The sequence below is a fragment of the Atractosteus spatula genome, chromosome 21 (assembly GCF_055471065.1).
Source record: "Atractosteus spatula isolate fAtrSpa1 chromosome 21, fAtrSpa1.hap1, whole genome shotgun sequence".
NCBI classification, from domain to species: Eukaryota; Metazoa; Chordata; class Actinopteri; order Semionotiformes; family Lepisosteidae; genus Atractosteus; species Atractosteus spatula.
In genome coordinates, this window is record NC_142726.1 from 2,427,266 (window position 1) to 2,715,623 (window position 288,358).

Consider the following 288,358-nt stretch of genomic DNA (forward strand, 5'->3'; position numbering starts at 1 on the left):
ATAAAGTTTATGTCACTGTATTCAAACTGTATCTATACATTTCAAGTGTTTATAAAAGCAGTCCACATTCACTTTTTGAAGGTTTAATAAAAACACCAAAAAATAGACCCAGGGAGCACAGGCAAACTGGGAAAATTTGTGAAAAGTAATTTAAAAACATCTGGAAGGAAAAGAAAGCTGAAAATTAGGAAAAAACAGATCCAAGCAGTTCATTCAGTCCAAGATGCTGTAAATGCCTCCAGCCTTAAATGAAGAAAGACATACTAACAGCTTTTCTTGTAGTAAAATGGAATTGAAAATTTCCTGCCATCTGATTTCTGTCTAAAAGATGGCTGGGCAGAGCTGTAGGAGCATATCTTTCCAGTGTAGGGAGACATCTTAATCTTCCATATCTAGTCTTCACCAAACAGCATGGTAATAGACAGGAAAAAGAGTCTATTTTATATTTTTTTATAACACACATACAAAAATTAATTGCAGATCATGTTTCACAGCCATGATAAACACTTTAAAAAACAAGCGCTACTCCAAATGTACTAAAAGAGATGGATGTAGACATTTCGTCTCAGTGCAGTGAAAAGAAAAATTTACGTCCCTTTGGTTTTAAGAACAAGAATATGTTTTCCATTTCCTCCATCTAGACTACCTCCCCTTCCCCTCCCTGGTCCAGCCCAGCCTCGTCTCCCTTCCTGCTCTTGATCTCTTCTCTGAGGGAAACTCTAGTACCTGGCAGGGCCCAGGACAAATGAAACATCTGGAGGAATGGTGGAAGACTGGCAGAATAGCACAAAAGGGTGAATTTGAAAAACAAAAGTAGTTTGGTAAACACAGCTCACTAACAGCACACCACGAGGAACATCTGACAGGAAATATCAACGCAGACCATCACATTTTATTTTTTCTGTTGATGACTTCACTCCACTCTCCCTCGTTCTTTAACTACATGTCTGAATCACTGCAGCAGCCTGTTCCTTAATTACCCCTCCTGTGAACGGAGGGAGGCCTGAGGTTCCTTACTCTGGAAACTGATTTTAATGCTTGCATCCAAGAACTCCCCTGTGCAGCATCAGACTTTTACAGCTCATCAGCTTTGCTTTTGTCTTATCAGTGAAGTGGAAAAAAAAGCTTTTGTCTTTATGCTTTCACTGAAGTCTGAAGACTCTTACGCCTTATGTCAAAGGGGTTGTACTCCATAGGAGTTGATATGCACACCTTTGAACTACACACAGCAATTTCAAAAGGACTGATACAATCATGGCAGTTTTCTTTGGCACAAATCTTGGATTTTTGGGGTTAGTGGTATATCCACAAGCAGTGCTAACAGTTTTATTTAAACAATTGCGGTGCCATTTTGTATCATGCAATTGATATCACTCATGCAGCAACTCTAAAATAAAAAGGCAACCTTTTAAAAACAATATAGGCCAGTTTAACTAAATTATTTTCCCTTTTCTGAAACAAAATCTGCATCTTAAACGTCTGAAGCAATCATTCAAGAGACGAGCAGTTTAGCAAGTCTGAAAAGGTTTAGAAATACTGATTTACTACGATTTGAAAAAATATTGGTGATCACTGGACAGAACCACAGGTGAAAAACCGCAGCACTTCATTGTCTTTGCAACACAGTTCTTCAATCACTGGAGTGATGCTTGTCATCCTGTGTTTCAATGAACAGTAGTTCTGTCATGACAGCTCAAAGTGCTATATCATTTCATCTTCTGTGTGCTAGAAGAATGGATCCATCTGTCCCTTTTCTAACTGCTTCATCCAACACAGAGTCATGGGGGGAGCTGAAGCCTATCCTGGCAAACAATGGGCACAATGCAGGGTGCACCCTCGACAGGACGCCAGTCCACAGCAGAGCAGACACTCAGACTCAGAAACAGGCACACACACACACATCAGGGTTAATTTCTTCAGGAGCCAATTAACCTACTGTACAGTACTGTATGTCTCTGGACCGTGGGAGGAAACTGGAGCACCCGGAAGAAACCCATGCTGTCAATCTGCCTTTTGGGTTACAAACCGATGGGAATGAATGACGAAGTGAATAAGTAAGCATGAAAATACATTTTGTCTGCGATATTCTTTAAGAAAGTATGGTTACTTTGAGCATTAACATTAAAGTTTGTTTTCGTGTGTGATTTGCAATAAAGACAAGACGTTCCCAATATACTAGTATCACTTGCCTTTCAAAGTTAGATTCAACAGACTATTCCTTAAAGCAAAGAGCTATTTATTCTTTACTACTGTTGCGCTTGGGGAAATGGCCACTAATTTAGGTTCATGTTAGATTTGATGGGTGTGGGGGGGTTAAGATAAATAATTTTGGCTCATTTTCAAGGTAATTATCTTAATACCTTGACTACCTCTGACACATGACATCCGAATAATTACCTCTGCTAACATAATAATTGATAGTATCATTTAAGATCAAGAAATTGGACATCCGGTTACATAAGAGAACACCTCCCTATTGTTTTCTGCACACATTTTCCACATTCAGCATCATTGATTATCACACCAAGAGAGGCGTGTCTGTCTGGAAGGAGGGGTCCAGCGATGGGAAATCTGTAGAATCTGCAGTAATCTCTCAAGTCACTGCACGCCTGAGCTTAGACATGCCTGACTCTTTCTAACACACCAGCCAATGAGAGGGCTTGGTCTCATCCCTAGACTAATTCAATTAAATTAGATCATTTCTGATAACTGAGAAAAGAAAGGGCTGGGAAATAATTATTAAAAGGGAAGGACGATTAGCACGCTTGTTAATAAGCTAAAACAAAAAAAAAACGTGACGTACACATAGGGTACTTTCAATTCGAGATATTCCTGAGTGGCTTGTGTGGTTCTCATCCAACACCAGCACTGTCCAGGCCCAGGCATGCCTGAATAGCGATGTTCTTATGAGACAAGGCAATAGTGTCACGTTTCTGAAGGCTCCTTTGGATGCAATTACATGAGCCACCCTGAGACACAGTAATCACCACCTAATTGCCCTGAGTTCATCTGTGAAGGCTCCCCCTCCTCTTAAACAAACACCTGCACATCCCTTCCCACGCCCTGAGCCCGAATCCCACAGAATCACCACACACTCCAACTACAGCCACCACCTTCCTGCAGGCTACTTTCCTCTCCCCGGACGAGACATTGGCACCAGTGCTTCTCACCAAGAGAGAGAGAAAAAATCCTATTTGAAGAAGTAAGGCACTGAAGAAAAAGCCTCGTGGATGTGTTCCTGAGTTTCTGCCAAAAGCACATCGGACAAAAGTGGCAAAGGAATGCAGCCAGAGTCAATCACAGTGTATAAAAATCAGTTTAACAAAGAGCACACTAGTCCTTTTATTCCTCTTTAGAAACAAAATATAGTCTTCTTATTTACTTTGTGGGTTATCAGATGCAAGCCACAGTGACAAAGAGGGCTGTCGGTTTATGTGGCTTTTTTTTTCCAATGGTATTACACAATAAATCTGCCAAAAATAATACTGTGGATTGCACAGCCAAGGGTAAAATTTGAAAACAAGCTCAAGTGGTAAAAATGCATTGGTATCACGTACAATAAGTAAAGAATGGAACAATGAAACAAGGGAATGATGAGACTTCACAGGACAGCAGATAAAAGCTCCTAAAGATGTTATTTTTAAATCTAATATCACTATGGATTTTTTTAAATGAAAGATATATGGCCTTTTGGGGAAAATGAGGCAATGTATTTGCTATATAAACGAAATAAGACCTCCATATCATACTGAACTGTTTGTTTAGAACCACTATAAAAGATTTATTCTGGTCTGGAATTTTTGAAAATAATCACTGCAGCTCTGCAAAATACAGTGGACGGGCTTTAAATCTCCCTTTCATAGCTTTTGTGACCACCAGGTTAAGCCGTTTGCCGGTGGAACTTCCACTTGCACAAGGTTTACTGGGAAAGGCACGAAAACACATGGCTAATTATTCAATTCCATCTTGGACTGTAGCGTAAATCAAACGGGATTCCAAGGCCCTGAGGCACTCTGCAGTTGCATATTTTCTATTTGTAATATTAATTAGATTTAAAGGTGAAAAGATTGCAATAATTTTTCAGAATAAAATCAGTGCAGATGCCCAATTTCCTTTCAACCCCAAAGCGGAGCATGAAAAACTGTTTTCATTCAGCAGTTTCTTCACAAAGCTTCCATTAGTCCATCGTATAGTTTGTGATATACCAAGCTGTAATACCTTTATCCTATTGTTGCATTTTTGACAATTTCTTTAATTGTTTGCCTCCAATCTCCCTGCTCTCTCCTTCTTTCATGGAGCTCAAGACCAGATTTGCCCCACAGTTTAAAAGAGGATCCAGACTGACTTGAGAAACTAATGCAGTCCAATTATAGGATTTCTGTCACTGCAGCCTAGGCAGAAATGATCTAATACTCAGCTCGCTGCCTGTAGGGATTTCTCTCTTTCTTCCGCTGTGCAGTTCTAACAAAGTGAGAACTTTGAGCTGGGCAGCGATTTGGCCAAGATTGCAATTCCAAACAGCAGACACCACAAACGCGGACACGAATGCTTCTCAACAGAGCAGGCAAGCGGCCATGGCTATAAAACACTGATCCTCGTGATGCAACACTGTGACTTTTAGTAATGACACATCCTTTCTCAGTACAGTGAGTCAGTGGACATTTTAGCTTCTGATTGAATTTTCTATAAATCTGACTCACTGTTGGCCATTGAAACAGATGTTTACAATGATCACTGTATAATGACAGCTTGTATAACTAATTCATCTACACTTTTTGCTAATTCTTATCTTTCAATTATTAATACTTACACAAAGACTGACAGTGATTGCAAGGAATACACAATCCTTTCCTCTTGAATCATACCACTTAGAAAGATATTTTCTACAATACAGCAAATAGCAGCCGAATTGCAGAAACTCAATATAATCAAGAACTGTGTTGGCATTGTGCTCATATGTCACTGCTGATTTGTTAAAAAATTCTCTTTTGTTTCCTCTGTGATTCACTGCAGATGTGCCTTCATAGAAGGCACCTCACTAACAGCTCTTTCTTCAGAGCTCAGAAGAGACCTCACACTGAAGGCTTAGAAATATTCACATTATTAATTCATGATGCACTAAATTCGACTGGAATCTGAATTATTTTAAAAACAATACCAGATCATTTTACCACGCTGATGTTCTACGTAGGGCTAAAATGGACTTCATCTTTTATGTTTTTTAATTAGATTTTAAATCCAGAAATGTACAGTACTTGACTCTAGATCAACGCAAGTGTAATGTAAAGAACATACGAAAGCTGCTCTAGACACAATGATTAAATCTGAATTTTTTTTCACAAGAAAAAACTGAAAGATGACGTGGCCGTGATGAAGAGGCAGTTAAAGTAACAACAAACTTAAGAAATAAAGGGAAACGCATGAAAAATTATTCTAAACATTTCCTGTACAAAGCTGTTAAATTAAAAACACGTAGAAAATCCTGCAAATCTGTAACATCTAGTTCCTCAAAGAACAAGTGATAATTATATTCATGTAGGATAAAGAATTTCCTCAACTACCACTTCATGCGATTACAATGTGTCATTAGAAACACAACAAATTACTTGAATTTCAAACCAAATGTCTACTTTGCCATTTTCAGTTACTGCACTTTCTATTTTAACAAACATAAAATCCTAAAAATAAAATCAATGCTTAACAAAAATCTATATGTGCTTTCCTTTCAGTTTCTCTACAGGATATACAATATACTATAGACTCGGGAGTGTAATACACTATAAACGACATGTTTATGTAGTTTATATATTTATTTGCAGTCCCACTACATAGACAAATGTTAGAGTCCAAATCTAACAACATATATTAATATATTGAGAAAACAATCTTTCTTCTTCAGTGGAAACGACCTGTCTTTTTGATTTGGTAGCTCCAGATTTCACTGTGTCGGCATACTCAGCTGAGCTCTGATGATCTCGTTAACAATATGGCATATGGAGACACCCCCCCCCCCCCCCCAGAAACAGTTGATATTCCGACAGAAATATTATAGAAAGGCAAGGTAGAGAACAGTACAATGAGGACTAAAGGACAAAAAGAAAGGCTACAGTACTGGTGCTTTATAGAAAGAATTAAAAGTCTCTGTCCTAAAGTGATCAAATGGGACTAATCAGTTATTACTGCTTTTTTCTTCAGAACAAAATTAGCATTTACTGTATCTTACTAGAAAGACAACTGGGTGTATCAGTTCACTCTAAGTTTATCTCTAAAAAAAGTTCCGCTATTGTATTATCATTGCTTTCCTGGTACTTTATGTAAAGATACTCTCAGGACCTGAAAGCAAAGATGGGTGTATCTTATTGTTGCTCCTGTGTTACCATTCCACTGTAGGCGTCCTGCTTCTTGCGTGCATCTTGTCTTTCAGTGTCAACAGTGCTATTCCCTTTTCTATTTATCCGGCCTTGGTTGGTTCACGTGAAGATGTTCCGTTTCTCTCCTCCACCTCCCTCCTCTGATCGCTGCACCACCTCTTCTGCCTTTGTGAGCAGCCTACTTCCTGTTTTCAGGACAGCTGTAGGCCGATGATAGCATCTCCAAGCTGCTGGACTTCCTCTTCTTATCTGCCATCGCTCAGAGCTCCGAGACACAGCCAAGGTTTTACGGTTAGTGGCCACACCAGCCCCTGCAGAAACAGCTGGGGAGCAGAGCATCGCGGGCTGCATCACGTTACTCCAGGACACGAGGGGATAAAGATAAATAAAAGTCACATTCAGCTCATGGAAATTCCTCAACAACTTTCGGACCAAATTCCTGTTTCTAAAAAAAAGAAAAACCTCTAAAAAACCTCTTTTTTTTCCTGCAAAGTGTAAAGAACTGACACCCTTTATTATGGTATGGTGGTTGACCAAATTTTCCTTCAGAAAGGACTTTTGTTTTTGCAAATGCAGATGTTCCCTTCCGCAGGCAACGATGAACAATGACATGGAATTGAGTTTCTTAGCGTACAAAGTCTTATTTGAAAGGAGATAGAAGCTAATTTTTGTGACCATTAGATCCTATACAAACAGTTCCTACAAATGTCGAACGCAGGCTCAAAGGAATAGGGACATTTTTGGCAATATTTACAATCCATTTTAATTTTCCATGCTGATTCTTCCATTGTGATTCTGATTGTTATTTTATGCGTTAACTCATCTGCTGAGGTGCTGCATGTCCTTCTTTACTTGCTCGGACTGACTCTTTTTGTGGTCCCTCAGAAGCACAGGTCTGCCAAATGCCTCTTCTGGGGGGTTCAGGCAGGGGCGTACTGGTCAGATCCCAGAAGAAAACCAGCTCATTGCTGAAAGTAGAATTGGTGCACCAGTAGGTGGCACCTTCCCTCCTGGGCCAGACTTTCCGAACCCGTTCCCCAGTAGACTGATCTCTCCTTTGCATGGAATGTTGAACAAGAAGATCTCATGGCACTGTTTGCAAAAGTTGGGCTGTGTCTGTGGCCAGAGTCTGTGTCTGCATGTACTGATCTGACAGAATCCGGCCTTCATTGTTTTCCCCCACAATTCACCCAGACCAGCATTGACGTGCTGCACAGTGGGGCTGGGGAGTCACAATGGCCACTACGTGTCTCCCATGTGTCTCCAAGTAGGGTGCAGATCCCTTCCTATGTGTACAATTCTTTGCAATCCTTTGGGATGAAATGTATAAATTATATGAATGCAAGTCATTATGATTATTATTGATGTAACATTGATAATGTAAAACTATTATAATTATTTAGAATATTTATATAATTTTTAATTATTACTCTTGCCTAAACCGATCCATAAAATTAATTTCTGCTAATGGTCATCTTAGCAGAACTCTCAGCCTTTTCTACATAAACATCGCCAATAAGGACCTTGTTTTAAAAACTCCTCTTTGCTTTTTCCCCTGCTTTTCAGTTGTATCTGTGCTCTAGGTTAATGATTGAAAAAAATAACACTTCAACAGAGAAGATATTTTCCCAGTCCTGAATCTAGTTTACTGCAAGATAAACATGTTACGATAAAGACTGCAAAGGTTTACCATTCTCTGTGTATTTGCATACATAGAGCAAGTTTCAGTTAAGCATTTTTGCAGTACAAAGAGAAAAAGACTGCACACCCAAATGTTATTGAGGTGTTGTGCAGTAGAAATTGGTAAAAGCAAAATCTACTGGGTGCACACTGTATCAACTCCAACATCGTTTATTAGCAATTGTCAGTGTTTTGACTTACACAAGCCTCCATCAGGGCATGTTTTGAGTACGTACCCAGTTTGTTTTGTTACTCTTAAGAGCTTTTGTAGAATCAAAAAACTGATGCAACTACTCTGTACCACGTTTTAAAGCAATCTCATTGGAAAAACTGAAAGTAGTAATTACATATTGGATAGTTTTTTGCATTTATAAAAATGCAGACAGACCAGAAATGTCTCGTTGATTACTGTGTACAATACATATATCCTCAATCCAAGAAATCGCCAGTGACTCATCACACTGGCCAGGCAGGTTAGTGAGTTGAAGCTGACAGTGATCGAATATCATATCAACAGTGTCTGCATTTAGCATAACATTCTAACAAATGTGACTTGTTTTGTGTTGAATCCCATTATATTGCTATCATATTATCTACTGTGCATCTCATTCTGTATGTTATGTTGATATTTCTCATTTAAATTAGTTATTATGACAGTATGATTTTATATCATAGGAATAATTTTAAATAACACAAATAGTATTAGGTTAGGAATACCCACATTTAAATATCTTATACTGCATCTTTAACGGCCAATTCATATACCCTGCTCTCCAGTTGGTAGGGTATGGACAGTTACCAAAGAGATGACACCATTTAATTGCCATTCAGTTTAATTGATCCACTCCTTGTCAGTCCGTTTCTGAACTGTAGCCATTTTAAAAGCAAACAGCTCTGCGACCTGCAGGATAATGATTACAGAATATTCACATATGTCTTTTGTTTGTTACAAATGCATGACTTCAAATGTGTTTATCAAAATTCAGACTGCAAAGAGCACATTTAGTATTTAATTGTACATTCAGTCCAAATGTAAGATAATCCCTTAGCAAAGAACACTCATGCTGAAACTCTACAGATCTTAAAAAGTTGATCAGTAACCTGACTGTAAAAGAATTCTCACACAAACAAGTTTTATGCACTCAGTTTAAAGTCTGTTTTGATAAATACTACTTAGATGGAGTTAATGTTTGGACTTTGCCCCACTTAACTCGGGTGGCAGTTGAACTGCTACTGAATAGCATTGTTATATAAATGATGTATAAAGTATACTTGGAATAAACAAGAGGTTTTGTACTGAATAGAGCCTTTATTGTGTTATGTAATGAACAGAGCTAAGGAGAAGTCTCATTCTGTTGATTGAGGGTTCTAAACCAAGGGTAGCGATGGGGGGGTCAGAGGCTGAATTTGCAGTTACTGGTTCCCTGCCTAACACTCCTTTTACCCCTACAAAAGTGAAAGGTCAGAAACATCAACTTGAGACAATGCCAAAGACAGGCACGTTAATACAGCTGTCTGAACCCATCTAACGAAATGTATTGTCAAAAAAAAAAAGAGCACCTTTTCAATTTTCATTGTTGATCCCCCCCAAAACCTAGGACTTCCAGTTGGAAATTGGATTGGTACACTTCTCTAGTCCAGTTACCAACTCAGATATATTGAAGGCGGCCTACCCACATGCTCTGGATCATTCTGGCATCTGATAGAGAAATGGCCCAACTCTCCACAAACTCACTGTGAGCTCACTGATGTCAGGTGTGCCACGGGGGCTGATTTTGTATTGGAAGCCTAGGAAGTAAAGGTCGACTTTGATCCTGTGCAATTCTAAGGGCTTTCGCTCAGTTGTGTACCACCCACTGGATGAATCCTAGTCCCAGTTAACTGAGGACTACGCAAGGTATTGAAGACTCAGACATGCAAGCTCTCAGATCTATGCAGACTATTAATACTCAGGAGCCTAATAACTAGTGTTGTCAGTCTCCATTGTATCATTACTCAATGTCATTCATCCATTTTTTAAACATTTCATCCAATTCAGGGTTTCAGGGGAGCTGGAAGGCACAGACACCAGGAGGGGTATACCCTGGACAGTACACTAGTCCATCACAGACACGCACACACTCACACCAGGGCCAGTTTTCAGAGAAGCCAATTAATCTTCCAGGATGTCTTTGGACTGTGGGGGGAAACAGGAGCACCCCAGGTCCAGAATAGAACCCAGGGCCCCAGCGAAACGAGGCAGTGATGCCAACCAATGCGCCACAATCCCACCCAATACACATTTTACCCAACTAAACTTTTTTTTTTACCTGGAAGAAAAAGGCCACTGAAGGGTTAATTAACTTAAATAGTGCCTGTGACAGGAAACTACCATGATCAGCAAAGGCTGGGGTTGTTTTAGGACCCTGATGTCAAACTTTTAGGCAGTAATGATGTTTGCACTGCAGGTAGTCTGGCAGTAAACCATTAAAGAGTCAGGTCAGGAGTCTGAAAGTTAGAAGACATTTATCAGCAAACATTGCAGAACTCATCTTTTTAAGAACTGTTGCAGTCAGCTGGTCAAAATAACCTGAAACTTGAGAAACCTGAGAAATTAAATATGTGGACTTGTGTGTGCACAGGCACACAGATGCACATACTGTAAACCCAGTGTATTAAACTTTACTCTGCTAACTGGAACCCCATGACAGGTGCAGCCTCCAGCTGTGATTCTTATCATGGATGGTAATGAACAAACTACCTGAGGTTCCAGCAAGCTTGCAGATTCAGAAAGCAAAGTCTGAAATACTCTGTGATGTAAAGGGCCGATGAGCTCCAACTTTATTTGGAAATGATTCCCAAATGCTGTAGCAGAAGGGCCTTTTAGACAGAGGCTATCCAAGGATTCATGTTAGGTCATAGCGAACATGTGAGGCCCCACTGGCCCCATGGCTTTTCACAGCCCGAGCTCCTTGTCATGTCATAAAGTAGATAAATCTCCTGTCATCTGCATGTACCACTTGATTTAAAGCATTTCCTATGTAAGTGCCCCAAATGAAGACAGAAGATCTCCAGAATAAACACATTCTTTACTAAAGTAGCCCCAAAAATGCATCCCAGACACATCCCAATTATACTGTATTTTCATGACATTTACTTTTTCTGTTGAAAAGAAAAACAAAAAAGGAAAAAAAAAATCCCTGGCTAGACACTGGTTGGGGCCCAGCCAGGTTTGAGTTCATTCAGCCCTGCTCCTCGGGGAACAGGAGACGGGACTTGGCTGAGGCATGCTCTGTTACTATTCGGATAATGTCAGGCTGTTTGCTGTTTTGTACTCAGTTGTTGTTCGGAATGTTTTTTTACATCCTGCTTACAACCGGTAAAGTGAATAATGAATTGATAATGTGTACGAGGACAGCCTATGGTTTGTTTCCATGCTCACCCTACCGAAGATGTGGAAGAGAATTGTGCCGGTAATATGTGGACGATTGTACTGGCCAGCTCGATTATCGGTTGGACTGGGCTTGGACACTGCTGTAGTACCCTTGAACAAGGTACTTCACATACACTTCTTCAGTACAACACACTGCTGAATAGATGGGAACAAATGTGTGCCACTTTGGACAAAGGCGTCTGTAAAACACAAGTCCATCGCTATGGGTTTATGTAATTGAGTGTTTCATCCTGTCTTCCTTGCATTTAAGGTTCCAAATAAAGAACTAGCTTGACAGAGAAACAGAGGGACGTGAATGTTTTAAGTTCCACTCTGCTATAAACAGCCTGTTATTTAATTAATTCTAAGAGAGAAAGGGTTAAATCTTTTTACTGATCATAACACAGTTGGCCTATTTGTGTGTAAAACAGGCTATATCCTGTAGTACTGTACTGGAAACCTGGATATGTTTAAATCTTTTAGCAGAAAGTTTCGTCGAAGATCCGCAGATTGTTGTGAATTTCAGTTGATGTCTAGAATAAAAAAAACGGGTTCTGCACCTTTAAGGGTAAGTAATAAGGAGTGCCAATGACATGTGCAGCTGAAAAAAGCCGTGGGTTTGAAAGTGCAGAAGAATGCCCCTTTGTTTACTACTCCGGTACAAGTGGCTACTTGCCAAGTCAATACTACACTGCATAGATACCAGGGCTTGGAATTCCTAATAGGACATAAACACACTCCTCATAATGAATCATTGTTTCACAGTGGCAAGGTGAGCTCTCTCAATGGAGGACGTCATGACACAAACAGCAGACGCCTCTGCAGAGGCCTTGCAAAGCCTTACTGAGGTGAGGGAAAGCCATGCTCTAGGGAGGTGTCTGGCAACGTAAAGAACGAAGGAATTTAGAAAAAAAAATCAAATCGAAGACCACAAGAATTACCGTCAAGATTTTTTAGTGTTGCATATCAGTACTGGATATGTTTCACCGTAGTTCAGCTCGTTAAAGAATTATCTTCTGTAAGTTAAAAGTATTGAAAGAGGGCCTTGTAATTTTTGTGAAGTTTGTGAGCCATTGTCCAAATGCAATATACAGTATATGCACTGCTCTCGCTGTAATATTAGAGAACAGTATGTTCAATAAGAATAACCATCCTGTCCAAAAATGAGAATGACCCAGCGCATGATATGTACTGTCCCATTATTCCTGTGGACAGTAAAGCAGCAGCAGACCGGGTATTTTCTCTAGTGTGCTGAGCAATAGGAAAAAGCACTGTAAATGTGATCTGGATTAGCTGTAAATTCAGACACCCTCAAGGGTGCACACGTACATACGCACACAAAAATAACGATTCTGTGCAGTCTATCGCACTGCTCCCCTGCTCTCATGCAGAGGAGTGTCGGCTGGTGTTGGCTGAGAGGTAAGAAATTTCCATGGACAACTGGTGGAACTGATGGTGGAAAGTGTGGCAGGGATCGCCACCACTGGAGTTTGTACTGCAAGGGCTTATCAATTAAGCTTTGCTGTATAAAAGCTTTACTGTATGAGAGCTAAATGATTGATTCACCCACCTTTACCATTTTGTGCCAGTAATGTGCGGTGCTCTGCCCTGTTTCACCTTTTCTTAAGCTTCCTTAACAGCTCCCAAAAAGCATATTTTCAAGCAGTCTTCCCAACCTCCCCAGTGTCTCATGACTTCATTATCTGCGTTGTGGGGGTGTTCGGGTTTGTGTTGGCTAGATTAGTCACGAATATTGGAAACAGCTTGGTAAACAAAGCTCATTATCTGCAAACAATACTAAAACCACATTACTGCAAACCATAGTGCATACACTTACTGCTTGCTAACTCCATTCTTTGCTGTGTGTACTGTCCAGTCAGCCATGTGATAAGTCTTTGCCCTTCAGCTTGCAGGGCCTGGTCTTTAGAGACTTTTTATCTAGGGTGCCCTCATATTTACTCAAGTTCGCTGAAAGTTCACAGGTTGGAGTTAAAACTCAACTTCATGCCACTTTTCTTTCCCTTGTAATCAGATTACTCCATATTCCATTTCTGTGCCATGCACCAGCACACACAATTTAGCATTACATGCATGCAGAAAAAAAAAACCTGCATTACGAATTACTTTAAAGGATATTAACTTTCTGCGGTGCCTACAGCCTAAGAGTATGTGAGGAACTGGCCTGCACGGCACAGAATGCTATTTAAATCCCCACCTCCCTAATTTTAAAATTCCCCAGAAAAAATAAACCACAGGATTGTAAATGATTCCCCAAGGAAAGCATTGTTCTGCATAACACTTAAATCTTATAGGAAAGCTGAAGGTTTTTCTTGGCTAACTTTTAAAGGAATCGCTAATGAAACAGATTAAGGAAGGACTCTAGGGCTGTATACTGGAGGCAGAATGGAAGATCAGCAGGAATTCTGTGCCATGTCACAAGGCCCCGACTGCTCCGCAGCTAATAGTGCTGAACTGTGAGTTTGTAATCTTAGACCATAATACTATTACTGGATGTGAAGCGGTGTGAGGTTTGTGTGAGGGGGCAGGGGACATTGCAGTCTGATAACATTCGGAATATCAAAACCTTTAAGGTTTATGTGTATATATAAAAGTGCTCACATGCAAGTTGACAACACTTCTTATCTCTGCCCAGTTATTCTGTGGCTCATTCACAGTGAACTCAAATTGGAAAACAAGGAAAACAATTTTTTTAAATTTAGAAACACGTTGTTTGACAAACGAGTTGTCATTATGCAAATAATCTGAACCTGAAGGTGTAACATACAATATATATGAGCGCCCTGCAGGGTTATGGGAGGTTTTGAAGGGCATGCAGCTGCAGATGTGATTCATGGGAATACATGTCAGTTAGCTTTAATCAGAATTCCTGCCAGAGTGAGATGGAAACAGCATCACGGATGCAAACGGGTAATGAGAAGACAGTTCTCCAAAGTGTGGTGATATAGCAGGAGCTGATTAATATGTTTCCCATGACTCACAGCAACTTAAAGAGCCACCATCACCTTGGAGGGTACCCCCTATTTTACACAAAGGGTCGTGGTAGTATGGATCAAACTATCCAGCCGTACTGTTAGATCTAAAGGCAACGCTTCTTTCAAGAAATAGTTGGATGGGATCCAGGGAGCGATGGGTTGCTAACTACCAAACGCAAGTTTATAAATTCTCAAATGTTTTATGTTCTTGTAAGAAACATATTGTACATACAGTATCTATGTTACACTGGTCAGATCTTTCTATGTTATGTTAATGAGCTCTAATAAGGGTCTTAACTTGACTATATGGTAAATGCAAAAGTAAGGATTACAAGTCATAAAATCTCCAGTGGTTGTGATAGTGCAAGAGCTAATATATACTGAGCTTTAAAGGAAACATATCACTCTGTTTATGCATGTTTTTAGAACAATAAAGCATACAGATTTTGGATATTGATTAAACATTTATGGCATCCTTTTGATTAACTCATCATTCATTACTGATTGTGATACACTCGAGTGACTTTGTTCCACAACCACTACATCATCTCATTAGAGCTGATTGAGCACAGGTGATGAAGTGATTTAATCAGCTGCATGTCAAGCCTGGTAAAAAGAGAGAAAGAAAACCACAGAAAGTTTCTGGAACCAATATCCCCTGCTTATAAAGATAACAAATCCTTTGTGCCGTTATGTTGGAGTAATATCTTGGGAGGACTCATCAGCAGTGAAACCACTATCACCTTCTTTATTGATAAGTCTAGGTTTTATGTAGACCACCCTGGCACGGACCTACAGAAAGATAGCAGACAAATTATTGGGGAGTTTCAAGTGTGATGGTCTGGGCAGTACTTTCTAATCATTACAGAACTCCAACCATAGAGACTGATGACAACTTGACTGCACAGCACTACATTGATCAAGCCCTGGGAGCCATCTTTCTGTCCTTACTGAGGGCTCATCCTGATGTGACAATCATTCCAGCAGAACAACACACCCTCCCGATGCTTGTGTAATGCTGTTTTTCTTGCAAGATGAGCAAGTGAGAGTTAGGCTATGGATGCCCTGTTCAGCAGATCTGAGCCCCAGTGAACACAAGTGGGATGAATTGGGATGCTCTAGGGCTCAAAGACCACTGAACAAGCATATGGGTGTACTGGATCTATAAGACGAACTGGACAAAATTCCAAACAGCACCAACCAGTTACAAAGTATGATGTACAGTAGATATACAGCTTGTATTGTTTCCAGCGGTAGGCACAAACATGACTGGCTTGTGATTTTTCACAGTAGATCAACACAGTGACAATTTTTAACCAGCAAAATGGATTTTTCTACAGTATGTCATGACTGTTCATTAAAATGTCAATGCACCAGAACCAGTCATTTGTCATTGTCAAAGATTATAATTTCCCTGGTTATAACTTTGTGTGTTAGTTGCAGTTATAGGTGATAAGTTACTCTTGAGACTCAGTATATACTGTTTATATATATATATCATTTGCCGTCTTTCGGATGAGACGTTAAACCTAGGTCCTCTCAGTGGGCATTATGGAATCCTTGGCATTTCTCGAGAAGAGTAGGGAGTTATCCCGGTGTCCGGGCCAAATTTCCCCCCTCAGCCTTTACCGTGGCCTCCAAATTGTCCCCATGTGTGACTGGCTTGCACTGGCCCTGCGATGGACTGGTGTCCTGTCCAGGGTGTACCCTGCCTTGCGCTCGTTGCTGGCCGGGTAGGCTCCGGCTTCCCGCGACACCGTGTGGTATAAAGCGGTTTGGTAAATGACATGACATATTCATTTGTAAAAGTACAGGACTTTTTCTATCTATTCATACATATCTTCATCTAAAATGTACATGAACAGAGCCATTGTCTTTTTTCGTATTTTACTTAGTCAAAATTTATGCACCAGAGATTAACGTTTTGTTATGGATACCTACAGTTGAAATATAAAATAAAATCCATGTCTCCCAGACCGCTAATAAAGGCATTTTACAGTTGTTGTCTCATTTTTTATACACAGTGTGCTTAACTATTATAACTGCAGGCACACACTGCAAAGCTTTGTGTTGTTACTTCTTATGCCCAGACAGATCAACAAGTGTTTAAAGACATTATCTCTTTAGCTGTAATAAAATCTTCCTACAGTGCCCATGTATCTTATTTCCACTTCTAAAGCCATTTGCAAAACAGGGCAGAAATTAACAGTACAAAACCAAATGAAGTAGTTTGCAAGTGTTGGATAGAAGAACCGTTATTCACCCATAGGATATAAGTCCATATCCCTCTGTCACCGCAAAGGGGATTAAGCAATCATTTGCACAAAATGCAGAATGGAGTAACTTCTTCAGAGCTGCATTAAAAAGACAGCTATTGTGTCTTTTTTCTAGAGTTAGGCTTAATGGAGACAATCTGACACTCAGGCCTTTGAGAGAGAAATTCTTGACCTCCAAAACTGCCAAAGCTCAGGAGCTGCGTCTTTGGCCGGTGGCCGTGAGCTCGAGCTGATGCTCAGTGCTGGCCCTGGTGGATCAGATCAGATGGGGAAGTTGGGCAGCTGTGAGGGGAGGAAGGCTGGGCGGAAAGCCACTGTCCAGGGTGGAGCTCTGACTGAGTTCCTCAGTAGACTATCAGGTGATCACGGCCATAGGAGCCACATGGCCTTCTAGGTTTTTGATATTTTATAAAAACATTTAACTGCAAAGATTCAAGGTGCAACAGATACGGAAATGCTGGTCAAGTTCAATTCTGAATTACAATTTTATCTCATGCTTTAAAAAACAGGGCTTTTTTTATTGCCAAGAAGAGCTGGATTAAAATATTTGCATGAAACTGTCTCCACCTCTCCATTAAAATATTTTTTTTTGGGGCCAGGCTCCCTTTCTGTTGTGGGTCAACCAGCAAAAGTCTGTCAGCCAGCGGTCCCGGAGCAGTACATCATGGGTAGGGTTGGCATTTAGCCAGGGCCATTTTGGACTCTTGGTATAAAAATGATACCAACAACTTGCCAGGTGCCCACAGGTGTGTAGTGATGCCTGTGAGGGATGCACTGCTCCAGCCAGTCAGCACTAACTCTCCTGTCAGGCACTATGGTCCTTGCAGCACATCGTGTGGTCTGTGGCTCTAAGAGATGAAGGTGCCAGAGGTGAATGCAAGTCCTCTTTCACCCCATGCTGGAGAAGCACAGGCCAGTGCAAGAACAACTGGTGGTTCAATTCAGTTCTGGGCAAGTCAACATCTCTAAAACGTCATCACATTTTATACCTTGTAGGGTTAATAAATCAGCCCAGTGCACAGAACACAGCAGCCACACAAAGCTGAAAATTTTTAAAAAATTCATGAACAGGATTTTTTAGGGGAGTGCTCAAATTTTAAAGCTGCAGAAAAGAGCTTTGCAACACATAGTAAGAATTACTGTCATGCCTGAAATGCAGGCTGCATGATGTCATTCAGTTGTTAAAAGGTACTTTCAACAAGAATACAAAATTTAAAGAAAAAATCACATTTCTCAATATTTTATCTACTGATGTCCTAATAATGATTTTCTTTTATGTGGACTAATGTGCACTGTGTCAGGCCATCAAAGTGCTTTATATTTCAGATATGCCGATGATCAGCTCTTTCACTTGACAAGCAGGCTTGCGATATACTTCTTACAAGTCATTGCTGGTGTAGCACCAACAGGCCAGGGCTCTTAGCTCTCATGGCAGTGAGTAACAGAAGTTGGAAGCTGGGTCAAATCATCTTTTTTTTAGCACAGCTCTGGAGATGTCCAGAGGCTGATGCTGCGATGCCAAATTCTGTCTGTGATAATTTGTTTTTGAAAAAAAAGAGTAAGTGCAGTATGAGAGGATTCTTTGTAAGGGCCTGTGTGCTGTGGGGTAAATCACTGCCCTGCAATATATGATTAGGACCAATTTGAGGCTCATTTTGAGCACACTGTGTTCTACCACCAAACCAAAGCTATTGTTACAGCAAACCTAACATTGTGTCACAGTGATTGTATTTACAAAACTATACCATCCATACAGCAACTAAGGCATATAAATATACAGTGCATGTCACATCTCTGTCCCTCCTTGCATCTGTTTCTTTGGTGGAATATACATAATGACTTTTGCAAAAGGTATAATGGGCTCTAGTTAATTTTTTATTCAGATAGAAACAATTTATCAAAAACTGTAATACTTTTAGTAATGCGTATCTTCTATGGTTCTTAGCTCCCGTTTACTACAAAGCTTTTTATTCTGTGAAAAGTGTAGACGTTTGCACACAATTCTAGATTTTGATAACTAGTACAATATTTTTGAAACTCCTTCCAGATCCTACACAATTATTGTATTGATACTGTGGAGGGATGGAATGCTAATTACAGGTTTCAGGAATATAAATGATTGGAAAGCCACACTTTCCTATTTTGAACTGGCACCAGACCTCTGCACATGCAGGATCTAATATTATTTTACTCTCATGTTAAATAATGGCTTGGGCAGCAGCATTTTTACAAAGTACCATTCATTCTCGTGAAGAGGTGACACTGTCTATCTCATGAACCAATTATCTGTTGCCTGTAGGTAACACAGAATGAGGACTGCATTTGTGAGAAACTGAAGAAGGCTGTGCTGTTAACATTTAGCAGAATGGCAGACTATAATTACATATTCAACACAGCAGAAAAACCCATGTGTCTTTCTTTCATGGTGAGGAAAGACACTTGCTCATTGATGTGTTTTTCTGTTTTTTAATTGGTATCTTGAAGAGTCATGTGAATTCCAAGATTTTCTACTCACTGAGTTCTGAATACGAAAAAAACAAATGAAAATTTGCTGGTACAAGTTTCAAAAGACACAGTTTCAAACGTATGTCATTTTGATGAGATTTGTCGTTTTGATCCTTCTTTGTTTTTTTTCTTCTTATCCAGCGGTGTGGCAGGAAACTCTCACAATTCTTATGTGGTGTCGGAGAGCTCCTTCATTCACACCTTTAAATGTGGTGTCTCTAAATAAGCCGTTATATCCTTTAATCCTAGATTTGTATATAACCCCAGTAACGTCTGGAATTCATAGGCTGATGAATCAGTGACCCTACAGGTTGAATACTGAATGACTTTGGTGAAACCGAGAAGGTTTTGCTCAGGTTTTACATGACTGAAATGCTTTATGCTGTTAATGTTCACCTTCACCATTGCAGATATTCCTAAATAAATGCCGATCCTGCACTAAAAAAAAAAACAACCTAAAACCATTGTAAACAATGTGAAAGAATGATTTCATTATTCGGTGTTGATTCCACATCACCGTTGGCTGGTTGATGCCACTATAAGCTTTTTTTACAGCAAATTGCAGAATGATCAGCAATCAGCATAACTGCTCAAATAAAGTACAGATTGGAGAATACATATTAATGCACCACTCTTTCTACAACAAAACCTTATGTTTAACAATTGTCTTTGACAAAAGAATAAGGCATCGCTAAAAAAAATTCTGCGAGCACGCATGAGCTTAAGTCAAAAGTGAATGCCTTGAAGCAAAATAATCAAAAAATAACCTTGACTAGCAAACATGGCAAGAAGATAAAAGCCGAGAAGGAGACTGATACTGGGCACAGGCTGATCTGATAGTGAGGAGGAGGCGTGAGGTGGACGAGGAGGGTCGGGGGACTGGCTGGCGGCTGTGCCAGCGCGCGGGCTTGATTCAGACAGAAAACTAAGCCTGCTGCATGCGCAGACACGGGGGTCTCGGAGGCCCCGAAACGCGCACGTCAGCGCGGTACTCCATCGCCGGCGTGCCGCTCTTCCTGCGGTGACTGAAGTGTGACTGGTCCTGGGGACAGCGCGGAGGCGCAGCGCGCCGGCGGGCGGAGAGGAGCGCCCCTCTCCCACAGATAACCGACGGCCACTTGCTCCTGTCGCACAGGATGGGACTGGTGTCAAGCTATTCATGACAACACAGCAAGGGATCGAAACAACCCACTGAAACAGCAAAGGTTCACTTAGAGTCACCACAGTTAAAGCACGTTGATAAAATTAGGGTGTGAACAATGCGCATTATTTAACTAGGAAGATTTGAAAAACTCAAGCCAATAAGCTCATTTATTAATATGCCTAAGTTTATAGTGTTCTTCAGGGCTGGAAATGCCCTTGAAAATAAGAGATCATCATCGCAAAAATAAGCTTCTCTTGTTATACGACCCGTCTGTATGTGCATTCTATCACAGACGGACCTGCGATACCACAGGAGTGAGCAGTTCATCAACGGACTGTGATCAATAATATTTTGACCTCCAGAAAGTGATGACAAGGGAATTGGACCTGCATGTGTTAACCGAGTGTGGGACTGAAACAAGGACATTTTCTTGTTTCGATTGGAGAAATGTGTGTGTGTGTGTTAGTTTTTTCCAAAAAGACCAGCTTGTCTAAACATGAAACCACCCAGAATGCAAAAAAAAAAGCAGCTGTGGCATTACAATTTGGAGTACCTTGGCAAAATCAAAATTTCTGTTCTATAACACATATACATATGATCCCTGCTGCTCGCTTTGACCTTTCATATTGCTCAGTGCGCACCAAAAACAACTTGCTTCCTCGCTATTTCATGGCCAGCAGTCTGGGATTGACCAAAGTCATGTGAAACAGATGCTCTGTCATCCTTCCACTAAGGGCCTGTGTGTGTCATCGCTGAAGTTGTGCATCATAAGACCCAAACCACACGCTGAGCCGGGCTGTTTGCTCTTCAGATGTTTGGAGTTTCCTCTCTCAGACTCAGAGCACTTGCTAAAAAGAGCTCCTCTGCATGGACAGCACAGTCCAGGTATGGTATGTGCTCGAAGAGCCGTTTTTAAAGAAAACCATTAAAACTCTTTACATTTCATTCATCTGGGTAATCTAGTTTTATTTTGCTTTGGTTTTACCAACCTAAAGGTTTGTTAGCATTTTAATTTATCCATGTGGTGTACCGTTTTAATTGCTTTATCATTTTCTATATGAAGTAACCCCTTTGTACAGGAGTGTTCAAAATACCATTTGCCACTCCATCTTTTACACAATACAGAAGATCCTTCAAGATGTTTTCAACAGCATTGTCAGCCATTTACTACAAAAACTGCAACACATTTAAAATAAGCTATAGAATTAAAATCAATTAAAACATAATGCTACTCCTTAACGGGTACAACGATTCCACAGAGGGAAAGTCCTGTACGGTTGAGACACACGCATACAGATAACAATCATGTTCACCCACCTCTCAACTCAAAAAGAAATTAATCTGCATTACCGATCTGCAAACAGCGATTCACCGTCTTTGCAACATTGCCCTCATCTGCTCCACTGTCAGGATGACCATTTCCCTCAGCCAAACAAAAGTGTCTTTAAAAGGCATGAAACAGAAATACAAGTGAAATGTCAAACAGCGCACAAGAAAAGAAAAGCTGGAAATGAGAGGAGAGCTTATATTGCTCACTTAGCGGTTGAGTATTGAAATTAAACTCAAATTTGATCTCACTGGCTGGGTACCAGTTCCAGACACACAAACCCTTTTATGTAATAAAGTGTTTCCTACACTCAGGCTAAATTATTTCCCTTTCAGTTCCCAATTGTGATCACAAGTCCCCGTTTCAATACTATGCATGGAACAGTCTCCTGAGTTGACCCTGTCAATATCCTGGAGGATTTTATTTACAGTACAGTATTACAGTAACTTGTCCATATATGGAGAGACCAGGAACCAGTCTTGTTTTTCTTCTTTTAACAAATGTCCTTTTTGTGGTATGATGACCAAAACTGAGCACCATATTCTAAATCAGCTCTGGATAATTCAATGTACAGTGAAGCACATTGTCTCAGGTTTTTATTCTATCAAGCACTGAGCTTGCCTTTTTTGTTGCTTATCCGCATTGTCTCATAGAGAAAGTAAGGGAATCTGTATAAACACCCAGATCCCATTCATGTGGAACTTCCTGCACCTCAGGATCACCCACACAACATGTCTAGTGTGTGTGTGATTACTGACAGTGCATCTCGTTGAACCTTGCATGCGTCAGCCCGATCCATGATTATTCACAGACAGCAAGGCTTTTTTGCAATTCCCTGGCACAAGAGAACTTTGCTCTGTGTTTGCCATGCCTTTTATTTTTGTATTATCTGAAAAGTTAATTTATTTGCTAACTACATCACAGTCTCCTCCCTCAGAATTATCCTGGTTGTTTGCGAGCATCAGACCAACAGGATAATCTTCACTAGCAGGTGCCTTTACAAACTGCAGAACTTTACAAACTCATTAAACAATTGATTTAAACATTTCAAACAAGTCCATTTCCTGTGTCATGTTGTGGAAAACTGAAAACTCTCAATAACATAACACCTCCATTGATTCATACTGTCAGGATTTCACCAAACAATAAACTACTTGCACTTATTTCTGCTTTAATTGGTCTATAGTATTCAGCTGTTGTTAAGAGTTTAGAATTCCTATTTACCAATTTCACCAAAATAGATTGTAAAGTGCCTGTAACCAATAGCTTGGGATGGATCTCTATCTTGCAAGTTATTTTCAACATAAAGTCCCATCCTGCCACCGTTTAAAACCAGACAATCTTCCTAAAACATTTCTCACTCACTATGTTGACAGTCATCTCCATCATCCCTCCAAATCCATTGATCCACTTTTTCTAACTGCTTCTTCTACTTCAGGCTTGTGGGGGAGCTGGACCCTATCCCATCAAGCAAGAGGTGCAAGGCGGGATACACCCTGGACAGGACACCAGTCCTTCACAGGGCACACGCAGACACACACACCCTGGACAGAACACCAGTCCTTCACAGGGCACACGCAGACACACACACCCTGGACAGAACACCAGTCCTTTACAGGGCACACGTAGACACGCACACCCTGGACAGGACACCAGTCCTTCACAGGGCACACGTAGACACACACACCCTGGACAGGACACCAGTCCTTCACAGGGCACATGCAGACAAACAGACACACAAGCACACACTGACAAGGGCCAATTTTCCCGGAAGCCAATTAGCCTACCAGCATGTCTCTGGGCTGTGGAGGGTAACTGGAGCACCTAGAGGAAAAATACACAAACTCAGGGTGAACATACAAATGTGACTCAGACAGCACCCCAGATCTGGACCTGGACTTGGGGCCTCAGCGCTGCAAGGCAGCAATGCTAACCACTGTGCCACCAAGCTGCCGCCTTTCAAATCCTCGTTTCAGTTATTGCTAAAATATCATAATTACTTGTAAATGCAATAGCCTCGTGGTTTTGCAATTTATTCCCTATGCTTATAGCATTAAGTTATAAGCTTTTAAAACAGCATATGTGTTTGTTTCACGCTTGTTCGGTGTGTTGCCCTGGGTTTTCTTCATCCCGCAAAAACTAGCTCGTTGTAAGCCAACTCCACAATTCCTTTGTCTCAATATGCCTCGATTACTGCACACATCCCTCCATTTCCTAACCATTTCAGCCAACTCAGGGCAATGGGGGAGCCAGAGCCTATCCTGGCAGGGTATATTCCAGACGGGACGCCGGCGCACGGCAGGACACAGCCTTTCACACCAGGACCAACTTTCCCAGACGCCAAATTACTTGCCAGTGTGTGTTTGGACTGTGGGCGGACACCAGAGCACCTGGAGGAGACTCCCGGGCACATGGGGAGAACATACTTTTCAGCGCTGAGGCCCTGGCTTCAGCTCCGGCTCTGGGGTACCGTCTGTGTGGAGTTTGTGTGTTCTCCCTGTTTTCATGTGGGTTTCCTCTGGGAGCTCAGATTTCCTCCCACAGCTGGAACACAGGCTGATAGGTGAATAGGCTTGAGGGAAATCTGGCCCTGGTGCAAGTGCGTCTGCCCTGTGATTAATTCCTGTCCTGTCCAGGGTGTGTCCTGAATTGCACCAGTTGCTTGTCGGAATGGACTCCGGCTCCACCATGACCCTGAATGGGAAGAGGTGAACAGAAAAGGGATGGAAGGACAACTCAAATGAGAAAATCCCTCGTCAGTGATTAAATCAGTGATTAAATGAAGAAAGTTGTATGCTTATCCCTTAATACAAACCATGTAATTTACAGATCCACTAATCTATATAATACACAGATCTGATCTTTCAGACTATGCCCTATGGTGGCTTTAATAACCTTTTTATGAGAGTCTGGTCGCTTGTGCTTTATCAGACAAGAATCCACCCACCTCCCCCACCATCTCCATCAACTCTGATTACAGCCAGATGTTTTCAGAACAGAACCGCTTGTTCTGCATCACCACTGTGTGTTCAAGATATGGCAGCTGGCTGCTCTTGGCCTGCCTGCTTGCCTGCTCGCCTGCTTTCTCGGAGATCAAACAAACTCATGGGCATTGACTTTCTGTACAGTACATTATTTATTATCGGGACTTGTTCTATCATATGCAGGGGCCTCTGCAGGAGACAGGGAAACAAAAAAAAAACACAAACAGGCAGCACAGACAATTTAATTCAGACGTCTGCTTGTCCTAACTTAACGTTAAGCCCAAACTAGTCTTCATCCTACCATCTGAGCTCCAACATGCAAATGTACAATTATGTCAGATAAAAACCCCAGGGGGATCATAAAACTGTTATTACAAGAACAATTGCCCCTTTTCTCCAGGAATACTCTGAAACTAATATGACAGAGTTCTCAAGTTTTCATTGTATGGAAAACTAGTAAAGCAAAAGCAAGAAAGCTTCAGGTGATGTGTCAATGCTTCAGTTTATTATTTCTTTTTAAATTGATCAATGATAAAGCTGTAAGCAGAGGTCACATTTCCCATTTCCTAAGCAGGTTTGAATTTGATGTGCCGGCTTTTTGTGGGGTTTAAGGGGAAACAATATGTAAGATGTTTATCAACACTACCACATATCTATCGTTTCAAAGTACTCAGGCTGGACCCGGGATGATGCACTGAGAACTGGCTAAGGACTGGTAAGGTCCCACATTCCACTGCTTTGTTAAAAGAACATCAATGGCCCGAGGGAATGTCTTTGGGCTGCAAGCCGTGTGTTATTACTCTAAGCTCCTGTCACGTACTGGGTAATTGACTGATGTGCAGGGTGTGAGAATTTTCCACCCTTATTCTTATGAATCATGAATGTTAATAAGCCCAGATTTTCAGTAATTAGCAGTTATACCTCCTTCAGTGCATGCATCACCAGGTGGGGATTTGGGGGCTTGTCAAATAGGTACTCTTTGGTCCCCATTAGTCAAATCAGCCTAATAACCAAGATTACATGTTGGCGTTTGTTTTTATTTCATGAAATTTACAGTATGTTGTTTGAGGTAAGGAAGCTCAATGACGTTTGGGGCGTAAGCAAAGCAAACCACGTGTTTCAATACCTGTCACACAGTAATGACCGATATTCTGAGCACATGGGAGAAACAGATTTAATGTTACGTGACTATTCATAGACAAAACCCACATTTAACAATACAGAATCACTTAACACAACATTCAGAATTCACTGGGAATATGAATTCCCTTCTTGCTCCCTAAAAGTAATAAAGATCATTTCACAAAACATTTGCTTTACATGTCACTTAACCAAGCTACAGTTCTTATTCCTGAAAACTGTAAATAAACACAGTGTTTTGGTGAAATACATCAAGCCAACAAACAACTCTTTAATTTGTTGCACATTCAGCAATTTCAGAAAACTTTCAGATATCAATGTCGTTATTGTGGACCAGATAAAATTCTATACCTTAGGTCACTAACTCAGGATATCTAACAAGACAACTTGCAACACAACCACGGTGTCCTGCTTCACCCCATTTTCTGGGATGCTCCCAGCCCTGAAACCTTGTCACCCCCAAACATAAACCAATTTCTGCCCCCGACAAAGTGTCTCTACTCTGTCGAAGCAGCCAGTGAAATGAAACAAAAACAAATGAACAGGTGAAACAGGAACGTGTTGCTTTAAATTACACTTAGAATGCTGCCAACATCAGTCATATTTCTGTAAGACAGGCTCATAAACCAGTCTGATGATGAGAAAGAGAGAACTGCCCTAGGGGTGTAAGTGTATACATTGTCTGGCTATCTGCCATTCCCTTAGACTGTGATAATGAACATAATAAAAAAATTAACCAGACAGCAGAGTAGACAGAATAGACTATTATCCGTGCTGAATGGAGAGCCTTCCTCCTACTCTGTTAACCATAAGTACTAGCTTAGAGGTGCCATGCCCTTATTGCAGCCCTGCAGGATCATTTAGGATTGAGCACAGCCAATGGCCTGGGTTCGAAGGGTGGGGACTCAATCAGAGAAAATAATAGTCATTAATAATAACCATTGTTTTCCCAAAGATCTATTGTTGTGAAATATGCTGAGAGCAATTAATAAAATTAGTCTGCCCACTAACATCTCTATCTATATATTCCTAAGACAGTAAAAATCCACAAAAATGGTACAAATATAATTTGGATGTCTGGACACACAAATAAATTACAGCGATTGTTTTTCGAAATGAAGGGCGCGGCTCTGGGGCTTTGGACAGACAGGACGAAGGGCTGCTGTGCTGGTGAAGGAAAAGGAATTAAGTGGTGTTGTTTCCCACAAGATAGACACGGGACTTGTAAGCACTGGAATGCCCCAAAGACTTCACACTTATCCAATCAAGCCAGGAACACATTCTTCACAAAATAAAAACTTCATCGATTCACTGCGGCTTCACTGATTCACTGATTCACTGCGGAGCGGCGCCTTCTTCGGGTGCGCTCCACGGCCAAAACGTTGTGTTTTCTTTCTTCTCTTTTCAACATGGAATAAACCTATTACCTGTTTCTCTAGAGATCAGGTCAGGTATGATCTGAGCAATCTCAGATCTTACTTGATCACCAGCTGTGCTGGTAACGGACGAATACCTAACAGATCCCCTTAATTGATCCCACCTTACAGCACCACATGTTCTGAATCAGCTGTGAATTCTTTTCAGCAAATATCCACCCTCCACCAGCTCACAGCATGAACCACTGCCTGGGCATAGTACATGTTGTTACTTTAAGCACTGCATTAAGACACTGCTGTGCTCTCTGTAGATTTTGGCTACTGTGAGGAAAAACGTTCCACAACATTCTCAAATCATACAAGCCAATCCAATCAAACAAATTAAATAAAAGCTTCAGTTAAGTCATTTAAAGTAAATGTGCAATAAATGTACAAACGCCTTCACCGATGAGGTGAAATGTGAAACTTTGTGCAAGATGCTCCATTCAGGCCAGGGCCTCGGCAGAACAGCACATCCACACAGCGTCAAGGATTTGGTTTGTTTTATTTTGTTTTCTGCACCGAATATTTATGTTTTCCAGTGAGGATACTGGGAAAGAACCCAAAACAGTGAGAATTGTAAAATTGCAGTTCGACCGCAAAATGAGAACCATCAAGGGATTTGTGGCCTAAAAAAATCTCAGCTCGCCATCCCAAGCCAGGACCGAAATATTTCACATATCATTTTTAAATTGTCCTACTGAAATAAAGTAAACAGGACAGGATAAAAAAAATGTGTCCTTCCCACTTCTACATTTTATTTAATCAGACAAAGGAAAACCAACATGGCAGGGATATGTACACTGGCAGAGTTTCAGCTGCTGGGGCACGTGACCATCTTTGCTCCAGGGCTAAGAACAGTGTAACACAGATGAAGGAGCTTAAAGGAGACGGCTGATGAGGGACCGAGGAGTGTTTGTGCACCTCAACAAAAGTGTTCCTAAGCTGCTGGCACTCACAGTGGTGGCACCTGATACGTCAAACTAGAATGATGAATTTGCAAAAGGCTTAAAATGTGCTTTTCGGCTTGTTTCTTTTTCACCTCACGTTAACCCCTTGTCCCACACACCCAGAGCTGCTCACTAAGGTTCATTGTTCGCTTTTCCAACAGGACTGTAAAGGTGTCGACTTGCCTGATTAAAACACATTCTCAACCCTGGATCAAGCAATAGTGTAGTGTAGGTTCCCACCACATGAGAAATTGTGGTTGAGCTTGTATTTTGTTAATTTCTGAATTGCTGATTTTTTTATATTCCCATTTTCTCTCCATTTTGATTTGCCAAGCGTAAACGAGCAAAAACCAAACCAAACCGGCAGCATTAGTAAAGGTGGATACAGTCATTTTGCCGAGGTAAGCGTAAGACCTTTCAGAGGATGATTGAGGGCTAGCTGTGTTGGAGACAAAGGGGATATTTCTGTGCTTTGAGATTCTTACTAGCGCGTTAGAGATGATAACAACATACACACGTGTTCCAAAAGCTGCACTTTCAAACTGCAAGCCCCCTTCGCCAAGGTGAGAGCTTAGACTTCACAGGGGGGGTCTGACTGGACACTTTGAAAAACGTCCAAGCCATTACACACTCAGAAAGTAAAACACGGTCATGATCAAAGGACACTAGACATTGTCAACTCACCCAACACTGGAAGACCTTGGTCAGATTCACAGCACCAAGTAGAATCCCAGGAACTGTTGTCCCTGGCTGACACTATGGCCTGATCTGAACCACTAATCACTGGACTACAGGGTCCAGTCTGGGGCCATTTCTGGTTGAGCTACTAAGAAGCCCTGCATTTTGCATCTCTTTGGTTTTTAAAATGCAGTTATAAACATAAATTGTGACAATGACTTTTCCTTGAAATTTTCCCTGCATAGCTTGTTGACAATAAAGACTCTCCTTAAAAATGCCCCTGGCTATCCTACAGTAAAACCTAAGGGAGTCCAGGGTCCCAGCGTCTGTCTGTGTGGAGTTTGCTCCCACCACCCCAGGTCATGCTGTTGAGGTCTGATTGGCAATTGTAGACTGACATGTATGCATCCATTGATTAGGAAAAAGAGGTTAGATTAAATGTACTGAAAATGTGCAATAAAATAACAAGTTTGTAGAAAAAATGAAATATTGTCAAATCGATAATCAAAGAAAGCTCATTTATAAAGTGTAGCATAACTGAGATGCATTAAAAGTGGGAATTCTTCAAGAACCGAAGAATGGGCAGCTGTGACAATGTATGATCTACAAAGGAACAAGCAGAGGTTAATTCCATGCTGAAAAAGAAAAAAAATCACCATGTTTTGGCTCTTGATCATTCTTTAGGTGTGAAAGTGTAAGTCTGAAGAACACTCAACAGCCGAAACATTGTGTTTCTTTGTCTACTTTTTAGTGTGGAATCAACATCTTTATATGCAGCTGGGATTTTCTGACTTCCATCAGGAATGTCTATACATACTTTGCAAAGACCACCGTGAGAGTGTTGCGGGATGTTTTTTTATTTTGGTTTCTTTGTTAGTAAAATGCTTCCAGGGGAAAAGAAGTGTCGGAAATGCTGCGGTCCATGTCAGCAAGGATAAGCGGAATTTTAAAAGTCTTGTAATAATAATGCTAATAATAAAAAAAAACAAAATCTAAACACAAAATAATGCATATCATGGCTTGTTTATCTATTGCAAATTCTTTGCATTACAGATGGCAACAGTGGTGAGTTGAGATGAATCCCTAAGCTTTCGGGTCAATAGAGGCTCATATTCCTGTAGAGGGAAGAGGCTTGGCTCAGAACTGGTCTGGAGTGGGCTCAGTTACCCCCTTTCTTGAGTACTTGGTGAAATATGTAAAATGTCAACAATCGAAAAACTCCTAAACAAGCAAACCCATAAGGGTGATTTACAAATATTTCAACAAGCTTAATGATAACTCTAAAGAGAGCATTCACCCCCTCTCGCACTCTCACTACATTTGTATTTCACGTCTCAGTTTCTCAGTTTTTTTTTTCCCTTTTCAAAGACATTGCCAAGAACTGAAACAATCATGCTGTCTTCCAAACCTCCCTGGCTTAAAACAATACCATCAATCACTGTGGGGCTAATGGACACACTAACAAATTTATTAATCACGCAAATACACAGTGCTGACACTCTGGGAGATTCTTAACTCTTTCTGTGAGGGAGTTCAGCCAAGAAAACACTGTTTATAGATAACACGAACTGATACTTTTCAACAAGCTGCTTCTCCATACCTAAGCTGTTCCCTTACAAAAAGCTTTTCATATGCATGGATTTTTTCCTATCAACGTGCACTGCTGTGTTACAGGTTTTGATTACTTTTTCCTCCACACAAGCTCTGAAATAGTTCAACTGAAGCTGACTCAATCAGATGCAACCTCTGCTCAGCTGGTCAGTATTTGGGCAGGTGGTACCACAGCCCATAGTCAGAGAAAAAAATCCCACCTAAAACACCATATACATTTGGCTCATGATATCGAATGAGTTGCCTAAAAGAAACAACATTGTGATCTTTGAGCACAATGAAGGATTGCAATGCTTCAGCTCTGATTTTTTAAATATTATTTAAAACTTCACACCATTTAGCAGTCTTATGTCCTGTATGTGCAGTGAGCTACAGAAAATATCATGGGTGAATGGAGCTACAGTAGGTTGAAGAATCAGAATTCTTCTGCTGATGGATCATATGAGGATACAGGGCATAGTAAGACAATTGTCTTGAAGAAATAATAAATGGGTAGAAACTATAATTCTTTTACCAGCTCTGTCTTTGTGTGAAAAGGTAACCTCATAGATTATTGCACTAATATATGACATATAAATGGGTAATAAGATACAAAACATCCATGAGAGCTTGCAGAATTGTGTAGTAAAATGTGACACTCACTCAATGTTATAATGAGTCCAAAAATGAAGCTACTGACATTTGTGTTTCTCTAGTTCGAAATGTGCCGCACGTTTTATAGTTATCTGAGTAAAAACAAAAAAAAACCCATAAAGGAACAAAATCCATGTTAACATTCCATTCACTTTTGGGTTCTGAGACATTACATTAGGTTGCATTTTCTTCCAGGTAATAAATCATTTCTAACATGAAAGAAACAGTCTGGCAAACCTGTGTCCAAACATGCAAACATTTCGTGAAGAGCTGCCATCAAGGAGGAGGATCATGGGAGAAGGCCTAACGTCTCTCCAGAGTGTCTTTGCCGTGATTATGGAAAATAAATAAATGGAGATGTGAACAGTGTGTCATGTACCACAGCGTTCTAGGGCCAGTTTGGTCTGTTGGTCTCACATCAGTTAACAGGCTGGGGGTTCTCTTACACCACTCATCTGGATTTGCTATCTCGCTGGGTTAAAGTGTTGCAAATGTTATCGGTCTTGACAACACACACACACACACACACACACACACACACACACACACACACACGGAACTTTCTTTTCTGTGCACGTTTAGATCTTGACTTTGATAACTCTAAAGCCATCCTGGGGCCTAAAGTATCTGCACAGAAAAAAGCCTTGTTTTCATTAGCAGAACCCCTCCCTGGACAAACACGACAGGCTCTCTCAGCCAGATCCCCACCTGTTCCTAAAATATACCTTTTACCCTTAAAAATTCACTGCCACAAACCGCTTTCTGACATTCCCGTAACTGGCAGACGTTCTTCATCACAAAAAAATAATTTTCTGTTTTCAATTAATGGGAAAAAAATTACATGAAACCATCTGATGACATTTTTAAAATAAACTTGTACCACTCGTACTGATTTCATTTGTAAAGACAGCCTTTTAACACAGTAATTATAAATTACTATAAATTAAATGTAATAATCTGTAAAATGGAATGTAATAATCAGTTTTTCTAGTAGCTTCTTTTTGTGTATTCTTCTCTATCATTGTCTTTTTGGTGATATGTGTTGGTTTTTAGTGATTTGAATGTTTTTACTGTGTAAAATGCATTTACTGCAAATAAAGCATAGAGTATTTAAAAACACAGACGACATGCCATTTAAAGTAGTTTTGCAGAAACAGTGCAAGTACGTGATTAATGAGAAATCAAATATTGTTTGTAAATACAGTATGATATACTTTTCATTAGATCATGAGTGCCAGAAAGTGGTGTAAACCAGATTATCGGTCGCCGAACACTCAATTGTCTACTGTAACGCAAAAAAAAGAATGTTGAAAGAAAGTTAACGAGTCCTGCGAGCTTAAAAAAATTATTTGCAAACCATTTTTTTCCACCCACCCATCATCGGAAAGCTGCTTATTCCCGGTAAGGGCCGAGGCAATCCAGGGTCTGTCCCAGATTCGGAATACCAATATAAACGGCAGGGCTCAATGTAATTGAAAGGAACGGCTTTCGTGGATTCTCAACTCCAAGAGTTCATTAGACTAGTCGCGCCACATCTGACATTGCCCAGCTTCTCCTCTTAAGAGGCATAACCAGGGGAGGACAGAACAACATCCCCGTTTCAGCGCTGCTTCACAGCTGGAGCCCACAAGGATCGCTGGGTGCTGTCCAGATGCAGCATTCTGCCAGCTGCCTCTTTCCTCTGGTCCTTTAGAATATATTGCTGTAGAGGCATAAACGCAGAGGTACACCACTGAGGTTTGGGCACTGAGCTTTTTCCATTTGGAGATGTTTATCCCTGCTGGTCAGGCATAAACCTGAGTTTCTTAATAAATCAGCACCATCATTTAAACCTACTGAACTGAAAGGTTTTATCTTGATATACAGTATATGAAGAAGTTCTTTGTTATGTTAATGAAGTGCTATTTTGACAACTCTGCTAATAGAAAGGGCACTCATATTAATATAATATAATATTTTTGTAAGTATAAAAGAAAAGGAGGCCCTTCTTTGTACAAAGGGCTGTAGGAGTCTGTTACTACCCTGGCTTCTTTCAAGACATGGCTGGGTTAGATTTCATCCTCCTCTCATTTGTAACTGTTTTGATGTATTTACAGTGAGAGAAACTGCTGTATGGCTAATGGAGCCCAATTCATACATTGACCTTTTTGTCTCATTGGCTATCCAGTGCGTAAGGAAGGTTACAAATGGGAGGAAGCCATCTGGCCTATCTTGTTCATGTGTTTAGTAGCAGCATAATGATCCAAGGATCGCATCCAAACAGTTACATGAAGGATCCCAGGGTATCAGCTTCAACAAGAGCAAAGAGTATTTTTCCAGACCCCCACAACCCTTTGAGTAAAGAACTGCATGCCGGTTTCAGCGCTAAGCACACTACCTCTTACTGTCTTCTTGTGTCCTCGTGACACATTTTCACCGCTAACCTCTTAAATTGTTCGACTCCCCTCCCTCAAAATCAAACTGGATTCATGTCCTGTCTTTCTTCTTGGGAAGTGAACTTCAGTGACGACTGCTTCTTGGCCTCCGTCTGCTGAAAGAGCTGTCCCATAAGGGCCAATAAAACCCACTCGCTTTAAGAAAGGCGACAAACAGGAGGAGGTCATTGTTTTACGTTCATATGGCTGTGGAATAATTTATTTCTGTTTATGTTTTCACTGCACTGATTTACGAATCATTTCCTTTTACTCTATTTTCAGATTCAAATTTGTTATTAAAGCAATAAAATACCAGTAATGAAGGAATATGGGATAGCGCGGAATGTAGCCTTTCAAACGAAGACTGAAAGATCTTGCATCTCCAGGAGAAATGGGAAATAACTCGGATCTTAAAGATATTCCTTACCTAACCGTGTTTGGGCCCCTTTAAACATTTTGTTTATTTTCATTGGAAGGAAGCCCTTACAAAATGTTTCAGAACACATGGTCTACGGCTTTAACTTATCTTGCTAATGCTGACTTGTGAAGGACTTGTGAATAACCTGTGTGACTTAAAGCATATGTGTGCACTGTATGTGTACAGTATATATACATACATTTTACAGTCTGAGTCTTGCAATGGACAGCAATACATTTAAGTAAAGGACCAATTGATATGAACTGAAAAGGATATGATACTTACACATGCAGTTATTATTTCCAGTTTTCTGCACTGAAATAAATACACATTTACTGTCTCTTTGCCCGTGACAGATTAAAAATAACAAGTGTTGGGCTTTCTTTTTGTTAAGTGCATGCACTACTGTTTCTTGCAAACATAAAATTCTTTTTTTCTATTGCATTTACCTTTTGCCTTTACTGACATGGGTAGTAAACAGAATGAATTCTTAAATCCATGCTCTGACCTATAATCAGTGGAAAAGTCATATTTAATGAATCAGAGTTATTGCAAACACTTGAAAGCAAACCCTTTATTTTCAATTGGGGTTGCTTGGGTAGTGGGTCACCCCGATGCAAGACGTCTGCGAATCGAATGACAGACAGCCCGTGACCTGCTCTGCACCACACCACCTGCTGTTAAAATCACGGAGCACAAAAAAAAACTACAAAGGAAAGAAAAGCTGAGGCCAAAAAACACATTTCAACAACCAAGGAGAAGCACCACCCAGGCCTTAGATTTGGGACTGTGAAACCTTCATGAGAACAGTCACCCCTGAAGGAGCTTAAGCTACTCTTTCCTGTATCTGTGCTTTCTCATTAAATCCGATTATACGTGAAGAGTTTCTGACACGGCTGGAGACCTGCAAGGCTCCAGTGTTTGGGCTGTGGTCACAGGCCTCAATTACTTCAGAGGTGTAAAGTAAAGGCGTGGTGCTCCACATCAAAACTAATGGTGGAAGCTCCCAGTCAAGGAGAGTCTGGAATTACCGTGAAGGAGGGAAAGAAAATGCTAAAACTGCCAGGAGTCATAAACCTCAATGGGTTTGTTTTCTGCTTACCCACTCTTAATATAGCCAAGCAGTCCTTACCCGATGTGTATAGGAAACATGAACCCAGAACTAAAGCTTTTGGATTTGTGAACATGAATAACTAATAAGAAATATTGCTAAAGTCATACTGGCAATTATGTTTTCAGTCCAGATGGCAACTTCTAACAAGTCACTTTAACCTACAATTTTTTGCAACTCACTCAAAGATTATGTCGAATTTTTGCAGCATATTTTTTAGTTATTTAGCTTTTGACTTTGATTTTCCAAACATTTAAATGCATATTATCACGTGTAACTAATATTATTATCTGTACAAGAATCAGCATGAATCTACTGTTCTGTCCTGATCTCAGGATGTATTAATTCAGATACACAAGCAAAAAAAAAAAATTGGTAATGTTACTGCATTCTAAAGGAATTAGTCTAAGAAAGTAAACATTTAATTATGTTATCTACATAAAGAAAGATTATGAACCTCATAAATTAAAAAACCTATTGTTTTTTCATAAATCTTATAAAACAAAGGAGAAAAATGTCTTAGAGGCTTTTAATTGTCTTTTAGATCAGGAAAACAAGGAAAAATTGAGCAATTTGTTTTCTTTTAACTTCTCATTTGGAGTATAACTATTTAGATTGATATTTAATTACAAACATGCCATAAAGTACTCCACACACACGTGCACTCAAAGTTTTATGTGTCTTAATTAGGGACCAGGTGAATCACCATTAATTGTGCAATTTTAATTTCTACAACTCGGGTAAAACGCAGACACTGGAGGACAACAGCTGTCAATCACTCTAGGCATGAACATTACAGCAACACGATGCTCATTCCACACTGGATGAAGCCTTGCATTTTTCCAAGGGGCTAATCACAAACAAGGGAAGAGAGACTACCACAATGCACGTGAAGCAATAGGTGTGGCTTAGCCAGGGTTTCTTGTTAATTATCCTGTCTAGTGGAATGAAGGGAGGGAGAGAAGGCTTTCACAGGTAGAGTACGTCCTGATCTGAGTCTATCCCAGCTTAGCTTTCCCACTCAATTCCCACACAATAACAAACCTAGCTCACACAAAACCAACAAACTCATCTGGAAGTAAACATATCTATTACAAAATAGTAGGCATTATCAGGCTAGGAGCGTGTGAGGGTGATGTGTTTATCGTTCGGTTCTCCATAAACTTTTCCAGACATGAGAAGCACTGGGAATAAATCTCTGGTCTTCCTTGGGACACAAAAAAGTTCGACCAGCATGCAAATATTTCTGTGATTTCATAACCTAGGTGCACCCCTGTCCAGTCTGACCACACTTCCTGCTGAACTGACCTACCGCATCATGGACAACTCATAGGGGACGCATGCCTCTGCAGCCCCACTGAAACGCTACAATACCTCAAACTGGCAGGCTTTCTCACAGATAGTCCAACTGAAGAGTGCCGATTGGAAAAATACGCCCCTGCTTGCTGCTCTGTGGTTGACATTCTGCTGTAGAGCATTCTGCTGTAGAACACATTCATCAAGGCAGAAGTTGCAGGTATTTGCATTCTTATTTTCAACCAAAATAAAACAAAAAATTGCCTGACAACTGATGTGTCTTTTCCACACATTGACTCCCACTCTATTTGCTTTGACAGCAATAACAGCATGCTTGACAGCAGGCCAATCAAAATCTTGGAACTTGTTTTTTTATTTTCCAAAGCTAGGCTAGCCTTCTTGGAAGGCAAATGACGACTGTATTCAAAACACACCTGGAGGGCATCCCTCTTGAGTTCCTCCATTCCATGACTGTGATGTGGCAGCGACATTTGCAAATGTTTGTTGGAAAAAAAGATCTAAGAACAGTTGAAGTTATGTTGAAAGATAATCTGGTGTCATTTTTCTTGAAAATGTAATCTCTTTTTAATTCCCTCAACCTCACTTTCTATATCCAGCCTCATCTTGAGGGTACAGATACACACAAACAGCAGGTCTGTGTTACCTACGATGATATGAATTCTAGAGGGCTGGGAGAACAATTTGTGATGTAAACGGACTTCCAAATTAGGACCTTTTTATTTAGCCTTCTAGTATCGCTATCAAGACAATTCTTACAATTTAATGGAGTTTCAAAACATCCATCCACTCATTTTCCAATGCAGGTTCGCAGGGGAGCCAAAGCTTTTCCTGACAAGCAACATGCGCAAGGCAGGATACATAACATCACTTTATTGGCCCTATACAATTTCTTGCATTAGGAATTCATCTTTTCACATACCCCAGCTTGCTCTACACACACAGATAGGGAGAGAAGCTGGGGGTCAGAGCGCAGGGTCAGCCATTGTACAGCACCCCTGGAGCAGCTGGGGTTAAGGGCCTTGCTCAGGGGCCCAGTGGAGTAGGATTCCTCTGCCGGCAGCGGGATATGAACCGGCAACCTTCCAGCCACAGGTGCAGATCCTGAGCCACAGAGCCACTGCTCCGTCCTGGATCCATACGCCCTGGATGAGACGCCAGTCCACTGCAGGGCAGACAGGCACAAACACACACACTCACACACTCTTGCCTGGGCTAATTTCCACCAGGACCAGTACGTTTTCGGACTGTGGGAGGAAACTGTAGCACCTAGAGGAAACCCACGCAAACACAAGGAAAACCTAAAAACTCTGCGGAGAAAGCAGCCAGGTCTGGAATTGGACCCAGGGCCCCAGTGCTACAAGGCAGCAATGCTAAGCACCACACCACTGTACAGCCCAGGTCACAGCATGTCCAACTGTTAATTCATCAACCAAATGAAGGCATGGAGCTGAGCAGATCATCAACTCGATCTGACCTGCAAGCTGAAAATAGCCGCAGTCTTGTAGTGTCATGCGGCTACACTGGGAGAAACACTGTATTGCCATGATAACAGAGCCCGTGTTCTAACCTCTTCCTCATTTGGCTGTTGAGACAAACCACACTTACAACAATCCCCTTCTCAGGCGATGAGCCCCTGTGGCTCTGTTCTGGAAAATAGCAAAAGAAAAAGAAAAGATCACGACAAAAAGCCATATATTTTCCAGGACTATAGAAAGATAGATGGCCAGCAGTCAAATTCAGCTAATTGCCTAGCCTCCCTTGTCTGGGAAAGTAAGTAAAAGTAATTAAGAGTCAAATTTGGTCCAAAAAACAGTGAATTAAGGACTGGCTGGAAGTGTCTTTGAAACACAGCTCCACATCACAGAAAACATACAAAGAGGGGTGGTAGACCTCATGGTTAATGTAACCCATTGGTGGTCCCCAAAGTGCAAAGCTCAGGCTCATTTTCTAGGGCACAGCGAGAATATCCCATTACCGCTGAGTCTGCTTTATTTCTTCCACATTCTGTGCGATACCCATCTAGATCCTTCACCTGCCACAGGAATTACAAAATCCTCGGAAGGCCCTGACAAAGTCAGGCAAGCAGAGTGCTTCAGAACCTTGAAACATAAACCAGAGGAAAGTGGAGACCATGTAGAAGTTCTCTGAGAGCAGGAGGCACTTCTTTACCCAAAGAGTTGTGGGAGTGTGGAACGAGCTACCCCGCCACGTAGTAACTGATAGCAGGGCTGGATGTAACCGCTGGATGAAATACTCTGAATGATTACCAATGTCCCCTCACTGGTCACTATTCTTATGTTCGTAATTACATAAATTTGTAAAAGAGACACTGCACCTACAGTTTATCTGACTTACATGCTATGGGTATTAGCCCATACACGATCCCATCAGCATCCATGCTTCTCTGGTCCCAACTTTCATTTACAAAGAAGGATTTGTTTCTCATAAAAGAAACAAACAAAAACAAATCTTTCAAGTTACTCTCAGAGCGAAGTGAAATGAGGAAAATCTGTTAAGGGACAGAAAACTGTTTCATGTAACGGTTCCATGTAACAGAAAGGAAGAAGAACCCAGGTGAGTTCATCATTGTAACCTTCACACATGCAGTTCAGGCAGTCTAATTTAGGAGGGCAGAACGTTTTCATCTGAAAGTCCTGTGCAGACACACTCATGTTTGCTGGAGAGGATATCTTTCCATCTACTGTGACAGAGCAGCAATGTGGCACAGCATTAAAGCTCTCTTAATGGCAGCGTTATGCATCTCAACAAGGCAATAGTGTTTGTGAAGTCCTCCTTTAACAACCCGAGATGTTATCATTTTCTTCACGCTGCATAACTGCGTAAGGAATAACACCCAATGCTTTGCCACTAAAAACAAAATAAAACAAAACAAAAAACTGCTACAATTCCCAAGGCTCCCTATTAAAACCATTTTTCTCCTGCAGTCCAGACCTTTTTTCATTATTATTGGAATCACTGGATATTTTCGTAAGCCCTTTGGTATAAAAGACCTAACATAACCTGTAATTGGGCACAAAAAACTTCTTGCCAGTTTTTGTGTTTTTTTTCCTTCTGAGGGGCATTAAGTCTGTTGTCTGTAACCACAATGTCAAAGTAAAATATGAAGCTGGCATAAATTAGAAAACGGATTTAAATACGATTCTTGGTTGAGTGAGATATATGGACCTTTTTTTTCTTTTTTACCTCCTCAGTCCAGACGTTTGCAGCCTTTTAGCTGGATATCTGTTTTAATTAATAAGCCTTAATCTCAGGAGGAGCTTCTAATGGACAACAGTTTCCAACAGGAGTGTTCATTGTGTGTTAAGGCAAAACAGACATTTCAGCTGAACCATGAAGAAGGATGTTTTCTGTGTTTTATGGTCCTCCCTTAACCAGGTACAGGATAATAGAATATGTGGTGCTTATTTTAAGATAATATTCTGACTTTGAAGACATTGTTCATTTTGAATTACCAAAGGCTGCCTATACGCACATACCCATTTAACTAACAATAGACTGAGACTAGCAGGAGAGCTGAGCTTGCAAACATTACTCTTTAAATCACCTGAGGGCAATCATAGTACTTGAGGGGTCCAGACTGGCAGATGCAATAGGGAATTTTCAAGCTTCAGGTGCTTGAACTCAATTATCCACTCAAAGAAATATTCATTTAAATTCTCTAAGGTGATCTGATCACCTTTACCTTATATGCTAGCAGTTTTGCACATTTATATTGTCATGCATGCTTACATAATCACCCTGTACATTATTCTTGTTGCCCAAAATTAATATTTTACTTCCAATAAGTAAATAATGGGTTTTGAATGCTCCTGCAATGTGCTGGACCACTCCACATATTATACTACAAAATTGTTTCACCTATTATGAGCATGTAAATTATAATTGCACTTTGCCTTGATATAAGCAAAATCCAAAAAACAATAATAGTATTACTAGTAGAAGTGCAATGAAATAAAGAATAAAGATTAATTTATATAGTGAAAAAATAAAAGAATGCTCCAGGTGGAGTTTAACTTATACATCTGGATATAAGATTCTAATTCTTTGTCTTTTCTAATAAAAATAGCAGTCTGTATTTAATGCATGTAGTTTCTGTTCAAACGTTGGACTGGTGTTACATGAGGCAGAGCAATCTGGTGTGTGCTGGTGTCTTGTACACTTTGTTGAACCTACATGTTGTGATAACCCTGAGTATCTCCTATACTCAATTCCTGCATGATCGTAAGATTCAGATAAGACATGGAAAAGAGCACAAAAGAGGGCCCATGCTATCCTTGAATGCATTGCAGGTCAAGCAGTTGTTTTTGGACTAGAAAAACTGAGACATACAGGCTACAATTCAGCACAAAGAAGAAAACAATAACTCCAAACTAGGAATGAAACCCTGACTGCAGAGCCAGCCCTCTGTGTGCAGATGAAGGTTCACGCAGCAGTATGCCACGCTCATGCAGGTGACTTGCTGGTTAAACAATAGCTTATAAGTAATGTTTTCTCTCACACACAATTCTAATCAGATTAAATCAATTAGAATGTATGCATAAACAATTGCAATGCATAAAAGCTAAACATATTGTTCAGGCATATACTTCTGATAGTAGCTCATGGAGAAAGTTTTACTGTAAATTAAAGATGCAGCAATCTTCTCCATTTCTGTACTTTTCTGCAAAGCTATGTGCACTCAGCAGATGTACAGAGCACCTTGTCAACTATATTACAATATAGACAGGCTTCAAGTCAGTGAGCCAATTACATGCCCAGATGATGATATAAACATGACACACGACAAAGTGTTTGCTCATAGATATAATCTGAATCTGAAAAGTTTAGAACCAAGTACTGGAGCTTCTGAATCCGCTTTAAGAAGAAGGGAAACTATTTTTGGTAAGTAGACACAGAAATTGCACACTTACAGTATTAGATCCTTGTAGTGATAAACATACTGTAGGCACAACAAATAATGGAGTTCCTCTAAAGCATTGATACTTCACAGGATACTTCACCAAGATCTTCTGTGCCTATGTTTATCATCACTGTGCACAAACTGCAGAATGCAAGGTTTTACTGGAATAAACATTAACAGGGCAGGCTTATAGTAAATAAGGAGTACATGTACAAAGGCTGAACGCATAGAGACATAATGAAAGGGAAATGTAGAAATATTCCCCATACAGAATTCATCTAAAATCCTCATGATAAGCAGACACCCCATTAAGTTTTTAAGTGAGGAAAAAGTACCAGGAAGTACAGACATGTAAGACTAATGTAAACTACAAATACAGAACTGAAATGTAAGGACATCTGGGATCACTGCAGTTGTTTTTAGACTCTGATCTTGCTAAAGTGTCTTGAAACATGAAGACACATAGCCAGAGTGCAAGCTAGCAAGGCCATTCATACAGCATGAATGCATGCATATCCCAGAAAACTGCAGAATTGAATAAAACACAGATCATGAAACCAACAGTTCATGACAACCAATGAACAGTAACAGTAATTCAGTCCAAAGTGATTCTATAGTGTCCCATTTCTTTCAATTAGTATTTTTATAAACAAGAACGTTTTGGAAGTGTTTCTGCCACCTCAAAAGGGAATAAAATCACGCTTCCACCTGTCTCTTAAAACATAGTTTAAAAAAATACTCCAGTATTAATATTTGGATGCCTACATCCTGCTATTTGACAGCCAAATGCAACCATATGCTTAAAACATTATTTGAATAACAATCAAATGCTGCTACAGAGGGCACTATTTATGCAGTTTAAAACTGTCACAGCAATTTTATGAAATCGCCAAGGTAGAAATAAACAGGTGAAGCAAATGGCTGGAAATCAGGCATAACCTTTCATCTTCTTGCCTGGCGTTGTCTAAATATGGCACAAAAACAGCTGAAACGGCACTCGAGACACTGCACTGATGGGAAGGTCTGGTTAAATTTTATCAAAAGGCAAACATTAAAAAGTGTCTTCAAACAGTCCAAACACGGGCATAGGCACACACACAAAAATTGCCCAGTTCCTGAAGAGATTGCCCTGTAGGACTTTGTTCGTTTTAGCTTGACCTCACGCGGGAGAGGCTGCACGTACAGAAGGCATGATTTTGGGGATGCTGTGCAAAGATCTAAACCACTGGAAGGCACAAAAGACAGTCTATTACCACCACAGTGTGAAGTAAGAGCTTGATCGCTTCTGGGTGTCAACAGGGGTGCATTATTTTCCTAAATCAAAGTTCTCGTCATCCAATTGAACTAGTTTGAAATAATGCAGCCAGCCTTTTTCTGCAAAACCAATCACATTGCAATTATTGCATCATATTTTTCACAACAGGCTGAAATTAATATAATGATTTGAATACCCAAGTGCCTCAAAGCCCTCAGGCGATATGAGTATGTACACTCTGGTGTTGAAAGATGAGGAGGACTCGCTGATCCTTCAGAAAAGCTCCCGTATCCCACTCAAGACATCAGAGAAGCAGACACTTGTTCGTTTAGGTTAAAAGCTGCTCTGGCACAGCTGAACAATGGTGATAACTCATTGGACAGACCGCAGGGCCCAAATAGCAGGAACACTGTTCTAATATTTTTGATAAGGTCCTACTAAATAAATGAACAAAATGGCCAAAATGACCCAGAATGACTTCTCAACAATATTTTAGATGTTGTGTATCTGTGTTCTTAAATACTGCCAAAAAGGAGATTTTCTCTTTTGCAATGGACATTAAATGATTTATGAAGCGTTACTCAATGCATGTGTGAAACCAAATCTTTCACGTTCTTCCCTCCTGCGAGTGATGGGGAGAGAAAAACCTGTCATTAACTGCCTGTTGCCATCCGTACAGTAGCTGGAACCCCACTGGGAAAGCTAGGTGACTGGGTTCAGCTGTCAATGAAATGAAAGTGTCTCCTAGCAGCAGAGAGTGAAGTGGTAATATTCTCTGTGGAAAAGTGATGATCTCAGGGCCAGATTCTGCTGGGCATGATGTTTTCATACTGTACTTGAACCTCTTGGAATCTGAGCTCACTGACTGGTTTATTGAATGAGATTATGTAAAAAAACAACCAAATTTAACAATCAGGTACATTTCTATGATATGGATAGAGCACAGTAGTGAGGTGATCAGCTCTGTGTCCTTCTACATGCAGAAGCAGGAAGCCAGAACTACAGTAGGAATTTATATGTTCTCTCCAGTTTCACTAAGAACTTCAGAAAAGTTCAAAAACAAGTCGAGGCGATTCGACCCATTTAGCCTTTCAGTAGTCAGTATGAATTGGTCCAAGGATCTCTCATTGCCATAAAGATGTGCCTGATGTTCTTTGAAATGCTTTAAAAGCACTTCCGTTGTAGTTTCTACTGTCTCCACTGCTTCGTGCTTCACCGTTCTCCCTGAAGAAGTCTGCAGGGTTAAGCCTGTCTCCACCTTTTGAAGATTTCGTATGCCTGTATCGGATTCCCTTGGAATCGTCTCTGATCCAGACTACAAAGGCTCCGTCCCTTCAGCCTGTCAGTGTACTGTAGCTCAGTCACTTCAGCCCCAGAAGGTCGCCCTTCTCCAGACTGCTTCCAGTGCAGCAATATCTTTTCTATAACGTAGCAGCCAAAATGTTAAATACACAATATTTGAACACTAGGCCTTACTAGAGTGATAAACAATTTTGTCATAACACCACTTCACGAACATGCCACACTGTCACTCTGTGCTCTAGCATTTTGTTTGCCTTTATCATTGCTACCCTAAATTGCCTAAAACATGTAAAGAATCAGTTAACACAAACACTTAAGTCTTTTCAAAACCAGCTTCTTTTAGCTCCGAGATGACCATTTTCTTCTTGTCTGCATTAAATGTCATCAGTATATAATGTATAGTACTGTATATGCCCAGTCTTAAAATCTTTTTTTTATATTTCTATTTGCTTCTTCTACGGTGTTTGCCAGTCCTCCTAATTTGGTATTGTATGCATATGTGACTACTGCAGACACAATATCATTGACACAAACTAAGAAGCAGTTGTCTTAGCACAATCGGATAATCAGTTAAATCAGGTAATCAGATAGTTACATCACCATCACCCAGATTTTAGTATTCCTCCCATATCTGTATCTATTTATTATTTAAAACCCAGTTCTCAATCCAAAATGCCTGCGATTTGAGAACTAATCTTTAAAGTTTCTCATAATCAAATGCCATTTGAAGATCTATGTATACCATATCATATGCTCTATGTGTATCCATCACTGTGGCGCTTGCTCAAAGATTTCCAACAAGCTGATCAGGCAAGACCTGCCTTTTCTAAATTCATGTTGACTGTTCCCTAGAATGTTGTCCATACCAGGTATTGTCCAGTTCAGAGTTTATAATTGTTTCCATTACCTTACACGTATGAAAAGTCAGATTTATTTATCTATAATTAACTTAAGTTTTCTCAACCTTTTCATGGATGGTTTACTACATGAGCGATTCTTCAGTCCCTGTGTACTACCCCTGTCTTAAGCGAAAACATGGGTTTTCTCCAGGTAGTGTGGTTTCCTCTTACCTCCCAAAAACATCCTACTGTATGTTACATTTCTGTGTGCTTTGATATGACCCTGTGCGCTGTGATGCCTTATGCTTCCTAGGACAGGGTACAGGTTACAGTGACTATCGGCAGCATTAGGCAGCTTCATAATAATGGACAGGTAAACGGAGGTAAAAAGCAAGCTGTTGCCTTGCAAGTCTGGGTGGAGAAGATTCTTCCAGGGATTTAGCTTCAACCAGAAAAGATCAGGCAAAAGCAACCTTTTTAAAAGAATTAAAATACCAGTTAACAAAAGTGTAATAAAACTATACCCTAGTTTACTGCACAGTCTGAAAGGCTGCAACTTCATATGCAACACCAGGTGTTTGAATCTTTAACATTTGAAAAATAATGCCAACCAACTTGAAATGGCCAGCTGGGAATCAAAAGCCCATTGAGCTGCATGACATGAACTACAATGAGCTGTTCCATACTCATGTTGGGTGCCTCAATTAGAAGCAACTGCAGTCTCTAGAGGTTCTCAGCAGGGCATTAATGTTGTCAAAACACTTCAATAAAACATTAATTAACAAATTAGATCAGACCTTTATGGTTGCTGTTTAAATTCAGATTTGCTTTTTCACCCAATTTGCTACTGGACTCCTTGACCCAGAAATGCAGACCCACGTGCATGTTCTAGCCAGTCTGTCGTTTATACTGGTGTTCTGAAAGCAGGGGCTCCCCTCAAGCCCAGGCACTGAGCTCACTTCTCACTGCTCTCCCTGACCTCCTTTCAGGTAGTTTCTATTAGCAAGTGTCCTTGTGAGCCAAGTGTCCTTCAATCAGCTGTCCTCTGTTCCAATCAATGCTTTAAATTAATTATTATTTAAAAAGCTCTGCTGCTAAAGGTCACTTTGTTGTTGGAATTAAAACTTGCAAATGAATTCAAGTGCCAAATTTGGTTAACCTTGCCTATAATACAGAAAACATTGTCTGCTGTCACTAAGTGTTCTCCTTCAGTTCGGACAGATGTTTTTACAGATGTTTCCAATTTTATATACTGTATAAGGCAATGGAACTTGTATTCCAATCAATCCAGCTGTACATTTTCAACTACTTTAACGAGCATTTTTCTATAATCGAAAGCTACTTTTCAAAAGCCGTGTAGGAGAAGAAGCATGCTCATTTACCCATTCATCTTCAGTAACTGCATAGTCCAGTACAGGCTCACGATGAGTCCAGCAGATAATGGGCAATGCTGGGTACACACAGGGGGCAATTTACAGACTTCAGATAACCCAGACAGCACGGCTTCTGTCTGTGGAAGGAATCTGGAGACCTGGTGAAAACCCAACATGGGGTCACGTGTGGAAACCAGGCAGGTTCCATGGAGAAGATACTCCGGGGTGGAATCGAACCCGGGACTCACGAGCTGTGAGACAGCAGTAATAATGACTGTGCCACTCCGTAATGCCCACGTCTAAGTGCATAATCTTCCACATGCAATTATTTCACCCCAGTACTGGCACAACGCCAGACAACGCACAGCCACTAGATTAATACAAAGTACATTAACAAAATGCTCATTTTAAATGTGGAACTACGGTCTGAAATGTAAATAACGTACTAACTTTGTATTAGGTTTAAACAACGGACATTGCTGAAAGGATACAGAATCCACAGCACTATATAATGGTTTATTAGGTTACGATCTATACTAGGAACCACTATTTCTGTATCCCCATCAGTCGGAGAATATTCATCTTTGATATAGCAACGTATGCTTGTCGTTTAAAATGTGTGCATGTCCATTTGAAGTAAACAGAAAGAAGTCACCATGATGTTGTTTAGAATGAACAGAGATCGACACGTTGCTATATGCATTGCCAGGTTTGAATGGAAAAGTTGTTTGAATGTTTCACATTCTTTCATGATTGAAAGTATTTTGATGTTTCGTGCAGAAAAAGTATAAATCTTGAGATGTTTCCCCTTGTTAAATTGCAAAGAAAACAGCGTTAAACAGTCATCAGAAAGTTCCTTTTCTGAATATAAAGGTTTCGTTGCAGATATTTTAAGAGAAAATGTAAAGCAATAATTTACAATTAACGACTACTGCAAATATCTGATCTTTCCAAAAACATGTCTTGTCATACCACACTGACAATTTACAGGTGCACAAATATTTAAAATTATACACGTTTGACAGAATGATATGAGTCTGTTTAACGGTTATGCGCACAACGTGTTGCACAAAATAAGAAACATTGGAAAATGAATGTCACCCTATCAATAACCCGCATTTAAATTGCTCCTATTGGAATAGCGATGATCGCCAACCTCTACTCACTAGTGCTTATAAAGCGCCATCTACCGACAATTTGTGGAGCACTACCACAACTGTGACAGAGATTTTACAGGAATATGTAATAAGAAGAGATAATGAATTAATAAAAACTATTCCCAATAAATTACATAATTCTAAGTATGTTATTCGATTTAATTTTATACATCATATAGCGTAATGGCGAAGCATTTTAAAGAATATTTAGATTTAAAATAATTTACGTGGTAAATTTGATAGCTGCGCTTGTCAGAAAACTGAAGTGAAATTAATCCAATGTTTTTTTTTTACCTTCTGCTGAGTTCAAAGACTATAAAATACTATTGACTTACTTCACGGGTGTAGAAAAGTAGCAGTCTAACAGCAAAAACAACAAAAAAATAAATTTTGTCTTAGAATAAAAGAGACGTAACAACAAGATATAACACAAGGCTTTCATTTATTATATTTTTCGAATAATTTTTTGGCATATATCATGTATATTTTTATTTTACAATTTAAACGTACTTAAAATATTTGTATTACACGGCAAAATGTCATTTGTAAAAAGTGCTTGCTTTACTTTTATTTCCAAAACTTTCGACCAGTGATATCGTGAAGAAAAAGAAAGGTAGAGAAGGCACTTAATCCGGGCTTCTGCTCGAGAGAACGAAACGCAGTGCGCAGAAACCGACATCACCGAGCAGACTTCTAGAGAACAGTATTTCACTGCAAAATCAGTGAGAAAGCACACCAAAATGATCTTTATATGGAATCATGTAGATGGCAACAGACACTGTGTAAGGCACTTTCACATTCTGAATTGTACAGTATAAATGCAAGGCTAAAATCCAAAAGCATACATTGAGAGACGTTTAATAGAACTACACCCGAGCCTATTGCCATTTCGAAAACACTATGTGCTTCATTTACTCGTATTCTGGCGACATACAGTATAGTGCATTGACAACCTGCTTATATGAAGCAGAAACAGAAACAAGATTATAGCACTTGCGTTCCAGTCCTTTACTTTGGCGTCTCATAATTCAGTCGTTATCTTTCCCCTTCCACCGCGCACGAAAATAAAAAGTAAATTCTTAGACCTTGACTGAAACGTTTAAGACAAATGTACCCAAAATTTAAATATGCTGTTTTCGGACAGGTCTGAAAAAACAAAAGATTTTCAACTTTTTGCGCACGTCAAGAAATTCCTTAAAGCTTAAGTACTTAATATTGGCGTTGACAAGCACAAAAACAGCATATTTAGAAATATCGTGCGCATATTATTTTTAAATAGTTTTCTTAAGGCACAGCGCATATGGTATTTTGACAAAAATAGGCATTATGAGGAGATCTGAAGTTTTAAAACATGAACAAAGATTAAAAATTACAATTGTAGCCTACCTTAGCTGCACTGATATGTTTTTGCTTAGCTAACAAACACACTGGCGGGCGCTTTCTTACATTAAGGCACGAAAACACTTAAAACCTCCACTGATAACACTTAAAAGTGTGGGAAAAAAATGAGCTTATCGTTTTGTACAAAAGGCACATACATGTATACCTCAGCTGCCTGGCTCCTTAAAAAAATAAAGGTTCGAGAATCTGTCACATCTGTTGCTATAAGACCCAGCAGAAATCATACCAGTTAAGAGTCCTGCAAAGTTCGAGTTCCTTTTTACGCACAGTTGCCCATAGCCTTGACCAAAGAGCCATCGGGGAGTTGCCTGAAGATGCCCCTTAATGTCTCTAACTCTCTGGTGAGGTGCTCCACCCTCTTTCGCAGTCTTTCGTTGTCGGTTGACAACTCGATCACCTTCTGCTGGGTCTCTACATTGCGCATCTTCGCCTTGTCCCTGCTTTTCCTGACCGCTATGTTATTGCGCTCTCTCCGAAGGCGGTACTCCGTGCTGTTCTTGTCGACGTGCTTCTTGGCTTTGCTCCGGTCTCCGCCGCCCATCATCTTCATGGAGGCCCCCGGCAGGCTGTTCTGCTGGTGGTGCGGGCTGGGTACCGGGGTCGGGGGGGGCGTCGGGTGGCCGGGCTGCAGGTGCATGGTGGTCTGGGCGCAGTGCGCGATCTGGTACTGCAGATGCGAGAGATGCTGGGGGTGGGAGTGGGGGTGGTGCTGGGGGTGATGGTAGGTCGGCGGCATGGTAGACTGGCTAGTGTCTTCGTCCTCCCTGGGCTCTTGCTTGATCGCCACAGGTCGGATTCTCGTGGCGGAAGGATGGTCGTAGATGGGGTCCAGCTTTGCCGTGTCCATGTAGCTCGACATGCAGCCGTAGACCTGCGGGTGGGCCAGGGGGCCGCCGTGGCCGCCGCTGGCGTAGCCGAACTCGCCGCTAGCCAGCTTGGCTTTGTCTTGCTTCGCACTGTTGTGGAATAAATCAGCCAGAAACTCGTCGTTAAAGGCCGCGGGGTCGATGTAGGCACTGATGTCTATGGAGTTCTCGTTCTCGCAGATCTCGCTGATGTCTCCGGCCGCTGGAGGCTCTTTGTAGCAGAAGGCACTTTGCTGGTTCGGGGGAATGCTGCTCATCAGGGGCCGAGGGTCGACCTCGTAGAAATTGGGCTGCTCCATGGAGTATCTAAAACCAGCCAGGCATGGTGAAGAGCTCCGAGAATCCAGCTTGCTCGCAGTGCCGCAGAAAGCCGCGATGGCGCGGGGAATTCAAGCAAGGTCAGCTTGCGGCCAGGTACCTCTGTAGGTGAGTGGCTGGGTGAGAAGCAGTTCACGTCTGGTCTGCCGCTACAGATCGGGCGAGCTTCGACAGTGCAAACTGAAACAGGAATGCTTTCCAAAAGGCAGTTCCTTAGTATTACCAAGCCTCGTCTCACTTGGTTTGCAAGCCCCAGTAGCTCACAACTGATTTACTCTCTCGACTCAGTTATATATATACCGTGCGGCAGAGGAGGGCGCCTGCTCTTCCGGGTCCTAGTGCGCCTGGCACAGGATTCCCTACCGACTGAACTTTACCCGAGGGTACTGTAAAAAGCGGGGGCAGTTCCCCAAGAACCGTCTAAAATAAGTGCATGTGAAATAAATTAACTTAAAAATTCAAAGGGATTTTATTTTTAGGAACATACCTTGGCTGATGGAATTCTAAAATACATTGCAATGAATACTGATACCCCCCCATATTGAATATTAATTCGATATCATGTTAATTCAGGACTAAACATTCTGTCGAAGAATTGCATGATGTATTGCATGGATGTATTTAGATATAATCGATATCCCATAAAATATTAGTTTGACGCTGCGAAATCGTTATGATATCTGTGAGCCTTATGTATGTATTATAGCTATGAATGTAAGTTAGCTTCGGAAAATCATATCGATAAGTGTATGATATACACACATATATAAGAGCAAATTCGCCTAACAGTTTGAGTACATACGAGTACGAGTCTCTTATATTCTGTATGCGGTACAATACCGTCGGTTTCACTTTATACTACATAATGTACGAATTCAACGGCGAATTAATAAAATTGAATAGCAATATGGGTTCAGTGGTCTCTTCGGAAGATTTGGCAACAATTAGATTAGCAATATAAAAGTCCGCCTATATAAGTGAAAGAGTAGTTGGAAAATGCTATATTAATATCGGTAAACATGAGTGTTCTATATACATGCTCCTTATTAATAGCAGGAGTCGAGGTAGAACGGGAATAAACAGTAATTGCTGTTGGGTATGCGATTTTTGCAATAGGTTTGTTGTTTTTATATACGCTACTGTATAAATTGTATGTACCCAACTAAGGTTAAATTACAATGCAAAACTGTGCATTGCAGGGTATACTATACTACCAGCAACTCCTTTTCTTCAGGGATCCAAGCACCGAGTGAGGGCTAAAACTACAGTAAAAGTCATAATGAATACCGTGCACCTTAAAGAAGGGGTTGGTGCTTGGGTGAACATTTTAATTGATGCGGCAGAGTGACACTGCAGCTATTTTACAAACGCTCTCCAAGAAGAAAGTATTAATGAATCGCCCTTCTCTGCTTTGTTTGCAATAGCGGCTCCGAATCACAAATCTGATTAAAAAAAAAACTCTTACAGCCCCGCAGTTACGAGGTAACAGCGGGCTGGGAAAAGGGGACACTAGGACAATTTCGTTTACTTCTTTTTTTCTTTCTACTGTTTGATGTTCCTGTTGCTGCGGTACACCCCCCCCCCCCCCCGCCAGCCAGCCAGCCAGCCAGCCAGCCAGCGCAAACCTGTCGTGCCTGGGTATCTTCCCATACCACGATCAGTCCGGACAGACCTCCTCGACACGCCGACGTGACTTGTCGAAACGCACAGAGTGTTCCAGCGGCGCTCCTCCCCTTGAATGTGAACTACAGCTGATTAGATACCGCTACAATGATTTCAATATCTGCGGCGTGTCATTGGTGGGGGGGGGGGACTTTAAAATATGCACTATTGCATTAGACCGTTTTCCAGACACAATACTTCAAGTCAAGAGTCGATCTTTATTGATTGTCTACTAGTAGTTACTCTACAGTATAACGAGATTTTTCCCCTCTAAGTATGACTTCACTGCGCAGTACCACACGAAGTGCTACCTCGGAGCGCCGGTTTGTAACTGTTGACTGTGTTGTACCACACGGCAGATGGAATTCCCTGTACCCGTTATGTCTGGCGAAGGGATTTTGTTTCTAAATCAAGAGCCCCGGTGGGGAGTTTTTTCTTCCACACTTTGTTTTGCGGATTTGCATATTTGTCTCTTAGGGGAAAAAAAAAAACAATCTGTAGATGACCTATAGGTTTCTAGGCAACTGTAAGAGTTGGGAACCTAGAGACAAACGTCTAGCTGAGTTTCCCATGGGCTGCTACAAGAGAGGTCCCAGGAGCCCGTGGTTAGCCCAGTATGCGGCTGCTAGGGTGCAGGGATATATCCCCGGGACACCAACCTGTACTTAACCGGAGAAGCAACAAGCCGTGTTGGGAATTTTAAACTTTTTCCCCGCCCCGACAGTCAACCAGTCTTTTCACATCCTGTTATCTGAGTGTAGGTACATATCCCCTGGTCACAACGCTGTCACCGAACTCCACTTCTACACCAAGCTTGGACGAATGACTGAAACGCTTTCACCGAATCATTCTGGGTCACAGTAACAAGTCAGTTCTTGTGCTGAAACTGTACCAGCATTGCTCGATTTATTCCGCGCAAACTGCATTGTGTGAACAAACTGATTTATTGTGATAAGCTGATCGTTTTCTTGAAAATGTAACGTCTCCGTACAAAAGCTTATTGTCCCGGTGTGTGCGTAGCGAAGTGTGGTAGTGTATCTCTGACATTACACTCAAGTAATAAAATTATGATGCATTCTTCTTACTATTATTATTAATGCACACTTACATTAACCAGCATCAAGAAAACAAGGTTAAAGGTTTCTTCTAGTTGTTAGAATCGCGAAGTAGTGAAATTGCTTAATAAATGCAATTGATTCACGTTAGGGTGGCTGTACTATATTTTGCCAACATTGCAACACTTTGGCATTTGGCACTTAAATATATTTTGTCTGCCTGCAAATCGCTTTTTCGAGACAATTGTTGGAATTGTCTGTTAAGATGTCAAAGGACACATTTTCGACTTTAAATGCTTAAAAATACAATCCTCATATTTTCACATTTTAAGGACATAATGAAGGCAGGTGAAAAAAGTCCGATGTTTCCCAGATATTTTCTATCTGTATATCGTACACCGTGGTGTAATGTAGAAACTTTCATACTATTACATGTTAGTAATAATATATTATTTTCTCTTCATTATTAATGAAAACATTATGGAGGTAATTTCCGTTATTAAATTAAAACAATACAATTGAACAGATATTGATAGTTCTGTGTTTTCAAGCGCTGCGGTAATGTTTTAGTACGGAAAAGGCAACAATGAATAATATAAAAAACGCCATATTTCTAGAAAACTAGAGGCTTTTATGATAATATGTCACTTTGATTATTCGAACGAGATGATTATACGTGATGCTATCATAGCAATCTCACTGTGCTGTGTGAAATCGACTACAACGGCTGCGATTCAGCCGGTGACCTGGAGCTCGCTGCTCCGAGACTTGGCACAAGTCAGACTCCAAGCTAGCGACGGCCTGAATCGTGACTCTGCCTTTCCTGAGCGGGGAGCTCCCTCTGTTGTTTCGCGGAGAACTTGTTACTGCTGGAGGAAGTCTGTAGCCTCAAGCACTGAGAGCGAATACACTCGGGTTACCCCCGCTTTACGCTTTTTCTGAAGTCCTGATTAACCAACCATTGAATTTCAACGGTGAACGCAAACGGTGCCCTGCGTGCGCTCATCAGAAAGCAACCGAGACTATATAAAAACAAAGGTGTCTCCGATCTGGCTTGCTGTTGTATCACAGAGCATTCCTTTTATCGGGCTGGATTCTGAATTGCTCAACTGAAACAGACGATATCCGTGAAGTATTCAAAAGCAACCGTAAGAGCAATGAAACACAGACTCGCTCAAAGTCAACAGAGGGCAAGATGTCAAAAAGATTGTTGATTATCGACCCGACTCTAAGAAGGTTAGTGAGATTCGGACTTTTTTTAAGTTTTCACTTTCTAGTACCCTTTGCACAGCTGTTTCGAAAACATGTTTCGAAAAACGTGTTCTGAACATCCAAGTGTCAACAACAGAAAATCCTGTAAAAAGTATGAGCTGGCAGGTTCCAGTACGCCACTGCTGCACCGCACCGCATCGCATCGCTCTGTGCGAGGGCTCTGCGCAGTGTCCCTGTGGACTCAGTGTTTCAGGTGTAGGTCCCCAAACACAGCAGAGATTTAAGCATGGCGGTGTTCATAACAACGATAAAAAAAAACATCTCATTAGTAACATTTTTACTGTGGGCACAGTTCTGCGTCGATGTTCAGGAAAAAAGCAGGTGCTGAAAACGATGGGCGATTGTCAGAAGAAAATGCAAGAAAATAAGAGCACGTACCAGTAAATATACATCTCGGTATTACTTTCAGTTATCAGTTATTACTGCTTATTACGTTTTATTTTCAGGACCAGTGCTCTGTCTGGCCTATCTTCAGCCTAATAATGTTAATACTCACCTTATGGTGTAAAAAATACCATAAGGTTCATCTCCTGTTTCCTGGTTCATCTAATGATCCATCTCAAATTATTGAATTACATATTTTCACCTGAAGAATATATGATAGACAGAAGAGACCTCTAAATGGCATTTGTTCTCCCTTTCAGAAAATACAATGGGGTGGTACTCACTGGCATCCAGAGGGCAGTTTTTCCAGATATTACCATCAGTTTCTTTATATTTGGTTTAGATCATGTAACCCTTTTGTGTTTAGGTTTAGATCCAGATATCTAGCAAGTCCTTTTTCAGAAAGTTACAGAACTCCGAGTTGGAAAGAGTTTGGGGTAGCAGGGGGGTTACAAATTCACAAATATTACATTTCCACATGCTGACATTGATCAAGTAATTTGTGAAATGCTAAATATGTTGGCGTGTATCATTTGTGCTTTTACAACTTAACCTCTTCCTCCTCTCTTTGAAGAACAGCTTGTTATGCGACACGTCATGCCTGCAAGTCATCATTTATGACACCCGAAGAAGGCTCCACAGCCAAAACAGTGTTTTCTTTCTTCTCTTTTCAGCATGGAATAAACCTTTACTTGTTCCTTTGCAATCATCATTTCTAAAGTAAAGCACCAATACCTGCCTAATTGTGTTTCACTGCGGCTCTGCTATTTCATACATATTTGTCAACTACAGCATTAAACTAATGTACACTAAGGGGTGTTTCTATTACTCTTGTTAATCATTTTGGACTAAACAATCTTGTTTCTTTCGTTATTGAACACTTTCCTTGTGAAAACTGTAAGGTATGGAAAAAGTCAATGGGAAGTAAATTATTAATAGTAACTAAGTTTCTGTTAAACTGTAAATGTATTTTCACTATCTCCCCAAGGGCGAAGCAATTGATTAATAAAATAGCTAATGAAATCTTCATAGGTTTGTTTCTTTAAAAAAAATAAATAAAGGGAGAAACGCTGTGGACTTACCTTAATTGGAAATTTCTTTTGACAGAACGACCTTTTCCCCATTTCTGATCTGTCCACATCCCACCCTAGAGGGTTCTGCCCTTTTCACAGTCCTGAACTTCACCACGGCAACGTCCTCTTTCCAGAATTGTTTTGGGGGGAAAAAAATAAATAGTAGACGTCTGGAGCCGTTTTAAAATGTGCAATTAGGAATTTGGATCTTTCAGATTTCAAGCATGACTGAGGCACAACTTTAAGCACAAGAGTATTCGACATGACTGCGCGCAGAGAATCCCAGCACCTTCAGCTTCTGTAGGGGTGGCCTGGGCTATCCCATGAGGATGTTCAGACCTCAAAGGGGAGCAGTATAGTGGTCTTATGCCATAGGAGTGAGTGCCTGGCAGGAACTGGCATGCCGAACCCCCTCTGATTATAGTTTATCAATAGGATTCCAGTCAGGACTCTTAATGCAGTAGGTATTGTACTGACTGAATGATGCACCATGTTTACATTTTGCAATTTGGGCCACAAAGTTCCGCTTTTTTCTCGCCTGCCCACAAAACCTTTTGCAGCATGTTTGCAGAATCACTTAAACGCTGCTGCGTGCTCCCATGTGGGAACGGACATGGATTTTCCACTCTTCCATACAGGCCCCCTTTAAGGAGCGGCTGGGGTATTGTTGACTCGCACACATTTTCTTCCATCTCGGACAACAACAAGGAAGTCTGAAACCCTCTCCAAGTCACAGTTGCCTCCCTTCCAGTTTCCTCCTTGCCTGGCTTCTCACTTAGTAGGGACGGCACCCTCTAGACAGCGTCTGGCTAGTATGATACACATCCATCTAATCTCTTCAGCCAATTCAGGGTCACAGAGAAGCCGGAGCCTACTGTGGCAAGCAAAGTGCGCAAGGCAGGGTGCACCCTGTATGGGAAGCCAATTAACCTGGCAGTATGTTTTGGGGACTGTGGGAGGGAAACCAGTGCAGCTGAAAGAAACCAATGCCAACACAGCAAGAACATGCAAACTCCATATAGACAGCACCCCAGGTCCAGAATTGACCCCAGGGCCCCAGCACTGCAAGGTAGCAATGCTATTAGCTGCACCACCATGCCACCTGTATGATACACATCCCACTTCTTAATGTGTGACTTCACAGGGCTCAGGGATATACAGTGTTTTTGAATTCCTTATACCTTTCTCCTGATTTGTGCTTTTCTACAACGTTTATCTCTGCAATATTTTGAGAACTCCTTGGTCTTGGTCATGCAAGGCTGAATCCTTGTATGAAATTCACTACCTGACTGGGACAGATGCATTTATGGTGAAGAATTATCATTGGACACAGAGCCCACTGAACTTCTTGTGTGGCAATGTGAAAGTAATTCTGAGCACTTGGTTAGAGCATATGTTTTGAATATTTCATGCAATCACGAGTTTTCCCTTTTCCACTGAATTTTGTGTTTGAAGGTGTGGAATAGATTGTGTACATAAATACCGATATTCCAAAGTGTCATGACCGCTTGTTTTAAAGCGACAAAATGTAAAATCTGTGTGAAAAAAATGTTACAACATCTGTACTCTTACTGTTTAAAAGACATGCTGTTGCCGTACCTGCTATTTTGCTCGTTTAATCTGTACTAGTCCCCTGTCCTGTAAAAGAAAGCTACACTATGTTTATAAACGTTACGCTTTCAGTTTTAGTTTTATTATTTTAAGAGACCTTCTCCGGAACCCGCGTCATCGTTCCATAATGTTCTCAAACCCAGGCGTCAAAGAGGTTATAAAAAACCAACAACACTCGTGTCTACATTTTAAACGATGAGGCGAGCTTTCAGCACCTTTCTCAAAACCAGTGAGCTCTCAGACAAACAATAACCGAGTCTTATTTTCTTAACAGCCGGATTCCCAGAACTGAGACTTCCTTCAAATATCCCCCCCCTTGCAACTGAACATGCGTCTGAATCTAAACAGTGAAGGTACAGTATGGGCATTGTTCGAGCGCACACTCTGCTCCTTATTTGACCTGTGACTGGGAGCTTTCGCTGTTGACACCCGGCGCGTCTATGCGGAAGTTGCGCGCATATCCCGCAGAAGCGCCCTCCCCCTCCCCCCCGGCGCCGCGGCGGCCTCCCCGGATTGGCCGGCCGGGCTGCCGCTCACAGGGCGCCTTGCGTCACCCCGGGCTGACGCGCACCGGCCATTGGCTCAGCTGACGGATCTCCCTACACGGGGAGCTCGATTTCGCAATACTTACACCAGCTCCCGTACCACACCAAAACAGAAACAGGACCCCCCCCTTACCCACACACACACACTTTTTTTTTTGTAACGAGGGGGAAAAAAGAAGAGAAAATTAAGACTTCGAGCCTCGATTAAAGATCCGGTTTGACCGGCGAGCGCACCAGGTAAGGTTTACTTTCCCCCCACCAAGACTGTTTTTTTTTTTCTCGTTGTTTTCCTCTTGCGATCTAAGCAGCGAGCCCAGGCTTGTGCGCTGTCGACTCGCGGGTTCAGGGAGGACTGCGCGGTCCAGGATCGGAGTTTTAACCAGGAACGGGCGTCTTACGATGAACTCGGTGGGTATGTCGGTCTGCGAGGATGTCATGGCGGCGGGGTCGCGGCGGTTTTAGACTCGTTTCGGGCTGTCAGGAGCGTTTGTAGCGAAGTTACCCGACGTGTTATTGAACAGTGGGCGGATCCATTCGGTTGGTACCCCCCCCCCCCACCCCACACACACACACACACCGCGAGAGTCATTTATTGTGATTAGTGTCTTTTTAAAAAGAAAAGAGCCGTTTAAACGTACAATTCGTACGCGGATCGGCGGAGGGAGACGAGAGTGAGGGAGGGGGGCGCGCGCGCGCGCGAGCTGCCCCGTGCCGGTGCTCTCTCGTGCGGCGGCGGCGCGCGGAGTTTCCCTTTCCCTTCCCGAGGCTGGGAGGGAGCGCGAGGGGAAGAGGCCGATGATGCAACCAGGAGCAACACGGCGGGTTTTGCGCGCTGATGTAATCCGGGCGACACACATGCACGCCGCACACGTGTTCGCGTCGCTCGCTGGGGTTTGATCTTGAATCATCTATGCCCTGCTGCCTGGCCCCTTTTAAATTTCTTCAAATTAGCAAACGACAACATCTAAAACGCCAGCAGCATGCGTGGATGAGCGCTGGGGGTTTAAGGGCAGGCGGGGGAGCTGGGAGTCCAGTTTCACGCTGAAGTGTTTTGCCCCTGGAGCCTCCTTCAGGTGTGTGGTGGGTGTGTGGTGGGGGGGGGGAGAGAGGCCACCTATTTCGTCCACGCAATGGAGGAAGACTTCACAGCCGAAACGTTTAATTTGTGTTCTTTTCAGCGTGGGATTTAACCTCGTCGCAACTTTACAACAGCGCTAATGCGTGGGGCGTCTTAAAACGACGTGCACACAACGCTAAATCATCGTTGACGTATTCGCAGGCTGACATTAGTACCCCAGCGTTTGACTTGTATTTGGAGATATGTCTCCTTGATTAAACAAAATGCGAGAATCGTCTGCGCACAGTTCACGTTGTTTTCTAGGAAGAAACTGTGACCGGCTTACCTGAACGTGCTTGTCGTGGGCAACACGATTTCTACAGATCCAATACGTATGTCGTCCAGGGTTATAGAGAGATAACCCCAACTCCAAAGTTGACATTTGATTAATCTGAACTCGCCACCAGCTCCCCAGACTTTCGAGCGACGCCGAGTCTCTGCGCCGCACGGTCATGTGACTTATGGGGTTTGATCACATGGGATGCAGGTGGATTTGGGAACCCGGAAGTAGACGCGAAAGATGGACGTTTTCCTCGAATATTTGCTTTTTTACATAGTTAATTGGTTGCTGATGGAGTGACCAAATAAGGTTAATGAAAACTCAGCACAGACGTCTTAATTTGAGTTCGGATTCAGTTGCGTTATCCATCCATCCATTATCTAATCGCTTCTCCCAATACAGTGTCATCTGGGAGCCGGAGCCTGTCCAGGCAAACAGGGTGGGGTACCAGTCCATGGCAGGGCACACGCAACTCTGTGGCCCATTTCTCAGAGGCCAGTTAACCTACCAGTGTGTGTGTTTGGACTGTGAGAGAACACCTGAGCACCAGGAGGAAACCCTCATGAACCCGGGGAGAGAGCATGCAGACTCCACACAGACAGCTCATCAGGCCCAGAACTGAATGCAGGGCAGCAATACTAACCACTGCTCCACTGTGCCTCCCAGTTACATTTAATTATATAAAGCTTTTTTAAGTTGCTACCTTGTTCCATGGAAATAAAGTACCACTTCTATGCCTGATGCAATTGATGGGATAATACTGGATGTGCTAACACGCTTTTTAAAAGCAGCATTTCAAAACAGAAATCTCTTGCTGCCACAGTACTGGCAACTTTGCTTTCTCATTTCTCGTGCTTTGACTCAATTGCAGAGACTTATGCAGTGGCTGCACAGCATGAAACAACATCAAAATGAACAAAAACTGTAAAAATGATCTGAAAACCTGTACATTGCCATAATCAAAATTAGCCATGAATATTTCCAGATGGGATTTGAAAACCGCATCCCCTGGTTGCTATCGGAAGGACCTACGCGTGGTCATTTTGACAGCACAGTGTTGCTATTGCATCCAGAAACAGACACCGGTCTCAAGAGGGAAGGATATGGGCAAGAGTCTGAGGTTATAAGGGGTCGATCAGGAGGGATGGAGCAGTCCAGGCCACCCAGCAGAGGGTTTGAACTCCAGTACTGGAGGGCTGGAGTCATGCAGGTTTTGTAGTCCAGTTTAAATGAAGCAGAGCCTGATGAGAAATTGTGAAACAGTTGCAGTTAAGCCAATAATTAGTTTAAGAACCGGACTACAGTGAAAAGCTGTAGGGCTGCTGCCCTCCAGGACTGCGTTTGGGAAGCTGTTCCAGGTGGCAGCGTTTCCCAGCCCTGCTCCTGGAGAACCTGTCTCTGCTGGTTTTCGCTCTCCAGTGCTGGCTGAGGGCTTCGTGGAGCCGCCCGCACAGCTCCACTTTTCTTCAGCTGGTTTCTTTGCTCCGTCCCGAGTGTCAAAAATACCCAACTTATAGAGGGAACCGTGTCCCGCAGCTGGAGACAACAGACTTTTACTCAGCTGTCCTGCCCTTCTTTCTGAATAAACAGCTCTTCCGGGCTGATTAAGGCGCAGGCTGGGATGACTGCATCAGACACACCCACAAGGTTTAGATGGCTAGCCCTGCTGATCTCTAAATCTGTACAGTCCCAGTCCTTCTGGGTTCATGGGTACCTTCAGTCAGTGGCTCACAAGCACATCAGTGTAGACCAGGTGTAATCATTAAAGATTTCAGTACACCTGGAACAATTTAACTATGATCACTGAAACCTGAGTTCCCTTAATGGAACAGATTACTTGTTTAATTCATCACTAACCAACAAGCCTTCCTGATAATTAATAACTTATAATGGCTTTGGAAGATTAATTGGATTTGAGTTTTCCAGGGTGCTGTCTGTATGGAGTTTGTATGGGTTTCCTCTGTGCTGCAGTTTCCACCTCCAGCCCAAAGACTTGCTGGTAGATTGAATGGCTCTTGGGAAAACTGGCCCGGGTGTGAGTCTGTGTCTGTGTGTGCCCTGCAATGGACTGGTGTCCTGTCCATGGTGTATCCTGCCTTCCATCCATTGCTTCCTGGGATAGGCTCCAGCGCCCCCACGACCCCGAATTGGAAGAAGCAGTTAGAAAATGGGAGGGATGGATTTTTATCCATTCAAGACCTAGGCTGGATTCCCTCCATTTTAGAGCCCAGGAGTCCTCAGTCCTCTTGCTGATCTAGTGTGATCTAGAGTAGGGGCTTTAAAACTGAGTTCCTGGAGGACCTGGTGTCTTCTGGTTTTTATTCCAAGCTGAATAGCTAATTAAACAGTTAACATAATTCGTTATTTAGACATCCATAGGAAGTTTCTTAAGTTATTTTGTCAAATTACATAATTTAGAAATCAATTGAAGCAGAAATTGTCAGTCCTTAGGGACCAGAAGTTCCTTGACAGGACGTTACTTGTTTGAATTGATCTGCAGCACAGATTGTTCCTGACCTGTAAGAAACTGGTGATGTGGGCCGACCTGTAAGAATCGCTGCTCAGAGGCTCTGCAGGACCAGGCACCTAGACGTTGCTCTGTCAGTTAAGCCAGTGAGCAAAGCTCACATCACATCAGTCCTGCCCAAACAAAAGCACAGATCGCAGCGCTGGTCTGCTTTCTGCTGTATATCTTATGGAGATAGTAACAGGAGTCACTGTGACATTGCAGATGGGAGGGTTAATGTTTAATCCAGTCTTGTAAACAAAACCAGTACTTCACTGCAGTTGTGATAATGCGTTTCATGTCCAGAGAAGTTTTTTTTCTTAGGTTGGACCATAGAAGAATAAATCTTCTTTCAGTTAACTGATCAAGTTTTTATTTATAATCTGAGTTTCTAGGCCACCAATTCAGGATTCCTCCTGGGGCTTTGTGAGCATACTGTAGCATGTGACTGTCCCGACTCGGAGCTTGTCTTGTAAAACTCGCCCTTTCTGTCCCCGGATCAGGTTTCTGGAGGCGCCTGTATGTTCAGCCCGGGCCGCGACGGACGTGCCAGCGCCTTTCTCTCCGAAGACAGATCCGCGAGGTAACGGCGCAGTGGGGGGCGGAACGGGGCAGGGGCCGGCGGTCCAAATGAGCAAGCCTTCGCAGCAGAAGCCCCCCGCGGACCAGAACGGAGTGAGCGTCATCCAGGCCCAGACCAGCGGCCTGCAGCAGGTGCCCCAGCTGGTGCCGGTCAGCCCCGCGGGGGGGGGCAAGGCCATGCCGCCCAGCAAGTCCAAGAAGTCTGTCCCGGACAAGGACAGCGACGAGTACCGCATGCGGCGCGAGCGCAACAACCTGGCGGTGAAGAAGAGCCGCATGCGCAGCAAGCAGAAGGCCCAGGACACCCAGCAGCGCGTGAACGAGCTCAAGGAGGAGAACGAGCGGCTGGAGGCCAAGATCAAGCTGCTGAGCAAGGAGCTGAGCGTGCTCAAGGACCTCTTCCTGGAGCACGCCCACAACCTGGCGGACAACGTGCAGCCCCCGAGCACGGAGGCGCCCGGCCCCGCGCAGAACGGCAGCGGGCATCAGCACCACGCGGGGTAGCCGGGCGCCGGGCCGGGGAGGAGGAGCCGTGTGTTGCTCGGCGTGCTTGTTCCGTGACAGCCTGCTAAGACATTGCGTTAGAAGGGAGTTGTTTTTTTTCCCCCCATCAGCTCCAGGGTGATCCCGGCGGAATGGCAAAGAGCTTCAGGCCTAGGAATGTTACCTTTTAAACCTCTCTGTGTTTTAATTTTCAAAAACCCGGGTTCCGCTTTCTGATGATGATAATAATTCCTCATGTTTCGGTTGCTCTTTCCCTCCCGAAGTGCCTTACAAAGGAGGGGAGGAGCGAGAAATTCCTACACTAGTTGAATTGGGGGGAAGTTTATGGAGGCCGGCCTGGAATTTGGGGTTAACACCCCTGCTCTTAAGAACAGTGTCCCCAGGATCTTTAATGACCACCTAGCCAGGACCTCAGGTTGTCTTCTTCCAAAGAACAGCGCCTCCTACAGGACAGTGACCCCAAGTCACCATACTGGGGCTCTGGCGAGGAAACACAGGTCGAGAGGGAAGAGCTCTGGTCCATCACCTCCAACATCACTAACAACTTTGTCCCAGATAATCCTTAATTGAAGATAAGCAGTTAGCTGCAATCCTCAGTTAACGATCAGTTTAGGAATTAATTTACTGGAAGGTTCAAAGTCTTGTAATGATATATAGTGGAAGAGCCACTGTTACCTAATCTTGATTTAATGCAGCAATCAATTTTTCTGTAGAAGTCTCCTATCCCAGTACTGACCAGCCTAGTGTAGCCTCTGAGATCTGGACAACTAGACTAGACGTTGGTGCTGCTGCAGTCAATAACTTCACTCTATAACCTGCTTTTCTACCATTGTTTTTTTTCTTGTTCTGAGCTGGTGCAACATGGTGCATAAATTTAATGAATACTTGTTTTCTTTATCAAATGGCAAATTTGCAAGATAAAATTCAAATGTAGATCACAGAGGTTGAAAATGTCACATTTTAGTTGTGTTTTGGATGTCTGCTTTAACTCAGTGATTCAAGGGGTTAAGAGCTGTTTTTTGGCTATGAAACGTAACTGTTCGTAGTACTTCATACTACTACGTCTGTAACTTTTCTGTGTATGCAGATGGTATTTGTGCACTTTTCCATAATGGACTTTTAAATCAGATGCTTGCTCAACTTTTCTGTTTTTGGACTGCCCTGTTTTTCAAATCGGGCACAGTGAACGGTGTGGTGGAGAGCACTCCACATGCTGTGGGCTGCGTGTGCAGTAGGGCCGGAGAACTTATCCAGTTAAAATATTGAGGATTTCGTTGAGAAGTTATGGGGATTTTCAAAATACCAAAACATTGTCTAAAATCATAGATTCCAACTGACTGACACACTCCCAGATGTGACCAACCTGCTGGAACTGATCTAATCCTACAGCTGGCTTTTGTCTGACGTTGTTACGAGTGTTTTAAGAGTCATTTTGCTTGCTGAATTTGACATCTGAAAAGGAATGATTTCTGGTTTAATAAGTGAAAGCAAAACGACGTCTTTGCCTGGGCGGATATTTACCAGGGGTTCAGTGGATCATGTTAGCACTTGCTGGCCCTGTCTGTAAAAGGTGCACTCACACAGAGTGAAAACAGTCTCCACAGTATGTATCAGTGATCCTCTCCCATATCTGTTGACTTGGTGGTGACGCTGAAAAACAATTCTAAACCCACTTCGATATATACCCATGACCTCCAATACTAACCTGACGTTCTTGTGTAAAGGTCGGATTTATGTAGGTTAGGAAAAAGTCATAAATGGGAGCTTATCTGTCTTCAGGTAGTTGTGCAATCTTGAAGCACTAAAGACTAAAACAAACTTGGTACAGACATGTCGTCATCAAGGTTTGGTTTGTGTGCACAGTCTCAGTCACACAATTTCCTTTCAGCATTCTGTGTGGAGATAAAAGATAGTTCTAGGCTGAAGAGATTTTATGACCTGTACTGTACTGGTCACAGATCAATTTTGTATCTTGGATTTTATTCTGTTTGAACAATGGACTTGCCTGGAAAAAAGAGGCCGATTATGCTTTTTTGCACCTACTGTCAAGAAGAAGTACAAAATGGGAAAGTAATTATATACTAGCAAGATGGAGCGATGTCCAGTGAAACGCGAGCTGTACTGCTTATCGGAGAACTGTGTAATTCAAACAAGTACACCTGGAATGCAGACGTCAGTTCAGTTTGCAAACCTGCATGAAATTAAATTGAGATTGGGAAGTGTTTTATATAAAATTGTCCCCAGAATCCAATTTCTGTATGTTTCCATTACAGATTTTTGATTGACCTATTTTGCTACTAATGTTGCTGGGCAGCATTTATGTATAAGTTGTGACTCTTTTTTACTGAATAACTGGGGTTAGGTGCACTGTAAATTAATAAAGTTTGGTTGCAGATGACCTTGGTGTTCCTTTTTTATGATTGTGACATAAGATTTTTATATTGCGTTTAGCCAGTTGTGAGTTTTGGGGAGTTATTTGTCCTTGATTGTTTTCCCAGTTATTTTGGAATGAGGGATCATCTACTTGGCTCATCACCACGATCCTCGATCCTACAATCCTCATTCCACCGTAGTCTGGCTGAAGATTTCCTCATACTTTCCCCTGGAACTTGGTAAAAGGCTGAACCTTCCACCATTTCTTCTGCACGTTGTCTGTTTTTGTTTTACAGCAGTAAAGCTGGCTGCAGCAGGGGTCACTGTTTCACGGTGAGGACACCCCCAAAAGATCTCAAACATACAGTACCCCAAGCCTGGCAGCGCACACTGCAGCTCGGGGGAACCCCAGACACATCTGGAGACGGGCAAAGAGCGGAAGTGGGCTGTCCAGCTCGGACTTCGGGACTCTCCCTGTGCTCCGAGGAGGAACCTTTAACAACGAGCAAGTAGGGAGCTCCCAAGGTGAAGCTCACTTTGCGATCCACATTCTTGAGAGACTGTTCCCTTGATAGGGGACAAAAAGTGCTAACCACTAAATAGCAACAACGGAAAGTGTTGCCATTTTAACAACCGGCATGAATGCTTCAATCTTAATGAATGTCTCTCACAGGACCAGTCATTTGTGATGGATAAGTTGTTATATAAAGTCTTCATGAAAATGTACGAAAAATGCTTTGGATAGTGTGGGCCACGAGCTTGAGTCCAGTTAATTTCAAACGCAAAAAACAGTTCCGTAAATGTACCATTTTATCTCGGCACGCACAGAAATAACAAAGAATTTCCACAACATCAACACAAAGGGAAAAGACATTCAGGTCGTAATGGAGAACAGGCCCATATCAGGGGGTTGTGCTTGTGCTTTTTGGTGTTAAAAGTTTGGTTCCTTTAATCTTTAGTCTAGTCTAAATACATTAGACCAAATGTATTTTTAATTTTATTTCTCTTAGTCCTTATACTCTTTAGCAGCATGAAAAAGATAAGGGCCAGTCTAGCAGGGAGGCAACACTGTTTCAATTTGTGTTAGAACATGCCCTGCAGAAGTGCTTCTAAATAGCATCTGGTTTCAGAATCAAAATAGGATTTTAATTAACATACAATGAGTGCCGATCAGGGGAAATATTTCAACACAAAATTTTCTGCAGTTAATTTTTAAACAAGGTCTTAAGAAATCCCGTGTGAGAACAGACATGCGCACTGTAGTGCCATATTGGAGGCTGTTTCTTTATATGTACTTTTGATAGACTTTCATTCCGTCACTCGGTGAGCCTGTGCCAAGATCTATTTTTATTTCTGCTTGCTTTCAAGGCTGTGTAAATTGAAGCAGCTTATTTAAGCAGAGCAAATAAAGTTGCAGGGAACAGGGTGAGGCAATTTATAAATAAAAGACAATAAAATCAGCCTCCAGAAAGAGCAAATAGATAAAGACAATAAAATCAGCCTCCAGAAAGAGCAAATATCTATTTGCCGAGTCCTCTGTTGTACCTCCCCCCAGAGATACAAACCTCTCCTCCTTGTTTTTAGTTGCCCATTGGTACACTGGCCTACTTTATATCGGTGCCCCCTCCCTGACTAAATCACTTTGAAAGGATCGCTAGAACAAAGTGCCCTTTGGCAGTTTTTTGGAAAAAAATATTTTGGTTTATCTTGAGTTCGGCCTCAGATGTAGATGGTGGTGTTTGAAAGCCCCGGTTCGTTTACTACAAGAGGCAACAGTCAGCAGCCATATCACCATATCAGTTCACAGCTGGCAGCCCACTGAAGCTCAGCAGGTGTGAGCCTGGTCAGTACCTGGATGGGAGACTCCTGGGAAAAACTAAGGCTACTGCTGGAAGAGGTGTTAGTGGGGCCAGCAGGGGGCGCTCACCCTGCGGTCCATGTGGGTCCTAAAGCTCCAGTATAGTGACGGGGACGCTATACTGTAAACAGGCACCGTCCATCGGGTGAGACGTAAAACCGAGGTCCTGACACTCTGTGGTCATTAAAAATCCCAGGGCATTTCTTGAAAAGAGTAGGGGTGTAACCCCGGCGTCCTGGCCAAATTTCCCATTGGCCTTTATCAATCACAGCCTCCTAATAATCCCCATCTATGAACTGGCTTCATCAACTCTGTTCTCCTCCCCACTGAGAGCTGGTGTGTGGGGAGTGGACTGGTGGACTATGGCTGTCACATCATCCAGGTGGGGCTGCACACTGGTGGTGGTGGAGGGAAGTCCCCATTACCTGTAAAGCGCTTTGAGTGGAGTGTCCAGAAAAGCGCTATGTAAATATAAGCAATTATTATTTATGTGACCACTCTCTGTATCTGAAATTCTTCCACAGCTCTGAGGTTATGCGATGTTGGCAGCCAACCCCACGAACATTTGTGGGTTAAACAGGAGAACTGATATTCCACTTAGTCATTCTGTTTTGGTATGTGGAGGATAATGTTTGGAGATTTCACACTCATTAGCAGGAGTTCTTGGTAAAATGTTTGCTTTTTTTGTGATATGTTTAGCCATCTTGTCACAGGATACAAAAACCTTGAGCCTGGATTGGGCATTTTTTTGTTGAATACAACCTGTTTGTACAAGTCCTCTGCACAAATCTTCCACAGCAGCATTTTTACAGATAAAACAAGCTTAAATGAAAGTTTGTTTTTGCTTTTCAATAAAAGTAAAAATGTATAAAAATCAAGAAAAATGCCACATGGTAAAGCCCAGACTCACAGGGGTCCTCACCCTGATTCCTGCAGGAAAGACGTTCTGTCCCCTGCCTGACAATCTGTCCATCTGTGGTGAGAGAGACTCGTCCTGCTCCTAGGGCTGTTCAGACAGCAGCCGGAGCGAAGACAGTCTGTCTGCTTCAGTGACAATTCTTTTCAAGTGGTTTTATCGAAGACAACTCCCAATCAATGAAGGATTGGTAGGCAACAAGTGGGCCGACATCCCTTAAAATCGCTCTGGATGCTTCAGTTAAGTGAGAAGGGAAGCGAGGCAGTGAGTCACGAGGCACAGGGGGCTGAGGAGTCGGGCGAGGTCCTGGCCAGCCTGCATGCCAGCGCGAAGGCGTGGCTCACTCGGCGATGTGGACTTTGGCCTGCCAGAGGAGTGCCCAGCCCGCCCCGACCGATAAGTGCCTGCAGGAGTGGTGATGTGAGCACTGCAGACTGCAGGGAACACGGCCAGGGTTTCCCAGCGACCCTGAATATCGGGCAACCAAACTGTCCACGTGCTTACGCTGGCAGGTGTTGAAGTCAGATCTCTCCTCTCCCAGTTAACACAGGTTTAAAAACGTGAATCGGGTGCAGTGCTCTTACACCCTTGTCAACTCATCAATCTATCAGTGCATGGATGGTTTGAGAGTAAAGCCTATGCAGAATCTGATTACTGATGAAGTGTTCTGGATGTCATTTTGATCAACTGGTCAATCGTAAGCAAGTGAGAGTGAGTGCAAAATGCGTGTGAACTCCCCTCATTAGTGAGCGAGCTGAGCTGGTGATAAGAAAACCAGTATAAGAGGAACCAATAGGCCCTGCGTACGCCTTCCTGCCATCGGGGTGCTGGACGCCGGACCAGATGGAACTGTTGCTCATCGTCTGGGACAGTCACAGCCAGCAAACTCTACCCTGCTAAGGCATTGCAGCCAAGCAGGGTACAACAATGATACGCTGTTGTGGGAGATCACAAGTCACAACAACAAAAGGTTCCTTTTCACGCTCAGTACGTCATTCATTTATATTCAAAATAGATTTTTTTTCCTTTGGTTTACAGTAGGTTACCCCTTAGGTGGTTGAATGAGCTTTGAGTAAACCTAGAATGGGTGTACTTGAGAAAGTCTAAAAATATGAATATATGTATCTGCATAAATATAACCAGTACTTATTAAACCTAAAATGGCCATAACCTTATTTAAGATACAGAATGCTTGTACATAAGACAACAGTTGCTGTAAAAGGATTAGGGAGATGCAGAGTAAACAAAACATTTAAAAAGATGAATCATTAAAGCAAAATGCTTCCATTTTGAAGTCTGGTGCACAATTACGGAAGGTATCGATGCTGCTCAGCAATATCCATGTACTTTGTCACAAAGGAGCACTATTTATCTCCTAAATGCAAAGGAATCTGTGCTTTCCTGTAAAACTGCACTCAGCAGAATGCCAAGATGCATGTTGTCTGCTTCTGAACCACAGCACTGTGTAAAACTCCAGAACTGGCCAAACCCACTCTGCGTTTCTTCAGACAGTGTTAAGTGAGAGGCAGAAACAGACACGGAAACATGCAGTTATATATGAAGTTTATTAGTCAAACTGAAAAACCTTTTTTGCAATTTGTAAAAATCATGCTGTCGATGAATACAAAGCAGAGTAAACTAGTTTGATAAATGCTCTCCATAAAGCACCTTATTAGGCCTAGAAAAATTATAATGTATCATATATATAAGATGCTACGAGATCAAGTAAGCGTGGCTGGTATTCTGTCATAGAAAGTAACATTGCTGGATTGTTCTTACGTCACCTCCTTCTGACTACTGAAAGTATAATCTGAATTCACGATTATATCAGCTGACAAAGAAATCCACCTGAAAAACTGTTGCATAAGTGGTTTCTAATAACAGCTGTTTGCTCTTCACAGTTCCTGACACAGTCCAGCCACAGCGATGATCTTTACTCATCTTGAAAAATCACTACTACGATCTGCAGTGCAAGTGATAAATGCAATTACACAATGAAGAGCGTATACTAACTGTTCCCCCGCAGGCAGGCGCAGATCACACTTCTCTTGTTTTCACCTTTTTTCATACTGTCTTTAAAAACTGCATGTGCCCTGAGAGGAGCCAGCATGCACTGGGTCTTCATTTTCACTTCTCCGCAAGATCAAAGGCAGGTTTCTGAAACTCGGCAATTCTTTTCTCATTATGATTAATCTCTTTTAAAGCTGTGAATGACAACGCAGATTTGATCTCAGTCTCGGATCTTTCCCTTGAAGCATCTTAGCCTTTATTTCAAGACCTGGCGTCTTGTTTTACAGAAGGATAAATGCTGAATTAGTGCCGTGATGCGAAATGCTAATTAATGCAGTCGGGGTGCGGGGAGGCGGGACGGAGGCGCTCAGAGTTTCTGGCTGGCCAGGCAGTCGAAGGACTTGGCGGAGCCCTCCGCCATGAAGGCCTCGACTTCCTCCACGGTGCGCGGGACACAGGTGAGCAGCTCCATCCCGTCGGCAGTCACAGCGATGTCATCCTCGATACGGACCTGGGCGACAGGAGACGGAGCTCAGCGTGGGGACGACTCCTGTCTGAGGTGCGGTGGCTAGGAAGGCCAGATCACTCACTGTGCCCCAGGACACAGATTACAATTCCCCTTGAAACAGAACTCTTCTCACGTATAATTTAAGCACAACACCTCTGTAAGAATGAATACTGCTGCTTGATTACCCGGAAGAGAAATAAGAAAAAAATAAATTCATGAAGTATAGTTTTATTTGAAAAGATACAGGTTTATTATGTTGTTCCTATTAGTTCGTATTAATTTGATCTAACAACATAAAACTATATATAATATTTAATATAACTAGCATATAAAACCAAATCTCAAATTACTCATTAACAAATCTGTAACGTTGATCAGTTCATACCAATCGAAGTTAATTTTACGGCTCTTGTTTATTGGGCTTCAATATTACCGCAGAAAAGATGAAATGCTTGAAATGCTTCATGTGTATGTTTTTTTCCCAGTTTAAGGGACAGTGTTAAAACCCTGTCCTGTTTCAATTGGCCCCGTTGAATCAGCCTATGGTCTCTCACACGATCTCACGAGGCTCCACAGAGCACTTCCTGCTCCTCTAGGCTCTGCCTGCATGATGACAGTACAGTAGGTGTGACCTGAGGCCTTGTGGCCACTTTCCTAAGGAAGAATGACAATAGTATGTGTCTTTTACGTACTGTACCATCTTCTTTACTATATTTCCATCCATCCGTCTGCCCTCCTGCTTGTCCTGCTATCCTGTCCTCCTGCCTTCCTATGCATCTGCTGTCCCTATGCAACAGGCAGCCTCCACAAGTGCCTCCCTTTCACATACAAGACTGAGCAGAAGGAGAAACCGCCTGCTCGCGGCGGCCACGCAGGGCAGGATGAGCGCGCCCTCCAGCCGGCGATCGCTGAGCACGCCAGCCTTGCAGACGCGGCGATTCGCCCTGCCCTGCCACGCCACGCCACGCCACGCCAGCCCGGCGGCCGAGCGCACCGGTGCCAGGCTAAGCTGCCAGCAGCAGACGGAACGTGCTTTCTGCTCAAACAGCGGTTCAAGAAAAGATAAACAGTACAATACAAAAGCAAACATGAGGCCTTCAGCCCCTCCATGCTCTTTCACACGTTGGCTCAAAGGCAGCACTTCAGATAACACGGTGTTCTCACACAAAAGTAGGTCACCGCACATGATGGTAACTGTGGAATAGTACTGACCTAAAATAAGAACATAACCACAGTGTACAGAAAAAAATCATACTCCTCTGGACACTTCCCTATGCTTTAGATGAAATTCAAGACTGGACATACACCTGGCAGATGATGTTTAATTTGGCCACGTGCAGTGTTTTGCACGCAGGTAGGAAAACATTTTCCCATTTTATAAAACTGGCAGATATTACTATGAAATTCTCTAGTTCTGATCGCAGGATAATGGCCTGAATAAAACTAAACAAAGAAGCACTGTACATAAACATTCTAAAAGTCTCTCTTCGCTTCTTCTAAAAACATCTTGCATGTATATTATTTATAAGGTGTGATGATTTATGAAAACACAAGCCAGCAAGACCTTAAAAGAAATACTTCACTGGAAAAAATTAAAAGAAAAACTGAAAAAATAAATGAAGGAAACAAAATACTACACTTTCAACAGTAAAACGTGTCCGTACCCCCTGACAGGTTACAAGCCCAGCGGAAAAACCATACAATGAGATTATGAACATGGTATAAAACTACAGTGCAAGAATAAATCACCCATAATGTTACTATAAATATACTTTTCAAATATTGATCTTTTGACACATTTGTCTAAAAATAGACCCCGTTATATTGCTTTGTTCTCTTTGACCTGAGGAATGCTTTGTCATTGAAACTGACTGATTTCTTTATTTGCATTAAGAAAAGGTGTTTGTTCCTGACTTTTCAAGACTCACACTCTGATAAATCCCTGCTTATCCTGTCTTTTATAAGGCTGATAACTTTGCTTAAGCTTAAGTAATAATGGGCTGGTAGATAACATAAGCCTGATAGAGCATGCAGTACAAATTTTATTCCAAATTCCTGGTTTTGCTGCTGATAAATTAATGTTCCTACATATAAGATGTTATTTGCATTTGTGTAATTCTATGCATTTAACAAATTATTTCAATAGTTAAATATGCAAAAATCAAGATGTATGCAGGCTAAGTAGATTCATCACACTATTGCTGCGAAATCAAAGCCTCACTGTTTAAATTTCATAATGAAGGAATGTGAGAGGTGTGGTTTGAATGCTGAACCTACTGCAGGAATTTCAGCTATGAAGAATCTTTATACAAAGACCTCAACACTGTAAAGGAATTACCTATTTTCAACTGCACTCCCCCTTAGTTTCTATTTGTGTCTTTTGGGATGTGTTGATACTTGAATCAAGTTCACTCACAGTCTTCTATCCTCAAGACCGAACTGATCCATTATTTTATCCCGTTAGTGACACTCCACTGAACCAGAGAATGCATGGTGCCTGGCAGAAGCAGTTATCCCTACTAATGCTGTCCCATTTGGGATGTGCAGACATCTTTTAAAGTAAATATTTTTTTTTATCAGAACTTGAATGCTCAAACCGAACACTTTTAAAAGATGAAAGAAGTTAAATAGTAAGGAAAAATCAAAATCTTGAATTTATTGATTGTGTACGTACAATATTCACCCCTTTTGCCATGTTGAAAATAAATTAATTCAGGTGTATGAAATGACAAATCACACAACTATTTGAACACCGTCTGTGTGTTATAGTAGTGGTTCAGAAGATGTCTGGAAAAAATATGAATAAAAAATTAAATTTCCAAATTTATTAAGTCAAAAATATGAAACATCATTGGAAGGGGTTGAATACCTGGGCTCTGTATCTCGTTGCTCTTCTCTGAACTGATTCCAGATTAGCAATATATTTTTTTGCTAATCCATCCATTTTCTAACAGCTTCATCCAATACAGGGGCATGGGCGACACCGTGCCTATCCTGGCAAACAACGGGCGCAGGGCAGGACAGCCCCTGGATGGGACGCCCATCCATCATCAGGTACACACAGAGACAAACACACAGACTCACGCCAAGGCCAGTTTTCCCAGAAGCCACTTAAGAAACCAGTGTGTCCTTGGACTGTGGGAGGAAACCAGAGCATCCCAAGGAAACACATGAGAACGAGGCAGAACATGCACACTCCACACAGACAGCACCCCAGGTCCGAAATTGAACCCAGGACCCCAGTGCTGAGAGGCATTAAAGCTAGCCACTGCACCACTGTCCTAATCTCTTATATCATCTTGGCCAAAACTTGTTTTTAACTACTGTGTTTGTCTAAAATCATTTGTTTCCCCACACTGTCTAGAATACAAAATTGATTTGGCAATATAAACACCTAGGTCTTTTTCGTAGGCAGTTCTTCAAGCTATTTCCCATTTTAAATTGCTACCCTCGTCTACCAATCTGCTCTTATCTACATTAAATGTCACTCGTCAGGTGTTTGCCCAATCCTGAATTCTGTTTTTTAATTTCCTTTGCAGCTTTTACAGTGTTTGCTAATCCTCCTATTTCGGCATCATCTGAAAACTTCACTAGCTCACTAACACAATACCAGAATAGAGAAAGTTGATATAAATTATGAAGAATAACGGGCCTTGTATGTTACCTGTGGTACTCCACTAATTTCCTTACCCCAGTTTGAACCCATTATTACCTGTCTTTTCACATTGTAACTGAAAGCAGCTCTTAATGCTCTTAATACAACCGGAATGTTTTGCATTATGTTTAACATCAGATGCAACCCTGTCACTGAAATCAAGTATTCCTTTTTCACTGTACTTTTCATACATTAAGCGTTTAACCCTTCCTACTTCATTTACTGACTGAGAAGAAACAGTAAGTACAAATTAACACATAAACATGGTGTTTCGTCGCATTATTTTCTAAAAGCCTTGTCCAGGTATTTTCAATAGAAATGAGGAAAGTGATTATAAACTCGCACACAGGATTGTGAGGTATATTTAGTACAAAAAGAGGCAGTGTTCTTGAAGCCAACAAATAGATAGGATTCTTGGGTCCATTACGTGCTTTGAATGGAACTTAACTGGAATTAACTGGATGCCCCCTCTCATTTATAAACATTCTCAGTTTTTATGTTTAAACTGTTTTTTTATTAGAATAATGAAGCTGAAGTTGGCTTCATGGGGGTAGACTTCTGGTAACAGGAGGAGGAACCAAAAGACAGTTTGTACTTGGCTTCTGAAGCATTTCTGAAGTGTTTATCAGAGAGGCCTGAGATCCTGATAAACAGGAAAAATTTTCAACCACTTCAGACATACATCACAGCTTATCACCTGTCTACCTAACCACACTGAATAAGGAGTCTTGGATTTTAGACGCATAGCCCTGAGGAGGTGAGCACAGAATAGTTCCAGGAAATCCTAACATTAACGGGAAACGTAATCGGTCACTGCACTTCCACAGCAAGAGGGTTCAGGCAAGCTGTCGCTCAGTGCGAAACCAGGGTTTTGGCATTTTAATAGTCCACTCCCTCAAAGCAAAGACTGCCCTTGTTGAGGTAGCTACTCTGAGCCGTTGAGCTTTCTTACGTGCATTTTGAAGAAAAAAGGGTTTGGGGGCAGAAGAAATCAGTGGCTTGAGCTGATTGAGACGAGCAAGGGACTACTCCGATCCAGCACAGGAGCGAAAGGCGGCGCTCCGCGGAGCTGGACGTCCCGTGTGCACAGTGCAGTGCCGGCGGACTCACCCCTCCGAAGCCCCGGAACCGGCTCAGCGCGTCGCGGTTGATGAAGCAGCTCTGGGCCGGGGAGGCCAGCGCCTGGTCCAGCAGGTGGTCGATGAAGTAGATCCCGGGCTCCACCGTCAGCACCATGCGCTCCTGCAGCACGCGGCCCGTGCGCAGGCTCCGCAGGCCCGGCTCGTCGATCCGCTCCACGCCCTGACAGGCCCAGACCCAGAGCACTGTTAGCAGACCCAGACCACGGCACCCCATATCTAGTATCACAACTGTAATACTTAAGCCACAAGCATGTTATCCAAGTCTGTGTGTTGCTGCCTAGCACTGCTTTTGAACAAAGCATCAAAGATGCAGGCCACTTGTGTCCTATATTACTGCTACAAAAAAAGCACAATACTAGTGACCTAAATCATCTTCAAAATGTAAATTTAACTGCTGAAAGGAAAAACTTAAACAGAGAAAAGCACAACAAGCATTTTCTGAATGAGGCTCTGTGTAGCCATGATGCCAAGATGAGCAAGTTTAAAGTGAAGCTCCTCAAAGTCTCTGGCACGCAAGCTGTAGCAGAGGAACATCTGGAAAACATGTCTTATGATTTATTTTTATCGTGATTCTTTTTAAACTAAAAGCCCCTAATGGTTTTCATAATTTAGCATAAAGTTAGGGACATTAGTTTCAATAAACTTTCATTCATGCAGCGTCACTTATCAAACAGTTGTGTACTGCTGTCAGCAGTGACAGAGTGTCTTTACCTCAGGAGCCAAGAACATTTAGTTTCATTGAACAGTTCAGATAGGGCAAGACACAGAGGTATATTTTGGAAGCCATTATGACAAAGTGGAACGTTATCCTTTCCAAAACATACGGTCATTCTTTTTGGAAAGAAAAAGGCATGCACCTACCAGTTTTAAGTTAAACAGCAAAGGGGTTATGTAGCATAAAAACTACCTTAGTACTAACTGACTGAGGATTGTTTTTTTCTTAGAACTGTGGTTCACTTTATCAGACACTAAACTGCTCTGATCATTACATCTTGAATACATGTTCTTAAATAAAATATCTGGCACTTTTGTTGTGAACAACGGGAATTTGAATTCTGCCAAAGAGAAGCTAAATTATGACAGACTGTATCTAGGGCAATTTCCCGACTTTCATTCTTAAAAGAAACTCATTAATTTCTGGGGTTTAGGTCACAGAGAGTTATTTGTTGCAATGCTAAGCAGCAAACCAAAGGATGTCCAGCTTTATACAGAACATCACATCCCTCAGCCAGGAAAAACACTCCTACAGACCTGACACAGCACACGTGCCCTAGAAACACCATCCTTTCTTCAGAGTCATTTGGTGCTTCTTGGTTTTCACTGCCAATAATGTTAAATTTGTGCAGACACAGCATTGACTATCACCAGCCAGAGATAAATGGGCAAATTGATGAAGGGAGTAACCCAGCCGAAACCTCACTCAGTGCAGAATAAATCTAATTGAAATCCCCCACTATGGCTGGAAATTCTCACACATTCATCGCATGAGAGCCTGGAAGCAGCAGATGACAAGTCTGGAAAATGCAGCCTGTCCAATAGAAAACACAAAGGGAGTGACATCCCACATCTGTTTAGCTGTTTTTTCCCTCTTTCATGGCAATCGTCCCACAAACTCAAAATAGTTTCTCTTTTTATTGATTTGTTTACAGCCCTGTGAAAACGTCTGTATAACTTCCTTTTTAATGCAGCTCCAAAAGGCATGCCAGGCATATTTAGTTAGACTATACCTTAAAACCTCCCATATGTGTACAGTGCTCTCCAGGTATAAAATGATGCCTGTAGACACGGCTGGACGTTTAAAACGTTTCTGTGCTTCGCCTAAAAAAGGGGAGAGTGCTCCGTTCTTCACACAAATGAATGACTCTCACATCCGAGAACAGTCACCCAAAAATAAATCACAGAACTACATGCAGTGAGCAACGCCAATTCAGAAATATTTTCATTTGCAGTATTCTGGCCAGGGAACAATAGCTAATCAAACTAAAAACAAGGGCTGGAAGCAATTTATTTAGAACACTGTGTACCTGGCAATTGATACATTTTCTTTTAACCCCCAAAGCACAGTGTATATTTAAGAAGCAAAAAAAGAAAAAAAAACGTATTGGAAGGTGTGTCTTCAAACACACTCAAGTTGACAATAATAGAATTGTGGGAACGATGTTCCCACAAGCAAACAGCTTGTTGGCTGGATTCTTTTTATTATGACAACTGCTAGAAGACTGGAAGAGCTGCTTGTCTTCACTTTTAGCATCTTGTACCAGATGCCACTGACCTCCCGTGAAACCCGATGTGGAGTGAGAGAGCGAAGCAGCATTTCTCTCACTGAAAGGAGCACAGGAAAGACAGAGGAAGCCGTGTATCGAAGCACATCCCACCGGAACGTCCCTTCCCAGAGCTGGGATTCAGGGAGAGCTTTACAGCCGGCAGCCTGCAGGAGAGGTTGTCTATAATCTGCGCCCAGCATCAGCAGGAAGGCAAGAGCAATGGCGTCACGCCAGGGACTGACCTCCGGGTACCCCCCGACATCGTGCACGTCGATGCCCAGCAGGTGGCCCAGGCCGTGTGGCATGAACACGGCGCCCAGGTGTGCCTTCACCATGTCGTCCACGCTGCCCCGCAGGATGCCAATCCTCAGCAGCTCCTCCAGGTGGACGCGGTCAGCCAGCCGGTGCATGTCCGGCCACGCCACCCCTGGGGGACAGAAGACCGAAACACGTATTATACCCAGACCATGCTGCTGAGAACGCATGCAGCCATCCCTCCATTTTAACAGCTAACCGACCACTTCATCCAGATCTGAGTTGCGGGGAAGCCAGAGCCTCTCCCAGCAGGCGACGGGAGCAAGACGGGATACACCCTGGTGGAGACATGAGTCCTTCGCAGGACTGGCGCACACACACCGGGGCCAGTTTTCCCAGAAGCCAATGCACCTAGCAGTACATGTTTGACTGAGGGAGGAAAGTGGAGTACCTGGAGGAAACCCACACATACAAACTCCCTCTATCAAATTAACCACAGCATTTATGCACCAATTGTGCATAATCTGTGGTCTGTGAGAGAAGTAAAATGAAATAGAGCCCCGAATTACGGCCCTGAATCAGTCTGTGCTTTAAGAAAATGTCCCTCCAAAGCTCTGCCTTATACTCTGTTTTTCATCTATGGAAGGAGCTGTCTGAGGCGTGGCAGCATTTAGAGACAATGGTCAAACACCCGGCTAGTGTCAACATTTGCAGTTCTCAGGAGCATCAAAAGCAAGAACAGGAACTGAGGTCGTCTGTGGAGCTGTTGGGAGTCTGAGATGAAAAAAAATCCTTGGTTTACCTTAGTTAATTAAGTTTTGGGTAGATCATTAAGAGTCATCAACAGTGCAGGAATACAGGATATGAAGACAGGTAGAGAAGAGAGGAGAAAGAACAGCACAGGAGAGAGAAGAGGGAGACACCGGAGATAAGAGGTGCTTGTTCAGATCAACCTTGAGGACCAGATTCAAGTTGAGCTTTGAACCTTGTAAGAGGTTCAATCTGTTGATTTTTAGGAAACTGGTTTCCTGTGTAGAGAATCCAAGACTCCATTCTCATTGTAGCATTCAGATTTTTATAATAGAGATTTAACTCGTTTATATAGAAGGCAGGTTTATCTCTCGTTTACCTGTGTAGGTATTCTAAAGCATGTTTTAACATTTTCTACATTCTGACCAGCCAGAAAAACCCCAGACAGCAGATGGGGATTTTTCTGGTTGGTCAGGACATAGGCCTCTTGGAAGCCTTGTTTGTAAATAGTGTACGTTGTATGTACTGTAGCTCAAGCAGGGAGCTGCATCAGCATGCGTAGGCTGCAAAGGAAAAAGTAAAGGTTTATTCCCTGCTGAAAGAAAAAGAAAAGAGACTCAATGTTTCGGTTTTGTCACACCTGAAGAAGGCCCAACAGTCAAAATGTTGTGTCTCTTTTCCTTTCAGCGTAGAATAAACCTTTAACTGTTCCTTTGCAGCCTACGCACGGTGACTCAGCTACCTACTTGAACTTAATAAATATTTGTTAACACAGTGTGTATGATTGATTACTCTTTTCCCCAAAGCTGTGCAAGAGAACAAAGAACTCAAGTGCCTGAAATTATAACAACTGCTCAGTCATATTCTTGGCCTAATCTTTACAATTTGGGGGATTCTTTATTTTACTTATTGATTATCCCAGTTTGCTATTTCTGTAATTCTCTATTTTTGTTAAGAACATTAAGAACACAAAGCATCCATGGTCTCAGTCCAATATTATGGGCCCATGGTACAGACTACATGTAGGAATGCTTTAGTGGCAGTAGTTGTTTTAAGGCTGAAGTGAAAAAAGCACTTGTGCAGAGCTCAACTCCAGAAATGCACGGCATTTCATGTATGCTGATATCTGCAGGCAACAATTCCACGGGTCCAGCTTGTGCCGAAGCAGCCTCAATATCGTCTGATAGAATGATCTCTTAAAACACAGGTAATGCTTGCATGCTTACATTTTTAATTTGTACGCATTGTGAGGTCGTGAGACATAATGTAAGGAATAATTACACAATAGTGTTAAGGCATCCCAAATATGGTAACAGGTACAGCTGATTGCTTCACCAATGTGGGTTTACCCCCCCCAAATGGGAATACAGTCTCAAGGGCACCTCTTTTATACCGACCTAGCTGTGCCAAGAGGAAAACTATGCCCTACAGTCAGTCCATTTTAAAAAATGCATCTGTATACGTATCATTCTTGCCTTGAATGGCAGAAACTGAGGACATTGTGCTAACACCTTTTTTTTCTCACAATACAAATTGTGAACCACTGCAGGTGACGAAATCAGGCCTCAGAACCTCTGTTAACAGGTTGTCGCTTGTCCTATTGTAATGTCACCGTCAGTGGATGCCACTCATGGACAAAGTTCTCGGCTGTGCAAGCGTTAGCAAGAGAGAAGAATGCTCAAATGACCCCTTTTGACTTGTTTTTTACCATTTTATCTGCTTTTTTTAATTGTTTTTTTTTCCACGACACCTTAAACAATATTTTAAACATTACAGACTATAAATAAAGCCTGTGTGAAAGGTGGAACAGCAGAAGGTGACACCTAGTGAAATCTTGGGAATGTGCAGCATATTAGTGCACAAATGGAGTTTTTTCCCCCAATTTGTTTAAAAGCTTTAGCTCTCAGTTCACCCTGACAGTTGCAGGGTTCACATACTCGTATTCTGTGTGCAGTCTCCCAGGTAACTCGCTACCTTTCCTGCTGTGAGTGTTGAAATAATGATCGGTGAGTGGACCTTCCACTCTATTAACTTCAATAAACGCTGTCAGGGTTGTGTGGAAGAGCTCACAGGAGAATAGTGCTATATGGTACAAAGCGAGGAGTATCATGCCTGACAGTTTTGACACTCCAGACACACTGCTAGTCCTGGATCAGCTTCCACTGACACCTTCACCTGACCCAGCAACAGAGGAGGCCTGACAGGAGGCTTTGTTGAAACACCCACAGTGCAAAGCAATCGCACAGATTTTGCAGACAGAACAGCACGCATTGCACTTCAGAATACAGAAACCAGCCCATGTTATATAAGGAATCTCCCCTTGAAACTGACCAACTGCATTTTGCAACCAGTTGCAATCAGAAACAGAAAGAGCTTTCGTCCTAATTCCTGCAAAGTTTATGCATTTTCAGCAGAACTTTTAACACGTCTCTTGACTCGTTAAGATAGAGATGACAGAGCTCGCCTCTCTTGCCTCTTACTGTAGCTGTCCCTCCTTTTAGAGATACATCTGGCTGCACTCTCTGTGCTCACTCTCAGCGGTGCAGCTCAGCCTTCAGAGTTTTGTGAATACAGTCAGAAATGATAATGCCATTCCAATTTAATTTTATACGAGCAGCATGCATTTTTGAATTCCCTGCGCTAAAATCGAAAGGGAAAAACCTCCTTTGCTTGTTTCTATCCTTACACACACGCAAGTGTATTGCAGAGAGAGCAGATGACCCTTATGGTTTTGGGAATTTTCCTAATCCAACATTAGCGAGATTTACTGTCTGTTTTCGAGGGGTTTTGGCCCGTGCTGTTGCAGTCCAGATCAATAGTCATAACCTTCAACACTGTACTGGGATAATCAGAGGTAGAGTTACGCAAAACTAAAACATTCAGTTACATGCAGTACAAATCTCAAATCTTAAACCTAGCTGGACCTCTTCAATGTGGAGGCAGTGTCTGTGTTTACAGTACCAATTGATCAAACGATGCTGCTAGACATTGCTCATTTTCCAAATGTCTGCAAACAATCACAAGCAAGTTTGAGATGAGAGGAAGCCTTTCGGTTTTACAGTAAGTAGCTAATTGATCTGAGGATCTCATCCAGCCATTTCCTAAAGAAACAAAGGCATCGGCTTTGACAACACGGCTGGTTGTTCTGAACTTCACAGCTCTGTGTGAAAAAGCACCTCTTGCTCTCAGTTGTAAATGCTCTTCCCTGTAGTCTCCACTTGTGTCCTCTGGTCTGTGTTTCACTGTTGATCCTAAAGGAGTGCCTTGGCTTGGCTTTGTCTACGCCAATGTAGATTTTGAAGTCTTGATCAAGGTAGAGTACCCCCACAGACTTTGTTTAAAATGAAAAGTATTCAGCTCTTTGAGCTTGGCAGAGTATGATATTGCTTTGAGCTGCAAGATGTATCTAGTTGCTCGTCTCTGGACTGATTCCAGTGCAGTAAAATATTTCTTGTAGTATGGTGACCAAAGAAAAGCAATAAAAAAACAAGTTAGATCTTTTAAGTCACTGGGAAGCCACAGCTCGACTAGGGAATGTTTCCTGCTTACATGAATGGCTAAAAAAATGTGATTCTTCCAAAAACATCCTCTTCAAATACATTTAACCAATGTGCAGTACAAAATTACAACCGCTGCTTACCTCATTCCAAAAGAATTTCATTCTTTGAAATTAACTTTTATTACTTGCACGGACACAGGACTGGAAGCTGCATGACTGATTTCAGAGTGAATCCAATTAAAGAACAAAACACAGGGGAGCTAACATTCTTTAACTGCTTAGAAGAGAATTACAAAATACCCCATTTACAAAAAGACATTACTCATCACATTTCATTACATTTGTATGTGCAATCCAGTTTTGGTTTTGCCAAATCCTAAGTAGCACCTTCAGATTATAAGCAGTAGTTAATTAAGAACAACATATCAAGCAGGATAAATAAGTTAAAATATGTTTTGCCTGAGTGGATACATAATTTAAGAAAACCGTGCATGACGCATCAATTTTTTGCATTGGAAAAGCAACAAAGCAGACAACAGGAAAGATGTGCTTTCCTGTGATCGAAGGGAAGTCTAACACACCTCAGTAAAAGGGGTTCACTAATAAGAATCAAGTCTTTTGTATCACCAGGAGCTGTACAGGGCTGCCAAAAGAACTGTTAAATGCAGTGAAATCAGTGAAGCTCCTCCCAGCCTATGAGCTTGAGACCTAAACCTTTAAAAGGGAAATAGCCTCAAAAGGATAAAAAAATGATCAATTTAGTTGGATAATTTCAAAATGTGTTAATAATAGAATTAGTAACCCTAAACTGACGGCTTCAGGCTTTCAGCTGTGACCGCAGTGAACAGTGTCCAGCTGGAAACTGTCTAACGCTGGCCATGATGAAATATTTAAGTAGAGGCTGTGCTGCTCAGGTCAGGGTCTACTACATATTCCAGCAAAGCCCAAAAAACTATTCCAGCTGCCAATAAGCTGTGGATTTCATGTACCAAGAGGCTGACCCATTCATGTTCCAGGGACCAATTTATAAAACGGCTACAGCCCGATGACAGGTCCAGAGCAGGAGACTAGACGGCAGTGTCCTTGGACTTTGGACTCCAGCACTCAAGAGAAGTCTGTGCCCAGGAAAATGTGCTGATGAGGTGTCTGTTCAGCTCGCGCTCTGCTGCCAAACCAGCGACCCAGCATAAGAGGCCCTCGTAGCCAATGAGTGAACAGCAGAGCACCCAATCACAGAGCACACTGGGTAAAGCATAGTAACCGAGGGCTACTCAGCTCTGATTGGCGAGGTCTTGTGGACAGGGGGGTGGGGTGGGGGCTGTGCAGAAAGCGATAGATGGTTCTTTACACAAGCGGTGCACACATGGAGGAATATATATGCTCACAAGAGCATGCAAGCTATCTCAAGTCAACAGCAGCTGCTGTGTCTAAGGGATATGTAGAGAAATTGTGAAACGCTTTAACACTGCCACAGCTCTGATTTCACTAAAGCACACTCGATCCGAATCAAATTTAAAACAATTATTACGCATAAAGCAGATGAAATAGGACAAAACAATGAAAGTATGATTAACTAGAACTTTTATCAATAATGAACACTGGCATTGACCTGGTCACAAGGCACTGGAGTCACAGGCTATTATTCTGCTGTTATCTTAATGCTGTTGACCTGATTATTTTAATAAAAGCGCAGTTCAAACTAATAAAGGTCCCAGAAGGGGAGTAGCATGATAAGATGTACTAGTCTTTAACAGAGTGTCAGAAAATAATTAAACTTGAGCAAATAGCAAGTGCAGGGCTGTCTGGATATGACCAAACATAATCAAACACCGCTATTGAACTCTAAGCTGCTGATTTCCGCTAAATAAAGTTTCATCGATACCATTCGCGCTGATTTCTGGCAACGACCACAATGGTGGAAGAATCACTGACTGATGAACTAGCTAACGTTTCAAGAAATGTTTTTCGAACATAAATGGTTTTGGCAAAAAATGTTAAGACGTCAAAACCTTTATCACTGTGGCTTAAACAATCCACGAGGAACTTCCACAATCCCTCCCATTGCATTATTAGATCTTGTCCTTGATATTTAGAGGGAGCTGGGTTTCACGGGACCAGGACAGTGGACGTTTGTCCAATTTCACTTTTGGAGCCTGATGGCTGGTGATTTGGAGATGAATAGTCGTGGAAGTATTTGCTCTGTTACGTTTTGAAACATTGAAATTAAGAAAAATTGTCTCACAAAAAATAAATCTTTTTACTCTTATGTCCATTTTCAAAGAGCATACCCTCCCGCATACTGTACTTCATGCACAAAAAACATTTCGCCAGCTATGAACTATTCTGCTGCTTTCACAGAGCCTACTGAAAGACAGGTATGTTGCACATGTTGTTCAGTCCTTTGGTTAAAGGCCATGCAGTGACTGTAATGAAATTAAAAAAAATGACAATCTGTTTTGCCATTCAGACAGAGTTTAATCATTGTACAATAACTAATTATATGCCAAATGGCAAAATATGCCAAATTAATATCAGTAGTGCAGGCTTCAGACGTGTCTTGTCGTGCTCTTCAGAATGTACTGACGTACACTGATGTAGATGGACTCTTGCCCAGTCAGGCATCAGGAATAAACATGCAATTAGGTCCTTTGACAACGGGTCTGTTGGTGTTGTGTTAGTGGTTGTGCTGGAAAACCCTAAGATTGAGCAAAATTTTTTTTCATTTCTGAAAACGCATCTAATGACAATATGCAAAGTACAATAGGATTTGGTATGGGTGCCCCTTCCCAGTTAGTCATGATGTTTTTTATGTTCTTATTCTGTATATCAATGAATGACTGTTTCAAATATCCTGTAACACCTTCCACAATTCATTGAAGTTGCTTGGTTGCCATTTGCCAGCATCCATGCACACGCATATCGTGTTCATACAGGGATGGCTGCAGGTCTCAGTATCTCTGGGAGTCTGCAATCAGCCTCCTTGCATTGCAAATAATTATTGGAACAACCACCACATTGACAGCATTCTTGGGGTCCCTGCCCTGTGAGACATATGCCCGTAGGAACAGCATGGGCGCTCAGAGCCTGCCCGTACCTGTCAGCAGGCAGGGTACCCTTGATGTTACAGAAATCCTGAGAGGCAGACCCATGGTTGTATTGATCCGGCCTCCTCCTTCTCTTTGCAATACACTGATTGATTAACTGCTCTCCGCGTTCAAATAAAATACCATCGATTACTGCCAAACACTTCAGACTTGGACTCGCCTGCAAGCGCCTCTCCCCCTTCAACACGTTACACGCTACACAGAAACCATTATGTGGTGATGTGCATCTTGCTGTTTTTATTGTGCTGTTTGCTGCTGTACATGCAGCATGGTCACTCATGCAATCTGTGATTAGACCACCTATCACCTATCACAAAGAAAACAGTCGGAGGAGCTCGTCACCAGTTTGCAAGGTTGGGGTCTCCTTCCTCAGCCACTTCTATTTTCAAGAGTACCAGTATCAGGAACTCTCCCCAGAGTCTCACACACAGCACTGGATGAAACATGGAGTTGTGATGCCACCTGTCATTGTGCGTAGCCTTCAATAGCTAAGAGCTTCAGTTCAGTTCAGTTCCTTCCCAGGAGCCACAGTGTTTGTGACATGCTGGTGTTGCACTTTCTGGTAAACTTTCTTTAAAAAAAATCTTTAAAAAAATGGCACCGATAAAGCATTACGTATGAACCTTTTCCCTTTTTTTTCTTAAGACTGTACAGATTTTACAATTTCTTAATCATGTGTTTCACGGAGTGTCAACCTCAGAGAGTCTTTGAAAAGAGAGAAAACATCATCTATTTGAACCTAGAAGAAACAAAAGGGAAGGTGCTACAGCTCTACACATTTAAGTGGCAATTACAGCTATTACATGCCTCATGCCATAAATGAAGGCTGATTGAAATTTTAGCAATTGGTGATGTCAACTCTTCCCATTTGATTGCACTCATGTGCTCAGAAATGAGCTTGTAGTTTCTCGAACACAGATCAACACAATTATAAATCATTATTTATTCCTGAAAGATAATTTAGTTTTTTGATTATCACACTTTTCTGATAAACTCCCCGAAAAAAGATTTGCATTGGATTTAAGATAAAGTAGTGTACAAACCATCCATCCATTTTCTAACTGCTATATCTAATTCAAGGTCCTGGGGGAAATGAAGACTATCCCAGCAAGAATGTCTTTTACCATAAGAGTCAGTTAAGTATTATCAGAACAGCCTTTTCAATTCACATGGCACCCTCATTTTTGCCTTTTCTGGATAGAACTGGGGTATTTTAGAAAGTGATCCTGTGGGTAGCAGTTCAGTTGCATTCTTTGGAATAAAATGTACAACAAGACTTGTTTGTTTAAACTTTACAGGGGCATATTTTGAAACGTAGAAAAACTGTTGCTCTACATTTGTAAACCCAGGCTAAACCCACGAACTGTCTGGCAGCCCCTTGCAGTAGAACATGGCATGACATTCCTCTTCTGCAGAAAGGCTGCCTTTGTTTTGGCTTTAATTAGCCAGGTCAGTCGGTTTAAGGCGACATACCGTATGAACCCAGTGAACCTAAACATCATGCAGTGAGGGATGGGGAACAGAGGGGACTAAGGTTATGTCATTCTTGAAAACCTGTAGTTTACAGACACGGGTCAAAGGGCTCATATTCCAGCTGGATTCCCCTAAGGATGTCGACGGGTTCACTGGCTATCTCCACTCACACTTACCGGAGGGTACAAAGCAAGCACCACCCGTCCAAACACGGCCTTGCTGAGACAATAACAAACAGCCACATCAACAGCTTTCAGGGCCACTGTCATCCGGTTCTGGGCAGTGGAAACCACGCTCAGCCGTGCAAAAGGTCAACATCCAGCACAGGTGAGCCATGGAGTCTCTCACAGGTATATTCTCCCAGGTAAAGCCTTCGATCCCGGCCTGCCCAGGTCACAGCCACTGGGTCAGGGCTCGGGGCCCGGAGCGGCCAGGTTGCGGGTTCAAGTCTCTCAGATTGTTAATGTCAAATTGGTATGGCTGCTGTACCCCTTACATCACTCTAACTGCTCCAAAAAAACGCCCAGTGGTGCCTGTTAAATAAATCATCGATGATAGCTGTCCGCATGACTTCAGACGGGCTTTGTGGAGATTGTCACTGTCGTCATCAATGCAGGGCAATGTGGCTGTTAAATCAATTAATGGGAGACATGATACACTGTCAACTGTTTGTCACAATTTTAGTAAGTCACCTTAATGTCTCCTGTGCTCTTTCTTTATTAGGATGCAGAGACAATTTAAAATCTACTGATTACACTCCCCAGCGAAACAGAAATTAACACGAAAAGCAAAAAGGCCAAGCTCTCTTATCTGTAATAAAAGACACTATACACCCAGTGCAAATTTACTCCTCCTATTTTTTGGGGGGTGGACAAACAATAACAGATTGAAACGAGAACAAACTTGTCCATAGTTTCGTAAGGATCTTGCGTCGAAACCCACACAGGACACAAAGATCAAAAGGCCCCCAGCTGAGAAGCAGGAACAGACATTAAAACACACAGAGGCCTCAGGATGCAGCCAATCTTCAATGAAGTATTGATGCACTTAACATTGTATCCTGCATATGATTATGGCTCCATGTCATAATTAGGAAAATGGAAAGAAAAATGATTTAAGTCATTTTTGAGTTTTCCATGGAGCTGATGACTAAATGTTGGGAAACATTCCATATAAATGCTTTTCACCTCCAAAGGTTTGACAGGATATGTAGTGTCAGGCCAATGCCAAGAAGGGGAAAACAACAGAAATAAAAGAGCAATTAGTTTGATCAGGATTGCAATACACTGTTTATCTTGAAAGTTATAAGGCGTTCTGAATCCAAATTCTGCAAATAAAGTGGACATATGAGAGCAAACCCTTTTAGAGGCAGAAAGAACTACTTAATCAGCACTTCATTAATTAAAGGTAAAGCAAACTTGCTTGATTTGTAATCAGTTTCTAGAACCTGATTACTGAAGTACACAGTTACCATATCTTAATGTGCATATTCTTCATTCTGTTTTCTATTAACAGGACTACAGTAGCAAGAAGAACGGGAGGTGAAAATACACCTTTATAAAGACCTGTGTGGTATGAAAACATGCAGCTGTTGAAAAGTGTCACAGTTCAAAACAAAGTTCACTTAAAACACCCAATGTTTTTCTACTGAAATATAACCAAAAATATTGCTCTCATAAATAGACAACAATGCAGAATAGGATTTGCTGGATTATCCCTTAATGCTGTGTTTTTGCTCCTCAGTTGTATCTAAATACAGTGAATACTAAGATAAAATAAGATAAGATCACTTTATTGGCCATATGCAATTTCTTGTATTAGGAATTTGTCTTTTCACATACCTCAACTCCATGAGACACAGACAGGGAGAGAAGCTCGGGGTCAGAGCGCAGGGTCAGCTATTTATACAGCGTCCCTGGAGCAGCTGGGGTTAAGGGCCTTGCTCAGGGGCCCAACGGAGTAGGATTCCTCTGCTGGCCGCGGGATATGAACCGGCAACCTTCCAGCCCCAGGCGCAGATCCTGAGCCACAGAGCCACCTCACCACTCCATCAGCAGAAATACTGCTGTTATTTCTTCCATTAGAGTAAGAAGATTTTAAAGTACTGAGCTGTAGCTTCTCCACCAGTCTGACCAGCCATGACCCAGGACACAAGGACAGAAACAACCTTTCCCCTCAATGCACATCTGGAATCTTTACAGCAGTGTCTATTCCCCTTTTACAACTTGGGTATGACAATCTTTTATTCCTCTGCGCTGTGCCAGTTATCATGATTCATTCATGACATGATGGTACACCATGTACAAAGTCTATAGAAACAGCTCATGGAACAGCATTTAAGGTAAGCAAAAGACAACGTAAAACTTATAATTGTATAGCTAGCCTTAAAATACATATCTCAAGATGTGCTGTATGCTTTATCTGTTATAAATTTGTTTTTTGTGTAATATAATTAAATGAGCAGGGTATGACTCTGTGTTCACTCGCACTTTGATGGGATTAGTAAATATGGCAAAAGGCCTTTGCTGAGATGAAAATTGGCAAAAGTGGGATGACAGTAAATGCGTGATACTAGTCTCAGTTTTTTTACAGTACATGATTTTCTAAACTTTTCTGACTGATTTTGTCACACTACTCAGAAGAATAAGAAGACAGTAAAATGTATCCACATTTTCTTCTTTCTCCTTGCTCTACCTAGACAGACAGCACTGACACGGTAATCCCTGAAAATTATGAGTCAAGAATTTCTGCAGACCATTGGGAGGAACTGTGGAAAAAAAAACGCTTTTATTTGCACTTCTCAATAACCTTTGTGCCCCCTTTTTAATGCACAGCAGGCCAATATGATCACCAACTGTTAAAACAAGAAATGGGAAAAAAAAGGCAACTAAACAAAAATAAAGTAAAACTAAACTGCGATTTCTAACAACGCTTCATAAACAGAGACAACACAACACCCTGGGCTCCGGAGCTATGTCTGACTCTGATGCCAATCCGCCCTGAGTGGACTTTGCAGCTTCATCGCCAGGTCAGACACATAAACACTTCAAGAATGAGCACAAATGTTTGCCAGTCTGGCCAAACGAGGCTGTATCCCGGGAGCTCTCCGTCGAATTGGTGCAGAGGTTACAAGATTGAGGCGAGCGCCTCATTCTGGAAAGGCACTGGGCCGCTCCTCTCTCCAGCAGGCTTTCAATTGCTCAATGCCTCCAAAACTGGACTGGACTGATCACCCACGGCCTATTTCAAAGGGGATTTTGTTGCAATGCGTCTATACGGGCCTGCTTGAATAATATCTAGTCTGTTGGGCTCTAATTGTTGCACACAGTAGAGCACGCAGGCAGCTCACTGGACAGTACAGCTGGTTCTCATTGCACACTGTGAGCAGCTGGGCCTGCTCTATGCACAGGTTACACTGTCAATCTGCGGGACACTTAAAAGGCTGAAAGAGGTAATTCAGTGCTACAGCCCCACTTCTCAAATAAAGTTATCTGCAGCAGTTATGATATCTGAATATTTGCCAACAGAAAAAAAAAATCCTGTTATGCAGTTATATATGCCTATATACACTGAATGAAGAAAATGTTGGAAGAAAAAACAAAACATTATCCGAAGGTTCGTGCTCTTTCAACAGACGAACATAAGCCCTCGGATATGTGCAAAAATGGGGAGTTCAGAAACTGTGGTTTTGATTCAGTCCTAATTCCGCAATATTCGCTACAGGTATTCTGAAGTGCACTTTTGTCTGAAAAGGCAGGAGCAGGTTAGTGTCTAAGGCGTCTGCCAGAAGAGGTCTAGAAGTCACTGTGCTTAAAAAAATGCAGATGGCAGGAAAAGCTCTTCAGGCTTTTGCCTCCCTTGGTAATTGATAATGTCTCCCCACATGTAATTGAGGAAGCTACGTTGGGAAATGTCTTTGTGAGTGTCTCTGCTTATTGCACAATTTCTTCTCCTTGTGGTTCCTTTGTTGCACAGCAGATGCAAGAATCTCCAGAGGAACAAAGAAGTCACATCCTTTGTGTCTCTCTGTCCTCTCACACATTTCACATTCTGTCCATCAGTGCATATGTGCTTTTTATTAACTGCACACAAACTGCAGTAAAACAATGCTAACACAATTGTAAGAGATTTTGCAATTAGCTGGACTTGTTTCGGAAGGCTCCCTGAAGCAAACATTACAATGTGAATAATGGTATAAGCTATTCTACATTCTGTGCTACAAAAACAGTCAATTATTCCTCATTAGTTTGAATTGGCACTATTGAGAAAGAGCAAAAAACAAGGAATTACAGATTTATAGCAACAAACCATCCATTAATTTTCACAGGGGAGCCAGAGTCTATCCCAGCATCAACGGGACCAAGGCAGGGTTCACCCTGGACAGAAAGCCAGTCCATCACAAGGCACACACAGACACACCCTGGACAGGACACACGGACACACACACCCTGGACAGGACACACAGACACACACACCCTGGACAGGACACACGGACACACACACACTGGACAGGACACACGGACACACACACCCTGGACAGGACACACTGACACACACACCCTGGCAGGACACACTGACACACACACCCTGGACAGGACACACTGACACACACACCCTGGACAGGACACACTGACACACACACACCCTGGACAGGACACACTGACACACACACCCTGGCGGGACACACTGACACACACACCCTGGCGGGACACACGGACACACACACCCTGGACAGGACACACTGACACACACACCCTGGCGGGACACACAGACACACACACCCTGGCGGGACACACGGACACACACACACCCTGGACAGGACACACAGACACACCCTGGACAGGACACACTGACACACACACCCTGGACAGGACACACGGACACACACACCCTGGCGGGACACACGGACACACACACCCTGGCGGGACACACGGACACACACACCCTGGCGGGACACACGGACACACACACACCCTGGACAGGACACACTGACACACACACACCCTGGACAGGAAGCCAATCCATCACAGGGCGCACAGGCACAGGCACTCACACCAGGGCCAGTTTTTTACCAAAACCCAATTAGCCTACCACCATGTTTCTAGACTGAGAGGGGAAACCGCAGCACCCAAAGAAACCCACATAACATGGAGAGGACATACAAACTCCACTCCAGGTCCAGAACTGAGCCAGCACTGTGAGGCTACGATGGTCACCACTGTGCTATTGCGGATTTATAGCAACTAACCTTCAGACGTGCTGTAAATCAGACTTCTATCAACTCCTTTGAAATTTTTTAACTTTTAACGAACTGTCAGTTGTATGAATACATCCAATAAGTATTAGCAACCTACTGCTCTCCCATTTATTGCATGTTTTGATGTAATTATGGTTCTTGATCTTTCACATTGGAAAAGTATAGATGAAAAGCATGTGCTTTACAAACACGAGTGAGAAAAGAGGTGGTCATACAACAGATGCAAGAACTGAGCTGCACAAAAATACATTTATTTACTTAGGTCCTTCTATAAAACACCCCAAAAGTGCTAAACTAAACTAAACAGCAGCAGCAATCACAAACAAGTCAAAGTAGCTATAAAAATCCCATGATAAAACTATATGAGCCATAAGAGAACCAACAGTCTAAAACAACTGACAAATGAACATCATTATAACTGTCGGAGAAGGAGAGGATATACAAATGATTTTCTTTCAAACATGGAGAACACAAAATCCTGGAGAAAGATCAGATCAGATCACAGAGAAGGTAAATAATTGAGAGAGCACTTTCATAAGCCCAGTGGGAACTTTTATTTTAAGAACTGGAGTAGTGGCCAAGGTTGAGCTAGAACTAAGGTTCTTACATTGGTAGACAGCTGAAGGAGACTTAGAAGAGAAAAACAAAGTTTATCCTTTGCCTGCATGTTTAATTGTCTTGTACCTTTTCCTGTGTTTGCAAAATTGAGCTAAAGGACGTTCACTTGATTCCACCCCCCTCCACATCTTCAGAAAACTTGTGTGGTCGAAGCCTTGGGTAGCTTGTCTGTGTTTGAAGGGAAATACGCAGGCAACACAATTGCCTGCCTGTTCTGGAGTATAAAGCAAAGGTGCACTTTTGCACTTTAACTGCTCTTTATTAAGTATCAATCGTTGCCTAGCTAGTACAAATGGCAAATGAGAAGGCAGCAGGGTGGTTATTTTTGCAGTATCCAGCAGGTGCTAACTAATGGGTTTGAATAAGAAGGATGTATGGTACTTAACGTGGAATAAACAAAAAATAAAAAAATAAACAATTACAATACAGATGAAACCACTTAATTCAAGCCGGAAGAATAATCAAGCCCAGAATCAAACCAAAGTCATCTGGGTTCTGAGCAGATTCTCAGCACAGCACAACTAAATCATTCTGACCCTCTAAACCATGTGTCTCCAGCCCTAGCCCCGGAGGGCTGGCAAGTCTACAGTTGTTTTATTGCAACACAGCTCTTGAAGTCCTAAATCAAGCGGGTTTTGAGTTTGACTGGGCTTCCCTTTAGGTGCTGCTGCTCTACAGAGACCTGGAAAACCTGCAGACACACCAGCCCTCCAGGAGCAGGACTGGGGACCCGGCTCTAATCCTGAGGTCCTGCTCAGGTCCTCATCACCGCCGTTCACAGATCGACAGAATAAATCAAGTGCCCACGGCTGTCCTCCCTTCACCTGGACCGGAGTTCTGACGCAGAGTGACGCAGTCTTTAAAAGGCAGATTGGGAAACGTCCTCTTGCAACCGTTTGTCACACAGCAGCACTTCCTTTACGGGACGCTGTGGACACTTGAGGGTACTTCCTCTCCAGCACGAATTCACTAGACGCCTCTTGCTGAGGACCAGTGCCAATAGCATGATGTGCATCTTAACTGATTTCCTCCAACTTCCTCTATTACAGAAACAGCGGTTCAGAAGAGTCAATACAGAGTCTATCTGAAATCCTTCAGACGTGACTCATGCAAACGTCTTTTATCAAAATGTCACTCAAGACGATGGTAGATCTGTTGATCTGGAAATGGATAATTACTGGTTACCTTGAATTGTATTCTTCCTGAAGTGTACAAGTTCAAAGATAATTCTTATCTACAGATTTTGTTTTACGAGTGGTAATGGACAATGTCACAGGTCTCCAAAAAAGCGGAAGTATTAACCTTTTGTATAAGAAAAAGAAAAGAAACCAAACTGTTCATGAAGGAGAAATCTAACAATACATAATTGCCTGGCCTGCCAAGAAATCTTGGCTTCATTGTACATCAGCCTTTTTGACCACCAAATAATTTGGTCCATTCAGGTGAAACATGAAGAAAGATTTACAGCTGAAGGGTTTGTTTTAGCTTTTTCCTTGTGTTAAAGTTAGGAATTAAGCTCTGCTTCTCAAGCTGATGGTGTTTCAAAGTGGTGCTTTGAGCTGATTTCAGTTGGGGTAAACTCTACAAAAACAAGCATTTTTCTTCACTGCCTTCAGAGATCTGAATTTGTGCACAGTAGCTGGCACTGCTTATACCTAGATGTGTATCTGTTTGGCAAGAATAAAGACATGGTAAGTGACTGTGGACTGCAGTTATTTTTTATTCCATTATTTCTTCATTGTTGAACCAAACCTATTTTAGCAAAACTGGAAGACAAATCTCACATTTCAAAGTATTAAACAGTTGTCTGAATTTTATCATTAATATTTAACTTCAGTTCAGTGGAGGAAAAAAACTCAGCTGTTCATAGGTAGGTTGTCGAGCTAGAGTGACACACCGTGAACAGCCACTCAAATGAGCACAACCACTGCCAGCTACTGTCACATGCAAGCAAGAGTTACAGCTCTTGGCAGCAGTAAGGCTACACAGCTGCCCTGTCTGTTGCCAGAGCTATGGACAGGGTGAAGTCAGGACATGTGCACATTCAGCAGAGACCAGCAAAACCTGAAAGCAATCAGATTATCACAGCCATAAAAACAAAAAGTTAAAAATGCTCTTCTCCAACGATCGTGTGCAAGCCAAAGTGTCAGTCTTAAGCATATCTCTGTTTTGCCACACTAGACAGAATTACTCGGCATTTTCAATGCAAAAGCTAAGATGTGTATCAGAATTTGCCCAGTTGTCATCACAAGGGCAGATTATCATCATCTTGGCACAGAGCCCAACTTAAGTGGAAATCTACAAAGCAAAGATCGAGTGATGAAAGAAAGTTCGAGATTTATGCCTTTTTGCGGTTTTCTATTCCCTCCAAAGCAGGGTAAAGTTACATTTCTGTGGATGTTGTTGAGACAAACAGTTGTTTCTGTTGTTTGCTCATATGTCAATTATTTAACTGCAGGATTCGTGCTAGACCTCATTCTGCCACCCAAATCAATCCCCCTACCTACATCACAAAGGAGCTACACAACCACGCAGTTCGGCTCACAGAGAACAGAAAGAATGACGGGCTCATAACTGTATCACATATTCTAGCTAAAAACCACGAGAGATTATGTTATTTTGATTGAACATGTCACCATTCGATAACAAAATGATTGTCCAATATGTCTCAGCATGTATTTCTCATACAGCGCTTGAAGTTTCGCAGTGACTTTATTACCTACAGTATAAATAATGTTAAAAAACTGAAATGCAACAGAAATAAATTGAGACTTCATGGCTATTGTACCTTGAAGGTGAAAGGACAAATGAAAACTATTAAAAACTGTCAAGCAAAATTTTGGAACTGAAGAATTCTATTCTGACGGGTTCTTTATCACATCAACCTTGAAGAGCCACACTCAGGATTTTCTCACATTTCTCGACTTGTTGTCTGTCAGTCTACCTCTGTTCACGCAGAGGTGACATAAGCCAAATTCAGACTCAAAGTCTGCCTACTCCAAAAGCCATTTTTATGCTTTTGAACGTATAGCCTGTTTGTTGCTGAGCAGTTAATTGATTGAAAAGATCTCAGCCAACTGTTTCAAGTTAGAAGTCGGGGTATCGGCTTCAGCAACACGGCCGGTCATCTTGTTCCATACTCCTGCTACCCTTTGGGTAAAGAATTGCTTTCCATCTTAAACCCACATACAGTAGTTTCCACTAGTGTGGTCTGGTTCAGGCTCCACAGTTCATTCTAAGAAAATCTGTTAGGTGGCCTTTGTGGATTCTTAATAATTGTATCAGGTTGCCTTGCAGTCTTCTCTGTTCAAAAACTAACAGGGCTTCTCCCGCCTGTCAGCGTAGGATGTTCCCTTTATCCCAGGAATGCATCACGTCGCTCCTCTCTGGACTGATTCCAGAGCAGCTCCAAGGTGGGGACCGATATACTAAATCCGGCCTCACCAATACGTGATACAATTACAACATAACATGCTTTGAATTTAAATTCTACATTTTTAACTATAACCTATGTAGCCTAACATTTTATTTTAGAAACTTGATCCATGAACAACCTTCCTGCAAAATAAACATTACGTTGGAATGAACTGTTATTGTTACTGTTCACAGCAACACAATTAAGGGATGACGAATGAAGTGATAATTGGTTTTGGCTGGGAATTTAATATGGATGGATTAATATGGACAGAAGCTGCAGCATGAGCTTAACAAAAAGGTCCTTTCACTTTGAAATCCAACTGTCACTCCGCTGTGGCCCCCAGTTAGACAACAACTGTGAAATGTATTGTGGCCCTTGGCCCCCCCTCTCAGTTGGTGATACAATTTCAGCTTCTAAACAGTACCGAAATATCCACTAGTTTTCTCATCAAGTTTGACCTGGTCACATCAGAGAAATACATCAAGATGTCTCGAGTTCCTGGGTTCAATTCCTGGGGTGCTGTCTGGGTGGAGTTTGTATGTTCTCCCCATGTTCGCGTGGGTTTCCTCCCAGAGTCCAGAGACATGCTGGTGGTTTAACTGGCTTGAGGGAGAAACAGATCCCAGTGTAAGTGTGTGTTTGTGTGTCGGTGTGTGTGCCCTGCGATGGACTGGCGTCTTCCCCAGGGCGTACCCTGCCTTGAGCCAGGGGAGAGCTCCAGCGTCCCCACGCCCCAAACTGGATAAAGAGGTCAGAAAATGAACGGATGAGCTCTGGCCAGAGCAGTGTGGTGGAACACCTGAATGGGTTCTGTACAATAAGAGCCTGGGCAGAGTCCAGGGCAGCACACAGAGGGAATGACTGGTCACGCACAGGCTCACTGCCTGCCCTGGAACACAGTAAGGACATGTTGGGAAGCTCATGCAGCTCGTGGTCCATTATAACCATATACTCAGGTGTGGAATGTACTGCAGATAAAGACCTATCTGCTTCAATACTGGCCAGAAAGAAACTTAACTCTTGAAAAAGTGTTTTTTTTGTTAAATACAATACTGACCTTAGGACAGCCCGCAGAAGAGACAGCAGTCTCTGTTCTTGCAAAGGCAACAGGTTCTCTGAGTTTTGTTTAACTCAGGTCCTTTTATTAGACCTTAACTAATCTAATAATTTGATTACACGGAATGATTTAATAATTCCATCTGTAGTTGAGGTGTTTAACAATGACTGTACATCGAATTAAGCAAGTGTCAGAAATACATAACCTACAGTATAAGACCCAGTTGAACGCTGGTCCATTGCACAACTGTGATACTGGAATCAATAGTGGATCTCTGTGAATGCACTTTTTTTGGAGATGTATTTTATTTGGGTTATAAACATGTAATTTGGCTTGTAAACATGTTCAACAGACTTAAGCCAGTTTAGGGCCCCTTCAGACTGAATGTGGCTTTAACAATGACAATTTTACTGCATCTACCAAAGTACTAAAGTACTCAGAAGTGTTAAAAATGCTCTGCCTAACTAATGCTTTAGTTGGAACAAAAGCAGCATCTGTGATTCCTACTCCCGGTGTACTGTCAAGACATAAAAATACTGACTTCCTCCTGTGGCACAAACAAAATAACCTTTCCTTTAATTTGCAGGCCTTTATAGAAATCACTGAATAAAGTCACCCTGGAGAACTCATAACACAAAGTGCAAAAAATATCACCAAAAAGCAAATGAAGATATCAGACGGAGATTGCCGTAATAGAGTGTGTGGTATAGGGAAAAGGAGAATTTACCAAAGTCAAGGGCAACAAGAACACAGCAAGTTTTATATAATGAAAAAGCTCCTGTTGAAGGGGAAAAAAGGGAACAGGGTGAGCAATGTTAATAAATGTTTATGTTAATAAATGTCAATGTTAATAAATGTGTCTTTTTAGGTAAGGAACTGTGAACATACAGAGAAATAGAGTAAGTGATTAACACAGACACTGCAAATAAATTTCCTGTACCTGCTGCATCAGAAGAGCAACTCTGCTAAAACTATTTGCACGTCAAGGCTCTTTTTTATTTTCCACAGACACTTCTAGCGCTGAGCTTAAGTGACAGTAGTGATTTGCTAATGATGGTTTATTAGATGTCGTGTTTGCATAATAAGGGATGCCAGGAGTGGCAGCTCAGGTCTGACACTTTAGCAGAGCTGTGCCACTCTGCCTTGATGAGAGGTAGAAAAATCATTCATATCTCATAGTCTGGAACAGTCTTTGCTATTTATAACGTGGGTATTTTATCAGAGCTTGATTTTTGTTTAACACTGGTTAATCAAAAGATTTTGAGCAGACAGCTATAACCAGGCCAACCCTACAGAAGACATGGAGCAGACCTGTTTCCTGAGCTTTCATGAAAGTCCCATGTTATGGGCACAGGGATCTGAAGAAGGGGCAAAGTTCTGTTCTTTATTCCATCTATCCTTCCATCCTGAAACCACTTTATGGAAGTCAGGGTCACGGAGGGAGCTGGATCCTATCCGGACAACCAGCAGGTGGAAGGCAGGGTACAATCTGGATGGGACGCCACCCCATTGCAGGGCACACACAGACACAAACACACACACTCACATCAGGACCAATTCCTCCCTGGAGCCAATTAACCTACCGGCATGTCTTTCGACTGTGGGGGGAAACTGGAGTATCAGGAGGAGACTCACACGAACAGAGGGAGAACAAACAAGTTGCACTAGATAGCGCCCCGGGTCCAGAACTGAACCCAGGGCCCCAGTGTTGCGAGGCAGCCATGCTGACCACTGTGCTGCCGGGCAAACCCTTGGCCTATTTTTTAGTGAAAGGAAAACACACAGGAAGACTTTAGAGCATCATGAATACAAGACAGATTTACATTTGTGCTACACAGGTAAGTTTATGGTCTATTAGAGTTTGGTTGCAGAGTCATTTGAGAATATCACCTGGGAATAAAGGCATTTGTTTTCTGTAAAAAGCAACAAAGGCCTTAAACAGAAACAAATAATTACTCAGGACTCTTTCTGAAAAAAATGTTTAGTAATCTGCAAGAGTCTGAGCACAGGCCATCAGCGACGTGCTTCCTAACTCACTCACCACGACAGACTTTAACCACACAAGCTAACCGGTCAGCAAATGTACAGAGAAGATGACACAGTGTTCCTCACCGGGTTTGATGGCAGCCATGACTGCGCGCGATGACTTCAGCACTGCGTCATATATGGCCCGCTGGTCAGTGGTAAACTTGCCGTTAGCCGGGAAGGAGCAGGTGATGTCAGAGGAGTAGCAGTAATACTCCCCGCCCATGTCAAACAGGCTGCAAGGAAAGCAGAAGACGAGCCTTAATCGCAACACTGCTACCTTGTCTCTACAAGCAGATGCTCAGCTGACACAGTGCTAAACATTTATCCTTGTACTGCAGCTTCAGCTCTGCATTTATCCTTCACTCACTTGTTTTGCTTACTTATCACAAGGTTTTAGCAACAAGAAACTAATCCTTCTGTTGCCGTAGTGGGCGGTACATTCCTGTCGTTATTAAGTACCGCATTTTACATGCTTTTCTAAAAGGCAATAAGTTTGACTCCTGAATCTGAGGTGGAAAAAAGTAAATCTTGTGGTGACAAAACCTTGTATATTGTATATACCTGCTGCTCTGCTGGATGTTGAAGAAGCTAGGGGTTTTTCTGTTGTGTGTCAAGCTTTTATCAGAATTATCTGAAGGGTTTTGAATCCAGCATGATTTTGACTCCCTGTACAGTGATTTTTTTTTACATATGAACATTCTTATAGGTCAGAAAATCATTGCTGTTACATAAGGATAAAATTAACTTGCCTTTCTCTGTCAGTTAAGAGGCAGAGTGTACAGACAATAAACTGCGATGTTTCCCTCAAAATGTAAAAAAAAACTGTCATGCTTTCCAAGGACACAAATGTCTCACAACTGCAGTAAAATCTGGATTAGCTCCCTATTTAATAGCAGTTTTTGAGTTATCCGGATGGGACAAACAGAAAGTATGCAATGAAAACTCAGGCATAAAGAATACGTGCTGAATCAAAACACTAGAAATATAAAAACCCTGTATGTTCATGATCTAACAACATCGAAATGCCTTAAGGCCTAAAACAGTTATTGACCCCCATCAATTGCCTTTTAAAAGGCACACGCTGCTGAGCAGATAAAAATCATATTATGCACTCCAGTGGCTTCTCAAGGCATGTGTGTCCCTGGAACATTCAGTGGCTGAGTACTTTTTAAAAATACGCGTCGACCTCAAAGCCAGTTCGCAGAAAAGTCTGACAAGTCTGTGCAACTGGATCAGGCAAAGACAGACAAAATAGCTGCAAATGAAAACATGCAATGCGGAACCCAAGCATGTTGCATGTGCATGTGTAGCGTCACTGTCCTCACTAATTACAGCCAGCCTTAAAATGCATCAACAACCAAGGAGAGGGTGGTGGAAGGTTCAAACACAGTCCAACAAGTTTCGTTTCAACCTCTCAGCCTCTCAGCTCTACAGGCATCATGCATCATTTTAAATATGCCCCTAGATAACCATAACTTTTCTAAATTAGTTACTCTTATCTATCTGACAGTCTTTTCTTGCCTGAATACTGAACACAGTCATTGTGAAATCAGGGGCCCCGATAACTTATGTTGCCTTGAACATAACCTTAACAGAACTGCTGCCTATCTTCGGTCATTTGTGCAGGAGACATTGCTTCTTGGTTGCATCAAAACCAGAGGTCTGCACTTCAGCTGGCTTGCAGGCTTTGAGGGGGTCAGCGAGTGCATCTCCTATGCAAACAGACACTCAACAGAACTGGGGGGCTGACATCACAATGTGAAGCTGCTCAGCCAAGGTAGTGAGGCCAAAGTCCAGCCCCAGCAGGGTATATGCCCAACGAGATGGGGTATGATTCACAAACACAGGGCCTTAAACTCTGCTGCTAAATATAGCCTTTGAATAACTTCAATTACTGCAAAATGGTCTAGCTGATAAAGACGTGTTTATTTAATACACATTTCAAACAGAACTTAGGCTAATGTAGGATAAAGGTCAGAGCAGAGCTGTAGATCCCTCAGAGCCCAGGCAGCTTTCAGGCTTGTTTCTATAGTGAATCACGAGAATGAACCTCAACAGCATTTCTTTCCACAGCCACGGGGAACCGTATGAAAACAATCGTGCATAAGTTTAGATATAGATATCTAGATAAATACACTTAATTTCTTTATAAGACTACCTGATTACATGTTAATGCTCTTAAGGTCTGTTTGTGTGCTTTATGCAATCCAATAGGCTAGAGACGATCAAATACAAAATGTCAGAAAAGGGAATCACCTGTGTTCTTTTAAAGCTCAGTCCTTTAATGACTAACCACAACATTCCAGCCACCCCCTTTTATGAGGTGATGTTATGCTATCGTCTCTCTGCTTCAAGATGACACTGCGCACTTCTGCTGATCAAGACAGAGTCATCCGGGTTGTGCAGGAGAGCAAATTAGACAAAATTCTGAGTGTCAGATGATCTGTAGGAGCAGAAAGGGCTGCAGGGAGTGAAGCTGGCTGCAGGAGCAGTATAATGTGCGGGACCTGACTTGTGTTCATACATGGATACAGTTGTAATATTGCGCGAAGCTACTTGAAACAGTAATCATTATAAATGTAGTCTTTAATATATAATTCATCAATGGAACTTTTTTATTTAATGATGATAGAACTTTTATGATTCAAGTAATATGATTCATTGATTTTGCAGAATGCAGTGATGGAATTTGTCCAGCAAGAAGCTTTGAGTGTTCTTATGCAATGAAACTCTAGCCTCAGCTCCCAGTCCAGTATGTGCTCTGCTTTCCATCAGACTCTGTAAAACATGTTTTTTTGCAATGGCTGATCTGACCATGATGATCAAGAAAAAAACGGTAGTATTTGCCAAGTTCAAACAGCAGCATAATGTGCTTCAAAATTGAAGAGTGAAATCGTGTTCTAAACCTTATTTGTAATAAAAAAACACCTGCCAATCTTATCTCTGAATCAAAATAACTTATGGCATGTAACACCTCTGCATACATGCATCTCTATTAATCTGTTTAGAGTTTTTACAAACGTAAAACAAATTAAAATACTACATAAAGGTTTTAGAAGTTTCTTGAAAATTCTGCTTGGAACAATGCTGGCTGCATTCAGCTTCTTCTATGAAAGTCTCCAAAACAGACATAGAAAAAAGTTTCTAATCATGATGAAGATGGGGAAAAAACAAATGAAAAAATCCACATCTACAGTAGTTAATTTAAGATCATAATATGTTTATATTTCTACTGCAAACTCTTAACTTCAAAAAGGATAGCATCTGTTTATGTTAGATTTCTGATAACTTGTTATCCATTACCATCTGAATTATGCTCTTATAGATATCAAAGTCATGCCATTTTAATGTAATATTAAATTACAAGTTACTATTCTTATAATAAAACATTTTTATAAAGTGATAGTAAAAGCTTAACAAATAAGGCAAAAAATTAGTTTTCCTGGGCAGTTCACTGAGAGACAGACAATGCTTATCAAGTCTTCTGGCACTGGACAAAATGCAGATTAAACCGAGATTCTCTGAAATTGAGGTACTGGGATAGATCAAGAATATCTGAGAAGACAAAGAGTCAATGAGAAGCAAAGTATGAATACAAACTGAAGGGAGTGTGTTTCTTTTTTAAAGTGCTGCCCACATTTCATCTCACTTCAGTGACATAATGATTTACTTACATTAATCAGCCACTATCACAGTCAGCAAACACTGAAGGACCAGTACAGCTGCTGACTAAACTGGGTGAAGAGTCACCAGCCTGCCATGTGGAGTGTCGAAGGGAGAGGCTGTGTGTCCTGGTCCTCAAGGAGTTAATACTGTACCCTGACTCAGTGTCACATGGATCACTCCTTCAGCTCCAACCTCACATGATCTGGAGACCAGACGCACTTTGAACTGAACAGCTGGTATAAGTTCACGATGTCGAACAAAAGTGGGCATTCCTTAGTAATTTGTTACCCTGGGTTGTGTACAATCATCCAATTTGATCAAGTGGTTTATTATGTAGTGGGCATTAATTGGTGGCATATATATCATATCAGATATCATGAATGGCAGAGCAACGACAGATTCTTTTCAGGCGCAGAATTACTCCTTCTTTGATTCCTTGCTGGTCACACGATGCACCTTATTTTTCATTGACTCCAGGACATCTTTACAAGAAAGCTGAGCAACGCAAGACACTTGAGACACAAAATCAGCAAATAACTTCAAGTAGCACTGTGAATGTTAATCCCAACCACAGCGCTACAAACTGTTTTTTTAAAATATTCCCTTTGTGGAGTTCCTAGTGAGGTTTGTGCTGAATTTACGTTTTTATCATCCTTATCACAATCCTCGCTACAGAATGGGTCACAGATCTCTCCTACAGTAATACTGCACCACTAAGTCTTATTTAGCTAGAACTGAAAAAGCCCTCTTATATTTTTCATTTTGATAGTTACTAAGCCTTTTCAGCTACTGTATAAACTACACTCTAAACCCCTTCAAATTTCTGGATGAGAGAATATCACTCAGTTTACACTTAGTGAGTCAGTTTACACGAGTACTGAATACCAAAGGTGATAAAGAATGAAACAAAAGTTGAAGTAAAATACACAGCAGTTGACGGAACTGATTTGTAAATCTATATCAGTTTATTAGCATTTACTAAGTAGTTTGTTTGAAATACAGATGAACCAAGACCTCTCACAAAGTAAAAAGCACAAAAATAGTGCTTGAACCATGTAAACCCTAGTTCGGCAGGGGGATTCATTTTTGTGAAGGGTAAATTATTGACTAGGTGCTGCACACAATTGAATTCTGGAAGAAAAGATAAAACTTAGTTTTAGTAAAACCAACACTTTCATGTGGAGTTAGAAGACATCTTCCCCGATGACTGTATTTCATTCTGAAAGTATAGTAACTCCTGAAAATAACTGTGAATAATCACTTTAGAAGAAACTAAGATTCCTTGTAAATGTGTCTTTATGTCTTTATAGTATCAAAATTAAACCTATACCTAACAGCAATTCAGAAATCTTCAATGCAATTGCCTCTTTTTATCTCTTAGTCATAAAACATGATTGACCACAACCCATACCTACAGGCCCATTTCAGGCAGTCCTAGCTGATCTTTTACTGCAACCTGTCCAACACCCTCCTTAACAGACCTTGATCAAACAGATCTGATACATTTATCTTAGGTTAGGTGATCATTTAAAACCATATTCAAGCCAGTTTCACATTATAAGCTAAAAAAATTTTTAGAAAACAAATAGATTGTTAATAATAAAATACAAGCCTGGGTTTATTGAAAATTAGAGAATTCATATCTCAGTGTCCAGATAGCAAACGTCTGGCCAGTGTCTTTTAAGTCTTTAATTACTTATGTGGCAACATGGAAGATTTTCAGTTTTCTTAAAGACTATTCAACCTGTTTTATCCAAAACATTGGGAAAGACCTTCTTCTGGTTAATTCAGATTAAGTGATTACAATAAGAAGTTCCTTTGGGTCGTGTCAGTGATTCATGGCTCTTAATCCATTGAGCAGTATTGCAGGTGTTTTTGGAGAATGCTTATTAGACAATTTAAGCCAGCAAAAGTTTTTCTTGGTGGGGAAACATCCTGTCAAACTGTCAAGGAATTCTCAGTTTTGTCAAACTCTTCTACAGTGATAGGTTGACAAAATAAAGCATTTGGGGAACAAACAGATTTACAAAATAAAGGATGTAGGAAACAGGCTTTTTTATTTAAACCAAAACTATTAAATGTTCTACTCCAGTCAGTCTCAAAGGGGAATCTGCACCTCTGTATCTGCTTTTCAGTGCAACAATGCCACCATGTGGAGAACTAACATTATGGCCTGCATTGGGAGTCCATTCATAACTCTGAGCATATGCACACACAGTGCTACTAAAAGGCCATGAGCACAGCTGGTCCGTTCCAGGCTACAAAACAATCTGGAATTACTTTTTAATAAAGCTGAAACACTGCAGTCAATTAGAGGGGCCATGTCTACACACTGAGCATATATGTCAAACACATTAATTTTCCAATTAAACTTCACTGCAAAGCCTCAATGATGTTACATGGTTTGTTAAGTCTTCCCAACAGCAACATTTTAAGCCCCTTCCATTAGCAATGGGCAGCATCGATATTATGGACTGTGTGGAGAGCTTGGGCCTGTCACAAACACTCGGGGACTCACAAAATCTCTCAAGAGGGATAGAACAAAGAGCAGAAAGCACAGCCCTGAGAAAATAACCAGGAACATTTCAAACACGAACTATGGAAAGGCACAATCTCTTGCAAGATATTTGCAGCTATTCAATTATCGCACAATTCCCAAGCTGTGGTCAATTTTGTGAAACCTTGAAGTGGGTGGATACTACAGAAACCAAACCCAGTGCATTTCCAAGAAAGAGATTTATAAAACCAGCACTTTATCACGTCATCCACATATGGGTGGGTATGTGTGTCTTTAAGTGAGTAATTCAAGGGCTTGGCCAAGTGTTCTGACATGTTCTTGTCATTCAAGAATGACGTGAAACCAAGGGCTGCAGACACATTGTTATACTTATGACTAATAGGTAACAGAGGTTTAATTTTTACTGTAAAACATCTATGCCTGAGTAATAACAGATGCAGGAGTACTATATAAAATATACCCTATTGTGCAAAAGTCTGACCTGAGCTTCCATTTCTGCAAATTACTGCAATCCAACCAAAAAAAAATTGTGATTCGCTTTCACAGGGGCAACGCATACATCAATAAAAGCATTTCTGAAACTTTGAGTACTTTTCCCAAAAAGGTGTATAAATATTCAGGACATCTGTCAAAGCATGTGTTAAAGTGCGTCTCGGGGAATATTGTGAGTATCGTTAGGTTCACATGTTCAAGTCGCGATCTCTGTCAGCGTGCACTGGCTGCAAAGAAACACTGTTAATGTTAATTCCTTGCTGAAAAACAAAAGAGGAACCTGAAGAAGGCTCTACAGCCAAAACATTGTATTTCTTTTTTCTATTTCTCAATGCAAAATTCATCTTTACTCAAAAGTGAAGAAGGCCCTAACAGCAGAAGTGTTGTATTTCTCTTTTCCATTTTACTGCATGGAATACATTTGTACTTGTCCTTAGTTAGGTTTAGGATTAGTGTTGAAATTCAATTACCAGTGATGTCTTCTGGACGAATAGTAATAAATGATTAGAAATATCACAATAACATCTTATGTAGCCTCTAAGAAGACATTATGGTGGCTGTATGAGACAATATTCTATATACAGTGTTACAAAACAACAATGTTATGCTTCTTTCAAAATAATACTGGAATAACTGAGCCAAACAAGATGTACAGTTATACTGCATCCCAGCAAGGCAGTTTAAATTTCAGTATCTCCCCATCTTATTGACATCATATTTCTTTATTTCAGTCCTACAAAGATGTTATCCTCAAGTTGAAAGTTCTAAAAGCCAGAAAGAGTTCACTTTCAATGACAGAGTCGAAAACAGAAAGCCTCCACACTTTCTCCTTTTCCAAAATCTGTCACAGCAGCTCCACCAGACTGACAGGAGCAGTCCTGCTCTTTCTCATGCAGCTCTTCTGAACACTGACAAACAGAGCTCAAGAGCTCTCCCCTCTGCTCTTGACCTGCAACAGGCATCTGTGTCTGGAAAAACGGCCTTTAAAATGTTTTACAATAATACAACTGACAGCTTGCGCTGTGCAAAATTCATATTTCTTAACATCTACAATAAGCCCGAACAACACAAGCAGTGACCTCATAACCCAAAACATTTTACTCCAAAACTGGGAATGATGACTAATCACCAATCAAACCAAAGGTTAAATTAAAATGTACTAACTTGTTTCAATTCCAAATGTATGCAAAGACATTCTATTTTTTTAATCACTAGGGGGAAGGTTAATGAATCTTGTAAAAGACAAGCATATTTGATATTCAGGAACTGGAATTAGCACTCTGACCTGCTTTTATTTGCTACATGATTATTATGAAAGACTTCAGCTTAATGTCTGATTCATACGTTTTGAAAACCCAGTGCAGACGTTTTGAGATTTTTCATAGCTGGTGGCACGTTACTGCTTTTCTTCAAGCGTCGAGCCCAAACATCTCTGAAGGCAGTTGTTCTATTATAATGCAGAGTCAGGATCGCTGCTGTTTTCATCAGCAGCATAATTCATACCTTCTGCAGAACTTCTTTGTTTATCCATTCATACATTCATTTTCTATCCGTTTCATCCAATTCAGGGTCACAGGGGAGACAAGAGTGTTTTTGTTTTTAAAGTGTTTTTGTTTTAAATACTTTTAAAAGTATTTTCTACAATATATTGTAACGCAATTCCATTTTTTAAGTCATTCCTGCAGTCACAGCACCAGCAAAAAAGTACAAATGATCAACTTGCACAGGACTGACAAAGTGACTCATGCTTTTCAACTCATATGCCCAGGTCATGTAAATGCTTGTGATGATGCCTTGTTATTTATAACGTACCTGTGTTGGCAGACTTGTTTAGCCTGCTATTTAGATATTTTACTTTTTGTAAAACGTTTTACATTGAATTATACGTCTTTACATAACTGATTGCAATCACTGTTATTAAAAGGCTTTGGTTTTTAACTGTAAAGTATATTGCATGTTCCATAATGATCACAAAATAGAAGAAAGCTGCAGTACTACATAAAATGCACTAGAGGGAGCCCTTAAACCAGTTCCTTTCTAAACGCGATTTTATCATAGGTGAGGGATCTAAGCAGTGAGATTTGTTAGATAAGACGATAAGACTCTGCTGAGACTTGCTCACACACTTCTCTTATACAATGAAAAACCTACCTTTACCTGCTTTTAAAAAACTAACTTTTAATATAGCATCCACTGAGTTGAAACTGACAGCCATAGTGGTAACTTAATCAAGTCTATAGTTAAACTGATGCAGATTTATTAATGTAGAAATACAGGCTAGACTTGTATGAACTATAAAACAGAAGAGTTTCACTCTTCAAGGCCATAATGACCATAATTTGACCTCTTGCATCATAACAATCACCCTGTCCTTACACAGAGACTTACCATATGTCTCCATCTTCAATTGTCTTGTCATTGGGAGCACCAGCATGGCCATAATGAAGGATGGAAGAGTTGTGGCCACTGAAAAAAACATTTTCATTCTATCAATAATAACTAAAAGGCAATGGTACTGTAGGTTCATTCATTCTCTACACAGGTTTCATTTTCTTATGCTATACACAATTTCTTAGGTAAACTAATAATCATAAGACTCAATCAGATACAAGAATAAATATTAAGAAGAGAAAGCACCGCACTCCTTTGGGGACAAGTAGTTAACTGATCTCATGATCTCAGCCACCTATTTCTTGAAATAAGGCAGGGGATCAGCTTCAACAACATGGCTGGGTAGCTTGTTCCATGCACCTGCAAATCATTGTGTAAAAAACGTGGCTACTATTCGTGGTTTCAGCTATTAAAAATAAAACAATAAATTTTATTTTCCACTCCCCAGTGTGTTTTTTTTTCCGATTGCTTTTCCCTCTTGTGTGCTCCGGTTGGCTTTTCACTGTTGATTATAAACAAGTCCACTGTGGTGACTTAGCGCCTTACAGGATTTTCTCCATTCAGATTGTTACAGTGCCCTCTAGTGCAGAAACAAGGGCACTCAAAAGAACTGTGGTATGCATGATGTAACACTTTACTTGGCTGGATTTAGTTTTAACTAATACTCATTATTTTTGTTTCAAAAACCTACAAAAGAACAAGGATTATTAGTCTTTACCAGCTAATTCTGGGGGTTAAATAAGCTTAAAAAAGAGTTGATTTTGAATCACCCAACACGACATTTCTAAAACACTACTTTTTTAGCAGATCAGAAAACACATTAAGCACTTTCAAGGTATCATAACTCTTAAAGAGGAACTGCAGTCCCAATTTCTCAGCCCGGTCATTAAATCTCAGTAACAAAATAAATTCACTGACGTTATAGAAAAGATCTACAAATTTCAAATCAAGCACAAAATCGTGAACTTTATGCAAGTACTGTAAGAAGTCAAGTTGTTGCAAACTCACATCTGAGTTTCCACAAACTGTGACGTGAAGCAGCCCTTCCTGCTCACTAGTCGCTGTAATGACCAGTGTAATGTGCTGTACGAGTGAATAAGTACAGGTTGCGCGGCAGACCTTTCACTGCAGAAATGTTCCAACATGATCTGCATGCAGAGTTAACAAGTAGTACTTGTCGACAAAACCATCTCAAAACTGAGAGCAATATTTCTATTGGATTAACAGAGATGTATTCACAGGCCTGCTTGTTTACATCGTGATAAGGCCGCAACATGTCACCGGAAGGTTTGTTGCCTCGTTCTGAATCGTTCTGTGTTTATCTGGAAATGTACTCTATTTTGTGATGTAAATTTGAGGTTTTACACTTTACTGGGTGCATTTGATTTTTATTGTGGTTTGAAATGCGCTCCTCAATGCCAATTCTTTCTAACTACAAAATATGAAAATAGCACTGCAGTCCCCCTTTAAAGTGATCATGCTTTGTTTTCCCCTTTCGCAGTGGTTCTTTTACTGGTGCACTGATTCATTTTTGGCCTTTTTCAGCTAGCGTAGAAATAAGGGCTCTGAAAGCCGGAATAAACCGTGTTTCGATGTCTTTCACGGCACTGCTTTCACTGCCAAAGGAAACAAGTGACGCTGTATTCGGCTGATCCAGCTGCCCGTACCCATGTCTTGCTCGACGAGTCACGGCCTCGGTCTTTAAACCAGTCACGGTCTTTTCTCAAAGTGCTTTTTTGTTTTGAAACTTCACGTCACGGGTAGGAGCCGACAGTCCGGCCAGCCCCTGGAACTTTGAGTGCTGGTCGAACTAGAGCCCTCACATCCGGAGCCCACAGCAGCCCGACTTGCCGCTCGGCGTTGTGCAGAACAGAGACACGAGCCCAGGCCCAGGCTCCCTAACTTCGACTGCCAGACAGAAACTCCCTGAAGCTCAGTCAGCAGGTATCCACCAGTCCATAAGACGTGAGAGCATTAGGTGTGGGGATTTGATTTCAATGACGGCAGAGTGCAGAAGTATGACAGAAGCTTCAATGGAAAGCGTGCAATGCGGGACGTAGAGGCAGCACACAGTATATCACTCAGGGATAACGAAGTCTTACCTTCCACAGATGCAGGTATAGGAGGTGTGGCGCATCCCTCCACGAGAGTAGCAGTAATGCTGGAACAGACTGCAATGAAAATCACACCAGAGGGACGTTTTTACTCAGAAAGCCAGAGTACGGCCAATAAAAGTGCCCAGCAGTTTTACAGCATACCAGAGAAGGCAATTCTCAGGTCAAAATCCAGTTATTTGATGTACACATAATTGATTGTACATTTCATGCTGCCTACGGAGCATCTGTACCGTAGTGCGGATGTGTGCAAAATCCCCCAAGCATCTGTATCCTGAAAGCCATGAGTTAGACCCAGTTTGCACTGTACTCAGAGAGCTGGTTATTCCAATTCAGAGTGTAAAAGCCAATGGCCTGTCTTCTGTAGGCATGAGTGTACAGAAGTCCTTGCAATACTTAAAATTCAAAACAATTTTTTTTCAAGCACACAAGGGTTTAACTGGTCAGAGATTAAAATAACTATTAAAATGGCAGGAGACTGAATGCTTAAAAAATCCAATTTCTCCACAAATAATAAAAGAAATCATAACCAGCACAAAGGAAACAGTACATTCAAGATTTCTAACATAACTCTTATTAGTATCACAGCCAGGGTAATGTCACCACACATTTCAAGAAGTAACGTCAGTCTCAGTTGTCTTACTGAAGCAAACTCAACTTTGCTGCTGAATACAACTAAGGTGTCACTTACAGATGCAAATGTATTTCTGTCAGGCACATTTCTCTCCATTCCTAACCAAAGCAGACGCATAGAGAACTGCAGCTGAAAACTAAGAATTATTTACACTGTGTTCTTTAAAATGATGAGTATGCCACATTACTGGGACTCATTGGGAATGTTATTAATTGGGTGTATTTAATAAATGTGGGTTCTGGGCAGCAGCACTCCACAGGTAAAAGGCTACTCTGATTAAATGGAACCACAAGACCATTTTAATTATTCCCTCGCACTTCCTGGGAGATTCATGTCACCGTATCTTTTAGTGTTCTCCATGAGTGACTCCCTCTGGCTCCCTTTCGGTTCAGAGGCAGGCACAGGGGATTCTGGGGTGACATTTACAGAGGGCAGGTCTGTCGTCAATCAATAATAACCATTTCAGCAAACCAGGCCCTTCACTGCCTCTGAAGGTCCACTGGAGAATTACTCACGGAGTTCACTTTCAAACAGAATTAACCACAGGACAAACCGGGAAAAAAAAACAAGTCAGCTAGCATGCCTGAGGAGGTGAACTGCCCAAAGAAAAATGCACATAATACTGTACTGCAAATTCTATTGCGTTTTGAACCACAGAAAGTTTTTGGTACTACACTTAAGGACAAAGACCTTCAAATTCTTATCCTTGGGTATGTCACAAAATCATTACAGATCTGTGAGTTCTCTAAGCTTAAAATCGGGTCAATAACAAGTTTCACTAATGACTAAACTGAGGCTCCAAAGGCAAGAGACGTCTGCATGATAATGACCACACCAAAATTACTTCAAATACTGTCAGTCTAGATTCATTCACACAGAGACATGGTGCTCTGTCATAAATGCAGACTGTTGGTTTCCAATATCACAATCTAAATTATTTCCAATTACACTCTTACTCCTTCAATCCCCTGCTCCAATTGTTTCAGATTCAATTTGTTCCCTTGTTATAATTAACATTAAGTATTTCCAGTCTTGCAATGCCTAAAATATTAATCAGGCTAGGGTCCACTGGGCAATACGATATAATCATTCCACCTTATATTACAAACCTAGTACAGATACAGCATCTTGACACCACATTGCATCGCTAGTTTCCTACTTCCCCCAGCTGATGTGTGGAAATCAGCTAAATTAGTCCATTTACAACATGAAGGGCTTGCAAAAAGATCTAATTACACTAATTACGTTATTTTTTTAGCACCAAACCAAACTTGTCAGGAATAAGTAGCTTTCTGATCATGGACCATCGTGCCAATGTTAAGTGGAGTGAACACATCCAGAGAATAAGGTAAAACCATGCTTCCCAAAAATCAAAACTGTCATACACATGTACTCCTGTGGGAGTTCTGAACATGTTGTGTAGCCACTTCCAGAAACGTATGGACCTGGTGTTTCAAGCTGCTGCTAAATCAGTAAGTAACTGACAGCAATGATAAGACTTATATGGATTGCTTTTGGTTTTCTGGGTTATTACCAGCTCTGGTTAGCTTCAAAACTGTTACAATTACACAACATAATAATAATAATAATATAACAACCCCAAATGCCATGACTTTATACTTATATTGTTCTGTTTGGAAAAGTTTAACATTAGAATCGCTAAAGTACATTAAGATTAACAGGAAAATTGAGACTTGTTAAGGACAAAATCAAAAAGTTTAACAATAAGTTCTACAACAAACAGATGTCAACATTACAATAAACAATCAAGTTTATTGAACCCTTAATTGAACCAACCGATTGATTTTAACTGTTTTCTGCACAGAAGACTTAATCTCACAAATCACCTCCTTAATGCGTGTTGTTTCCAAGCAATATAGTGAGCAGAGCTCCGTTTCAACGTGTTTTAAAACTGTTACTCCCCTTTATCAAGCTAAACAGCTCTCATTGTTTATTAATTACACTGTCAAACACTCACATAATAACCACTCTCGCTGCTGCTCTTACTAAGCAGTGCTCAGCGCATGGTTAAACTCAATCAGGTCTAGAGAAAAGAGCTGAAGATCAGCATCTAGCACAGGTTTCATGCTAATTTCTAATCTCATTCACTTATTTAAGAACTGAGATTGTTTTAACTATACACACAAAACAATTCAGGTTAAGAGCTTAATGAACTACAGTATAATAATAAAGATTATTTGAAGTGAATTCCAGAAAGCACAGGTGTACTCCAGAACCAGGACTGGGAAATAACTGCTTCAAGGTGTCCCACAAGGTTCAGCCCTGTACCCTACTCTTTTTTCCATCTATATACTGTAAATGAAATTTCTCAGAATTAGGCATCTTTCTTACCGGCCCCTAAGCCAACAGCACCATGTTGTACTCAACCAGACCCACTTGATCTTCTGCAATGGCCAATTGCTGTATAGTTTTCTTTTAAATGTGTTTTTTGTGAACTGTATCGCCAATAAATTTAGATAAAATTAAAGTTGTGGATTTAATTAAAATTATTTTAACTGCTCTCTTAATAATCAGTTTTTAAATTAAACCAAACTGGACGTAGTTTCTAAATATCAAGGCACCAAGCTCAATGGCCTTTAACTTTTAAAAACTGTTTCTAATATGCGCCCTAAAAGCAAGTCTACACTTGGTTTACCTCATTACAACAGATCTTATTTTACATGATCTCAGCAACACACCAGTTGACTTGTCTACACTTCTCCTGAACTATGGTGATCTTTTTTACAGAATGGGTGGGAAACTCATCATTGTGACCATTATTCTTCGACTGATCGTTTCTCTGTGCATACTAGCTTACACATCGTCAACAGGGAAACACCTTCCAATCTCATTTTAATGCACTTCTCTGTAACCACCCTGCTGTACAGTTTAAGATGAAGCACTAAAATCTGAACTTGCCAAAACCAACTCCAACCAACTCCGATTGCAAGTCATTTCAATTTGCCACTGCCAGTGACTGGAACAGTGAGCTGAAACTGTCTGTCTTCATCTCTGAGGGTGTTCTCAGCTGTGTGATTCAATCTTTTCTACTCGATGCCCACACTTGTTAACACAGTCCTGTCCAGCTGTATTTCACTGTGTGCTCTTTCCTTTCTGTCACTGCTTTCTCCAATGTGTGGCTGTAAGTCACTCTCGGCCAGGTCATCGCAGTACACAAGAATTTGCTCTAAACTGACTAATTGACTAAATAATGGATGGCAATGATAATGATTTCAAAGAGCCGATAGCTGCACTCACTACACTAGCCCTGGTATTTTTTAACATCAAAAGCAAAACTATGTTTTTTCATTGACAACTCCTAGTTTTTCATCTTATTAGAGTACCTGATTTCTATTTCCTCTGTATTGAATTCCACTGTGATTTTTCAGTCTATTTAATTCAATTTTAAAAGACCATTTCCTCTTGGCAATTAAAAAAAAAGAAAACACAGCAAACCAATGGAAAAACAACAGATCTTATCAAAAGAGTATAGAGCTGTGCGTGAAGGACAAAAAGCTTTTGAAAAGTTTCAAAATCACCATCTGCCAAGTTAGCTCAACAAAACAATTCCGTCTACCCTGCTACAAGCCGCTGCCTAGAAAGTGTATCTTACATTCTTTTAATCAACATAAAAAAGACAGATCAAATGGCAGCACATCTTTAAAGACTGTATAATGAGCATTAGGTAGGTACTGAAGACAAACAGAAAACACATTTCTCTTCCCGAAGTTTTGTTTTCTCCTTGCCAGCTGCCTCTCACACCCATCATAAAAGACAAGTGAACATTTCTAGAAACCATATTTAATAAGTGTGTGGCATTTATTAAAATAAAGAACTAAAACAGGCAATGACTTCAGAGTCCCTTATTGTATTGCTCAAGCACATTTTAGAGCAGGCAAGTCACTGTATCTTTTTCTGAATCCCTCCTTCCTGCAAGTGTGACCCATACAGTATCCACCGTAGGGACTGGAAAGGTGCAGCACCTCATTACAATATGATTCTACCGTGACCTTTGTATTTGTCAGACCGTTTTCATGCTAAACGTGCTTTAACGGCACAGGCACGTATAAATAATACATTAGTGGGTGACCTACAGCGTTCACCGCACATGAAAAGGTCAAGCTTTTTTGATGGACACCCACTAATTGGGATACTGCTGCTACCTTTGCGTGGACGGATTTTAAGGAAACGAGGTCATCTTTCAAAGAAATGCCATAGGAAGAGATGGTCTAAGGCCATTTCTACCTAACAAAGAGATTCTCAGGCCTTGGAAACAAGGATATATTCACACAAGGATTGTGTTCTGCAGTTGGGGGGGGCTGTTTCCAGTGATCAATGTGCTAACAAATACAACTGTCATCCTCAATTCTGACATCCAATTACTGTATGCCACAGCTTTTGCAAACTTTTTCGTTTAAATATTAAGATCTACTACTCACATAATGATTTCCACAGGAGATTCGTCTTTGTACCAGATGGTTATAAACTACAGGGGTACGTACAACTTTAAAGGTCTAGTACACTTTAGAAGCTAAGGTGTATAAAAAGCTTCAAATTAAAAAACAACAACAAAAGCTTCTCTCCTTTATTAATCATTACAGTTAATAAACTTGTACTGAGTGACATCAACACTTTTGTCTTCAGCTTGAAATTGCAAAAACGAATCCTACATTCAAAAGGAAACCGTAGCAAAAGGAACACAGCAGGCTATGTGTTAGGAATCTCAAGCCACACAAGCACAATTAAGGATTCTGAATTAAAATACAAAGCAATTACCACATAAAGACACTCGCTCCTCTCCTCTAATAAATAGAGGTTTTTGTTTACAAGACATAGTGGTAGAGAAACAATTATCACTCAACCTCATCCATCTCCGACAGCAGTTAATAGGCCTTGCTATCACAAGAGGGAAACAAATGGATAACCATCACGAAAAGTAATGATTTTGACTCAGAGGAGAAGAATTGTATATTTATTAATCCATCCACCAAATCACATAACTTTGTCATGTGGTTAGCGTGCATCAGGCAATTAATTCCATTTGCTGGAACTGGCATGTATGCAATTGATCAAGTTACACTTTAGATTAAGGGAAGCAAACACCCTTTAAATTTAGAAAACCCATTCCAGATTTTTTTTAAATCTGCATGTAAATATGAGAAAAAAAAACGGTGCTTTACACAAAGGGCTGTGGGAGTATGAAAGAAGCTACCCAGCCATATAGTACCACACAGGCAATGGGCATTTTATATTGTCCCTATATGATGATAAACAAGCTTTACTGTAAATTATTTACAAGTTAGTGACAACACCTTATTCTAAATCACAGTCTGAACCAGATGCCTAACACAAACCCAAAGGTCGTGTGCAGTAGACAGCTATAACTTTTCAGAAATGTATTTTCCATTTGTAAATTGCAATTTGCCAAGCCCTAATCTAAAGTCTGACCATCGCATTTTGGTGGGGAGATTAAATGAAATATAGATTGGGCAGGCTGAGGGAGACCTATGCTTTACTGTTGTTCCAGAAAGCAGCTTTACACAAATGATGATTTTTTTATCCCTCCTTTCATCCTTGAGTTTAACTAAGACCATCCGTCCTCCAAATAACCGGCAGGAACCACTCACATCAATAAGAAAAACTGTCAATTCCGGCCCTTCTCACGAGATTCGGAAGCAGCCTACGGATCTTCCTAATGGTGGCCTGAGCAGCTCGTTTGGCATTTTATTAACGGCCTTGAGACCCTGTGAGACAGCCTTGGGCGAGAGCCGGGAGGTCGTGCAGGAGACCCGGACAAGACAAACGGGCTAGAGAAAGGCAGGGAGACCTTCGAAACCTTGTAAATCACTTTGCAAGTTCGCACGCCTCGGCTTACCGCTCAGGCTTACTGCCAGGAGGAAGAGCGTCACTCTGAAGCTGATGAATGTAACCGAGCGTGTCGCCATTTCTCCATCTGCACCACTGTGGTGCACACACAGCGCGGAGGAAGGTGCAAAAGGGCCCGGGGCTCCGTTCGCCGAGTTGCGGACAGCCAGGGTGGACAACAAGACAGCGAGGTTGTCAAGACCAACCCTTCAAAACTGGTGAAGCCTTCACCCACATGCTCACTGGAGCTGTTCCAGCCAGAGAACAAAATGACAACTGCACAACTCTTTTTTTTTTTGTGTACCTCCATGTATGATCACTTGGAAGGAGAGAACACAGCAGCCACAGAAGAGCCACAGAAGCTCCTGGATATACTGCATTGTGTATCTTGCCACGCTACAAAGGCACTATATATAGCACAGGTGACCCGTGTTCACAGTTGCTTATTAAGCAGGACGATCTGCACACTGCAAAATCCCTAATTGGCAAAAGGAAAATGTCACTTGAATGGCAAATTTAGAAGGAGATCAATGCTGCTTTTCTAATAAGAAAAGCACAAAGTAAAGTGCTCAATAATAGGGGAAAAAAAAATGTGAGGATGCATCTTGACTGAAACTGCTCCTTGCCTGTCTTTGCTCGGTTCTTTACTGCCGCTTTCCTTGTTGAATTATAAATGGGCTGAATTCTGCTGGAGTTTGACATTTGGCTTTTTTTTTGCAAGTTTGGTAGTTTGCAGTGTTTGCAATCATATTAACAAGCATCGCCTTGCTTGGATGGTGCTTTATCTGTGAAACATCTGTGCATCTTAACCACATGACATGCAAACCACAGATACAGGAAAAGTTGTACAGCTCCTTCCTATTACCTGCTAGTGAGGATCTGCATGTTTGACTGTCTGCTATTATTATATTATTAGGTGCCCCTAAACAACAAAATGTTGCTGCAATCGGTTTGATTCGCAGTTGCCCTGCATTAGAGCTCTGCAGGAAAGCTTGGATTGTAGCTTTTGTGTTATTTTTTACTTCTAGTAGATGTGCATGAGGTTTGAATGTCTTGCACGTACAGAAAAATTCATATACAGTAAATAACATTTTGTCGGTTGAGGTGAAGATCAGAAAAAAGACTTTGTTGCAATCTTAATGGAGCAGATTTGACAGCTGGTGGATATTCTCCCAAGGTGGACAAACTCCCCTTTGAAGACCAAGAACTTCAATCCAGACACATATGAATTAAAAGTGAAAACAATATATACACCACGTCCACTTTCATACCCAGATTGTATTTACAGATGTCCAAAACCAAAACTAAACAGCTGGGAGGGAAAAGGATTAATCTGGACAGAATGAAGCCCCAGTGAGCCCTGCTTAACTGCAGATTATGCGTTACTGACATCCATAACCCAAGACAGATGTTTATTTAAAAGGGGATTTTCTAACAAGACGGAATATTAAAAGCCATTGAGATTCCATTCTGATTTTAATTCTATTTTAATTTTTTAAATGGCCTGGGCTTGATCCAATCGATGCAGTTGGCAAATTGGTTTGGACAGCATGTGGCAGTTTCAGCTTTGAAGTCATTTGAGGTGGCAGAGTCAGACATTCAGCAGTTCTAACAATATCTGTCATGGAAAATCACACTTTGAAGTGACCTTGGGTATAACATTTCATAACCAAGCACTTTCAAAGACACATTCGGCAAGCGTTAACCATCACGCTAGGTTTTCCACGCTTTAGACCAAATACAAACACAAATTCTGCAAGTGCCATGTTAAGTTTCCCAGGAACTTAACTGAAAAGCTCTGCGGGCAGTTTAAATATTTCTTTCTAAGAAGGAAAGACTGAACACAGAGGAGGTTTTAGCACTGAGTGTAATTGTTTCAGCAGCCATTGTTTTGCAGGTCATGCAGTGTTGTAAAGTGATTTCAATGCACTACTGAGTTGTAGATAGTTACAAGCTGCAATTCTGAATCTGATTATAGTATTGTAAACAGTTGTGCTCAGGCTGAAACACAAGCAGGGGTCCAGGTTGATCTATGAAGGGTTATTCCAAACTGCAAGCCATTCAGTGCCAGATATAAGGGCACAGCAGCTCACTGGCCCACACCCTGAAGACCCTATGCCATCAGCACAGAAACTATATGTGAGATTCCAGCCAATGGAGGCTAAGGATGGACTCACTAGTACCACCACACAGCAACAAACGAACTGTGCAGCCTGTGAGGTCAGCAACACTCCGCAAAGAACTCTGACAGAAGAGCTATATGTGTGATTAATATAACAAAACCCGGAACCTGCAAGGAAAGTTGCATTTACAAGGCGAAGAGGCTGGAGAGCCTCAGACAGCAACAAGATGTCAACAGGCTATCGAAGCCCACTGAATAGTAATATATACAAACAGGTCTGACCCCACTTCACTGGGACACCAAAGAATCCAAAAATCAGTATTTGGAAATAGAATCCGTCAACCCCCACCATATCTGTGCTCCATCAACACTGCACGTCCCAGCCCAGTGCAATGGAAGACAGATGTTCTCGGCAGAACAAATGAAACTGAACACTCATACCACGATGACAGAACATTCTCAGCCCCGAAAGGAAGGAGAGAGAACATGGAGGCTGTTGGGGTACTCCACTGCGAGAAATACAGCAATTGCAAACTGCGGCAGTAAGGCAAAAGCTGCAATTTCTGGAGCCCAGCTGGAAGACCTTTCTAGAACACGTAAAACTCCCAGCCTGAGCCGAAGACTCACGTGGGCAACAAAAGACACTGAGGAAGTCAACAGCCCCCCGCAGAGCAACATCAGATAATGCGCAAGCAGAAACAATCCAGTGGACCTGTGTGGAATTTCCCCTGCATCTCACAAAGCTCCACAGCCACTGAACTGAAGGCGCGGCCACAAGGCATCACTCCAGGCATGGTGTTCCCCAGCAGGATTCAGTTTGAAGAAGGATAAAGAAAAATCAAAAACAGTTCAAGTCAAACCACCATTAATTGCAACGACTATCTGAAACAAAATAATATAATTACAAGCCACTACACAAGCAGCCTAGTTACTGCCTTCGAGCCAGATCTGGGCATGTTGCCGCTGTAAGTGGTGCTGTTGGACCAGTAGGTGGTGCTCTTCCTTCTGCAATATATTCTGCAGATGCCCCACTATGGTGATGGGGTCACTGTGTCGTAGGAGGTGCATTTAGTTTTTTAGTTGCAACATTAAATCCTTGTTAATTGATTGTTGAAGATCCCCGGCTAGTTCTTAAACAAGTAGGGGTGCTAACACTACTGTCCTGGCTAAACTGTACTCTGGCACACTTAAAGGCCTCCCTTGATTCAATTTGAGAAATAGTTCCTCCACCTAACGTGCTGAGTAGTGGGTTGCCAACACTGAATTTGTTTCTGCACATCAGCCCTTCTTCACGTGAAATCCTGTGGGATACATTGGAATGAAAAGCACTATATAAAAGCGAGAAAAGATTATTGTAACTATAGTGATATGATAGCTTTTGAAACTTGGTTAACTGAGAACAAAAGGGATGAATATAATATTACCAGGTATAGTATTTCCGTTAAGAATGGAATCAATCTATGCGAGTCAGGCTAATGCAGAACAATTGGAAGGGATTATTAACAGCAGTGTGTTATACACCACCAAACGATTTGATCAAGTACGGAGTTAAGCAAGAAGGAAGTTGTGTTCTCACTGCGAATCTCAATCACACAGATCGGAAAAATCATCTCAAATCTCCCAGGAGGTAGTGGTAGTTCTCCCAGTGGTAGAAATGGTTACAAAGTACATTCTTATCCTTTTGGTCATAGACAAGAGAAGGTGTCTGTGTTGATTTAATACTTGTAAATGACCAGGAAAGAGTTAACAAGAGAGGAATAACCAAAACCATCAGCCAACTGCGATCACAAAGGGATTCATTTTGAAGATAACTTTGAAACCCCACATGCACAGTCAAAAGTAATGGTTTACATTTTTAAAAAAAAAGCCAAATACAAAGGAATGAGACAGAGCTTAAGGGAAGCAGAATGGAATGAAAAAAAGAAAAGGAAGCAAAAGAGAATGTGTTCTGCTTCAGGCATTAAACAAACACATGCCACAAGTTACTGGTCTAAATGGTTTAACAGCTCAGTTAAGAAAAATATCAGGAGAGCCGGAGAGGCTGCACTCTATGAAGAAGTTAAAAGTGTCAAAGACAAAGAAAAAGAGTACATTATGCTGCAAGGTCAAATCAAAAGAAGTGTTAGGAAGGCTAAAAGGTAGAAAAGAATATTGCTAATGAGGTTGAAACTGTTACAGAACACTTCTTCCAGTATTGCAATGGCAAAAGAACAGTGAGGGAGGAGATAAAGAGCTCAGGAACCGCGCTACCGTTTGAGCACGATGTGGTAAACGGCCCCCTCCTGTTTGTAACCTTGTGCTCTTAAGGCAAGTCTGATTTCAGTTCATTCAGTCAACTCTTCTCCAACTTGGATATGATCATTCCCGAAAGAAAACTATGGAAAAAACTAAGATGACTTTATTTGGGAGTTTTGCTCTCCCTGGCACAAGCGTAAGGCAATCACTGGGGGTGCAGGGAGACCGAGACATTCAAGACACTGACCACTCGAGACCACCTCTCCCCCACGGCTGGCTGGAGTGGACGACTGTGCCCTCGGGCTCCTCAAACGGACCCTGGCCGCGTCCTTTCCTCATCGGGCGGAATCTCATCAGGCACCACGGGACTCCCAGCATGAACAACGGAAGAAGAGGGTTTGAGAGCAGATTTCCAATTTTAGGACAAACTCCTCGATCCACACACCGAAAAGCAAACTGCGCGTCCAGCACAGGGCGACACTGGGCTTTTGGGAAGAAGGAAGTCGGCTATGGCACATAAGAAGATGCCTTCAAGCGCTAGGGCTGGACGACAGGATTGGAGATTGGCCGGGGACTGGATTAACTTTAGGCCCATGACCAGAAAAAGAAGCGCTGCTGTCAAGATTGCCCTGGAATTATTTCAAAATGATTTGCAGCGGCAACAGGGTGTCTTGTCATCTGAGAAAGTCTGGCTCTCATGCAATAAAATGTTTCGCTGCGTCCAGGAAAAGATGTGCAGTGGAGCACGGATCCCACTGGGAAGATCTCTGGCGTCTTCCTCGCAGGCCTGGGAGGTGCCGTGGGAGCAGTGTGGCACCCTGGCTCCCAGCCATCAGGCCACCTGACCACAGCAGGACATCCAAGCAGCCTCCTCCATTCTCTAACCGCCTCTAGGAGCAGAGGAGATCCAGATAAAAACTGCAACAACAAAAAAGCCCACTGCCTCAAAACGAGGAAGCTCGTTTTAATTGGTAACAGGAGGGGTCAGATCCCCTTCATCTGTATTCCATTTCTGCGAGACTCTGCGCTCCGGGGTTTGGTCGTGTTCAAATATGTATTTTAAAACAGGCGAGCGTTTACTGGATGATTTAATGTCCTCGCAGACTGCAATTAAATGGACATTAGGAAGACAATTAAAAGAAAGCAATCAGTTCTGAACTTACTGCATTCCCAGGCTTGTGATAATAATGACTGCACAAGCCGAGATGGCTGAAAGGCACGGTCTGTGAAAGAATTCGAACGGGCTTTAATGCGATGTTAAATGTTACATCAAAAATCAGACTTCAGAAGGCCAGGACACATGGAAGGCCAGCATGGTAAACTCGGTAAAGAGACCCCTTACATGCACACCAATTAAGCCAGGCTGATCAGCGTCTCCGTAAACAGAAGAAAAAAAAAGGCAGAATTTGAGTTTTGCCCCTGAACTGCGCCTCTAAAAAGGGAGCCCAGCAATGGGTCTGACGTCAAACAACTGCGATGTGTCGAAGGCGCATTCTGCAGCTGAGAAGAAAGGCCAAAAAAAGATTTTTTTCACAGCATTTTTCTTCACTTCATTTGCAACTTTTACAAACTGACACATTCAGGAACGAGGCGGAGGGGGGTGGAGGCGGGGGGGCGTAGTTGCCAGGCTCATTTAGACCACGGATTATTCAGCACGAAAGGCTGACTCATTATGTGTTCTTTTCCATTATCAACAGTCTCATGGTAGGTTATATTAGGAAGTCTATAATGAAGAGGCCCATCCTTCTAGACGAACAAATAGCGAAATCCTTCAGGGCAGAGTTGGCTTTGCACTGGGAGGCACGAGCACTGTAGTCAGAAGACTGTGACAGGCAAGAAGAGGTGTTAGGGGGAGTAAAGACTTCAGGCCGAGTTCTGAAGTCAAGCACGACTAACAAACTCATTGCTTGAAGATGGATGATCCACCAGTTAGATAAGGAAGATGCCTCCTACAGACAGAAATCCACCAAATGGAAGGTGGGTGACGTGGACCACAGTCAGACTCAAATAATTTACATTTCAGTAAGATGTTGCAGCCCAGGAAGGCAGACATCATTCAACATAACCCTCAGACTAGAAGCCTGGAAAAATTATCAGCATGAGACCAGGCATGTAAGAGTAGGAAACACACATGTAATCTGATGGACCTTTCACCTTAAGACCAAAACATGTCCCAAAAGAAGCAATGGAAGAAGTAAAGACTAATTCCACACTGAAAAGCAAACAGAACAGATACAATGTTTCGTGGTTAAGCCTTCTTTAGCTATACTGAAGAAGGGTTAATGCCTGAACAAGGATTACCAGTTGAAAAATTGTTTCTACTCTTCAGGGTGAAATTGACCTTTACTTGTTCCACTGATGCAGCTCCCCGCTCAACCCAAAACAAGCAATGCTTATTGAAGGGGTTGAGAATCCAGTCTGGAAACTAACCAGTCCCAAAGGAATCTTCAAAAAAACAGCTCCATTACACCACCCATTACACAGAGTCTCACCAAACCTGATGGAGATACCCACTGCTGAAACTTCTCTTGCAATAACTGTAAAAAAGAGCTCTGGGCATTGCTGTATACACAGCCAAACACAGGGTAAGCTCTTTTACAAATGATAGGAAGTGTCTACCGGCCACAGGGTTTCCAGTACTTCTAATCATTAAAGTCCCATTCTGCTGCAATTCCTAGAAACTATTTTCTTCAAGTACCAAAACAGCTAAAGGCTTTATTTCACCTGTGGGGTTTATTATTGGCAAAGACAACTACCTTACCCATACTGCTTTCCTGTCTAGCTCCAGCCCTTGGAACCTGTAAAACACTGGCACTATTGTCTTGAATGGAGACTGTACGACACACCACAACAAACAAGGGGCAGACCAGGCCTGGCCCGAGTGCCACATCTGTTTTCTTCTTCAAGGACACAGAAAAACAGTAGTTAGGCCACTGCAGATTATTGTGTCAAAATGGTTCTCTCATCCTAAATAGAAATTCTTTACACCTAACAAGCCATGGTTTAAAAAAAGAAAGCCTACTGTTTGGAAAAAGATTCCACTAGGCTTTGCAAAGGATCTGTGCAATAGTGAAGGGAGGTAAGATGTTTTTAAGGTTTGCACTGTGCGAGGGCTCAGCAGTGATTATGAGCGCAGCTCTTCCTATGAAAAAATGATTAAAGCAGCTGTCTGCTGATGTACGGTGTTTGAAAAAATCACTCAAAAACACAGGTGTGCTAAAGGTTTCAACCTTTTCCCATCAGTAAAGGGCAGCACTTTCGCCAAACTGACTCGTAGCTGGTATAAACATGTCATGCTTCGGTTGTTCAAAGTATTTCCAATAATTTAGCAATCCCACAGAGCAAAATGTAAGGGTCAGTTTAGTTATACTTCGTTAATAGCTATGAAGAATGAATCATTATCTTAAAACTCACACAACAGTGTCATTTCAACATCAAAGACTCTCAAAAAATTAACTGTGGCTGAATCGTTCTTCTTCATCGGCTGAAGATTAAAAAGAATGAGTCACAAACCCTTTCATTATCTGTTGCCCTAATCAACACATTTAGCACAATGTATTCAGAAGCAGGCCTGATGAAATTCAGTAAGCAGTTCACACCCAATGTGAGGTGGTACAGTATATATGTAACGTATATATATTGTATACACATCCCAGAGGCTGTACAGTTTTAGAAAATGGATGTGCTAAAAAATTAAAAATGGCAATAGAAAAAAAAGCAAGTACAGATATTGTATGCAACAAATAAAGCAACATTAATTGGTTTCCTCCCACAGTCGAAAACACTGGTAGGCTAATTGGCTTATGGTGAAATTGGCTGTGATGTGTGTGTGCGCTATGATGAACAGGCGTCCCATCCAGGGTGTCCCCGTGCCCCTGAGGTGGAAGAAGAGGTTAGAAAACAGATGGAATTAAAGAAGCCCCTTCACTTAATCCCAGGAGCTGTCAAAGAATCTAGCTTGTTATGATCATTCCATTTCATCCCAAGTGCTTATCCCCCAAACTTAAGCTACTTACAGCCCAACCTAACACGAGCGGTGTGGTCCCCTTTTGAAAAGTTTAAAGGACAGATTAGGCAACAGACTCACAGATCAGCTTAACTATAATGAGGGAGGTATAATGTTTTGAAAGACACAGAAAGCCTACTAAAAAAAATATTTTTCATGATTAATGGAAACCTTGAACTGCAACAACAACAACAGCACTCTGACATTTTTAAAGATTGAAACCTGGCAACAACATTTAATTTATACTGAATTCTTTATGACCAGAATTACTGGTCTAGGTCTACACAATTCAGAAGAAAATATTAGATGTAAAAACTAATGGTAATTAAAAGCTAAATGATAGATGGCTTCTTTTAAGATTCTGGCACTAAATTTTCAGGATATAAGCCAAAAATTGCTATTGCTACTGTTTTTTAATTAATGAAATAATTACTTTTCAGGGTTTTTAGGATGTTGTTTTCTAAAAGTGCAGCACTGTTGTAGCTACTGAATACTGCCTGTCAACAACAGCTTAGAACAATTTCATAGGCTCAGTAAGGACCAAATTATCTTCACACAACAGAAATCAAGCACATTAAAACTTCAACAAATAACCTTTATTACAAGCTACTTGTCACAGAAATGATTTATTCAGTCAATATTAAAAATGTTGAAAATGAAAAAAAGACCACATCCAGACAAACACAAGCCATAAAAGTTATCAGGGATTTTTTTTTAACAAAGAGAACACAAATCAACGCTTGAAGGTCAGAGTGAAATTTTAATTGGAATGCAGCGGCATCCCGATAAACAATACCCAAAGCACAAAGCATTTAGCCTCATCAGTCAGTCAGTGGGACAGCTGTCTTCAGCTGTACACGTCTCCTGAGCATGGCCTTGTGTGGTGCGGCTTTATCTTCCACCGAGGAAAAGAACGATCCCGACGCCTGCTTCTCCAAGGCGGAGAGCTCAGAGCGGCACACACCTCGCGAGGCCTCGCCACGTGACTCGCTTTGCGACGCGTCGGGGGCAAGACAAACCCCAACCCACCGCCGTACGGCACGTGCAGCCTGTCCTGGGTGGCCGGATCGCCCCCCGGGGACCCACCAGGAACCGCAGCTCTGTCACCTCACTGTCATTACACCCTTTCCCATGTAAGGGAGCACACACGACAGAGCACCGGAGCACCTAATTGGAAAGCCCTACCCCTGCCCTAAGCGGTGTGTCTCTCTTCCTCATCAAAGTCCTACAGATTGAGTGCCCAGGCATGCAGGGAATCAAAAGAACGCCACGACTTGTTATCTCCCCGCAGCTTCCCAGGCGCTTGCTGCGAAGCCATATCAGTAGCGTTTGAAGTTGCAGCCACTGGCAATGTCTCAAGCACTTCTGCCATCAAGCAAGCTCCCCTTCATTAAATCCGGGAGCCGTTTCTAATTACCGCCGGTATCTTTACCCTCAGCGCGAGGCGGCGGGTTTAAGGAACACAAATCCGAAACGGCAGGAGAGAAGAGAGAGCAAGAGACGGGAAAAAGTAATGAGAAATGTAAGCAAAAAAAAAAGCAGGGCTTCAAAAGAGGTGTCAAACTTATCTCTCATGCGTGAAACACAAGTTTGCAAAACCACAAAGCGGGTTATTTCTAAAACAAATGTACATATATATATATATTTTTTTTTTCCCCCAAACTGTTCTCCTCTACGCACTGTGCCGCAGACTAATTGCTTTGGAATGTCAAGACAAGGACATATTTCTGCTCAAACCAGCATCCATAATGATAGCACTGGTGCCTGAAAAACAGCTAAGAAAGGTTTGATGATAAAAAATGCAATTCTGTCTTTTCTTTCAGTAATATGATATAACATAATATATATATATAACATAATATAATATAACAAATCACGACCTCTGTTAATATTCATCCTAGTTTTTTAAGCCATGGGCTTAACCCTGATATTGCATCTCCTTAACTCATGAATGTACTGAGTAATGTCATGTTGAATTTTGTTTCACCATGGAGCACCATTTAATCAAATAAAAGTTGAAAAACTACCCGAGCTCAACAGACAATGTCAAGACCAAGGGCCCCCGAAACTCTCAGGATGAGTCAATTACATGTGTGGACCAGTGTGGGGAGGAAACGCAGGAAGAAGTTTGACTCTTATTAACGTGAAGGATCTTGCGCAAATATGAAAAGACCCCCCAAAAAAAAACGAGAAAAAGAGAATAGAAAATAAATGAGATGAGATGTTCCCTCTATTAAGAGATGGAAATTAATAACACGATGGCTTTAAGCTGTCTTTCATCCTTTAACTCAAAGCCCGCTTGCCACCTGCAGGACCAGCTACTCTATTTATATCTTGTAACCATAACAACCGCTGCACATCCTTACTAATCTAAGGAAGTTCCTGTCACAGACTTTCTTTTTGTTCCGAGAACAAGCTTTCCTTGTGCAGCTTTTACAAGGCTTTCAACAAATAGACTGATTTGTCAAACTGGAGGTGGAAGCATTTGAAATAAAGAAACGTGTCAGATTTCTCGATGTTCGATGCCTTTTCTTTTCCTTCGAAAACACAACCCCATCAGTCAAAAAAGTCCGATATTAAACTAGAAGTCCAGGGATGATTGTTTTCTCCATTTGTGTGAGTATTGTATTTTTACATTCGGTTTTGCATTAGGAACAGGGCCTGCAACACGCTGAATAAAAAACAAGATCACTGATGGCAAAAGAGAGCAACATGGCAGTCAAGGCTTACAGCTTTCCTGTTTCAATTCCTGTTTTCGGCTTTTATAACGGAGAGCTTCCACAGAAAGAAAAAGAAAGCCAGAAACAATGACAAGAGCGGCCTCGTTCTTTGAACAGCTCTGTGTCGGAGCACGATGAAGCTGTGAAACATCAGTACCTGATCTGAACTTGCTCTGTGGGCTCCCTGCTCTGTCCTGGTAGCAGACTCGGAGAAGCCGCTCACCCTCAGACCTGCGCAGGCTGCAGGCAGACTGGCAGACTGGCAGACTGGAAAGACCAATGCAGTTAAAGTGGGCTTGCAATTAGACGGAATCCTGCCAGTCCTTACAGGGGCGGGTGGGGGGGACGTTATTTAAGCGTAAGAGGGGTGAAGCCAGAGGCTGACAAGACTACAGCTTTCAGCGCGGGTAAAATCCTTCAGCGAGAGCTACAGTAATTGTTCCCACAGGGACCAATCCACAGGTCACAGCTCCCTTAACCTGACCACAAACAAAGCCGGAGAAAGTTGCCGCGGAGCTCTCTCTATCCGCACTCCAGCCTAATCAGAGGACTGAAAGCACCACTTCAATAATTATTCAACACGCATCTTCACATAGATGAGGAACTGGATGCCAGGCCGAATATCCAGAGGATGAGGAGAGGGAGGGACAGAAAAAAGACTTGCAGTTGTTTTTTCGGTTGAAGCCCCACTAAACAAAAACATTTCTCTGGCTGCTTTTCCTTAAATGCGGTGTAGGCCGACATTTTGTAGCACCATACAGAGTGAATTAGGAGTTAACGTTGTAGTAACTCCTCCTCTGGCCACCAATACAGCTTTCACAAGCACTCTGGAGAAGATCATGGGGTTTGCTGAACGATGTGAGGTAAGTGTTCCAGAAACAGTTCAGATTTAATGACCTATACAGGGAATAGCAAAGCTGTTGTTCAGAAAGCAATCCTTCTATAGGAATGTTGTGCCATCAGTGCCATCAGCCATCAGTGCCATCCAGCCATTTAGTACTTACTAAAACAGCCAGTACAAAGGCAACACTCTTTAACTGATGATCCCAAGCTGACTGCCAAGCCTCAAAACTTAACAAGTTCAAGAGAACTAAGGTGTCAAACCCAAAATTTCACTCTTTTTTACTGAACTGATTAGTTTAGTGGTATTTGTTTGCCAGACACTTGCTTTAGGACCACAATCGATTACAGAGATTCATCCCATTGTATCAATGCAGTATTCTTGCCCTCCATTTTCAACTGCTCAGAAACCTAGAGCTGCTTTACTAGAGCTATTAATCTGCTGCTGAATTATAAGATTCTGGAAAAAAAATGATTGGGTTGGTATCAGGGTTAAACACAGTATACAAGCCTTGTAAATGAAGGTAAGGAAGGATGGGACACTGAGCCAGACAGAATGACAATTTCTTTGAAATCAGAGACCTGGTCCTGGCATCGGGAGCAACTGGAAACAATAGAGCATGGAAGACAATATTCCCTTTGTAAAGCTTTAACTTAGTTTTAATCATTTTGTCGTGTGATGAGAGTATTACTTCCTTCTTTGTAAAAAAAAAAAAGTGCACTTGGCACTGCAGAAAATGAACCATTTAGCAACTTGGAGTCCTACTGGCTTCCTTCGCTAGGCGACACCCGATCCTGCTCCAAAGGCCTTCCATTCACTCCGGCCCCCTGTGTCTCCGCAGCCTGCTCAGTCCTGGCGTGGAGCCACTTTGCCGACGTGACGCTGCCCCAGGAAGGCCAGGGCTTCTTGGATCTTAAGCATGCCTGTGCAGCTCGGAGACAGGAGCCAGGCATGTAGGATTTTGTCACTCCATCAGCTCATTTTTCCCTCTTGGAGGTGCCTCTGGGGTGCTGTTATTCCCTTGATCCCTAGAGTGAGGCACCTGCCTTGGTCCTCTTCTCAGACTGGAAGTGTCTGGGGCTCCATCTCACAGGCACAAAAGTGGCTGCTTGGAAGCTGAAAGCTGGAATATTGCTTTTGGCAGCCATGGGGAGTTCAGTTTCCTCTAGCTTTCATGATCATCCACAGTGATATCAGAGCTCCCTGCGGGTCCAGCTTAAAGCTAAGGGCTGCAGTAAATACTGTATCTCTATTGCTCTAGGAAGAGGGTTGACATCACCAGAATTATGCAGAGCACCTACTGCTGAACCTGTTCAACCTGAATCCATGAGAATGCAAGGGGAAAATGGAGAAAAAGACTTCAAGACGTGGAGGAGGAGGAGAGAAAGTGGCAGAGGGAGGGAAGAAGGACTCATGGTATTTGACAGACTTTAACCCAGGACAGAGTACTCAATTGCTTCTTTACATCTAGGCTTACAACAAAAATGCTTTCCTTGCAAGGGCAGAATGAAGATGGGCAGAAATGCTTATATTCCAAGCTCACAGGTCTTGGCCACAGAACTTGCACTGAGAGGTAGTGCCTTCACTGGTTCAGCCACTCAGAAACCCTATTTTTATATTATATTAAACTTCACGGAAACCACTCACAAAATTCATCCACTTGTTATTGTGTCACACATGGTGTACCAATAAAAATACAGAGAGGGTTATGTTTATGAATTTCAATAGGACAGATGGTATCTTGTCATTTATTTCAATAAAACGACAGTATTTCGCTACAGAGCCTCCAAGGTGTGGGTCTTCCAACACACCCGTACTGTTAACTGAGCATTTGAGCTTTCATGCCCTAGCACAACGGCAACAGACACTAATGAGGGACAAATATTTCCAAATTCAACTGCTGATATAATGTCTCAGCAATGAAGAATCTCTCCTGAAGGCACCCCCCCTCATCTGTTGCTAGGTCACCATTTGTGCTCTAACTGCCTTCAAGAGCTACAAGCTACAATGAGTGTTATTTAAACGGAGATTTTGTACAAACGTTTCACCAGGGCACAATTAAGAACGGTCACTTAGATATTTTATATTGTGCCCATGTCAAGGGTCAAGAATGCTTGAAGCATGTAGGAATGATTATGTTTTCTAGATTTCATCATCATCTGAGCATCTGTGAGCTATGATTTAATGGACTCAGGGAAAAATTATAAAACATATATACTAGAAAAACATTATACCTTCCATTATGCAACTAGTAAAATTTCATCTTAAATATCCTTTTGACTTTAACAGAATATTCAGATTTGTGTAACTGTACTGAATACAATTTAAACATTATATACAGTAATACTTTACAAGCCTAACACAATCACCAGTAATTTAAATTCAATATCAAAGAATTGGCTTACTAAGAGTGGAATGCTCTCACATTACATCACACTAAGCAATAATTTAAACAAATTTACAAAATCCCTTATGGACATGGTCACTGCAAAAAAACTTTGTTGCATTTTAAAAGTTGGAGATTGACTCTCAGCTCCATGCTGTCTCAATAAAGCTGATTACAGATATGCCACTGCACTGCAATGCATCATAATCATTCGATTGCTTTTTCATTTATTGCAAGGTTACTGCAAGAACTAAAGAAAACTTTGACTTCAACTTAAACAACTAAATCACTTTAGTATACAATCATATTTTACAAGCTAGGGAGAAATTCCAGAAAATACTTTTCATTAAGTGTTAAAGATTTTGAACTCACAAAATGTGAGCATATGAAAGAGTTTTTCTCTACAAAAGATCAATGCCTCAAGGGCATATGAAGCCTGAAAAGATCTGACTGCACCTGAAAAATCTTAGGAAATTGCTAGTCAGCTTTTTTGTTCAAAAATCAGTTTCTAATTATGTTTTAACTCAATCCATAAGCCAAAAGGTTGCAGGTTTCCCAGCATTTGCATGTCAATGCTGATCACAAATTACTACCTTTGCAAACAATAGGCATCTTTTCCTTTGTCTTTCTCATTGCTTGGAGGAGGAGGGACACTGACAGTACTTGCAAGCTGATGCATGAAGAAAACACCTTCACTAGGGACTACAATAAGCACCAGTGGGCAACACTTAACCACTTCCTGCAGAACAAGACTCTGGGTCAGCGCTGGTGGCACCCAGGGCAATTCATCTTGTTCACAGGAAGAGGACGTGAGCTGTTACCTTGCACAAGGGAAATGTCAGAATCACAAAGTCTTACCTTCACTGGTATTTTTCAGAAAGAAAAATTTTGTTAGAACATTGCTGCACAACACCTTCATAACTGCTACACAAGAAGTTGTAATCAGACGCATCATGTTTTACAGGGACATAAGAGGTCATAAGATTTGGCTTAGAATCATTTAAAGTGCTTGGTACAGACCTATGTGATGTCATCTGTGCTTGTCCCTATGAAGCTGTATGCATGCGATTATAACATTTTCTGTAGCAGTTACGCATGGATTATGAAGCTGCTTTGCAGTAATATGGAAATAAACTTACTTACTACTTACTTTTAATAATAATAAACTATTTTATATAGTGCCTTTGAAGGTGGCTTCTCGAAGCACTTTACAAAATTTTTCTTAAAGTGTGGTGTCTTAATGCTTCCGGATAAACAGGCAATCTTTCCAAGTGTGCCTGTATGCTTCCTGCAGTCCCTGTGTTTTCCGGAATGTGGACATCACGAGACTTGTCTGCTTGGTTCATCATTCCCAGTGGGCAGAGGAAGGAGCGAAGGGGCCGAGTGATACAATGATCTACATGCGCCGTGGGGACATCCCTGCGATTTGAAGTCAGCGGTCGCGCTGCACTGTCACGAAGTGTTCGTCACACCCAGTGAGCAGAAGTCGTGGTCTAACCCTGCTTCCCCTGCCAGCCACGTCCGGGCCTGCGTGCGATTCCCAGCCTCCCAGATGTCACTGCCTTTTCCACACCGACAATCTGACCGAGACGCCCCAGTCTCTCCTCGGCCCTACCACATCATCCCCTGCACTCATCAGAGAATGTCGAGAGAGGCTGCAAGGACTTCGAGGGGTGAGGGGGGGCATTTCAAGGGTGTTATGGGATTACTGGATTATTAAACTATTAAAATTTAATTATTAAAAGTCTGGTTTGACTTTAACATCCTGTCTGCTGGTGAGGTAATGCAGTCAGATAAAAGGAGTCAGATTCATTGCGTTCCTGCAATCTGAACAGTTCCAAGCTCCAGTCTTGTACCCCAAACATGTGAATGTGCCGGCAGACAGCAGAGAGCGGCCTCATAGAGACTTAGGTATATTCATTCGCTTACAAACAAGAGGAGGGCATTCGGCCCATTGAACCTGACAGCATCTAATTGATCCAAGGATCTCGTCCAGCTATTTTCAGAAAGAGACCAGGGTGGCGGCTTCAACAACAGGACCGGCAGCTTATTGCACACTCCCACAATCCTCTGGGGAAAGGGCCTCCCGGTCTTGGTTTTGAGTGCACTTCCAACAAGCAGGTGCAGCTGGAAGGAGAAAGCTCATGCTCGCTTCAGATATATTGTACAAAAAGCACCACCACACACCCATGCCTACATTTCCCGTCATGCTCCATTCTTCTCAAGAGCTGTCCGCGCACTGCATCACCAAGACCCAGCTTCACTCACACTCCCCTCTCGTGTGATCAGCAGCTGCAATGACTTCAGGTAATCCCGGGTAGGTTCAAAAACATCCAAAGAACATCGTTTTAAACTGCCCCGTCTCAACACTTGACATATTAATGCAAGACGGTGCATCAAATCATCCACAGAACACAGAACAAACGTATGTACTGAATTTCAAGAAGATTCGAGATGGTCATGCCAAAAGCAAGGGAGTGTCACACAGAATGACCCAGCTCCCACTTTGGTTTAATAAAAACAACGTCTCACTATATCTGAAAGTATAAACTGGAGATAAACCTAATTAAAATTTATAGAATTAAAAATAGCCCAGACTTTTGCACAGTACTCTGTTTTGTACAATTAACTAGAAATAAAAAGCAGTACAGGGGCTAGCCTGAGCTCATTAGTGACATGGATGTAGACTTCTAGAAACGTTAGCACACTGTGAAGTGTTGCCTAATTATTCATACAGTAGCTTTATTTCGCAATATCACCTGAAACTCAGTGACTCATGACTAATTCTCAAACAATGTAAAACCTCTCATCCATTGACAGTGAGGAAGACATTAAATAACAGTGAGAAACGCTCTTCTTAAACCATTAAGGACAACATTCATTTCTGGTCAAAAAGGCTTTGACAGAGAGCCAGTGTCCATGAGCAAACAGAGGAAAACAGAAGAGTTAACCACACATTGCATCTTTTCCCAAAGAACAAAATCACATATTGAAGTTACTGCAGCTCAGCTGAACACATATTGTTTTCTGGTCATAAGGCATCCTAAAAAAAACAATCCTCAACATTAGAGGAGTTAAAATAGGAATTTGAAACCAGCTCAAGCCAATTAAATAATCAGCTGTACATTTAACAGAAAAATGCAGCCAAATAAAGAAGGCACTTTAAGCAAGAGCAGCTGACAAATAACCTGGACGGTATCAACCAAGCTAATGTCTTAATCTCTTGTACTGAGCTTGAAGAGCTTTCTTCAGGTGATGCTAACTGGTGTAATTTAAAACACAAGTTCAAGCTTAAAAACAGCACTGCCAGGGGTTGAAACAAACACTTTATCAAAGGTACTGCCACAAAGAAACACCACAGACAGGGGCCTGACATCAGCTGGAAATCTAACTGCTTTCATGTCTAAGTACTTCACAACAGAAACATAATTTTCAAATCAACATGAGCTAGCGAAAGAGAACAATGAACGCTAAATGATTTCTTTTTAACACAGAGACACATCTTGAAAAAAATCATGACTGTTTAGCAACTGCACCTGATTCAAGCACAATGCTGTCCAATCATCCAGCTAATTACAGTAAATATTTTGTGTACTGCTTATAAGCCCTCAGCTTGAATGGCTCGGGTCCTGCTCACAAGAGACAGGTTATAGGCAAAAGGCTCAGTCTCACAACATGTTGCCAATGGCTTCCAGAGACAAGATTCTCACTTTTTTCAAAGATCACATACAGTAGAGTTTCTATTAATGTATAAAATCAGATTCCTGTGCCCCCCTCACCTCTGTCACAAACGCACACTTATAAATAACCAGAGGCATACATACATCAGTGTCACAGCCAGAGCCTGTGGTCACTCCATGGGCCAAACTAGGAGCAGGTGCTGATGCACTGAGCTGTACAAAGCTGTGATTGACCTCAGGGTCTGCCCAGATTGCAGTGACACTCTGACTCACATCGGGTTCAGGACATGTACCAACTCCACAGCCCTGGAGCTGAGGACTTGTTTAGGTACCCCAGCCAAAGGTCCCCACAACCCACAGACTACAACCAGGCACACATCCGGATTTTCTAGAGGGGGCAATGCATACTTACAGTATATAGGATCTCAAGTGCTCATTATGGTCAGTGCATGCATGTACATGCACGGCTGAACTCCAGTATAAAAAAGTATGTTAGCAATTTAAGCGTTTTTTTCCCCCCCAACTCCAACAGTAAATCTTCCATCCATCCATTTTTTAACCGCTTTATCCAATACAGGGCTGCAGAGGAGCCGGAGCCTATCCCAGCAAGCACCGGGTGCAGAGCAGGATATACCCAGGATGGGACACCAGTCCATCACAGGGCACACACAGATTCAAACATGCACACACTCACATCTGGGCCAATTTTCCCAGAAGCCATTTAAACTACTAGTATGTTTTTGGATTATGGGAGAAAACTAGAGGAAACCCCAAAAAACATGGGGAGAACATACAAACCCCACACAGATAGCACCCCAGGTCTGAAACTGAACCCTGAGTCCAGGCATTGCAAGGCGAAAATGCTAACCACCACCATGCCAAACCTACGTAAAAATAATTTTCTCATCAACTTTATAAATATTTTGAAAAAAAAAATCAATTTACCTCTCCATTTCATACTCTTTCTTTCCAGGTCTTACGTTCTTCATTATCTGAAGAAAACAGAAAAGGGAGATTTTCAATGTTACCATTCACATTGCATGCATTTTTTCTCGGGGCTGCGTTATAGCCATGGCACTTGTGACGTGATGCTTCGGGTCAAATAGCTGGTGCGGTACTGTTTTTGCCAGAAGGCAATCGGTTGGCTCCCTGCGCTCCTTCTAAATCAGGCAGGGACAGGGCTTGTAACGCTTACATCTGCAGTTTGAAGTTAAGATGATTTCAAGGTCCAGCTGCAGGAATCATTATGTTTGACCCCCTCAGTGTATAACAATGATGACTCTCAGTTCAAGTACAAGGGTGTTCTCATGTTACGCCAGCTGATTGAATTAAGACGGAAGGTTAAGAGAAGCTTGTAAGAACGGAAAATGTTTTTTTTTTTAAGTCATGAGCCGATGGATCAAAGCTGTCAGGGTGTCATGTTTTACCCTGAGATGCCAAAACAGATTTGTAAAGACATCAGTCGCAGGTACACCTTGTCTCTCTGTAAAGGGAAAGTCAGTGTCCCAGTGCCTTCATCCCTGAAGTCTGGCTGCTTCGCTTGCTTTAACGATTGACGCCTCTTATTGTCTCCTCATAGCAGAAAAAAATAAAACCCACAGAACAAATCCCTTCATTTTTTTAAAAATCTCCAACTGTGATTAAAGCAGCCAGACAAATCACTGCTTGTGCTGCATGTGCTGATGCAGATCTCTTGCTGCCTGCCCTTGTCTCTAATAGTTGACCGCATCAATGACAACGAGGCTTTAAGAAGTCGATTAAAAAAGTGCAGTGCACCTCCACTTCGTTATAGTTTCTTGTTTGCTAGCACACCGTTGCGTGTGTTCTGGTTGCACGCCTGCTGCTTCTGATGAGAACGCTGCACGTCTGTGAGTTCAGATCAAGTTCAGAATTTAAGTCAGGCTGTACAGTTCAGGAATCGCTGGCAAGGATCTGGGCTATTTCCTTAACTGACAATAGCACTGACTGCAGCCATTCTGATTGATGGAAAGAAGCACAACTGTGACCAGCTGTGGTCTCTGGACGTCGGGCTGCTGGGACAATCGGACTGTTAGTCGGCCACTTCCTAGTGAGGTGGGGTGGGGTGGGCTTCGCCACGTGAGAAGTGGATCCCCTGAGGGGACACATACGGGAAGGTGCGCACACGAGTCTTCAATCCTCCCACGCGGGTTCAAGGGTCACAGTGCTGACCCGAACGATCACCGGGGGGGCACCATTCCAAACCGGGGAAAAATCATCGCCATGTGCAAACATCCCACATTTATTTTTTTAAAAAAGCCAATATCTACCAAGACATCTGAAACCGAATGCAAGCACAGGGCGTGGAGAACAAACTGAGCAGCCTTGAGAAAGTACGTCGGAAGGTGCTGATCTTCCTGCCCTCTCCCCGATCTTTCATTCACCTGTTCTGCGTAAAGCAAAATCCGTCTGTGACGATCCTTCACACCCCTGGTTTAATAACTTCCAGTTACTCCCATCTGAAGGCAGATACTGACTCCCCAACTCCAGAACCATCAGATTTAAGTTCGATTTTCATACCTCCAACCATATGCTTACTAAAACTTGATTTTCTATGCCAATATGTATGAACATTGTTGTTGTTGTCATGTTTTTTTTTCCCTTCGTCCGTACACCAACGCCGCTGCTGTAAAACAAATTTTCCCCTCGGGAATAAAAAAAGACTCTGTCTCTCTGGAGGCAGAAAGGTGCTGTATTTAAAGAAGCAAATGAGATGAAGGCAAGGTGTTGGCCTACAGTATGTACACTAGCCAGGCAACAAACCAGTTCTGGCACTGCTGCGCTTCCTAATGTACCTGAAGGATTTTGACTCTGGTACAGGTGAGTACAAACCCATCAAATTCAAAGATGATACTAAAACAGATGAATTTCAAACACTGTAACAGCAGCACACACGCAATGCAAGAAGACCTCAAATTAGGATACCTGAGAACAGCACTCTTGAGCACAAACTGGAAGGCAGTACATGCAGGAAGCGAAGATGAGCAACGTGCAACAGCTCTACAAGAAAGATACCACTGCTCAGGAGGTAGCACATTCAAGACGGAAAACACACCTCTTTAAACACACCTCTTCCTGGGAGTCTGGAACCAGCCTCCCAGCCATAAAGATGAAGCTTTGCGGCTGTGTGATCTTTCGAGAAACTGACAGATGGAATTCTAAGACCATCTAGCTTACAGGTCCAAGCAAACTGCCTAAACAGCCCAAATGACCCACTCTCATATGATTTCCTGCTCTGCACGTCTGAAAAAACACCTGTGAGACGTTTGAAGGAAATAGTGTAGCATCCATCCATCTTCTAACCGCTTTATCAAATACAAGGTCGTAGGGGAGCTGGAGCTTATCCCAGCAAGCAACGGCCGCAAAGCAGGATACATCCTGGGTGGGACGCCAGACCACCGCAGGGCACAAACACAGATACACACACTCACACCAGGCCCAGCTGTCCCAGTGCCAACTAACCTACCAGTGTGTCCTTGAACTGTGGGAGGAAACTGGAGCACCCGGAGGACACCCACACAGACATGGAGAGAACATACCAACTCCACACAGACAGCACCCCAGGAACTGAACCCAGGGCCGCAGTGCTGCGAGGCTGGAATGCCAACCACAGCACTACCGCACCTCCCTATAGTGTAGTCAGCACTACGCTATTTAGTATAAAGTGCATAATAGTGCAGTCAATGTAATAGGATCCCAGATAAGAAGATTTGACTAACAGAGTGTCACTGTCTTTGCACAGGGTTGAATTAAATAAAAATAATTCTCCTCACAACTGCAGCAGAAAATGACATTTGGAATAAAGTGTGCTGTCACCATCTGAGGTGCCATCTGCCCATCTGAGGTTCCGATTGCAAAAGGGCTCACTCTCCTTTAAAGGAAATAATGCATTTATTGGTGTATACACCAGGGGGCGGTAATGAATTAATGATTGCTTCACCATTTCATTTGGCTTTGGCAGCTTGGCCTATAGCTTAGCCTCTGAAAAGGGAAATCTTCAGAATGCAGAACTTTTGTGTACAGAAGTACAATGCTTTACACAGTACTTAGATTAAAGTAATAATCCAGAGCCACGGATTAACTGGAGTAATCTATACTCAATAGGAATAAGAAGCAGAAAACTAACAAAGTCACAAACTGTCTGTCTTGGCTCATTACCCAAAGCATTGTGTCAAAAATGGATTATTTAAAACAGAAATTGAGAGAGCCAAAAATCTGTATGTATTTTATTTCTCACCCATCTGCTCTTTACAACAAAAAAAAACAGAGAAGTCACTAACAAACATCATTCTCCTCCTCCACGGTCGAGTGGCATGAGTAATTAGCTGTGCTAAGAATCCAGCTCGGACCCAGGACTCACAGTGCGCTCACATGAAACACTGGCCTGCCACTTCACAGGGAAGATCCCAAGACAGACCGTGCAAACTCACTTAAGACTCGGGAGCGCCAAGGAAACCGGGATTTACTTCTGGGCTGGGATAGAGAACACAGACACTGCAGTCTGGACAAAGGGGATAAGGGATACGTGACCTGATGATTATAATCAGTGCAGGTACTGGGAGAAGGATTTTAATGATGTCCCAGGAGGTAACAGGGCTGATGTCAGCCAAACCAGTCAAGCAGAACCGGAGTCTGACTCCTGTAGCCACCTTGACAGCAGAGTGTCATGCTGTACAGGTGGAGGTCTCCTTTTTTATCCATGAAAGAATCAAAATCAGACAGAAATAATTACATTAAAGTCCCGTATCACAGACACCTCCTCAGATCTCTGGGCTGTCACCATTAGCCTTGGTGTAATAAACTCAAAGACAACTTCGGCTTGCTTTTGGAGGAGAAGTCACTTCATATTAGGAGATGTTAAAGAAATGTAGATATGTAGAAATAATTAGTGGCGGAAGAATGAACAGCTTAATGTTTTGCATGGAGAAAGACAATGCACTATATCATAAAAGAAATGAGTTGATTCAAAATAAAAGAAATGGAAACTAAGTAAATGGACTGTCCAAGTACATAACTGAATTAGAAAACATCAGTATAAAAAACAAATTAGACTAGGACACAGACAGAAAAGATCAAGTCATAAACAGATCAATAAGTAAATTACAGTTAAAGGAAATAACTTGGGGAACAGAATTTCATCCTTCAACGTCAGGTGAGAGCTCCCTAATATTCTCTTGCTAAAATATTCCAGCTAAGCCTGTGTTTTCATGTATGTGAAAACAATCCTCCCCAACTGTACAAAAACATGTACATTTCTCTAAACTCCTCATTACATTTCCCCCCTCATCAAGCCAGTCCAAGGGTCAAATGACTGCACACCTCTACTTAGTTATCTCAGATTTATTACAGCGCAGAGTCCTTGGGCACAGCGCTTCTGATTTAATTTCTCAGCCGACGACAGAATGAGCCTGCTCGAATTACTGAGCGGAATTCTCTCTCTCAAAACAAACACGGCCCTTTTCTGCTCCAAGCTACGTCTCCGAGAAAGAGAGGGGAAAGATAATTAAGCAAAAAAAATATTTCAGATTACGGCCTCATGCCCTACCATGTTTGCCCAATTTTTGATTTTATCAGTTGGACAAGTGCATTTTAGTTCATGTGTAATTCAATGAGAACAAATAAAAGTTGGTTTTATGACTAATTAATGAGACGCACTGTGAAAGCTAGACTGTATTATTAATTTCTTAATATTTTAGAGTAATCTACCATCAGTGTTTAGGCACACTGCCTCAAACCTGCCCCTTGCTACTCTCTTTACTGGAGAAAGAGTGCCCTGTGTTTGGGTTGTCACTTTCGGATTTTGCTTATATTTTTATTAATGCATTAAATCAACTTTTCAGCATGAGCTCCACTTCTGAAAATTATGCACTTGAGTCTTTTGTCGGCAAGTGCACCAGTGGTGATCAAACCGCCGAGATGCCCGCGTGGTGAACTCATTTGGATTTGATTTCTTCTTTCGCATTCAGAATCCATTTGTTTTACAGCCACTATTGCCCCCGGAGTCCTTCACTACTTAAAATGAATATCCGCTAATAGTAAGGGAAACTAACTTTGATCACATAGGTTAGATATTTGTCTTCATCAGTGCTGTATGAATGCAGCAGCTATGAAGACTTATGCCAGTTAATACACTTTATCCCTTTTATTGCTAAAGATTATATAATAAGAGCACTTTACACAACAAACTGCTTGCCTAAGGCACACAAGGCCAGCTTGCCCTGACTGGCGGAATTGGCATGGGCTTTTTTTAATTAATAAAAACAATTCTATAAATGTATTAGTTGGGACAAATATTGCATAAAAATAAGCAGCAATCCCATTATTTCTCATCCCTAATTCAAATGCAATCCAGGTTGTTTTCTACAACAGCGTGGTAACGTGTGGTAACGTGTGGTAACGTGTGGTAACGTGTGGTAACGTGTGGTAACGTGTGGTAACGTGTGGTAACGTGTGGTAACGTGTGGTAACGTGCTACAGAGAGGCACGGGGTGTTAACAGGCTTTGAGTCTGAGTCCATGATCAACCACAGAAAAAGCCAAAGATAGTTTCAAGGCTGTTCTCTTCCTCCACCACTTTATCTGTCTTTGTACTGCTCACCCATTATTCCTCTGTGTTGATGTTTCTGTAAAGAATGTTAGACGCTGTAAACCTGGCTCTGCCAGTAAAGGCAACTGTTCATTCATCTATTTTCTAACTGCTTTATCCAATTCAGGGTCACGTGGAGCCGGAGCCTGTCAGGCAAGCGAAGGGCACAAGACAGGATACACCCTGGACCTCAGTTCACTGCAGCGCTCACACAGACACACTCACACAAGGGCCTGTTTTCTCAGATGCCAACTAACCTACAGTACCAGTATGCCTTTGGACAGTAGGAGGAAACTGGAGCACCCGGAGGAAATCCATATGAACACAGGGAGAACATACAGACTCCACAGAGACAGCGCCCCAGGTCTGGAACTGAAGCCTGAGCCCCAACTGCAAGGCAGCAACGCTAACCACTGCACCACCGTGCCTCCCTCAAGGCAGCTGCTGTTAGGAGTCGTATATTCCCTGTAGCAAGTGCAAGCCTGACCTCATTATCATTCTTTGCCAACGGTGATGAAATCTCCCCAAACAGGGGCAAAAAAATGAACGGGGGCCCAGCTGGTGTTCGATGGGCTGTAGGGGATGGACATATCCTCTGCTCCCTGCACAACATTATCTCCTTTGACTTCCTCGGCACTAATGAGCTTGTAGTGTGGTTGGCTATAAATGTATGACTCACACAGGGTCCACAGATTTATGGGGAGATATGGCACATGGCATTCTACTCACAGAGCCAGCAGTCTAGCCCTAGTGGGCTATTTGCACGCCTTACACACAACCACTAACGCAGTGGTACTCTTACCTGAACAAAGACAGATACAGCTCCTCCCGTTCTAAGGTAATTCAGCATCCCCAATAGCAATGGTGATACAGACCATTTAATTCAATTATACATTCAGTTAGCTCACTATGAATTCAATTAAATTAACTTGGAGCTTTAAGAGAACTATCATTGAGCTAAGGGAACCAATTTTTCAGAATGACATCGTGCAAAGTTTTATACAATTGACAAACAAGAGAATACTGACTCATCCTTTCAATTCTATCAATTGATTGGAATATAAAATGACAGGATGTTAGCAATTTTGATGTCTCCTTGTGACACTGGGAATACTTTTGTGGACAGCAGTCCTTAACTGTCCTTGGTATGAAGGTTATATTGCCATTTCTATAAAGACACAAAAGAGAACTGCAGGAAATAAAATAAGTAATAAGGGGTTTTATCGGTTTTAAATTGAATCAAACAGGAGGCACTTTTAGTTCACAGGAATTATGTTATTAAAAAAATAATCAAAATTCTTCAACACAAAACACAGCAGTGACAGTAATATGTTTTATATTGGTCTCTAGAGGAGGAAAAGCTAATACATTACAGGCTGTGCAGTGTTTTAATTGTGTTATATCACTGAGCAATGGAACATTAAAATTATAGAAACTTAATAGTGTAGACCATGCTACCTGTACATTTTTCTCCAAACATTCCCAGCAGAAAAGAATTCTCTATTAATTGCAACTCAAGGGAACATGCCTCCAAAGGTCACTGAAAACCTTCAAGAAATTCAGCTAAATTAAAAAAATAACCCCACACAATTAAGACCAAGAGGCAAGAAGCAGTAATACTGTCTTCAGCTCCGGATATGGGTGCTCAAATCCACTTTGTGAAGGTCATCACAGATTAACCCAGAGTGAAAACTAGTCTCCCACACAAAAAAGCAACTTTAACCCTACAGCTCAGGGTCTTATCTTAAATAGCACAAACAGACAGAGTTCCTGAGCTCGGCAATCAAACAACTTACTAAAAATGCTCACAGGCAGAGGACACTCTAAGTACAGCACAGTACTGGGCACAAATTCAAGTCTGCATTAGAAACTAGGTCTGAAAAATGCTAACCCTCAGAGTAAAGGGGTATTGTTCAAGAATCAGCATGCCTATCGTCCACTGGAATCCTCTTTCTTCCCACCTGCTAGAAAACCGATACCTGAATGCTAAGACTTAAAAAGCTCCACTGTCTTTGCTGCAAAGAGTAAAAAAAACCCGAAGGAGGCAATTTGAATGGCCAGTGTTTCTGTGAGGTTGTCGTCTTTTCCTTGGAGAGGGCAGTAGCTGCCGATCTAGCTGTGTTTTCAACGTGTATTGCACAGCCGATCCAATTGATCTTTATTTACTTAACCCTAGTTCAAAATTCATCCTTCTCTCCAGCTCATTCACATCATTTGTTGGCTCATTGAGCAAAGTTTTTTTCCCCTATATCTCTGTAATTTGCTTTTTTGTGTTTTCTGCCCAGCAATCTGAAGCAGCCCACTCTTTCTACTTCAAATCCAATCAGGAACACAACTCTAGCAACCTCCCAAGACAGACGAAGTTGACATGAATGTCTTCCAAGACATATACCTCAGGAGTCAACTGCTTTTCAGTGCACAGGGAGTCAGGAATGTAGGCAGCAGGGCTGCTGTGTCAGACATAGGCTCTAAGAGTGGTACAGCCCAGATTTGAACTGTGAACTGCACTCTGCACTCAATCAGATTACAAATGGCTACCATCAAGACCGGGACTGTGAAAATGGAGCTGATGTCACCTACAGCAGGAGGTGTACCTTGCCAGTCTTTATTATAGCAGAGTCTGCCATTTATTCAATACCCAGGGGCATGTGGGTCACTTCCTCACTGACCCCTACAGACACACAGAGATGGAGTCACTCCCCAAGAGTGGCACAGCCTAAATTTGAACTGGCAAACCCGAGTGAAGTGGCCATTGCAGCATGATGGCATAACCTTCGACTGACTTATAAAACACAGCCAAGCCACATGCAGCAGCACCCTCCCTAGTTGAGATTGGAAGTATGATTTCACTCGCTTTACATGCAGCTCTTCAGAACTGAGGGACAGGATTCTGGCACACTTGCTACCAGATTGGTCTTTATCACTGCCTGAAAAAGCCACATTCTCAAGACTTACAAAAATGTAAGTTTCAATTTGGCATATCTCTGCCTCGCACACCCTTATCTTTCTTCTGAAAAGTATTGTAGCTCCACGCGAGCTCTTCATCAGCCTAATGTCGAAAGCCGACTTTCGAGGCGCTAGCTGATCTGGCTACGCACGGCAGTCACTTACACTGCCAGTAATTATGCGACTAAGTGGAAATGATTCACAGGTTTCCAAAGGCTGAAGACAGAATCGCTTGAATTTCCCAAAACAAGATTTCCTATATTATGCGGGTGTGCAAGGCGAAGATCGACTCTTTATTTTAAAAATGAAAGGAGTCCAAAGTTCTAGTTCCCTAGTTTATCACAGACGGCCTTCCGCAGAGAAACAGCAGTGTGCTTCTTACCTCTTTGTGGGCTTCACTTGAGATCCTGTTAGTGTATCGCAGGACCTCCAGCTCCATATCCGTTTTAATCAGGCGGCTGCAGGAGATACAGAAAACAAGGTGGGTTAGAAATACACACATGCAGGTGCAAATAAATACAAATGTACAATGTGACTGCCCTCAGGCACAAGCAGCTGAACAACCGAGAGACAAAGGAATTGGAGACAAACAAATAAGAATAAGAATAATTAGATCTCCCCAACAGGGTGTGGTAAAAACTATGAGGATGGTCTTAATACACGACTGGAATAGTGGACAGTGGTCAGGCTTCTTGAATCTGATCGAGAGGGTTGTGAGCTCAGTGGGTTCAAGTCCCGGAGGAACACTTCTGTTATGCCTTTGCGCAAAGTACATCATTTAGATTGTTACAGCTATATACATCTGTACGAACTGTAAGTCGTTATGAGTAAAGGCATCAGCACAAAAACATTGTATTTATATCAGTCTTTATCATTATTGTTCATTCTCATATTTTCTTGCTTTAAAACCTTGGTAAAGGAGTTGATATTTTTTCTTATACAACATTGCAAAACAGTGGCGTAGTGGTCTGCACTGCTGTCTCGCAGCTCTGGGGCCCTGGGTTCAATTCTCGGGGTGCTATCTGTGTGGAGTTTGTCTCGTGGAGTCTCCTCGTGTTAGCTGGTACGTTAATTGGTTTCTGTAAAAACTAGCACTGGTGCGAGTGCTTGTTTGTGTTTGTGCGTTTCCTACGACAGCCAGGCATCCCATCTAGGGTGTATCTCGCCTTGCACCCAGCGATTCCCGGGATAGGCTCGTGGCCACTATCACCCCGAACTGGATAAGCAGTTATTGAATCTGATTATTGTATTTAAACCCTTTGATCTGGCAAACTGAAATTAATGTAGGTGCACAAAATTACACAACTGGTTGAATGGCCTCTGTCTGTCTGTGTACAATAATAGTTGTTCACAAGATTACTAAATCAATACACCTGTCTGCAAGGTGAACTTTAATAACACTGCAAGGCACTGAATGCACTTTGCTCGAGAGCACGTGTTGACTGTGAAGAAATCATCACCTGCTGGAGGCACAGTCCAAGGTGTGCAGGCACAGCCTGTCACTGCGAGTCTGTTCACAAGGCCATGCTGGTGATTTCTCTTCTTCAAACCAGCACTCGGCCCCCCCACCCTCTCTCATCTCCCCTGCCCACCCCTCTTCCAGCTCCCACGGACGAGTTCTCCACCTCCCTCTTAGCCATGTTTCACAAGTGCTCGTCTTCATCGACAGGTCGCCACCACACCCCCACAGCCCCGGTCAATGGCTCTGGATCCACTGCGCTAATGGAAGTGCATCTCCACCAGCTGTGGTGAAGCAATATCCTCCGCAGTAACGACACGCCACACACTAGACTCGCATACAGTATGCAGAAGCTCCTACCCACACGACTGGAGGGCCAACAATGGAGGTAATGAGGCTTAACACAGTCACCTCAGAAAACACACATTAAAAATCTTTTTTTCACTGTTTGATCTACCGTGACAGTAGTGCAGTTGAGTTACTGCACTATATAATTCTTTAAAGCAAACTCCGAATTGTCACTTTTTATTGAAGTGTAGCAAAGAAGTTCATGAGCAGCGTGGTTGCAGGAAAATTACATCCCAAACACCAGAGCAGTGAAGAAACACGATTGCTTTAGAGAAAACATTTACGGCATAATAAATGCAACCCATAGTGTGCTTAACATACAGATGATTTAAAGTACTGCACTGATATTTGAATTAAGATGAAACAAATCACTATATCCCCGCATGTATTTCATACATGTAACAGCTCTTTCCTTGGCCTAGGTCAGCCCCTGCAAACGGATCAAAAATGTCAGACTAGAAATTTATTGTAACTATATGACCTGAAAACTCAGAAAGTATTCATTTTCAAAAACAGCTAGGAAAACTTTTCTTTTTAATTTCACAAAAAAAGTTGGGACACAGGAGACATCCGCCTTGAGCTGCCGGCTTTCTTATTTGGGAAATGTCAGGTTCATCAGGACCGATTTCGTTTCCCGGCCGTCTTTGGTAATCTTTGGTAATAAGTAAGACAGAGAAAAAAAATGAAAGCTTGCAGGGAACTGAAGTGTAACCATAATGAACTGGCTTCCCACAGAGTAATAAAGGTCTGGGCCTAATACCCAGAGCAGCCAGGCAAGCACGGAGACCATTACAGCTGAGCACTCCGGCTTATTGCTCTGCCTCGGAAAAAAAAAAGAGTCCCAGCTTATACAAGAGGATCGAAATATTACCTCTCGGAGGTCTCGGCAACTCCTGCTTCATTTACTCCATCTTTCAGCTGGATTTGACAGCGGAAGAAAAAGTCTTAAAGCACTCTTGGGTGAGCAGGGAGATGTTACGGAGCAGGTTTGTCTCAATTGTACACTCGTCCTAGAATTGCGGGCTTCTCTTCTTGAAACTGTGGGTGTGGTGTTCGGTGGTGGTCTCCTCAATTGCAGACAGTTCCACAGACACTCTGCGATGGATTGCAAAGCTAGTTTCCCTACTGGAATCCTCAGCAGGTATCATTCCACTGCACACAAGAACCCACACAGCTGCAGAAGGGGGGAGTGACACAGGCCTGCGTTTCAGGAAGGCAGCATTTCATTAACTCTGACTGCTCTAGCTTCTTGATTTGGACTATATACCTTACAAACTGTCAACCGTTCCAGGTCCCCGGCTAAACCAATGGTGAGGCCAACATTTTCAGAAGACAACACTGCTACAAAGCAGCTAAATCCACTAGATTTCTATTCAGTTTCCATGCCAAAACCAAGATGGTCAGCTACCTCCACTGACTGAAAGCACTGATCAGATCAGAAGCTGCCGACGCAGGTGGTGATCTGTCAGGTCTTTGAACGCAGAACTGGAACACATGTACACATAATTGTCTTCCTCGCTCAAGCTTGCAAGGTTCCCAATCTGATTGTCAACAAGTCCCTAAGGACATCAATCCATTTTACCACCACACAATGCAAGACTGCCTGAATCGATGGCAGTCACTTCTCTAGGATTCCCAGTCCATTAATCCTGTCAAATAAATAACCTTGCCTGTGTTTTATGAAGAGCATTCTGTAATTAATGTTTTGCTATTTGCTCAATCTCTGGGACCAGCAAAGTTCATTTTTAAACAATTTACATGATCTAATATTGCTCCCTACTGTATCTCCAACATTTACTGCAAGCAGAGAATATACAAGAACACTGATATTATAGAGATATCATATGCAAATTCTCTAATGAGTACTTCTTAAAGGATATTTGGTTTTCTGTGTTGTGTCATGTATAACACACTGTATCGGTGTTGGGTTTTTCAAAACAAACACTTTGAAAAGCAAAACTGCCTCCTCTGGAAGTTTCTTATTCAGATGTGTTTTTACAGGATAGGTACTCTATATCCCAGACTTGACTTTTAAAAGCCCCATGTGGCTGTCAGCAGTTTCTCCCAGTGATGTGGCAGTGAGCTCCAATAATTGGCCTTACTCAGTGACACATCTGCCTCTTCAAGAACTCACAGGCCGGGTGTGTTATACAAAATTCTGTAGGTGACAAATTACCTCAGGAAAGCCACTTCCATCACTGATGCCAGTAAAAACATTCACATTCCAACCCTTAAGCTACAAGAACCAGCTTTTTATACTTTAATGTGTATATGCTTATTGATGCATAATTTAAATCGAAATAAACCAACAGTTTGGTTCACTTCTCTGTTCCACATTTACAGTACATCTGGAAAAATGTGCAGCTTTAACACCTTTACAAATACCTGCAGAAAAAAGACAACTTTGGTTCGGGACAAAGAGCTTTGAAAACTACCCTGTTAGATTCAAGACATGGCCTACTAGCTAATTAGGAATTAATGACTAAATAACACACAGTGCAAATGCAGCTAGGGATTAACAGTACACTAATTATTACTAAGAGTGTATAATTTAAATTAACAATCCATGACTAAGGATGTATTTTCAATGTGCACTTGGCAAGAAATTAAACTGGGAAATGAAGCCTATTGTATTGCCATATTCCTCACTAAACAATTAAACGGGAAAGAATGATCCCCGTTTGTGGATTTTCATCTGCAGTTATTCAAGAGCAATAAAAATTCCTATAATTCAGGGATTAACGCACAGAGCAAGTCTCTGCTGAGGATCTTTAAATTCATGCGTTGCTACAAGAGAGTCTCTTGGAGAAAAGCTGCAGTATGTTGCCTCACTGTGGCGTTCTCGCCAGCCAGAAGCCAAGCTTCCTTGCTACAGTCATAACCCGTACTCTACTTGGAAACAATTAAGAAGACACTACCACACTACGGAAGTATAAATCCTGCTCTCTCCAGTCTGAGAGTGCAGCGCCTCCAGCAGAGAACATCTATCAAGTGGAGACGGCATGGCGTGGTGCAATTACATGATCAATATATTTCTATCACCAACAAAAGAGGACAGGGAAACAGGGCAGAAAGTTAGACTGAGAATACCACCAGGCCCAAAATCCTCAGCCCCTCCCCTGCAGAAGATGAACGTCTTCATACTGAACAGTCCTTTCCACGGCCCTAAAAATAAACCAGACTTCCCGAATCAGCACTGCCAAAGACGAAGAAGATTGGAACTGGAATTCGAGACAAAAGATGTGAGATCCAACCTCAGGATGAAGGAAGAAAGCAAGCAAGAAACTCTTATTTTGCAAAATACAGAAGAGAATAATATTTGCAATTACAATACAGCTTTGGCTGTTTCCTGAAAAAAAAAGGCAAATGTATAAATAATAATATCATTGAATTTTAAATGTTTAATCATCAAATTGAATAACTAAAAATAAAATTGAATCTTACGAATGCTGTGAACGGTGAGCAATATCAATGAAGGGCTTCCTTTGCACTGAAGGTATCATACAGTACCAAGTAGGGTAACAGAGACGTTTTATGAACGCAAATGTTATTAACAATAAACTGTCAATGAATAAAAAACGTATGAGAAAATGATCTTAGTTTTATTAAAAGTTACTAATCAATGGTTGGCATCAGTCACAAATAGCTTTTTAGCACTTAATTAATGTTGGTTACCATTGACACTCTTTAAATGGTAATCTGTTACAGGTAATATACTGTACATTCATTTTTTTCCTTTATTTCTGTGCCTATACATTCAGGAAACAGTTTTAAATGTTCTCAATCATAAGCACTTTTAATACAGATTCCTCTAATTGCAAAAAATAAAATTCCTTTTTTGTTGTTTAAACACAATCATTCCTCCTACTCCTAGTGCAGCTAAGCTAAAGGAAGGAGTTCTGCAGTGTACTCAAATGAATCTTTAAGACAAAGCTCGCTCGCAGTTCCCCATACTTCACCATTGTTAGCTGTGCTAAATATACATACTGTATGTTTGTTTTTCTTCAGAAAAGAATAAAAAATGATTTTGTTGGCAAGAAAGAATACTTTTCAAAACCAATTGTTTATGTTTATTTTTCATACAATAGCTGTTGACAGGCCTTACAAAACTACAGTAATTGCAATTTTATGCCCTCGATAATATTTTTTTTTGTTGAGAACAAAATCTCAGAATGATTAAATCTTAGAAATACACAGAAGAGTATATTTTAATCCAGTTCGATTTGAGTAATCTAATTCCTATTTCATCTCATATTTAAAATTACTACTGGACAAAGCCTTATGTATTAGTAAAGGATTTTTAAAAATTCTTTAGTATCATAACTCAGTACTTCACAGCGTATCAACCATTTCATGATGTACAGTATATTGACATCAAGCATTTAATCTCCATCAAAATTACAGCTCAACTAGTTGCAAGGCTTGTAAAGCCAATTTTGTTCCACTATTGCCAAATAATTGTAAGTGAATTTTCAAATGATTTTAAGTGACTTTTTTAACTTTCTTTATTCAGCAATGTTGTCTGTACCAGACATGCAACTATAAACGATCACACCCATCTCACAACTATTTTAAAAGAATCCATCAAAAGTAAACAGCAAATCACAAATGTCTATACCATATATAGAGATCTCATTTTCTTTTACTCTTTACATATTTCTGCTTTTCTTGAGCTTCAATTCTAGCTTATCTACAACTGCAGTTGACTTTATTATATTTTGTCAAATTATGTTTATGATGTGAATGAAGAAAAGAACGGAGTGAGTTGGTTTGAGAACTAAATATTTTTTCAACACTAAGGTACAATAGTATCGTGAATGCACTATATACCACCTGCTCAATAAATGTAGAAGGCCTGGCAAGAGCATTCACTCCCTACAATGCCGTCCCGTATTGCTCAATTTTAAATTAGACTTTTTTTAAAGTCAAGATTTTTTATTAAAGCTTGAATGCTTAAACCTTTCACGGGTGGAAAATAGTTAAATGTCAGCAAAAATTGCAAAAGCGTTCGCCACTCTTACTGCTGAACTGGAAGTGGTACGAGCACACACACTTGTCAGGAAAGACACCCGCAAGCCAAACCCTGTTGTGTGTTTAAATATGTTTTAAGACTTCACTTTATGCATACAGAGAAAACAAAAAACTCAACAATTGATAAAACAGCACAAGGCACTCCCATAAACCTGAAGTTATTACACACTGTACTCTTAACTGGTAGGAGGTGGAAATGTTGAAATAGGTAGACGAGGACCCGCCCACCACCACCCATCTCCTAACCTCATCGTCCGCTGAAGCTTCACGGGACAGCCGGAGCCTATCCCAGCAAGCAACAGGAGCAAGGCAGGGTACACCCTGGATGGAACATCAGTCCATCGCAGGGCACACACAGACACTCTCACACCAGGGTCACCAGGGCCAGTTTTCCCAAAAGCCAAATAACCTACCTGTATGTGTTTGGAGTGTGGAAGAACTCTGGAACACCCAGAGGAAACCCACGCAAACACAGGGAGAACATGCAAACTCCACACAGACAGCACCCCATTTCCAGAACTAAGCCCAGGGCCCCAGCACTGTGAGGCAGCAACGCTAACCACGGTGTCACCATGCCACCTATCCACTATCATGTCAAGGATACGACTAAAACACAATTGAGTGCCACTAGAGACGATGAGGTATATTTTTGAAAAGACACGTACAGCAGGGAATAGAAGGGGTGAATGAGAACTGCTGTATGTTCCATTTATCCGATTGGAACACCAGGAAAAAAAAAACATTCAGAAACCAAGCAGTCCTATAAAAAAGGCAACTTGAGCTCTCAACACAAATTACACGAGCTTTAGGGGGTTCCTTTGTAGATCCTGCAATTGGAGCGAATGAGTTTTCAGAGCTTAAAACAGGATTAACACTCTTGCAGCTCTGATAAAGTGTCATTTTGAGAATGAAGAGAAACAGGAGGGGAAAAGTATAATGTGTATTGAAATGTCAGTCACAAAAGAAAATAAAAACAGGTGTTCTATTGAGAAAGAAGAGATAAAAGTGTTCTTGTTTTGCTTCTTTTAAGAGGGGGTTTAAGCTCACATTGCTTTCACTAAAACCAAAGGACAACTTTTGCAATGTGATGAGACTTGAATTTAAGAAACCAGAGCTAAAGGATGGCTCACTGCAGTTGACGATACTGTCACAGCTTGCATTTTTGAGATATTTTTTTCAAAGTAACTCGGCTATCTGCCAAAGAAGAATTGATATTGCAGGAGATGGGGAACAAATACTCACCACTCCACTATTTCAGGATGCAGAAGAACATTGTTGACTTGGAACCTGAAAGATCAAGGCCAAAATACAGAAAAACATTTGAGCATTTTACCATCAGGACCATTGGTGTGCATCTTAATTTAAAATTCCTGTCTATCAAAGAGAGGTACTGTATGGTGGCTTTGATGGTCTCATAAAACCCAGTTTCATGGCAATGAAAAGCAGTAGTTGCTCTTTTTGGAGTGAACGCAGAGAAAAAAATCACAATCATAAATATAAAACTAAAGCACGGCTATAATTTATCACCATCTTTTATTGAGAGTTAAAAATAAATCTTACAAAAGATCTATAATTACTATAGTGATTTCAGTGAAACAAGGAAATAATATGCCCTACTACACTTTTCATGCACACCTCATAAATACTGATGGATTTCAAAAGCTCATAATGCAAGTCAGCCTTTGCAGATGCACAGTGTATTTGGGGGAGCTGACATTTATCAAAAGAATAAAGTCCTTTATATCAGTATGCATTCCAACACTGAGCAATGACACAGAATGACCTGAGAGGAGAGGAAATTTTATCGAATTTACTTTTCAAAATAGGAAAGAACTAAAAAGAATCTTTTCATATCCAATGTCCAGTCACAGGCAGAAATACCAATTAAAAAACAAACATGTCACGCTAGCAGAACAGTCCACAAAATAGTCACAATATAAGGTTAGAGGTAATGAGAAAAAAACTTTTAATTCAAGTGTAAAATCATTTTTCAGCTTTACAAAAAATACATCTTATTTTCCCAATAGTAGCAGGAGATTGCCTCATGCATTATTTAGCAAGGAAATTCTTTTTGCATTAAGAGATACAATAAAAATATTTCAATATCTTGGCATTAGAGTTATCTCCTTGCAAATGAGATTGCAGTGTCCAAGACCAATGTGAAAATTGAGTTTTTTCCCCAGTTGACAAGAGAGTTTGTATGGCATTATCGAAAGCAAGAAAGTATATATTCTTATGTTAATGAAGTTTTTTTTTTACATTTCGTAGACAGTGATTAAGCTTTGTTAGTTCACTCTGACTACTTCACACTTTTAGCTCCCAATTCTGAGTTTTTAATCATCTCACAAATGGCAGAAGAGGAATGATTAATAGCTACATACTTGTGATACGTTGCCCTGTTAATCTTTGTCAGTCCTCTGTGCATTAAAGGCATTTCCAGGAGCTACAGAACTACAGATTGAGAAACTACGGTTTATTATACCTACAGAGAACCTTGTAACTCGTTTATCACATCTACAAAGCAACATTTACCTCCTTTTTATCACCTTTTAACTACTGCTTTTCAATACAAGGATGTTCAAATGATATATTTAAACTCCTGTGTTGCCCTTTTCTGTGTCCTTTTAGTGACAGCTTTTATTGAACTTAAAAAAAAGAATACAGTATACTAGAAACAAGACATTCTAGTTACATTTAAATAGCCGACGCTCATGTTTAACTTGTACTTTAAATACTGTAGCTCTGGACCAATCATAGAAGGCCTTGTATTTTTGTAAACGTGGACTCCCTTAAGGCTTTTGGAAAACTAGGAATATGATCATACGTTATGAGATGAAACTTCATTTAATCTAATTAAAACAATTAAAAGTACGTTTTGTTGTCTATTAGACTGTCAGCATCTAACGAAAAATGAAAGAATTATGCTAGCAAAATTACAGTACAATCCAACAGACAACATACAGTTCCCACACGTTCGTTGACAAAATCCTTATCAAATTGAATGAATCTGCTTTCATTTGTAGGCATGCACGTTCGGCATCTTCCATATAATCAAAGCCTGATGTGTTTCCTGAACAACTAGCAATTACACTATTAAATTATTGAAACCAATTAAACCTACCGACTGATTCCTTCAAAGGAGGCTTCGCGGCAGGTGCTCCCACTATCTGTATTCAGCCCACGCTGGAAGAAAGACACACTTATTACTTTCCTAGCAAGTCTTCTAATAATGTCAGTCCATTGCAGGGCGGACAAAAGCCAGACATCGATGCTTCTGCCTGTCTGGCCCTAGAGCTAAATGAACTCATCCTAAGTCCTAACAATCTCATAAGGAAAAGATGCTCCTTTTGGACAGAAAGCAACCTCAGTTTTATAAGCCCACTGTTTCACTTGTACTGAGCTGTATTCACACACAGGTAAAGCACTGAAACATAAAATAATTTTGCGTAAAGAAGCACCAACAGTAGATTAGTTTCTACATACAGTCAGAAGCGCAGCAGTTTCTCTGGTCATAGAAGCACACCCAACTCCCCTCAATTCTAATACAGTCTTCTACTGCAAAACTGGTAGAACTGAATGGGTCCCATCTTTTCATGATATTCCATGCTCTTTGGGTTTCATTTTCATTCTGGACCTAAGGTGACACTACAGCCTGGATTACACAAACTGTGCTGTGTAGTTGTGAAGGGCTTTGAAACACAAAACTTATCCAAGTACTGAGTAATCATTCTTTCAGCGGAATGCTAGCAGTGCTGGCGCCAAGCACTTTCTGCCAAGGTCTAAAAAAAATACAAAGCACTAAAACCCGATACCCTACAATGAACACGAATTGCATCTTGAAGAAAAGTAATGACAGCAGGAGATCACGGATGTGCACAGTACATTAGACCTGAGCTAATGTGTATGAAAGACTTCAATTACATATTTCTAAACAGCTCAAAAACAGAGTCAGGGGCAATAAAGCAAACACATTCTTCTTACTTCATGGATCATTTCAACGGATTGAAAACGCCTCTGTTAAGTCTTGCCACTGCCTACAAATATTTGTCTCTTCACAGAACAAACAATGTTGAGAAATAAGATGCCCAATATACTGCACAGTCAGCATCAATATACCAATATATGTATACACATATCAATAATATCGACATACTATATACTCTGAGATTGCCTCACCTATCTCACAATTAATATACTGAGGTAATCTGTCTGTCAGACATGAACCAACCAGGGTTCATCAGGCAGAAATCACTCAGCTAAGCTCTTCTACTGTTCTCAGCCTCTTAAAAGCAATGCTTTGAAATAAACTCACCAGTGTAAGGAGAACTGCTGGGTTCATGCTGGCCAAGACATCAGCAATCTGCAAAAAAAAAAGGAATGAAAACAAATTTTAGAAGCTATTTGCCTACTCTTTTGGGGGTAAAACATGTTAAACATGCATTTTTGCATTTGCAAAGGTCAGGCATGGTGGCACTATCTGTGTGGGGTTTGTATGCTCTCCCTGTGTTTGCACAGGTTTCCTCCAGGTTCTCCAGTCTCCTCTCACAGCCCGAAGGCACACCGGTAGGTTAGTTGGCTTGTGTGTGTGTTTGCGTCTGCCTGCCCTGCGATGGACTGGCATCCCGTCCGGGGCGTATCCCACCTCCCCTGTGACCCTGAATGGGATAAAACAGTTAGTCGAGGGATGGACTGACAGATTTGTAAGGAAGGGCATGGCAGGATGTTTCTGTGAAGCCAGTGACACTGTAATCCAAAGAATCCAGTAATCCAAAGAATCGTGAGCATAAAGGATGATTGCTTCACAGTGGTAGGAGTAAGCATGCAAGTGTGACCAGAAAACAAAAAGATGATACAAGGCAAGGATGAGCCTTTTCTGAACTGAAAAGTCCATCACTCTGCACATGTTCTCCTTTCAGCATTCAGCAGCTCCTCTCTCATGATCAGTCATCTGACACTAAGGTGCTCTTGAAATTTCAAATTCCGAATGGCAAACAATGCTTACAAGAGATTACTGCAGTTAATCACTGCTCTACAAACAGCTTAAATGTCACATTACAATGTGATCACTCTCTGCAACACTTTTATAACAGGAGATGCTGTGTTTACACCTGTGAAACAAATAAACAAGCTGAAACTGAGTTTTGCAAGAAAAACAAATTCTTGCCCTGAGAGTCATGTATGTTTGAGAGCAATGGTTCAACTCAATGGTTTCATAAAGGTTAGAGCAATGGTTTAAGAAAGGTTAAACTCAACTCCAATACAACAGAACTCTATATAACATCCTTTATGCCACAATATTCAAGGCACTTCACATAGATATAAAGTAAAGAGGTTCATAAATATAAATATTAGTTTTAAATTCCTACTGATCCTCACCCTCACAATACAAAGAAGTCTGCTGTGAGTTCCCATGTCAAGAGGTACAGGGAAATAACTCTGAAGGGAAATGAAATTGCAAACCCATGGGAATATGGCAGGAGTTGCGTGTGCTATACGGTACAAGAAAGAAAACTTTGCAGGTGAATTCTGTACAATCGGTAGCTATTACAAGGCTTGGCTTAAAGAAAGAATGGTGACTAAGTCCAGACTGGATGAAATAGAGGCATGGCAAAAACAGAAAAAAAGAAAATATTCGATAATTCACATTTACACACAACTGCCTTTGGCAAAGAAAAATCAGAATCCCCTGCAATGCGAAAGTTAAAAGAAAACTGAAATGGAACCTACCAAGCATCTTTCTTGTTATGCCCACACTTTCCAAAGCAAACCTTTGGTGAAGTTTTAAACCTGAGACAACTTTAGCTCCCTCTGGAAATGGTAACATTTTCACTTTGCTGATTTTAACTGACAGCTTCCTCTTTCACAGGTTAGCTTTAGAGAGATGTCGCACATCTTATTCTTTAGGGCTTCATTTATTGCCTCTAATGCATTATTTATGCAAAAAACAATTAACTGTTTTATGGTGGATCAGGAATTTTAATGTGCTGGCTTACTGCTGTATCCCAATACAGCATACACATAATCAATTTTCAATCAAACAGAGTATACAGTACTTGCAACATCTACCACTGGGAGCAATATCAGCAAATAGATCACATTCTGCATTTTGGGGAAAGAAAAATCAATTGCATCAATGGCACATCATAAAAAAGATACATGGGGTGAAGGGATAACTTTGGGATTTTAACTGATGTTTTCTGTAAGGTGACAATTATTTACAGCACATTCAATCTCAAGCAGACTGCATGACGCTCAGTATGGTGGCCCAGTGTGTCAATGACGCTAGCTGCATTTCTTCAAATTCTCACCAAAACGCAGCACGTGCCTTTATTCGGCACGTTTTCATCTTCGTCTCCGACAAAACACACAAAGACAAAACAGAAAAAGCAGCTGATCTGTCATTACAAACTCCTGCAGGATCCCAGTCTGACAGTATTAGTAGTTAACAGCCCTCATTTTGGTCACATCCAGTTTCTGCCCATGCTGCACCCCAGAGGTATTTACTGGCATTTTATTCAGGTTTTCCTGTTAACGACAAATACTCCGAATCTAAACTCCCTTTTTTGAAATTCCAGACGTGCTTATTTTATTCAATGGTCTCATTGAAGGGACCACATCTTTCACAACACAAAGCCTACTTCCACTTTATAGAGTTGCGGCTTTAACACTGAGTGAGAATGAAAAGACCACTTTGACACAGAACTGCACAAGATGCAGAAGAGAAGGCAACATCAGTGATGATGTGGGCCTCAGTTCTGCACTGCAGGTCCTGCACAGAAGAGATAACTGACCTTCTGTTCTATGTCAGCCACTGCTTAAAGCATGCTTAAGAACAGATGTCCTACTGAGGTTTTATGCTCTACAATGCCTTAAAAGAAAATTAATTAATTTTGAGTAAAGCAACACTTTTGAGAACTAGCAATATTCAATAAACCAGGTTTTTCTTTCCCGAAGTATAAAAAGCGTTCCCTCATTGTGTCCTTTTGTAGCCTCAAATATCAAAACTGAGAAGCATGTGCTCCAGACATGTAGATAGCATTGAAAAAAATAAACATGATTCAAATGAAACCTCAAATGTAATCTTGTACCTCTCTTAACAGTGATGCTTGGAAAAGAGAAAATGTGTTTATTGCAACTCTTGAAAATCTGAACTAATTTGGTGTGACACACAGGGCTATAAATGAGTGATTTTTTTTTAGCAAGCAGCAGTTAGATAAGTGAGAACTTCCTGAAGTGCCATGTACAGTAGCTAATGAACTTCTCTGCTAATTAGTTTTAAAGGAAATATAACAAAGTCTAAATTGGCCCTTTACATCAATCATAGATAAAACATGCATCATTAATATGAGTCTTGCACCACAAATGCACAAACTCACAAATAGTCATTAAAAAGAGACTTAGAGCATTAGCTGACAGAAACACTTGCTTAAGCCTTTGCCTGTGGTCAAGGCAGCATAGCACGCCATTAAAAAAGTCTTACGTGCTGTTAGAGAACTTTGCCAACTACTTGCTAAAAAACCTGCTGAAGCATTTAAAAAAACTGCTGGGCTCCACCCCCTTTCTGTTTCGCACACCCCTAAAGCAAATGCCCAAATCCCAGTTCTGTAAAAACAATTATTTCCCTTGAAATCCCTCTGAAATACAAGAGGGCACTACTATGCTGAGACAGTGTATGTAATGAGAGCAGCTCTGCTCCGTCTCTGCTGGGATTCGCTCAGTCGCTTGCAATCTCAGAGAATATGCAGCACTTCTGTAACACGGTTGGTGCTACTGAGTTATTCTCTCCCCCTCTCACGCTCAAACTTCATTTCTCTGCAGAAGCCTCAGCGACTGATAGACATATGCAGCTGTGCTCTAACCCTCTCAAGATTCGCCCACATGCAAGCTCAGGGTGCACACAGCACCACCCCGTAAGACAGCACTGCCGTGAGCTCTGCATCACCCAAAGACTGAGCCTTCTCCTCTGGGAGCATTCCACAATCTCTAGGTTTCAATCGGGTGACATCACTTTTGAGCCACTGAACCCTATTATACTGTACTCAAGCACTGATCTGCGTCTAGAGAAAAGGGTGCCAGGTGTGATAAGTCCTTATGAAGTCCATTAATCATTAAAAAATGAACAACTGGGTTACACAGCATCCTGTTTTGATTTCTGACAATACATTCACATTAAATTGTGCAATGCTAACTATGCATGCTGTTGCATTTCATTAACCAAATTACACATTTAGCATTAGAAGTTTCCACTGTAACTACATATACAGCATACATGTACAGTAAGTAAATCCACCAGCTTCACAAAGTTTGTGATGTTCCTTCGTATACTCGAATAAAATGTTTATCATTTAAGAAGGCAAATACAATATCTAAAACTTAAAAACAAAACCCAGTAACAGAGAGAAACCAAGCACAGATTCATCCCAAAGCAAAATGCTGAGGACCAGTGGTGCTTTGAGACTGATCAATGGTAGATTAGCGTGTCTTGGTGGCTGCATCACAAATCATTGCAAACGTTCCTCTGGGCAAAAGGGCTCCCAAATTGTGCTTAGAATGTTTAAAAAGGATGCATACAGAAATCAGAGGTGGAGAAAAATCCATGGATAAAGGTAAAAAAGCCGACAAGCCGGAGAAAAAGGGAAAATGCTAGTGTCAGATTAAACTCTGTTCTGAGGCGACTGTATGATTATTACCTGCTGACAACTGTATTCGTTTCAGGAAGATCAAAGATGAACCAAAATGGCCTCCCCTCATCTGTATCTGTATCTTGTGTTTTCAGAAGAATCCTCACTCTGGATGATTACAGGTCTGCTGGCAATACCTGTCTACCCGCGTTGCCAGCTCATTTAATCAGCTTCCGTCCATTTCTAACAGACAGAAAGCACCTGCCAGATCCTGAGCAAGTGTGAATACTCAGTTCTGCGTGAGTATGATGCTCTTTGGCAACTAGAAAACTGCATCTACTCCCGAAGGCTTCCAAGCAAGTCCCAGCCTGTTGTTTGAAGAAAACTGTCCCAACGATTTTTGTAAAGGACCTGTTCGCATTAGATCCAGCATTTTGCCAAGCACACATAGCTTCTTTCAGTTGCGCCAGTTTCCTCCCAAACACATACCAGGAGGTTAACAGGCATCTGGGAATATTAGCCCTGGTGTGAGTGTGAGCGTGTGTCCACTGTCCATAGTATACCTACTAAGATTGTAACTCAATGGCCAAACAGGAGGGTTACTGTTATGGGCAACACACTGATAGTGAAAGAAAAAATGGCAGTCAGCCAAGAATTCCATTTTCACGTACATTTATCCTGTTGGCACTAGAATTAGACCTATAAATCTTGGAAGTTATAGGCATAACAGGAACCAGAGCTATAAAGAAGGAGCCAGTCCATTCCTTTTGGTTTGAGCTTGCTTGCTTTAACAGTATTTTAGTTATATTTATGAAGTGTCAGAGAATTCGAACTAATTTTTCCACTTTGAGTGCTGTCTGTGCAATGCACTGAATGCACCCCACCTTTAAAAGACACCCCAAAGACAGGCTTTCCCCCAGTGGTGTCACATATCACAAGGATGTGCCAAGTTTTGTACTAAAGACTAAAATAAACTATCTTACTCGGGGAGCTGGTTAATGGCTATTGCATAAATGCAGATAAGAAATAAAAAAGGAAATGCCAGAAGGTGCAGGGGTGTTTTTCAGCAGAATAGCTAGCTTGCCACATGCTGGGTTCTGCCTATTTGTCTAGCAAGCAGCTGAAAGACAATCTGAGGCCTCGGTCACAAAATTTATTGCAGAAGGCAAAGGTTGAGCATAAAGCACTGCAGATGAGATCACTGATAGCTGAGCTGAGGCAATCCACCAAAAAAAAACGAAGCTGCCAAAGTTTCCATTAAAGTCAGGGAAAGAATGAGAGGCAGTGAGAGTTGGGGCCTTGGAGGTCATTAAACAGCAGCGAGGATTTGTATCCCTGTTAGATGGGTTGTAGCAGGTCATTAGAAACAAATCCATAAAGAGAAATATCACAGAGCTGGAAGAGAGGGAAAAGAATGTTGATGTCATCTCTGTCACTGCATCGTAGGCACACAGAATAAAGGCTACAAGTTTAATGAAATGAAGATTCACCATGCTGTAGAAATGTAATGATACCCCCGTACACCAGTACTTCACAACATGCATCATGTGGCAATGCAGTATCATGGCATTCTTTGCATTTTCACTTGTTATCAGGTGTACTGCTCAACAAGAGTGTCAAATATACATATTGGAACTATACTGCTATGAAACAACACATCGTGGTCTGATTCAGCCCTCATTCAGCTGCTGTCTGCACACTGTGATGAAGCCTGTGGCTTAGATGGTTATTTCTCAGGCATGTCAGTGTTCCTAATTAATAACTGGTGTTAAATGTCAGCAAGCTTGGCGCTGTACATGCAGGAAGCATTACTCTCGGTCTCTGTGGCAACAGCGCTAGAACATGTAAGAATAAATCTGCACTCCATCAAGATTTAAATATTTAATAGGATGAATTATTAAGCATTATTAAATAATATTATTTAATATTAATATTAAAAAGGTATAGATCTGACAAAGTGCAAAAATGTTGTTGACTTATTTAGTTAGCAATTACAACAGATGTGCATGAATTAAAATGAGTTTTGTTTTGTTTTTTTAACATTAAACATTAACAAATAGATTTTCATGCCCCACTCTAACCTGGTCTTGCCAGGTGTCAGAACGAGATGTGAGGCCGGGCCTGGCCACCTGGAGGGGAGGCAAGGTGCTGGGCCAGTAGGTGGCACTATTCCCTCTGGACCAGAGCTTTCAGCCCAGGGCCCCTGCATGATGAACAGGGCTACTACAGTAGTACTACTATTACTCTGCTCTCCTCCCCACTGATAGCTGATGTGTGGCGAGTGTTCTGGAGCACTATGGCTGCTGTCACATCATCCAGGTGGATGCTGCACACTGGTGGTGGTGGTGGAGGGGATCCCCATTACCTGTAAAGCGCTTTGAGTGGAGTGTCCAGAAAAGCGCTACATAAGTGTAAGCAATTATAATTATTATTATTACAGCATGTTGAGGGAAGTGTCATCCACCACATGAGACACTAAACGTCACTGCTGCTAAGAGTAAAGATGTTAACACTAGTGTACTGGATCATTTGTATCCTGGACTTGTGCAATCTGTTAAACTCCTTAAAGTTCTCCCCTAATTCAATATTTGAAGCAATCTCTCAGTTCTCTACACCTGTTCTGTTGCGTAGTGGAGCCAGTGACACAAAATGGCACAGCCACAGTCTCCCTCCGCTTATAAGTAAAGCGCTTCCAGATCCTTTGTGATGACAAGTGCTACACAAACTGAAGGAATGATTATGACATTCATAGCAACGGCCTTTCAGATGTGCAACCCGAACAGTAGCAAACTACAGCAGAAAGGAGGAGGATAATCTAATTCCCCAGCTATATTTGGCTGTATGGAAACAGTCTTCCTTCCCCATTGTGAAGCATAAAAATATTTTCTTAACATTTTGAGTGCCTATGAAGCTATATTTAAAGCAGGAAAAAGATTTTACAGCTGAACAATTTTTGACAACTGCAATTTTCCAGAGTATTTGACTGCTTCCAGATCCAGCCTTGTTTTGAGTATAATGATATGTATCATGGCTTCGGTACATAGACACACTTCACATATTCCGCCAGATTTCTAGAAGCCTATATTTATATACTGCAGATATGTTATCAAGCACAAAATCTGTAGGTAATCAAGCCCACAAGAAAAAAACATAGCTGATTATGCATTTATTACCACCTTCATAACCATAAATATCTGTAGTATCTCCTTACTTTAATCTGTAATATAATGTTACAGCATTTTTGCACTACAGCAACTGGAACAATTACAAAGCAGAGTATTTCTCAATTTCTGCTAGTTGTTTCTGGCTAGCATAGACAATGAAGTCCAGAGTCCTAGCTAACCTCTGGATATCTCAAGATGAACAAAGACAGCAAAATTGTGCTACCCAGCAGTCCATGATGTACATCAAATAGCAATAAGAAGTGAAAATAACATTTCCTCTGAAAGAGAACTCAAAACAGATCTTGAGTTGTTAAAACTCACTTTGCTAAAATGGTGTCAACCAATAACGTTCACCATCTTTTTGTGAGGACTAATTAAAAAAAAATATATGATCAAAATTCTTTTTGCTTAATAACACTTTAAGAATTTGACAAAGAAACTAAAAGAGTGCAGTAAGCAGTAGCAAAGAGATATTAATAAACGTGCTACAGACTAATCCAAACCCCAAATGTATTAGGATTATTTTGAGCTTTCTCCGTTGATGAAAATGAAAAAAATGAGCGATGCGTATCGCAATCACACCGAAATGTGACTCCACAGTTGTCATATAACAGTACTGTGGAAGAGAGATTTTTGCTTGTTATGGAAAAAAATAAACAACATCTGATGATTAAGTTCCTGTTGGAGAAGGTTATGAGAAGAGGCTCACTGCTCAGATGTAAGGGCATCTAGGTGGAACCTTAAGTAAGCAATGATGGGTTTTAGAGAGCGCACAAACTCTCCCGTTAGAAAGAGCAACAATTTCAATGTTGACAGTATTCTTGTACAGTAGGGATTTTCTTTCCTTTCACATCCATATCTTCTAAAAAATACCAAATGTTCTGCCTCTGACGGTACAACCGGCTGCTTATAGGTGAAAGCCACAGCTTATTACTAAAAACTGGCTTAAAGTGCGGCTCTGGGAAAATGCCAGATTTTTGGTGCCGCGCCTAAAAACTTCAGACTCCAAGGACAGGGGAGAATATACAATGAGAGAAGAGCACAGCATTCACCGATCCACACAGGAAAGTGAGAAAAACACGAAAAGCCGGCTGATGCAAGAGCAGAGCTTAGAAGAAGCAAGTGGAAACCAGGTGCAAGCGCATTTAAAACCGAGAGCAGGCAGAGGATTTACCCAAAGGGTTGGGGGAGTATGGAACAGCTGGATGGCATACCCGGACGCTACCCATCAGTGCGCCTCTGTCATTAGAGGAGACTGCAAGAAAAAGACGAAGCAGTCCAGGTTTGCTCATTTTCCACAAGCTCACTGTGGGCAGCTGGGTGGCTTGTTAATTACTGATCAGGGTAGCTGTGTCTTTCCACAGGCGACTGTGGCAGATTGCTGCATATGAACATCCCCACACTCAGGCTGCTCATTATAAGCTCCGAGTGCTGGGACTCCTCGATGCGCTCTGTGGATTGGACAGAGAATCCACATTCAATGGGCCGTACTGGAGCCGCGCTCACGGTCATCATCCCTGTGTTTATCGCCCCCCCCCCACCCCACCACAATACCAGAGTCCCATAAACAATCGCCGCGAGCCACCGGCGAGATGAATTTCAGCTAATGACAATCATCTCCCCTCACTTCCGACTTTGTTTAATCCCCTGGACTGTCTTACCAAAGCGACACCAGATGCGAAGAGGAACTAGCCCCTGAATATTAAACGAGGCAAGGCGCTGACTTCCAAGCCAGTGCCACCCAAGCATCAGCTGCTCATTAGTATGTGCGAAGGCGCCGTTCCTAACAAGAGTCGGAGACTGTTGACAGAGAGGATTGCCGCCTCCTGTCTGCGTCTTAACTCTCCCAGCTTGGTACTGCTGATTTCAGATTACCCCTCCAGAGTTTGTTTGGTTTTCTTTTCACCTTGTTTTGTATGGGAATTACATTTTCAAATTAATTCTTTAACAGCAAGGGTACTACCCTGACGGATAAGGTTTTGATTTTGCTATGAAGGACAGTGTGCTGCTGTACTTCTTTCCCCGGTGCTTGCAGAGTGCATAGTTTCTGACTGCCCAGACTCTGGATCTGGAAAATTCAAATTCTTTCGAACAGGAACTGCTTTAGCTGGCACCACCTCAAATGCATTCCAATGAAATGAGAAGGTAAAAGCCAGCTGATTTTATCCTCTCTTGTCCATTCTCACTGCTGTCTAATACTTTCAACAGCCCTGCATCTTTTCCAGTATCTGTACTTGGAGGTTCAAAGATTCCAGAACAGATTACCGTCTAAACTCAACATAATACTGTCTACAAGAGAACCAAATGTCTCTCAACACACATTCTCAAAAACAACTGAAGAACAGAGAATTTAAGGGAAATAAAACACGGGCATTTCTTTTTTTTCAGAAGATAAATCAGAACCGGGAACATAAAGCAATTAGCTTGAAGGTTACTGTGCTTATATTGACAGGTTAATGTCCCTTAAAGGTTAAAGGGCTATTCAATGTAAAAATATTAATGACTTTTCATTGGTCATGCATTATATATACATTAAGTCTGTGAAATATTGATGTGAAATGCAGTTTTGGAGCTGACGGGCAGCTTCAGACGTTTTCCTCGAGGACTATACTCAAATGCACTTCCTCCAAGATCTCTGTGTAATTCAGAATAGCCTGTTATGTGTTAAACCCACTCTAGTCAGAAAAATGTCGGTTCACAGCAATGAACCCTGCGGTCACACACAGGAAAGAATCAGAAAGTGTGGGCAGACTCTCCTCCAACCAGCCCACTTTCGAGCCCCTCGCCTCTCAACATGTCCCTACCAGAGACTCAGTGACAACAGGGGCAGAGGCACACCGAGGAGGCTGTGTCACTGAGAGTGTGGAAATGAATAGATAAGAGACCGGGAGGCACTTCTCTACACAAAGCGTGGTAAGAGTGTGGAACAAGCTACCCAGCCATGTTGTTGAAGCCCATACCTTGGTTTCTTTCAAGAAACAGCTGGATGAGATCCTTGGATCAACAACCAAGCAGGTTAGATGGGCTGAAAGGTCTCCTCTCACTTGTCACCTTTCTTAAGCAATTATATCACCCTTGGGTACAGCCCACTAGTGACATGATCCAGGCTCGAACCCATGATCACAGAGCCCATGCAATCAACTGATGGTGGAATCACACAGCAGGGCCTAAGATATTCCTGCCCTGGCCTGTGCTACCTACTGAGACCATGAATACCGCAGAGGTGGCTACAAGTGCTCTCTGATGCCTGCTGGCAGTGATACACATTTGAAGTTCATGAGGCACACACACTTACACAACCCTCCTAAAACCACAGCACTGCATTTTTCTAAAGCCAAGATTAATCTGTGTTTACAATAATTAAAAACCAAATAAAAATACAAGTTAATCTATAAAACATGTTTTCATCAAATGCCAGCAACGGTATTGTACAAAAATATTACAATTTTGATCAAACTTGGACTGAAAACAAAGTTTGAACATGTCAGCAAAGGGTTTTTTCCTCTCTTTGCATCAAGGAGCACAAGAAAATGAGAAAATGCTTGTAACTGGAAAACATAATAAATTAATCTCTTTAAAAGCCGTGCCTTCAAATTCAGATAAGCTTTGACATTTTCATAGCATTAACTTGATAATTTTGTCCTTTGCTGCCTAAGGAAAATACAGATTCTTCCAAAGTAAAAATGAACACTGTTCAGTGGATGTGAGAAATCTCTTTGGCTGCCTTATTTATCATATACTAGACAAAATATATTTGACTGACTGTGACAAACTGTGACTGTAGATAAAGGGGAACCTGACACTTTTTTCATTTCACTTTCATCTTTAAATTCTCTCGTACTATAATGTATCATAATATATTGCCCATTGATTTGGAAATCTGTTTTAAGGGGAATACATCAATAAGCACATAGACTGCTAAATGCATTAGGCACCATTCACAATTATATTACAGCAAAAAGTCAATGGAGATTGATGAATGAGAACAGGGCTGTTCACCTTCCCAATAAACAATCTTGTCATTCATAATTTATGAATCCAGAGTCTGACATGAGCCCAGTCTTTTACATGATGAACTAGGCAGAATCCAAACATTTATTTGCTTTAGTCACACTTGACACTTCAAGGTATATTGATTTTTGTTTTCTAAGTAAAGATAATTGTTTGCAAAAATTCCCTTTCTTCTTTCCTGGAAGACTTTGATAGATGACGAAAGATAAAGAAAACAACCTGGTCTGAAAGGGCCGAACACAAGGAACTAAATTCATAAAAAACTGCACAGAGAAAAAACTTACAAAATGTCCATGAGTGATACCTATAACACACATATAACAGACAACAGAATGTCATAATCAAACCCAGTGCAAAAAAAGATGGAAAGCATCTTTGTTTTCAGAAGCTCACGTTTGACCTTCCTTCACTACAGCCCCTTAGGAGCCACAAGCACCCTCAAGGTGATGCCTGATCATCAAGCCAGCTCAGCTACCCTCCCTCCTTCGAAACGCCACCTGAAGAGACAGGACAGGTTCTCTGCTCAGCTCCACAGCCACAGCAGGATTCGCTTCATCTGAATTCAATGCAGATCTGCGAGTTGTCAAGCACCCTTGTTACGAGATGCTTACCTGGCAAGATCAAAACCTGTCAGGGAGAGAGATTTCAATCTGACGCAGAGAACCTGTCTAGCCAGAGACGGGGCTTAGTAACTACAAGGGCCGAGATGCTCCTGGGATGAAAAAACCCGGGCAGAGCTCACTTGTCTTGCTCGTCTGTCCCACAGTGTGCTGAACACAAAATCACAATTAGGAGTGACCTTCCCCTCCTAGACCCCAAACTACCCAGAATTTTTCCACTGAAAAGCTGCCCGCAGTCTAGGCTGGAGTGTCCTGTAATAGCCAATCCTGTGCTGCAGAGGAACAGACCCAGCATGGAAACAGCCTAGAAGTTTGAAATAGCCTACCTAAAATAAACTTTTTTGCGTACCTTAGACTAAAATGAGTGTCAGGTTACACTGTTACTACCACTTTGTAGTATTGTGCAATGTACTGTAGGTTAACAGCTATGCAAGACGTACTGTAAACTGCTTCAGTGCATACCAGATAGCAGCTAGTCTGCTTTACCTGTATTAGGTGATCATAGGATTGCAGTCTGGCAAAAAAAAATACAGCAGAAAAACTGTCCAAACAGAATGTATATGCCTGAATGTACAATTCTTACAAGGTGCAACACATAAATCTCAAAACGCAAGGCTTCCACAACTATTTAGAAGTCTCCACTATGTTGGCATATTTTTTGGTTACTCCACAGTTCTCCATGCTAACAGGGCCCTAAAAACTCCAGCAAGGAGTCAGTGGAGTGTTTCTGTAGATTTAATAGTCTGCCATACTTGTTACATTCTAAACCACAAACTCTTCACAGCATTTTCCAGCTAACCAGACAGGTGGGCCAACAACCTCAGGTCCTAGGAGATTAGCCTCAGCATCACTCTGCGCAGGTCAAATTTTAACATGACAGGTCCCTGATGCAGCTTTTATATAACAAGGAAGATATCCTAACTGCAGATACTATCTAAAATCTCTAAGAGAGATAAGTGTCAGGTCTGCTTCTACAACATATAATGAAGTAGATTTAAGTACTGCTGCACAACATCTCTTTATTAATCTTATTGATTTTTCTTTATTTGGGCTTTTATCATGGGAGTATGAGTGTATTAACTGTTTATCTTTATTGAATATCAACGCATCCTAAACCTGAGTGTGGATTAGTTTGAGTAATGATAAGGCTGACACTTTTAGTACTATTTGCATTAATAAATCTCAGTACAGCAGGGAACATCTAAAATTATTTCCATCCTCCTTGACAAAATGTGTTTCCTCATTGCATGCACAATTATAATTGACCCCCACAATACCTGACCTCAGACTGCCCATGTCTTTTTTAAGGAATAAGGGGTAATACAGAGCAGCATACCAGTTCAGTTCACTGATCAAAAAGACAAACTGTACATGATTGCATGTTAATTTCAGCTGTATAAATCTGACCGATAACAAATGACTACAAAGAAACTAAGATTTAAACCAAGAGATCCCTAGAAATTAGCAAGTGGTTTAAAAATTCCTCAATTTCTTGTGGTAAGTATTCATAAAAGCCCAAATTCTGTCATCTGCCTTCAGTTTAAATTTTACCTTTCTGCCTTCCAGCCAGACTCATTAATATTTCATGTCAGTATGAAATGTGATCCTTGTAATAATACAAGGAAGATTAGCTAGAGATACTAAAACGTGAATCAACCCCATGCTGGCACATTGCATAGGCCTGATGTGACCTGCAGTTCAACTCACACCCTTAATGTTCCAAATTTCAAACAGCCTCACTATTTTCAAACCTCACAGTAAATGACAACATCATATACAGGCTTTGGAGGAATATTCCCAACTTTTACTAGGGAAGGACACACTAAGACTGGTTTAAAATCTGTCTTTCAGTCATATTTTAAATACTTGGGTCCTTTAATTCATAGTCAAACAACAAGCTGCACAAAGTAATCAGAGAATTGTGAACTGGAGATTTCCTGTTGCGTCCTAGCAATTGAAATCCAGAACAGGAGACATTGCTTTACACAAAGTGTTGTGGGAGTATGGAATAAGCAACCAAGACATGCTGTCAACGTTGTTAACTTGGCTGCTTTTAAGAAACAGCTGCATGAGATCCTTGGATCAATGAACTACTAACTACCAAATGGGTTAAATGGACAAAATTACCTCCTCTTGCCTTATTGTGATTCATCGCATCCTCACCTTCTATGTATAGATTATATGGGTTATTTGGTATCTGTGTTTCATTCATTGTACCTTACACTTAACCAAGGGACTGTCATACATTATGGGTAAAGTATTTCAACAGGAAAACCTTAGAGCAACACCATACAGTACTGAAAGGAACATTCCACTGTATTATAATAGTGACTGAGTATTACCAACACAGACAGACATCAAAAATTACATATTACAAAAAATAACTCAATAACTCATATCAGCGGCCACCATGTTTTGCCCTCTTCAGAGTTTTAGGAACGTGTATGCTTAACATTATGCTTACTAATTCTGCTGCAGGTCACAAATCCGGAAGTGGAGAGCAAAACAAACAAACCGCTGACTAGACTACAGCCTCCTCTGCTACAGTAGAAACACAACCGCCCCCCCCCAGGCAGCATTACAGCTGAAAACAGGGGGAAGAGCGAAAGAGATTTACAGTGTCCTGCAAAAATACTGGGAGTGGAAAAACTGTTACTTTGCTGTACTGTCAAGCAGTTTCTATTGGTTGATCATGAGAGTGATCTAATATGTTTCAAACTAAACATTTCCACTCTGAAATTTGTAATGAGTGCCATAAGGTATCATGAAGTATCTATTTAGTTTTAATGTATATCCTTGTACGTATCATTCATGTTATCTCATGATCATAAATATAAATTGCTTGATTGCAAAGCAGAAATAATGGCTTCGTCTTTGCTGGCCTAATACTGTACTTTTGGATTGGATTTGGACAAGACTGGTGCGTTAATATGGTGGAGTTAGCTGGAGAATCCTGGATCCTGGATCGGTAGATCTGCTGCCCTTAGGAAAAGAGATGCCAGTGTCTTAGCAGTGTTCCAAGAATATCTGTGCAACTTTAACCTGCCATCTGGAAGACAGACACCATCTCCTATGGGCACAAAAGCCCCGATCCCCAAGCATTTTGCTTCCAGATCCTAGTTTGTTTATTCAAATCCTTCCAATTGCTTTCAGTGTGCCTTTAATTAACAGCCTCCCTTTGTTTTGTTTATTTCTTCTCCCTCCTTGCTGACAAGCTGCCAGCAACAATATTCAATTACAAATTATTTTACTAAGGAGGCAGTGCATACTGGAGGTGACAGTGTCACCCAGGGACAACAGAAACACTGTGTGATCTTTCCACGTCAATGAGCTCATTGGTTCCGCTCGGCATGCAGAATCGGAAATTACAGTTATGCATCCAAGCCAAGTGAAGCGTGAGAGCCTGTCACCCCACTGTTTAATGAGAGCTCCTCTCTGATATGTCTTTAGGAAATTAAAAATAAAATGGTGTAAAGAAGGGAAACTTGAAGGGGCTGACTCACATCGCTGGTGTAGTGAACCTCGTGCAGTCCATACTTTTCTTTGAAGTGCTCCCGGGTATGGATCCTGTTGACGAGCAGAATTAAACAAGCCTTAATTACCAGATGTTGAAGACCCTTCTAAGTCATCAGAATGAAGACCCACAAAACTCTCACCAGTCAGCCAACTCCCTGGGGGCCTTAAGGAGACCAGACTGCTGTTAAAATCCTCCCAGCACTGGGCAGAGCTCAGAGATATCACAGCCCCTTTGGCAGGGATGAGACTTAACAGCATGTCTTGCCCAGGTAAAGACACTGGGGCTCTACTTCCAGAAAAAGAAAAAAAGAACACGCACCCCAAAAATCACAGAGGGTCTGCCCAGAAAAACAGATATAAAAAAAGAGTAGTCAGCTGGATGCACTCTGTACTCATAAACAGATTTTATTTAACAAATGTCAAATGTTCCAGCAACAGTTCTGCTTCCAACCAGAGCCATCTTTCGTAGGAGATGAATTGGAAGACTTAATTATTTGCTGAATCATTCTGGTACCCTCTATGCTAAGGGATACATTTCACCCCTCACTTAACATTAATTAATCCAGTTTAAAGTTTGTTGTGTTGAGGCCTGTATGATAAGAGCTTGAGAACAGCCTTTATTTACTGAAGCTGCTGCACATCAGTTAAACGGATCCTGGCTGTGTGGGCGTTCACAGTATTTTAATCGGTACTGCGTGTGCCACATCGCTTTTGTGAGCTTAATCCAGGCCCGCAGAGGTGTCAATTAAAAGTGCCGTCCTGATGCAGGAAATAAGATTCCTTTTGAAAAAAAGTTCCTGCTCTCAAAACTAGAATCATTATCCTCCTCGGCTCCAAGCAGCTGCAAGAGATCCACCACTTCTCCCCTCGCAAAGCATCGCCTCACAAATGTACATGATTGCTAACAGAAAACAAGACAAATAATATATATATACTGTACATAGTTCAGGAATAACAAAGATGTGCTGGAAGACTGCTGTTGGATCTGCTTTGTTGAGCAGCTGTGTGGGTGGATTCACAGCCTGTCAGAAAATATTTTTAGAGGAGGGACTGTATCTGGAGACTTTATAGGTAGAGATAAGCTGTAGGGAATATATTTTTCTTTTTTTAGTCAAGTAAATATGCATGAAACTAAATTTAGGTATGTAAATAATCCCTTTTATATAGGCTTTAAAGAAATTTTATCTGCTGGCTGAATATCCCTTACGTTTCTTTCAGTCTTTGCAAACTTTCCAACACTTTTGAATGTTTAAACATCACTTGAAACCTAGAACATTTTGTCACTCTACTTGTGAAAGACTATCATTATTGCTGCCATTATAGTAGGTACATAACTTTAACTTTACAGTATGAACTGTGTCACTCAAAGTTGAGTTTCGAATTTGCTTAAACGCGAGTTTAAAAAAGCCACAATAGTTATAAACTATTTTATAAACTTATTTTTAAAATGCACAAAGTGCAGTTTGCAAGGTCTCCTCGACTTTTGGGGTATTTTTCACAGTTCCTCCCACACGTTCATGTCTTCCTGACATGTATGTATGCAGATGTCTCTCAGCTGACATCTACAACAATTGTCACAAAGCTCCTACAGCCAGTGACAAGATAAACAACTGTCTTCGTCGCTTATTAAAACACAAAAACACTGTCAAAAGTTCTGTTCACCAGACAGCTTGTGTTCTGCTGTACAGAAGATACTTTCAGCATGGAGCCTGTGAAACTACCCTTCTTCTGGGACAATTAAATAAATCTGCATAATGTATCCAAACCTCAACAGGTAAGACTGCATGCTCTGCTGTCATGGAAAGGAAAATGGCAGGCGTCATGTTAATTAATTACAAGTAAGAGCGAGGAATAGGCATGGAGCGATGTCAACAATGCACCTTTCAAATTAAAACAGAAATTAATTAATCACGCCTTATTTAATTACCTCTTGCCTGCCTCTCTGTTTAGACAGTTGAAGCAAAAGCGTGTCATTTGAATCATGAAAACCAAGAAGCTTTCAAAGGAAATCAAGGAAGAAGTGCTTAAGAGGCACAGGTCAGAAGGAGGTTACTTTTCCCATTGAGTACAGTGACGTCCAACATTATGAAGTAGACTGTGCACCATACTACCCATTTACAACATATAATGAGCCACCATCTCAAACAGAGAAGCCAGGTAAGCAGGAGACTTGTCATGGACGCCACTGTGAGGCAGAAGTGACTCTGAAAGATATGCAAAATTGTATGTTTGAAATGGGAGTCTCTGTTCACTCACTGACAATATAATATGTGTCCCCGCACACTTCTGGCCTGTATGGGAAAGTGGCATGAAAAAACTCATCTTAAATCTTCTATGACATATAATGCAGACATGTGGCAGGACACAAAAAATGTGTCCTGTCCTGTAGGAGACAGAAATTGAAGTTTGTCTAAATGCAGAGCTTTGTGTTTGGCGCAAACCCAACACAACACATCACCCACTCAGCACCATCCCAGCAGTCAAGCATGATGCTCACCATATCATATCGGCAGGGACTGGGAATGTTTCAGAACTGAGTGAAAAATGGGCGGTGCAAAGTACTGGCAAATTTTAGAGGAAAAAGGTAGAGGAACACCTAACAGAGTTCTGGAAAACACAGCTCCTGGAAAACACAGCTGATTGACTGTTTATCCACTAAATTGGTTAAATTTAGTAATTAAGGCCTGAAAGGGATTGGAATATTGGACAACATGTTTTCTAACACAGTGTTTCTCATACTTTTCCAAACCACTGCAGACTTTAACTTCCCTTACACGCACACATCACTGTCCCAAATAAATGATTAATATTACTAAAAAAACGTATTTTAATGTTTAATCTGAGTTTGCATCAAAGTGTGTAGTCGCCTTATTCTTGCAGAAACGGATCAAAGGAAAATAGTGATCTTGCTCAGCCTCTATCATACATTTATGTCTTTTAATGTCTGTCAGGCATGAAAATCTTAACTCTTAAATCTTAAAACAGGTCTCACAAGTACAATCTTAAGAGTGTGGCCTCTGTATAGACCAAACATGCAAAATGGCAGCTGCACCACAAAATGAATCAGTAAATCATACTTAAGATATTCATTTTTGTTTCCCCTACATGACTTTTCCAAAGTTCTGCAGCACAACCATTAAGGTTTAAAGGCACACCACTGTAGCACAGCACACCTGTTGAGAAATATTGTTTAAATGAGCCGTTCTGCTCATTTCAAAAGCTAATTAATCTTGCAAATACGATTCTATAGATCTCCACAATAAAATTAAGACCACATTTGTTTAATGGAATTCTACTTTTATCTAAAAATAAGGTATGTATCTTGTGCAATTATACAATGCCCACACAGTCTCCTGAAATAACAGTGCCACATCAGCGGAAAGATTTCAATTAGAAAAAGATCCAGAAATCTGAGCTCTCTTCAAGTTCCTTGATCATAAGCACTTATTTCGTATTGGATTCTCTGAAACCATCCGACTGAGGTGCAAACTTCAGAGAAGCGGGGACATACTTTCCCATCCAGGTGGCGTAACTTTCAGGCAGTTTGGGGACGAACAGGATGGACTTCCCACTGTCAACATCAATTGCCCCATAGCAGTCTGGCTCTGTCACGCCAAAGGTCCAGTGGAAGAAAGACTCCTGCAGAGCAGAAATAAAACAGTCAGCCTATTCGCACCAAGAAGCCTCACATTTTTGATCGTCTCTGTGTGATGAGTCCCACCTCCACATGTTTTTTAGGTCATGCTCCGTTAGTTTAGATTCTCTGTTAGCTTGGATCTGACGAAGGAGAGGACAGATGTGCCCCTAACAGAAACTGTCAGGCTGTAGCTCGGTTGTAGAAGAGTCGATCCCCAACGACAGCTTTTTTGGTCCATTAAGATATAACAGGGGCTGCCAACTGGTCCTGTAGAGCCACAAGCATGGCAAGACACCCTCAGACCAGAAATCTGTAAAGACCTGGAACACAAGTGAGTTCTGAACAATTTAGTAAGTGAATTGGTCTGCCTGTTTCCAAGTTAATTTAAATGAACTCAGAAACAGGCAGCAGTGGAGCCTGAGAGCAGGGACACTGGGTTCATTTCAGATGATGTCAGTTGAACAAACCAACCGCTTCGGCGCTCAAAACAAAACTGTTTCACCTCTAGCGAATTTGTGGGTGACCCATAAAACTACCCAGACTGTGGCTCTTGAGGACCAGGGGCAACAAACCCCAACACAGAGTCTAGTACAATAACATTGCTCTAATGAAGAAAAGAGTGGCAGCACCATCCTGTCATTAAACAACCTATTAAAAAGGTTTCAGCACAGTGGGTGGAGTGAAGAAGGTTAATGAGACGCCTGTGAACAAGCACCATGCACTCAGGAACTACAGGGGCACCAAGCGAGATGTGGTCTCATGCAGGGTGGAAAAAAAAACTTGTTACTGGAACTGGTTTTGAAATCTGAATATACAGTACAGCGCCTTGCAAAAGTATTCAGGCCTTTGCTCAGTTTTTGCATTTTGTTGCTTTAAAGCTTGCATTCATGACACTTTGAAGCAGCAATATGTTATATACTGTACACAACTCGGCACATTCAAAGCAAAAAAAAGCAACCAGAAAGAAGGACAAACAATAACGACAGAACGCTGAAAAAGCCATGATTGCATAAGTACTAAAACACTTTGAGGCGGCAGAAATGACTTTAGGTGCACAAAACGACATTAATGAGGCACAGATTTGTTGAGTGGCCTCTGTGTGCAATGAAAACACCTGTCACTGTGAGGTCCCTTGGTCATGTGGTGAATTCCAAGCAGAAACTCAGCCATGAAGACTGTTAAAGTAGGTCAGGGATAAAGTCACTGAAGTGCACAACATCCTGGTCACTCCTTAGAGCCGCCATGTATGGCGGAGTGGAATATCCATCTCAAATACCAGCACATCACCCAGGAAGTACCATCCTTACAGTCAAGCATGGGGCAGACAGCACCCAGCTATGGGGAGGCTTCTTCTCAGCAGAGACGGGGAAATCCAGTAGGATTTAAGGAAAACTAGATGGAAAAGGTAGGGTAAATACTAGAAGAAAACCTGTTTCAGTCCTGCTGATGAATTCAGACTAGGGAGAAAATTCACCTTTCAGCAGGACAATGACCCAAAGTACAAGGCCAAACATACACTGGGGGGGCTTAGGAGTAGGAAAGAGAATGTCATTGAGTGACCCTGTCAAAGTCCGGATATGAATCCTCCTGAGAATCTGTGGAAAAGCTTGAAACTGAAACCCCCTAGCAATCTGGGAGTTTCATCAAATGTGCTAAAAACACAGGCAAAAATCACACAATGACAGTGCGCGAAGTTGGTAGAGACTAACTCAGAAAGAAGTTGTAATTTTTGCCAAAAGTGCTTACATCAAAAACTGAGTTCATAGGTGTGTATGCAATCAACGTATTTCATTTTTTTCTTCTTATTTTTTGTTGGCTTTTGCTGCAACGTATCTTACCTGTAGAATTCTTCAGTTGGAGCATTCGGGTTTTGTATAAAATCTGAACTTTAAGAGAATGTGAATGCAACATTTCGTAACTTTACACAACAGGAAGGCTCTTAATACGTTTGCAAGGCACCATATAGAGGAACACCAGCCACTTCAGAAATGGCTCCAGGGCGCGAGTCAGGGAAGGAGAGCTTGCTTGTTAATTTCATGTTAAATATGAAGGTTGCGCATCTGAGAAAAAACATTCCCCCCCCCCCAGCTAAAAAAAGACGCTTATTCAAAGCTGCTGTGCATTATTCAGTTTCACTTTACTTATCGAGCCTCCAAAGCATTCCCCAGCCACAGCCATTACAGGCTGATAAAAGATACTTCTCCCTGTCTTTTGAAGTCTCTCTCTCCTGCAGCATCACCCACCGGCCAGAGTGATGGATCGTTAGAAGACCGTTAAGCTCAGTCTCGGGGGAAAGACGCTTACAGGGTGGGGGTAGGTGGGCTTGTACGAAGAGGGCTAAATACCCTCTTGTGCAAACACTGCTTCATCCCTTATCAGCCCCCTGTCAAATTACATTTAATCTGAGCAGAGGCCAAGAATGTATAGATTTATCTCTAACAGTAAATATTTTATGAGAGATTAAGCACCAAGGGAAATCGTGCAAATTTTTATTCTGAGGGAATATTATTCCTAGACAATGCAAGTGTTTGCATTCTTTCTCTTGCCAGCCTATTCTCCCAGCTGTGGAAGGACTCGTGATCAATGACTTCCGCACCCAGGGAAATTCTGCACCCAGGAAAAAAGACCTTTGACCCTATATGGCAGCACAAGCCATTCCAGGTTTTACTAAATAAAAACCCTGCCAGGCTAAATCTTATTGAACCTAATTTATTTAAGGATGGATTTAGCCATTTCTATCTTATGCACTCCGCCCTGAGTGGGTGTATAAAGCGTGCGTTGTAGACGAAGCTAACATCTCATGAGTTTCCAGGTCTGTTTCCAGGAGAAACAAAGAAACACGTTGTGGAGCTGCACACAAGTCAGTAGGAAAGACTGGTCAAGCATGAGAGCTAAACTCCAGCCAGTTCAGTTTCTTCTGTATTTCGGTGACTAATCCCTGAAGCTAGTGTTACACTGCAGCCCACCCACATTTTACAAGTAAGGACCAGCATCTTAAACAGAAGGCAAACTGGAAACTGTCACCATGCGATCTCAAACACCTAGGCCACTCCATGCACAAAATGATGAAAAAAGCCAAGCAACCTTAACAAACCTTTGTTTTTTGTCTTTTGTGTGAGAAGTATAGTGCAGATACTGTACCAGGAACAAAAATTTAATCTTTATAGAGATGGAAAGATACCAACGTTATCCGTTGATTATGTGAGCCCATATACAAAACAGGAAAGAAGAATGTTTTGAAATGAGAATTGTCTATTTTATACCAACTTCTTTCAGTGGTATAATCCTTCAGTAATTAAAAATGGCTGCTGCACTACAAATTAGATGAAAGTTTTTTCAGCAGCTTTTCTTTAGAGGGAGTTCAGCAACACAATGCAGTTTTTATCCTAAAGAATCATTTCCTGAAGCACTTTCCATACAGAAGGGGCTCTCGTCACACACCACTGAAGTACAACCCCCACCTACCCTCTCTGCACCAGCAGCCCCACTGCACAGCAGATCAGGAGGAAAAGGGTGAAATCACATCGCTAACTGAATTACACAAGCTCAAAGCTGAATTTAGCCACTCCTGGTGTCATGAACACTGCCAAGGGCTCTTTTAGTGTCCTAGTGTAGCAGATCTGCGACTTTAACATTCAGTCATTTGTGACTTGAGATTCAGGCCGGTCGACAGCAGAGCAGGAAGAAATTGAGCTGAAGCTCGTTAACGTCAACTTTCAAATTAGCAGCACAGCAGAGTCGGGCAGAGACAACGAACCCAGCGAGAGAGAGAGCCCCTCCCAGCCCCCTGCCTGAGCACCCACTACCCAGCACACGCAGCTCAGTGCCGTCTTGTTTTTATATTATAACGAACACCCCCAGCTGTGTCTGTGCAGACTGGAAATGACCTTACAGGCTCTCTGACAGCTTTATTGCCCGTTTCATTACAGTGCAGCATGATAATCACAGAGGCAGAGAGAGAAAACACTCGCTGGATGCAGAGAAGGGACTCATGCTGCTTATTTTAGATTACTGTTTTTGAGACTGCTGTTGCTTCTTTAAGTTGATCAATGTAATTTAAATTAATTTAGAGCCAATTAGTACTACATAATACTGTATAGGATACAATTATCATATAAGGGAGGGTTACTTATGTCTTTTCGCCATATAAACTATATACTCTGGCACATTAAGCGAAAATATAGGAATAGACTTGAATTTGGCTATATGTGATAGTGTTCTGCACCGAACCCTTGCAGTGGTCCAGACCCTGCTGTATTCTGGACCATGAATTATCTTATCAGCCAGCAGCCATATCACCCTGCAACTCACAACTGGCAGGTTGTTTCTGGAAGAGGTGTTAGTGGGGCCAGCAGGGGGCGCTCACCCTGCGGTCTGCGTGGGTCCTTATGCCCCAGTATAGTGCTGTGGACACTATACTGTAAAAAGGTACCGTCCTTCAGATGAGACATAAAAACTGAGGTCCTGACTCTCTGTGGCCATTAAAAATCCCAGGGCATTTCTCGAAAAGAGTAGGGGTGTAACCCCGGCGTCCTGGCCAAATTTCCCATTTCCCATTTCCCTTGCCAATCATGGCCTCCTAATAATCCTCATCTATGAATTGGCTTCATTATTCTGCTCTCCTCACCACTGATAGCTGATGTGCAGGGAGTATTCTGGCGCACTATGGCTGCCGTCGCATCATCCAGGTGGGGCTACACACTGGTTGGGGTGGAGGGGATCCCCATTACCTGGAAAGCACTTTGAGTGGAGTGTCCAGAAAAGTGCTATACAAGTGTAAGGAATTATCATCAACTCAGGAATACCACCACCTATAGAACAGTGACTGTAGAAACCACACATGGATGCTTGTTACAGTTTCTGGTCCAGAGGTGTGAGCCAAAACACCTCTTGCAGCAGAAAGTGGGATTTCTTAAGAGGTCTCCCATCCCATTACTAACCAGGCCCAGCCTTGCTTAGCTACTGATATCTGCTGAGATTAGAAGACACCACTGTTGCTGTTATTGCACATGCCGTGAGCAATCAGTTTGGTTTAGTACTCCATCCTGTTTACTCCAAATGTTTTAGCAAAGAAAAAGTACTTGCTTTCAATAATTTCTACATTTACATTTATTTTGCAGTATTTTAAAAATTCATCTCCTTCCAAAATGAAAGAAAAAACAGGAACATAAAAATGTCCCATGAGGTCAGTTTTATCATAGAGGGGACTCTTTTAACAATATATTTGATTTTTGCAGAGAGTGCTCTTTGTCGTCTAAAAACTGAACATAAAAGTGCAGCTTGATTCCTGCTAGCATTAGTATTGCTGGAATTAAATGTTACCATTCAGCTTGGCTTCAAAAAGGCAGAAATTGGGCTGTGTTTGTCAGCCTAATTTCATTTAATTTACACTACTGTTAATACAGCGCTGTAAAGTATCAATTATGCCCAATGCAAAATATAATTTTCAACAATACCCGTAAAAACCCCCAGCAGTGAATGAATCAGCTGGTTCATCACCTCTTTTCTTACACAGCATTAAGAAACAAACAAAGGAGCTCTTTTTAAATGCAAGGACAGGATTGTGCTCTCAGCTCGAAAGTGCTCGCCAATTAAAGACAGGGAATCAAAAAAAATAACTTGATGTGTGCAAATGGAGAGAACTTCTTATTACTGCCTGAAAAGAGTGATTTGACAGGTACAATGAGTTTATCACGCAAGGCATGCATTTATTGAATTGTTTCGCTTCTCTGAGTTTTGAATTGATAGATAATTATACTTTTCATTCAAAATGCAGTCGCTCTTGACATGAATGTCAAGCATGGGTTCTGTGCTTCCAAGTAACGAAGAGTAATTCTGGGGTTCAGTCAACTGACGCTTCCGAGATCCTGATGTGTGTCTGTAAAACTTAAACAAGTAAAAACAGTTCCTAAAATGCTGTAAGAACAGGGGACAGTGCATTATCATGGTGCGTGCGGCGGTGCTGCCTCCCAGCTCTTGGGTCCTGGTGTTATTCTGGACCGGGGTGCCTGCTGTGTGGAGTCCGCAGTCTGGAGTCTGTGTGGTTTTTGCCCACAGTCCAAAGGCTTGCTATCTAACTGTGTCTTAAGAAGATATGCAGATCCAAGGTGCAAAGTCACACTGCACCCTTGTGCCAGCTGGGTTAAACTTTGGCTCTTTCTGAGCCTCCAAGGAAAAAGCACTTATGAAAACAGATGGATATAGGAACAGGTATATGCTTCTGTCAGCAAAAATTCTTCACAGTGTCTGCTAACACTATCGTGCGACCACAGCAGCCATGCCCACCTACCTGCCTTTATAACCAAATCACAAGTTACACATTGTTGGGGAAAAAGAACAAGAGGCCACACAGCCTTTCGAAAACTAGGAGTTAAACATTATAGAAACAAAGACTGCACTTGAAAGCTAAACAAGGTTTGTCCAACAAACTTTGATCCAAAGCAGGCTTTAACCGAAAGATAAAAAATGATACCCCCATAAAAACCTTTGTCAGGATTATTCTCTAATATTCTGTCACCAGCACATTTTAACATTTTATGGCCTGACTTGTTGTTTTGTGTAACAAAGGTAAGACATGCTGCCATACTGTAGGCCACTATTCACATCTGGCTCTGTGGGGGAACTCTGACCAGCGAGCAGCTTGAGTTTGTAGACTATAAGAGATTAAGATAAGATAACTAAAGATAAGGCAAGAGACTAACACCTCTGCTCACTGAAAATCTTCCTTTATCCCTCACAAATTCAGAATTCATAGACGTTTTCGACTGGCCAGTCTTTCAAGTCCAGAGCAGCCACAGAGGGTACAGATTTTTTTATATTGCAGCACTGGGACCTCAGGTTCAATTCCCGGGGAGTTGTTCCCCCCATGTTTATGTGGGTTTCTCCCGGGGTGCTCCGGTTTCCTCCCACCATCGACAGACATGCTGGTGGGTTAATTGGCCCTCCGGGAAAACCGGCCCAGGAGCGAGCGTGCGTCTGTGTGCGCCCTGCGACGGACTGGTGTCCCAACCAGGGTGTACCCCGCAACGGACTGGTGTCCCATCCAGGGTGTACCCCGCGACGGACTGGTGTCCCATCCAGGGTGTACCCCGCCTTGTGGCCACTGCTTGCTGGGATAAACTCCAGCTTCCCCGCGATCCCCAAATGCAAAGAAGTGATTAGGAAACGGAGGGCTGCTGTCCTGGCTCCCTCTCCGTCACACTGCCGTTACCTGGCGAAAGAGCAGGTCCGTGTCGGTGCAGTGCTTCCGGGTCTGCTCCCCGCCCTGCAGCACGACCACCGACTTCCTGGCCACCTCGGACTTGGCCCTCAGCCGTTCACACAGTCGGCGGCGGTTCTCGGCGAACAGGGCCATGGAGACCCGTAGGGTGTCATTCCCCAGCCAGTACACGGGCCTGCGGAGAGAGGAGAGGAGAGGAACAGGAGCTAGCCTCTTCCCACACTGCCGTCCGGAAAGCACGCGGCTAACGAGATCGATCCTGAACGGGTTGGGCATCTCCCAGCTGTCTATGTGTTCCCCGTTCAAGACAGGCCATCGTGGGCTTCCTCTGCGCCATTCCTGCTGGCTCTGAGCAGCCCTCTTGCTTCTTACTGCTCAGGGCGGTCAGTAAGAGGCCAACACTAGGGCGAGCTACGAGAGAAGGAAATGACTACACCCAAGAGTTTTCATTGTATGTATATTGTCTTATCTAGCTATTCATCACTACCTTTTCAATAATAACTGGGCAGAGACAATCATGTATTGAACAGTTATTTCACTGCTGCCTCATCGAGATATAGTGCTTTCAGACTGATTAAAAAATAATGGCTCTTCCACTGAACCAACACCATTATTTGACTTCATGGGGACACAGAAAAACCTTACTTTAATGGACGCTCAAGACGTCCCTTTTCTTCCCCACAGAAACGCTAATGGTTGTATCAAAATGTACGCTTATTCGGAGTGCTGACCCCCGCGAATGAAATAAAAAGAGAAAAGTACGAGCATTGACAGCGCGTTATGACAGAAAAGGGTTGCCAGGTCTCCAGCTACAGAGTTCTGACAATTTCATCATCCACCTGGCCCATAATAAGGAACACGGCTGCACGGGATCCATTAGCGACAGCAGAAAGAAAACATTTCAGTATCAATTGCATCTAACTCCTTTAAAGTGGTTATATTTTCTCTCAATTCTACCTGCTTTTCAGTCAACGGAAAGGCTGTTCCTGTCTGAAAGCCCCTGTCATGTGCAGGCTGCTTTGTCTCTTGATTTTTGAAGTGTTTTAAAAGGAGGCCACGTGAACAACAGGGGCACTTAGACAGGAGAGGAACAAATCTAACGTGAATGTGGATTTCCTTAATAAAACCCCGACCTTCCATGTAAAGCACCTACCTACACATCTTACCACTAGGTGTTGTGTCTGTGAAACTAACCCAAGGAGAAATGTGTAAAAAGGAAGTATTCCTGCTTTAAAAGCTGTGGTTTCGTTTCTTTATTTTTCAGGGCTTTGCAATAGACAGCTCCCTCCTGGTGGGGGGAGGGGGGGGGGGCAGTGGTCATGTGCTTGCTCTGTGGCTCTGGGACTGGGCTGGACTTAGCATGACTCACTACAAGGAAAATGGCTTTCCGACAACACACGGCAGAAGCCACATCTGGCTTCGGGGTTTTTAAACCATTTCCCACGCCTAACCCAGTATGGCACGGATGCTGAATCGAAATCCAGGATTCAAAAGACTGGTGAAGTACTGTGCACCCTCGTTAAGATCCACATGCTCCCCTTACATGAATAAGAACACAAGAATGGATACGAATGAGAGGAGACCATCAGGCCCATTCAGCCTGTTAATTAGTTAATTAGTTGGTAGTTCATTAGGAGACCAGCACAATCGTGAAGCATACAGGGGATTGCATAACCACACAGACCAAATGAAAAAGAAAGATAACTTGCACAGCAGTCTAACTCTTTGAGTCCAAAGCAGTCTCTTCCTTTAGAAAAGGCCGTATGGGAAGGTACTGGATGAAGAGCTGTTACCCTTGGAACATAAGGACGCTTACAAATGAGAGGCCATGTGGTAGTTGGGAGGTAACAGACTCAAAGATCTCATCCAGCCATTTCTTCACAGTAACCAGGGTAGCCTCTTCAACAACATGGCTGGGTAGCTTGTTCCACACTCCCACGACCAAAGCCTTTGCTTATAATCTTAACCATCTTCACATCTATGCAGGTCCTACTTGAGTTTTCTGGTGTGTGTGTCAGTGTTCAAGAAAAACACCAGAGTGGTCAGTGTGCCCTGCTTCTTCTGTGTTGCCTCTAGTTACAGATAGCTTTCCATCAACAGCTCTGGATTAATAGCACTGTGGATTGAAACCATGACCTCTATCTGCTTGGGGCAGGGCTGTGTGTCTGATGAACTGTATGGGCTAGACAGCATAACATTTGGTTTCAGGATGTTTTTTTTATCTAAGCATTGTGAATCTTTTCAGGTTTTTGCTGCAAAGGTTAATTGAGAGAAATAAGAAATGCACCTACAGTACGTCAACAATGAAGCTTGGTCTTGAATCTCTACGTTGTGCAAGCAATCAAGGATTTAAAAAAAATCCTCTGGGCAAGGTCCAAATATAAAAAACAATCTTGGTCTATAGCCCTAAGTGAGGCTTTTGCTACAAAGAAAACAACGGATTTGAAATCAAATCCACTGCTGCCTCTTTCTTTTTCATATACATAAGACTAAACGGACTTGCAGACCTTCCTGTGTTAAGAATGCTTTTCATCCACATCTACACATCTATTTTTTGATGAGTGAGACATTCACTCACTCCTTGATTGCCTCGAAATTGAAACCATTGTACAGTACCTTATCGTCATTATCTTTGTATTGCGCAAACCACAGGCTGAATCCAAATGCAAGGTACAATGAAACAACTTCTTCAGTCATATGAAAGCAAAAGTGATATGAAAATATAGCTCTAAGTGTCATTCTTTATTTTTAATAGCGTGGATAATAAAGTCAATCGCCTTTTCTCACACCGTGTACCGTAACCGTGGTAGTTTGTAAAGTCCGAATAAATAAAACTATGCATTACTGAAATACTCAAGTAAGAAACTCTTTGCGATTGTGACTTTTTGACTTCGGCGATGTTGGTTTTACACGGGGTTGTGGACAATACGACACTGTCTAAATAAGACAGAAGTGATGAGCAGGCTTCATTTCAGAAGCCACAAAAATCTCATTTTGTACCGTTAAACGGGCGAAGGCAATGTTGGTGTTTCGAGTGGGTTACCTATCAAGCCTCATCTACCGTACTGCGCTTGCACAATCATACCTTAGCTGTAGTTAGTAACGCAATGAGAAGTTCCAGTTTTGCGTAGCTCCCTGTATAGGGGCGTCTGCTAAGCAAACCGAAATAATAATATAACACCCAAAACAGAAACAGAATTCCGCAAGCAGCGCTTCAGTGACCAAATAAAACGTCCCAAACGATTTTAACGATGGCATAGCATTTAAAAAAATCGATTGACTGTAAACAGTACAACCAAATAATAAAAAAAATGAAATAACCTTTATGAATTAAAATACTATCGTAACAGTACACACACCACGTAAGCACTTTAAGTTTAAGAGTCATGTCTAAGTTGAAGCCTCAGGAACCGACTTCCACGCTGTCTGCAGGGACAAGTTTGACACTTTTGCAGTCGAGCATCTGGGTAATGTTATCTCTTGGCTGTATATTAGGTTATGACTACTGCTGCACCCTTCACAATCCTAAAACGAAAAACAGCTCTTGATATATTATTAAAATGATGCCTGAACCCTCAGGTTTGTCCTAACGCGCTAGACGCGAGTGCAGATGAATACATCACTCCGCCAGTGTCTGCAACACAAAAATAATCGCTGCTAGTTCCCGACACTCTGGTTTTGAAAACCATTAAATATGGATAAAAATGAATCGCAGAAACAATTATTCGCCCGTGACAGCTACGTACAGTTCAGTAAGCGTTAAGTTAAATGCCCCCCCCTATAAACTTAAAAAATGCATTCTGGTCATTTTCAGATAAAGCTAAGGGATAAAACACTCTTTTCGACAACAAATATCATTCTATTAGTGTAAATGTAACAGAAAACTGAGATAAGCTAGGCGGTTAGTGTATGCAATCTGTCGTGAAAATCTAGCTACTCCTTTTCTGTTGGGTTAATTCGCACCTTTAATTAAAAACTAAGATACCGATACACCGTGAGTACCCTAGCTTCAGACCTAAAAGTCCAATAACCTTAAATTATTTACTAGTGTTTAATTGGATACACTGTCAGCCATAGCAACACAAATTCATTGTAAAGAGCGGATACGTTTGCCATTGCCTTTACTACTAACATTATCGAGGCCTTTTTCCATGATAAATGGAATCTATAAAATTTGTATTTGTTGCAGCTGTGCGTTGTTAAATAACTACAACAAATGCAAAACCCGTTTTTGTCATCTAAAATAATACTTTAAAAATACAACGCGTACAAAAACATGCAACTTACTCCTGCCGCGTAGCCATGTTGATAGACTTTGCTTGTCATGTGACTGGTCACTTGATTTTTCTTATCAGCTGACGTGTTTGCAGAGTGCGAGATTGATTAGAAAGCGCTGATGATTGAAATTCGTGTTTTTCAAAGCTTGGTTATCTAATATGCACAGTTTAAAACATCGTAAAACATCGTATATGTGTATATCACCCTACATTATTCCTTAGAATTAAAAACTAGGAGAATTATAGCATTCTAGATGCGTTGAAAAATACATTTTCAGATCATTGTAATATATGTTCTGAAAAAAGGTAATGAAAGTCCATTTAGATCTTTAAATATCGCAGCGTTTAAACTGAGTACATGGATACATACGATGTTCATAAATTGTTCTTTCAACAACCTATTGAGTTTGAAGGTTTGCTTTTCCTTAAAACGTTTGAAGTTTATTTTCATTTGTGTTCCATTACATTGTGCTTAAACCCGACGCTGATTTGATATAGAGGTGCACAATAAAGTCATAAAATAAGGACCGGATAATTGCAATGCTACAACACTATTAAGCCCTTAATAGTTCAGCTGTGGCATCACATGAATACTAACTTTCCATAAAAATAATGGAGGTGTCTTAAAAGGTAATAAAATTCCTTTTAAAGCTACCATATCTTCAGATTGTGTGGGGCCCCCAATCCTGATGTATTGCCATTAGGATGCTTTCACATTGAATTTTGATGTCTATAAATACATGCATAAGCAGGAATATAGAGGAATATTTCCTTGTGGTTTTATGTCACATTAATAGCAACTTCATCCATTAGTGTATTTCTTCCTTCAAAAATGAAATATTGTAAATGGTACTTAAATGTTTAATGGGATACTTTGTGGTAAAAGCTAATAAAATGTATGGCAAATGTTAGAGAGGTATGGACAGCCATGAGAAAGCTGTGGCAGGGTAAAGGCATGGAAATCTCTCACCAGCAGTAAGGTTACCTGTCGCTGCGTTCATGAGCATTCCTGGGATTTCAGGGATTAGCATGTGAAATGAAATACTGCGGTTTGACATGTTTGATTGATTCTTCTTTAATGTCAGAAGCGGAGAAGAGTTTTATGTCTTAAGCACAAAACGCCAATCAGTATGACAACAGCATTCCTTTAGAACAGGGATTCTTCAATCCTGACTCCAGATCCCTGCTTAAAGGTCATTTGGGGAGTTTACTTGGAAAAGTGCAGTTATTTATTAGCTTCTATCAATTCTATTTTATCAAGCTCTTAAACAAGTTCCAGAGACAAATTGAACAGTACAGTCATAAAAGAACTGTGTGTAGTTGTGTAAAAAAGACCAATCACATGGCTGACCTAGTCCAGAGGTACAGATTGTATTCTTCCTCTTTTGGACTACTTTATTTGCTTAGTACCCAATAATATAGTAGATTCAAAATGCACAAAAACAAGTGACTAAACCTTAATGCCCTGTTTTCCTTCACTCAGCCAAAATGCGCAGGATATATTCAGACATTGCACCTTGGAATATCAAAGGTGAGATCCCTTCATTGTGAAAAACATTACAGAGGAGGAGCACACAACAGTCCCTCGATAATGAGCACTCCCTATTTGCGGAAAGACAGTGGTGTCAAAGTCAATACCCTGTCTTCTAATGTACTTTATTATTAAATGATTTGAATAAAGTTGTTGATTAACTGGAATTAATTTAAAATCTCCCTCCAGGCTTCAAAATGTTTTCTACATACTCTGCCTTGAATTGTGAACATCTTTGAAATCAGTCCCTGAAAAAAAGAACACTAAATGTGGGTAATTAAGCAAATAATTAAATCAAATATGTACTAGCGGAGACTAATGTGAATGAAATCTAGAGGAACTGCATGTCTTGAAGAGTGGAAACGTGACACCCCAGCTTTAGGGTAAATCATGCATTACTACATCAGAGTTAGTAGAAAGCAGATCTACTTTCAATCTAACAAGTAAATTGTTAAGTCTGTATGCAAAATACACATTGTGCCACACAAAATGTGTAGCAACAGCCGGAACTGTTACTTTAATATTTGCTGTTGTGCTGCTTCTGAAAATATATAACTTTAGGACAAACATGCAACTGCTCTATATTTTTTCTTCCTTGGACTCGTTGTCATAAACCTTCAGAGGAATGTTTTGCGTGTGCTTTGTGAATCTTGTGTTCATGATTTGAAATCAGAACAGGGTAAGGAAATTCCTGAATACCCGCCAGAGTACAGTAGTTCCCAGGATATACCTTTCAGGAGCTGGACACCGTCAGAAAGTAGGTCAGCATGAAAGAGATTTATCTTGTGGCTGTGGCAGTGGCAGATGTACTGGACTGGTTCACATGAGCACGTCTTCCATGCAGCCTCACAGGGTTAGTCAGAGTGGGAAAACCACACACTCTGCACTGGATTGCAGAACACGCTGCAACAGCTATGTCCCCGCAGAGAAAGAAGGGTGTGAAGAAGGGTGTGATGCCCACGGGACTGTACCTGGTACTCTTTTCCTAAGCTGCCGCTACTGTATGCCAGCAGAGGAATTCAAGCCCCAGGAAATAGTTTTGAAACAGATGCCTCACGTTTCTTTAAAACCAGATGAGTGGAGAGCACGCAAGGTTTATTTTTAATTCTCATGAAAGTAACCTGACTCTGTATCAGCGTAGATGCTTTTAGTCCATGCAGTTTGCTTCATTGCAAATTGTAGAAATAAAACAATCAATAGGCACTCAGTACATGTGAGAGTGGCATGGGAGCGTATTTAATTTTTTCAGCTGCATCTTTCAGTTTCACGATAGCTTTTGTAATTTTTGTAAATACGTTGCACTTCAGATCTGTTTTCTTCATCTAACTGTATATAAAACAACATACAGTTGTTTTTTTAAGGCCTACAACCCCATTGTTTTCCATTTTCTTGGTAGACAGATGTTAATACCACCTTCTCAGGCCACGGGCTGTCTCAGCTGCCTACAACCCATCACCTAGTTAGGAAGTAATTGGTCACTGAAGTGAAAAATGTCACAGCATACGAATAACTAAAGCAACAGGCAGTCAATCAGAAAATTACTCAATTACTACATCATAAATTTGTTTGATAAAAGGTGTCTCCAGTAACTGAATAACACCACTGTACACATACTGCTGGTGTCCTTGTCATGTTCATGATTTACTCTGTTGGCAACAAAATATTGTTTTTCTCATTTACCTTCTACATAAAATAGATTTGAAAGCTTGTTCTTTGTTTTACGTATGACACAAACATCTAAAACAATCACATTCCTGTATCCTTTACTTTTTCCATTAGCTAAGAACCCTGCAGGACTGAAAAAAGCTTTGCCCATCTGACTAATGAAGATGAAAATTGATTTAGTTTTAATGATTATTTTTGCTACAGATACTATTCTGTAACACTATAGCCTTCCTACTATTCTAGATATTTTGTGTGTCCTATTTCCTAGCCTTTAGCAGCAACAAAATAAACTGTGCAGCACCTGAACATCAATCACTTTTAAAATAGACCCAAGTGTCGACATTATGTAATCGGTTTGTTATTGCACATGGAAAATGATGACAGAGCACCTGCTTCTTTGCCGAAAATATGCTAGAAATCTTTTTTGTTTCCATTTAATTTGCAAAATCCATCTAAACTAAGAAGGGTTTTTTAAAATAATAAAATGAATACAAAAATGTCCATGAAATGATGAAAATGAAGAGTTTTGAAACAAAGGCTCTTTTTAAAAAAACAATGAATGTTGCAAATATAAACCCTTTCAACAGCCAAGAGTTACTATAGAGTACTTGTTGATTAATTAACATATGTGTGTCTGGTTCGTCCATTATAGTAGAACGTATTCAAAAACCTGATAAAGATTCATAATCATGCCATACATCACACCATCACTTCAGACTTAGGGTAGGACCAGGGTGTAAATATAACTGCAAAGCAGGAAAATTCAGGGCTGAGAAACAGGAGATACCTCTGTACTTCTGACGGGTTGTGGGTATATGGACCCACATTGTGTAGATGATCCTGCTGGACTCCAAGAGTTGATTCAAGAATTATTGTGGAATTGTATACATGGGCAGCACTATTTTCCGCCACACGTTTCTTTAAAAAAGTCTTCAACGTTCAATGACATTTTTTATCTCCTATTTTCGTATTCTCTCTTATATTCTTCTTATCTGTCACTCATCATCCCCGTTTCTTCATTTAGGTCAGGGGACCAACACACCCGCTGGCTCTTGTTCAATCTGACCTGTCAGAACCCTGAAGTGATTTAATAATAACATTTATTTAAACTTGTTCAATTTTAGATGTCCAAGTTCTGAGTAGAAATAAAATCACAAAGTTTCTAATCAGGAAAATACACCTGATTAGAAAGAGGCAGAGCCAGTAAACACCATCACTCAGAGCATGAACTGAGCCGTGTGGCAGTGGTGGTCAAGGGCTACCACTGTCTGCTGGTTTGTATTTCAGCTGAGCTGACTGATGCCTGCAGTAGATCCACAGTTGTGCTTGTGTGCACTTTTAATGAACTTGTTCCCACACACAAAAACTTTCAACCAGTTTCTGGGCTACCCACCTACACTCATTCAAGTGTGTGGAACGTAAGCAATTGGATGTCTGAAGAAATCAGCCGCAGCAGCTGGCTGATGGGAGAGTTTGAGCTGTGGTCATTGGACATTGGATTTTAACAAGCTACTGTAAGTCACCCTGGATAAGTCAGTCTGCTAAGGAAATCAATAATAATATTACCAAATTGGAGACAACTGGCCACTCCAAATATAAAAAAGGAAATAATGACATTGTAAATGTCACAGTTGTTAATGTTCTTGTCTGCTGCAAACTTAATAAGGTCTTGGAATGTCATCGATGTTGATTCCTGAGGATATTTGAATGACTTTTTCAAACAGTTAGATGAGCAACAGGAGTCTGGTGGCTCCTGTTTGCACAGTACCTTTCAAAGTGCATGTTAAGATATTTTCACGTTGGATGATCGTATAGTAGCACCAGCTATACTGTAGATCTCTCAGAACAAGTGATGTCAAAAGAAATTAAGCAATGCAAACCTTGCTACATTCTGGTTTAAAGGCTTCTATAATGGACAGGGCCAGTGTGAGGAACATCATAATCTCGCATGTAGCTGTGGTTTTTCTGCTTATTTTCATGTTACATTATTTATGTGTAACTGGTATTTTTCTCCCTTTAAAACACTTCCATCAATATTTTAAAAATTCCTGCCTTTCTCTTGGTTTATGACGAACATTTCCCCAATAAATAATAAAAGCTTTATCCTCTGAAGCATCACTCCAACAGATACTGTACATTTTCTCCTTACAAACATGCTATGATTCTTAACACAGACAAGCCAATGATATTAATGCTACCACCTCTACCACATGAGTCTCTGAACCCCTAGTACACTCATATACTTTGAAATTTTTTTTATATGGCACCCATCCTAAGGAATATTTGAACTGTTATACTGTATTTGTACTTGATTTTTGTCTGGTGAAGGACTGGTGTCCCATCCAGGGTGTACTTGCTGGGATAAGCTCTGGGTTCCCCTGCCTTGGATAAAACAGTTAGAAAATGAATGGAGAGATATTTGTACTTCTTTCATTTACTTAACCTGATTTTTTTCGGGTTGAAGAAGAACAGTTAAATATATTGAGGCAGGGTATGCTGGTACTATTTAAATAATAAAACACAATTTGCTAATAAATAATATAGTAATCCAGAGCACTTTGCAAAAGTGACCCTCTAAAGAGAAACAAAATTAAAATCATGTAGGAGGCACAAGAATGTGTGGTACACAACTAGATATACAGTACAGTATGTGTGCAACTCTAGGTGAGTGGTCACCCAGAGTGCTTTACAAGGGCTGTCAAAAACAGTGGTGGGTGAGTAGGGTACAGTAGGTGTCATGTAAAACTAGGAATAACTCTCTACATACAGGTTAGGCAGGGTGAGTGGGAAGGTTAGATACCTAAAATCTTTAATTTTTCCAAACCAAAACCAGAGTTGTACTGCAATATAACCATATACTTTATCTGAGAGAATTGTTCTCTCAAAACTGCTCCTTCAAATCTTATTGTGTTGGCTTGGTGTTTAGAGTGCAGATGACATTACTTGTTGATTGCTGGAATCAAGTCCCTTAGAGACTGGCATTTTTTAATAAAAGCATGCCGCTCCTTTGACTTTAATTGCATGAAAACGGTCATAAAACCTGCAAATTTTTTTCGGGTTGGCTTGGCATTTTATTGGGTTTGTGATTTCCCCGACTGAGACAGAAAGATGTAATAAACATTCGGAAGGCTACCCAAGAGAACTTTTGACACGAATTTCATTACCTGTTGTTCTCCATGTGGTAATGAAGCAGGAAGAAGCCTTCTTTAAAAAGTTCTTTCTGTTACTGTTGTTCTTTCTTGCATCAGAGCATTCGGTTCAACACAAGCAGTGACAGCTGGTTTTTAATTTCCAGTCTTTGCACTTTACGTTGCTTTTGGCTAAAGCAAAGTGGATAAAAGCCAAGTTGCATGATGTTCAGTATAGCCCAAAGTGAATTACAGATCCCTGACTACAGTAAGTGTTAACTCTAGCCTTGATGCTGTAATCTAAGAACTAGAGTCCTTGGCAAAAACAAAACGGGGGTTAAAATGTATATACAATCTTTAATTTAGGTGATTTCTGCATTGCTGCAGCAGTCCAGAGACAGCTCCGTTTTCTGTTGTTTTTTTAAAATAATGAATTAACTAAAACAATTATTTCCTCAATCTAGGTAATGTAAAGTGGCATTTCTCAAGTTTGTAAAAAGATTTAAAGAAAGGTAGGAAAAATCATGGACCATTGCCCTCAAAGAGCAGAAGCCTGCAATGTGTGACTATCCTCACAATGAAATTACAAAGTAATTATCCCATGAGAATAGAAGCTCCAACTGTTCTTTCTGAGGATAAAAGCTCAAACTAGTCTTTCTGAGAATAGAAGCTCTAACTATTTTACAGTTTTTAGGGAGGATACAGTCTGCAGTATGATACACTACCTTTAAGGAGGGTTCTAACTTGGAGGTGTTCACTCATAATCCCCAGTTGGTAGTTTCACACCTGTCTCCCAACTCTCTGTTTCTAAGAGTATAATATCCATTGCAGTTACAGTTCCATTAACTGATGCTTCTGTTGAAAAACGGCTTCTTTAGTTTCAGGATCTCACGACTGGGTTTACGTGTATTCTGCATTGTGCACATTCTGTGGCAATACTAGCAGTATTCTGTATCGAATGAGTTAAAGATCTACATAACTTTGGCAAATGGACATTTTAAAAGTCAACAAAAGTTTGCTTGCAGTTGTGGACATACAGTATTTGATGTCTAGTCTACAGATCCAATTTTAGTGTCTCGAGATGCCCCCCCATTTTTTAATTCTCCTGTTAAGTCAATTTAGTCATACATACAGTACTGGCTGAATGCCCGAGGCTTGGCACTTTCCATGGGCTAATGTCTCTGTTTAGCTTCCTACTCACAAAACTGATATTCCAGCCTAGCTGATAGCTAGTAAAATGGAGGTAATAGATACAGTGTGTGCCTTGACCAGATTCTTTGTCACTTTTTTCTGCTTTGCTTGCAGAACTGCAAAGCTTCTTTAGAGAAAAGAGTTTTCAAATGAAAACTATAAAAGCTGCTGATACAAAACCTGAGAGTATGGGCTGTACAGTGCTTCTCGATGGGGGTTGGGGGTTGGGGAGATCAATTTCTTTAACAAAAGGAGAATGTGTAGCCTTTTCTTCTCTCGTCTCCCACCTACACGCTCACAGCAAAACAGCATGATAAAGTGCTGGGCTTTTTCGTAGCTGTAATTGAGTTGCACTGTAGCTATTTGTGTTTTACACAGCGTCTGATTAATTTATATACCAGAAAGGCTTTAATCAGTTAATTAACTCTGGTGATGGAAATAGATCATAGAAACAACATAAATCTGTGCTGCTAAGTGTTGCTAAATGGCTCTAACATTGCCTCTGAACCATTCTTGGCAACTTAATTCTAATTTACACCACTTTCCTGATCTATTAACCACATTGGAGTTAATTTTCCAGCTAATGACAGTGTTAAATATTGGCAAACGGAGCCTTCTTTGTTACCCTAACCTCTGGAAAACCTAATCAAGAAAAGCAGAAAAGTGAAATCTCACCGCTTTCATGAGTGAAATTAAGCTAACGGGGGGGGGGGGGGAAAGATACTTGTCGAAAGGGGGGAAGAAATCGTGCATTTTTAAAATAATTTTATAGTACCGTAGTTGGTATCATTGAATTGCACAAAAATATTAAATAAATGTGGAGGAATTTCGGAAGCTGTGTGTGTTAGTGTTATAGAGGTTGAGAGCATTTATAAAAGGTAATTTTTGGATTTATTTTCACCCATCCTCTTGCAAAATTGTGATGAATGAAATGGTCGTTTACACAAATACTTCATATTGGTCACACTTTAGGTTGTATACATAGGAATTTAATAAACCCATTGATGATCAATTACCTATAAACTGAGGTTTTGTAGAATGTTAATAAGAAATATGTATGTTTCTCAGTATAGATACACAGTAGTGTTTACTATAACCCTGACTTAATCATAATCCTAAACTCGTCACTACTAAATTTCTACAGATGCTACTGTATATTGATGTTGTAGGAAACCTAAACTGATATCAAATTGATTATTAAAAGAATATTTTTTAATATAACATAGTCCAAAGCATGTACAATATCCCTCTGATTCAGCCAAATCATAAATGGTTATAATATTATCAACCAACTAACGTGCAAATGTGTGATCAGAAGCGATTTCGATCAGGAAGGTTTCCTTGAAAACAGGGCTGGCGGTGTGTCTGGAGCTGACACCAGCCCTGGGTGCAGTATTTATAAATAAACCTGAAGGGATTCAAGCTTTATTATCATAATTGTCACCTGCTGGTTTAATTTTAGTAATCGGTTAGCGATAACAGAAAGTAAGCAGCCTGTATTTGTAGCACAGCCTGTTGCCCTGATGGTATGTATCTCTAAGTTACTTAAATATCTTATTTAGTGAACCTTTCACCCTGATGTAACAGTAATTTTCTTTCCTCACATACAGTACTTCCTCCTAAGCAGTTTGGAGAAGTCTGTTACAAACATTTAAAGTGCAACAAAAACGTTTTGCAGAAGCCACTCAAAACATTGCACATTATGTTCTCATGAGAAATGTACAAACATGAATACATGGTTGTTACAGGATGAGTTGTGCCCCTTATTCTTGGCTTAATGAAAAAGAGCTATGGGCCCATCGTGCCAGGTTAGTGCTGGGAATGCAGGGATCATTAGAGAATTGTTTCTTGCATAATGTATTCGCGTCTGTCAAAAACAAAAGGCCTATAATTACATGTTCAAGGATTGTGACTGAAACTGATCTCTTCGTAGGGTTTGTCAGAATGCAACCGGTTTTTATTTCAAAGTAACTTTTTTTCGAGTGCATGAGCCATTGAAACAAGCTTTTTTTGATGGGGGCTGCTATTGGAATGAAGAAATCCTTTGCTTGTTCTGGGGCAAGGCAGCTGTAAAAGTGATGCGAGAGATCGGTGAGAATATGTGTGCTGCAGTGGCACTGCCTCCTCACACTGAGCCACCTGAGACCCTCATAGTGTGGAAACCGTCACAATTGAATCGCATTGACTTTGAAATACAAGGTGGACCACTTTGATGTTGATGTATAAGGCAGGTTGAAATGTTCAATTTTCTTATGCTCAGTGCTAAGATAACAAATTTACTTCCCAAGCATGAGTGATTGTTTTGGACTCTGGGGAATGTGTTATGATTTAATAATAAAATGACTATTTTTCTCTTCAGCTAGACCTTCATCAGTTGAAGAGCTGAAGTGCACCCATCTTATCCATTGTTAAAGTTACTGCCTGTAGCCATGATTGATAAACTGCGTCTTTAACCAGAGTTAGACAACAGTCTGCTGTTTAAGGTGTGCTCATCTCTTACACGAGCACATGGTCATGATAACTCAAGTCTTTGCTGATACCAACTGCTAGGATTTCTTTTAGACATCAAAGCCTGACCCACTAATAATTATTGTGGATTTGACCAGGACATGAATCCGCAAACTTGGTTAAATGGCAGGAACGAGAAATTTAAATATGCAATTGGTAGAACAATTAAATACCTTAAGTTGTTTTTTAAAAAGTGAAGCACGACAGTGCAGACTACTATTTTCGCACTTTTTTAAGTGCTTTAAGAAGGGACTTTGGCACCTGGTGTTATTTGAACAGCTTGCTAGAGAGGGATAAGATTTGTATTTGTAAGTGTTTGTTTTCCCCATGGTTGCGTGGGTCTCCTCTGGGTTCTCTGGTTTCCTCCCACAGTCCAGAGACATACTGGGAGGTTAATTGGCCTCTGGGAGAATTGGCCCTGGTGTGAGGTTGTGTTTGTGTGCCCTGTGATGTACTGTATCCTGTCTTGTCCGATTGCCTGCTGGGATGTGTTCTGGCTTCCCCACAACCCTGTACTGGATAAAGTGGTTAAAAGTGGATGGATGGACAGCAAGGATGATCTGAGCCAAAAAGCAGATCCCAGCTGAGTGGAGACACCAGATTTATGACAATTTATAGGGCTGGAATATGTCTGAATCAGATTACCAGGTTTGTGAGTCCAATACTGTTCTTAAAAAGACAGACTGCAGAAGAGGGGGATAGCTTCATAGCAGAGGGGCAAGAGAGCAGCAAGGAATACAGAAGAGAATGTGTTTCAGTGCTGCAAACAGTCACTTGTATCCTTCATTGCCAAATTCATACTGTTCAAGAAGTGAACGCAGAAGGAACTCAGTTTAAAGTAGCTGAGCTTTATTTTCCATATTTGTGAGCATATTTTCTTTAATATTTAAAATTAAAACTATCCTTGCCTGCAGATGCATTCTTATACAGTGACAAAGGCCTTTCTCCTTTTAGAATGAGTTTAGAATGTGATCTTACCAATAATTGATTATTTTAGGAAAACAGTCTCATTTTCCCAGATGAAGATTTCTGTGTCAACTTATGAGTATATTCAGGGTGTCAATGTTGATACAGTTTTAGTGTATCAACTCAACAGTTTTAGTGTGTTATGTTGGAAGTGGTGTTTTGGATTCTAAAATTTTGTACATTGTCTGTAAATATTAGTTTGTTTTTCCATTTTGTGTGTTTAGTTTTTTCTAATTCCCAATTCATTTTTGTCTTTTAAGGTTTTTCCTGTTACTCAAGCCTTAGACTGTGAGCATGTTTTATTTTTTATTTACTTATATAGAGTGTAATTGCTTTCAGGAAACTTCTTTTATACTATTGAAGATTCTGTTTATGCAATATTTTCATATACTTTCCTTTTCCATCTTGTAATGGTGCATGACACTTGCTTTATGCATTATTGCATTTCAATTCAAAGACCAGTTTGAAAACCCTCTGTAATCTAGAATAATGGGGTCAGGTAGAAACCATATCCATGGCACAAAGGAGCCAGTCTGTCTGATTTCAGCTGTGGTTAAAATATAACATTAGCAACTGGCTACAGAAGTGGATATCACTGTCTTCAGATTACATTATAGCATCTCTTACTTTGTTAGCTGTTTTTAGTTTAGCTTTTTTCTCAGAACAACCTCGAGCTAACTGATCTCCATTGCTTTAGCAAAGTATTTCCATTCGGTTTCAAAAAGAAATATACAAATTGCAGGACATGCTGGTTTATTTAACCCCCAACACATTCCCACACTTCTGGACTTGCCCAGAACGTGGGCTCACTGTAAAACAAAGCAGGATCCGCCAAGCGATTCGAATAGACGTAAACAATCATACCTAACTACAGAGGGGGGTGGAGACTGGTTCTGTAAAAGTGTCCCACTTGAGAGACTTATCAAAAAAAACATAAAAATAAAAAATGTGGACTAATTCCTTTCATTCCCTGGAGCCATTTAATGTTCCCATCTGCTAAGAAGGAATGAATTTAACTTGGTGTACACTCTCTGGGAGTTATAGCCCACCCAGGAAAGTAAGCAGGATTACAAACTCTCTCTGACAGCACTCGGTGCTTGACATGCAATTGTGAGTGCTGGACAGGCAATTTGTGTATGAGATCATGAATATACTGTATATTCTACTTAAATCAGAAAGAGCAGGTACTGTACGTTGTCTTGGCAAAAGGACTGAAACAATCACCTGTAAACAGCTGTCTGTTCATTGATTTCAGGAAATAAACCATGAAATGGGAAAAAAACGATATTTCAGTTGCAGTACAATTTATATGCCTCCTGAATGACATTCGGATTAAAAAGCTGATTGTAATGCACAGGTTTGGCCATTGATGATGCAAGCTATGTTCTAAAGCATCCTGGCTAACTTAAAAACCTCCATTCAGTGACATCATTGAGATAAGGCTGTTGTTGCATTTTGCATTAGTTAAATAATTGAATTAAGCCTTGCGCAAAGGATAGATTAATCTTTTGGTAAACCTTTGCCAGAAAATGAGTCCATAATTGATTTTCAAGTGATCTCTCTTCACAGCAGCATAGCAAGTATATACAGTACCTATAATAATTGTGATTCATATTCTTTAAGTGTTGAAGATATACTATACATACTGGAGATCGTTTTGCAAATAGACCATAGGAAAAACTGGTGCTGGCTCAAGTGTTTTCTTAATGTTGCATTTTTTATTTATACCTTTTCTCCAAGCCTACTGTATGGTAGCTGTTACACTGTCATAGTTGTTCTTATAGCTTTCAAGATACCTGGTGAGGCTGAGTAGATAACACCTCACATCTTTCTGTATCTCTTTTATCTTGATGTAATTCACTTTGATCATTCATAAAAAGTGCTGCTCACAACATATACCCATCTTTCACTGAATTGTCTCTGAATTCCAAGCTCCTACATCAATAACTACATCGACAGACTCACATTTAAAGACCGCTATTGTTTTCCATTTTTTTCTTATAGTAGAATAAGATATACATTGGAAAACACTGCAGATGGAATCCTTCAAAGTGCTGAAGAGTTTCATCCATTCATCTGTGACTCTTCAGAGAAACGTTTTAATTACTCAGAAGAAAGAAATAAGAAATAGGAAACCACTCATTTGTTTTGTATTCCAGCAAACGCGATAGGTCTAATCCCATCCTGCGCCACCTCACTGCAGCTGGGATGAGGGAGCGGTGGCCTGGCGCAGTCGCCCTGGCGCGGGCCATCCTCTTGCGTTCCCTCTGGGGCGTTCAGCCGCAGAACTCAGCCGGTTCAGTCCACATGACGGCCACCGCCAGCGCGCTGCTCAGGCCGAGACCTTTCACCAAAGTGTTTTCATCCGGAACACCCAGATACTAAGCAGAACTAAGAATTTTCCCTGTTTGTTGATAATTACAAATTTGCAGATTCGCTGGAAAAAAAAACCCCACACAAAATCGTATCTTTTTGCTGAATCTGTAAGGGGAGACTGGAATTAATTTCGTTGTTACATTCCTACCCAACTGGTTTGCGTAAAGCACAGAACATGGTGTGGGTACAGAGCACGACAGATTTTTAAAGAGTAAGAAAGAAACCTTTGCAAATGGTTTTATAAAGCATGGATGAATCACTCACTATAATGCTGAAGAAGACAGACATTTTTGATACCCATTCAGTTTTTGAATATTTTCTGCTGTTCTCAGTGAAAACAAATACCCAGCTAGGTCACACTGACTACGCTCTGTCACCTTGGAAGGACATTCTTTGCTTTGGCTCTGCCAGGCCTTTGAATTGACACAGCAGACAGTGGCAAGGTTGCATAACAGAAAATAATACATACTGTATAAATTACTTGTGGTAGATCTGCAGAACGTTGCAGATTTAAACGTTGTGTTCTCTGGCCCAAAATAACCTATTTTAAATATACTGTAAGCTTTTATTGTAATTAACACTTCTAAAACACATGCTAATGGGTACAACCTCTGCACATCTTTGACAAGATGGGAAACAACCTTTGTCTGAAATGTCTCGTATGGCGATGTGTATACTTAATGGACAAGTTTAAGATGGTGTAGCTGGGTTTTTTGAGGAGGGAAATGAAGTCTCCCAGAATTCATCCCAATCAGGACTGCCAACCTCCATGTCTAGGTCGCTAAGTTGCATAAAGGTAGCTGGGAAGTAAAAGGAGACCAGGTCCCTTACAGTAACTGTTGAAACAATTGGAGCAGCCACAGGGTCTGTGACACATAAATTAGGGACATCCAAGTATATTACTAAGAGCACAAACTGGTCTTGCAGGGTTGGTAGGGAATGTTCTGAGGACCACAGAGTAGGAAGGAGTTTTTCCAAACAGGTTAAAAGTGATAACTTTTCAAAGTTGACTTTCCTTCAAATTACCATACTATTGTAGAAGAAAACATCGTGGGGCCTAACTGGTTTAATTAAAGAATTCAACACGAAGACCTCAATCAAACGTCTAGGTCGCTAAGTTGCATAAAGGTAGCTGGGAAAGTAAAAGGAGACCAGGTCCCTTACAGTAACTGTTGAAACAATTGGAGCAGCCACAGGGTCTGTGACACATAAATTAGGGACATCCAAGTATATTACTAAGAGCACAAACTGGTCTTGCAGGGTTGGTAGGGAATGTTCTGAGGACCACAGAGTAGGAAGGAGTTTTTCCAAAACAGGTTAAAGGTGATAACTTTTCAAAGTTGACTTTCCTTCAAATTACCATACTATTGTAGAAGAAAATATCGTGGGGCCTAACTGGTTTAATTAAAGAATTCAACACGAAGACCTCAATCAAACGTCCAGCCTGAGTTGACCCTTGTCCCCTTCCCCTCTCTGGTCATTTTACAAAGATGTGTGCAGTTTATACCGACAAAGAAATAAACAAGACAGGACTCCATTCAGAAAGGTGTTTGATATTTTCAGACTGGCAATAACAATAGTTATTGTACAATGTGGTAGTATAAAACTATTAATGCAAATCTGAGTTTATTTATTGCTTGTTTTGGGTAACTTTTATATGATAGTTTGGAACATCATATCTATGTAAATACCTTCCTAGAAGAATAATAGTAAAATTACTCTTATTACCCTCATATAACATTTCTACAGGTTTCTGAATAGAGCTCTGCTTCATGTCTTTCTGAGCATAATACAGTAACATCACAGAAATGTGAATAAAAGTATCTGGTATAGCAGCAATCAATCCATAATAAAGATAACATCACGACCTTCCATTAATTTTTAATCAAAGTATATTTAAATTAATCTGGCACTCTATTAGCACAGTGGTTGTCTTCATTTTTAGAGATTACTGTTCATATACAGTTTCCATTGCTTTTTATTAAGGAACTAAATAAGGAACTAACAAGAGTGCCCAAAGCTCTTGTTCCATAAACCTTAACTGCTCAACACAGCCTTGTTGGAAAGCTTGCACAAAAGGCACAATCTGAACAAGTTATTACACTGTACTGCACATCTCGATTTCTTTTATTTGGACACTGTTATTTGTCTGGTTATCTTCCTACTGATACAAATCCTAGACTCTCTTTTAGAACAAATGATTGAATCCCCAACTTGCAGTATGCATGCTAAGACATTTCAGCTATCCCAGAGCACAGAGAAAAATCAACCTCAAGTGTCTCATATTTTTCAGTTCAGTATGGTCATTTTGGAGAAGAACAGTACAAAGTCTACAGCTGTTAAAAATATGTCATCTAACTAAAACCACATTTATGGTGTTGCTTAATGCGGCGATAATTCTGTTCACAAGAGCGCTTCAGTAGGAAGGTCATACTTTTCTCATTTCTCATTTTTTCATTTTTCTAAACATATCCGTGCTCCTCGTTGGGTTACCCAGTTGTGAAAAGACGTTTCTGTGATTAAGCAGCATAAATTGTATGTGGTTGTGTGTGCATAAAAAACTTTTAGATAGTACCATGAAAAATGAAAGCTGGCTATAGGTATAAATCATTATAATATCTCTAATGAACCCTACATAAATGATTTCTGGCATAGTAGTTAACAGTTAATACTGTAACTCAAGCTTAAAGCAAACCCAGTATTTGGAAGCTTGAGGTTTCCTCTTGTTCCAGTGCAGACCTAAAGGTTTGGTATAAAGAGGTGTTAGTGATAAAATTGCTTCAGGTACATTCTTAAGGATGCTGGTTTCCTCATTGTGTGACGCACTGAAATGTTGTCTACAAGTGTCAGCAGCCCAGCACCACAGTTTAGAGGAAGGCAGTTTTGCATGTGGTGATGGGCAATAATTCTGAAGACGATTCACTGATCAAAGCAAATGGACATACTGTAATTAATCTAGAGAAGTGGAACAGAATGGAAATACTGAAAAAAGTCAACTTCTCTGAAAAAGCCAACAAACACTTAACTACCAGTTCACTCAATTGGTGTTACAGCATGAAAGTCATTTTCTGCAAAATTAGTGACCAGATCCATTTTTCTGAACTTGGGAGTCTGGTACTGTATTTTGCATTATACCCTGCAAAAGTGTTGGAGCCCTTCCTCTGGTGTCCCATTGTGTTACAAAATGATGCATCCTCTGTTTTATTTTGTTCAAAAGACGAATTAAGGGTAAGACAAATGTCAGCAAAAACCAAAGAGGAAAAAATGAAAATGTTGATTCCATAAGTATTCAGAACTGAGGTCTCAATACTTGTTAGAAGCACCTTTGGCAGCCTTGGCAGCCATTAATATTTTGGGGCAGGTCTGTACTACATTCGTACACTTAACTTGGTACAGTTTCTGCCAGTTCTTCTGGGCAGATTTGCTCAAGCACTCCCTGGCTGCTACAGCACTTCACAGTGTCATGACTTCTTTAAAGGGAGAAAATGTGGAAACTGCAAGAGATGAATTCTTTTGCAAGATGCTGTATACAGTTTGCAAACCAACTTCTTACATTTGATGACGTAGGAGGCAAGGGTCCTGAATCTGACCTTTAACTTACACTCAGCACAACGGCAAAGTTTTCTGTTAGATTGACCAGGCAAGGTCACTATGGGTCTTAGAAGAGGTGTCTTCAAATTCTCCCCTAGGAACATCACTTTATTCACATCCACCTAAATTAAAACCTTTTTAACAAAAAAAACTACTACAGGCTTTGAAGCTTCATTGAAACCGGGCTTGAACCTACTCAAAAAAATCAATTTGGTGAGGAAGTCTGGAATGCGTAAAGTACTGAAGCACAAAATCAAGAGTCCTTTCAACAGCAGGACTTTTATTTTGCAGTGAGAAGATTGTGTCAGCCTGCTATTTTCAGTTATATAAACTGAAATTTTATCTTCCGAATGTTATATTCATTAGAATGCATCTGCTTTTGCATTATCACGCCCGGGTTTGCTATTAAAAGTGAATCGTGCCGCAGATGTAACTTATGAAGAACGGAGAATTAAAAGCCTAGGGGGTTTGCTTTAACTTTATGGATGTTGGCAAATCTGAAATCAGTTTCATTTGCATTTTACAATTTTTTTTCATTCTAAATTATTTTGATCCCAGCTCTAATTATACATTTCTTTTTCGATTCAAAAAGAATATCCTAATTTAAACAATATTAAAACCTAGAGGCTATTTTGATTTTCAGCAATATCAGGCTGAGTTTGGGCTCCCTTTTCAGTTTGTTACTTTAATCTCATAATGGTAATATCTTCCAGCCAGGTGCATAAATAATCTAACTCAATGCTTCTATTTCCATCCCTGCAATTGCAAACAGTTTCGGGGAAAGATTTGTCTGTTGATTACAGCTCCTTGTCTTCCTGCAATTTGTGCTTTTGCTGTTATTTTTATAGATGATTTGTTTCGCTGCCTCCTTGATACAGGGTGGGGTCCAAGAGATAATTATAACAATATAATGCATTATAAGGTCAAAGAAAAAAATAAAGATGCTTTGCCAAAAAAAGACAGTAGTTAACACATAAAAACTCCATGAATACACCGTGACAAAAACATAAAATGCATTTACTAGAATTCAAGTTAGAAGCAGTGCAAACAACGCAACAGTCTTTAAGTGTTGATATGATACTATGTAGCATACTACAGAGCAGCACAGACTTTACTTGTAGGAATGCACACTTTAATATCAAAACAGCCTTCTTGCACACAGATAATTATATTTATAATATAGAAATGTATTATGCGAACTAGAGTGTCTGACAGGTTTTAAATCAGAGGAGACGATTATGTTGTAATTTCCTGAAACAGCAAGTTGAGTCATTTGTGTAGGTTGGAGGCTACATCCGTTTGCGAACCAGCAAACCAAAGACAACTTCCTACTTGCTTACTGTATTTGTCTAGAGGAATGTGAGAAAATGTATTTTCACAAGGCCCGAGTGAAGCTTTGAGGTAGTCTTGCTTTTACAATGCAATAACATTCAGTCGAGGCACAGGTCTTGAACCACATATATTGTATATAGAAAAAAGAGAGCTCCAGAGACTACAAAAAGGCACACCAAGGACCTCCTTTCATTTGCATATACATCTTAGTAGCAAGGTCAACAGAATAATTACCCAGTCTTCTGAGCTACTGAGAATGCTTCAGTTAGGTTAGACCTTTTAGGTTTAAACTAGCCAGTTATTTTCTAAGCCTCTCACTGCTACAGTCCTCGCACCACATGGGATCAGAGAAGACTGCACCTGTGCCCCCAGGAGCACTTGACTTTTCTCTTCTTACACAGTATTCTGTACACTGTGAGCCCACGCTGCCAGGTAAGGAGATAGAACATCAGATGCAACATAGTGGAGGATCTCACTGATGATGCTTGTGACACGCAGTGGGGCAACTTCATTGTCCCCTAAAGGAACTCCTACACAGTAATACAACCATCACCAACAAAGAGGTCAGGACAAGCAATATTAGCCCTGTCCGACATTAGACATAATACTTCTGTACTGTGTCATTATTACTATTACTAACACTAGACAATACAATAATGTTGCTTGTGATACAGTAGTATTTAAAAACAACCTTTTCTGCATCCTTGTTTGTTTGACAGTTTTGACTTTTTTTTTTCATTTTAACCAGAATCATTTCCCCCAGCTAGTTCCACATCCCCATTTTGAGTTTCACCAACAGAATTATCCATCTTCCAAACGGTTTTTCCTTTCTGCGTCTCGCTCTTTGTCACTCTACTCTTTCCTGTTAGTTGGTCAGAGCAGCCAGACTAACCGAGGCAGGCACCTTCCAGGCGTGTCAGGTTCCCTCCAGTGTTCACTGTTCTCCTGAGCCCCCAGGTTCCTCGGGATTTGTAGTTTGTTGACGTTCAAACTGGATTCACTTCCTTTAGATAAGTGTTGGTAATGTACCAGTGGGGTACATTAGCATCAGCATTTCTGCCTCGCAGCGCTGGGGCCCTGGGTTCAATTCTGGTCTTGGGATGCTGGCTGTGTGGAGTTTGCATGTTCTCCCTACCAAGGTTTGCGTGGGTTTGCTCCAAGAGCTCTGGTTTCCTCCCCCCAGTCCTAACACATACTGGAAAGTTAATTGGCTTCTGGGAAAACTGGTACAAGGTGTGAGTTTGTGCGTGTCCGTGTCTGTGTGTGCCCTGAAATTGACTAGAACCCCATCCAGGCTGAACCCTGCCTTGTGCCAATTGCTTGCTGGGATAGGCTCCGGCTCCCCCCCCCGACCCCAAATTGGATGAAGCGGTTAGAAAATGGATGGATGTGCTGTACAAGTGCCCCTCTGTTTGTACCCAGGCACCACACAAGACAAGAGGATTACTGTGTCGCAGCAAACTGACAGCAGCCTGCACGAGGCACTTGATCAGATCTGGGATGAACAAAGGTCTGTGCCGTCTTTGGTCTATAGAGCCTGATTGGCACCTTTACCTGTTGAGCCACTCAGGAGATGTTTCACCCTTTCTTAATTCACAGAGAGGCCAACTGCATGTGAAAGCTACATGCTGCTCAATCTTCACATGCCAAGTGTTGTTCCATGTTCCCAGAATCACTTCTAAATTGAGTTTTATAATGATCTTGGATCTCGTGTTATTTTTTACAACCTAGTCCAATGCACTTAAGGATCCATGTGTGCAAGCAAGGCTACCACAATGAAAATCCAGAAATCAAGCACATGAAAAGCTTAATGAAAAGATTTTACGCATTTTGCACTGCATTATTTAGATGGGTAATAAGCAAATTCCTTTGTAGATCTGGAAAAAAGTAAGTGCCAAAAATATATATATATATGCATCAGCCTATTTAATGCTCTGAGCAATTTAGAATAATTAGTGCCACATTGGGAGAAGCAGGTTTTAATATTTTATAGCAATGGGAGGAAGAAGATTTAAGTAATTACATGACATTTAACAGAACACATGTCAAACGTTTTGATGGTCATGCAGAATGGTATTACTTTTCCAGGGAACAAGGAAGTTCTTGGATATTTTGCCCCAAGGCTTGTAGTGTGTAAAATTAGTATACAGTGGTACTTTCTGCTTCATTAGAAGGCTTTAAAAAAATTCATGACACATCGGTCTGCTTCTGGTGTTTTGTTGTTTCAAATTGCATTTTTTAAGATAAACACGTGCTTTGTTTTGAAATTGATCTTTTCCCATTTGAAATTAAGAAAAAATCCCAGTCTGTACATGTCATTAAAAACTCCGTACAACACTATTTCTGGTGACTTTGAAAAGTAGAATTAAATAGCAAAAATGCATTAGGTGATGAATTTAGGTTTTACTTGACTCAATCTACTATAGATGGATGACCTGCTCCTCATATGAGGAGCATCTTTTTCAAGATGGACTTTGTCAATAGCTATATTGAGCCAACAGGATGGTTCATCTGAAACTTATGCAGGACTCAGTCATTGTTGTTCTCTTTTAAACTGTTAGTGGGTTTCTGGAGGCTTGCTCCACTGTGGAAGAGAGTGCACCGATCTTTGTACTCCATTCATCAGTTTCCATAAGTAACTTGTTTCTCGTATGGGAGCCCATGTTCATTTCTACCTAGTCTGCATGAGACTTTAGGCTTAGTAACCAATGAGTTAAATTTCTAGCTTAATAATTAGGATTCATTCATTAAAAAAATGTTCAGATCTCATCAAGAAATATATTGGCGACACTGAGATGTTGAGTTTAAAGGCGAACCATAATCCTTGATAATATTCAAGCCTTCTGAAATTGGCTAACTCTGGGGGATAAGTTTTAAATGCTAATTTCATCAGAAAATTAGCTAAATGGATTTTTGTAGCAGTACTCCTGTTAACACACAACAGAGTGAAATAGATTTCTGACACATGCTTGTCATGTCTTGGCAAATACAGTACATTTGGTAACTGCTCTGTTTCTGTATCTGATTTTTATTTTTTTATTATTTTGGTGTGTGTTCTTGTAAAGGAATGTTATGTCCAATTAGGTCAAAATATACTTTAAACAGCAATAAATAGCAATCGAAGTCTTGAGCTTCAGGGATTTTGTAACATGTTTGAAAAATAATGCTCTCACTGTTATTCATGAATCCATCTCCACAATTACAGTATTGATCAGGGGTAAGGAGGAAACTGATAAAACTCCAGTGATGACAGCAACCCATCCAGTCTGAAACTGAGTTTGGGAGGTGTGAGACTGGCAGGCATTTTCAATGTCATAAGCCTTCTGCAGCAATGGGCATCTGATGAAATGGTCCACTGGATCAAGCAGAGGGGATTTATGACGTAAACCACACTGTGGATCAAGAAACTGATCTAAGGGCTCTACAAAGATAGAGGTTTTCTAGATATATATTTATTTTGCCTTTCAGAGTCCTCTCAAAGCAGAAGAATTATGTGGTCCAGCAGTTTTCAGTGATATTTCCCTATTCCATTATGAAGACTGCAAGCCCTGGTGGGCAGAAAATTTTAACCCCTTAAGTTCTCTTAAAATCTGTCCTCTTAAAATATAAAAATGAATACAATGCTTTCTCCCCTTCACTTTAGCATTTTTGAGGTCTCATTTAGAAATTAAATTAATTAATTTAGCAATTAAAATAATTATGCATCAGTCTTTTTTTTTTAGTGTTCATCTCCCATCTTTGTCACTATGCTTGGGACTAGCTCATTACTATTCATTCCTCCTCAACACTGCTCCTGTACTGAGAGCAGGGCTGTCTCTTTTCAAGTTGCAAAGAGAGAAGCTCTCTGCCTGAGTGTAATGGCAGATCGAGGGTGAGGAGCAGTGTACAGATTGTGTACAGATCAGTGTCCTGTTTGCTCCAGACGGACAAGACATCACTGTCCCACCTGAATGCCCTGTGCAGCACCTGGACTTAAATCAAACATCCTCCTGTGGGACCCTTGCCTTCAGTCAGTGAATAAATAACTCCCGGTTCATAAAAAGAGAAAAACGCAAAATTAAGTCAAGATTTTAAAAAAGGGGTGTATCTATGCACACCTTCCAATACAACGTCACTCCAGGAACAAAAGCATTCTTAGGATAATCATGCAGAGAGCACATGACGGAAAAGGTAGTTTGAGCCTGTGCAAGGCAGTCTCTTGTTCGCTGCCCTGGCAGGATACTGTGAGCACCTGTGTCACATGTACAACCCGGGGAACCTCTTTAGGCAGACGGTGCGAGTGTGACGGAGCCGGATCATTAAATATTTCATGCCCTTCTGAAACAGAAAGTGATTAGGTTTCGGATTCCCACCCTGATATTCGGCGAGCGAGCCCAGCCAGGGGCGTAAACTAGCTTCTCTGCCCACTACACCTTTCATCCCTTGTGAACATAAGAGACAAAGAGAGAAATCTCCTTTAGCATGGCGGTGTCATGAGAAACAACACATAGAGATGAACAATACAAGTGGCTGTGCAAATCTACTATTCTGATATATTTAGCAACAATGAGATGCTAGTTGATATGTTAGTCTATAGTACGCTATTGCTGCTTCCTTGACATTAATACTGCCGTTGAAATTAACAGCAACTGTTTTCTGCTGTGTATCATAAAAACAGAATTTCCAAGAATGTCTCCTATGTGCTGACTCTACTGTTCTCAACTTCCCACCTTCTTACTGAGAGTTGCATTTTTTCCTGTTTAATGTTGAAATGATTGTGTTTTTTTTTTACTGAAGCCTGTATTGATTTCTAAAAAAACCAACAACAGAAACAAAGACGGATGTCGACGCAGGATGTTGCTGACTGGGTTTGTTAAACTAGAGCAATGCGGTAGTTCATTTTTGGTCATTTTCCTGGGGATGTATACCTATGAATAGGGATGACTATGCCTGAACAAATCTGTCTGGGACAAGGTTTCTTTTCAGGATGTGTGGCAATCATTCCAATCTCCTCTCGTGAAATGACGAATAAAATAAAACACCCTTTCAAACCAAACAGTAGCACTTTTCACTGTGGGATTGAAACAACTGAGAAACGATTAGATAAAAAGCAAATAACAGCTGAAATATCTGGCTATTGAGATCACTCATAGCATCAATTAAGCACAAAGAAAGCTGACAACTGATAGATTACTGCTTTGAAAGCATTTATTCTGTATTCAAACCCATTTAGTGTAATATAATCAAACTTGGACAAATTTGATAAGTATTAAAGTAATATGCTACATTGCATGCATTTATCCGCGGCTTTTGAGAAATCAGTAGTTGGTTCGTCAGCAGGTGGCGCTCTTTCTTCTGACTCAAAGGCACTGGCACGGAAATGGGGTTCACTGTTGGGCAGGGGTTATTTTATCATCAGGGCATAAGATGAACATACTTTTTAAGAATATACTGTAGGTGCATGACGTGAAGATTAAAGCTCAGAGGAATTGTTTTTAAGTGTGATTTAAACAGCTGAAAATACATTTGACGTATCTGTGTTTCTATTTGTGAAGATTTGGGAACAGGGTTGTCTGGCAGCATCAGAAGACTTTCTTTATATTCTCTAGCAGCAAAGAAAGTGCAGAGTCACGGGCTGTTAATTGACAAGCGTAGGTTTGGTTTACTTAAGCATTAGCAGGGTAATTAGAAAACGTGTTGAGTAAAGGTCTGAGGTACATTATCTGCTGTAATTTCATCTTTTGTCTTATTTTACAATTAAAGTGTTTTTAAAGTACAAACGTAATCACCTCTGCTATTTTTTCAATGTTTCAAGATTTAAGCCTCCTCATCTTCATTAAGTCAGGCAAACAAGAGCTCTAGCTGCAGTCAACCTCTAACAAAAGTGAGCCACCAATGGCTGTTACTTTGATCACAAGATCTGCTCTTGAATATCTGCACTATGGTGATGAAACATCTGTACTAAAACCATTGCACAACAATTCATGTCAACTCAAAATGGATTTTTCTCTCTGGTTTTGCTCGGCGAGGTTTTCTTGTGTGGCACCTCCATAATTTGTACATCACACAACATGTTTTTCAGCACAGATCTAATTATTATTATTCGGCAGTGACTTGATATGATGTCCATTGCATTAATCCAGAAGCTCCACAGAGACGTGGTGCAGCTGTTTACCTCGGCAGTACCATAACAAAACTGTTTACCAGGACATGAAGTAATTTTAAAAAAAAATATTTAAATGGTACAACTATCTGCTGTTGTTTTAAAGGCTAAAAAGAAGTAGATACTGTAGACACAACAGCTTTTTCTTTTAGACCCTGCAGGAATTTCAGCTTTTTGCATTAAAACAGTTTCTTTCTTTTCCATATGAAAAACCTAGCATAGTCATACAGTGTATATTTTGGCACATTTAGGAGGTGGCAACAGGGGAACCTTCTGATCCCTGCTTCATGCTGTCCACTATTTTCTTCTGTCCTGCAGCTTATACACTGACACACTACCTTTGTTTTGACCCACACATACAGTATAGGGTTACTGGACGTTTTCCACACAGCATTTCTTCATCATTTCCTGTGATGAAGAGCGATGTGGTCTTACAATGTGTTTCACCTTTACTTTTCTTATGTGGCCAAACGTACGGGAACTTCTGCACTTCCTAGCAATTTGCAAAATAAAGACACCTCTGTATTCTGTACAAGGTACTCGACACAAGGTACAGATATGCCTATCACTTAACATAACATAATCAAGAATACCCTGAGTTAACTAATGTCGAGACAAAACACAGCCAAAGTTAAAAAGCAAAATCAAACCCCTTAAGAGTTTTCATTGTTTAATAATTAGATCAATGCCTGATTAGGTTCCAAAAGAGTTATTAAATTAACCATATACTGGACACTCAGCACATCATTCCCATTGCCTGGGGTGCCAATAAATGTCACTTTGAGCATCACCCCCTCAGGCTGGGGCCATGCTGCTCTGGGTATGTGACAGAGATACTTTGAGGTAGTGCAATCGTAAATACTGTACATCACAAACTGTCCGATACCAAAATAGATCAGGGTGCAAAACATGATGTCCTCTCTTGCAGGTCTTCCAATCCATCCTCCATCAAGTGCCAGAATACTGATTTTGAAACTCAGGCTGGAAACACACAAGTTTCTTTTTCCTGCTCACGTCCCAGTCTGTATTTTTTCAGCACTTTAATCAGTGATATGATGAATATCTGTATTTTTTTATAGGCAATCCCTACCACCTCATGAATAAACTCATTAGATTTAATGACCCGGCACTAAATTTAGCTTGTCTGTTTATTGTTCCCTTTTTGACCATTCATTTTCGACCTTCCTTATTCCATTGTTACACCTTCACACCCACACATTCCTAATTACATACTGCGAATAATTGTAATACATTATGGAAGAGTGGGAATCTTCAATTCTAGGGACTTGCGCACCGATTTAAGAATTTCACCTCTGTGCTATTTGCCTAAAAAATACAGAATTCAAGCTGTGGAAACGATATGCACTGAATTATAGGCTAACATAAATGTAAGCTGTTTAAAGGTAAAATCTATTTGGATTTCAAGAAATGTAAAAATGGGTATTTCAATATACTGTATACCACAATTAATCTAAATGCACTGTACCAAAACTTCTCAATACATTAGCTAATGCAATAATTCGAATTAAATAGATATTCTCAAACTGCTTTCATTTCTATTGAACATTAATTAAACTCTCTGGAAAACTCCTATTCAGCACATACAGTCGCTGTTTAGACCTTTTACGTTAACGCTATCATTAAAATGCTATTTTATATAGAGCATGAGCCCGTTTCCATTTGTTTTAGATAAAAGCGGTTCCACTTAGCCAACCTTATCTCATTACATAACGTAACAGAAGGAGACTCGCACAAAAATCTAATTGCCTGTTGTAATTAAATATTAGCATCTCATTTCAAATATACTGTAATTATTGAGGATAGAAATGAAATAGCGGCACATGATCACATTGACAAATATTCATAGCTGAGAGAGCCGAAACGTTTGAAACTGATCATATGACTTCATTTAATTCCTTTTCTTCTCCAGGGGTGAAACGCCTGTTTATTAAAAGTACCTTATCGGAGTGCGCTTCGTGAAAACAGGGGGTTCTGTCAGCAAAGCTTGTGGTTATTTTCCTAAGTCCGACCCGAGACTTGATCACATGAAGTAAAACATTCATTCTGATTTGAACGACCGTACACCTGCTTCAGTTCTCCTCTTGGGATGCGTTTCAGTTCATCCGAAGATTTGCATTAATGAGCAAAGGACCACACCGGTTTCTCAGCCTCAGAGCAGCGCTTAGCCCTTCCTTTAATAATCAGAATGCTATCATAATGCCCTGGCATCCAACGGGCATTAAATCGGCTTCTGGACAACTGGGAGCACCGCTTTTCCGAAATCGAATTTATTCCGTGATGGGCGCACGCGTGCCGTCGGTGGAGCCGCGTTGAGAGCACATACTGTACAAGTACAGTAGTTTGACTGCATTTTTATTTCTTAGAGAAGGGGAGAGACCGTCTCCCTTTAACAACAATAACAACAACAACAACAGAAACAAAAAAGGCGAAGAGCTCAGCCTTCAGTTTCGCAGGTCTGATTACTGAAGCCTTCGGGGACGGTTTTGTTAGCGGTTGCCTGGAGGCATCCGCATCACTTGCCTTGGAGACTTCCCGGGAAGTAAAGTACTGCACGAACCCGAGATGCAGGATTGAAACAGCGGTGTTACCTCCTGGCTACGCGTCATACTTTCTCATCCTGTGTAGCTCTTGAGGCGCTCTAAGGGGAGAAGCAGTCACGGGCAACCACATCTTTGCAGGGTGGAATTCGTGCAGAAGTATATATATGACCTGGTTTACGCTATTTTTATCCGCGCACCAGGGTTACTTTTCGAAAGCTGGATGGTCTTCCCTCTTCGTTTAGGCTGGCACACGGCAGCACCACTGAACAATAAACTCCAGCGGGCGAGGAGACTCCCGAAACAGCGCCGGCCAGAGGGATAACGGACCTGCGAGGAGCTTTTTTTCCTCCCTCCCAGCTGTATGCTAATTGTAGCCTCCGCCGAGGTCAGTACTTTACTTGTCAAACTGTAATTTGGATAATTAAATGTTCATATTTAAAAACCGGCTTTCAGAGATTGAATGCGCCGCATGCACCGTGCATTAAAAACTGCTATCGCCCGCGTGTTTCTCTCGCCTGGTGTTAGGAGTGTTTGAGAGAGATTCTCGTATTTCCGTCGTGAGTATTTGTTTTATGATAAAAATGGCAATGAAATAAAATAACGTATACGTTATGGACACGCTTGATGGGAAGTCGAGTTTGTTTGTTTACCTTTTGCAGGCTGCAATTGCTAGAAATGGGATTACGGGTTTGGAGTTTTAGACCTGCCAGTTTGATGTGGCACATTCCAGTTCAGAAAGGTGGCCCCCTCTGTGACATACAGTAGCTACAGTACTACACACCAGCATTACTCGAGCTCCCAGAGAGATGGGCACCGTGCACGGATAACGACGAAATGTTATCTTAAAGTAACGTGTTCACAAAGAGACAATTAAGTGCATGCTGAGTTTCCCGGACAATAAGAAGTCAGAATAATGACAAATCCGTAGCTTTGCTGGTTTTATGATAAGTGGAATAATATTGTCCTCGTGCGTGGTAAGATTAGGATTCTGTATTTCTGCGTTGAATACTGAAGCCAGAATGACTTACTGTAAGAGAAAACAAGTGACCATCACGAGCATTTAATTACTATTATTATTAGTGAATTGTTTTTGGAATTTTTTGGCGTAATTGTATCGTTTCTTGTGTAGCCGGTTTTTTTTTATACTCTCGCATTAAACTTTATATGCACACGCATTCTTGAAGGATTTGGCATTTGTCTTGGGTTTTTGCAAAACTTTATTTTGTTCCACAAGCCGCCGATACAGTTCTGTGTCCAACCCAATATCGGAAAAGGTCGCTTTCATCTTAGCGTCTGGGAGACCTTGAAGTAATTGCTACGTCGGTTTAATATGAACTCTTTTATTACCGTTTCTGCTTTGCGAGTATTCACCAGACAATTGTGCCTGTGTTGCAGTGCATCTTTGGTAGTACTATTCTTGTCTTTTGCAAGTTCTGCTTTTGCCAAAACGTCTTTAAACAAAGTTTTCGCTTCACACAGAAAAAATGACAAAAAGTTTACAATCTCTAGTATTCCTAAATAATTGTCCACTTATGTCCAAGTTTCTCATATTTTTTAAGCCGTAAGTGCGCAAATTACAGACCTCATGCGGTCTAACGGCGAAAACAGAAGTACTTATGACACTGTGTGAGCAAGTGGTTCAGCACGCCCGAAAGCATACTGTAGCTCACAGTGATGCCCTCAGCCGATCCCTCTATCCTCAGAACCAGTTAGTTTGCTAATAAAAGTAACTATCTTTTCTCGGTATTCGTGTCCGAACTGTAATGCCTTCAAATCCTTTGGAAGCACAGTGCAGCGGCAGCTCCGGTGAGCTCAGCCCGGGAGCGGAATGAGCTCGGGTACCGGTTACAATACAGGTTACAATTTTTACAGCTACCTGCCTAAAGTTATGTAGAATTATGTTTAAATTTAAACTTCCGTAAATCGTTATACACCAGCTTTGGTCTCTTTTGTAACCCGTGGAATAGAATTTCCTGAGGTGTTTTTTTTTGGGGGGGTTGCTATAAATTCTTGACGGATTGAACCCTCTTGTTGTTATGTGCAGTCCAAAAGTGGTTCAGGCATTTCACTATTTTGAATCAGAATCAGTATGTTCACTACGGTGTTTTCTGATGTTTGTGGTGTTTTTTTCTTTGGCCGTTCGTGTAGATGCAGGTGACCCTTTAAAACACAGGGTTCCAGTGTTAAAGAGAACCACCATATGGTCTCTCAAGCAGCCCAGACCCCTGCAGCACAAATGCTGCCTGCTGCCTCCCACTTAGCTCTCCTGCCTACAGCTGCTGCCTACTGAAGCTGTCTTTAAAACAAAGCAAGCGAAAGGGCTACAGTACCGTCTACCTGGCTGGAATTGTAGCTAAGAACTACCATTCCAGCTCAGCCTAGTTTCTTCACATTCGTGGGTTATGATTTTGGGGTTCTTAGAGTACGCAGCCATGAGTTTCTGTAGTTGTACTGCCTGACTTAGTTTATGCATCTCCATTCTTTCTTCTTCTTGGAAAGCAAATAAAGCAATACTGTGAAAATTCAGGGTTCATTTACACATGTGTTGTTTAAGGAATTTTAGAACAATATATATTATATATATATATACAGTATGTTCTATATGAAATTGTGAATTTGGATTTAGATAATAGAACAAGGAGGTTCTTATAATGAAAACATTTTTTTGTTATTTTTTTCCTTCATATTGCCAGCAATATCATTGCATGGCAGAGCTCAAAAGGACTGATATTATTCTCCTTCCTCCAGCTATTGTAGTTACCTGCAGCACAGTGGTTACATCTTATATATTATTACATCTTATATATATATACTGTACTTCTCCCTAGATTCAGAACACAGTTAAGTGAAGATATACAGGCATCAATAAAACTAACAGCATTCCAATAATCCAATGTCTTAATTTTTGCTTTTTTAGTATAAAAGTCAGTTACAGTATATACAGAGAAGTATTAGAAATACAATTAATATTTATTTAAATACACATGTTATTTTTTAGCATTCTGTATACATTCTGAGGTCCCACATAATAAAAACGGTTACTTTCTTTGATGAATTGGAGATCATTTAGATGTTCTCCTTACAATCCAATATTGAGTTTTTATTATTGTGTTTCAGTCTGAAAAATCGACTTACATATCAGCCATTAGATCATTATTTATTATAGGTTAGGTGTTCAGACTGAAGCAGATACTTAGTCTATGCCTCCTTACTTTGTAGTACCTTCAGAGCGGATGAGAAAAGCTGTATTAAAACAATTTTGTTATTACCTGCAAATAAACATTTATTTAAGACTCATCAGCAAGGACTGTACTTTGAAAGTAACCATGGCTATTAGACTATTCTCATACATAATCACATGAAGAACCATGCTGCGTACAAATACAAATACTAAATACAGCACAGGTTATTAATGTCAACAAGGGATTTAAATGACCAATGACAAAAATGACATTCCAGAGAGTTTAAAAGGCGATAACAAACAGAACAAGCTTCTTTTCACTGAAAAAGGTAAGCAGTAATTTTAGAACACAAATATGGTTATTGTGCAAATAATTACTACAGTTTGATTATTTTGTATTCAGTACGCAGACAGGTGAATCTGTGCACCTCCCATTGACAAAACAACAGTATTTAAAAGGGAACAATTGTGAATCTCAGTGAGGATGAGGGAGGATGAAGTATGTTAGTTTGTCGGCCGCATTTGAATTCAAATTCCCCTGGCTTGGTTGTGAACCATGACAGATTGAAAGGCCTGGTCTTGCTCTAACAATCACTCTTGTTTTTATCGCTCTAGCAGTGTCACCTGGGACAGACAGGTTGTCTCATCTTAGCTCTTTGCTGTTCAGCATCCACAACTGCTTCTCTGGTGATTAATACTTCGCAGAGCACAAGCGAGAACCGACGGCCAATGAGAAACCCATAAAAAACAAACCGTATGTGCCAAAGCTTTGCAAACCCTCTGCGCTGGCATTCTGATGCCATTCAGCTCTTTTTTTGCATCAGTCCGATGTACTTGTGTCTATACCGAAACTGATCAGTTTCTAGCAATTTGAGGTCTGCTAAATTCGTGCCAAACTGGTTTAGCTAATTGTTTTCCTTCGGTAATGGCCTGGATCCATTCCAGCTGGAAGTCTGCTTTAAAAAAAAAGGAAAGGTGCAAGAGGAGAAGATTTTCTCAGAACGAGTGGAAATGCCCAGTATCATTTAAAAAAGGGTGGATCATTACAGATGGTGTCATGGTTTTATTTTTTTGCTAGGGTCTTTCCCCTGGCGATTTTAATAACAAAGCTGCTGTAAACCATAGCCTAGGAAGCAAGGCCAAGGCGTCTGCGCTGTCTAACCGAAGATAATAAAAGCAATATTTTTGTTTTAGCGCTGAGCCTTTGACGTCCTGCACAAACATCAGAACTCCCAAATGATGTCTGGTCAGTCTGCAATGAAATTAAACATTTCTCTTTATTTTAATGTATGCAGAGACGCTGCCAGAACATTTAAAGAATATCCAATCAGTTGCACAGGACTTTATTAAATAGTCTAAGTAGACATTCCAGACATAAGAACATTAGATTGGTTACAGACAAGGTGGTTATTCATCCTGGCTATTTAGCTCTTTTAATTGCTAGTAGTTGATCCAAAGATCTAATCCAGCCACTTCTTTAAAGAAGCCAGGACATCGGCTGCAACAACATGACTTTGTACCTTGTTCCCAGACTCCCACTTGACTCCCTCCTCCCTCTGTGTAAAAAGTGCCTCCTGTTCTCCGTTTAAAAAAAACTTCTCTTTAGTTTCCACTTCCATCCTCTGTTTTTTTGTTTCACTGTTGATCCCGGAGAAGTCCAGGAAGTGGGCTGATTTTTTTCTACACCTCTGTGGATTTTGAATACCTGAATCAATTTGTCTTTGTATGAGAGTGCAGGTGGGCAGACAGTGCATCCGCAGTACCCTAACATGCATGGCAAATTATCTAGCTTTCTGTATGCACAACTTCAAACCATAGTTACAGTTTTGAAAGTTTCTCTGGGAGTCAAAGCTATCAATCAGTGCTGCCTACTGACACAGCAGGGCTCTGACAGAAACAAATAGCAGTCTGAGTCTCTACGCTTCTACTGTATTTGGAGTCCCTGGCAAAGCACCAGCAGTGCAGGGACAGAACTGTCCAGATGGCCTGGTTGAGTGAGCCTGTTCCATGGAATAGAGAGGGCAAGCACTGCGTGCCCAGCTGGGAGTGAGTGAAGTCTGAATGTCCAAGTGTGAGCCGAAGGAGCTCTCTAGTGTTCGCACACATGCCACCTGTCATGAAGGGGCAAGAGCGGGGCTTTGTTTTTCCTAATTCGTTTTATTTATTAAGGATAACATTATTTCCAAAAGAAGTCTTTCTGCCCAAAGCATTTTTAAAAACAAAATTGGCTACGTAGAGTCAATACCAAGCTCTAGAAAATCCTCTAATTACCAGCCCAAAGAATGGTTTAAAATGCTGTGCTGCGTGGTTCAGACATTTTCTTGGCTTTAGTCGCTGAGTGGAAATGGGGCTTGAAAGGAAAGCTGTGTGGATAGGGAATAAAATCCCCGTGCCCAGAACTATCCCTTTAAAAAGGTAGGTCTAATATTTGCTCATTGAACTGAGCTGCCCTTCTTGGGAGCAAAACAAAACAATAAAGAAAACAAATGACTTTCAGAGAATCCTTAGAGCACCCTTAGAATGTCTGCTTTGTTAGCCTGAAAAACTAACAGTGCTAGCAGATCAAAAAACAGAATTGTGGGGATAAGTAATTCCAAAATTAAAGGAAAGGGATATTAAAATAAGTTTTAAATGAGCCCTTCCTATAGTTGATCACAAATATATTAACAACAACAACAAAATAAAGTAAAACACGATTCATGAAAGAAATCTTGAAGCAGACCTCAGTTCACAAGAACACCCCTAGGTGTCACTGTTACTCAGGTGTCTCGGACAGCAGGTGATACTGCTTAGGGTAACATTGCGGAATCGTGTGCAGGTCATAAGATTCTGTTGACAGCAGAAGATATTAGTGAAAGTGATCATGTTAAATGCGTTTACAGTACAGTATACACTATATGACAGAGAAATTATATATATAAAACTGCCTTTCAATATGTGACATTTTCTCTCTAGTTTTACCAATACAAAAGGCCTGTATTTCTAGAATTCTGTCTAGTTCAATAATCTTTTGCATCTGTCGGTACCTGTGGTCTATTGGCTGTGGAAAAAGGTTTGCTATTGTTTTACAAATAAATATATAGGTCAAGTAACATCAGGCTAAGAGTGCAAGAGGTAAAAATAGTTTCCCTGCTCCCTATAAAACAGTTTATTACAGTCTAATATATATGCACAAAAGCACTTCAAAGTATGGTAAGCGATGTAAGACTATAAGGAACATTATAAACAAGATGAGCTTATTTGGCCTTGGAGCCAGTTGTGCAAATAGCACTCGCAGCTAATTGATCCTCCCATTTCTTGATAGACGCCAGGATCTCAGCTTTAGTAACATGTTGGATGGCGCATTCAAGATCCCCTCAATCTTATCTTTAAAAAACGGTGTCTGTTGTTTACAAATCCATTTCTAACAGTTTCCATCAGATTCATTAGTAGAATCATAAGAAAGGTTACAAACAAGAGCTCACTTCGTTGTTGTTCGGTCTGAGTATTTCATCCACTCATCACCTGAAAGAAGCCAGGCTCTCTGGGTATCAGCTATGATACCATGCCTAGGTACCTTCTACAAAACTCTTTTAAATCCTTTGTGTAGAGAAGATTCCTTTGTGCAACCCTTTGTGTTTTTACTCTCCTTTTTTTATTTCCCCATACTATCGAGAACCGAACAATACTTCATCGTAAACAGCTAAGCCTTTTTCAAACGGCAAGTCCTCAAGATCACCGTGTCCCATCATATACTTAAGAGTTTTCATTTCTTCTACCTGCGTGCAACACTGCACATTTGTTTACACTGAATGTCATCTGCACAGCCTTGGCTCAGTCAGTCTTCCATATTGTCCACAATATGTCCACAGTGTTGTTCTTGCTATTTTTATATAGCATTATAGAATGTGATTGGGGTTACTAACTATACTACAATCAAGATCATTGATATAAATTAAGATGAGCAGCAGCTCTAATGCAGTCTAGTAATCATCACACTTTGAGCTTTCACCCCATTCTTACACTACACTATTCTTACATTTCTATCCTTTACCCAGTTCAAAATCCAAAGATACGTAGTACCTTGAAAGCCTACTACCTGCAATTTGGGAATTAATCTTTTATCGGGAACTTTATCAAAAGGCTTATGCAAATCTACACATACCATACAATAAACTCTGGTCTCATTATTACTGCTGCTTGTTCAAAGCACTTGGTAACACTACGGTTAAACAAGATTGCCCTTTTCTAAATCTGTATTAACTCCGATAATTCTATTGCAACATGATTCTCTAGTTCAGTCAGAATTATTTTGAAATTATTTTCTAATTTCCATAATCTTTCCATAACCTTACATAATAATTGAAGAAAGATGTATTAGTGTATAATGAATTATATAAAATAATTTCTGATAATTAATCACATAAAAATAATTGTTGTCATCTTTGTTATGGACAGGGACCACGTGATCAATTTTCCAGTCCAAGTATACTACCCCTGTCTTAAGCAAATATTGAAAGAGTTTTGTTAATTCCCTGTGAATGAGCACCTATAGGTATAGGTAGAATACCATCAGGCCCTGGAGAGGTGCACATCTGTAAATGATTCTACTACCCCAAACACTCCTGCCTCATCTTCACCTAATACTGTTTAATAAAAAACTTAGCCTTTCCACAGCCCGAGGTTTATTGTTTATTTCTTCCTTGATAGACTCTCCATAGTGCTCATTTTGTATCAGCCATTCCCTTTTATTATCTAGAAGTTTTCCATTATTATCCTGGATTCATCATTTTCTTTTCTTTTTCTATCACAATACTGGATAAAATATTGTTCTCCTTTGCAATATTTATTTCTATTTCTCTCTTGGTCTGTCTAATCTCAGACCTACCTGTGCTTCAAACTTGTTATGTACCTTTTCTTTAAATGGATACTGTTTTTTAATCATTTTATAAAGTGCTGTCTTTCTTCTTATATTTTTCCTAATTGCTTTGGTAAACCATTAGAGTTCTGTTTCCTAGCCATTGATTTGGTTACTCTTGGGATAAATCTGTTCTGTGCCTGAAGCAGAATATCTTTAAACTGTTGCAATCCATTCCCCACCAGTTCTGTCCCGTTCTCTCTCATTATTACGTGCTCACAGTTCTCTAATGGTTTGCTCACCTCTGTGTTTCTTACTCTGTCTTTGATTGTTTGAAAACAATAGATCAATACAGGCGTTCCCTCTAGCAGGAGCTCTGACAAACCGAATAAGAAAACAGTCCTTCGCCATGTCTGCCCTTTCAGTTTCAGCTGCCAGCATCACTGATGGTTTTTGTCAAGCTATTTGAGGACAATTAAAATCTTCCATGACAGCCACTTCTTCCCTTATGCATACATTTCTAATGTCATTATATAAGACTACATTGTTAATGGACATCTGCATTTGGTGGTCCAGTATGTGCAGTAGCATAAGTACAATGCCCTTCCTTTTTTGCCCTTCCAAGGGGCTCTCTTTCAGGCTGTGATCCCTGTTTATAACCCTTGCAGACCTTCTCTGGAATCTCCTCTTTTTCCAGTTTCTAGTTTGAGTTGTTCTAGTTTTAATGTTTTGGAAATTTGTTGGAGATCTTTGGCTTTTTCCAGCTAGTGCCCATCTCGTTCTTACGTAACCCAGTGTCAAGTAAATAGGTTTTGCTATGGAAATGTTTCCTCACGATAGCTGAGACCTCCCCCAGCACACCTATCCTCAGCCGTGTGTTGCGTTGACAGATTAGCATTGCAAGTTGTTCATCTCTGCATGTTGCAGACAGAGTCCCTGTCTGCAACATGCAGAGATGGGACACCCACTGATTTAGTCCTGCTCTTTGCTTCGTCTGCAGAGTCTTTGAATTTATTTTGTATAGAAAGGGTGTGGTATAGGCCAACGTCATTGGTTCCAACATGAAACACAACAACCAAGTCTTCATCTCCCAGGAGCCTGTCCATTTCTTGACCAGCATCAGCCTCCTCAACTCCAGCCGAAGTTTTTGTTCCTGGAGTGTGAAGTGCAGTTTCTGTGATGGAGCTGTAATGGGCTATCTGGGATACATGCCTCCATGAATGCTGGGTTTCCCAGTTTCTGCACCTGGTGCTCTCTTGAGGTTCAGAGTCTTGACTGTCCCAGAGTGGCGTACAGTTTGAAGTGATGTGGGGTCAGATGGCACTGTACTGACAAGAGCATTGTACCCTCTTCCACCCTCTAACAGAAGCTGGTGCTGGGACTATCTTGGATACACATGTCCATGAATGTGAGGTTTCCCAGTTTCTGCACCTGGTGGTCTCTCAGGTGCTGTAGCTCTACTCTAGTAAGTGTACTGGTCAGATTTTTGGCAGCCTTCAAAGACGTAGTTTGGATTTTGGAGGATTACCATGATGCTAAGCAGTTTACACAAGTTGCAGGATCTGGGGAACTTTCTATGATGGATATTTTATATGTTTTTATGGATAATGGCACATGATTCTACACAGCCTATTTGGTTATGATTGGCACCTTATCAGCTCCACCTGTGATACCTCTGAATTAGTCATGACAGCAGTGAGATAACTGTCTCATTCATAGACAAAAGGTCCTACAACAGTGAACTGCAAACAGCGCAACTTCAGCTTTATGCTCTGAGAATATAGGAAATTAATGGCTGCATTAAAAGTTGTGCTATATGGCAGTTTATTTCTTCTCATCTGTCTGATAGCTTCTTCTCTTAGTAATTATGGGATAATGTTGGAAATACCATGCAATTGTATCTCTCATTAGCCTGGATTCAGTAGTTAGGAACCATCCGAAGAGTCCTCTGTTGTAGCGGTAAGACTTACAGGCACTCATTGATCATTAGTCCTCATCATGCACATAGTCACATCAATCCATACACAGAGGGAAAAATAAATGTGCAAGTTCAGGGTCACTGTCTGTGGTTAGGCGTGACAAATGATTCCAGTTGATTCCAATACTCATTTGTTGTATTTTAAGACTTCATCCTATCTGTATCATATCCTCTGTATGTTATATACAGTATGTACTGTATATTTATTGGATTTGGTATATTATACAAGAGTATAGTAGATTATGAATTAAAAATTAAAACAAATAATGCAAAATGCAGCCTTTTATATAAGATTGTACCAATGTGTTGTGTCATACAAATGACAAAGTCCAGGCGTCTGTGTAGTAGAAGTCTCTTTATTTCATATGCATATGGAAGAATGGCCTGCAACCACCGAACTCAAAAATAAGTAAAGACGGTCTTTTATACCGCAAAATAAACAGGTTACTACGATGCATTCTGAATGAATGATAAAAGAACAACACATGCCAATATTGTTAATAATCATATCTAAGTTGCAGACTAGGCAAAAGTTAGTTCCTTTCATATGTTCTGGGCACACAGCCAGCTTACCTCATACATGCCCTCTTATCCTACTGACCAAGGCCAGGCAGCACATTTATATGACTGCATAGTTTACAAAAATACAAAAATGATCGTTCAAAAATCTCTTATCTCTTCAAATGTTTTACTTTTTATACAAAATTCTTGGATATTACACATCTTTATATTTCCTAAGCCTTACAACAATGTTTTATACCTTAAATAACAATGATCTGGAACTTTTTCAGGTGCTGTACAAGCTACAGTAAGTACGGATCACTGCAAGTTTAGCAACAGTCAATACACGATGAAGAAAGGATAAATAAAAAAAGTAGCAAGAGCACCTCTTTCTTGAAAGTTTTGGGAAGTATAAAGCCTTTAAAAAGATAATCAGGCAAAGGAAATTAAATGAGTTATTTTCTGTCATCATTTAAGTGGTCCTTCAAAACGTTTATTGATTAGCGAAAGTGAATCAAATCTTGAACTGGAAGGCAAAGCTTTGAGAGGTTGTGTTCACAGACAGTAGCAGGAATTTGACTGTGAAATTTAAATCCTGAGTATCTTGTCTTGGATGGGAATTCTGCTTGTTGGAAACTGGAAATAAGCACTGACCTTGTTTAAGTATGAGAAGCTGTGCAAATATGAATATCAATTAGTGGGTGATTTTGATTAAAAATATTTATCAGGATAGGAAACAAATTAAATCCTTCTATAAATTGTATTTTGAAAAGGAAATCCCCAAATTGAAAAAAGTTAGATATACACTTTCACACTGACACTCTGAAAAAAGGTCGATACATTATTACATTTTCCTTCTGTCCTGTTTGTTAAACCATTCTCATTTGTCTTATTAATTCTAAAAATTGGTAGTTAATTAATTTAAGGTACGGGATGTTCATAGGGACTACAAATGTCTGACCCACTCATTAGAATGAAATGAACTCAGACTATTAAAACAAGAAATTAAATTTTCTGGCATTTTCTGAAATCACACTTCATGAAAAGGTGAGGGAGGGGAGGATCGTTAATTGGATCATTTTTAAGAAACATTTGTTACTGAAGACATTTGGCTTCTTTTGGGCCTGTAAACATGGTGAAGATGTTTTTTTTTCCTTGTGCAGCTGGATACAATACCCTTGAGACTTCACCAAAAGTGTTTTGGCCTTTTCAATACTTATAGAAAGCCTTTAAAAGCATTAGCCCCCCCAAGATGGAACACACATGCAGATGGAAAAAAATCTTTTTTATCCTTGAACGAATGAGCAGGACAAAGCTTCACTACATCATCCTGTGTGGAGGATATTGTCTGTGCCACAGTCACAAGGACTTTTGCTCATAACCAGACGAGAGCAAGCCCTTAGTGAATCACGATAAACACGCAAACTTCAAAGAAATAACCTCGCTTCCCTTCCTCCATTAGTCAGCGAGGGAAAGAAAAGAACACGGTCTTCTCTTTTGATTCCTGCTCTTCTGCTCTACTAAGGAAAGACTGTATGATCTTCACATCCCATCACTGAATTATTTCTCTTTACACTATAAATAGCATGGAGCTATGTCTCAGATGCCTTGTCTCTAGTGAGATGACTAACCAGAAATCCCAAACTTTCCTCAAGTATCAGATTAACTGAAATGCTCTTTTTGGGGCATTCAGATAGAAAAAGACACCCAAAGACAATACCTTAGAGTAGTTACAAAATGCACCCGATTGATTAGAGTCATACTGCACAAAAAGAGTCACACAGGGTTCTGTATGATACATACCGTATGTGTGTTGAAGGACTAAAATGGCAAACAGGAGAAAACTACATGATACCCACACACTTATTTAAATGGAAAATCAGAAACTATTTGAACTGCACATGCAAATAAATACTTCTGTCTGTGTGGTGGTGAAATTATCTTGGAGCATTTAAATAAGTACACTGTTACACAGAACCGTGCTTCTTTATTATTTGGAGGCATGAGTGTTCAGTTTTGTTGCAAGATAGTAAACAGCATATTGTAAATCGATTTATTACTTGCATCTTACAAATGAACTGGGTTGCAGCGCCTGTTTGAAAAGGAGTTAAAATAAGGAATCTCAATTAAAACAGGTACTGTAACTCTGCATCTGCTGAATGACTGTGCCCAGATGTGTTTTATTCAGATTACACAGGAAAGTGCTCTTCCTGCAAGTGTTTCCCTACAAGAACATGTAAACATGCACTCACACCACAACACTTCTCTATTTGATATGGGGATGCAGTGCCAGGTCATCCTCTCTAATGAGCAAAAGGTCACCTCTTGATTTTTCATCCGATAAGCAAAACAGACCTCAAAGACGGTTATTTAAAGTGTGAGCTCCTTGAATAATACATGAAGAGGATCCTCTTACCTGTGAAAGAGGAAGACTTTTTTTTCCCTGATGCGCAAGCACAGGCTTTTTTTAGGGTGACCTTTGCCATTAGTGCTAAGCTGTGGTGCCACAGGAGGCATTTCCTGCTCGTTCCGATGCGCCCTGCCGAAGCCTGCAGGAATAAGCCTCCTGGGAAACTTCATCAATGTTTTAGGATTATGCTAATGGATGTTTACTGTTTGCAAGGAGCCTGGAGAGCCATAATGTATTAAAATATCTATTCACTCTTCCGCGAAGAGAACTGTCATGGTGTGCTCTCTTTTTTTAAATTTGGCTTTGTACTCCCTAAACCAAAGCACTTTTCTTAACATGTTATCTTCAATACAAGGGCCAGGGGGCATATTAACGGTATTCAGATGGAGCATAAGATGAAATTGTCATTTCTGTTGCTGAGCTGCAGTGGACACAGAGACTGGTCAGGAGGTGTCTTCTGGAACATTAGAAATGAGAAATGAGAAATATTTCACGTCTGAATTGGTGTGAGCCAAATGTCACAGGGTTTAAACTCATGGGTATTGGAGCCAACTTTTCAAAATTATTGGGGTGCTCATCCTAAACTGTATTCACATTAACAAAGCAATTATCTGCTTCCCCCCATTACTTTCTTTAATGGTGAAAATGGTAAAGTATTCATTCATACTGTGGTTTAAGAGAATGCGTTCATTCTCTGCGCTCATCCTAATGAGGTTAGTTATGGTGTCTTCAGTGTCCGGTGAAACAGAATCACAATGAATATGGAGCACTGAAATGCATTTCCTTTTTCTTGGCAGAGCTTTTTTTATTTTACTAGAAGCTTCACGGTGCCAGTCAGGTTGTTTGTGCTTTCAAAAGCAAAAGTCAAATTAAGTGCAGATACTGAGGTTTGTGTTTTTATCTTTTGTAGGATTGTATTGTATAGGATACAAAACAGAATTGTACCCATCCATCCATTCACTAATTGCTTCATCCAACACAGTGTCACGGAGAAGCCAGAGCCTCTCCCAGCAAGCAACGCACACCTGTCCATTGCTGAGCACACATCGGCACACACTCGCACCAGGGCTAATTTTCCCAGAAGCCAGTTATCATACCAGTGTGTCTTTGGACTGTGGGAGGAAAGCAGAGCCCCTGGAGGAAACCCACAGGAACATGGGGAGAACATACAAACTCCACACAGACAGCACTCCAGGAACTGAAACCAGCACAGTGTGCCAGCTAACCACTGCACCACTGTGATGCCCAAATATGTATCAACTTCTGAAATAAAAATACATGCGTCTTCTATGAAGTTAATTCTTTGACAACGCTGTGAAAACACCTTTTCAGGTCACATTTCAGTTACAATTCTGATCATGAAATGCAAGATCAACTGAATCATAACCATCAGTCAGATAAGTTGACTATGGAGTGTGGGACGAGAAGATAGTTATTTAGCACTGTGTAGATGCAATCCTGTTCTCAACCACATGCCAAGTGAAAATGCGCCCACCCCTGCTTAAACAATATGATCAAAAATATTGGTAGTTCTGGAGCTCACACGGCAGCCGGTGCTTCTAACCCTGGGTTTGGAGACCCCAGTCCCGTAAATCTTACACCCTAAGTCACCCATTTTTAATGATTAGGTATGTTTGTAACTTATGAATTAATTAAACAAGAATTTGTTCAATAAGAGGAATTCTACCCCTTGGGGGGTTGGAGGATAATTGGATTTTCGTTCCAAATGCTGTATATATTTCTTAATTTAAAATGACTCTTTGGCTTAATTGATTGTAAACTGCTCCAAGCCTCTGGAAATTGATTTAGCGATTACATATATAACAAGCTGGACCAGAGCTCTCCGAGAGGGGGCTTTGGTAGGAGCACTGCTAGTCAAAGTTAAACCAATTTGTGCTGGTACCCATGGAACCATGTTGAAAAGGTGCAATTTGTTATGAACTTGCCAATGGATCTCCACTTCTCAATAATCTTTCTTGGGGCCTTATACTGTTTTTCACTAAGGATGAAAGGATGGCTAGTGTCCATTCACCCATCCACTCATTTCCTCACGTCTTCTTCCAATTCAGGGTCACCGGGGAGCTGGAGCCTATCCCGGCAAGCAACAGGCACAAGGCAGGGTACGCTGCGGTCGGGACGCAAGTCCATCACAGGGCAGACACACACTCTCACACCCGGGCCAATTTTCCCAGACGCCAGTCACTTATCTCAAACAGGAACCCAGTGAGCTGGAGTCTAACCTCGCACAGAATGGGCACAAAACAGAATAAACCCTAAATGGGATGCAAGTTCAGTGCAGGGCACACACACACACAGATATTCTGGGGCTAATTAAGATGCCAATTAACCTAGACAGCATGTCTTTGCAAAATGACAAATGCTGAAATAATTAAGAGGTGAAGCCTAAATACCAATTTATATGTGAGCCTTTGTATGTAACATCATATAAAATGTCTAAATTCCAAAAAAACAGTTTGAAAGTTTTTTTCTCAGTCTTCATTCCAGAATTTCTGAAACCATTTTCCTCTCAATTGCTCTTTGTGAAAGAGGTCAGACCCTTGTGAAGAAGCTCTTCATGAAATATATTTAACATGTCAGTGATTTTAAATACCATCACTAGGTTTTTAGTTGTTCCAGGAAACCAGTTTTGATATTTTTCAAACCAATGTTAAGAAAATACAAGTTTGTATAAACGTAACATAAACCTTGTTTATTTTCATCTCCAGGATGTACTGCCACACAGTACTGATCATGAACTGCTTACCGTACCTTATAGAGGAAGGACCTGTTATGACCTGTCACACACAGTGGGATAAGAGACATTTACAGGAGATGACTAAAAGATCACTACAAACAAAATTAAGATTCACAGCTTCTCATTTCTGACTGTGAAAGCCTGTCAGAAATGTCATCTCCCCCTAAATAAAGTTTTAATCATGGGAAGAATTGATTTATATTACTATAGAATTCTAAATTCAGGAGAAATTTGATCTAATATACCCTTCAAATGTCTCTAAATTATTTTTAATATTTTATTTTTTAATATTAAGTTAAGACAGAATTGACTGCCTGCCTCTACAGGGAGAAGGCCATCTTAAAACAAAAGCACTTGTAGACAAAATTAAATGATATTTAATGTGCTCCCTCATACCTTGTTGTGTAGTAATTTATTTATAAACTGAAGGTTATGATTTCATGGTAACATAGCAGCAACTCAACCACTTTCATATAATGTTTTCTACCTTGTCTGCAATCTGTCTGTTTCTTATAACTACCTCTGCAAAATGTGAATGGATGGGTGTTACACAGCAGTGTTCTGCCATATCCCTATGATTTATCAGTGCACTTATGGGACAAAGCTGGAAAATGGCGATATTATAAATCTGCTTCATTTCTCTATATGTATCTTACAAATTAACATTGGAGCACTGCCTATTTGAAAATAACTCAAAATAACGAAACTTCATAAAAAAGGTAATTCTGAAAACATGATGCATCATTCCCACATGTGCTCTATATGGCTAGATTTCCAATTTACATGGTAAAACGAAGACTGGCCTCCTGCTCAGTGATGCCTTGTGCTTCTGGGATGGGATGAATTGCCACAGCCCTGACCAGGAATAAGCAGCTTTCTGATAATGGATGGAGAGTGAAGTTCATTTCCGTCAAGAACATGAAGACATCCAACAAAAACCACAGTATCCTCTCTGGTGGGTCAAACACCCACTTTAGTTCTGCAGCACTTCCCATTTCAGTGCTAGATGAGGCATGTCTGGGTTTAAATTGCTCTAATTTAATAGGTTTTATTGACACACATCGGTTCTGGCAATTATGCATGGAAAGCAGTTTACTATAAGGATTTAACCCATTATTGGCGGGCAACACATAATTATTACTCTTTGTTTTGAGGAGAGGAATTTTAAAACACATCTGGGACTGGATGATGGATTTGCACACCACTAACGATCTAGAGTGCAGTTTTATTGTGTGGCAGAGAGTGCTGAAAAAGTGACATAATCAAGGTTTCAATTGCAGTGAATTGTAGCACTACAGAGGAAGCTGAATGTCTTAGTGCCCCACAGTTACAACACATAAAAGGTGGTCAGTATCGGTCTATGATTATGTTTTTGGCACAGCACTTTGAACCAGTTAGCAAAGATAAATAATAATTAAACAGAAGTCAGAAATGGAATTCTGGTGGTACAAAACTAAGAAATGTTCATTTTGGCTGCTTTCAAACTCACACAAGGAAGCTTTTCTGTGCCACTGTAACGGTTTGTTTTTATGAAATTGATCTTGCGGAGCAAGACAGAGACAATGCTCTTGAAAAACTGTAGGAATATTTCTCCTTTTGTAATGGATTAACTTTTAAGCATCACAGTAAAACACGATGTGTGCAACTCCAAATCAGAAGGCAAGGAATGTTTTTCTGAAATAATACCCCAATAATTCAAAGAATGTCTCTGAAGTGAGAGACAGCATACAGTAAGTGTCTTTGAAACATATTTTATTAAAGATTTAATAAAAGAAAACTTATTTTTATTTTATTTTAAATTAGACATAGAGAAGCACATTGTGCTCAATAACATAAGCTTTGTTTTGTAGGCAGATAAAACTGCATTCAGTTGCGTGCAACTAACTCCGGATGGGTCTTACACAGCAGTGCTCTGTCATATCCCCGTGATTCTGTGTTGATGATTCATTCTTACATATGGATTAGGTCTGTCCAGTCCAGTTACTGGAGGTCTGGGTGTGTTTACAGATTCTTATTCCAACTCAGCTCTTAATGAGTTAAATTAGCGTATAACTGGCTTCATTGGACCAACTTTCCAGCTTTTGAGTTGCTGCTGATTGAAAGAGACCAAGAAACAGACGTCCCAGAACGTCCTGGGACAAGACTAGAAAGACCTGATGTAGACAGTCTCTCAAACCTTGCCACATTTATTAACTGTATTTGATACTTTTAGAGCTCTCAAATGTATGAAATGAGTTGGTCCATGACAGCTTTACTGCCTTTATATCTGGCTAGTGAAAACTAGCTTACCTCTAAATATGCTTTCACATCAGGTTCTTTGGAATTGAGATTTACTTTTATTTGTACACTATCACAGTAAAAAAAATTAATAATATTTTTGAACAGGTAGACACCGACATGAACAGATGGTCACATTTTCTTAGTTCTTTCCAGGCTTGTTTCTCCATAATAAAAATAAATGTGCTTTCTCAATAGAATATTTTTAGTTGTATGAATCTTCTTTCTATTTGGAGTATTGTGATAGATGACATACTCGAATTTTCAAATTCATATGGCAGTAGAAGTGACTGCCTATTCAATTCTCCACTCTGCAGACTGAAAGATCTGCAGGGGACCTAGCTCTGCCAAGCCAGATTATTTTGTGTTTGTTGCCATTTTGATTTTAATCCATTCCTGTATTTTGGCATCCACTTGGAAACTTGGAATGCCAAAACGTAGCACTTACACTCTCCTGTTTGCCAGAATCATAAACTCCTTACAAGTTATTTCCTTTACCATGCTTCACTCCGGAGAGTTACCTGGCTCTTCTTTCTTTTTTTATTTACATGTCAGTAGGGGTGAGGTTGTCTGCAGACCCTATGCATAATCTTCACACCCGCAGTGCAAACAGCCTCAGTGACAGCTGTCCTGATCTGGTTGTAAATGTGAAAGGTGGGTAACACACCGATGGAACGGTAGTGGTGTTGGGTCGTGTCATGTGTTCCGTTTCCAAAAAAGTTGACTAGTTCATAACAAGCGTGTTAGAGCCATTTTGCTGTCTTTCACTCAACACCTGCAGGAAAGTTAGCCCAGACTGGGACAGTGATACAGCTTTTGCTGATCACACTGTAAGCTCACAGGCTACCAGGAAGACATGAAGGCGGGCTGTTGCATGGCAACGAAAGAATACCCTGTCCAACCAAGCCCATCAGTCATAGCAGTCCTGTCAAACGACATATGGTAGAAGTGCTCAATGGGACTGGAGCGTGTGCAAAAGTGATGTCACCCCCTTGAAACCTAGACAGTACAGAATTCTCCCACTGCAGAAGATCCAATCTTTTGATGTGGTGGAGTTTACTGCTGTCTAAGGACTGGATCTGTGTACACTCTGAGCCTGCAAGCAACCATTATCGAATCCTGGCAGCAGCCAAGCAGAGCTGCACTTGTCCTAACAGCCTGAACTGGTTGTGCCATTTCTAAGCCCTAGTGCTTATTTTCTAATTTATGCCCTATACTCTCCAGTCTGGTGAGCGTTCTGGCGCACTATGGCTGCCGTCGCATCATCCAGGTGGATGCTGCACATTGGTGGTGGTGGAGGGGAGTCCCCATTACCTGTAAAGCGCTTTGAGTGGAGTGTCCAGAAAAGCGCTATATAAATGTAAGCAATTATTATTATTATTAATTAAAAGACAAAAATGCTTAATTCTGAAACACTACTTGTCTAACATGCCTAAGCTTACACACAGATAAAATGATTAGTGTCTTTCAGTTGTACTGCTTTAGATCTGATTCAGATGTGCTTGAAGTTTTTTCCTTGAAAGATAATGATCTGAACACATTTGCTTGACGTCTGCTGTGTGGAACTGACATGTTAATTTTTTCCTCCAGTGGTAAGACTTGTCCATGAGCGGAGGAGGTAAAAAAAAGTTTCCTTTTATACCCTTTGAGTACGGAAAGAAAGAAAATGAGCCTGTTTTGTCAGGGAATAAAGTCTTTTTCACATGAGGCCAAGGTCCCTTGGCTTGTATTTTATCGCAGCTTGGGATTTCAGATGGCTCAGCGCCTATGAAATGCAGAGGAAGAGATTGGTGTCCATCCTTCTCCCACCCCTGGTTTTTAAGAACTACCCCTACTTGAACAAAATGACCAGGTGCCAGGGATTAGATCAATTAGGCTATGAAATCTGCTTTGAACTAATTATACCCATACATTACATAGAGCCTGTCAGTAATTAGCTGGCTACCTGTTCTGTTGAGAAACGCTACATGTCACAAGACACATTAGGTTAACCCATTAGGTTGAAATTCAATTAAGAACAATGTGAACTGTTTCTGTAAATGAGGACTGAATATGCAATTAATACACTTACAGCTTTACTGTGTATTACTAGATCCATATCCTTTCACATCTGGGTTTCCCTGTTGCCTTTTCATGTGTAAATCGTTCTAGTCAGCAGTTGCCTCTAAAAACATTTAAAACTGAAGACATTTTTATTATTACTTTTTTTCAAATAAAACATTACCTCTAATCAGTATTTTCTTCGGGATCCCAGCAGGGCTTGTCTTCTCTTGTGAAGTGAAGAACATGCACTTGAATTAAGTAGTGTGTAGATTTGTCGACGCCGATCACACATTGTCGCACTATACTGTGAAGCTTGTGTGATCACTGCTCTTCAGACCTCTCTAAAACGCAGTATGAGTCTCATTAACTTTGATTACAAACGTTCCCTACAAAACTGGATTGACTCAAGCTGGCTCCACTTGGCTTATTGATGCTCTCAGTGCTGAAGTGGATTCTTGTCAGTTTTTTGTTTGAGAAGCATTTCGTAACGTATTACGATTTGAACAGCTGTAGTTGGAGGGAATACAGAGAATTGGGAGGAAAACTAATTATTTTTTTTCTCTAGCAGGAAAATATTTTGCACTTTAGATCACTTTAGGGTGATCTCTAAGATGTGCAAGAATCTCCAAGACCAGCACCCCTCTAATGGCAGAAACATGAGTGGAGGCTTTGGGTAAACTGTTGATGTAACTGTAAGTCTTGATTGTGTTTGAAATGACAAAAACTTTACATAGCAAGGTAGACAGATCCATCTGTCCTAATCGCTTCATCCTATTCAGGAGTGTAAACATATATATAGACATATATTGACATATTTATATAGAACACATAAATAACATGGAGCACACAAATTCAGGTACATATGCACATACAGTAGTTTACATGCTTGTGTATTTAGAGACTTGCAGTCAAGCAGTGGTTTATAACTTTCATATCTTGTATGCTTAGATTGTTTTTATTACAGGTAATTAAATTACTTTTTGATAATTGTGGCGTATCTTGCACATTACTGTAAAAACTCATTATTGAGGAATTACAATTAAATATTGATTGTATCAGTGCAGAATAACAGCGATAAGCCCTTTAGTGCATTACAACAACAAGCTGATAACTACATTTGCATTGACTGCCTCTTCTGTTAAGAAGTTTAGGGGAAAATATGGCCCAATTGTAAACCTTGCAAGTGTGACCCAGCTTCTGTCATACCAACCCTTTTTCTGGAAGCAGGTTCTCTAAATATAGCAGACCTATGATGAATGAATGCTAATTTTCAATTGATCAGATAATTGGCATAATCTTTGCACTACAACATAACTAAAATCCCTCAGTTCATATTTTAATTAAATATTTGCACAATCGACCAAGAACTTCAGGCAACCAGGACAAACTCAATCAGCTTTTCATTAATTGAATGTCTTAATTACCACCAATCACATCCTGTAACCCCCTCAAGAAATCACACTTTGAATAATCAGTTTGTTTTGCCAAACCTCAAGGTAATGTTAAACATTTTAAAAAGCAGTCATAATAAGTTTCTGCAAAGTGTGCACTGTTTATCACAAGGAACAAATTCCCACATTCTTTTAATAATTTCAGATGTCTTAATTAAGGTTGAGGTTGGGATTAGAGAAAGAAAATTGCATTTGCTGTGATTCAGTCTTTGAGGAATCAGAATATATCAAATCACAATGTTTTTAGGACTTCTACACAAGATTTCACAAAAGTCAAACAATGTGCACATTCTTTTTTATGGGCCTCACAGCATTGTGCAAAATCAGTCTCACTCTCCCACCATAGTCCATCCCTCTTTATGGTTTTTAGAAACTATTTAACTTGTGTTCCTTCTATTTGGATAGTCAGTTACAATAGCATGACTCTATCTAAGCTTAGTAAAGAGAAGGGAATACAGATAAAGACTGGTGCAGTGGTCTGCATTGTGCCCCTCAGTTCTGGGGCCCGGGCTCAGTTCTGGACCTGTGGTGCTGTCTGTGTGGAGTTTGTATGCTCTCCCTGTGTTCCTGTGGGTTTCCTCCAGGTGCTCTACAGTCCAAAGACACACTGGTGGGCTAATTAGATGCTGGGAAACCCAGCCCGGGCGCGAGTGTGATTGTATCTGTGTGTGTCTTGCGATGGCCTGGTGTGTATCCCTCTTTGCTCCCTTTCCATGAGAGGAGAGGCTGTGGGTCCCCCATGCCCCTGAACTGGCATGAAGCAGTTAGATAGAATACAGAAAATAAACAATCAGGAGGAGTGCAAATCATGCAATGAATTAAAAAGACGTAATACAAAACCGCTACCCTAACACATTTCACATAATGCCAGCTTGTTCTGTTCGATTCTGAAAGAATCCCACTCACTCCAGGGGTATCCTGTTTGAAGATCATCGCGGACAACCGTCAGTCTAAAACATCTTCCGCACCGCACGCTATCCCCAGTCCGCGGCTGCTGCGATTGATTTTCACAAAGAGGGCACACGTGTGAGGACAGCGTATGGTGCCAAGGCAGCCTTCAGCTCGAACTTCTCCCTCCGTATTGCGCTTCAGCGCAGCCGGTGATTTGATTTGCACTGTCACAACAAGAAGCAGTCGCTCTGGTCTGCAGACATTAAGTCAAGAGTGAAGGCAACAATGATGACTTACATGTCAGATCCAGTTATTTGACTCGATCAGTTCAACCAAGAGAAAAATGGGTGTCTTCGATGTTTAGCACTGAAAATCCAGGGGAAAGCAATGTTTCAGCAGGAGTCATATTCCACCTTTTGTTCACCCTCTAATTATTAGTAAAAGCACCAAACTATTGAAGGGTAATTTTGGAAGGCTAAGTTATCATTAATGTTATAACATGTTGAGATGAAAACCGCTATGTCTTCCTAGCTCATTTTTTAATAACCCTGTGGGACTGACACATCCATTCTCTTTTTTTGTCATTGGGTTATAAACATTTTAAATCCTAAGAACGTTAACTTTCATTTTAATCTGAAACAAATTAGATTACATGAAATATATTCCTGAAAGACAAGTTAGATTTATAAATGCAAACAGCATCGTTTGAACTAGTTTAAACAAGGTGTGCCATACAGTACATCATATCTGTCAGGATCTTCTGCGTAGAAATTATGTTATAGATAGTTGAATGATCAAAGGAAATTTAACTACATCTTGTCTGGGACCTGACTTAATTCCCTGACATTTATTACTAATGATTTCTGAAAATATACAGCGTGGATTCATTTCATTTCAATATTCATTTCCTGTCTTGAGAAAAGAAGCCTGCACTGGGCTGATGTGTTTTGACATGGAAAACTGACAAGACCAGAAACAACCCCATCTGGCGTTCAGAAACAGTCTGGGAAGACAGGCCTAAGGGGAGAGTTAACCCTGACGTGCGCTGGTGTGGCAGTAGCAAGCGGTACATTGCCCTTTAATTCACAGCACAGTTCTGTTTTTACCAGGCTGTACCCCTGTAAGTGCAGTATGCTCTTTGTCTTAGGCAAGCCCTTCTGGTGTTGCGTTTTCCAGTTTTAATGCTTTCCTTCTCCACCACCCCTGTTCCTCGAGTAGATGAAATGGTCTACACTGTACAGTATTAGAATTGCCATCTCTAAGAGGAGGTGCACTTAAGGGAAAGGCTTTCTGTCAATGCTGCTGAAAGACTTTGTGAACTCGACTGTGCTCTAGTCTTTGCCCCAGTTGTGTACAGTTTCCTTTCATCCGAGCCACACATTCAGGTTGCCCCGGGGCACGAAATGGTTTGGTAGTTTATTTTTTAATGCTCTGATGATGTATGAAAAGCTAACAAGCCTCCCGTGACAGCTGCAAAATGTTCACTGTGACACTTACTGTGCATGTGGCACAACGCAAGGCACAAGACTTCAGCCAGCACTGCCGTACGCCATACCCCCCACTGTCCTTGTTCTCCTGAATGAAGTCTGAGCTTCAGATCATATTACCTCTGCTCATATTTGCTACTGTTTAAAAATATGCAAATATATGTGTATGATAATGAAAATCAACAGATGAATATTCACTTAAACTCAGATTTAATAAAACCAAAAGCAACATAATTACAGCTATGCAAATACTACAGTTTTCTGTTTATGCATATTATGGCTTTACCTCTCTATAAATATACTGTATATGAATCAGATCCATTCTATGTTGTTCTCTCATCATTTTAAACAGGATTCACTGACTGAAAAACGTTTTGCATGCAAGACTGGCTACAGACAATGAATGCTCTTTTAACAGTCTATTGCCAAATGCAATTCAGTTATGGTTTGGGAGTAAAAAATATCTTTAGCTTATTTTCTTTAATTTAGCATAAGGATATAAAGAGCTATCAATGCTATTTATAGTTCACAGCATTGATGTACAACTACCATTATGAACACAGCTTTAGAAAAAGAAATCAGTCTGCTTTACCCGATGACAAATTTAAGTAAAGAACCACTGTGATTTACAGAAGATGTGTACAGAAAAGCACATTGAAATATATGACAGAATGCTGTACCGGAGAAACATCCACGGGACACGTAACTGAAGTATGATCTGCCAAACATAAGCCTGATGCTGTATAGTTCACTGCAATACATAATGTCAGAAACCTAGGGATCAGGAAATCTGAATATATTTCATGCTCACACCTCGCAAGCCATTCGTTTTCTAAAATACTTTACCCTGATGAGATTGTAGTTGTGAGCCGAGATCAAAGCCTTTCAGCAATGCGGAAGACAGTTTCATATTTACAATTTTATAAGACGGTGCCATTGCTCAGCAGAAAGAGATTCCTTGTGGACCAGATTAGGAAACCTTGAAAGATGGATGCTATGATGCGTGATTTGTGTTGCAAGTGGTCATAACGACAACCAGGGACAGTGCAGAGTACAATGAAGCATCCATACTGTAGGAACCACAGCCAAAAAGTAGCCCGCACAGTTGGGTTTGAATTTCAGTTTAGAAATCCTGATATATAAAGACAGAGATCAATTGCAATTTACATTGCACATTTTAAACCAAATTCTTTGCTTTGCTCCATCAGGGTAATGCATGAGTCAGCAAATAAACATTATGCAAGTCTATTGCATGGTTGAGTACTTTTCCAGAATCCAATTTCTCTTCTGACTTGTTACTGAGAATGTGTACAATAAGATTCTTCACAGTAAGAATCACCTTGTTATAAGGTTTTTTACTAGAGCATTAACACAGCTCAATCAATTCTGTATTATGAACCCCAGCACAGCATCTTTACCAATCATTGGACTGGGAAGGAAGGGGAAGCAGATTGATAAAGTCAGTGAGCTACAGTAAGTCTATATGTGTTTGTACATGCTTCACACACTCAATAGACATCAAAAGACACTTGTCACTCTATTACTGCATACGTGTTTTAGACAAATAAACTACACAGATATTGCTTAAATATCTTTGGTGTCATTGTGATTAACTAATCATTCATCACTGACCATATTATATTATAGTGACCTGACCTGCTTACCGAGAGAAAAAAGCCTTCTTGTCACAGTGTGAAGGAGGTCGGACTAAGTCAGTGCCCTGTCGATCCCTGTCTGAGGTTTTCACAGCCAGTCTGTACCCTGCCGAGACATTCCTGCCAAACACGATCTATCAATGACAGGCCATGATCCCGGAGACCTGGAGTCACAGCTCCTCAACAAGATCGATGGAGAGGTCCGAGAGGGGTGATCTGGACAGGAGTATCTAGTCACCACAGAGCCCCACTTACTAGGGTGATAAATGGCAGCATGACTGCATGGCCTAGCATTGATCGAGTCCCGAGCCTTGTCCAGCTGCCCTTCCTGTGGACTCATCCCGATGTGACAACATTCCAATAGAACAGCCAAACTCCTCGCAGACACTGTAGCACCCCAGGAGCTGAGCCCAGCGTGGCAGTAACGTTCACCACAGCGCTGCTGTGCCTCCGCAATCCAGATGATGACATGTTCCTCAGCATGAGGAGCTCACCAGTGCCACGTCTGTTCAATACAATATCAGAGCATCTGCTCGAAAAACAATCGCGCTGCTTTTCTGATAACTTTGTTGTGGATCTGTGATAAATCCGATGCTCAAGAATGTGTATATATTATATTTATGTATTACAGCGTGTATGTATATGTGTGTTTGCATGCTGCACATGTGTAGTCTTTAGAAAGTCTGCAAGAATAAAAATGAGCAGAAACGTCCCTTGCTGTTTTCTTCATTGTAAATATAGTTCATTTACATGATCTTCTTACTTCGTCAGTCTTGCTCTATAACACTATTACAAAATGTTCTGCCTCATACCTTGTCGTTGTAGCTGTGTTCACTCGCTCTTCCAGCAATGAGATCTGCTGAAAAGCCTCTCTCTGAAGTGCTGAAGGTCTGTCTCCCTGTGCATTGCTGATAAGCTCCCATGCCTCCTGCTCCACCTTGCAGACAGGTAAAACTTTTAGTGGAGTAATTTGGTTATTTTTATCTGAAAAACTATCTCTTATAAATTACCCCTTTAAAGAGCTCGGATGTTCATTGTACCATGCACTTTTGTTTGTGTAAAGGATCTGGCAATGAAGGAGTTAAATTCTAATTTTCCTTGTACATTAAATTTGTCCCCAATGGTTTCTCTTTTTACAAGGGTTTGTTCTGCAGTTTTGCTTTTGTGAGTTCCAATTTTTCCCCCTCAGAGGTCTAAAATAATCCAGCACAAAAGCTGGGACTTCATATCTCTGTGTGTAGTCTCTTTTCAGAGGAAATGATATGAATATCAAAACATGTCACGGCTGTCTCAGGTTCATACATTAAACATGTTAAGCTGCCATGTAAAGTTTTTTTTATTACAACCATCTTGAGTCTTTGAATAATTTAGAATGAAATGCCACAAAGGCCTGCAGTTTATTACTTTTTTCCACATCGGCTATGCAAGATATTGGATACTCATTTGCTGCTTTCACGTTTGGAGCAGAAACTGAAGCACCTACCTTAACGGTCACTGCAAATGCCATTTTTATTAAGTTCATTTTTTTAACTCAAATGAAATTGTTCACTCTACAGTGTTAAAAATTGAAACCATAAATCTCATTTTAGCAGTAGAAAATAAAATACTGTCTAGGTTATTCAATACCAGTATTAAAAAAGTTCACTGTTTGATGGATAAATAGCAAATGCTTCACTTGGTAACATTAAAAAAGTAAAAAGGGAACATGAGCACACTGGTTCAGGAGTGCAAGGGACAAAACTGACATTATAAGTAGACTCATATAGTATGCTGAAGAAAAATTTAATATTTGTCACCATGAGCTTCCCCTAACAAAATTCTACCAGTGTCAAGTAGTGGTGAAAAGCTTGTCATCAATCTAAGATCAAGGATGAGTCCACTTTGCTGAAGCTCGTTAGGTTCATTAACTACAGTATATACAAGGCCACTGTTTCACATGAAGTCCCCCTTCTCCCTCCACCTGCTTAAAACGATGTCTCCCTCTCGCAACGTTGGCGACCAATGATCCTTGCCGGATTCCTCACCACAGTAGAGCTTGCTGCGGACCTGAGGGCCCGAGCACACCTTATTAAACATACTACATCTTACTGACACCTCAGGCTCCAGTTGTTCATAACTGCACAGTAAATCAGCAAACTTATCAACAACATAAGAATCTCAGCACACTATTACACATTGCAAGTGGTTCAATGGGCATTCACATAGCGTCTACATTCACATCGACAGATGTCAATCACAATTTCTTAAAGCCTACGTTTACCTCATATTACTCCTTTTATTAGTAATTGCGATTAAATTAAGTGAAAAAGAAACCATCCAGTGTTTCTTCCTTTGCTTTGAGTGTGTTTTTTTCTTTGGTCCTGACAAACAAAAAGCCTCCTTCTGCCTGGCGACGATCTCCATCTCGCTGGTGACAGGACATTGATATTACCATTAAGCCAGTCGCTGCCAATGACAGACCTAAGCAGTGGCATTAACAAGCAGCAGCAATCCATGGCCACAGGGGAGCATGTTTCTACAAAGGCTACTCAGGAGTACAGAGCAGGAAACAATAAAAAATACATTAAAGGCTAGGTAACCTTATTAATGGAATCTCATTGATATGGAAATTAGAGATTTCAAATGCCAAACAGTAATACTCATATTTTCTACCAACTAAATATGTATATGTCAGGGGCGCTTATTAAATTAATGTGATGGTGGGACTAAAAGAGGCCATACAGGCAGTTTGTGCTGTTTAATTAAACGCTGTATCATTATCTCTTTGTTGTTTTCAGCCTCTGAACATTCCACGCAGGAAGCAACACTTCAATCCAAAAGCAATGAATATGATCCTACATTTAGAAGATATACTGATCTTAGGCAGGAAAATTACAAATTATGGACTATTTACTCATCATTTTGTCTGGCAGATAGCATTACTCAGCCTCTTACCATGTGAGCAGCTGAAGGCCAGAACTGTGTCAGAGCTGTATCTCTCTCTCAGGACTGTCTAATCAAGGCAGAGCGACTGGCAAGAAAAAAAACAGCTCTTCTGCTGCTTTTCATAAATATTGCATGCACTCCTATTACGTTCATCATCTCAGTCAGGTCGACATGAGGTGAGAGCCTTGTTCTTTAAAAGCAAACGCCGTTCTTTTTCAGGACCTTCTCTGGCAGAGCAATCACCGGCGTTTTCATTTGGAACGTCTTCTAACTGATTCCATTCAAATTCCTTCTGAAAGGAGCTGAAGTTTTCCCCCACTGCTTGGGGAATGAAATACTAAATGCATCTTCTGAGGGGATTGGATGCAGTCCAGTGGCTTGTGAGCAGAGGTATCCTTTGCTGATGCCCAGCAGTGACCTTGAAACTTCAGCCACGGGCACTTCTTAAATTCACAGACTGTATTTAAATCAGACAGGAAGTGTCATTACTAAGCCCTGGCAACTAGCAACTTCTCATAATCCCTGAAATACAGACGTGGAACAGCTTTCCCATCAGATGCCTGCTAGGAATACTGTATATACTGCATCTAAATATGCACACATATATATACTGTATGTATCCAGATAAATAATTTGCATACTGTATATGTGTGTACAAGTTTAGTTGCACCTTTTAACTCCAACAATATTTTTCTAAACATTATTATAATACATGCTGTAATTTACTTGGACTATTGTACAACAAAATATCCGTTAAGTCATTTGAACACTCATTCAACCCAACAAGAGCTGGTTAAGAGTCCTAGTGAACACAGGAATTTAAAAAGGATGTAACTAATTATCTGAAAAATTCTACACAAATGTTCACACTCTGTGTTTACAAAAGAACACAAAACTAAACTCCCAAGCTGATAAGCTCTTAGACTGATGTGCCTTTCCCGCAATACTAGAATCTGTCTGGTTCTTTTTCCTCCATTAATTGCGCTGTTATTTGAGATGGATTAAGCTATAAAGCAGAAAGGCTCACTCTTGGATTTCAGGAATTAAAACCTTCAACTGGGTGATGAAATGCATCACTACACAAAGAAACAGTTTGCTCTTGTGACAGATTCAAAGCAAAAAAAAAACACTTTAGAAACATTATTATTATTTCTATTTGGAAAGAGTCATTAATCATTGAGTCTGAAATGGCTTCTTGAATATAAAAAAATGTCCAAAACTGCAATTTAAAAAATAAATAAGTTGCAATGGTGTTGACTAACTTCCAGATTTCACTCATAAGCCTACTCCTCCCTTAGAGATGTAGAATACAGAGTATGTAATTCTTTTAGTACCAACAGAAGCCTCAGGAATGCTGGGAACAGTTTCTTCCACATAGAGACCCTGAAACCTCTTCACACTGACCATGCATGTGTTACTTTAGAAGTCCTGTTTGCTTGAACAGTGGACTCAACTTTATCATTGAAGAGATTTTTTTTCACATTCAAGTTCAATACTTTATTGCCATTAAAAGTAGATTTTTGTTTGATGAGATCATATCATTAGAATACAAACAATACAAATATGTATTCTGTAGAGCCAATAATAAAATGCATCCACATGCATCCCTGAACACACAGGTCCTGTCGTGGAACCTCGTGGTCGTCCTTGTTCGACAGACCTAAACCGCTTCCCGGAGGAGAGGACAGTAAACAGAGGCTGGCAGGGTCGGAGGTGTCGGTGAGGATCCGGAGAGCTTTGTGTTTCAGTCTAGAGAGGTACAGTAGCGTGAGGTACAGAGGGAAGGTGGCCTCCTACAATTCTAGAGGCCATATACTCTACTCTCGCTACCTGCATTGTGTCCTGGGCAGCCATGTTGCTTTACTCTACCACACAGAGAGGGAGAAGGTCTAATCACTCTCAATGACAGGTCTGTGAAAGAGGGTCATTGCTTCCTGTGACGCTTCAAACTTCTTTACTGTCACAGAAAGAATGACCTCTTGTGAACTCCAGCACTCATTTTGTAGCATTCATCTCAGACACTTCAGTGTTTTGTGTGCGCAAAATCAGTTGGTTGAAATATCCATTCTTCAGGATACACCCAATTCAATGTTGGATTGAAAGGACTCAACTCATCTGATCAAAGCCATCAAGCAGTTACCTTCAGTCTAATTACAGGAACTTGCTGATAAAAACCACAGGTTTCTCTCTTTCTCCCCCCCACCTAGTCACCTGTTTGCTTCTTTTCAAAGTAAAAGCAGGATTTTTGGGTGCTGTTTTTCCATGCAGTTTACAGGTGGGATATATACTGCTCTGTATCTAACGCTATTTGCAGTTTGCACTTGTTCTCACTCAATGAAAATTAAATATATATTTCTTGTTTTCCATCTTAACTGTCTGTGGCACATGTGTGAGAAAAGTTTGTTGGAATATATTTATTTATAGTTTCTGAAGGCCCAGATGTCAGGTTGATGTTTATGCGTAGGAGGAGAAATTGAAACAGATGGAGGTCCCTCTATCTGCTCCTTCTCCCTTTCCAAAGCCATTTCTAATCGTTTCTTTCTCTAGCTTTTTATTTTTTTTGTCTCCTGGAAGCTGAAAAGGTAAAACACAGCTATGCACTGGGAGTAAATTACTGCCATTGGTTTCTAATCACGAACACTTAATTGGCTTGTAAAAGCTTGAATCACACTGATATGCACTGTAAAAACGTTGCCGCCTCATTTGTAAGCACGGAGGTTAACAGGTTTTTTTTTCTTAATTTGAAACAAGTTCAAGAAATAATGCGTGTCTGGTTTATGGTCAGGTAATGCATAAAAATCTATAAATCATGCCAAGGGGAATATTAGATCATGTTCACATCTGAATCCATCTGGTTTACTTTATAAAAGAATCAATGAAGGCAAAGAGCTTGGTTACAAATGATTTATGCCTCTGAATCCAAGGGGAAAGCATTTGCAATTATTTTTAAATCAGTTCTTCTCTCCCAACAATGGGATATGAAGAAAAAATAGGTGTCATGACAGAACATTAAAGTGCAGACTTTAAAAAGCAATTTGAGAACACCAAGGCTTTCGATTACTGCTGCCGATAAGAGCGGATTGGTTTGATTTTTTCATTTATCTTCATAGATGGTCAATCCCCTTTTAAATTTCAACAAGCCCTCTGTATTTTAATTAAAAAAAAGTTTCCCCAAAACTGTAGGAAAATGAAATACCATACTCCTGTTCATTTATAGAACAAGGGCTAGGATTTGGAGTACTGAATCTAAATCTCTGCAGATTCTATTTCCTGTATACTCTGATTTTATGATTAAGATCTTTTTTTTCTTTCAAAAAGATGCCTTCTACACCACACGACTCTTCCAGAGTACCTTGCCTTGAGAGGCGCACAATGATAATCGGAACTTCAGTACTAACATCTTGATTGCGGTTGTGATGTGATTAAACTGCTGTTTATTATTACAGCTTCGGATAACTAATACCACGACTCCACTGCTAACATTTCCAGCACCGACTGATTACACACAAAAACAATACTTAAGATATTATTATTGTTTTTACACAGAGTATGCAAAATACTTCAGCTTTTGGATACTTCTTTTCAAAATAAAACAGTTCCACGGGGTTCTCGGGGGATTTTTTAACCGCTTCTTCCAATGAAGGATCACGGGGGAGCCAGAGACGACCCCGGCAAGCAACAGGGTACACCCCGGACAGGACATGGCCAGTCCATCATAAACACAGACACACGGACAGCAGGGCCAATTTCCCAGAAGCCAATTACCATACAAGTACACGTCTGGGCTGTGGGATGAAATGCACACGAACACAAGATGAACCCAGGGCCCCAGCACTGCGAAACGTGTTACAGTGTTGCAGCCGATTGTACGTGTACAGCAAATAGCAGTAGTGTATAATATAGACACTTACGGACCTGAACGCGATCGGAAGCGCCATGTGGCCGTACAGGCGGGGGGGCGTGTCCGGTGTTGGAGGCGGAGCCCTGGAGGAAGGGCGACGCCCCGTCTTTGTGATCGCAGCTGCTCTGGGTGAGTCAAGACCAGCAGGGCGACCCCCAGCAGGTCCGGAGGCCGGCGTTTCTCTTCTTTTGCTATAAGTAAATAAAACAGACTTACAGAGTTAGGCGAATAATAAGAATAACGTCCTTTTCAGTAAACACACTACTTGTGAGAGAGGTTAAGTGCCACGTCAACTTCACAACTGAGTGCTAATGTACTGGCACATGGACAGAAACCTTGCCATCACTTCAGGTATTTGTCAAACCTAGCCTTGAGTGAAATCCCACCTTTAAACTACTGTACTGTATATATTACAACCAGCTGGCATAAAGAAAGCAGCATGTGACTGCAGAATTCTTTTATTGAGACGTATAGCACAAGACAAATTTATTATTATGACATTGATGAAGTATATAGTGCTGCAGACAACTTACACTGTTCTCCTCATTTAATGCAATGTTTTTCCTTTTTATGCAGAAAAACAATTTTGTGGTGATCTCCCTCTGACATTTTAGCCATTTTGTTTTAAACTAACAGTTAACCCTGAGAGATCTGCATTCTGAAGTACCAAAACAAACCTTTTAGCTGAATGGATATGTAGAGAGGAAGCTGTTAATTAAAAGGAAAACATGACTATTAGATTTGATTGGTAAATGTGATGGACGAGCTACATCAACACTTTTTATTGGCTGATCGTGTACGGTGTAGTATAATATGTTGAGTAGGTCTTCAGGTTTTTTTAAGCTTCTGTTGGATGTGATTTAAAGTAAAACAAAGTCATTACTAAATAGAAGACTTTGTTTCTTCTAACAATAACTAAGATGGATTCATGTAGGTCATAGTTATAGATGCAAACGCTAGTGGAGACTTTCAGCAATTTGTTCATGATAATGACGCACAGACATATGTAATATGTATAATAACTCCTGGTTGTGTCAAAGACTTTTGCACAGCAGTATATTGTGTAATTTTTTGTAGCGTGTATAATTGTACGCAATTCCCAGGAATACCACAGGTGAAAATCTACAGTAAAAGTAGTGTTAAATGTTGTAATTCAATTTGTACGCATTTTTAAAAAGCATATTTTATTAAGAAATCTACAGTATATATACAGAAATTGAAAGGTTAAGCTGAGGAAAAATAAACACCCTAGACTTTTAGTATATCATTAACTGCTGTTCGAAGTCATGATTTTTGCTTGATTGGCAATATTTTGTATTTTGGGAAATGGCTTCCCCACAGTTTAAAGGAATCTGAAAATGTTATATAACAGAGCTGATTATTGTGTGAAATTTAGCATATGACTTGTCCAGTGGGATTTATACAGTCTTGCAGTCTGCCCCTCTGGGAGTTTTTTTAAGGCGCCTCATCCTGGAAGGATAGGATCTGCCGGCACCAAAAGACATCTTGCAACGGCTCATCATTGTGACAGGTTCTTTTTTCCCAGCAACACACTTCTGAAAAAAACTGCAGCAAAAAATAACTTCAGAAGTTATGCTTACGCAGTAACATTGTTTTCCCTCTCCATCCTAGATTAGACACGTCTTCGGCAGCATTGACAGACAGAATAAAGACTGCTAAAGGAAGCAGCTGCAGCTCTATAATTATAAGCATTTTCCCTCTAAAAATCTTGGAGGTAATGAGTACTGGGTGCTGAAGGCTTTCAACACACTTGGGGGAAAAGCAATAAACACACATAACTAGATTTTTTTCACTTAAGATTCTTTTTATTTCTTGTTCAGATATTCAGCAACCCTGGACAGTTATTGGGAAACAAAATATTTAGATAAGGGGTCAAAATTATTTTTCACTATGCTGTGATTTATGACTAGCACAAAGGGTTTTTCTTTGGAGCAGCTTACGACATCCTATCTACAGTAAATGTTGCCCTTCATCACAGGAAAAATAATCTTATCACATGCATTTTCTCTTTTGGTTTGGAGAAATGACAGGCAGAATACAGATCGGTAACCTTTTGATATAAATAACAATTTATTTACACTCACCTTGCCCTTGAAAATGATGCTTTCGGTGAATTACGGTTGCAAAACATCTTGACCAGTTACTGCACTCAAAAGCAAGCAGGGGATACAAATTAGATTCAAAGACGATCTGCTCTATCATTTAGGAATCTGTCGTTGACAAATGTTTTCATTTGTTTATTATTTTGAAAGTGACACGGAGTTGTTAACGGACTTTGTTCGGACTGTGTAAACTAGCACAAGGTCAAACTCACAAAAGAAATTATAAAATTAGGCTGAAATTCCCAATTGTTGCTTGAAGACTAATTAAAATTTAACAAGAGGCAAAGAGGAAAATTAACAGCCTGATAAAAATGTGTAATGAATGCCTGTAGCCATATGTGGTAATGGATTAATACTGTGTTTACATGAGAGTATTTCTTATTTGTTACAGCAGTAGTGTGGCGTAGTGGTTAAGGCACTGGGCTTGTACTGTATGTGAAAGGTTGTGTGGTCTAATCTCAGGTGTGACTTTGCTGTGTACCCTAAAGCAAGGTACAGTACTCGCTCATAGTTATTTAACTAAATGTCTGCTTTTGAACAAAAACATCACTCAAATAAACTCAAATTAATTTACGCCTTAGAATCTTTGGACAGAACTGGTAATCATTAATCAGGTACAGAAGGTTTTGACAAGGGTTTAATTTATAAAACTTAGCTTCTATGTTATTTATAGCCAGAATATTCTGAAATCTGTTTGTAACTCTCAAACTGACCCTATTGTATATTTTTCATGGAAACATATTTTCATAAGTTTATTAAACCTCACCCCCCAAAAAAATTATCCAGAAAAACAGTTTTTTTTTGTTTTAGTGTGATTCATGAATTAGTTCAACAAATTGACTTTTATTGCTACAAATGTTTCTTTTTGAAATGAATCGTTGAGTTTCTTTATCAAGGGTACTTGTGATTTTGACATCCATGGTTTTGACAGTCCCTGCTGACTCATGCATGCAGATAAAGGTGTTTGTTGAACCTAATTTAAAGCAGGTCAGCATTGTTTTCCCCACCATGTTTCTGAATTATTACATGGTGGATTCTTGCTAGTGATGACAGAACTTAATTAATTTTGAGTTATGGCAACATATACAGCTGCAACAGAGCTGCAGTGTATTCTTTTTTGTACTGTATGACATGTGACAAGGCTAGAAGAAGAAAGGAGATGAATCCAAACTTACCTTTATGTTATGATTTCAGGACACTGAGCTGCAGGTCTGACCCACATGTAGCACAGTCTGACAACACTGCTTAGCGTACCAGCAGTAATTGGCTGTCAGAGAGGGGGAAAATGCTTGTAGAGTGCCAAGCGGCAGTCTTTACAAAACTCCCTCTCCAAATGAGCTTTTGTGCTGCTTGTCAGGTGTGGCTGCACCTGCTTCACAGGGATTCCGAATGTGCCCGGTATGCAAATTCCACGTGTCCACAGTGATTTCAGAAGTTACAGGTAAAAAATGAAAAAGATGCAAACATGGCTGGTATACACTCCAGAAGGAGGGATCCAAGGATTCTGTTTGAATAGGCACTCTCATAACTGGGTCACAGAAAAAAAAAGGACTCATGGTACCTGTTGCAGCCTGTTTCTGTTTCCAGAAGCCTCTTTAGTCTTTGTGTGTAGTTAAATACGTGTGTTGCTAATGTGAGGTATATCTACTACTACTCATTTCAAATCATAATTAAGATCCACTTAGGGTCCTTGTGTTAGCCAATACACTACAGCAAACATTTTCACTCAGTTACTTATGTGCATCTTCCCACCCAGGCCCAGAAAAACATATACTGTATGATAGAGGGATATTCTGTACTAAATACAATACATGATGTACAGCCCTTAGTAAATCATGGGGAAAACCGAATTAAGAGCAGCAATGCACTGTGAAAGTATGGCAAATCCTATTGCCAGGTACAGTTAAGCCTATGCAATTAACACAAACTATGTCAAAGTAAAGTATATCCATATACATAAGAAAGAAAGGTTACAAATGAGAGAAAATAATTTGACCCATGTAGGTAAAACCTTGAGAATAATACAACATTCCTTTGTTCCACTATCCATTAAAGTTGTCAATGCAAATGTCAAGGATAAACACAATTTTGACTCTTACAACCCACTTGAGTGCGATATGTTTTTGTGATGTGTTATAAATGTTACATGTTGTTATGTTATACTGTACAAGTGCAATAGAATGATGTGCAATGTTTTTCTTATTGTTTGTAATAGTAAAATGTACAATGTTTTTCTTCTCTCTTTTTTGCATTCTGTTCTATTTAAATGTACAGGAGTGCTGGGTGTCCATAAAAAAATTCCCTCAGGGGACAATAAAGTCTTATCTTATCTACAAACTGTATATCAATACATGTAATAAAGCCCTGAGAAACACACTGTGTAAATTCACCATGTAAAACTTGCAGAGCTACATTCTTGCTCAGCTATTTACATGCTTCATTTTAGTACTTTATAGACTTAGATTTTACTAGATAAAAATCTTAAGAGAAGCAGATCTAAATAATACATACACTGTAAGGTGCAAAGTCCCCGAAAGAAGGTCACAGAGTAGTTCAGGTTTGCTGACCTGTTTGTGAACTCCAGCGCTTGCAGGTAACATTTCCATATTTAAGAGATAAGAGACTGAAAGTGCAATAGAAGAAAGTTGTTATAAAAAATTAAAGAAGAGTCAGAGGGTACAGAGGGGGGTTTAATAGTTATGCTAGTCAGAGGTTCTGACTTGTTCCTGTCGGCTTCACTCATTGGGCCCACAGGGCTGGGAGCAGGCCTGTAGGAGCTCTTGCTGGAGCAGGAGGTGTGTGGTGGAGGTGGGAGTGTTGTTGGCCGAAGGCAGAGAGGCTGTCTGTGTGAGTCATGCCCTCCTGTGAGAGTGGGAGATGCCACGCAGGGTGGCAGGACCCAGGGGATGCAGCACAGGTGCATGCAGAGGAGAGCCTGGATGGTGGGCAAAAGACTGGGGCAGCAGAGTGGCTCTGTCAGCATTACTGAGCTGCCTCTTGGAGACAGAAGCCCAGACTTTGGAGCTGCTGACCCGGTGAACCATCTCATCTGGCTCAGAAAGGGAGGACACTGGACCTTATTGGCCAGTGCCAGAAGCTCTCTCTTTTCATTCAGGTCCAGTTGGCTGGTCCAGCCTGGCAGCACAGAGGCACTGATGCAACAGCCACTGCCAGGGCTACTGCCACTGTTCCTGGCTCCTGCCAAGTCCGGACGCCCGTGAGGTCCTGCAATGTCAGGTGCGTCACGGCTGAAGGAGGCAGGGAAATTCCACGGTGTACTCTTGGCTGTGGTTTATACTGCCAGATCTGGTCAGGGCGGTGTCGATTCTGCTGTGGTGCAGAGAAACAAAAGATGCCAGTTGTTGATCAGGAATCTGTTACAAAGCAGAGTTTACTGGAGTACTGCCAGACTTTGGTATTTGAGAGCTGAAGGTAACAGGGAGCTGCTGTCCGCAGATCTCCACAGGGAAAGTCTGCCTTTCTAAGTTTCAGTTTTCCAGTTGGTTCAAGCTGCGCTCATACCCAGTTTATCACTCACTGCACTTACTTAAATTTACTTTCACTATAGTTCTGCTATAATTTCCAATTGTTGTTGTAATTTCTGTAGGTTTTCTTTCAGTTCTCTTCACAAGTCATTTCCATCGGTAGTTCTGCGATTAGCTGACAGCTCTCTCAGCCTATCTAACAACTTTCTATGACTATCAGACAGTGATCAATTGTATTTTTTGGGCAGCTTTACATCTCCTGCTGTCTGTTCAGCACCTGAACAAGCATAAGGTTCATCGTCACGGGTATACTTGCTTACAAAAGTCATGTCATCCTCTTTTACCTCAGCTGGTACAATACTTCGATCTACCTTTGCCTGATAGAAATGTATTAAACAGCCTCTTTCAGCCAGTATTATAAATAATCAAATAAAGTTCATACCACTACCACTCTGTCTCACTGGGCCAGTTCCCTTTCTGTAGCAGGGATTATCCCCTGCAATTCTGGTCTGCTCTTATACACCTGGGTGGACTGGAGAAACTGGGGTAAGGAACCTCAGTCAGGCAACAGCAGTGTCTTAAATAGTCTGTTTGTAATGCAGTGGACTGGCATTCTGTCCAGGCTGTATCCTCCATTTCGCCCATTGCTTGCTGGGATAGGCTCTGGTTCCACCACGACCCTGTATTGGATAGTATAGTTGGAAAATAGAAAGATGGTAGAGAGGGGTTTCGATGACACAAGCTGAAGTACAAGCATTTAATAAAAGTGAAATAATAAAACTCCCCCACAAGTTATGGAGTACTGTGCAAGGTCATGTGACTTCTTTAATTTTCCTTCAACAATTTGACTAAAACACATGGCACAAAACGTAGAAATAGATATTTATAGACTACATACAGTACAGCTGAAGTGAGTTCTGCAGTCCTGAGCACCACATCCAGCCTTCCCCCTTCAATCACTCCTGATGACCCATCTTAATACAGTACACTTAGAAAAAGAATATAAATGCAGATTATTAACATCCCAATGGGGAATAGTGAGTAAAGTCATGTGGCTTCTTTAAATTTCAGAGAACAGCTTGGTGCAACTTTTTTAGCATACAAAACACACAAACTAGTATTCCCAGTATATTTACAGCTGTAGTGTGTTCCACTCAATTCCCAGCACTGACTAACTCTATTACCCTCCGAGGTTGAGTCGCAAATCTTTATCAGGGAAAAGCAGACTTTTTTTCATAAAACAATCCTCTAGTGGTGAGATGGACTCTGACTAGAGGATTTACAAGATTTCTGCAAATATGAAAAATATTATTCCTTTTGCTTAAATTCTGTGAGACCCCGCAGTGCTCAATACTTGATACTGTAGCTTCACATTTGTCGTGGGCTTGTCATGCAAGCAGAGAAGATGGCCAGTATTGCTGGAAACTTTCACTCTGCCTTTTCAGTAGAGTTTTCCTCATGTAAGCTTGGTTGGTTATTTCCATAGAGCAGGTCTTATAGTTTATGAAGCATCAAGTGTCTCTACTTGACTTGGGGCTGCTTATCTGACAGGATAACCCTGATCTGGATAACCACCCCAACATTTTGCCCCCTCTATCTAGCAATTTAGGTAACACTTGTGTCAGAGGCTCTCCCTTCTTAATATAAGGGGAAATGTACAGAACTGTATATCAGCCTGCACCATCCATACACAGCACACACCAATTCACTACAGTACATTTAATGTCACTCCACATGAAATACTGTACAAATTTCAAGGTACAAAAATATGTAGGGCGTTACCAACTTATCACCTTGCAACTCACACTGGAAACCCACTTAAGCTATGCAGGTGTCATGGGAGACAAGGTTGCAGCTGGAAGAGGTGTTAGTGGGGCCAGCAGGGGGCGCTCACCATGCGGTCTATGTGGGTGACGGGGACACTATACTGTAAAAAAGGTGCCGTCCTTCGGATGAGACATAAAACCGAGGTCCTGACTCTCTGTGCTCATTAAAAATCCCAGGGCGTTTTTCGAAAAGAGTAGGGGTGTAACCCTGGCATCCTGGCCAAATTTCCCATTGGCCCTTACCAATCATGGCCTCCTAATAATCCCCATCTCTGAATTGGCTTAATCAACTCTGTTCTCCTCCTCACTGAGAGCTGGTGTGTGGGGAGCAGACTGGCGCACTATGACTGTCATCATCCGGGTGGGGCTGCACACTGGTGGTGGTGGAGGGGTACCTGTAAAGCGCTTTGAGTGGAGCATCCAGAAAAGCGCTATATAAGGGTAAGCAATTATTATAATTATTAACTTTATTAAAAGGAGCAATAAAACATTACTGGATTAACGTAATTGAAATAGTTTGGCTTCTTTTTGGCTGAGATTTACCCTAACACATTATGTTGCAGCATCACAAAAGAGAAAAATTTTGTAAACATGCCTGTAGGTCTTTGATGTCTGGCATGGGCTTATGCATTTTATGTTCAAGTGTCTAAAAAGGGAGTAGAAGTGAATGACGAGACAAAAATAAGCAAATCTCAGGACAGATCTTTATGACAAAAGACAGGGGAGCATCTCGAGACAGAAGCAAGGTGATATTTACCAAAGGGAAATAAACACATCAGCAATGACAGTGTTGCATTTCTCAAGGGAACAGAAGTTTTCTGAGTGTGACATCCCAACAATCTACAGAGAAGACGAGGTTCAAGTACCAGATGGTACCTGGCATTCATTAGAGAAATCACTGAAATTAATGCTCTAGATGAGGATACCGAGTGCGTTTGAGTGCTGTTTTAAGAACGTCTTTCCCATCTTATCTGTAAATGCGCTTTAATTGGATATTACCTGTAATTCCTCAAGTATGGTGCTTCAGTTTACCTAGAAGTGCTGCCACCATCAACATGATAAAACATTCACACATTGTATAATGATTCCAGAGGGATTATGCTGCCATTTGTTTGTGTTTGCCTGATTTCCTCTGTCAACGCGAAGCAATTTTCTCATAGATTCCGTCTAGGCTAGCTCAACATGTTGGTCTCCTTATTACGCAAATATGCATTGGAGAAGTATTAAATAGCTTTACTTTTATCTGAGCCAGTTTCATCTCTTCTGGGTGACCGCACCTGCTTACATACGACGCACAAGCGTCCCCTGGTTGAAAGTCTGATGCCAAGGCATTGTTGACAACTGAAGAAGAAAAAAGAAAAAGAGGCAGTTTTCGTGGCATGCAGGTCAAAGAGGATAGTCTTTTAATCTCACAGTCCAGGGTTTGTGTCCTTTTTCGGGCATCTTGTAATGAGCTACAGTCTACAAACAGCTGCCCAGAAAACTATTATATACTGTATACAGTATACAGTACACAGTACACACATTGTAGTTAAAAGATACAATTGGATATATATTGTATAGACTCGTGGATGTCTTATAGTATAAAGTCATATTTTACAAATCAGACAAATCTGAGTAAAAGTGAACTCTGTGGTGTTTTGAAAGAGCCATACACTGTATAGCTCCTGCTATGTACAGCAGTACAAATGATGAAGACACATTCTGTACCATGCACACTCTTAGATAGCATAGGAATGACAAAATATTCAGGTAGCACGTTGCTGTTGGACATGGATGTAAATAGAAAACAGGCCCAAAATTTTCTATTTCTATATTCAAAGAAAAATAATGCAAGAATGATAATTGGTTTTCACCAAGAGAGGTGATGCCCCCAGTTCACTGCAGATATCCTGCACACTGCAGCTCGGCAGCTCTTCTCTGGAAAGTCCCAGTGTCATCTGGAACGTGAGGCTTCAGACCTGGACTCATCAGTCAGACCTCAATACGTGAATCTACTCTTTCAGTGCCCAGTTTTTGTCATTGCTTGTAAACAAGATTAGTTTTTTAATTTATTTTGGAGTCTCTTCATTGGTGTCTGGGCAGCAGTCATTCCATGAAGACCTGTGGCCATCAGCCTTTATTCTCATGGTTATTAGAAGATGACATTTCATTTGACACCTACTTGTTTCTGTCTACTTGCATACAGAAAGATTCAGGAATTTAAAATTTTGGTCTTGCTTCATGGTTTCCTGTGGCTTCACTAACCTGCCTTTCTATTTGAATAATCTAGTCTCTCTGTAACTCTCAATGTACAGTATTTTACAGTCCTTTATGAGAAATCCCTTGTTAGGCATAGTCCTTCATTGAGTGAAGACATGCGCATCGCTCATGTAAGGTGTCCTTCAGTGCTTTTTGGAATTTGTGAAAGGAAATTCACAGGAGGCATTGTCAGAGGCTGGGAACGTGTACTGCGTGTACTGCAAATAGATGAATGCTTTTTTATTAAATTATAAAACATTTTCATTGTAGAACTGGAAGTAAGCAGAAAGGGCAAATAATGATAATTGATCATTGCTTCTATCGTAATGCAACTAGAGGACAGACTCCTGAATGGGACTCCAGTCTATCCCAGTGTGCACACACAAGCATGCCATTGCAATAAATATATCTGTCCTACAATTGCTCTTCAAAATAATTTGACACCAATGAACAGCCTTTAAAATCAAATGACCTACACGTTTTGTGCAATATGTAAACACTTACATATCTTTGCGGTTGGCTAATAGAGGCAGTGTTTTGTAAACTGTAGGTCATGGATATGCAGTCCCATTAACAGCAGGAATCTGCTTTTGCTGTGCAAACATTCAGCCTTTTGCCCATTCGATTCTGGAGTGCAGAAATCAAGTTTAGTTCAAACTGTAATTATTTACCACCACTAGTCATTAACCAGATTAGAGATGACATGCAGAAGTGTGGGGTGTGTCTTTCACTCCATAATGCAGGGGCATGTGTAGTGTTTCATAGCCGTTCAGGGACGCCAAATATGTAATCATAGTGGCTCTCTGAAGGCACCAGTTCTGTAGGGTTTGGGCATTTACTGAGACAATTATCAATTGTAGCAGTAAATCACAAAGTTGATTCTTTTGATGGCTTTAGAATCCAACCACGCGACATAACTCAAACAACGCGCACACACAGGTACTAATACACGAGGATACATTTATTAATACATAGAATATGCATGTAAACCTAACAGATCTTATCGAGAGGGTTATCAGAATACAAAAGGTATATATTCAATCAGTTACGAAGTGTTACACATCAAGAGGACATACGTTCAGTATATCATTCATTAAGACCGTTTCGTAAAGTGAACTTGGTTACAACTTCTACATTAGATACTCAAAACAAGTACATAACTCTTAGGAATTAAATTGATATCAACTGGTTGGGATAACAATTGAATTCTCGAGCTGTAATGCATTGAAGTTGAATACTCATCCAATTTCTGGGGATTCAGATCTCCTGCAGGCACAAACAATCAGCTGCAGGCTTGTTGCTGTCCAATCCGCGCTCTCTGGCTCCGTGCCAGGCTGTGCTGTGCGGCTTGCGACGGTGCGCTGCAGATGCTCACTGACCGGCTAGTTAGTGTTGGCTTTAACTAGCAAAGTTTGTGCACAGGAGAAAAGATGACTGTGGGTCCCAGCAAGTCAGGAAGAGGACCGGTTCGTTCCTGATGAAGACTAGTTCTGAATAGTGATTCAGCTGTCCACAGTTCCGATCTGTTCACGAGGCCTGCTGCTGGTTACTCTCTGGCAACCTCCACTCTAGACTCTTAGAACAAAGGAAAGTTCTGGCACTCGGACACACTGGCCGTTCCGTGGTTGTCCGGGCTGAGTCTCGGGATGGTCAGGAGGCGCGCTGCGAGAATGTCCTGCCCTTGGGAGCCTTCTGCTCCTGGGCCGTCCTGCCCTGGAATTCTCCTTTGAATTCCCTTTAGAACAGTCCACAGAATCCTCTCCAGAATCTTACTGAATCTCCCGAATCTGAATCTTGTTGAATCTCAATCTTGTTGAATCTCTGAATCTTGTTGAATCTGAATCTCCAGGCCTGTGTTGCCTGTTTTTACCTGGAGGAACTTCAGCTTGTTGATTGGCTGAAAGTTCCATGGGCATCAGAGTCCCACGTGGGTTACTCAGCCCTACCAGTCCCTGATTGGTTGATCAAGGTGAGATATGAGTCACTTAGTCCTGACACTTAGTAATGCAGTCCAGATGTCCATCCGGCACTCCCTAGACTGATAGGCGCCAATGGATGACCATTGATCATGATAGCCAGGCTTAGCTAAGTGCATCCCCCTTTGGGAGCTGTCCTAGGAAACCTTAAATCATCTTGCATGAATAGTTTCTCTGTGGCTGCACCACAGAGATGAACAGAGAAATGGGGCCTCATTTGGGAAGCTCAGAAACACTTAATTCTGCCTTATTATTAAGCCTCGCCGCTACATATCCCCCCTTTTTGAAGGTCACGAGGTCCTGAGGCGTTGTTGCCTTCAAAACAAAACAGAGTTAAGTGATGTCCCTTGCCATTAGAACATTAATCTTAAATGTCCACATTACTCCTCGAGAATTCATACCGGAACCAGCATTGGATGCAAACATTATGAACAACATCTGGAGTATGTATAAACACGGTAGGAGACATTATCTAAGTCTAGGAATTACACATCAGGAAGTTCACTGTCAATATCTGATACCTCTGTAGGCAGATATTTGGGGAGAAGTCACTTCCTTTCTTTTGACATGCTACCTTTGACTCATTCATGCTACCCGGAGTACATCTTGATGTGAGAGTACATCATTCAGAGTACACTGTCAGTCATGATCCAGCTACCCGGCAGCAGTGTTACAATAACACCAGTTCCTGTTCCCAGCCCCCCGATAAACCAGAACACCTGTGTTGGGTATCTGCTAGGGTGGTTTGGAGGTTTGTTCCATTAAAGCATAACTAACTACCTGTACCTCTTCAGGGCTTACTGTTTCTTGGATTTCTATCCAATTCCTTAGTGTGGCACCTGAAGGCATCCATGACCTCAAGTTTGGTCTTATGTTGTCTGGTTCTAGACCGTACAGTGTTAAGTTACCATGCTGTACTATGGCCTCCTCAGGAACTTAAAGGAACTGTTTTATTAGGTAGCTGCATCATGCCTGTCACAAGTCACAGTGTCAGTTAAACGTGGTGTGCTGACCAGCCATTTACTTCCCACCTGCTCTTCATGGGGTTCATTAACCTTCCTCTGCTCGTTAGTAGCTTTACACCCTTCATTGGTGAATCGTTTAGACACAGCCAATGGATAGCTTTGGTAGCCATACCCATCTCAAGATTTGGAACCGAATTCAATCTTGGTTTGCCTTCTGGGTGAGCTATGAACGATGGGGTTAATGTCACACACTCCTCTACTGAGAAGAGTGGAATCAAGTGGGTTGGGAATTGTGCCGTGGTTAGACTGGCTACAGTGGCACTAAGCTCCCTTAACAGGTCTTGTGTCAACATTCTGGCCTGTTGCACACAAGCATAAACCCACTGTATAACACCAACAATCATGTCCACTGGTTGGGGAATAAGGTTTAACCCTGTTGCATAGGAAATTGCCTGTAGGGTTTTCCCTAAGCTTTCCAACTTTTGATGCTGTCGATACAGTCTGTCACTACCCTCTGGCATCTCTGACACCTGCCTTCTTGGGGCAGTCAGGGTGAGAGTGCCAGTAGCACACAAACCTACCAGAAAAAGCAAACGTGCAACAGTGGCGGCAGCAATCAGTCCTCCCAAAAGTCTTTTCGGGTGGCTGATCCCAGTCATCTCCTTCTGAGTGACTGTCGCCTTTCTAAGCTGGCGCAGCGTGTACATGGTGTCTTTCTCAGTATGCCATGTGGCATCTTGGGCACCAACATCCTGGAAATCTGGGGAGATCTGACGCAGCTGCTGATGCTGCTCCTCCTTTTCCAGGGCATCTACTTTTTCGATTTGTTCATGCCTGTGCTCTAGGAAACCTGCAGGGGGCGGTGCAGCGGTGGAGCATGCCTGACCCTCGGCTGAGTGGTCATCTGGAGCACCTGAGTGATCTGGGATTGTTATCCCATTCTCACTGTTCAGGTCCACCCTGCACACTTCCTGATTGAGGAATCCCTCTATCGGCATGTTTACAATCGTTAGCTGGGCGTGGGTGTAGGACACCTGCTCGCTCCCCCCTTCCCTCGCTAGGGGTTCAGGGAGCTGCCCCAGCACTGGGATAGCTAGTTCATTGTCTTCGAACTCGCTATCACCCACCAGGCCCATGTCAGTGCAGGCGGGGATTCTGACACCCCTCTTTGCGATGTCCTGCACTGGCAGGCGGGTGACTTGACCATCCAGCTCCAGTCTGGCTGAACCACTGTTGGTCAGACTCAGACTGACAGACTGAGCTGGTGGCTGTAAGAAAACCGGCTCGGCTTTCATTCCCTGTCCCTTCTGGGGGACTGGGTGTGTTGGCAACCCTGCCGTTGAGGCAGGAACAATCAGGTCAGTCTCACTCACTACCTGGTAGTTGTGAGAAATAATGTTACCTGACTGCAGGTTCCCTGGGTCACAGCAGAGGGAATCGGCATCTGGGATCAGGTGTGTCCACAGCGCAGTAGTCTCAGCGTCCAGCTGGACCTCCTGTCTAACCTGTGAATGTTGCACCAGGGGCACCTGGCGGTGGCCCCGTGACAGCTGCTCAAGCAGATCCTCACTAATAGAGGACCTCTCAGGGCTAAGGGCGAGGGCTACATCACCAACCTGCTCTCCTGCCATCTGGATCCCTTCCACCACTGCAGGGTGGTGGTCCTGACCCCTCTTGGGTGCCAGGGTGCACAGGGAAAGCTCCTTTTCATCGCCAGGTGGGGAGATCTGCTCCTCTTTAGGGATGTAAAAGGTGTGTGCTTTACCTGGTGGATCAGGCGGCTGCTCGGAGCACCGCTCCTGTGGCATGGAGGCTGTTGGGACCTTGGCCAGGGCACGACTTCCCTGTATATCCGGGGAACAAGAAAATATTTTTATTTCTTGTCCAGAGGGAACAGAAGGAATCTCCGCATAGGCTTCTGTGTTCGGTGGGCACTGTGTAAGCACAGTCTGCCTCTTGGCCCCCCTTTCCTTCTGTACAGAAGGCTTAGGAGCCTTGACCTGTTTCCACACTTTGCCTTTCTGGTGATCCACCAAAGGTTCCACTCTGAGTCGCATACCCTTTTCTTTTTCTACCCGTTTGAGCTTGCCGTGTGACATCAAACACCTTTCAACCTCAGTGTCAATCAGTGTCTCACTGGGTAAGACATCTCCCATGGCAGCCTTGAGGTAAAAGCTTCCTGCTTTTCCTCTGTGTTTTACTGCCTGCTCTGTGACTTCAGGGGTGGAGTCAGCACTCGCTTGGGAGTGGCTGACCTCATCCAGGCAGGAACCCTTCCGCTCAATCAGATAGACTGAGGGAGGGAGAGGGGGCGGGTCTCCGCCTCCTCCAGTGGAGAGTATCAGCTCATTCACGCTTCCGGCAGCCTTGGGGAGCGGTTGTCCCTGTCCTAATAAAGCTTGTTCAAGCCTGGCCAGGCGGGCGGCTACTGAATCCTTTTGTTCAGCCTTTTCTAGCCCTTTCCCTTCCCCGGTGTTCTCATGGCACTTAGGACGCTGGGTGCGGTCCTGTGTGAGTGCTTTGGAACGGGGCTTAGCCAGCTCAGGAGCCTGTGCTCCTTCGAGCAGGGGGGAATTAACCCTGCTGGCTCTGACGGCGAACACAGTCGCTTTAGCAGCTTTTTGCTCAGAGCGACTTTGGACATCATACTCCCAGGCTTTCTGCGCGAATCTCTTAATATCAGTCATTTTCGTGGTCTGTGCATCTGTATGCATTAAGATCATCTTTCTGACTGACGGGTGGAGATTCGCAATGAATAAACCCTTGAAATGTGTGTTCTCTTCGCAACCCTCATAATTTCGCCCTGCAAAATAAGTTCGTCTAAGTCTCTCGTAATATTCGCGAGGGGACTCTGCTCTCTCGTGCTTAATGTTAAGAGCGGCGGCTATCGCAGCAGTCGGGTCAATAAACGCACTGTATTCTTCGATAAGTGCATGACAAAGCTGTTCAAAGTCATTACAGACTTCTTTCATCTGCCTAGCCATCCACTCATGTACAGCTCTGCTGGTAGTTTTCCTGACCAGAAACACTTTCTCCTGTTCTGTGGCGTTTGGCAGGTACTGCAGGGTATACCTGAGGTCCTGAATATAACTCTCGATATTATTCTCTGACACTGCGGGGTCAAATCTCTCTATGTCCTTCGCTAGCTCTCTCAGAGAATGGAGATTTATCCTTCTAGCTTCTCCGCTGACGGAGATATGGAAGAGATCGTGGTCAGACTTGCCGCTGCTAGAGAGAGTGCTTAATAGCGACTCGAATTCAGACCTTTTAGCAACCATCGTTAAACTTAAAGAGTATTACTTTTAAGTACGAAGTCACAGTTTTACCACAGAAAACCACAAGATCAAGTATGCAATCAACCCGGTAGATTGCAAAAGATCACAAAACAATCAAGCACTGCTTAAAGAGCAAGGGGAACTTTTTTTCTTTCGGCTTTCAGCACACTGTATTGTCGTGTATGAAACCCGCGGCGTTTTATATTGAATTATTCCGCTTGGTTGATTCATTTCAGTCTTGCCACGCCCACCCAGGGACGCCATAAATGTAGTGTTTCATAGCCGTTCAGGGACGCCAAATATGTAATCATAGTGGCTCTCTGAAGGCACCAGTTCTGTAGGGTTTGGGCATTTACTGAGACAATTATCAATTGTAGCAGTAAATCACAAAGTTGATTCTTTTGATGGCTTTAGAATCCAACCACGCGACATAACTCAAACAACGCGCACACACAGGTACTAATACACGAGGATACATTTATTAATACATAGAATATGCATGTAAACCTAACAGATCTTATCGAGAGGGTTATCAGAATACAAAAGGTATATATTCAATCAGTTACGAAGTGTTACACATCAAGAGGACATACGTTCAGTATATCATTCATTAAGACCGTTTCGTAAAGTGAACTTGGTTACAACTTCTACATTAGATACTCAAAACAAGTACATAACTCTTAGGAATTAAATTGATATCAACTGGTTGGGATAACAATTGAATTCTCGAGCTGTAATGCATTGAAGTTGAATACTCATCCAATTTCTGGGGATTCAGATCTCCTGCAGGCACAAACAATCAGCTGCAGGCTTGTTGCTGTCCAATCCGCGCTCTCTGGCTCCGTGCCAGGCTGTGCTGTGCGGCTTGCGACGGTGCGCTGCAGATGCTCACTGACCGGCTAGTTAGTGTTGGCTTTAACTAGCAAAGTTTGTGCACAGGAGAAAAGATGACTGTGGGTCCCAGCAAGTCAGGAAGAGGACCGGTTCGTTCCTGATGAAGACTAGTTCTGAATAGTGATTCAGCTGTCCACAGTTCCGATCTGTTCACGAGGCCTGCTGCTGGTTACTCTCTGGCAACCTCCACTCTAGACTCTTAGAACAAAGGAAAGTTCTGGCACTCGGACACACTGGCCGTTCCGTGGTTGTCCGGGCTGAGTCTCGGGATGGTCAGGAGGCGCGCTGCGAGAATGTCCTGCCCTTGGGAGCCTTCTGCTCCTGGGCCGTCCTGCCCTGGAATTCTCCTTTGAATTCCCTTTAGAACAGTCCACAGAATCCTCTCCAGAATCTTACTGAATCTCCCGAATCTGAATCTTGTTGAATCTCAATCTTGTTGAATCTCTGAATCTTGTTGAATCTGAATCTCCAGGCCTGTGTTGCCTGTTTTTACCTGGAGGAACTTCAGCTTGTTGATTGGCTGAAAGTTCCATGGGCATCAGAGTCCCACGTGGGTTACTCAGCCCTACCAGTCCCTGATTGGTTGATCAAGGTGAGATATGAGTCACTTAGTCCTGACACTTAGTAATGCAGTCCAGATGTCCATCCGGCACTCCCTAGACTGATAGGCGCCAATGGATGACCATTGATCATGATAGCCAGGCTTAGCTAAGTGCATCCCCCTTTGGGAGCTGTCCTAGGAAACCTTAAATCATCTTGCATGAATAGTTTCTCTGTGGCTGCACCACAGAGATGAACAGAGAAATGGGGCCTCATTTGGGAAGCTCAGAAACACTTAATTCTGCCTTATTATTAAGCCTCGCCGCTACACATGTTAGGAAATGTAGAACCTTATACATTAAAGATCAGCTCAGTGTTATTTGGCAATATATGGGCAATAGTATCATCTATTGTATGTCTTGGTTTCCCAACCTTCACATCAGCTATTGAAAAAATAATAAATAATGCAGAGGCAATTTAGCTCTGCTTGTTCACCCCTGCGCCCCTCTCTAGATTAAATTAAACAATGTGTCTGTGTCTGTACCCACTAATTCATGAGCAGACACCTCCAGTAAAGGCAATACAATAGTGTTCAGCTTTTTGCTAAACCGAAAATTGAGTGTAAAACTACTCTGACATCATAATCACTTAATCTGTGCTGGGTGATTCATAATATGACCGTGGAGATGCTGTTATTCAATATTATTTTAGTACAGATCGATATTAATAATTGTTTGCAATTCCAGTGTGCTGACTACAGCGCAGCGATGGGTGTGGATCAAGAGGGCTTCAGAAGCTGAGTCCATTCGTTATGTTTGAAGACCTTTGGTTGTTTGTTTTTTCCGTCCTTTCAGAGTCAGGCTCTGGGCGTGCTAGCTAGTGGAGTTATTGATTTTCGCCTGTGTTTTTCATCCGTCATGTTAATCCACATTAATGCTGGACACTGAGCAATATATTGCCTCAATAGATCTGATGAAAGGTCGCTATTGTTTTAAGTCTCTAAATCAAAGCAGTTCATAGCGTTGTCTGAAACCATGAGGGTTTATAGAGACTTCAGATGCATCAGAAATTGGCCTCATACTTTCCATTTTGCCTCCTCCTGTTTGGAACCTTTATTTTGTTCTAATTCTAAAAACAATTAATTCCCAAAAGCCCCAAAGAGTTATATTTTAGTTTCTCAATGCTTCTATTTATTCATTAGTAATTATTAAACATGTTATACGTGAATATGCACGTATGCTTGCAGATATAAGCAATGACTACATATTTTAAGAATACTGTATGTAGCATTGTGCAGGATGTAGAACAGGTGGCACTTACAAATGAATATCATTTAATTAATAGGACCTGGTGTAATTATTAAATCAATGAATGACTTTATTTAAAATATAGTCTCCAGTACGTACATCATATCTACATACAGAGAGATCAATACATTTACCAGGCTTTTGAATTGCTGCCACAAAAACAAGTAACAGTGAGCAACTACAGTAAATGAAGGCATTTTGAAATGAACAAAGAACATAGTGTCCATGCTATTCCTGTGTCCACTGGGACTAGTTGCTATTACTATTCAATATGCATTAAAAGGCTTTAGCTCCATCTATAGGAATCTTTAAAAAATTCTGCACTGGGCTTTGTATATTTTTCAGGGAGGGTTTAAAGTCTTACTTTCAATATTTGCACAGGAATAAAAGATATTTCGTTCCTTGGAGACTGTACTGATTCATTAAGATTGCAGTGTATGTCACTGAAGGGTGAAACAACAGCAGTTACTCTTTCTTCACCTGGTACTGGGATCTGAGAAAAACTTTCAGTTGCACGAACCTACAGTACCTAAATCTCATTCAAAACTCTCTAGCAACAAAACGTCAGATCCCCACCTGTATTATAGAATATTCTGAAGCTGTCTTTAGCTCTGTATCCTGTCTCTATGTCTAGTATGGCTCAGTCCCCCCATAATTATCTAAGTGTGCCAGTCCCTCAGAGCATAACCATTTTGGTAATATGGATCTACAGTACAGCAGGAATCAATACCCACAGCTCCAGACGCTCTGTCATACAATGTAAGAGAAATAAAATGGAAAATAAAAATATAGTAGGAGCAACTTTTTATTATCTGTGTTAATCAGCTTTAAACCATAGAGAAGGTTAAGTGTTTTTCTAGTTCTTTCTTTACTAGTTGTGCAAAGACACATCTTATTAATCTCTTAAGAGATTAATAAGATTAAGCTCACACCTGATTAAGCTCACACCTGAAGAAGGCTCCACGGCCGAAACGTTGTGTTCTCTTTCTTCTTTTTTTCAGCATGGAATAAACCTATTACTTGTTCCTTATTAATCTCTTGCTTTCAAAGTTTCAGAAAAATGTGAAATAATAATAACAACCTTTATTTTATATGCAGTAGCACCTTTCATGTTACATCATCTCAAGGCTCTGTGCAATAAAGCAATAACACCCAAGAGACAGAAAAAACAATTAAAAACAAAGTAAAGAATACAAGTTTTAAGACTCATTTTGAGAGATCTGAGCAAGATTTGAGGATTTGAAAGTACTGACTGACTTTCAAGATTTCACAGTCTTGAACCAAAAACACAGAAACAGAGTGTCGTGTTGGAAGGAAAGAGGACCAGCGTCCGAACAGCTCAAAATGACGTGTGGGTGCGTCTGGGGCAACAGGTCAGGAGCCAAACTACTCAGACCCTTGAGGGTCAGCAGCAGTGTCTTCAGTCTGATTCTGAATCTGAAATCAACAGGGAGGCCGTGCAAGGAGGCTAAAACAGGTGAGAAATACTCACACATTTCAGTTTAGGCTAAAATCAGAGCAGCTGAATTCTGAACATGCTGCAACATGTTCTGAACGAATCCTTCTTGACATGTCTGGAAACACCAGAATGTGCTGCCTGACCATAATGAAGCCTGGAAAAGCCAAAAGTATTCAACCTGAAGACAATTAAAAGACTTCTCCCCTTTACCTGCCGGGCATCTGTAAGCAGTCACAAAAATCTAAATATTGGAGAAAAAAAATTATTTGCTGATCTGTTGCTTAATTGAATGTGGTGACCTGAGTGGGTGTTCACTGGATCTGGGACAGCATGAAGTAAATTTAGCACTTCAGGAAAATGATTTGAAAGTCATACTGACATTATGCTTCTCCAGAGCCAGAAAGATTTAAACAGAGGCTTAAAAAATCAAAACCAATAAAAATGTCGGTAAGCACAGTTCTATTTTTCTCATCAGCAATTCAGCTGCACATTATGTCATTATATATTTAGTTTAATAGGAGTGCTGATTAAATGCAACAGTGAAAGAACACCCTCTTTCAATTTCATTAAATTATAATTAACATTATTAGGTTCAGGGATGCAATTATTTTATTGAATATAAAGTGCAGAATGTATTGTAGGGTAGAAAAGAAGACCTTAGCTTTGGGAACTTTTCCATATTATCTTTGTGGCTCAGGTTAAGCTCCTATGTGTTACCTAGTCAACCGTACAGTTTTGATTTTGTTTCTGAGCTCTCAATGTCCTTAACACTTTCACTAAATGGCTAGTTTTAAGAGAGAGTAGCTGCTGCTCACTGCAATTTGTGACCTTTCCTCTCAAAACAAAGCTCTTCAAAATCAATTTTCACCAACAAAAAGAGGGCGTTAAAGTGGCCGCAGGAAAAATTTTGTCTTTAACGATTGATTGGGTTCTGGATATTTCTCAGAAAAAAAACATAAGAATTTATGCTGAGGAGCTCAATGTTTGGGACCAATATCATGTATATCAAGATTTTTTAATGGGACTACATAGGCATAAATATACAGCATCATAAAGTGCTAATCACATTCATATTTTGCAAAATCTCTGTATGTAAATGTAATTTTGATATAAACAAGTCCAAGTACTGACTTTTGTGTCTTATGTATTATATTTCTATACAACGTACATATAATTCACATTTGGTGGCATGTAAAGTGTAGTAACAACCAAAAAAGAGATTCTTATCAGCTCCGAACTTGTTGAAGTCCACCTCACAAAAGCACCTTACTAATATAGCTACAGTTCAGTTTGAAAAGAAAAAGCCAGTGCACTTTCTCTTGGGGATATGATCAGACCTGCACTTAGCCCATGAAGGTGAAATAAGAGAGAGGAAAAACAACCTCCTGTGCTTCATTCAGCTTTAAAGTGCACTTGAAAAACTAAAATATATTCAGAATTTCCTATAACTCTTCCCAGTGTGAGAACTAAGCCTTCTACAGCATTACCAAACACAATGTTTAAGTAAAGGTCCTGCATTCAAAAATAATTCAATATATTGATCTTCTCCTTTATTTGACCTGTGAAGACATACTGTGAACTAATTCCTAGGCGCTGTGATAACTCACAGCTGTGGCCAGCTCAGGAGGACAGCCTGAAGCTAATTTAAGTAGATTTCCGCTAATTTTTCACTTTAAACACATTTTAAAATGGCAGGTAATTAAAACGGTTTACGTGTTGATTGCAAGGTTATATTCTCCACTTTCCCCCTTGATTTCTGTTCTGTTGATGTGTGAGAAGAGAAGCATGCTCTGACAATCAGAAACTTAACTCACCACAAGACGGACCTTCTCCCTTCATTTCCATTAAGCATGATTGATAAGTGCACAATTGGTGCAGGCCGGCTGTGAAACTAAATCTCTATCTTTAAACATAGAGATAAATAAATCATTCTCCTTAGGGTACAGTATGTTGACTAAAGTACCTCACAGATACAATGATAAAGGAAAATAACCCACAAAGAAGCCGTGTCTGGTTGTAAGACAGTTTGAATAAGAAAACTCCAGAGTGTTCAGGCTCTCTGATTCGGGGCTGTCTCACCCAGCAGTAGTGACATAATGTGCAAATCAAGGAAAAAGTCAAGGAATCAAACCAGGTTACCACATTTTCTGTGTTGCTATAATTATCTCCCATGTTAAGTTGTTGAAACACGTTTAAAGGGGGCAGAATAACCGAAAATCAGCTTCAGCCCCACTGATTTGCAGGTTTGAAAGGTGATAGGGTAACACTAGGGGGCCTAGTTACACCCAACAGCGAAGAAAGATATAGGAAAAGGACACCAAGTGCCATCACCCAGTTTCACACACCACACTTTCAGTGCTAATGAATTAGATACTGTACTGCCTTTCATATAGTAAGCGCAATGGTAACGCATCAGTCACCTGTCTGAAACAAAGGATAAAAGTGATGTTTCAGGGCTCTATTTTTCAGGATCACACTTTCAGGACTTCACAGTCATGCCTTTCCAGGGCTATTTTTAGCTTTCCCATCTTCCTGTTCGCTCTCTGGAGCTTATGCCCTACATCCTGCAGTTCTGTGCTTTGTGCCCACGAGTCCCACAGGTTGCCTGAACACATTCACTGAGGTGGAAATGTAAATATTCCTCCCCACTCACGCGAAGATGTGCTGCCCAATAACGTCATTCAGTATTTCATGATCCAGCCTTCTGCCGGATCGATGAGAAGCTCTGTTGTTTCAGACAGATGTAGCATTATCACCTCTAACACACCAGTACTAACAAACTGGCAGGGATTACAGCAGAGGTGGAACTTTTACTCTCGACAGAAACTGGGGAGTTAATATCCGTTCAACATTTTTACTCAAAGAGGCTCTCCAGGCTAGCTAACGTTGGCTCAGGCTTCTTTTATTCAGCAATATTCAGCGCTGTCAGAGTGGCACTTCGGGTCACATTGTTACAGGAGTCACTCACTGGAATGATACCCTGCCTGCCTCTGCTCCAGAGCTCTCCGATTTCATCCGCTCCAGCTCAGCAGCCAACTTCCCCAACCTCACTTCAACCGGTACAGGCAGACAGCGGGAAGCGTTTTGCTCTTTCATAGATTCGAAACCACACTGTGCATTCAGGGGGGTGGCTACCAGGAGCCTTTGTGATCAAACAAAACCAGCAGGAGTCCAGGGGAAAGCAATCATCCAAGATGAAAGGGTTGGCAGGTGCTGTCTCAAATGTTGCGCTGAGTGTAAAAATAAACTTGCCTGGGATCGCCTTCCTCAACATCTTTCTCCTTCGGTTGGGTTTTTAGCTTGCACTGTAAAGCCCAAACAACATAAAGGGAGGATATTAACATTGGAGGACCAGCCAATATTTCAGCTTGAGACAGCACAGAAGACAGAAAAAATAATAGATTTGAGTGTTCATAACATTATTAATAATAGGCTGACTGACAGGTTAACGTGGAAATGTCATTTGTATTATGACTCATGTTTATCATCTGTGTTACCTCTGGCAGAAACAATGTTCCTCCTATGTGAGGAGTCCAGATAAGGCATTAAAATGAACCTCAGAATTTGAGGTCAGTACACTGTCAACGCAGAATTGATTTTCAAATTGAGACCACCCACGAAATCTGTACTGGGGAGAGTCTGTTCATCATTTTATGGCCCAGACCCTGTTTTTGAAATAGGCAGTATATGTACATAAATAAAGTCAGGGAACTAGAAGCCACTCTGATTGCTTTGAAAGAACTGCTTTGATTTTAATTAAAAACTTGAAGCCCTTTACAAATGTGGATATACAGCAAGACAAAGAGATTGGCAGTTACACTTAATGGTAACACTATTCAATTGTCACATTGTATATATGTATTCTGTATATGACTGTATTTCCATTCCTTTTATACAATAATTCTTTTTTAGCATTATAACAAGAATCCATTAAGAAGTAACTGAATGTATATGTATTTTCCATAGCTAAGCTACAACACTTGATAATTAGACTCACCTACCTGTAGTTACACCAGTCCATCACACCACACACAGACACAGACAAGCACACACACCTTCATACCACATACTTCATTTCCCATCCCAGTGAAGACCTAGTTCATTAGCGATGTGACCCTATAAACGTAAAATATTTAAGCATTATAAAAAGGACATATGCAACAAATGTATCACTGGGGCTAATTGAAATGTATTGCTAATAAAATTATTTCAATTACAATGGCTAGAGAGGAGCATCTGGAAAGCTAAAGTATGATAAATCAAATTACAAATTTCAATTACATGTACATTAATCAATCATGGGTGTGTGCACCATATAAATCATTGCACCTTTTAGTTCAGTAATGTCAGTAAAACTACAAATAAATTGTTATTTCATGTCATCTGTGAAGGGAACTTGGTATGCCATTACTAAAACTACTATCAAAGGAACAGAGGATAGAACCGACACAAGAACCATTTTTAGTGATTTGAAGAAGAGATAAAATTAAACTGATCTTCTGGTATGCAAAAAGAAACTCTAACATCTTGATCTCCTGAAAAAACCTGAAGGCAAAGTATTTCCCCAAGGCAGGTGTCCAGGAAATGGTACAGTATATTGCTTATTGCCTTGCTTATTTTAATACAAGAGAGTTCTCGTTTTAGCCCAGCATTCAGAGAAGCAATTCCATTGTTCACTGCAATATCAAAGACAAACAGATTCTTAAAATAGGTTACAGATCTGTTACCAGAATGAATCAATGAAAATGAAACTTAGTGAGTTAAAGCTTTAGTTCTCCTTTATTTCAGCTTTTCTCTATGGTTAATAAAAATGAATTGGACCAAAGAAATGCATCTGCTTTCGAACATATACTGTATTGTTGACAATGGATGCCCCCAAATTATGGTCACACTTATACCAACGAGCTCCATTATAGAGTAATTATTACATATTGGTGCATTTATTATTAATGAAGGCCAGAGTTATATTGAGCATGGAGATATCACAGCATCAGTTGTTACTACAGTACCTCCTGCATTGTTAAGTAAGGTCAAGGGTATGTCACAATTCAGATCCCTTATATTCCAAATGCATTAATATGAAAAAGATCAGGGGCCTTTGCTTAAATTGGCAAATTGGTCAGTTTTATGAAAAATGCTTTAGTGGTCATATACTGTATAACACATATGCATATCAGAAATGCTTACGGACTGTACTGAATGAGCACAGCAGTTGTGCCAACAATTTTCAACTGGTGTATCTACTGTAGTCCTTATCCTGGAGGGGGGTATTTCAGCAAGTTGTCTAGTTCTCTCTTAAACACCAGCACCCCAAGAACCGGGAGAAACACTTAAATTGGTGTTAGTGAACCAAGAATGATTCAGGTTGTGAAGAGCTGAAATGAAACCTGCAGACACACCAACTCTCAAAGACCAGACCTGAACATCCTTCATTTAAAGTCACAAATGATCTTTTCCATTTTCCACCAAAGTCCAAACGTAAGCCCTTTCAAAGCATCATGATGCAGAGATGTTCAACCTCTCCTTAAAGGTCACTGTCCAGCAGATTCAACATGCTGATAAGAAAAAGATCTTGATATAGACCATTTGAAGGTAGAAAAATGTCTAGGGCACCTAGGGTATGTAGTCAAATCAGAGAAACCAAAAAAAAGGCATAATGCCAAATAAAGGCAGAATTTCTTCTGTTTTCGCTGTATGTAAATACAGGAGAAGAAGGTGACCTCACTTGCTATAATTATAAGTCCTCTTGAAAGTACTGAACTTTTTAAGTCATGAACATACAAGATTACGAGGGGACCTGATCAAATCCTCAAAGGACTGATAAAGTCAAACTAGGGCATTTAGTCAGAATTCACAGTGAAACACAAACTGGAGAGCAGACGTTTCGGTGTGAGAAATTACACAGAATTGCATTAAATACAGAGAACAGCAGGTGCTTTTTATCCCGAAGGGTTGTGGGAGTGTGGAACAAGCTACCCCACCATGCTGTTGAAGCCAATACCCTGGATTCTTTCAAGATATATCTGGATGAGATCCTGGTGTCAATCAGCAACTAACTCCCAAACAGGCAGGTGGGGTGAGAGTTCTGTAGATAGTATTGGTTGTAACCGTTTGCATGTTCTTATTTATAAAAAACGCTAATGCTGTGCTAAAAAAATGTTGGACAGAATATTTGCACTGGAGTTTTCAGCCCACTTTATATAAGGCAAAGAAAATAAACCCAGATGCCTACACCTCCTCTGAGACCTCTGAAGCAGTACAGTATGATTGCACACAACACCAAAACGTTCCCATTTATTATGCAGATAAAAAGAATCCGGCATGAAGCTATAAATGCCAGTTAATACATCTCTCCAGCAGTCTGACGTACCATGGCAGTATTTAACACCCGTGTGGTCTTTAATCCACAAATCACGAATAAGCCATTGAGTAGCCCTGTCTGCAATTTCCTCACTGCTGATCACAATGTTCCTTCTGTTCTGTTGTCTGGAAACTGTGTTAAAAGGGAAATGTTGTGGTGCATTTCAAAGAAGCACCACTGTTGTGTCAGTAGGTTTAGGCCATCCTTTATTCACGACAGCAGCGTCGGCAAGAGTGCGTTCTGGAGATGAAAGATATCGCAAATCATCTGCAATGTCCCTGGCTCTTTGAGTAATGGGAAGAATCACAGAGTTCCAGACTGCGAGAACAAAGAGACTCAAACTGTACCGGAAGGATAGCTATCTGAGCTGAAATCCCATTACAGCCCTGCCTTCATAAGGATGTACAGACCTGACATTATCTGTCTCTTTTCTGAAAGAATTCCACAAGTAAATTATTGAACAGGCAAGGTCCACACCTTAAAAGCCACAAATGCAATTTGGTCAACTTGTATTGATAGCTGATATTATGGCCGTGATGGTGCAAGATATTTCTCAGAGCATTATCTAAGAGAGAAATCTCTGTGCAGGAGGCTGATACTGTTCCTGCCAGGATATAGAACCTGTTACAGGCTACCATGAATCCATTTACTGCTTAAGATGATCAAAAGGAGTGGAGAGTGAATTGCAGTCTTGTAGTGAATCCCCAATAAGTCACAAACCAGAAAAGGAGCTGAACATTTTTGTTCTGATTTTATTTTTTAATTTGTGATTCAAAGCTGCCAAATACTAAAAACAACACCGACTGATGTCTTTACACAAAGGGTTGTGGGAGTGCAGAGCAAGTCATACAGCCATACTATGAACCTACAAACCAGTTTGCTCCTACCTGTAAAACCATGATGAGCGAATTTGGAACAGGAAATGACTGTCCTCTTTTCAGTGTTCTTAAATGTAAGAAGACAGTTCCAATTAAATTGACTAATTTTGCATCAATAAAAATGAAATCTGTAAAAGTATCTGAACTTACCTATAAAACAAGTCTTCAGTGTTACCATACCTAGCAACCTAGCTGCTGATTCTAACAAGCTACTGCTGTAGTTAGTACATTATTTCAATTTTGTTTCTGAGATGCTTGGATTAAAAAAGCAGGAATTTCTAAAGAAGCATGTTTCTCTATTAATAATTTTCTGTCCTTTCAGTTTTGTGGTCTTAATACAATTACAGTCTAATATGCAATGCTGTGATAACGTCTCTGATGTTCTTTGCAACAGTATGCTCTCACGCAATGACAAGCAGATGTATTAACCCAGTGAGTGTTACCTCTGCAATACAACTACAAAAACATTAACTAAAATGTGGCTTTATTGCAGATACAGTACATATATTAAATGTCATGCAACCACGAATTTGAGCAAGAATTTCCAATAATGTTAAAATGATGTGTGAACAGCTACTCGCAATAAGAGAGGTGACAGATGTTTCATTAACCCAGTTGAAAAGTTTAACATGTGAGTAAGATTCATTCAATAGCTTATTTCTGTTTCTTTATAAATAATGTAAGGCTTGAGAGTTTTCAATAAATATGCTGAGAGGCATTAAAAGCACAAAAAATGAAAATTGGAACCGATAGGATGTGTTGCATTTTTTATGGCTGGCAGTATATAAGTCACAGTGTTTGTATTTGAAAAGGTGTTTGATGTGTGGACTGCAAGCATTTTTCTGAAGGGTTTATGCATATATTCCTCCTGCCAAGGTTTAAAGATGCCTGGCCCTAGGCAGGTATTACTGGCACATTTACTTACTCCAGGAGAAATGTTAGAGGCTTTTCAATGTTTGTTTCTCTCTGTTTGGGGGGCTCTAAATCAAAGGAAGTCAATGATTATCTTCTTGTGCAAACCCAAGCTGAATCTTCAAAAGACTGTGTTCTGTAATTGATTGCATTCAGCAGTAAAGGGGCTGCCATTTCTCTGCACTCCTTAGCACATGCAGGTAGTAATGAAAGCACTGCTGCTCAGGCCCTGGTCATTTCTTTCCAAGGCCATCACAGGATGTTAAAAAAATCTGTAATGTCTAGAAAATGTTCAGAAAAAAACTTCAGATATATTTTATTATTATACTTATTATAATATATAGGAGATTATAATGTCAAGAGAAGATTTTACAATGTTTTACACGGAGAAAATGCCCCTGGTCTATGCTTACAACTGATGTACAAGCTTAGTAACTGTATTTTAATCCTTTTCATTTTAAATTGCTGGCACTTTAGTGTATTTTTCTCTGGCTTGCACACACTCATTAACAGTATAAATAGATGCGCCATTAAATATTTTCAAATAAGCTTGTAGCAATGGTATTTCTGTGTTTTATTTTGCTAGTTACAGGGTAGCATATGTGCACACTTGATTGTGTTGTATTAAAGTGCATTTTTATCAATGAGCCAAAGACTACCAGTCCCACACCTTCATGTTTCTAGTGCTCCAAATACTGCAATCATAGAGGTCAATGAGCTTCAGCTGTCAGGTAGACCGCAACAGCAGTGGCGAAATGTATGTGAGTCACATAGACTGCTGTCACTCAGGGTGTACAGAACATCTTTAATACTGAGAGGTAAAGTTCAAGGTCCCTCTGTTGTCCAGAGCTCCTGCACACTCAGCCCTGCTGAGGGGAGCAAACTGTGAGAGTGAGAGAACGGAAGAAACAGATGTGAATGATTTCTCAGGGGGAAGACAGACTGGAGTCAGCCACAAGTTAATCAAAAGCGTTATAGGAAAGAAAGCCCAGAACTGCAGACAGATGTGCACAGTAAGCCCAGCTCATACAGTATATGGAATGATGTAATCAAAACATGGATTTCAACACTATACATCGGTTAACTGCTCCATATTAATTATCCACTTTGGTCATGCAGGTTTGTGTGTGTGGATAGGGCTTTTCATGATAGCACTAATACGTTTGCCTACACTTACTCTTAATCCAACAACATTAAAGATAAGCTCACATAAAATACTTTGGAATGCTTTGCTGACAAATGGGCCTTTGGGGTACAATTACAAAGCAGTTCTGTGGTACAAGCACTGAGCGAACAGGTAAATCAGATATACTGCACAGCCTATGAATGATGCATGATCACTTGGTGTCCACATTTCAGCAAGAGCTGTAGAAATCCTTCTGTTTGGCTCATAACCCAAAGGTAATTATAAATGTACAGATTCTGAGGTTTCTGATTTTGAGGTTTTGAAGGAGCTACGGAAGATTTAAAAGAAATGTAAAGAGAATCCGAAATGCTTAAGTATTTACCAAAGGTCTCTGATTATTGCTTTTCAACTACTCACATCTTACTATTCATCTCTTGCAAACAGATAACACCACACCCAGAGAAGAGAAGCAATTTTCATTCTGCTGGGCTTTTATGCACAGCACAATATATTTTAGCTTAAACCAGTTACTCGTGTTCTGGCCAGTCAGAAGAACATGCGTTAGCTTTCCTTTTAAATCTGGATTAGAACTGTACCATACAAGAAGGCTCTTAAACACAGTGCAAGGTCATAGGGGCAATATTTACTAGCTGTGGTTCAGTGTAGTGGCACCAGTTGTTTCTAATGCTTGAGCTGAATTGTCATCTACCTTCCTCACCGACTAAACCAGCCTCCTCGTGTGCCTCCTTATTCAGGTGGAGCTGCCATGGCCGACCGAAGAGGACTGGACAGCCTCTGGGAAGCACTGGAGTCCAGCTGAGGACTAAGGCGTCTCTGCGACAGGCCCTGGCCTAGCCGGGTGGGAGGCGGACAGCAGACTGTCGCCATGAAGCTGCCCTGCCTGTTCTTCTTCATCTTGCTCTTTGGAGCTGGAGGCCTGGTGCTGTTCATCCACCTGCAGGACCTGTCGGAGATGGTACAGCAGCAGGTGCCAGGTGAGTAGCAGCCCTCATTGTGCTGGCCAGCTCTCTCAAGCAGCTCACTTTGATTATGCTTTGCCGGTGTTATGATACAATAATACTTTATGGTCTGATTTCTCAGAAATTTGTTTTGCATCCAAGAAGCACACATGTTTAACAAACAGAGAGACTTATAAAAAAAACCTATATAACCAGTACAAATAAATATCCAGTACAAACCATACATAGTCATTAGACACCACTCTTAGGTAAACCCAAAGATTATGGAATCCTCATAGCTTTCCATAACCTGTAATGTTTCTTCTCCACAATCAGCCTAAGCCCCTATAATGGTACACACCCCTCAGTTTTGCACATACTGTAACCACTCTCTGTACTTGCCCATCAACCAATACTCCTTCATTGTGAGCTAGTTTATCGAGTAGTTTGTTGGAATGTGGTATAAAGGAATTCCTCATTTTGTTACTGTATGTCTGCATTGAGGGACTCAAAAGTGTCTGTTTGAGGGCCTCAGTTGCTATTCTTCATGCAGAACATGTGAGGGATCAGAGGAGATACTAACAGCTCGTCTCAACGTACTTGTATTGTAAGCAGTTTGAAAACTCTGCTCAAGTGACATTCCCACTCTCTTAAGAGTACATATTCAAGCTCACCATTTTTGAAGGGTTTCAACATTAGAAATCTAACATTTCTCAGTATTTTTTTACAAAGGATTAACTACTGTATGGGATTGCTGCACTTTGTTCAGTCAGTGTCGTTCCACAACTGACAGAACCAGATGACCTGATGCAGGTGTTTTGGATAAATATATAAATGTTTCAACAGCAGTACGATGTTATCGCAAGTGGACAGCCAGAATAGGAACCATTAGTCATGTCCTCAGAAGCTACAAATCCATCTTCTGCAATTTAACATCAAAACGCAAAGATTTTATGAGGTAATCTGAGAATTTTATGGCACAACATTGGACAGGAGTTTCAAAGCTTTATGCTTTAGTGGAAATTGGACTTCATAATTTATGAACTACATTCACGAAAGAAGACATGGAAAAGGAAAGTAGAAACAGCTGCTACATCATTGTTATCCACAATTTATTTGACATTTAAAACTCAATATTTCAATATCAATATCTACCGTATTAGACTAAGCATGTTTTACATTTAAAGGAAATACCTGAGAAATACATTTGTTTCACTTTTGGAAAATGACTTGCTGTTTACAGCACTACAGGCTCCAAGTCGTAAGAGTAGCACACACTAATGTTAACTGTGTTGTAAAAAAGAGCCACATAACGTCAGAAAATCCCAAACCCCTAGGTACTGTAAAGGCATTTGCAATGTATTTGAAGTAAAATTATGGAACTTTGTTGTTTACTGGTTGAATGTTGGGACATTTCATATTATACAGTTCACCTCTAGGAAAAAAAACAAATGCATTGCATTTTGGAAAAATGAAGAGCACTTAACCTTTTGATTATATACTGTACTACACAGAATTTCACGGAGTTTAAATTGTATGAAGCAAGCATAGAAACAGGATCCTGTTGTTTCACTTACAGTACATGTACAGTACACAGAAGATACTTAAAGAAGTGAGTTAGCATATGGAAAGAATTAATTCATGAAAACTGCCTTGTGAAGCAATGATATACAAGCGGATCTGTGAGGAATGCACTTGTGTGGACAAATGATGGCACACGTTGGAGACCACTAACACCACCTGAGCCCACTAGAGGACATGTAGTGCATTCCTAGGACTTAACATCTGGAGGACACTGGTAATGTTAGTGCCCTCTGGTGTGTATTGTCATGCTGTCATGAACATGAATGTATGCCTTTAACAAGGCATTTTTTAAATACATCAGCTGTTTATAAACTGCCCGTGTAACTATTTTTTTCATTATGCATTCAGTATTTAGCAGGCTTAATAGGAAACAGAATCTGCAATACTTTCCTGGCTTTTGTCTCATTACACACTTTTTGAAAGTGTGACAAGGACACAATCAGCATTTTTTTTGAATGACGAGACCCACAGCCTCCCCTTTCTAGAAATACTGGGTTTTAATTAATTTTCCCAAAAGCCATTTCTGTCTGCCTTTCTCTGCCGTTCATCCCATTTGTTTTTGTAAGTCCACAGCCTCTGGTTCCCTGCTGTGGAGAAAATACATAGAACAGCACGGTGGCGATTGTCATATTTCACTTTTTATAGGCTCGTGTGAATTTGTGTTTTTTTATTCTAACCTTAATGGAAAAGGCAATGGCAACTCTAAAATCCAACAAAAGAGTTAGCTGTTTAGAAAAAGGCAGTGACATGCAGCAAAGTGCCCCCTCTAGATTTAAAATCTAGTTTCAACTACCAACACCACAGGAAAACATGCTACTGTACACTTACTTACATTTGTATATGCATTTTGTTAATAATTATAAAGCACTAAAGATCAAGGCTTTCTATAATGGAATCAGAGTTCGCTCATGACAAGTGAACTGATGTTGTCTGAGTTGTGGGTTCTCTGCCTAGTCTTCTGTTACCATTAATAATTTAATAGAAATATCTGGTTTCTTTATCCTTTCTCTTGGATGCTCATAATTGCACAGCAATACTGCACAGAAATCCCTATCGGCTCTCCCTGGATACATACAGTAATTAGGTAATGCATGAGGTTTCCAGATAGCAGAGAGCTGATTGGAAATACAGCTGCAGCTGAAACTCAAACTGCTGTTCCTCAGTTAAAGGCAAAGAGCATGAAGCACAATGCTTTTACTTTCATGTGGATGATAAAACACATCTGACTGTGTTACACAAATCACTAGATCTGTAAACTAACTCTGCATTATGTCTGTTTCAAAAATACTTTAGTTTAGAGCCACAGCTACCTATTCTGCTGTTCCCAAATCAGGCTCTTTGAGATTAATTATCAGGCTTACCCTTTTCATTCTGGCAACTTTTAACCTACAGAGACCCCCCCAACACTATACAGCCATGTTGGTAATCTGTAATTAAGAAAAATATACTGTAAAACATCAGGAAAGGCTCCTCTAGAGCTCATCTTAAGACACGACTAATAAAATCTAAAGAAACAATAATGAGTCACAGAATCTGGTTTAGGAAAATAGATCAAATTTGAAAACTTACACAAGTATATAGTGCATATTTAGAAACATTTTACAGTGGGAAGTGTACAGTGGGAACTCTCACCCTTGAATACTAGTTAATAACACAGTAGTTTATCTGTCTCTTAATTCAGCATAATGAAGATGTTAATTAAAGCAACTACAGGATGTCACCATTACCTAATACTGCTCTTGTCACCTACCTAACACTACAAGAGCTCTTTCCAATACTACCCTGGCTCTGTACTCACTGATTAAAGGTCAACTCCATGGTGCATCAACTCAGGAGGGGAGTTTACATATCACAGGCTATGTTGGCTGTAATTACAAAATACGAAACAAAACCAGATCCTTTTTTAATTATACCATGACTTGTATAATTACATCAGGTATCATCAGTATACATTACCACCATTTATTCTGTTCTAACAGCCTTTTTAATTTGATAAAAAAATTCTGATTTTTATGTAATCCACTCATGAGAGATTTTGAACACTGGGAAACCGAAATAAACTATTTATCTCTTGCAAACCTGCTTACTCCTATAAATATCCGACACATGCTGTCAGTAGACGTTCATTCTTAGTTTTAAAAAACCTTCATCTGTTTTCGCATGATTTTGAGGGTGTTCACAGTGGGGTGTTTAGGAGAATCAAAGTGACCTACAGCGATCTTTATTATTATTTCTTGCAAGGTTTAGCCGATTCCTGCTTTCATACTGAATCTTCACAGTTCAGTCCCTTATAATAGTCGGCTTTTGTATATTAAAAAAGCACAGTGAGGTTTGGAGTGCTGCATCTAACATTGGTGTGATTTAGTATATTATATTGATCGTGTTCTGTTTTCGAAAATTCACATCACATCACAACTGTTATTTACAAATAACTAACAAAAGGTACAGTAATAAGGCCAGAGCTGAACAAGCCAATCACAGGCAATGCGTGGTGGCAAAGTAACAGGAAAATTGTAAAAATACCTTGCAAATTTGCTATTAAAGTTACAGGAACATTTAGATTTGTAGTTTAAATGTTCTTGTAATTTTAAATCTAGAATAAACCATTACTTTTATGAGCACCCCTATAGTATCAGTCAGGAAGAAATGTATTTTGTTTTTAAAGTTTTAAAGTAAATGATCCAGTGATGATTGGGCTTGTAAGTAAACACCAAACACTTTAGGAATAAAACTCAAAAAGGCTTTGGGAATACTGTGAAAACGTTCACCTAGTGGTGAAAAGCAGTACTGCAGGGATGGGATGCTCTTCAGCTCCTTTTCAGCACCTTCTCAGTAAAAATGAACATGAACTTGAACTTGAACTTTATTGCCATATGTAACCGGTACTGGTACAATGGAATTCTTACTTACAGAAAGTCTCTCGATTGTAAAACAAGTGTAAAAAACAAGACAAAGTGCAAACAGTGCATCAAGACAATGTACAAACAAACAATAGACAATGTGCAAGTAAACATGTAGACAGTTTGAATGTAAACAATACAGATGTGTAAACAATGACTGGAGATGTGCAATAGATAAGAAATCATAAAGAGGTAGATGGTGATGGTGTAGGTGTGGTCCGAGGGGGATGGCTAAATGTGTTCGCCAATCTCACTGCTTGTGGATAGAAGCTATTGAAGAATCTAGTGGTCAGTGTCCGTATGCTCTTATATCTCTTGGTTATGCTACATACCTGCAGTTTCCTTCTGATAAAGTGCAACAGAGTGAAAGTTTGTCAACAGAAAGGCAATGGTGCCTTGTTGTCATTGAGAGACAGCGATGCTAACCTCTTAAAGTAATGCTTACATTAGTTTGCTTTAATAAAGTACTTCTGACAGCAGCTGTTTGTGTTGATTTGTTAGTACCCATTTATTCCTTCCCACACCTCACACACTGACCTAATTGGAATGCGGCACTGAAAAAGCAATATCAAAGTAATTTTCCACAACATTAGGTGCAATTTACTTCTGATCTTTGGAATGAAACAATCCTATCCCTTTGGCTTCTGCGAGCACATAAACCTTGATTACATTTATGTACCAGGCAGTCATGCCAGCAGCTCTCGCAGTTTGCTCTGTCCCCATCTCCCCGTGCACATGCAATGGCAGCCCCTTGTGCAGCTCATGCTCTTCTACGCACTGGAAGAAAAAGCGATACCTAATGAAGCAGGAGGAATGCATTAGAGCTGTAATGGTGGCCATCTGGGTGGATCTGAGACCTGGGCCCTGACAGTACACCTGTACTTTTAACCCACTTGTTTTTCCTCCACTAGTTGAGTCTTACTGATAAAACCCAGACAGCCCCTGACTCAAAACACTTTCCTTTCCTGATTTTCCTGTCATTAATGTTTTTGTCCGGATCCTCTCCGTTTCACCTAGAGACACTGTATACCTCATTTTCTTCCTGTTGTCTTTTTCTGACTTCCACCATATCTCTTTCCTCACAGAATATGTCATAGGACTGTTTAATGTTTTGCAGTTTATTCTTGTTCTGCTTTCCACAGGAAAAGAAAGATGTTTTTAAAGCAGGGAAATTTTATGTCACAGAAGCACTGTGCTCTGGAGCTCCTGAGTGAAGCATTGAACACTTAAACCAAAGCAACACCACCAGTAATTAGCATGATGCTTTGCTCTTATGTAGCAAAACAGAGGACAGCCAAGAACACACACTCTATAATAAAAAAACAAACAAGGAAAATGAAATGAGATTCAGAGGAAAACATAATCCTTTGATCTCTACTTTCAGAAAACTTTTAGAAGGGTGGAAACATTTTATTTTGTTTTCGACAAACAGGCAGCACAAAGCGTTCTATTGGAGTTGAGACAGGAGTGTCTCCCGAGGCAGCAGGTGTATCAGAAGCTGTCACAGTGATCTTAATATCAAGGGAGCACACTGCACTGTGTAAAAAAGGCAGTAAAGAAATCAATACGGGATGGTATTTGTGTGCCATATGGATCCAGCTGAGAAGCAGCTTTTTAAAAACCTCTTTGAAGCTTTCTATCACAGTCCTTTTTCCCTAAAATCCATGCTATGCTGTGAAACTGCAAGCCCTACAGTTAGAGGCTCTGAGAGCACCTGCTGTAACAAGTCACCGATAGTACAATTAAATATCTATTGCTGCTACTCGACAAGTCCTTCAGAATTCTTATTACATAACTAATACGACTCAGGCTCATTTGTATTTGTCACAGAAGGTGGTTCATTTTTTAAATTTCCTACATTCCTGTTTATTGTTCTTGTGAATGGTTTAACACACAGAAGGGCTGCATTTCAGTGCTTACTGTTTACTTACTAGGTGCATTAACACTTGAACAATAATCCATTTTGAATGGTGATGAAAGGCTGAATTATGAGCCCAGAAATGCGTGACAGTGCCTTCTGCACCTGTGCAGCGAAAGCAAGATACAGTATCCAAGAGAAATTCTGAGCTGGGGTAAATTTTGCAGTTGCTGTGAGGTGCTATTCTTTACATTACATGAACACATTCCATTGTTTTGTTGGACATCTGAAATTGCTTACCACATTATCATGAGCTAGGGTAAATCACCCAAATACCCCTTACAAAAATCGGCAACAGTTTTTAAATACTGCAGGGTAAGCCTTAGTTATCTGAGTTTCCATAGCAGGCAATCAGCGGAACTCAAAAAACTAAAGACAGGGACAAAACACAATGCATGATCCAGAACACGATTATTGAAGCTGGCAAACGACTCCATGTTAATAATTTATGTACAAAATTGTTGACCAGCCTTGAGAGTAAAATTTTAATTTCTGTTGTACACTGGAAAATTATGGCATCCAATTATGCTTTTTAATTAAAGCAAATGAGGGAGAGAGTAAAAGACCCAAGTCCCTTAGCTTTGTCTTTCAGATTGCTGATCATAAGTGCTTTATATTGTCCTAGAAATCTGCAGCTTATTAAATATGACAAGGTCCTGGCTGTTACCATCCCCAGTCATTTCCTAATCTGTCCTGCACTGTTCTCAGCTGTCTCCAAATAAAAAAGCTGACGCCATGGGACGACCAATTAATCAAGTGTGGATCAGTTTATCGGAGGCCTCTAATGAACAGCAGCATGAAAATAATTGTCAAAATGCTGTGAGCTGCAGCACTCTGGTTAGCAACGTAGACATCGCAAGCTGTATTAACAGTCAATGAAAGAGACATGCGCTAACGATTTCACCGTACACACACATAACGGACAATTCCATGTAACACAATACAGAACTTTTAATGGAGTTTTTAATGAAAGTTCGGGAGGAATGAAGGCAGCCGCGCTCATTCGACACAGCTGCCGCAATTCTCACTAATCCTGACGTAAGCAACCGGTCTCCATAAATATCAAATGTCACTCTCTCCTCTTCCTCGTTCGTTTTCTGCATCCCTCCTCCACCCCCTCTCCACCTTTGCAGCTACCCCATTGGTCGCATGGGGGTCCTATCCTCCCCGTCCGACGGCCGGGAGGTTGGCCCTCAGCCAAGCGGGTTACGCCAAATCTCCACATCACAATAAACGATTCTAATTTCTCCCAAGCTTTCGGCTGCTGTCATTCCTCGTGAATTTTGTTACCACTTGTTCAAGGGTTCTATTCCTGACGTCTTGTAACACAGCCTGGATTTATCTGCAGGCTCTCCCAGCTCAGCTCACCCGTAACCCAGAAAGGCAAATCTTCACTGTGGTGGAAAACAGTTTGTACAGGTCTTATAATTACTGTACCACTGTACTGTACCACTCCTATCCTTGGGGCTGAATGAGTAACTAAAGGCAGGGATTATACAACTGCTGTGATGTAAGTTGTGCTTCGCCCCTTCTGTCAATCTGTAGTTGTTTTGCTCCTGTCAGAACATTTTTCCTCACCGTTGTGCTCCCTTCAAAACAGAGTCCTGAAATGAGCATGAGTAGGCCTACTTTCTTACTGCAGCCCAGCAGGAAGCAGACAGACGGAGAAAGCCTGCCAGGCAAAATCTCTTATATAACCACTGCTTACTTCTGTCTCCTGGTTTCGTGGCACATACAGTATGTTCCAGGAACTGAAAGCCAAATTTCTGCAGATTGGGAAATTGGGAAAGCGGTTCAGAGAATTTGCAGAACCATTTAAATCTACAAAAGTGAGATCTTCTTTATGTGCCTGGTCTCCAGTACAATGTCGTGTTCAGATGCTAAAGAACTTACACCATGGGAAGAGCCACCTCCTCCCCCACTACTTCATACAGTACAGTACCTGCCAATTAAAACAGCTATTTTCAAGCCGTTTCGTTCTGCTGTCTTGATTCTTGATACAAGGCAATTTCATTTCATCAGACATTTTATTACACATAATTAACGCAAGTAAAGAAGTAGTTGATGAACAGTTAATGATCTAGAACAACAAATTCAGTCAGATTTTGATAAATTATTCAACTAGATAGATTGATAATACTATATTAATCCCGTAGGGAAATTGATGTGTTACAGCAGTCCAGCCCAAGACAAGCAAAACAGACATCAGAATAGTTATAAAACAAAAGACAACAAAATAAATAAAAATAAATAAATACATAGGTGTGTGCAAAATGTGCTGATCATAGTCACTGTAAAAACAATAAAATATGTGCAAAATGTGCATAGGTTTATACAGACTCATTGTCCAAAAAGTACAATGGAGTAAACATGCTGTCCATAGAGGAGCAAATGAAGGGCTAACAGTCCTAGCCTAGGGCAGCGTTATACACCCTGACAGCCGCTGGGAGGAAAGACCTGCGGAAACATTCCCTTGAACACCGTAGCTGGAGCGGTCTGTTGCTAAATGTGCTCCGCTGCCCAGTAACAGTCCCATGAAGCGGATGAGAGGTGTTGTTCATGATGGCTGTGAGCTTGGTCAGCATTCTCCTCTCAGCCACCACCTCCATGGGGTCAAGGCTCATCCCCAACACAGTGCCAGCCTTCTTGATAAGTTTGTTGAGGCTATTTGCATCTTTTGTCATGATGCTTCTGCCCCAGCACACAACAGCGTAGAAGATGGCCGCCGCCACCACTGATTCATAAAAAATGTGTAGCAGTGTTCCACACACACCAAAGGAGCTGAGCCTCCTAAGAAAATAGAGTTGGCTCTGACCTTTCTTGTACAGGGCGTCAGTGTTACCAGAACACTCCAGCTTATCATCCAGGTGTACCCCTAAGTACTTGTAGGAATGTACGCCCTCTATGTCCTCACCCTGGATGGAAACAGGGTTCAGCGGAGACTTATTCCTTCGAAAGTCAAAGATCAACTAACAAGCCAATATTAAAACATAATGCTTAAACATTTATAGCAGATTATCAACAGGGATTCATATACTACTGAGTGCACTAATCTTTATTAGCCCAGGACTCAATAATATAAAAAGCTTACTTCAACCTTATCTAAAACCTCCGAGATGACTTCATTAACCAGTGTTGGTGTAATTAGGAGACTGAATGGCAGCAATACAGTATATAAGAAACAGTATTAGGTCAGTGTCAGAACTGAGTCATGACCTTTTTTAACAGTACTGAAGTAAATAAATAATCAACCAAATCACTTTTTCATTACAGTTAATTAGATTTCCAATATGAGTCTTAAAAGTGAATCATGCAGTAGTAAAAGTGATGAAGAAAGAAAAAAAGGCTTTTTACTTGCATGAAATGTTGCCCATGTCAGTCAAGTAATGGGACTTGAAATGAGATGGTGTTGCGTTAGTGGTGAATCAGTGTCTGGACTATGTTAAAAGGCTAACTTTAATTTTCCAAGTTTTTATTTCAAGGGCAGATGCAGCTTAAATAAAATAAAAGACCCCTAACCAGTTACTTTAACTGTAATAAAGGTAACTGTACATCATCACCCTTGTTTATTTATTTCTTTAGATCTGCATATCCTCTTTAGTGCTGGAACCAGCTTGTTTTAACAGCAACAGGAAGTGCACACATGCTTATCTACTGTAAGTCATTGCATTGCAACGAAAATCAAGCGCTCTATACATTCACACCAATAACAAATCGTCGCACTGGTGTGTTGAAGTGCATGTTTATTGCATATCAAGAATTGTTCAACACTGATTTTCTGAAGGTGTTTCTGTCTGCAGACTGATAACAGATGAATCAGTATAATGCAACTATTAAAAACTACATATCTTATCACTCTTGCACTTATTTAAGTATATTTCATTCTTTCAACACAATAAGTAAAATTCGGTATACACCAATATCATTCCAAAAAACTCCAATTAAATCTGCTGTTGTGTTGGTGTGGATTCCTATGAGACACTGATGCTCCTTTTCATTTCAATGCTCTTTTATTTTGGACAGCTGGTCTGTTTGATCTGTTTCTGATTCTGCAATTATAAACTCACCTTAGTGTTAGATACTTATCACGAGTAAAACAATGATAAGTGACCCCTTTGTTCTAAATAATTAAGATGACTCTCCCTGTTCTCCCTTAGTTGATCATGTCTGCATTGTTTTAATACCAAAATTGGCTGTAAAAAAAGTATTGCAAATGTATCATGCTTGCAGTTACAGATGAAATTCCAGTCGGATCAGGCGTCTGTGCTCTAATTGGATCGTGAGCAATCCTAAATGGATTCCAGTGAGCTTAGGAATTGAGTGAGCCTGGTAATAGGTTTAGTATCCAGCATAAGTGCCACTTTGAACACAAAGTATGGTTTATAACCATTTGTGCTCAACATTTTCTATCTTATATCTGCCACTTGTGCTGAAAAATTGCACTGATTTTCATTTTAATCCCATAATGTGTAATACAATATCTGATAGCTTAAATAAAATAGAACACTTACCACCTGCCCACCACAGGCTTTGGTGGATAATATGCACACAAAATATGAAGAACCTCTGGTCACATGAATTCTCAGGTAGAGAATGTTTGGTTGGCTTGAGGAACATACAGTAAGATAAACTTCCATCACTTCCCCTGAACACTGAATTGGATGAAGCAGTTAGAAAAGGGATGGATATGTAAAATCCCGTTCTCTTCAATTACTTTGTTAATTAATAGGCTGGAAATGCCATTAATGGATTTACTCTAACCACGATAGTCCACTATTTTAGAAATGATGTTTTCTATAGTTATGTTTTATCATGTTAAAAGGGAGCAGTTAACCCAAAACAGAGATTTCAATGCACTTAAAGCAATTACTGTATCCAAACATTCACCTATAGGCCTCTTAAAAACAGCTTGCATGGTTCTTTAACTTGATCAATTCTACAGTGATGGGAAGTTAGCAGTACTCAAATTATTCTCATGAATAATTACATATTCAGACTGAGAATTAATACCAGCACAGTGACTTTCTATAAGGGTTGTTTTAAAGAGGACACATATTTAACTGGTCTCATCTGGGCAGTTGTTGTTTTATTTGACTGTGCAGGCCATGAGGGATTAGAAGTCATGCAGCTTCCAGGTTTTGAAGAAATGAAGAAGCCCTTCTGCCATTCAAAGTGATAACAAGCTGTCAAAATATAAATGAAACTCGCTGACTCCACCAGGAATCCCGGTGTTATTGGATGAACTGATCTTTATCTTAAATATCATGTTATGATGGAGGGACCGAGCAATGACAGACATACAGTACTGGAGCTTTGATCTAAGTTCCCAAAGTCTTTCTCTGGACCTCAGAAAGCCTTGATATGTCTTTAAAACAACAGAGTTTCATTTCACAGCATGTTTCAAGAAATGTTAAACTCAAGAAAACATACTGTAATACTGCATATAAATAACAGCATGAAGGAAGGGACTGTATTTTTTCCAAGTTTCTTTTTCAAATAACACAGATGGTCCAATAACAATCATAAATCTTTGGAGAAACTCCAAGCAGAAAAGTAACTACTGTATTTAATGAAAACTGTGCTTTTTGCTGTTAAAACTGAATAATACATTACCAATGCCTCCATAAGGTTTTCTATCGAGAGACTATTGAAAGCACTGCTCTGATTATTAGATACACTGTACACAGCCGTTTATATGGCATGAAACCTCTCATATACAGTAGGGTTATTTGCAACCATGGATCAAAAGATTCATATAACCTCTTTGCTCATAATGTTAATGTTTGCTCATAAAACACCTTCATTTTTTTCAACCTCATAAAATTCGTACACAACCTTGAAATAGAGCATCTGTAAAGCTGCACCATAAACAATAAATTGCATTATTACATCTTCAATTGTTTCAATAACTTTTCAGAGGGTTTTCTGAAGGAACAGCAATGGAGTCGTTCTCCGAGAGGAATCTAATATTACGGCTCTCAAAAAAAATGTCACTAAGGGACTAAGCAGCAGCAGCACAGTAAATGTATTTGTCACAGAAGACTAAATTCTGGGAGGCAGAAAGCTTACAGTTCTTTCTGAGGAGGCTGGTGTTGTGGGTTTTTTTTTTCCTCAAAAGGGTTTAAAAAAAAAAGATTGATCCAGAAATATCGTCATAAATTATAAATGCCATTAAAATGTGCTTTTACACAGAATAAGGATTTTTCTTTCCCGATGGGCCCCTCGTGGAACGGAACGTGGAACGGTTCTGCAGGACAGGAGAGGGCCAGGCGTGCTGATGTCTGCTTGGGTGTTCGGATACGGCACTGCTGTGGAGAGCTTTCAAAGCCTCACCGCCGCGGCCGTGAAGAAGGCATGGCAGGCAGTATACTGTATTTGAGTTCTCCTCCCGATGTGAAGAAGAATCGTGCTGGGAGGTGTCATTTCAGCAAATAGCACAGTATCGCTCGCACACAGCACACTTGCCATCTCCGAACACACTCGGCAGTGCATTAGCAGGCCTCTTGCAGTAGGACAGAATCACGGCTGGCTCTTGCTCCCTTACCAAAGCAGCACAAGAAGTTTTTCTTTCAGCTTTTTAAAGCAGAGGCCCGGAGAAATCCATATTACTTCTTGTGAATTTCCCCAGGCAAATACA

The 288,358-nt window shown here is 41.0% G+C and overlaps 3 protein-coding genes across 4 annotated transcripts; 1 reads left to right on the top strand and 2 right to left on the bottom strand.

Moving 5' to 3' along the window:
* Nucleotides 1-47,649: 47,649 nt before the first annotated feature.
* cebpa (CCAAT enhancer binding protein alpha) lies at nt 47,650-53,209 on the bottom strand. The gene has a single exon (XM_088938554.1). It carries the CDS (start codon nt 49,790-49,792, stop codon nt 48,887-48,889), a length of 906 nt encoding a protein of 301 aa, XP_088794680.1. The 5' UTR covers nt 49,793-53,209; the 3' UTR covers nt 47,650-48,886.
* Nucleotides 53,210-57,422: 4,213 nt separating this feature from the next.
* On the top strand, nt 57,423-64,800 carry cebpg (CCAAT enhancer binding protein gamma). 2 transcript variants are annotated; one of them, XM_088938555.1, is made up of 2 exons: nt 57,423-57,650; nt 61,820-64,800. In XM_088938555.1, exon 2 carries the CDS (start codon nt 61,947-61,949, stop codon nt 62,400-62,402), a length of 456 nt encoding a protein of 151 aa, XP_088794681.1. In that variant the 5' UTR covers nt 57,423-57,650; nt 61,820-61,946; the 3' UTR covers nt 62,403-64,800. The 2 variants fall into 2 exon arrangements, with proteins under 2 accessions (XP_088794681.1, XP_088794682.1); XM_088938556.1 differs by having other exon boundaries at nt 57,512-57,821.
* A 4,295-nt stretch (nt 64,801-69,095) lies between these two features.
* pepd (peptidase D) lies at nt 69,096-185,780 on the bottom strand. Its single transcript, XM_088938593.1, has 15 exons — nt 185,720-185,780; nt 181,424-181,607; nt 174,088-174,215; nt 170,564-170,627; nt 154,957-155,004; nt 153,766-153,827; nt 151,887-151,931; nt 144,189-144,264; nt 135,203-135,249; nt 109,757-109,825; nt 107,652-107,729; nt 98,672-98,820; nt 77,371-77,555; nt 74,833-75,024; nt 69,096-70,070 (listed from the first exon to the last, which is right to left on the bottom strand). The coding sequence occupies exons 1-15, from the start codon at nt 185,734-185,736 to the stop codon at nt 69,927-69,929; spliced, it is 1,488 nt and encodes a 495-aa protein (XP_088794719.1). The 5' UTR covers nt 185,737-185,780; the 3' UTR covers nt 69,096-69,926.
* Between the last annotated feature and the right edge of the window lie 102,578 nt (nt 185,781-288,358).

Excerpts from the sequence above, each read along its gene's own strand:
- cebpa (XM_088938554.1), bottom strand. The coding sequence starts at position 49,792 with ATGGAGCAGCCCAATTTCTACGAGGTCGACCCTCGGCCCCTGATGAGC.
- cebpg (XM_088938555.1), top strand. The coding sequence starts at position 61,947 with ATGAGCAAGCCTTCGCAGCAGAAGCCCCCCGCGGACCAGAACGGAGTG.
- pepd (XM_088938593.1), bottom strand. Across the intron at positions 153,828-154,956 it reads CAGCAGTTCTCCTTACACTG|CGTGGGCTGAATACAGATAG; the intron begins GTGAGTTTATTT and ends TCTTTCTTCCAG. Across the intron at positions 109,826-135,202 it reads AAAGAGTATGAAATGGAGAG|TCTGTTCCAGCATTACTGCT; the intron begins GTAAATTGATTT and ends TTTTCATTGCAG.